Below are 288,358 nucleotides of genomic sequence, written 5' to 3' on the forward strand. Positions count from 1 at the left end.
TCTCTCATGTAGTTCACTCTCCTTCTCTCGTTGTTCCTCCCAGGTCTAGCCAGGCCCAACCTCAGTGCCTCCTTGCCTTTCTTCTCCGTTAGAGACAAGCAGTCGAAGGTTACCCTCCCACTCCCTGTTTATCTATATTTAGAGGTTGGTCGGAGGCCCCGGTGTATCAGTCATGACCTCCCCGCCTTGTTGTTTTCTTCTATTTTTTTTTTCTGTTTTCGATGAACTATGGCTCAACCTAGCCGTGGATTGTCCATTTCAGTTCTCTTCCCACTAACTGTCATACATAGGATCTTTCCAAGGTAAAAAAATTATGAGAAACCCGTACAAGTTGTTTTGTATTATTTCATGCAAAGAGTTCGAGTTACGTAGGTCCTTTAAGCTTAAAGATGATCCGCATGCTCAATACATATATACATGTTGGTATTACAGATTTGTGTTTATTTTGCATGTTAGATGAATGTCTAAAGGTTTTATACGCATGCCAATAAGATTTATGTGCATTATGTCTACCAAAATCCTCGTTTTCTTACTGTTTATGAGTTTTGAAGACATAGGAGTCGACCCCCTGCAGTCTTTACCTTCATGTAAGTAGAAGGAAGGCACAAGAGTCAACCCCTGCTATATAGGAGTCGACCCTTGTTATTGTACATACTTGGAGAGGCTCGAGGGTTGACCCCTGTTACTTACTAGCTTTGGTATTGACTCCCCCCTGAAGAGTCGACCTATGCAGACAGAGGAGTTGACCCTTACAGAGTGTGGGTCAACCCCTTATGTTTAGAGAGCTGACTCCTGATATTGAAGGGTCGACCCTTTTGAACAAAATGGACCCCCAGACTCAAATGAGTTGACCCTATTGTGTACATTTTGACTTTTGTTCCACCAGAGTCTACTGCTTTGAGAAAGGTTGACTCCTAGTTCCCAAAAAATGTTGTTTACCCTAGAATTCAAGTATATCAACTCGAGAAAAAGGTCAGGAGACCTGTGTGTGCTACGATTTTGACTATGATGCCTTGATAAGTGCTTGGTGGTCCAAGCTGGGACCCATTTCATGTCTAATATACGAGTATACAAACGTACATATATAATATGATGTATTATCAACTATTAAATATAGCATGCGGGCATGATATTGAAATTATGCAAATAAATGAGATGCTACTGCATGATATGCAATGCACGTTGGAATACCATGAATGTGTGGAATGTATCATGCTATCTAATTATAATGTGACTTATGATATACGATCACGATATAGAAAAATGCCCATAATAAGCCTGATGTTGTATGGTGCTATCATACATGGGAGTCATGCATGCACCTACCTGATTTCTCATAAATGGAGCATATGTCTTAATGGAGTTAGTGTGATACCTTAGATAATTATAAGGGTATAGGTGGCATGTGATTTACTGCTTTGTACTATAAGACATATGGGCATGCTTGTATGTTTGGTTGCTCGCAATGAGTTGAGGGTTTATGACAACCCATGAGGTGCGACAATGCACCAAGTTATGGAAAACCACATGCATACTTAAATTTGGAGATCACTTTTACAGGTAAGATGCTCCATCAATTTTAAAAAATTAGAGCATATTGAATGGGTTAAATTGATACACTGAACTTTGGGAACCGACATGATGCCTACATATGGCATATGCTGTAATTGTGTAATCCCTTAATAAATAGAAGCCATTAACCCATTCATACTTGTTACTTACCTGGAGAATTGGTAAGTCAATACAGACTCCAATGAACATTGTTGTTAAACTATCATGCTCATCTAGTGGCAATGACTCGACCTCTCTCGTCATCGAAGTTAGGGGTTAGGGCTACCAAAATTTGTCTCAAGTGGTAGATCTCACTACTTCGGCAGAAGGTTTATGATGCATTCTTATTTTTACCTTCTTTTAGGGATTTCTCTTCCGATCATTATACCGTCTACTTTAAAGCAGATTCAACTAGTCATTCAGAGAATTAAAATATTTGACATAATAAACCCTTGGATGATCTCAGTCTATCTCTACGTTTTTGTCCTGCGAGTACTCGCAAGATGGTTAATATCAAAATAAAGACTTAATGTTCACACAATTACTTGCAATAGAAAGCATGCTGGTTTATACAAATAATTAAATTATATAGTTGCAAGTTTTATAAAGTACTGACACCTCTGGTTAACCACTTGTGACATCTTGGTTCAGAGAGGTAGGCATTCTGGCAGGTGTTTATATCACCCTATGGACGTATGAATGCCTGATTGATTTCGTAATTATATGCATGTTATATTACTTATCTAACATGTGTGATATAATTCTTTACAATTGTTTGAGGTCTTCGTACCTACGAGATGGTGAGTCTCATAGATTATATTCTAATATGTTTAGGTGATGAGTAGTTCAAGCTGCAATGAATGAAGAACCAATTTCTCTTTTTGCTTTCTTGGAATTTTTGTTGTCTGTATAAACTGTCAAATTATAACTTTTTGGTTATGGATTAAGAATCTTGTGAAGGTTTTCAACTATTTACTTTGTTAAAAAAGGAATGAATGGTTTGCAATGATATGGTATTTTTTATAAAGGTGGTACTCGGATCTTTTTGCTTGTAATGTGCCCAAGATCGTTTAACTCATGGTTGAAAGAAATGGTTTCCGTTGATTACTATTCTATTACTAAAATTTTAATTTTTTTCTAAAATATCAAGTTAAGGATTTTGGGGCTTTATAGGCTTAGCCTGCCATACCTACTGTCATCGTGTGAGCAACGTAAAACTCTGAGATTAGGACCCCTGCTCCCGGGGCCTATGCTGCATATTGGCTTGTGCAAAGGAGCGGCACCCATGAGAATCGAACCTTGACTGCCCATCTGACAGCCAAGGCCCCACCCCACTATGCCAACCCCCCTTGGGGCACCTTTTGCTCACTTTCTCTGCTTGTTTGGTAGGAGCTGTGAGTGCACTGTCACCATGTGTTGGGACATTGCAAGTTCAAAACTCAATGGTATGATGTATAACTGGTGGGGGTTCTCCCTAAAAAAAAAACCCTTACTCTTACTCTTGACCATGGTTCACAATTACATAGGTTCATTGCGATGGTTGGATACTGAATGTAGGGGTGTCTAGTTGGTAGGGTTTACCCGAACCAAACCCTATAGAGTTTGGGTATGGTGATAAATAAGAAGACCTGATTAAGACCCGGGTCCAGACCCGAAGGTCCAATGAATACATGGATATGGGTATAGTTTGTGGAATTTTATACCAGGCACAGGCCCGACCTGAGTTCCGATTAAGACCCACAAATTTTCAATGTAAAAATGATAAAAAATATTATTTTACCGGTATGGTCTGGATCTGGTTCATGTAGTTCTTATCGGGTCTGGGTATGGTTTCTCTTATAGTGGACCGATTAAACCCAGGTTCGGACCCAATACCATACCCAAAAAATCGGGTCCAGGTCTGGTTCCACCTGGGTCTGAACCAAACCCGGCCCTCATATTGGCATTACTTATCCTAGATTTTCCTAATATTGTACTAGAAAATGAGATAAAACGTGCACCATTCTTATGTGACTTCACTGCTTACATTCAAATCTTCAGAAATACTAGACCTATATACCTATTCAACCAGAAAAAGATGCTCACTTTTGGCTTTGTTTTAGCCGAGACTAAAAAGGTGACAAACATGGACAATTCATTACCAAAAATATCAAGACCTCCAATATTTATTGCACACATAACTTTAAAGTGCAGTGACTCGTGACTCGATCTGGCAGGGGTTGCCTCATGGCTCAGCCAAGTCATGACAACTTTATATATTTATTTTAAATATCTAAAATATGAATATAAATATACAAAATATTACTAATATATTATATATGATATGCATTTTATATTTGATCCTTTGGAAAAGATCATGTTGAATACATCAATATATGGTTAGATTAGGTCCATATAAGTTGCACTTATGATTTCTAGCTCAAGAGTTATGTACCCTACCAAAATAAAAACCCTATATATTTATTATATATATAGAGAAGGGACCCATCCGACCAAAGGAAGGTCCAAAATTCCTGCTCCCCTTCTCCCATGCTTGAGCATCTCATCAATAGGACCTCATATTTATTTAGTAAGAAATATGTTTTACACTAAGACTTGACATATAGGCATGTTTTTTGAAACATGAAAAGTCAATGACTCACAATGCATTTAAAACTTTATAATACAAAGTATTGTGGGCCATTGATTTTTAGCGATTTTAAAACACATCTAAACATAAAAAATTCATAACCCAAAACATGTCGCTCACTAAATGAATGACAAAAAAAATCCAATATGTAAAATCTGATCAATGAAAAACTTATAAAAAATTAAGCACCTTGGACAGACCACTTGTCTAAGTTGTCGCATAGAAAAATCAGGCACTATAAAAGTTATCTGAAAAATCAAACTCGCCTGAAAAAAAAATCAGGCACCATAATTTTCACGAAACAAAAAACAAAACTGTCATGAAAATTGTAAATTGGTCATGTTTGTTATATTTTCTAGTTCTCGGTCAGTTATGACACTATGCTAAAACCTAGTGTGATCCAAGTCATTGGCCGTATAGTATATTTATAAAGATAAGCTAGTGTCCTGTCATGAAATTGTAGCTAAATGGTTGCCTATTTGACAATCCTATGGTCACGACTCACGATCACAATAGTCATGGGAATCATTCACTCTTCTTGTGCAATTAATGTGGGGATTTAGTTGCCTTGCTATATTTTAAAAAAAACTTTTGCAATCGTACTAGATGCATGTTGATTGCATAATTGATGGTACGCAAGTAATATATAAAAAATGAATTGCCTTGGAAAAAAAATTCTTACCGTAGATCATCTAGAAAGATTACAAAATTTTTTAATTTTGATTTGTCTATGCTTTGTCCTAAGTGAATCTAAAGGGTCCAAACAACGATAACATCGAAAAAAATAAATAAATTAAAAAGGGAAAATATGTAAGAAGGAATAAAATATATAAAAGGCTATTTTTTTGCGAGATATGGCTGACGAGAGATGTAATTTTCACTTTGGAATTGCAATATACAGTAGAAAAACAAAAATATCAAGATATTTTAAACGTTTTAAGCGGCTGATGAAATATATTGGTGTTTATTGATATTTAAAAAAATATGGTGTTGTTTGTCATATTGGTGGTGTGTTCGAGCTTGAACGGATCCAAATTGAGGCACTAGATCCATTTGATCAGGTTTTAGGCTATGTCATGGAAACACTTCTGTTTAGGCTCGTGTCGTGTCCTCTTATATACTATTCGTGAACATTTCACAAAGACGATGTGTCCTGTGTCCCTTTGATCGTGTCCATGTGACACATGGATTTAGGTAAATCCTCATTTGGATAAAGTGCGATTTGGGTTGAGCTGGTTTGCCTGCATAAATATCCGGGCCAATTCAAACGGCACTGCCATGATTGTATGACCCCGTGCAATTTTCTCTTAAAATAATTTGTTATTGGTGATACGTACAGTGGTCTAAGGCGCCAGACTCAAGTTCCCACTTCTGACAACATTATTTTTTTCCAATCTCTAATAAAAGATTTGAATTTCGTGCGCTACGCACAATGAGGATCGCGGGAAGCAGAGAAACAGCGGCAGATCTCTCTCTCTCATCGATCAATCATGAAGATAAACCATTCAGGATTTGGGGTTTTTGTGAGCCGCCTTGATGCTTGCCTATTGACCTACCACTGCGCAAGATATAAGCTACACAGGATAAATATCATGTTTTAAAATCCTTTTCTGGCCATTTGTTGCCAATCTATTCAGCAATGACGAAGAAGATAATCACCCAAGTGCTTCTTTTTGTTTTTTCCTTGTTCCTGGTCGTAATCACCAAAGAAACGACGGGCAATCGCGAATCTTCCGAATTATTTTCCAAATTTTAAATCTTGCCTCTCCACGAATCTTCCAGAGTAGTTGCTTACTTCGCTGTAAATTCTCTGTTCTTTTGGCCTTGTTTTCGCTCATTTCCGTATTTCCGTGACCGATCCTTTCCTTTTTCCCGGAAGAAAAAACGGGTTTTTTTACGTTGAATTCGACGTTTGGCTTGACCGGTTTCGGCGGTCGTGGGCATTGAAGGATCAACATCATCAGATCGGCCACCGCCGTGATCGCAATCGTTGCTTGCTATCGCAATCTGGGAGGATTGAAAACGACGTTTAAGAAACTAGGGTTAGGGTTAGGAAAAGGGGGGGAAATTAGGGTTTTGCTTGGCTTCGTTCGTCTCTTTCTCTTCCCCCCTTGAAACAAGGGCCCAAAGTTAACCCTAACCCCCACCGATTTTCTTGCTGAAGTCACAAGTCTCGTTTTCAGAAAAATCTCCGCGACGAACACATCGGTAAAATATCGGCTTACATCAAAGTTTATAGTGTGATGAGGATTTTTTTTTCTATGACAACCTTCGTCAAAGCGAGGAAAACCTCGGGTGGGATCCCACGACCACCCTGCCTTAGAAATGCACAACCAACCGAGCCGGCTTAGGCTCAGCTTGGTTAAGCTTGGCTTGTAGCTCATCCGTGCCGTAAATGAGCCGAGCTTATAATAGCTTTGAGGGTCGGCCGAGCAAATGAGCCGTGAGCCAAGCTTGATGGGCTTACTGAGCTTAATAAGGCTCGAACAAGCAAACGAGCCGAACTTGATTGGCCTACTTAGCTTGATAAAGATCGTCTCTTTTTTACAAGCATTTCAAGACCTGCCCCACCCTTTTATCCCTTCTCGAACAGTCGAACTAGGTTTTTTCAGTTTGGTCGATCAAATTCCCCTTGAATGGACCTCCTCCTCACCTCGCCCCAATGATCTTCAACGTTGTTGCCCACCAGCCCACCACCACACTCTTAGGGCATGATGCCATCGCCTTATTATGTCTCCCGCCCCTCCCACACGGGACTGCTTGCTCAATCTTTCCTCAGACAAACCTCTCCCTCGCCGGCTGTGATCTTCAGACGCCAGGCCACCACCACACTCCCTGGCCCTGACACCATTGCTTTATGTCTCACCCCCCACTGTCCACAAGGGACTCAAGCTCGATTTTCCCTCAGATGGACCTCCCCCTTGCCTCGTCCCGACGGCCGATGGCCCCTCACTGGCTCCGATCTTTCCGATGTCACCCACGGTTGTGCTTGCTAGTAATGTAGAAAGTAAGAATAGATCCCATCAAAATATTTTGTGCCACAAAATATTGATAGGGAGAGTAAGTTATTATATCTGTTTATCAATGCTTTATTTGTGACTAGTTTGTCATCATTAAAAAGAAGAAAATTGTTAAGACAAGAAAGTTGTACACGATAACTCAAGTACGATATTTTGATGATGAACAATTGGATTTCAGTTATAGCAATAAAGAAAAAAGAAAAGAATTGAAGAAGTTTATAAGTTCTACATTGAAGAATTGATTGCAGATTTTGTGCAAGTGTAAATCTCTTTAAATTCTTAGATTCTTGTAAGAGCCTTACTTTGACTACATATCTCACTTGCATTATAGCTAAAAATAGTTAGGAAAACTTTCCTGAAAAGAACCCTTTGCAAAAATTATTTTAGAAAGCCCTTTACATATATTTTTAGTTTTATCAGTCGATCGATTTTCTAACGCCCATTTTTCATAACCAAATGTTCATTTTCTGATCAGTCGCCTAATCTACTCTTAATCGACCGACCTGAATGTCCAATTTCTGAAAAATTTAACAGAAGTCGATTGAAAGCTTTTTTTCAGTCTAGTGATGATTTTTCATCAGTCAAGTAATTTTTCTCTAGTCGACTAATTTTCAAAACCCCAAATTCAAATCTTTTTGGCTAGACACAGTAGTCGACTAATTTAACAATCAGTCTGCTAATATTTGATTTCAGATGATTGATAACTTTTTTAGTCAACTAATATAACCATTTCTCTAAACTTTTCAAAAGTTGCGTTCTTTCATTTTCAAACATTTTAACTATTCAAAACTGTCAGTTTGACACCCCTTCATACCACCAACATCTGAAATTCTTTAGCTATAAATAAGAGTGAGATCTACACTCAAAATCAATGAATTAAAACATCAAATTTTATGTTTTTCACTCATATTCTTTCAAGCATTCGTTTTCTCACTTACTAAGTCATTTCACTCAAGTTCTTTACTCCAATTTGTTTTGTGAGTCAGTGAAATCGTGAGTTGAGTATTTCTGAAGCCTTAGAAGCCTCTGCAAACCTATTTCACTTCCTTTGCATTTATAAGAAAGACTCATAGGCTGATTATAAGTTGTTTATTTCAATTTTTCTGTAAAAGGACAAAGTCTCCTTAGTTTAAAGGAGAAGTTTGCTTTCAGTAGAGTAGTTGCTGAAAGTGAGACCAATTTTAGTATATTTGATCTTGTGGTGACACAAGTTTGATAGTGAAAATCTCAAGCGGGTTTTGCTTAGAAACTGGATGTAATAAAATCTTTGTGTTCTTTGTGTGTGATTGCTTTGCAGAATTCAAAATCTTTTAAATTCCAAAGACGAAGTTTAAAAACACTATTCACCCCCCTCTAGTGCTGATTGCATCAGTCTTACAGTACTTTCATTCTTGCTAATGATGTTACCACATGATCTTCCTCGGTTGTCTGAGCTACAGATCGAACTTGGCCCAACTCGGTCTCTTGTACTCAGAATAAGCTTAGCAAACCGAGTTGAGCTCGAGCCAAGCTCATGCATATAGTTAGCTGGGTGAGCGTCATATGCATGCCTATACTGTCTTAGGTGGCCCACTTCTAAAAGGTACAAACACACCCATGCACCTACGGGTGGCAATCGGGTCGGGTTGGCGGGTCATGTCAGTGGGTTGGCGGGTCGTGTCAGCGGGTTGGCGGGTTAGCATACCTCAACACAAACCCAATTTGTTTATTAAACGGGTCGACTGTGGCAAACATGAACCCGACCTATTTATTAAACAGGTAACCTGACACAACCCGGTTAACCCGTTTAATAAATGGGTTGGGTCAGGTAAACGGGTTGGCAGGTTAGCAGGTCGGGTTGGCGGGCGGGTCAGGTAAACGGGTTGGCGGGTCGGGTTCAGGTAAATAGGTTGACATGCCCGCCTAACCCGTTTATTAAATGGGTTAGCCGGGTTGGCGGGTTGGCATACCCCTAACACTAACCCTACCCGTTTAATGAATGAGTTAGGCGGGTCGACCCATTTATGACACGAACCCGTTTAAGCCAAACCCGAACCCGCCTAAGAAGCGGGTTGGCGGGTCGTGTCAGGTTTTGCCACCCCTACATGCACCACCCACAAGTTTTGATCCAGTGCCTTCATCTCAGTACCTTAACAACCACATTGTTGACCACACAAGCGGCCCTGCAGTGGTGGAGAAATTCTATTTTAAGGAACTTTGTTCGTTTGAAGGATTAGGTATCCTATTTTTCTTATGCACACTGTACAAAATCCTCCAAGGATTAAATCTCATCATCTGTCCTGTATCTCCTTCTATTTTTTTTGCCGAATAAATTTTTACTTATCTTCAAAAAAAAAAAAATCCACCAAATAATTTAATTTTGAACTTTGAAAACTTAAAATGCATATTAGTAATTATTTTGGTTTCAAAAAAATTGATGCAAACATTTAATAAAGATTAATATATTTTTTGCTATTTTCATGTGATCAATGTTTTTTTTTTTATATTTACATGAAGAAATCTCCCTTAGGATCATAGATCTAGCCGCACTGACTTTGCTTGTTGTACTTATGGTCGCTCTCCTAGCAGCCTAAAAAAAAAAACTCAGTGGACTTACCCTTCCTCTCAAGTTGTTGTCATGCATTGTCTTACATAAGAGGTGACGCTCATGAGATTTGAAGCTAAATACTTGCCCAGCGGCCTACGTCCCATCCCACTATGATAAACCCCTTTGAGGCTCTATTCAATGTTAAACAAAATGCATTTCTTTAGTCAAGATTTTGGAAGTTTCTCATTTCTCAGGTAGCTGAGATCGGTGCCCGCCTTCGTCGTGATCGGGAGCCGTATGTGACCTTACTTCCGTAAGTTCTCTCCCCTTTCAATAAAAAGACAATGACGCGGTTCTTGATCGTGTTGGCGAGTCGGAAGTCCATTCTGTCATTTTTCTTCACAGATATAGAAAGTCAAGACAGGTGTACTACTGTACTGTACTGCTTCCACTACACTGAGATTATTGTGCTACTATTTGAAGGTTTTTTTTTACTTTCAAACTCTCATTATTTTTTCATCATATTTAACATGATAGATAAGACTATAGTTCTTAGCTTCATGGTCATTCTATTGATGTACATGAGAACTTTATGATTCTCCTTCTGTTAATTCTCTGTTGCAGATACGACATCTCCCAAATATTTACATTTTCAGTGATGGAGTAACGTGTATCTTCCAGACCATTTATCTTTTAAACTGTCATAGATTCTTTTGAAAAACATACTAGAAGTGTTTTTGTCAGAAAAAAACTTATTTCTCGTTTTGGAGCTTTAACTCTTACATAAAGTTCTTGTTTTGACAATTCAAAACTGAGGTAAAGCGTTTTATTAATGAATCAATATTAGTTCAATTCTGAATCTTTTGTTCCAGGTAGGAATTCTAAAATTTCGTAAGCTCTCCCTCGGGATTTCTTCTAGAGCTTGTTGAATAATTTTTATGGGTTTCGTTATCTTTGGTGGGGCGCGGAGGGTTTTGATCCTTTTGTTTTGGTGGAATAACTTCTTGGGAAAAAGTCTCTCATAGGAGACTCGGACGGCCCAGGACCCTCATCAACCTTCACCTTATGTTACTTGTGCGAAGTAATATGAAATCCCGTGCCATTTCCCTAATCTAAACCCATAGACTGATCTCTATGCTTTATTTAATAGGATCCATGCATTAGTTTAAGCATTTTTTTTTAGTTTAGATGTGTTTTATGATAAACAAGAAAATCAATCAGTATATATTGAACCAAAAACTTGATTAACTAAAAGTCAAGAATTCTTGTTAAATTGATTTTATTCAAAGCATGATTTTTCATAAATTAAGCAAGGATACATTTCTACAAATTTAGATTAAGTAAAATAACTTACACAAATATATTTTTTTAAAAAGGTCTGGGATTGTTCTCCTGTGCCCTACTTTGTAAAGTTGTGTCGAGAGTCTATTTTGCTTTGGTTGAGTCTTAATGTAAGTGTCGAGTCACTTGTAACTTTCTCTGAGCCACCCTTACACTTTGGTTTAGGTTGATCAATACCCTTGAAGGGTTACCTTGTAGATCTGAACTTTAATGAGCCTACGAGCAAAATAGTGAATGAATGCAAATGCATTGAGCTTTCTTTGTTCATCCTTGTTATAATTACTTTCAAGTGATTGCAATTTCTCTTCCACTCTTCTCTTTCGCTCTCTATAATCAAAGTTTTTGCAGTGGCAAGCAAGCGATCGAAAAAACTTGTGGCAGTAAAGAAGGACTGTTGCACTGCACTGGCCTATTGAAGAAGTAGGCCTGTGGCAAGTGGTACCAGAGTCTGTTCTCGAGCTGGAGAAGAGACTCCAGAGTCGGTGTCGAGAGACATATCGACAAGCCACAATTTGTGAGCAAGACATCGTGGCGCCCCAATATAACTTGCGTAGCACCAAAGGTAAGGCAGTTGCTGAAGCCGAGGAGATGGGTTCACCTCGGAGCCATGAGCAGATGATCGAGACTGTCAATAGACTGATGGTTGATGTGACTTCGCATAAGGAAACAATTTCATGCTCATTTGAGTTGTTCGAAGGACTGGACAACGAGGTGAATAGCCTGCGAGAACAGGTGAACTTACTGATGAGACATATTACTTTGGTGAATACGATTGTGATCACCCTGAAGACTGAAGTAGGGGAGATTCAGTTGAAGAACCACACTTTACAACGGACAGTGACCCTAAATGGCGAAAATAGCGATAAGCCATCAAAGATAGATATGTCGAGGCCAACGAAGTTCAATGGTTCAAGGGATAGCAAGGCCATAGAGAACTTTATGTTGTAGATAGAAGACTACCTTGATATTTAGAATGTATTGGCCGAGGACTTCAGGGTGAAAGCTGCAACAACTCTGCTCAACGAAGATGCTATAGCTTGGGGAATACGAAAACGTAACGTCATGAAAAGAGGGCATTGCGTAATTAATACTTTTGAAGTCTTCAAAACTGAGCTACGAAACTACTTCATGCCGAGAAATGTACAACGCCAAGCTTATCAGACGGTGTCGGAATGAAAGCACACTGGAGCCTTGATGGACTATATCAGGACGTTCCAGAAGTTCATGCATGACGTATCCAATATGCCAGATAACGACAGACTCAACTGATTTATTATGAGACTACAGCCGTGGGCACAGTCCGAAGTGGAAATGAGCAATCCCGAGACTTTAGAAGGTGCATATGTAATGGTCGAGCGCCTAGTGAATACTCAACGCAAAACCTTCACTCCATCGACAAAGACCGTGAAGAAGTCGGACTATAGAGACAAAAAGGAGGATCAACGTGACAATAAGGGTGAGGCTTTGACCCAACACCACTTTGACAAGAAGCATAATTACAAGAAGTACAACAACGACAACAAAGGGCGATTGTCACTTGTTGGTTATGTGGCGATAGGCATATCTCAAGGCAATGTCCAAAGTACCTCGTGAAGGATGACAAACAGGCTAATGCAGTATAGGCAGGTCATGCAAACAAGGATGGGAGCTATGTAGTCGATCAACGCAGTCGAAAGCATATCGATTAGCAAGGAACTCATGTATCTAGAAGTCATTGTAAATGAAAAGTCTACTACGACAATGATAGACTCTAGGGCTACACATAACTTTATCTCGCGGGAAGAGGCAAAACTGTTGAGCTTGAAGCTTGAGCCAAAACAGAGGACTATCAAGACGATGAACTCTGAGGCCAATCCCATCCTTGGTGAAGCAAGGGATGTGGCTATCCAAATTGGGAGTTGGGTCGGCAAAGCCAATTTCTCAGTGGTGACCTTGGACGATTTTTGAATGATTTTGGACATGAAGTTTCTTCGCAACCAGAATGTGATGATGTTGCCAAAGTTTAACTTGTTAACAATCATGGGGTTGAACTCTTCACACACGGTGCAATGCCTTACTCTTAAAGGCAAGACTTCAATGCTATATGTTATGCAACTGAAGAAGGGTGTCAAGCGGAGAGAGCAGACATTCCTTGTTGTTGTGTGCATTGAAGAAGGAAAGGTGGAAGCAGCAGTGTTGCTGACCCTTGCCCCACTATTGATAGAATTTCGAAGAGTGATGCACTCAAAACTGCCCAAGCATTTACCGTCGAGACGCGAAGTCGACCACAAGATAGATTTGACCCCTGGAGCAAAGCCCTCTGCCATGATTCCTTATCACATGAGACCAGCTGAATTGAAGAAGTTGTGCAGGCAGCTGAACAAGATGTTAGAAGCATGCATCATTCTTCCTTCAAAAGCACCCTTTGACGCCCCTGTGCTCTTTCAGGTGAAACATGATGGTTCCAAGAGGCTATGTGTGGATTACCGTGCATTAAACAAGGTCACGGTGAAAAACAAGTATCCGTTGCCACTGATAGCGGACTTGTTTGACCAACTAGGCAGTGCCTGTGTCTTTTCGAAGCTAGATTTGTGATCAGGTTACTGACAAGTGAAAATTGTTGACAGTGATAAACCAAAGACAACTTGTGTCACTCGCTATGGTGTCTATGAACGTCTGGTGATGCCATTCGGGTCGACTAATGCTTCAGCCACATTCACGACATTGATGAACAACATGATCTACAACACCTTACTTAGACAAGTTTGTGATAGTTTATCTTTATGACATCATGATCTACAACAGCAACATGAAGGAACATGTCGGGCACTTGCGAATAATTTTTCAGGTGTTGAAGGAGAATGACCACTTTGTCAAGCGAGATAAGTGTCTCTTCGGCCAGGAGGAGATTAGTTTCCTTGGCCATGTCGTGGGGCGTAGTTTGTTGCGCATGAACGGGTATAAAATAAGAGCCATCCAGGAATAGAGTCTGTCAACCAAAGTGTTAGAGTTGTGGTCATTCCTTAGCTTGGCAAATTACTATCGACAGTTCATCAAAGGTTACTCCCTCATTGATGCGCCCCTTATGGATTTACTAAAGAAGAATCAAGTATAGCTCTGGATAGGATCCTGCCAAGATGCCTTCGATGGCATGAAGAAGGCCTTGGTGAGAGAACCAGTACTATGGTTGTCAGACCATACAAGCCATTTGAAGTTCACACAGATGCTTCAGACTTCGCCATTGGTGGAGTTATCATGCAAGAGGGTCATCTGATTGCTTACGAGAGTCAAAAGTTAAAGGATGCGGAGAGGCGTTACACTATGCACGAACATGAGATGATGGCCATCGTGCACTGCCTCAAGACTTGGTGGCACTATCTTTTGGGTACCCAGTTCATCATCAAGACAGACAACCTTGTCACAAGATTTTTTCAGACGTAGAAGAAGCTGACGCCCAAGCAAGCTCGATGGCAAATGTTTTTGGCTGAGTTCGACTTCGCTTTGGAGTATAAGGTGGAGAAGACCAACGTTGTTGCTGATGCTTTGAATCGCAAGGCGAAACTAGCAGCTATGCAAGCGGAGCCTTCTGAAGTTCACTTGGAGGGTGCATTGCTAGACCGCATCCACGAAGGAATGCAACAAGATACAATGACGTAACACCTTGTCTCTCTGGCGCAAGCAGAAAAGACTTGATGATTTTGGCTACGGGACGACCTCCTTGTAACAAAAGGACACATTTTCGTGTTGCGATAGAGAAGTTTTTGCTGCGAATTGCTTAAGGAGTGCCATGATATTTTATGAGCCGGTCATCCAGGTTAGGAAGGAACCTTAGCACTCCTTGAGCACTACTACTATTCGTCGCAGATGAGAGACGATGTGGAGGGGTATGTGCAAACATGCCTCGTCTGCAAGCAAGACAAGAGGACCAACCAGAAGACTGTCGACCTCCTTGAGCCTCTACCTATTCCAGAATGTTCTTGGAAGAACATTTTCATGAACTTCATTGTTAGTCTGCCAAATGTAGCTGACTTGAGCTCCATCCTGGTGGTGGTGGATTGTTTATCTAAATATGCCACCTTCATCTCAGCTTTCAAGGAGTGCCCTGCAAAGATCACTGCAAAGCTGTTCGTCAAGCATGTTGTGAAGCACTGGGGTGTACTAAAAAGCATTGTGAGCGATCGCGATGCTCACTTCAAAGGCAAATTCTGGCATGAAGTGTTTCAACTCTGATATGCTATTTTTAACAAGTTTTCACCCATGATGGGCAGACAAAGGGTATCATTGAACTGTTAGAGTAGTACCTCAGACAATTTGTTAGTGCCAATTAGGAAGACTGGGTGAAACACCTGGACATGGCCCAATTCTGCTACAATCTTTAAAAGAGTGAGTCTTCAGGCCACAACCCATTCAAGATAGCTACGGGGCAGCAACTACCGACCCCACATACTCTAGCCGCATAGGAGAAGGGAAGGTCATCCTTCACCTACCAGTTTGTTCGAGACTGACACGAGCAAACTGAGCTGGCGAAGGCGTTTCTACATAAGGCGACTAAGATGATAAAGAAGTGGGCGAACAAGCATCGTTGGCCTGTTGAGTTTCATGTGGGGGACTAGGTATTGGTAAAGCTTTACCCGGATCACACATGCAATTTCCGTGGGTGGCATCGCAGAGTGATAAGTACAGGGGACCATTCACCATCACCAAGAAAGTAGGAAACTTAGTGTACAAGCTGGACCTGCCCTCGGACTTCAAGGTGCACCCAGTGTTTCACATGTACTACCTAAAATCATTCTATACGGATGAGCGAGATCCAGAATGTTGCATACCATAACGTGCTCCTATTCTGCAGAGGGCCTTGATAGCACAATGGGCCGAGAAGCGTCTCAGCAAGATCTTTCACCACAAGTTCAACTACTTTAGCGAAGCGAAGAAGTATTTTGTGCAGTCGGAGGAGACAATGAAACGGATGTGAGAGCCAACATTCTGGATAAAGAGTCACTATCCAGATGAAGTCAGGGCTTACCATGAAACATATGGCGCTGAGGGCGACATATGATTTGAAACGGGGAGCCTGTTCCCCTGTGACTTACTTTGTACAGTTGTGTCCAGAGTCTGTTTTGCTTTGATTGAGTCATGATGTAAGTGTCGAGTCACTTGTAACTTTTTTTGGGTCACCCTTGCACTTTGGTTCAGGTTGATTAATACCTTAAAGAGTTAGCTCGTAGGTCTGAACTGTAATGAGTCAATGGGCAAAATAGTGAATGAATGTAAATGCGTTGAGCTTTCTTTGTTCACCCTTGTTGTGATTACTTTCAAGTGATTGCAATTTCTGTAACGCCCCAGATTTCCAAAACAAAGCAAAGTTAAAATTTTCATGAATTTTCTTTTTTTTTTTCTTTGCAGCAGAACTTAGAAAAACTTTTAGCAACGGAATCAGACGGTAATAAGTCACCAGTTTTAGAAAACTCTGGGCAAGTCACAGGTATGTGGCCAAACACTTCTTGATCGCCAATGTGTTTCATTTATCAAAATAACTTATTTATTGCAAATATCATTGTCTGAAAAAGTAGTACTTAGTTTTAATAAAGGAAGTAGTATAACCTTGTTTAGAGAAACCCTGAAACTTGATGTCACCTTACTCCACATATCGCAATGTAGATTTAACACCTGAAATCTCTATTAAACGGGGTCAGAACCACTGATGGTCTGGTAAGCAAGCAATCATCCACACATTCCATCAAGCATTATCTCATGCAAAAAATCACTCAGGGTCACAGTTTGCAATAACGACGCTCAAGCCTCTACTACTTAGCGTATATCACGAGAGCCTTCTTCGGGCTATGAGTTGAACACTTCGCTCAAATCTTCATGACTTAACGTGAGCCTTTTCAGGACTGTGATTTGAACAACTCACTCAAGTATCCACGACTTAGCGTAGACCTCCTCAGGACCTCATTTAGGATGTTAAAGCTCAAGTCTTCATACTTGGCACATCCGTATCCTATGAATCCAATTATGAGCTTCTCGAGCTTAACTTATCATACGAATACAACATGGGTCTTCGCCCAATCGGTCTAGTAGTATACCGATCATGACACCTTTTACAAGGTTATGCAGGACTTGACAAAACAACATCCATTCACTCATACATTCATACATCGCTGAACCTAGAGCTAATACATTATTTCAATATTAGCGGTTTACCCCCTGGTACACGGAAAAAGTTTTGTCTAGGCATCAATACGATATTTTGGGGGTTGATTATTCCATGTATTTTACATACCCCAGAGGCCTGTTGACCCCATCCATGTTAGGGTAGTAGTTTTCATACCAGAATAACCTTAAGAGGCCGGTTCAGATGCATCCTCTACTATAGTAGTTGGGTTCAATCCTTAGATATTTAAGGATAACCACGACCTCGAAACCTCTGAGTGACTGGAGGTCTCATTGAACTCTATCAGGTTCATAATCAAATACATGTCACTCGCGACTGTACCATCACTGTATGCCACAGTGAGCAATAGTCCTGAAGGGGTCTGTCGGTCTTACGATTACGTATCAGATATGTACAAGCCACTCGAGCAAGCCAGTGCCTCTCGCACTGAGGACATATGTACCCTACCCCATTCAGTAATCTCCAGCGTGGCCAAAACCGTGAGGTTTGCAACCTTAAGTCTTATTCATATGCATGCTTGATTCTGCTCTCGGCATCTATAACCATCATGAGCATCTCACCTCTTTCAGGTGAACAACGTACTCCGACACGATGACCCTTACGAGTCTAGTTGTGTAACAGTATCTCAATGAGTATGCATATGACACGATCTCAAAGGATCGACTGCTCGACGTGAATCATCGCAATGAGCAGTTGGAATAGTTAAGGTGCGATAACTACTCTGGCTCTGCGACCCTTATGAGTAAAGTGTCTTTACAGGCGAACATGAAAATGAACCATTATGACAGTGTTCCTACAACAGGGCATCCTCGTGCCATTTAACTGGTTCATGCAACTCTTTTTCCAACCATTTCGACAACACTTCCATTGCTTCGACGACAAGAGTGAGTCAATCCTTTCTACTTTATAGAAAGTCCCATTCAGAACTCCGGCAACACCTCCTCTGTATGATGGACTAACATTCTTTGTTCTTTCTGAGTTTGTTGAGCTTTTTCAAAAATTTCTGCAGCACTCTCTCTCTTTAACCGAGGAAGTATGTGTTTCTTTTAAGCTCGGTAAGCATCTTTTCAAAAATTTGGTAGCATTTATCCTCTTTTGACAAAGAAATTGTTACGCTTAACTCGGAAATGAATGCACACCGTTATGTGAACTTCACATCTATCGAGGTTCGATAGAACCTTGAGCCATATCCAGACCATGCACAAGTGACTTATGTCTTTACAAAAAAGTGATTTTACGCAAAGGCGAAGCCTTTCCAATAGGGCCTTTATTCATTAAGCAAAATCTTAATCGAGGAACGGCAATGAAATCACATCGGCGATTTAGAGTTTGATCTCCATTTGAACGCTCATTTATGTGCACTATATGTAATATAAGCAAAAGCCTTTGCTTTATAAGGCGACATCGTAAATGAGTGCATATACTTATTGTTCGGTGGGTGAAACCGAACAAAATATCTTACATATGTAATTATAGAAAGCAAATGCATTGGTATCGTTTGACGCGATGACAATACTAAATGCATAATTTAAATTGCAGAAAACAGGAGCCTTGACATTATATAACGCGACAACAATCTCAATATAATATACACGAGAATCATCATCCAACGATAGTCGCAAGGCGTGCGCGTGAACACCGAAGTGTTCTAGAGGACATCAACCAAGGACTAGGGCGAGGTACCATTTTTAAGAATGCATATACTGCACATTCAAATATATATATCTGACGGTAGTCATAAGGCGAACGCGTGAATACTGAAGTGTCTTAGAGGGCTCAACCAAGAACTATTATTAGATACTACTTTAGAAGGTATACGCTATATCCCACAACACAAATACTTGAGAGAGATGGATCGACGAAGCGAACTTACTTCTGATCGGTGAAGAACGGATCCATATTGCTTCTTCTGCTTCGAACTGGGTTCAAACTTTCCTTCGAGAGGTCAGACTAGGTCATATGAGGTCGACCTAGTTGAGAAAAAGAAAGAGAAAGAGCAGATCAAGTTGCTAAACCTAAGTGGTTTGAACCAAACTGAGTTCGGTCCAAGTCAATTGGGTCAGGCATGTTCAGACTTAGCCCAAGTAGGCTGGGTCTGGGTTCAGTGAATTAAACCTGCGTTTGGGACCAAAAGAGACTTTTACTTTTGACTAGACCCAACAGGGTTCAAGTGAAGTCAACTGGGTTTGGACCAGGTCAGGTAGGTTCAGACCAGGTCAGGTGGGCTTAGACCAAGTGGGCTAGGTAGAGGAGGTTTAGGAGAGAGAAGAAAATTAAGAGAGAGAGGGGAGGCAATTTTTATGAAAGGAGAGAGAGAGGAGGAGGGCTATTTATAGCCAAAGTTAACTTAGCTTCTAAGTTAACTTTTTCTCTTTTTGCCCCTAGCTTTTCAGATAAAGATAGGAGGTTCCTTTTGTGTGAGGCCCACATGATATATATATTTTTATGAGATATTTTATGGGTCCCACAAGATATTTTCTGAGGAATATTTTTATGGGTCTCACCAATAGTTATGTGGGTCTCACAAAATTTTTGGGTTTTCGGTGATTTTTTTTTGAAAAATTCTGAGTACGTCATTTTCTTCGTATTGACGTAATTAAGAAAGTTGGCTCGTACAAATCTCTTGATTTTATTCAGGGAGAAAGTTATGACTCCTTGACGGTTTGAGCATATATTCGCGAAGATACGAATATCCTAAGTATAATTGATTCGTAGAAATCGATTCATTTCGTATTTCGTATTTATATGCTATTTTCACCTGAAAATGCCTCGTGAGTTTATTCAGAACATTGTTGAAAAAATTACGAGTTTTACAATTTCTCTCCCTTTCTTCTCTCTCTATAATCAAAGCTTCTGTAGCGACAAACGAGCGACTGAAAAAGCTTGCGATGGTAAGAAAGCATTATCGCATTGCACTGACTCATTGAAGAAGTAGGCCCATGACAGATGGTCTTGTAGATAAATAACCTAAAAGCTACACATTTTTTCTTCAGTCATGTATGTTTTCATATTATTCTTAACGGAGGACTCCATGAAAAGCTAAAGAAAAGGAAAAGAAACTCCCAAAAAACCGCCTTGCATCATTCATATATCTTTGTACACCTACGTCACTCTATGTGACATAGCTTGTACAGAAGGATAAGTTTGTTACTCAACAAACCAAATAAGGCCAAGAACAAAGAAGCCTGGCAAAATATGCCACCATTAAAGAATTCTAGAGATATAGTGGCAACCAGGCGTTCATTAGACATTTTGTTGGAACTACATTGGTCCTGAAAACAAGGATGTATATATATATATATAAAATTCTGAATGCAACTTGCGTCCACGCACCATTTCTGAGTTTGTGACTATACGAGTGCATCTGACTCATGCTCAACTTTTTCAATTTCGCTTTCAGCACGTATCTCTCCAGTTGTTGTGGTCCTTCTGCTGTGCAAGCTACCGAAGCAACCAACCCTAAAAACTATCTCTAGCCGACTGCATTTGTTTTGGTGGATTTCTTGTGGTTGAGGGTGAGCCTATCGGCAGCTGTTATGATCAGCTGGTGCGTGTTCATAAAGGGCCCAAGGAAGAAATCTTCAAATTTTCAATCACTAAAACCATGTTTTAGGGATGTGTCAGATCTGTAATGCTGACTGATGACAGTTTGAAAACTGCAACTCATGTGTCAGATCTGTAATATTAGTTTGACGAACCCCTCGTTATCACACGTAATACCATTTGCAAGGAAAAGATGTGACAGGCCCTTTTGTTTTACTCACGTAACCCGTTTACCACCAACTCTTGGTGGTTCCCTTTGATTCCTTTAAATATGTCCATGCTCCATACCGTTTCAAGCATACTGGTGAAATGTGTGTTGCTGCAGTGGGATGCCCAATTTCTGAATATTTGTAATCTTCTTCAGTTCTCTGTGTCCCAAGTAATAGATTTCTTTAGTGTGTCAGCTGGAGGAGCTTCGTTCTGCTAATTGTAGATTGGAATTTCTGGATGTTCTGTTTATTTATCTTCCTCTTTCATTGATCTCAATAGGTAAAATTTACTCAGATCCTATGTCATTTCTGTTTGGTTATTTGCTTGTAACTAAGAATTGGGAACATGTTTTGTGCCAAACTAGCCGAGGTTGGCGACCTATGAAAGAATCTGGTGACCATGTTGCTGTATAATCGCATGTTCTGTTGCTTTTCTTACTCGTCATTTCACCTGGCCGATATTGCAATTCCTGTGTATGTGGTGGCTCCGTCGCCCCCTCTCACTTCTATGGGAATAAACACCTGTTCATGTTTCTGTGTAGATTTCTGCTGAAGATTAAATGATTCTTCATCATTCCTTTTGGCTTAAAAGAAGCAATCTTCTGTAATTTGCTTTCTTGATGCCCTGTAGGTGTTCTGGTCTCTCATGGCGAACTGTGGTAGTGCAAATATGGAGAAGCAGGATGACCTGGAAAAACTTCCACCTCTGATTCAGATTATAGCGTCTGAAGCTGTTGCTGGATTTGATGAAGAATTTTATCCAACGGTTGATCCGCCAAGTACCCGTTCTTCACCGGATCATGTTTTGGCAAAAGTAAGCCAATTTCTGTCCTTTCACAGACTCATTGGAAGAAACCCATGCTAACCTATGTAACCGGGACACGGCAAAGTAGTCGGCGTACTTGTGTCGACATGGGAGCAGGTACCGGCACAGTGCGGGTACGCCACGAGTACACCGACCCAATCTTTTTTTTTTTATGTCTGTGAAAGAAAGACAAGGAGGAAGAAAAAGAAGAAGACTAAAGATGAAGAAGAGGAGAAGGATGAAGAAGACAAAGAGAACGAGGAAGAGGAAGTAAAAGAGAGAGACTGGAAGGCGGTGGGGGCTGGGTCCCCACTTGGCCCCTCCTTTTCGTCTTGATTTTCTCGTTTTTCTTAGTAGAGAAAGAGGTTACAAATACCCTTTACGTTTTATATTGGATGTCAATATAAAAGGGTTGGGTCCTCACTTGCTTTAATCCATAGATCCACATATAATCTAAGCGAGGACCTTCAAAACATCAAGACCCAAACTCTATTATATATATAGTGATGAGTAGGTGCCTGATGTTTTTTTGTGCCTACCTCGTGCCTATTGAGTTTTAAAAAGATTGTTTCTATTTTTTTAAAAATCTGACAATACAGATGTGATCTTAATTTTGTGAGAATCAGACTTTTGGGTCGTCCAATTCCAACACCAGTTAGGTTTTTATAAGATTCAAAAATCAATGGTCTACAATTTTAAAAAATATTCAATACTTAAAAAATTATTTTTCTCAAAAAAACCCTCATCAAAGTGTGATTTTCTAGCAAATGGATCATGCAGAACACATATCTAGGGACAGATTTTTGAAAAACAACCTGAAAACCCCTATCCAAGCTTGGTAGACAATATATATATAACCGTGTTTTCATACCTTCGTTTTTTGAAATTGCTGTATTGTACCTTGCAACATAGATGCTAACTGAGGACATACTTTTAAGTTTCTTCAATGAATGTATTCTATTTTAGCTCTATGCTGTAACCAGGATCTTTTTTTATTTTTTAGCAAAATAAGATATTGAGAAATCTTTACTTAATCTCCAGACATCATTTGTATCAAATTGGTACCTATTTGGCCTGTTATTCATTTTCATCCTTTTTGCCATGGCACTGGACCATGAGAACACGTGCGGATATTTCATCTGCTCAAAATGTCCATGGGCACACCTCATTTTACATGCTAGTATATATATATATATATATATATATATATATATATATATATATATGCATGTTTTGGACTAGCAACTTACCCCACGGTCTCAGTTATAAGCATATTTGGTTTTATTCTGTTGCAGGAAATGGGAGCAGACTCAGCACCATCTGCTCACTTCCCCAATTCATCTTCATTACTAGTTCCAAACCATTTTTATTCAATTTCTATCAGCATGCCTTCCTCTCCATTGGCAGTAAACTTGGAGAAAGCTAAGAGATTTTCTGTTGATGATGTTGAGTATGTGGATGCTGCTAGCAATGCCACTGCTGGACCACCTGCCTATTCAAGTGATGCTTCTGTGAAGCAGCCCCAGCAGGCGAAGTTCTATTCCATTCCCATACCAAAAGGCACAACATATGCAGATGCAGTCTCAAAGGGGTTGCTTCCAGATCGACTAAACCGTTGCCAAACTGGTTCCCCGAGTGAGAGGCGCAAAATGAAATCCTTTAACTCCTTCAAAACCTGGTCTGGAAGGCTTGAGAGGCAGTTATCCATACTGCGAGGCAAACCACAGGAAGAGGAACCATGTAGTGATTTCTCGCTGGGCCATGAAATCGAGGTTTTGCCAGTGGATCGGTATTTTGATGCATTAGAAGGACCTGAACTTGAAACTCTCAAGGTATTAACTATAAAATATTATTTTCTGCCTGAGATTTTCTTGTTACTTGCTGATTATGAAAATAAGATCAGAACCTAGCTGGAACAAGTTTTTTATATAGTACAATCATGCCTTTTGTTTTAATTGTCCAAGATGGTTTCAGCAAATCTACTCCCAGCAGCAGGGTTGCAAAACCACTCTTGTATAGAGTATTGTATTTGACATTTTAAAGACTGTTGAGCGATAAGTCTAGATATTTTCACCTGATAAAGAACTGATATATTGATTCTTATTAAATTAATCTTTAGTTGAAACATAAAGTTCTGACTAATGCTTTCAATCTAATCTGCCTACTGAAGAGAAGATCTTTTAAAATGAAAAAGCTGCTTCATTAGGCTATGCACATTGATTTCAGAAAGCATGGGTACTTTTGAGGACAACCTCCCATCTGTCCTCTTTGGTGGTCCGAAATCATTGTCATCAGTTTCAAACCAAGCTCTGAAGTCTTTTTTGATTTCTTTTTTCTTTAACTGTGATTCATTTTTGTGTTCTATAAGTATGTTCTTCAAATCCGGAATCAATTTGGTTATCTTCAGAGGGATTCTTTTGCTCCTCACTGCATCCGTACCTTTTTGTGTCACCTAACTTCCCTTCTGATTAGCTGGAGGTCTATGAAAGTGGGCAACTATTGGAAAATCAGGAATTCTAATACATGCACATGAGAAGTCCAAATGCAGTCCACATAGCACTCTTCACTACTTGTGAGTGGCAGTTGCATGTACAGGTTTCATAATGATTTTCAGTGTTCATGCAGGATTTCCAGGTGAGTCTTGATGAATTGTGTCTCAAAGTTTAAACCAAGAAAGTGCTAGAAAAATAGGAATTCTGCTATATGCACATGACAAGTTCAAATGTGAGGAAATCACTACTTGTTAGCATGATTGCATCCACTATTTCAGAAAAAAATTGGGAGTTCTGGGGAAAATGAGGGACTAGGTTGAGATTCTTGATAAAGGTGCAGTCTTTTTTCATGGACAAGGATATGCAAGTAAATCTCCAAGTCTAGGTCAATTTAAAGATTATGATTTCCTGATGGTAAAATTCATTTTCGAAGCTGAATGTATTAATCTGTATATGAAAGATCAAAATGCACTAGCATGCTTTAGTTGTCACCTCTTCAGACAAGAAACCGACTTTGCTTATTCTGTAGGCGCACATTATTGTCCTGTTAACATGATTGATGTCCACCTATCCTTATCAGTGATATTTTATGAGCAGATATTTCCTCAAATCAGCAACCTGTGTATGTATCTGGCCTTATTCTAACTAATGGTAACCAAAATGTTCTAACCAAGTTGATTCATCACTTGAAGATGTTTATGTCGAGATGCAGCAGAGTCTGGTTCTCTTTTCATAACATCAATCCCGTCTATCACATTTGATTATCTCAATCTAGTTAATACATGTAGCATCATAAGTCGAAGAAAATGTAGCCAACTGGTCATGCAGTACAGAAGAAAGCATATTATTGGATTATGAACCACAAAGCATATGTAGCAGTATTACTAACAAGTGGAGCAATTTATCATACATGCATGAGTTTGATATCTTTTTCATTTCTGTGCTCTAATTACAGAGAATAGGAAAAGGAGAAGGAAAAGGTGAAAGTTTGACTTAGATTAAAATTTTCAATGTGATTTAAATTTTTTAACTTGTTTGAAATTTTGAATCTGTTATAATGAAGGCCAAAATCCGTTGGCACTTGTACTAATGAAATTACTTTCTTTCTTCCTCAGGATGCAGAGGAATTAATCCTTCCTGAAGATCAAAAGTGGCCCTTCCTTCTGAGGTTTCCAATTTCTTCCTTTGGCATCTGTCTTGGCCTTAGCAGCCAAGCTATCCTATGGAAGACACTATCAACATCTCCTTCCACAGAGTTCCTGCATGTAACCCCCACAATAAACCAGGTTCTTTGGTTTGCCTCTGCTGCAGTCGTTGCAATTATCTCCACCATCTACAGTCTGAAACTCATCTTCTACTTTGAAGCTGTTCGACGCGAATACTACCACCCAGTTCGTGTCAATTTCTTCTTTGCACCATGGATAGCATTATTGTTCTTAGTCCTGGGATTGCCTCCCTTGTTTGCGAAAAACTTGCATCCTGTGCTCTGGTACATCTTGATGACTCCAATTTTCTGTCTTGAACTCAAGATATATGGACAATGGATGTCTGGAGGCCAACGCAGACTGTCCAAAGTTGCCAATCCATCAAACCATCTATCCATTGTTGGAAATTTTGTTGGTGCTTTGCTGGGTGCATCCATGGGACTGAAAGAAGGGCCTATGTTTTTCTTTGCCATTGGTTTGGCTCATTATGCAGTGCTATTTGTTACACTGTACCAGAGATTGCCAACCAATGAGACGCTCCCCAAAGACCTCCACCCAGTATTCTTCCTGTTTGTTGCAGCGCCAAGTGTTGCTTCTATGGCATGGGCTCGGATCCAGGGGGACTTTGACTATGCTTCAAGGATCTTATATTTTATCGCATTGTTTCTCTATATTTCACTGGTAAAATCTCTACACAGTTGGCTGTGCATTTTTAATGACCATGCCCCAGGCTTTGGCTGCTTGACCTCCATCCGAGTCGAGACTTGTCTGCTCCAGGAGTGGACATCATGAAGTCCATAGAAGAGCATTGGCTCTGCCATGGACTCTTCTGATCCCAGGTGATTTCCTGAGGTCGCAAACACATCTAGTTGATGGGATTCATGAGCTTCCAATCCTAAATTCATATGCTCTGTGTTCCTAAAATTTTGCACCGTTATGGTGTTTTTCTAGTAAGATATTCTTTTAACAAGTTATTTTGCATGTGCAGGCTATTCGGATTAATTTCTTTCGTGGATTCAGGTACTTTCTCTTTCATTTGTTGTTTTCAGAATTATGTTTCTCTGTACATGTTTGTGCACAGTTTAGTGTAATTCATCTTAAAAGTGGCATTATACTTTACTGACATTTGAATTAAGGATTTGTATTCAAGATGTTGATGAGACTCATGAAAGTTAGGTCAAGTTGCTCCATGGATTTGGTTGTTGGGACCATTTTCTCAGATACATCTTGAATCATGTCTGAGTTTGGAGCAGAGTCAATCTAGTTGTTTCAAAGGCAGTAACTGGTCTACCAAATTATCATGTGTCTTGCATGGTATTGTTTCTAAGCTAGATGTCCACCTAGAGTTGGGTTTTAAAATCTCTAACACGTAGATATTTATGCTGTAGGTTCTCGTTGGCGTGGTGGGCTTATACATTTCCAATGACCAGTGCTTCCATTGCAACAATTACGTACTCTAGTGAAGTTACACATGCTATCCCTCGGGCTCTCTCTGTTGTGCTATCCTCCATTTCTTCTCTTACAGTAATGGCTTTACTCATCTCAACTGTCATCCATGCCTTTGTCCTTCGCAATCTCTTCTCAAATGACATAGCCATTGCCATTACTGAGAAGCGGATGAAAACAGGCAAGAAGAACTGGCATCTAAAACCAGCACTCTCAGACATCCTGGTCACTGAAGCCAAGGCGTCCAATTGCTGAACATTGTCAAGAAGCACAAAAAGGACCGGAAGTTACAAATCTAGGTTGAAAACTATGAATATGACGTTTTGCTACTGCTTTGTGCAAATCAAACATCACTGGTGCTTCAATTGACCAATGTGCAGTTCAAAACCAATGACTTCATGGACTTCAAAGCTCGGTTCACTCCATCCACACCGAGTAGACAAAGGGAAGTAAAAGAAAACTTGATTGGCAGTTGCTTGAGTTAACTCCCCAACCAGCCAACCTCCAAACTTGAGTTGGTCAGGATGTTTGAAGTTATGTAAATGCTAGCGATTATCGTATATCTGTAATTCCTTTCTACGTTCATATATGTATCATGCAATTGCATGTGATGTACTTTCCATGGGGTGTAGTACCAGAACAAATTTTGTTATCATGTCCATGGGAGATAATATTTTATTAAATTCATTTATATATATATATATATTAATTATGGGAAGTGATGAAAGAACTATAAACTCGATAAACAAATCTCGATAATCATTCTCTTGTCCACTGAGAGGATCGAGCACTCTATTATATAAAATAATTTGTTACAATAGTTATGAAAACTTTCCAGTTCAATACACGTTTTTTATAACACGATAACTATAAGAAGATAATGATAACAATTTTCAAAACTAATACAAAAACAATAATTCTGATCTCACATTAACTCTTTTGGTTTATCCAAAACGTGAGATCAGCCATTATGGAAGGAGTCTAACTTCCTTTCACATTTGACACTGGAGTTTCCTATTGAGGGGGATTTTTTTCTCAGTGACCTTATCTGTTTTAACTGCTTGATTTTTATCCTTATCAAGTAACTGGGGCCCTAAATACATCAGGTGACTTTTATCTGCCCTTTGCCTTGCCTCTATTTGGATCTGAATGGGTGTTTCATTGCACGGACAGCAATGTTTGCGGGTCGTTGCTTTTCATGCCCCATGTGCTCGACGTAAACAAGCAAGACAATTTTTAGGTGTCCTGTAGGGTTCCACCCCTCCCATTGAGCAGTGGTGTCCGGAACACCTGGGATAAAGCCAAAAAAATTGAAAAGAAAAAAAGGAGCAGAACACTTGGGACAAAAACTCATCCTGTTCAGGACACCTCTACGCTCAGCCAGCAGTGTCCACACAAGATTGTTCTATATAGTTCTGTCCACACAAACGTTTGCCTGTGGCCAGATGTGGACCTAGCCATGTATGATCTGGTCTGAGCCTTGGTGCATAAGATTTTCAGGCATAAATATTTCCCGGTTACTAATCCAACCTGAGTTTATTTGTAATATGATCTGGGATCAGATCCATCCCAATCTATAGAATGGCTTGCACATCTTGGTTGGATTTGGGTTGGTGCCGTTACGTAGAGGAAACGTTTCAAGCACTTACCAACGGGGGCTCCGCCTATGGGTATAGTGTAACTGGTAGGGGGTCTGCCTAACCCCAGCTTGCCTTTCAAAAAAAAAAAAGGTTTCAAGCACTTAAAGTCTCCCAATGTCTCAAGAGTTCTGTGTAGAATCTCTATTTCTTGTAGTCCAATTTATAATTAAACAGATAAGGACTTATATCACAAATATTGTTGGTATTTTGAATTATTCTGATTTATGCGGAAATAATGAAAAAATCATCATGAATTTTTATATATTTTATTTTATTGTGATTTTAATGAGATTTTAACTCAATTTTGTTAGTTCTAATTTTGTTATATTCTAAAAATTTTGTATATGGCTTCATTTTTTGTCCAAATTTTACTGGTACTTTTTCCAAAAAATCTATATGCTTTTTCAAATTTGGAGAGATTTTCCTCGGCCAAAAGACACTGAACACGATTTGACTACAAGTTCACTCACCCATATTGAGTTGCCTTGCGCGTGGGGCTTCAGGAATTCTACTTACACGATTTGGTTACTGGGCTCGAACTTCTCCATCTTAGGTGGAAACAAGTTTTTTTTTTTTTTTAATATTTACATGGAGAAACCATCCCCAGGATCAGAGGCATAGCGGCACTGGCTTTGCCTGACGTACGGTTCCTGTCCTGGCAGCATAAAACTCTGTGTGCTTACCCCTTACCCCCAGGGAGTCGCCACCCCTTGCGCAAGGTGGAAACAAGCTTGGTTATGATTCCTCAGAGTCTATAATTGATCATTGACTGATAAGGATGCCCAACTCAGGTCAGATCTAGGCATTATGGAGTGCAAGCTAATCGGACCTACCATAATCCTGCCTGGATTCGGAGTTGGATAGGCATCAACTAAAACTGCATCTGGATTCGACTACCTTAAAATCTGACATTTATATGCATTGGAATTTGAATCTTAGTTGAATTCATAATCAGATTTAGGTTCACAACTTAGTACTGAATATGAATCCAATTATTATCTCGATCCAACTTTGGCTATCGAATCAGGCTAAATGGGTTCAGATATCTTACCTAAGTCCTAACCGTTTACATCCTTATAATGACTGATGTAACCAAGCCAAGGTCTAAAATGTGCTTATGCAAGTCTAGTATAATTTTAATCAATAATTCTGAATCTAAGGCTAAAACTTGTAAATGGTTACATTTGATTTAAGAATGTTGGTTATCCACCGGTCGCTGCACTGCAGCGTGTGATGGGATCCCCTTAGGATCTGTGGGCAAATTCATGCCTTCGAGGGCTAGGGCATCCCGGGAGCTGGATATAGTCTTGTCAACCAAAACAAGACCAAAGCACGTTAGGACTCCTTGACCTCTGCGCTTGCTTCTTGGCCCAGAGGTACGTTAGCAAGGAAGTCTAACCATGATCAGTGGAGAACGAATCACAAAAGAACAGAAGATTACAGTACAGGGCTGAATGGCTGAGGGTTCCGTCTAGCTCTAAAGCTAGGTTACAAGCTCAACAAATTTGGGCATGCAACCCTACTTAGGGCCAAAATTGGACACACAGGTCCTTATACAATCTCAAAATTTGAGGACAAACATGTGCCAAAAGAGTGTCACACAGAGGTTCGGCTGACTATTGTGATGAACTTTATTCATTACCGGCCAAAAGTGGTGTACATGTGTACATTGCGGTGGGGCCTATAATGACACGCGTGTTGCTAAGTGGAAAGCTCATGAAGATGACTATGACATGCGACGGTGACACGAGGCAATACAACATGCTCGTTAGCAACTTAATACGCAAGCATTACGTTGCATCTCAAGTGCATATGCTCAAATTCATGTTCCATGCTACTGGGGTTTCTTCTACCACCCGTGGCCATGTGCCATCCCTTCACTCGGATGATACTAAGATCCAAACACATAACCGTCCTCTCGTGTGCACAGAGCAAACACTCCGCGTTACACTCATCAAAGGCCTTTCGTCCGTTCATTGGTGTATGTGAGCGAATCGTTAAGACACTTGTTTGGTGCTTCTTGAGAACTTAATGATCACTCTAATGTCTGTGATGTTTATTCGGATACGTAGCTGGCTCTACAACCTTCGGTTGCTTATGCGCTCATCACAGGAAGACGAAACCCATCCCTCATTGGCTTGGACGCTTATACACTAAAGGCTTTGGCATCGCCCCACTATCGACCTGTTCGACTCTATTGCTTTCAGACATTCCTCTGTGTTAAGATGAAATATGCACAGCCTGGCTCTTTGCTTCTAAGGCAAGCTGCATGCACAGTTCAAAGAGCTGCTAGGCGCCCTCTCCGCGCTAGAAAAGAAATGGTGAAAAAATGTGACACTGTGGCATAGGTGCATGCCTGTGCACTGCTGCATACTCTTTAGTATGTGCACGATTATGCACGCTCTGCTGCTACTCCTGTGCTACGTTGGTTGTGTGCGACAAACCTGTGTCTGCTACGCCTCTGATCAATGTGCAGCTGCGGGAACACTCCTTACAAGGGAATCACCCGTCAATGTACTGAGGCGATTAAACCTTGGGGGAGGTTCACAAGGGCCAAGGGAATCACTCGGTCCTTAGCTTTCCCAGGGCTTTTCCACATTGGTTTGCTGCCTAGGCTGGCTGACTACCACAGCTTTGGTCTGCCGCATGAAATGCACATGGAATGTGTGCTACTGCTGTGTAGGGATAGGCACCTCTGAAGGTGCTGCCGCGGGTGGTCGCTGACAGACTGTGCACAAGGCTTGTGCACGGCTGAAACGAAGGCGCTCACAGTGCAGGGCGCATAAGTGAAATTCCCCCGTGCGGTATGGGGCCCACTAGGTGAGCGACCAATAGGTTGCTGGCTGAAATAAGAAGTGTACCGACAAAAGTGGCAGAGATCGGCCGAAAACACCAGAGTTGGCGTGGCATCTATCGTGCAGTGATAGGCGCACAGAGGCTGTGCGCGCAAGCGTTGGGATGTCCTCGGCACTCAAGGTGATAGAGGCAACTCTCCTAGACAGAGATCGGTCCTCTAGGAGCATTTTGCTGAAGGATCTTTCAAAAACACAGGCGAATTCACCAAAGAGACGCCAGAAAACGGCACACAAGGACGCTAGGCTGTTGTGCGCAAACCCGTGCCTATGCATGTGGTTCGTCGAGGGCCCGAAACTCAACTTCTCTGATTTACACCATCAAGGAGTCGATCTTGATGCTCTCGAAACGAGGATCATCGATCTATTCTCGGATTTAATCGTAGATTCCTGGATTGACCAGAATTTGGCCTGAAAATCTCAAACTATCGCCGATCAAATGGAATTCACATTTGATCAAGGAGATCTAACCGTGTATTCTTCAATCTCAGGCCTTAAATACATCTCAAAACAGTAATCATGCATAATTCCAATGATCTAAGCCTCTAAACATCCATTCTAGCTCAATCAAATAGGGAATTCACAAGATCTAAGAGCTAGAAGCCAACCGGAATTCGATGGAACGCCGGTGGAGGTGCTGCTGCTGTGAATTTGCCAATTGCTGTTGCTTCACCGTAGGAATCCGTTCTTTCTCAGCCTCCTCAAGCCCTCACATTGGTGGAGAAGGATCGAAGCTTGCCGGAATGTGCCCCAAATCTAAAGCAAGGCCAGTAGGCAAGGCAATGGCCGAACTAGAGGTCAGTGAAGATTCTCTAGCCTCTAGTGAGATCAAATTGATCTCAACTAGCCAAGAGTGAGCACAAGGCCCTCTGATCGTGAGATCAGCCTAAAGAATGATTTCCCAAAGTTTCAATTTTCAAAAGATTCCAGAATTACGAAGGATGGCGCCAATTGAGCTATTTAAGCTCTTACAAAAACCAAAACCAACCTAACTAAAACCATGGTATGTTGCTTCACGCATATATATCGTTATAAAAGTTAATTAGTTGAATTGGGCTATGAATGGATTAGGTATAGTTGGGTTGAAGTATACTACTATTTTAGGTTTGAGTCGACTCTAGTAATAATGTATGACGTTGAATGAAACTGGTATGAGCTTTTTCACCATCTGAATCTAAATCTAATTTTGAATCCGTTTAGCCATACCTGATTAGTCAAATATGGTATTGGCCACATCCTAACTGAATTCTAACCGTTTACATCCTCGATATTATGCTTAGGTTTGCATCTATAAACGGAAGCTCATCAAACCAGAAACAACCAAGGACGCATAAAAAATGAGTTGTGTTAGATCGAAACAGGCTGGGTCCGCATTTGAGGTAATAGCCCAACTTCGACCTTAGAGCGCGACAGAGAGAGAGAGAGAGGGGGGGGGGGGGGGGGGAGGAGTGTTTGGCGGAAGTCCGGCACCCACCTCTGGCCAGATCCGACGTCTGAAAGGCGGAGAGAGAGAGAGAATTTACGTGCATGGTAAGTACCTTTTTCACAAAAGAAGATGGTCATATATATATATATATATATATATATATATATATATATATATATATATATATATATATATATATTTCTACGAGGAACAGAGAAACCACTGGGGAGGAAGAGACCTGATCGCCATGCCCGCCAACCTACAGGAGTAAACCCGTGGCACACCCCTCACTCCAAAGAATGGCCTTGTTTTGACTTAATAACGCAAGGGGTGACGCCCGTGAGAATGGAACCTCGATCATCGATCTAGTGGCTTATGCTCATCTTACCAAGCCAAACGCCTTTGGAGATTATTTTATATATTTGGTTGTTAAGAGAGAGATTTTAGTTATTGGAAACTGAATCCAATATAAATGTGTAGGCTCCATAAATCTAATTGTGCTGGGTCACACGTTTCATTGTTGGTATGCATTACAAGCTCATCTTGAAAATGGGTGTGCAGTAAAAAAGAAAAGAAAAAGAAAAAAAAGACCATTACCCCGATCTATTAGGCTCTTCGACGATGCGATATCGAATCATCGATTTAGTAGCACAGTTGTTAGTTAATTACCTGTTTGGAATCTATGAATTGGGACAGGAGTTAATACATTTGTCAAAAAATTGGTCAGGGATGAGAGAGTTAATGCATTTTGGATGAGAAGTGGCATTGTATTTAAACTAAGGATTTGACAGCTACCACCTCTAGGAGCCTCCCACTTCCCATTCCTGCTACTAGTTTCAGAACAGAGCCTTAATTTATTTTCTAATGCCACAGTACCATCCCAAAAGCTGAGATTTTTTTTGTCCCAGTGCCAGTGCTTTCTCTACCAATAGGTGTTTTGCTGTCCTCTTAAATGACGCACTTTCACTATCACACCTAATATTATTTGCTATGTGTTTGTTGAAGTGGGGATGCCCAGTTTCTAAGTGAGTATTGTGATCTTCTTTTTGCCCAAGTAGATTTCTTTAGTGTGTGAGCTGGAGAAGCTTCCTTCTGCTAATGGTAGATTGCAATTTGTGGGTGTTCTATTTATTTATCTTTCTCTTCCATTGATCTCAATAGGTAAAATCACTTCCTCAGGTTCCATATGTTCTTTTTGGTTTGGTTATCTGCATGTAACTAAGAACTGGGAGCACGTTTGATCACAAACTAGGTGAAGTTGGTGGCCTGTATGAAATAATCTGGTGACCATATTGCTGTATAATCTTTTTTTTTGTTGCTCTTCTTACTGTATTGATTTGTTTTCACCTGTCTGATAGTGCATTCTTCTTTGATATGGTGACTCCCCCGCCCTCTCCTGTAGGAATAGACATCTGTTCATGTTTCTGTTTAGATGCTTGCTATTGATCAAATGATTCTTCACTCCTTTTGGCTTAAAAAGATTCAATCTTATGAAGGCTCTGTTGGGGTGCCTTACATTGAGATGAAACCACCATTTCCATGTGTTGCCAAAATATGGTTTTGACAAAATGTGGTGTTGAGGATGGGTTTGCCAAAAGCATCATCTTTCAAATGGTGTTGAAATGTGGTGTTCGCACCGCCAACTCCATCACCAATGCAGTATTTCAGCAACATCATTGCTCCCAAACAGCAAAGAGTGTGAGAGCACTGGGGGAAACCACAATACACCTCTGATTCAAGGCTCTCAAACAGAGTCTAATTTGCTTTCTTGATGCCCTGCACGTACTTCTGTTCTCTCATGGCGAACTGTGCTGGTGTTAGTGTGGTGAAACAGGATTCCTTGGAATAACTTCCACCTCTATTTTATACTATAGCGTCTGAAGCTGTTGCTGGCTTTGATGAAGAATATTATCCAACGTACATTGAGCCGCAAAGCACATATCTTTCACCAGTTCATGTTGTAACACCCCGATCTGGAACCTCAGAAGTTCGAGTTCAGTTGGTATTACTTCCCAGAGGGAAATAGTACAAAGTTTACACAGAGAGAAACGTAGCTAAAAAAAAACTTTTCATTTTATTTCATAATCAACTTTTACTTACAATGTTCATCATTCATAACAGAAGAAAAACAATTACATTATTTTCAATGATAAGGAAAGTAAAATATACCAATGCTCTGCTGAAGACGGAAAAAACTGCTCACAAGTGATTGATCTAATGCTTGGAACCTACAGTTGTAATTAAATAAAAATGAGAGTGAGTCTACAACCCAGTAAGGAATAATTATAAGTAAATAAACAATTAACTTACAACTGCAGTGAGCTCTAAGCTCCTAGTTTTAGTTTAGTTCTCGATACATCACAAAAGTTTGTATATTTTAATTACCCTCATTATTATTCTCAAATACTCTCTTTCACACAACTATCACTAGGTTGGCTATACCGGTAATAGTCATCTATGGGCATAGCAACCCTGTAGAACACTCAAATTCTACATATTGGCCAGACAATGAACCATACACTCCCAGTGGTCTTCGGACCACCAGGCACTGTAGTGAACCACCACGGGGACCTCACCGGTAGCTAGCCGGGAGGTCAAGCTCTCAATCTCGGCATGTTTCATGCTACATCCTAAACATGATGGTTATCAATCATCTAGGGTCCTCCAGATCAAGTGGATGAAGATTAAAAATACGTGATCCTGACTAATATAAAACTAGTAGATGTCTACTTTTATTCTTGTTTTTGGAAATTCAAGAGAAAACGATGGAAGTGCAATTCTGGTGAAATGACACATTAATAAAAAGATGTGAGGCTACGTGAATTTCTGCATTAAAAAAAAACACGAAGAAAACCTTTGTTGCCTTTTTTTTTAGTCAAGCTTCGAACTTGAGACCCCTTGGTTATGATAGGGCTAGCTATATCTCATTCAACCCTGTGTCTATACAAACCTTGTCATAAAAGGAAATAGAAGATTTCATGTATGCTCTAATCGCATAAGAAATTTAAACAGAAAGAAAAGATGAACACATAATTGCATCTACAAATTTCTCCCTCCCTTCCCCACTCCGCCTGTGCGCACCCACCTTGGATCATCCAATCAAATGATCAGATGGTAAAAGAAAACCTTATAATTGATGTGATTTACAAGGTTTGTTTGATAAAGGCATAAGTTTTGGATAATGTGATTACAATGTCAAAAAAGATTTTTAAGAACTATAAAGATAAAGTCCAAAATGTACCAAAATTTTATGGCTGAAAACATTATGATTTTACTTCAAAAAACAAGATGAAAGTTATGATCCCTAACAAACAAACTATGCAAAACCTGTCTATGGGTTTTGATTGAGTGAGAGAGGTGGTTGACCTGAGTGCACATTAGGGCACGCTTGAAAGCGCGTCCCGCGGGACGTGCGGAATGTTGTCCCTATCAAACAACAGATGAGCGGGTCAGTTTTTTTTCGTTCAAGGCAAGGGGAATGGTATTCAAAAAACAAAAAATTAAACAACAATCCTGCTGGATAGTGTCCTGGAAAAAACAACTATTTTGTTTGTCCTGGAGACATGTTTCATCCAAGCTTGGACAAACACTACAACACATCCTTAGAGTATGTTTGATGCACCGTTCCTAGCGGGATTCAGACGAAAATCTCGCTGGGAACAGCGATTTCCAACAAATGTTGGATGCGGCGGACGGTGTTTCGCGTGTCTGCTGCATCCATAATAGTATGTAATTTTTTATCCCTCTCTCCCCTCACCGCTTGTTTTTTACTCCTGCAACTGGTTTGTGTTTGATCGTAATTCAATGTAAATTTATGAAAATTGTTAACTGGGAGACTACACTATCTTCGAGTACGAAGAAGGCTCGTTTTAAAAGTATTTACCGTAGAATTGAGGTTCATTTTTTTATAAAAATCTTAATTTTTATTGAATGAATAAGTTTTTATGGTACCTATACTACCTTAAGTTAAAAAAATAGATGTTTTGAAGAAGTTCACAACAACAACAACAACTACTACGCCTTCATCCCAAAACAATTGGGGTCAGCGATATGAACCAACAAAGAAAATCATTCTGGGTCTTCCACATGAATCCTTCTCCTCCAATCATTTCTATCCAATGCCATGTCCTCAGTGAGGTTCAAAGCATTCATATCCTTTCTTATCATCTCCATCCAAGTCTTCCTAGGCCTACCCCGACCTTTTTTAACTAATATATTTTCTCATTTCTCCATCCTTCTAACTGGAGCATCATTAGGCCTTCGCCGAATATGTCCAAACCACCGTAAACGATTCCCTCTCATCTTATTTTCAATGGGTGCAACCCCTACCTTCTTATGTATCTTCTCGTTCTGAAACTTATCTTTTATTGTATTTCCGCACATCCATCTAAGCATACGCATCTCAGCTACACTCATTTTTTGAATATGGTGTCTCTTGGCAGCCCAACATTCTGTACCATATAGTAAAGGGGGCCTAATAGTCGTCCTATATAACTTTTCCTTCAACCGCAATGGCATTCTACGTTCGCACAACACTCCAGTTGCACTTTTCCATTTCATCCACCCAACCTTTATCCTATGATTTACATCTCCATCAATTTCTCCATACTTTTGAATAATAGATCCCAAATATTTGAAACAATCATCCACCTGTATTTCTTGCTCACCAAGCTTCACTACACTCCCATCACTACTTCGTTGTTTTAAAAAGTTCCAAAAGAGAAAATCTGAATGGTGGAGGAAATGGTGAGTGATCAGCTCTCTTTTTGTACGTAATTAATTGTAATTAGTTTGACGATGTAACTGAAGCAAATTGGTGTATAATTTGTTTATTTGATTCAGTTAAAATGCTTGTTATAATATAAGGAAAGGTAATTTTGCACCACCAATGTCTTTAAATTTGAACTAGGAGCACTGCTAAGTTTAAATGAAAATTACGAGCACTCACAACAAATGTTTTTGAAAAACGTCCTTTTCTTTTAAAATGACAAATACGTGTGCCATCGTTTGGTCATTTTGATTTATATGAACTGAGAGCATGATGAAGTATATGATTTCTAGTTGCGGCGAAAATTGTGATTTTGAGATCAGAAGAACAAAAGAATTGTGCTGGCTTTGCAGAGCTGGATAAAGAGTGAATTAACGTGGGCCCTGAACACCCTCACATTGCTTTCCTTCAAAGAGAAGGAGGATATCAGGAGGGATGCTACTCCTCTGGCAAAAAACTTGTTAAAACATACAGAATGGTGGACGGATCGGGTCATACAATCCAAATAAAGTAATTTGATCCATTATCTATGATTGTCCAAGTTGTCCGCACATCGTCATCAAACAACGGACATTTGGAACATAGCATTTGAGAACGGTCCAAACAAACATTGGACTTGGAACAGTTGTTACCGAACGAACAAAACCAATGTTCTGTTCCGTTCTCTTTGTTCATTTCGTCCAACCCTAGACAATCCATTGGTCAGTGCACAACACTTACCAATCTATCCACACACAGGTGTGTGTGCACGCGCGCATGCATGTGTGAACAATAGTACAACACAAATGCCTAATACAAAACAAAGAGTATTTATGCTCCAATCACCTCTATGAATTGTTTTGAGGATCATTGATCGACAACTTCTGATTTGCTGTTTTATTTTCTTTAAGCAGGAATTCTCGAGTATAAGCAGTACCCGGAAGATGAATTGGAATGGTATTAAAAAATATTAGGTCTATATGTAACTGGAATTCAAGAATCTGGATTCAAATCCAGTTGTGGACCCAGACAAAAGGAGCCAAACGTGTAATAAATTGGTTGAGATCCAGTCCCAGTGGTCGTCCTTCTAGTTTGTTAGATCGATGGCGATAGATTGCAACGGGGTTCGACTCAAGTCGATCTGGTCAAGACAAACAGTAACTTGACTCAAATAATCTTCACCTTGGTCTGAGTCAGTTTGAATTAGAATTGTGTCATTATCCTAATTGGATATCAGGTTCGATGTGGGTCAACTTTATAAACCTCTTATAAACCAGATTCGGCAACGTTTATTACTCAGACCATGTGAGTCTGACACGAATTAGCTAAGTTCACTACTTCAGTGGGTTTGAAGCCTACATTATTGGTCCGGTAGACAAGACCCAACCCTTCGACAGCACTACTGAAAATGCACCTTGCACTGAGTTCATGGATTCCAGTCAAGCTCTCTGTACCGATGCCAACTTGACCAGAACACAATGAGCCAAATACAAAAATGTGTTACAACTCGGGCTGGTTGAAACAAAAAGGGTAATGTATTGTAGCAAGTTATTAGTCCTCGATAACATATTTAAGGGTAGGGATGGCAGTGGACAGGGGGGAAACGGGGCCCCGCCCTGCCTCACCCCGTTTGGACCGAGGATGGAGGACATGAAATGGGGATGACCGAGGATGGAGGACATGAAACTGGGATGGAGGCAGGGATGAAGGTTAAAATCAAAACCCGTGCAGGGATGGACTTACGCTTTTCTCTGCCCCGTCCCTGATCCTTCTGTACTGATGGCAGTGGACCGAGGGAAAACGGGGCCCCACCCCGCCTCGCCCTGTTTGGACCAGGGATGGAGGTTAAAATCAAGACCCGCACAAGGATGGAGGCGAGGATGGAGGGCAGGATTTTGAGATGGGGCAGGGGTGGAGACCTTGTCCCCCATCCCCACCCGGGTCCACTGTCATCCCTATTTAGGGGTACAAATTCATGTTGGGTATCTGACTGAATCCAAATTCATTTAGTTGGATTCAGTAACATAAGCACTATCCAATTAATAATCGGACTTATTATAGATTATTACATCTAAATCTGAATACATGTAACTCATATCGATAGCTATTTAAGCTAGTTTGATCCGCATTTGGTTTTAGCTTTGCTCAACCAAATTCTAGTCCGGTTCCGAATCCGATTCAATAATTCTAGTCCGGCCCCTCAGTGCATGTTGCGCAAGTGTTTGTGAGATCCTTGGCAATATAACGCGCCTTCAGTTGCTCTTGAAGATGGCAGAATAGGCCAGTGATTTGGTACGGCACCATGAAGGCGGCATCGCTAACTGCAACTGATAAGTAGAATGTGAGACAGGAAGACCAAGAAGGGGTTGATCTTGAAGATGGCAGTCATCCCTGTGGGGAAGATTCTTTCTAGCTGCCATGGTTAAGTTTGAGTGATTCCATTGGTATTTTTCTCAGGGCAAACTTCAGCCATGAAGCAAGATAGCACTATACTCTTTAACACATCAAATTGTATCCCATGTCATTAGGATACTCTTTCCAATCCTAGATTGAAATTCACTCAACAACAGAAATTGAGGCGTTTGGGAGTGATTTTTTGTTTCATTTTCTGTATTTCTTTAGAAATTTGTGTGCAAGGGAGCTCTTGGGTAAATGGACATGCTTCCAAACATGACAAACTAAATCATGTATTTTTTTTTTCTGAACGAAAAATATGGAGACAAACTAAATCAAAAAACAGAAAGTAATTCATAGGATTCTAAACAATATGATGCTTTTTCACGTGATTTACGTTCACTGTGAAAATAAGGGTACGTTCGGGTGACTCAACTCGCATGGGATTTGTAATCAGAATATCATTCTGATTCCATTCCCCAGGGCAGGTTGCCGTGATTTCGAAACAGAATGGTTCGAAATCACAGACTGCCTGAAATCTCATGTTCGGAAGAACATGAGATTTCAGGCTTTTAGTTCTGTGGTAATGAACGTACTCCAAGTCCGAACATGAGATTTCAGGCTTTTAGTTCTGTGGTAATGAACGTACCCCAAGTCTACTTCCCAGACAAGTTCAGAAAGAAAAATTTTCGCATTATCCTACCTGCGGATTTTCCAGACATGAAAAGTTATTAAGGAGAAGGATCTCTGTGTTAAGCAATTCAAATGTCGAACCTCAAATCCCTTTTCAAATTCAAATGCCAAATATCAATTCCATTTTCAGGATTTTGAAATCCAATTTTTAGTGCCAAAAGACCACACAAAAGCTGGATCAAATTAACTGTATATAGTAATTTCAATCGATGATGGAGGGTGGGTGATGCTTGATTCTCAAGGTAGATTCCTATATGCAGGTTGGGCGCTAGGCTTAAGTTTAGATGTAAATATTGTCTTTGTATAGATCTGATAAACTGACAAGGATCTACCTAACCCCAGCTTGCCTACCTGGAAAAAAAAATTTGCCCTCCCTTACTCCTTGCAAGGGAGGCCTAAAATGCAACGACCACACACCATTTTAATGTAATAAGCACAGGCTGACCCTCCGGCCACCTAACAACTGAATGCCAAATCAGGTGGAGCCATAACCAACACTTGAAGCTTAAAAACTGATTACAGGCCCAACCATGTTGTTGCATCTTAAAACAATGATGCACTTTACAGAAAATAGTCATCCAACAGTTTGGATCTTTTGGAATTGAACTTTACCTCTGTTGCACATAACCCGTGAAGCACAGATATCCAAAGAAATAGTATAAGTATCTCAATACACTGATATCTTTTGTTCATACATGTATATACTTGGGGATCCAAGCTCCTTTGTGGCTCTTCGAGATTTACAAGCATAGACAACATATACAACGCATTTCTAGGATTAAAAACACTCTTTAGGAGCTTTACAGCATAACTCTAAGCAAAATTCAGGCTGACTGGATGCCTGTTCATTCATTGCATTGGCATCAGGCAAAAACTCAAAATATGTGGGCCGAGGTGTTGAGGGGCAACCGAGTGACTGTATGAGTTCTTCTATAGCCAAGACTCTGAACTTTGGAGGAGAGTTAAGAGAAACATTATCGACTCGATGCTCATAAATCTTACCATTCTTGTCAAGCTTATACTCAGAGGTCCCATCAAAGCGACCACGACTATCCCAAGGAACTCGAGGGACACCATGTACAGTCCACCGGATCATTACCACATTCTCAACGGGCTGCCATATGCTCAATATATCTACCCACAATGACCTGAAGAATATCCTCCCCTGCACACGGAGAGCCCAGAAGATCCTTTTATAGTTGTTTATGCCCCAAAATGTGTTGAGAGGATCTTTGAATACAATGTCCTTCCTACAAATGCAAAAGTGAAAAAGTTCAGAAACACTTTATTCTAGTTAAAAGTTGTGACTTCGCAGAAAAAGGCAACAGGAAGTCATCAATAACAGAAACCGTTAAAACAACTGGAAAAAAAAAACTGAATTACAAAACCTGAGAAAAGGAATTGAAAAATGAAGTTCCAGACCTGCACACCACTTTGTAAATAAAAGTCCCAGCTCTTGACAATTCTAATCTGATAAGTGATATCTATTTTAGTTGAAACTATAAAACAGAATAGCCTCAGCAGTTCAAAGATAGTAAAGCATGGGTCTGAACTTTGAAGCTTAGCACCAATTTCTTCCATGAAGTTTTTTTTTATTATGCTGAAAATCGATTTTCAGTGCACATCTTCTATTGATGAGATCACAGGCTGAAAAAGATCGTACAAGTAGAGATTTTTTTAAAGCTAGAAAAATGTGCTTAGATGAATGGTACCACCTATTCAAGTAAATAAGATCAATGATATCTGAACCACCCTTCAGTCAATCAAGCCGAAGAATGAGCTTGCCATCCAATCATGGAAGAATACAGGTCCTTGATGACAGGGAACTCCATCGATAAATATTTTCATTGACATGCACAATGCCAAGTAGATGCCTAAATATGGTTCTAACACCCACTATTGGACAAACGTCTTCACCAGCTATGTAAGTCCTTTTATATGTGAACTCAAAGCATGAAGATTAAAGCCAATATGAACTTCCAGAGAAAACGGAGAGTGAAAAAAAATGTAATCAGTACAAGAAATAAATATCAAATAGGACTTCCAAACATCTATTCTTTCTGGAAAACCTTCTTATGTTTTATTTTGAATAAGCTAGTTGAATCATGTTGTGTGCCACTTGTGACTAAAGAATCTAGTGCCCCAGCCAAATTGAGGCACACATTGGACAATTTGAAGACAGAGTCCATTTTCTACGTGGCAGCGCTGCATGCTTACTGCTGACCATCCATCTTAACATTTCTTGAGATGGACAACGGACCCATATCGAGAAATGCCAAGATGGATGGTTGTCAGGCAGGTCGCTGCATGTCCACAATGCAGAGTCTAATTTGATGTCATATATCATCAACCAGCATGGTTTTGTCGCAATGATGCTAATGGCTTTCACATTTCTCTAACAAAGTTCAGCTATCCAGCAAAGCTATTGTTGCAACTTTTGAGACAGTAAGAAAATTGTTGTCAACAGTTAACCCCAAATAGAAATACAAGAAGCTAAAACCTGTCTGCCAAGTCTCCTAAACGAGTAGCTGGAGTACATTTTTAAGGCCTTTAGCATGTTAGCATGCTCGTACTACTTTTTTTTTTCCATAATCGGACTACCCATGTTTTGCCATGATTAGCATACAGATCTCATCAAAAGACTAATGACATGATGTGTCCAAAAAACATAATCCTTTACATCATCATTATCAAGAAGTCGTTCCCAACTAGATGGGGTCCGCAAAACATAATATTTTATGCACCCCTGAAATGCATATGTTCAACTTTTCTAATTCAAACAACAAATATGGCAGTCAGTGACTATGCAATCAATCAATAATTTTTTGGCAATATTCTAATTCTAAAGCGCCAGTTCCTCGGAACAAGCACTACCTAAACCGGGATTACACCGAACCTCGATCACATATTCCACGCACAAAATTTTACGGACACCAATATCCTAGCTTAATTATGAGCTACATATCCCATGCACAAAATTCTACAGAGACTGCCAACCCCGTTTCACGCGGCTCTTCCAATATAAGCAAAAGCAAATAGAAAGAAACCAACATAGCAAACGCCTCAAAAGCTCCAAAATAATCTCAGAAACGAACAGAGTAAAGATTTTCCACAGAAAAAAAACATGGGTTTCAATCATCTGAAGCTTCAAAACACAAAACAGCAACCATTGAAATCCAATTGGCAGAATGAATCCCCGAACAGAAAACATATATACATATTTCCCATGAAAATTTCAAATATCAAAAGCACACACAGCTCAAAAACGAAGAAGAGGAAGAACATACACGCGATTGCGATCAATCAAGAATCAACAAAACGACCAAACTTCAAAAAAGGAAAAAAGGATAAAAAAAATCAAATAAGACTCGCACCTGTAGATATCGAAACTGGGCTCCTTGTAGAAAACGTCGAGAAGCTCCTCCCTCAGCGTCCGAATTGCGTAGCCCATGTTCACGTAGTAATCCCGCTTGTCGTCCTCCCCATCCTTCGTCTTCGACGCCACCGTGCCCGGAGGAACCGCGCCCATCGAGAAATGGGCATAGATCCACCCGCCCGACAAAATCTCCGGCCCCTTTCCCACTCCTTTCTCCGCGACGTTCCTCTCTGCGATCTCCGGCAGAGAAGAGATCGAATTCATCGATCCCATACATACCCTAACTTTCCGGCGGAAAGACTCGAAATTTCTCCCGTCGGAGCGATAGCCCTTGCAGAAGTGAGACGCCCAAATGCTGCCAAGTTTGGGGAAGGACGATCTGGAGACTCCCCCATTGAAGGAGGAGTGGAAGTTGGGGACGATATCCAAGGGAGGAGAACGAAACGCCATCTGCAGAAGGAGCGAAAACCCTAGTTTGGGGTTTCTGAACGGGGGAGGAAAACCCTAATTCGTACGGACATGGACTCCCCACCAACTCGATAAACACTGGAGCGAGGGAAAAGAAGCACGGGGAGAGAGGAAAGATATTCAAGAGCGTAAATTCCTCAGGAAAAAAGAAATTTAAGTAAAAGAAAAAAGAAAATCGTTTCCAGTATAATGGATCGGACCCAACTATATCCAGATTCGAACTTGGGAGAAGAGTGGTCTTGGATTAGGGTTGAAAATCGTTTGGGTTTGGTCTAACCTGTGATTCCAATCCAACACATTATTCTCCAAAATAATAAATCTCAAATAGAACGCGTGCTTTCGTGTAAGATTTAAACTTTATCTAATGGACTTAAGATTAAATCTAATGCAGGCTACAAAAAAGATAGTTCTTCAAACTCACCTCAAACATAAAAATATTTAAAAATAACTAAAGTAAAATTTATTATACACAAAAATAAAAAAATTAGCAATCAAGCAAAGATATATTAATAATTGATCACTCAAAACCCAAATTCTTTCTTTTTCCTATTTTCTATATATAGATAGAGTAATTCGTCCCTCCGAACACTTTATTGAGTGTACAAGCAATTAACAGTTTTAGTTTTTAATTAATATGAATCCACGTTTAGGTTTGTTGTTGTTTGTTTGCTAAAAAAATTGCTTTGGATCAAACTATTTCAACAAGAAAACCTGATTTTTTTTATTGCAAAATTTGGATATGAACAGTTGATTTTTAGTTTTTTTTACAAAATATGTATAAACATATAAATTATATAATTTAATACAGGATTTTTATTAAATAAGGTGCAGAAATCACATTTGTAGGGTGTGATTTCCAAAAAAAATGAAAAATGAAAAAAGTTTATCAACTTTTGAGCCAAACATTAGGCCTATCCACTAATCGGGTCTAGCAGGTCCAACTCAATTAGGTATGGAACCCATTTCATTAAGCTCGAAATGAGGTCGTATGGTGCCTGATCCAGAAAAGTATCAGCTCATCTCCGAACTGTTGGTATTATGAGTAGGGGTGTCAACGGGTCGGGTTTGGTTCGGACCCAGGTGGAACCAGACTTGGACAAGATTTTCAGGTATGGTATCGGATCCGGGTCTAATCGAGTCTACCATAAGAGAAACCATACCCGGACCCAATAAGAACTACATGGGCCAGACCCGGACCAAACCTGGTAAAATAATATTTTTATTATTTTTACATTGAAAATTTGTGGGTCTTAATCGGAATCCGGTCGGGCCCGGGTCTGATATAAAATTTCACAAACTATACCCAGATCCGTGTATTAATCGGACCTTCATGTCCGGACCTGGTTCTTAATCAGATCTTCTTATTTGTCACCATACCCGGACCCTATAGGGTTTGGTTCGGGTCTGGGTAAACCTGACCAGTTGACACCCCTAATTATGAGTGATGTAAAAGTTAAGCTTGTCTTCAACAAAGAAGGGTGTAAGCAATCGTCTTTGGATCGGATATCAGGCCAGGATTCCAGTCTGCTTAATCGGATTCGATAGATAAATGAATATCTGTTCAATCAACAGCCTTGAATTGAGTTTTTGATACTTTTAATCTGAATCTGAGTCCGACTCAAAGTCGGACAAAATCTTATGAACGTAAATGTATATCCAATCAGGGTATATACCTTGGTTAGATCCATATTCTGAAATAGGTTCCCTGCAACTAAGATAAAGTCTGATTTTGAATCCGATTTACATACAGCTATTACTGATCCAATTTTAGACCCAGCATGGACAAAGTGAGACTGATGCAGCAGCTAAGCCACATTTGGGATAGGGTGGGTACGTGCCCAATTAGGGATGGCAGTGGACCGGGGAGCGGGGGACAAGGTCTCCACCCTGGCCCCTTTCCAAAATCCAAACCCGGTCCACTGCCATCCCTATGCCCAATACTGATGTAGGGACCCCCCAAAAAAGGGTACCTAACTTAAAGCTTGGAATAAGGGCATTCAGTAAATTGGCCCCCCCCACCCCCCACCAAAGGTTGGAATTGGGTTACAAACCTGGGCGGATGAGCTCGGAATGAATTAATACCAGATTCTTGACTTTTGTATTACTAAATATTAAGGTAAACCTCCGATATAGGACTAAAGTTTTAATGACTTGCACCTTCCTTCCTCAGAAAAATTTCATTTAGGGGTCAGCCTTATGCCCTTAATCTTAAAATAAGGTCATACCGACCCTAAAAATATTTTCTCCCTCATTCGTTCTTGTTAAATGATGTGATAAGAAGGTGAATTTGAAAAACAAGCCTCAATTAGAAGACATCGAAATTTTATCTAAATTTTTCTCACTAAATTCTCCTTCACCATTTTTTGTTTTTAAAATTCGGATTATACATTTTTTTCTTGTGCTATGAGGTACAAACGCCTTGTAAAAGGATGCGGATCAGGTCATTCGTGGAGTGAGTTTCTTACTCATTCGACGATCCTGACTTCCCACCCAAGCAAAAGGTGACCTTGTCACGCCGTTGCGTTTAATTAAAAAAAAACAATAAAAAGGGAAACAAATGAAATATAAAAGAAAAATCTCTCTCTCTCTCTCTCTCTCTCTCTCTCTCTCTCTCTATATATATATATATATATATATATATATATATTATTGATAGGGTTCTCCCAAAGCACCTACTCCCACCTAATAAGAAGCTTCAATTCTTTTAAAAATTTTGAACATTTGTTGTTGATCAAACCTTATAGATACGATATACGTGGAAAATAAGTTTTGAATTATGTCGTTACATCATACATGCAGGTTTTTTAAGATATTCAAAATTGATGACTCACAATTAATGTACCGAAATTTTATGACTTAAAAAATCTTATTTTTACATAAAAAAACATGATTCTTATCAAATAAACTATGTTGAATAATCTTGCCAATTGGTCTTCCTTGCACTGAAATGTGTGTGGCAATGCCTTGAAGACCAACAAAAACTTCTTGCAAAATTTGGGTAAGTTGGCACCATGTCACCATTGACATGATGTGAATGTCAAGTCCATTGTGCTGATTCAGTTAGGGTTAGATATCGTCTACTTTGGGTCGTGCCCAAAACCGAACTGAGCCATGAGAAAAAAAAAAACAGGGGAAAGAAACTCGACTGGATAATGAGATGAGCAACTCATCATGAACTCAAGCTTGGTTTTAGCCTCAAAGAACTGTGCTCGAAGAGGTTGATATTAGGTTCGTTTAGCAGCTAAAGTACTATGAGTAAGGCTGGTCTCAGGTTGGTGAATCCCATCCTTTATGAATGGAGAGAGAGAGAGAGAGAGAGAGAGAGAGAGAGAGAGAGAGAGAGAGAGAGAGAGAGAGAGATGATGACGATGATGATGATGATGACAATGGTCATTGTTAAAAATGTGGTAAAAATGCCAAATTCCATTAAGGGTGACATTTTTCTCTTAAATTTGAAAAATGGTCATCACTTTCCCAATTTCTTGATTCGGGCTGCAGGTTTTTTTCTGAAAACAGCCAAATGGAGACCTAAAATTAACGTCGAGGATCTTGGGAAACATGATTCTTTTGTTTTTTTCTATATTAACTTTGGAGTTGAAAAATACTTGTTTACCATCATAGAAAAAAAAGGAAGGAAAGTATTTTTCTAACTTGAAGATATTATTGTCATTTTTTAATTTAGTTGAGATTTAACCAGAGTTGGTTAATGGCATGAGTAGGCCTTTGTTTGGCAGTTTTGAAAAAATAGAGTCTCGTATCAGGAAATACAGAAATGTGAAGCTCGTTTTTGGGATTAGGAGAAAAAGGTTGTCTCTTAAATGATTTTATTTTTTTGAAAAATAAAAGTTTAGTCCCATATCTAAGAGTTTGCAAAATATCTAATGCTACAAAAGTCAAGAATCTTCTGTCAATCATCGCCGAGCTCAGCAACGTGAGCTTGTAACCCAAGTGGGGGCACATAAGATGGTAGGACCGCATGTTGGTCAGGTTTGGTGAGGTGGGGGTACACTTTATGGTCTGCCCTGTTCCAAGCTTTGAGTTGGTATGGCCTACCTGGTCGAAAGGTTGGAGTGGGCTCTTCCTTAGAGTGGAGGGGAATGCGTGAGGCTGGTTTCACAGAGCAACGAGCACCTCCCGCTCTTGGCAGTGGAAGGATAACAGATCATTGCTCTCCTTCCTCGCTTGCCGAGCCAGGCCCTTCTATGTGTGAACTACCATCTTTTTATTTTTGGATCTCTCTATAAGAAAACTAAGCCACTCACCTAAATGCAAAGCTCCAAACCATTTTGACATGGATCAGTTATAGCTGCATGTTTGTAAATATTTTAAGCCAAATTTGAGGCTGATCATTAGTTGGATATTACTTCATCCTGACAAAATAGCCCGAATTTGGCATGATATCCAACCCAAACCCAGAATCTCTTACGCCATTATTTGTTCAAGACTGTACGTGTAAACTTTTCCAACACTCTCAATAATCACAAAATGTAAACGGTTCAGGGATGAGCTAATACCTACCTGCATCAGGCAACAACTAACTTAATTAATTTGACAAAATCCACCTTCTTAAAAATAATTTTGGACTTGTGGGTGAACTGATCAGGTCATATTGTATACAGTGTTCACATTATATGTAGAGCCGCTGACAGCCACCCATCTAGGCATTTGGCATCCATCTCGAGATGGACATCTCACTTGAGAATTGTGGCAATGCCTTGGAAGACCAACAAAAACTTGGCTTGCAAAATTTGGGTAAGTTGGCACCATGTCATCATGATGTGAATGCCAAGTCCATTGGGCTGATTCAGTTAGGGTTGGATATCGTCTATTTTGGCTCGTGCAGTGTAGCCCCAAATTGAACTGAGCCATGAGATCCGTTCTTTCGAGGAAAAAAATAGGGCTGGTCATCATGAGCTCAAGCTTAGTTTTAGTCTCATGGAGCCGAGCTTGAAGAGGTCGATATTAGGTTCGTTTACCAGCCCTAATTCTATGAGTAAGAGAGAGACGATGATGATGACAGTCACTGTTAAAAAATGTGGCAAAAATGCCAAATTTCATTTAGGGGTAATGTTTTTTTCTTAATTTGAAAAATGGGCCTCACTTTCTGAGTTTCTTGATACGGGCTGCAGTTTTTTTCCTTTTTTTTTAAAACAACCAAATGGAGACCTAAAATTAACGTCCAGGATCTTGGGAATCTTGTTCCTTTTGGTTATTTCTATATTACCTTTGGAGTTGAAAAACACTTACTTATCCTCATAGAAAAAAGGGAAGGGTAAGTATTTTTCTAATTTAAGGGTATTATTGTCATTTTTTCATTTTTAGTTGAGATGTAACCAGAGTGGATGGTCAATGGCAAGAGTAGGCTTTGTTTGGCAGTTTTTGGAAAAAAAATAGAGGCTGATATAAGGAAATACAGAAATGTGAAGCTCATTTTTGGGATTACCGGGAAAAGGTTGTCTTTTAAATGAAATTTTTCTTGAAAAAAAATGTATGATTCAGTAAAAGTTTAGTCATGAATCTTCAGGCAATCATCGCCGAGCTCAGCAACGTGGGCTTGTAATCCAAGTGGGGGCACATAAGATGGTTGAATTGCATGTTGGTCAGGTTTGGTGAAGTGGGGGTGCACTTTACGGTCTGCCCTATTCCAAGCTTTCAGTTGGCATGGCTTGCCCGGTCGAAGGGCTGGGTGTTCTCCACCTTAGAGAGGAGGGAACTGCTTGAGGCTGGTTTCACAGATCAGGTCTCTATATGAATGGAGAGAGAGAGAGAGAGAGGATGACAGTCACTGTTTGTTATCATTTTATGTGCGGTTAGGGCTGAACGAACGCGTTCAAGAAAAGGCCAGACCCACCGCGCTAAGCTTCGAACCTGATCAAATTCTGGACACGACATTTGGGCCGATCACATCTGGAACTGGACCCACCTGAGTCTGACCATTCTGCTCCTATTCCATTCTCTATCCTCCTGCCCACATGAAATACAAGGTATACAGTAGTTCGTTTTTTTTTTATGACGACAACCAACGCTTGTCTAGCAGGTGGCAAGTCACCTTGTGTCGGGACGTTGCAAGTTCGAATCCTATGTCTACCACACCTAAACAACCAACCACTAGTGACGATTCCTCATCTTATGGTTATGCCCACTTTTTTAGCAAAAAATTCTCAACCATCTGCTACTACTACAAACATCTCAATCGCAGATCCGCGAGAACCGCTTCCCCCTTCATGACTGGAAATGACTTACACTACCCTACCTCATGGTTGGGGCATACATGGGGGGGAAGCCTAGCGGCTGGGTGGTCTCCACCCTAGAGAGGCTGGGTGGTCTCCACCCTAGAGAGGAGGGAACTGCGTTACACTGGTTTCACAGAGCACACAAAACTGGTCTCTATATGAATGGTGACAGAGAGAGAGAGAGAGGATGGCAGTCACTGTTTGTCATAGTGGACTGTCAAGAAGCATCACAGTGGACTTAAATAAGCAACAATGCCACTATGCATAGAGCAAAAGGAATGGAGGCATCACTAGAATAAACATTTACGGTATTACTTTTTGACCCTGTATTCATCAGAAACAAAATTTTCAAAAGATGGTCTAAAGGAAGTAAAATGTTTGATATGTCCATACTCTAGCTAAAACTTAGCTCAGTGAAGATATATAAAAAAGAAGAAGCATGACCGTCTTAAGTATCCACATGTATCTCTCCATCGCTGGCCGTCTAACCTTAGTCAGACATGTTCTTTCAACTATTCCAGAATTTTTCATGTCTATGTTTGTGATGTCTGTGAGAGTAGAGAAGTAGCTGACACACTTGCTGGCAGGTTTTCTATGATCTAGGTGTCAACTCAAGGGTAAGCGTCATTTGATTGGTTGACGTTCAGTGGTCTTACCTCGGCGTATGGCTGGTTTAGGCATTCCTGCGCCCAGACTGCGAAGCATTGTTCTTGTCGCCAAGCAATGTTGGTTGGCCCACCAACCGGATAACCCTTGTGCTAGTTTGCTTCTTGCTAAATATGGGGCTCTTACCCCGGTTCGTCTGGGAACCCGAGGTTTGGCTGTATCGCACTTGCGTAAATCATGGTTGAGGGCTTTAGCCTGCTTTAGAGACCATTTTGAGGACTCCAAAAATTTTGGTCAGTGGTTGCAGTGGGCTTTGACGCCAAACAGAGAGTTTCTCACAAAAAAAGTCTATAGATCGTTGCTCCCGTCGGGGGCTGATTGGTTGCCCGAGGATGTGCTTTGGGCGAAGGGTCCTTCTCCCCGTTCTCGAGTCTTGGCTTGGTTAATTTTGCACGATAGGATCCAAACCCACAGTAATTTAAAGAAGTGGGGCATTCAGCTCCCGAGTTGGTGTGTGCTTTGTCAGGCAGCTGAAGAATCTACGTTTCACTTGCTCTGGTCTTGCCCAATATTTGTGGAAATCTTTAGCAGGACCTGGAGGCATCCGGAAGTATTGGTTAAGGAGGAGTCTTTTGCGCTAGATCTGATCTTGGGGTCAGTTTGTATTAGGCGTAGTAAGAGGTGGAGGCTCATCTGGCGGACGTGGTTGCTTACTTCTTGGTGGTTTGTTTGGATGGCACGAAACAACGCTCATTTTCGTCATATTCCAGTTAGCACTCATAACCTGGTGCATAAAATCTTGGTAGATGTTTATGCGATCTTGCGTTTGCATCTTAGTGATCTTCTGCTCCCTCTTGCTGACGCTACATTTCCTTTGCTGCAATCTGGGCAAGCGGCTTCAGCGTGAGTCCGTTTTATCTGTCTGATGTTCTTTTCTCTTGTGCTTTCTTTATTTGTTTTTAGCTTTTGCTCTTGTTCAGTTCATGGGTTCAACAGTTTGTTGATCTTCATGAGTGGTAATGTTGAATTACTTTCGGCTCTCTTTAAATATTGAACCTGAAGAAACAATAATCAGCAATAAAGAGATGATTGAAACCAAATTTCAGTACGTATCTGGTATACTGCACACAATCATTAGTTATTTCTGTAGCAGATATAGCTACAGTTTCTAATACACTACCCATTTCATAAGGTATTTGATCTGGTTTACAATATTTAGGAAATCTTTTCCCTCGTCCTTGTGCTTTTATGGGTCTTTTCATGGGAAAGATATGCCCATTTTTTCAACCAAGACTAGGGATATTATGTCATTTCCTGTCATCCTGTTTTTATTTATATCAAAAATGTTATCTAGGTAGATTCAAGTGACTACAATGAATATCTATTAACAAGATTATACGTTTATGTTGTTTGTTAAACCAGCCCTTAAAGGTTTATAATTAATAATAATGTTATGTCACCACTACAGGACCGAAGAGTTTCTTCTCATCCAGCTTGTTATGAATTGTAACACCCTCTAATTGTGGTTCGGGGGTATTACTTTTCAGAAAAAAAAATACCAAAGTAACGTAAAGAAACATGACACCAAATTTTTTTTTATAAATAAACTTTCATCAATTAAATTCAAAAAAAGAAATCTTATAAAAGCTATAAAGGCTACAACATCCAATAAGTTCAATGAATAAAAGAATAAAGAAAAAAACTGCTTTGCTGAAAAATGAGACCACCTACGTCCTGAAAAAGGCTGACAACGTCCTTCACCAAGTAATGTCCCACAAATTCACCTAAAACCTACAATTGTAATAATTAAAAGGGAGGTGAAACTAAAACTCAGTAAAGAATAAACTACAAGTAAAATAAACTTAAATTAAAACTATAGTAAGCTCTAAGCTCCTACTTTTATTTTAGTTTTTTATCACATATCACACATGTTTGTGTCTTCTATGTCCCCCCAAGTTTCTTACTTGATTCTTACAAGTTTGCGTTCTCTCGATGCAAAATAATATCTACTTCAGCTATATCGGTAATAGTCCAATGTGAGTGTAGTAACCCATGGAGAATACCCCAATTCTGTTGTGTTGGTCAGACTATGAATCACTCCATTTGTCTTTGTCAACTACAGTATAGGAACCCCGGTAGTGGACTGGTATAAGTTAGTAACTAGAGTTATATCTGCTCCAAAGTTTTATGGTTCATGCTACATCTTATTCAAACTCTAGAGTCTCAAATCTCTCTATAAAACCCTAAAATCTTTTGGGACATATATGCATCTCATGCATTCACAAGAATTCTCACTCGAGTTCATACTCACTGTCTAACGACAAGTGTTCTCAAGGGACAATCCTGGGGTTATGAGGTTCACCAATTTTTTTTTAAGCATGCAGAGATGTAGTCTCTCTAGATCTATAAATCTTGAGGGCCCCGATAGTGGCGGTTCTCACGTTGACGACCATCAATTAGCCATTTTCACCCGTCATCCTTCAAAATTTTATGGGGTTTTAGCATGCTAAAGTATTTTAAGTCACAGTAGCACATATGTAACTAGTATGAGACTCAAATCGCATCTCAATGACTCTATTCTCATGCATGTATTTCTAAGTTCTTCACAAACTCAAGTATGCATTTCATTTAAAATACAATAATTCAATACATGGACCTCATGCTAAAGAATTACATATACATAAAATCATTTATAGCATCAGGGCTAAATCACATGCATTCATTCTATAATCACAAGAAATTATATTTATAATACGCAATTGCAAACTCACTAGAATACAATTATGATATCAAGTAAACATGATTTCATGGAGTCAAATTCGCAAAGATGTCAGCGTACAATATGTTATTAACTAAAAATGCTTATAATTTTCCTTACCTCGAATGCAAATGTTGCACTCTAATCTACAGTCGAGTTTCGCATAGCTCTAATAATAGAATCTGATCATCACGAAAGTATGCTTATATTAATAAACAAATATTTTTTATACTTTATCAAATTTACCAAAATACCTTTCTCATGATGGTCTGCCAGACATCGATTTATGTGCCCTTGTTTTGGTCAGAACTGTACAACAAGCATATTTTTCTATGCAATACGAATCTAACATACCAAACTTAACTCAATTTTGAGTTTGGGGTGCAAAGTTATGCTAGTTTTACTAACTTGATATCAGGTCATACATACAAGGGTAATTTGTCATTTTAACTCATTATGATTTGACCTGCATAGGTCAGTCTAGGTTCAGTCTGAGTTTAGAATACTAGGTTTACTGAACCTAATTTGGACCTAAGTGGGTTTGGGTTCAGACCCATCTGAACTTCTCTAAATTCTATATCGGATCTACTCACTAAGTGATGCGAACCATATCCAGTTTGGTGTAACTAGACTGAACCCAAACTATTTCAACTTAGAACAAACTGGATTGATTCAGTTATGTTCGAATCAAGAACAGATTGGACTGAATCTTATTCAGTCCTAGTCAAAAATAGACTGAACTGGATTCAGTTCAGTTTCAGTTAAGATCCAGAATTGATCTGCCAAATCACATACTAAATTCAGACCCGATTTTGATCTAGATCCACAATGGATTGTCTCGTTACAGACGGGATCCAGACTCAGTTTTGATATGAATTGAGAACTGATCAGTCTAGCTATAGACTAGATCCAAATCTAGTTCAGTCTGGATCTGGTTCAACCTGGACCAGTCCAGACCAACTGGATTTAACTAAACCCAGACTGAGTATGGTCTAGTTTAGTCCAAATCAAAAACAAGGAAACCAATACAGACTCAACTTGTCTCGATTTTTTTTCTTACCAGACTCAGTCTAGGTTGCACCCGAACCGAGTCGGTCCCAGTCAGACCCGACTCGGTCTGGGTTCGCACCCAAACCAGTTTGATCAGATCGAGATAACCCCCCCTTTTCTTTTCTTTTTTTTCCTAAGCTGGTTCGGTTTGGGTCTTATCCAGACCGGTCCAACTCTGCAGAACAGACTTGACTCGATCTAGTTTACCTCCAGACTGAATCAAGCTTCTGACATAACCTGTTGTACAGGCGGCTTTATCCCCTCTTCTTTTCACACATGTCGGCAGCCATGGCTGACGGCCTTATAAAAAATAAACAAAAAAAAAAAATAGCTGCACTGGCTCAACCTGTCGTACTTACTATCTCGGTTCATGTCTGCGTAAAACTCCGAGGGCTTACCCCTCGACCCCAGCGGGGGTGTACCCATGTGATTTGAACCTAGACTGTTCGTCACACGGTCTAGGCCCCATCCCACTTAGCCAAAACCCTTGGGTCTACTAAACAAACAAATTTAATCATAGATGAGACAACTGAACACAAAACAAGTGGCTGAAACCAGTGTTGTCAGTATCTGTATCGGACCTGTATCGATTTGGCCAACGATTCAGGTGAATCGGCCCGTTACAATTCTCAATTGAATCATTCTGAATGGGACAAAAATAATTAAAAAATATTATGTAACAATCAAAACGTGACATGTGTCAAACCCATTAAAATAATATTAAAACAATATTTAAAAATTAGTTTTAAGCTATTTTTTACATTTATTAAAAATAACCGATTCAGGTCAGTATCTTGTCAATTTTCTGGGGATATGAGGCCGATTCAGGCCAATAGGCACCGATACTGACAGCACTGGCTGAAACAGTAATTCAGTTTGCAACCTAAAAATCAAGATCCAACACACACTTGAACAGAGAACAACAACCCATTAAGCCCAAAAAGGAAGGAAATCACCAAAAATATTGCACCAAAAATGTGGGGCTCATAGCTCGATCAACATAGATGGTTAACCTGCCGCAAACTAGAGATTCTCCCTTCCAATTAATCTTCTTTGGAAACTCACCAAAAACAAATTTTCAAATGAAATTTTAATGGGCAAGCTAATATAAAGCACATGTTTTATCATCCTTTTTTAGATTCAGACACTGAGAACCAGATTCAAAAACGTTCACTCTTGACAATTTCCATTATAAATTGGATCTTAATATGACTAGGGGTGTCAACAGGTCGGGTTTGGTTCGGACCCAGGTGGAACCAGACTTGGATCAGATTTTTGGGTATGGTATCGGGTCTGGACTTGAGTCTAATCAGATAAGAAAAACCATACCCGGACCAATAACAACTACATGAACCAAACCTGGACCATACCCGGTAAAACCATATTTTTTTTATCATTTTTACATTGAAAAATTGCAGGTCTTAATTGAAACTCGGGTCGGGTCTGGGTCTGGTATAAAATTTCACAAACTATACCCGAGTCCATGTATTAATCCGACCTTCAGGTCTTCATATTTATCATCATACCGGACCCTATATTGTTTTGATCGGGTTGGGCCCTGGTAAACCATGCCCCTTGACACCACTAAATATGATCCCAGGTTGGATCTCAATTCTGGTTTGTAAACCTTTAAACCAAACACAATTCTATGTAAATGGGTTGAATATGGATCAAAACCTAATGAAACCATGCCAAAATTGGACTGGACCTTCTTAGATAGCACCAAAACTTTTGTCTAGATTCAAATATTAAGACCAGGAGTGGTGTGATTTTTCAGTTATTTTTTCGCGATTCAGACCCATAGATGTATTATGTGTTTTCTATGAAAAAATGATATTTGGAGCTTTGAAAAATTACAAAAATTTTTGGACAGTTGTATCATGTGCCGGAGTCGAACGCTCCAAGAGCTGATCCCTATAAAATCAAGTACATAGTTTCACATCTATTTGGCCAGAATTTAAAAATAAAATAAATGCCTGAAAATCTATTTAGCATATTTTCATCACTCTATATCCAGACCCAGAAAACATGCGCTTGTAACATTTTCCATTACAACATGCTGGATCTTAATTGTAACTTGAGTTGGAAGCGGAGTCCAGTTTATAAACCAACAAAACAGATGCAGGTCCATCTACTAATTGGGTGCAGCAGGTCTGGATCCCATTTCATTAAGACCTATATGAGACTCTATAGTGCCTGATGCAGGTAGGTATTAGCTCATCCCTGAACTGATTATTGGGAGTATTTTAAAAGTTTACACGCAGAGTCTTGAACAAAGAAGGGTGTAAGCTATTCTGGGTTTGGGTCAAGATAAAGTAATATCCAATTACCGATCAGCCTCAAATTTGGTTTTTATATTTTTCACATCCGAAACCAAATCCATACTCGAGTCTGATTTGGAATACAGCTATAACTGATCCATAAAAAAAAGATGGTAGTTCACACATAGAAGGGCAGACTCGGCAAGCGAGGAAGGAGAGCAATGATCTGTAATCCTTCCACTGCCAAGAGCGGGAGGTGCTCGCTGCTCTGTGAAACCAGCCTCGCGCATTCCCCTCCTCTCTAGAGTAGAGCCCACCCAGCCTTTCGACCAGGTAGGCCATACCAACTCAAAGCTTGGAACAGGGCAGACCATAAAGTGCACCCCCACCTCACCAAACCTGACAAACATGCGGTCCTACCATCTTATGTGCCCCCACTTGGGTTACAAGCTCACGTTGCTGAGCTCGGCAATAATTGTTGTGAGATTCTTGACTTTTGTAGCATTAGATATTGAGCAAACTCTTCGATATGGGACTAAACTTTTATTTTTCAAGAAAAAATTCATTTAAGAAAACCTTTTCTCCCTAATCCCAAAAACGAGTTTCATATTTTTGTATTTCCTGATATGAACCTCTGCTTTTTCAAAAACTGCCAAACAAAGGCCTACTTTTGCCATCAACTCAGGTTAAATCTCAACTAAATTTAAAAATGACAATTAATAATACCTTCAAATTAGAAAGATACTTCCCTTACTTTTTTTCTATGATGGTAAATAATTATTTTTCAACTCCAAAGTTAATATAAAAAAACCAAAAGGAAAAACCAAGTAAATACCACAAGAAAGTCCTTCAATTTCCTCAATTAGGCAAAAACTACAAAAAAGAACCTCTCATGACGTCCACTGTGTAGAAATTGCACAAGAAACTAAAATAGTATAGCAGAGTCATCTTCCACTATCTAAATGCCTCAACCTGGGTTTTGCACCTCAAAACCCATTGCACAAAGCCACATCCAAATTGTCAGTTGATAAATAAAAGGTCTGAACTTCAAAACCCATGCAATAATAATATGCAACAGACAAGAAAGGTTTGCATTTATCAATTTAGTCTGATGAGGTTGATTAATTGGTGGCTATGAACTACACCAAAAATTAAGTTTTAGATCATGCATCAATAAGAATATATCTTGATACAATTGATCAATTCTGCAAGGATCCATAACAGAAGCAACTCCTCTAGTTGTCAACTTAACCAAGCGACACACATTATAGCAGCTTTAGCAAAGGACTAGTTCTCTGGATATAAGAAGGAACATGCATGTAACTTTTGAAAAGAAGTCCAAACAACCCTTTTATATATGATACATAGAAACGGTTCTATGTGCTGGATTACATATGAATTTGTTGACATGTGCACGGCTTAATTTTTTATGGACTATTCCATGTCAAATAAAAGAAAGGATTTGTGAGAATAAATGGCTTCTTGAAGACATTAATTTTAAATACTCTTTTCATCTTTGCAAGAAACCGAATTATCATTATAAAGGTTTATGTTCCATAAATGTCTAAGTGTATTGAGAGGTTCATCAACAAGAGAACATAAAAAGTAAAGTCTGTCAAGAAGCATCACAGTGGACTTAAATAAGCAAGAATGCCACCACTATGCACAAAGCAAAAGGAATGGAGGCATCACTAGAATAAACACTTAACGGTATTACTTTTTGAGCCTATAGTCATCAAAACCAAAATTTTCATAGTCAGAAGATTCCTTCAAGGAAGGCAAAAGATGGTCTAAAGTAAGTAAAATGTTTGATATGTCCATACTCTAGCTAAAACTCACTGCAGTGAAGATATATATTAAAAAGAAGAAGCAAGACCATCTTCAGTATCCACATGTAAGTCTCCAACAATGACTAAATCTCTCTTTGAATATTGAACCTGAAGAAACAATAATCAACAATAAAGAGATGATTGAAACCAAAATTCAGTACGTATATAGTATACTGCACACAAGCATTGGTTATTTCTATAGCAGATATAGCTACAGTTTCTAATACACTACCCATTTCATATGGTATTTGATCTGGGTTACAATATTTAGGAAATATTTTCCCTCGTCCTTGTGTTTCTGTGGGTCTTTCCATGGGAAACATATGCCCATTTTTTCCACCAAGACTAGGGAAATCATGTCATTGCATGTCACCCTGCTTTTATTTATCTCAAAAAAATGTTAATCTAGGTAGATTCAAGTGACTACAATGCATATCTACTGAAACGATTATTCATTTATATGTTGTTTGTTAAACCAGACCTAAAGGTTTATAATTAATGATAATGCCGTGTCACCAATACATGTCCAGGCTTTCTTCTCGTCCAGCTCCTCATGAATGGAATAGTTACAACAGAAGCAATACTGCAAACATTATACAACGAAACAAACAATTTTTTTATACCGGACTTGGGCCTTGGACCTGTATCGTTTGGCCAACGATTCAGGTGAATTCGGCCAATACCGATTATCAAGTGAATGGTTCTGAATTGGCCAAAAAAACAATTAAATAATATTACGTAACAATCAGAACATGACATGTGTTAAACCATTAAAAGATATTAAAAAATTAATTTTAAGCTGTTTTTTACATTTATTAAAAAATAGCTGATTCAGGTCAGTATTTTTCGGGCGATACGATACGTATCGGTCGTTTCAGGCCGATAGGCACCAACACTGGCTGAAACAGTAATTCAGTTTGCAACCTAAAAATCAAGATTCAGACACTGAGAAACCATATTCAAAAACAAATTTTCAAATGAAATTTTAATGGGCAAGCTAATATAAAGCACACGTTTTTCATCCTTTTTTAGATTCAGACACCGAGAACCAGATTCAAAAACGTTCACTCTTGACATTTTCCATTCCAAAACATTGGATCTTAATATGACCCCCGGTTGGATCTCAATTCTGGTTTGTAAACCTTTAAAACAAACACAATTCTATCTAAAAAATTTACAAAGATTTTGAACCGTTGATTTATTAGAACCTTATAAAAACGCACTCATATGCGAAATTCATGTGCCGGAGTAGAACGATCCAAAAGCTGATCCCTATAAAATCAAGTACATAGTTCACATGCATCTGTTTGCCCAGAAATTTAAAAAATGCCTGAAAAATCAATTTAGCATATTTTCATCACCCTATATCCAGACCCAGAAAAGATGCACTTGTAACATTTTTCCATTACAACATGCTGGATCTTAATTGAATCTTGAGTTGGAAGCCGAGTCTAGTTTGTAAACCTATAAAATAGATGCAGGTTCATCTACTTACTGGGTGTAGCAGGTCCAGATCTGATTTCATTAAGCCCGAAATGAGGTTCCGTAGTGCCTGATGCAGGTGGGTCTTAGTTCATCCCTGAACCGTTGGCATTTTGTGATTATTAGGAATGTTGGAAAAGTTTACACGCAGGGTCTTGAACAAAGAAGGGTGTAAGCGATTCTGGGTTTGGGTCGGATATCAGGCCAAATTAGTCAGGATAAAGTAGTATCCAATTACTGATCAGCCTCAAATTTGGTTTTTACATTTTGACATCCGAAACCAAGTCCGACTCAATGTCTCATAAAATCTAATCCCTTGAGATTCCATGAGGTCCATAGTCGAGTCTGATTTCGAATACAATTTACAAACATGCAGCTATAACTGATCCATGTCAAAATGGTTTGCATCTGCTTTGAATTTATGTGAATCGCTTAGTTTTCTTATAGAGATCCAAAAAAAAAAAGATGGCAGTTCGCACATAGAAGGGCAGGCTCGGCAAGCGAGGAAGGAGGGCAACGATCTGTTATCCTTCCACTGCCAAGAGCGGGAGGTGCTCGCTGCTCTGTGAAACCAGCCTCACGCAATTCCCTCCACTCTAGGGTAGAGCCCACCCAGCCTTTCGACCAGGTAGGCCATACCAACTCAAAGCTTGGAACAGGGCAGACCATAAAGTGCACCCCCACCTCACCAAACCTGACCAACATGCGGTCCTGCCATCTTATGTGCCCCCACTTGGGTTACAAGCTCACGTTGCTGAGCTCAGCGATGAATATTTGATGTTTCTCGACTTTTGTGGCATTAAAATTTGAGTAAAATCATCGGTATGGGACTAAACTTTTATTGAATCCTACGTTTTTTTTCAAGAAAAATTTCATTTAAGATACGACCTTTTTTCCCTAATCCCAAAAACGAGCTTCACATTTCTGTATTTCCTGATGTGACCCTCAATTTTTTCAAAAACTGCCAAACAAAGGCCTAGGGATATCATGTTTCAAACACGATATTTATGTTTTTGATGAAAAATCACAAGAAATTGAAAATATCATGAGAAATTGCCTTTTTTCCACCATGACTAGGGATATCATGTCATTTCATGTCACCCTGCTTTTATTTATCTAAAAAAATTGTTATCTAGGTAGATTCAAGTGAGACTACAATGCATATCTACTGAAAAGATTATTCATTTATGTTCCTTAAGGTTTATAATGAATGATAATGCCGTGTTACCACTACAGGACCAGATGTGCATGGAGAGTCTTCTCATCCAGCTCCTCATGAATGAAATAGTTCCTTAGACACAACAGAAGCTATACTGCACACAGTTCCCAAGTGAGATGTGCAGTGGAGATTGAATACAACCATTCATCAGTTATATTGCTGCCACTGACAGCCACCCATCTGAACATTTCTCGAGATGGATGCCAAGATGGGTGGCTGTCAGCGGCACTACATCGCCGCATATAATTAATTTGAACACTATATACAATATGACTTGATCAGTTCACCCTCAAGTTCAAAATCATTTTTTAGAAAGAGAGATTTCTCAAATTCAGTTATCAAATCCTAAAACGATTCCATTGTTTAATAAATCCGATCCATTGACATCCTTATTAAGTTATTAACAGATGCAGTATTGGGTTATTTAAGTATTTATTTTATGTTTGTTCTATTTTAAGCATCACGATGTTCTTTAAGTTTAAGCCTTATGCTTGCATGTTAAGATTCATTAAACCTGAACATTAAATATTTTGAGTTTTTATAGTTGTTTATTGGTTATGAAATCAATTATCAATCAATAGTTATATGGAATCAATTCTCAAATAATCCAGATTCTTCAAACGTAGTGAGGTTTTCTCAATGAGGTAAATTTGGCAATAAAGTTTTTATATTTTTTGAAAAAAAAAATCTCAAGAAAATATTGACATATATAGCTTAGTAAATATGTAAAAATATAAAAGTATTAATATCACGATAAAGCCACCAGCTTTAAAAATAAGTGATACCTTGAAAAATACCACAAACTTTAGATTTTAACAAATTTTAGAATATCTAAAAATTATATTTTTAAAAATATCATCAACAATTTTAAAGTAGGTGGTAGCCTTAAGATATCACTGATACTTTTAAGTATGATCTAACATGAGGTCTCCGAGAAAAAGCCAAACTTTATCACACGTAGTCGAACCAATATTAATTATATCTTATCCTGCTTACATTAGCTATGTTTTCGTTGCATTCAAATGTGATGGAATCTCATGTAAACTAGAGAATGGATCTCATTTGCACAGCTATCCAAACATGTAATTTAAAATCTCATAGAAATGAGAGTGAATCTCATTTGCACAGCTAATCAAACGTGTTATTTGGAATCTCATGCAAATGAGAAACGGTATGATTTGAAATCATATGATTTCAAATCACATTCGTTTCCATGACATGCAACCAAACATATTAGTCTCACTTGGGTCCAACCTAAGTGTCTATTTGCAACCTAGAGACTTGTAAAATTGCCATTATGGATAAACTTGTCCCAATCACCGATGGTCCAACTTGTGCTTCAAGTGGTCCATGGCTTAGCCAAACTGTGGGACCCATCTTTGGATATTTTAATGGTAACATCAATAAGCTTTAAATGCAAGCATACAAATGACATCTCTCCAAATCTTTATCCCAAAGCTACTCCTGCCAAAGTGCAATGATGGTAGGAATGTTGTTGGTTGAAGGCCAAGTAAAAATTTTCTGGCTGGGTTAGGCAGACTCTCACCAGTTTACACAACATACCATTGGGTTTTGAACTTACAACGTCCCGCCAACACATGGTGACGTACCAAACAAGCGGAGCCCCCGTGTTGTTCACCAAGAGTAGATTTTTTTTTTTTTTGAAAGGCAAGTTGGGGTTAGGCAGACCCCTACCAATTATGGGTTTTGAACTTGCAACATCCCAAACAAGGTGACGTGCACTAGCTGCTCCTACCAGACAAGAGGAGCCACCCCCACCTACTTTAGTGGGTTTGAAGCCTACATTATTGGTCAGGTAGACAAGGGCCCAACCCATCGACAGCGCTACTGAAGATGCACCTTACACTGAGTTCATGGATTCCAGTAAAGTTCTCCGTACCGATGCCAAATTTTACCCAATTGTATGCAAGCCAAACACTTTTAACTATTTGTTCAACACCACATAGTGTGGTATATTAACACAGGGGAATGGAAACCTACCCAATAAAAAACATTTATAGTATTTTTTGTGTTTTTTCGAAATTCTGACCTTACAGATAGGGATGACAGTGGACCGGGGGAAAGTGGGGCCCCGCCGCACCCCGTTTGGACCGGGGATGAAGGGTATGAAACGGGGATGGAGGCGGGGACGAAGGTTAAAATCCATCCCCATTTGGGGATGGAGGCGGGGATGGACGTACCCTTTTCCCCGCCCCATTCTGTCCCCACCACGATCCCTTCTACTTTTCCCTGCCTCATCCCCGCCCCGCCTCATCCCCGTTTGAACCGGGGATGGAGGACATGAAACGGGGATGAAGGCGGGGGTGGAGGTTAAAATCCATCCCTCACCGGAATGGAGGCGGGGATGGAGGTTCTAATCTTGAGGCGGGGCGGTGGTGGAGACCTTGTCCCCCACCCCGCCCCACTGTCATCCCTACTTACAGATGTGATCTATGGGCTTGTTTTTATAGGAATCTGTTCTTGAAGTGTTTTTATAAGGTTTTAACACCACATTATGTGATATATTAACACAAAGGGAATGAAAACCTACCCAATTTATAGCATTTTTTGTGTTTTTTTCTAAATTTATAAGGTCCGAATTTTAAAAAAAAACACTGAAAATCATGGTAACATAAAATTTTAAGGCGGCTGAGAAAGAGCCAGGATCAGGGCGCAGAATAATCATTTAAAGCAAAAGCATTTATGTAGAAAAGTAATTGACAAGGTGGAGACAGCATGTAAATCCCACCTTTGGCGTGTAGCGATTCTATTAAATAGACGTGGTTCCCCTCCCTTCTCTTCCATACGAGAGATACCTTATGTTACAAGTATGCACGATATTACCCTTTAACGCGTCATTGTTTTTTTTTTTTTGTATGTTTTAGTGTTTGTATTAATATAATATCTTATAATCCATGTATATAAACTTGATCAAATTGAACTCGCAATTCCCAAAGAAAAACTATGTTAGGCTACTCTTATGCAAGCAAAAAAAAATTACGAGAAAATTGCATAGAACTCAAGAAAACAACAGGTTTAATTATCCAACTCTGATCATCCACCTTACATAACAAGTATTTATAGAAAAAGAAAATTATAATCTTACTTTTAGATATTGGATAGATCCAATATCCGAATACAAAGATTCAAAAACTCTAAAATTTAAAATGGATCATTATGGACCCTCGAGTCTTCTGCTCTGTTTTTGCATCATTCTCCCCGAGTTGGAGAAGACTTGCCCTCAAATTCAGGTCTCACTTGCACTTTTTCAATCTTGTTTCACCTTGTGGGTTATATGCCCACAATACATAACTGGATCCTTATACCGCACTACAAACTGAGTAGACCAAGCAAGATATCCTCCAATATGTATTTGAAAACCTGAAACATTCTTCTCAAACCATCCATAGTCCTCAACTAACACTTTTTGAAGATCTAGATCAAATAGATCAAATGAATCTAAAGTTGGTTTGATTCAATCTGAAGTAGTTTACAAACAGGATCTCTAGCTTCATTATCCCATGTTCCACATGCTGATGATGTTGCACCCTAAACAGACTCAAGTTCTAAGGCAGACTTGGTTTAGGTGAAGTGGGTACAAGTGAAGTTTGGGTCTGGATAGGTGGTGGTGAATAGAAAAATAAAACCCTAATCTTATTTTTGGATATTTGATAGATCTAATATCCAAATGCAAAGATCCAAAAACTCTAAAATTTAAAATAGATCCAAATGGATCCTTATGGACCAGGTCTTCTGTTCTTTTCCTATATCAAAACTACACTTAAATATATAGTTTTTTAATAGGTCTTCATATTATTTTTTGTTATATATTTTTAAAATAATTTTTTAAAAACCTGTAGGTTTTCTAGATTTTTCAAAAAACAAAAATTTTCAAAATCCTTCAAGAAATTCTAAAAAATGACATTTGTGACTATGATCTAAAATACATTTAGTTATTTAGCCTATCCTAAATCTTATAAAAGCATAAGGAAGGGTAATAGGTGACAAAAAATTGATGTTTCGTTGTTTTTTTTTAATAAGATCCTTGCCACTTCTTGTAATAGTATAATTAAAACTCTGTTTGGTCATTTTTTATGTAGTTATAATATGCCCATATATATATATATATATATATATATATATATATATATATATATATATATAACTAATTTTCATAAAACTCCCTTTTTCAAAAACATAACACAGAGGAAGACAAATCCTTTTTATAAAACCCTTTTCTGAACCACGAGTTTCAAAAGCCAGGACCAAAATTCTCAAAACACTTTACCCCTTTGGCAAAACTACATTTGCACCTCTTTGCAAAAATTATCAATTCTCTCTTTACCAATACGACATTGTTTGTACCCACATTATTTTTATTTCAGACACAAGGTTTTGACACAAGAATATTTTTCATTCATTTCACAATACATCAATTTACAAACTACAACATCTGTAAAAGACGGAGTACAAAAACTAAACAACTCCCAAAAGTAGTCTGAGGTTTAGCTCTTCATAAGTCCTCGAGTCTTCCGTGTTGTACCATCTGCCTACTCGCTAAGCACCTGAAAAATAATTCAAGTAGTGGGGTGAGACAAATCATAGTCTCAGTATGTCACAAGACTAGTATAAAAACCATCTACGATCGAAAAATCCCTCATGGCTAAAGCTCAAATTCTAAAACTGGAGGAGTTGACCCTTGACTCATAGGAGTTGACCTTCAACAAGGTGAACAAATCTCTAACCAAGTATGGAGAAGTTAACCCTACACTCTCAGGGGTCTACCCTCAACACAGAAGAGTCAACTCCTATCCTACAGAAGTCGACTGTCACATTAAACCGTCAATTAGAATCCAAGAGGAGTCGACCCATCCAACTCAGAAGTCGACCCTCGATCCGACTCTCAAATCTGAAACAAAGAGGGGTCAACCCTCACAACACAGAAGTCGACCCTCAACAATGAACCATCCTACTGAACAAAAGAAAGGTCACCCAACTCAAGGCTCGGCCCTTCTACCGGACAAAAGATACTAAGAGTCAACCCTTCACAAAGGTGTTGACCTCAAATCTTAGCAACAACCACATAACAGTGTAAACTCTGAGGTGTCGACTCTCAACTCAGGCCAAGTCGACCCTTTGGTGCCCAAATGGACCAAGCCCACAGACCATGCTATGTTTGTCTAAGTATGAACAATGTAAGTTATCCTTCCCTCTTGAATTTCTTGCATAACGTGACACATCAATCCATAATGCATCATGCCACAACACTGAGTATCCTCACGATACCAACATCAAAACACTATATAATATACTACCATCGACATCAGTATAAAGACCCAAACACAATATACCATTATGACACTAACATAAAGATAATTTGCATCATACTATTATGACACCGGCATAAAGCCTATTCACATCATACTATTACGGCACTGACATAAAGCCAAACATACCCTTATGACACCAACATAAAGTTAATTCATATTGTACCATTACGGCACTGGCATAAAGACAAACATACCTTTATGGTAGTGGCACAAAGTCAATTTATATTGTACCATTACGACACCGGCATAAAGTCAATCCACATCATACCATTACGACACCGACATAAAGTCAATTGACATTATACCATTATAGTACTGACATAAAGTCAATTCACATCACACCATTACGACACTGGCATAAAGCCAAATGTACCCTTACGGCACCTGCATAAAGTCAAATGTACCCTTATGGAATCAGCATAAAGTCAGTTCACATTGTACCATTACGGCACTGGCATAAAGCCAAACATACCCTTACGACACTGGCATAAAGTCAATCATACCATTACGACACTAGGTCAATACCCAAAACATTTTTATAATACACCATCATGTAATCATGCTCATATGCAAATCTCTATGTATTGCCAACCTTGCAATACCAAGCTCAGGAAATCTGTGCTCACATAAGCACCACAATTATGTATTGCCACATTTGCAAATATGAATAACAAAGCAAACCATGCATACTCAAGCTACATAATGTCACATTAACCATACATAACTGAAATACATTAACAAAAGCACAATCATATGTATCACCGCATTAAAAGCCATTAAGAGCATCATAACACACATGCCATGAATTATGTGCTCTATAGAACAAGCTGTTCCATCAGACCAAGCACAACACAAGCTTCAGTTGGAATTCCAGATAAAATAACCAAAAACCTCAGTTCCAATACAAGGAAACCAATTTTGCCCCTCCAAGAGTAAACTCTTGTCATTGCAACACAAGCTCCAACTGAAATTCCAAATAAAATAGCCAAACACCTCAGTTCAAATTCAAGGAAACCAATTTTGCCCCTCCAAGAGTCAACTCTTATCATTACAGGAGTTTGCCCTCAAATAGGGAAGTCAACTCATTCTCAACAGAAGTCAACTTACTACATAGAGGAGTCAACCCCTAATCTTCACGAGTCGACTCTCAACCCAGACATCAAATATGAGAGTGAAACTCATGCATAACTCCTCAAATATCAACCAGGTAGGGTCCCACAAACCATACCTTAATTGTAACGACCCCAACTCATACCCCTTGAAAATGCAGATTTTTTTTTTAAATCAATTGCAGAAATATTCTCAAAAACTCGAGGCCTTTACAGTTACACTCTCAATTGGATAACTAAACACACCACAAAAACTCTTACATTCATCATCCATACCAAACCAAACCTTTATTAAATAATAAGTGATAAGTCTCGAGATAATTGCATAAATAAAATTCAGAATGCATAACACTTGTATGAAAAAAGAAAGTAAAGAAGACTGAGCCATGTTGTTCCTCTGTGAACTGTCTAGCAAAAATGTGATACTCGTAGCTCTCTCAGAAGCTAGTTGCATAACTGATCTCCTACTGCTATAAAAAAACACAGAAAGAGGGTGTCAAAAATCCAAGGAATTCTGCGTATGAATCTCTCTAATGAAATAAATGAGTATAAAAAACACAGATAAGATTTCATGCAATAATTTAAGAGAATGCAATTATGACAATTACATAATTCAATTAAACATTCATGCAATAAGGAACATTTATTAAGCATGAGAGAACCTGTAAGCAATAGCAGATATTACTATTTAAGCAATAGGACCATATGACATGTAATAGGGAACAATATTATGCATTCACCAACATTTAACAATTAAGAAAACATGTAAAATATGCATAATCTAATACATAACAGGAATATGCATGATTTATGTGTAATGCATGAACACTTTATTATCTTTTCTTAAAGTTTTATTTTCCATATGCATGCCTTATTAAATGCATACAATTTAAGTTTCTCTTTTTAATTATCGTTGCCCGTGGATACACCAAACATGTACAATTTCTCAAGGTTAAGTAGGGTTCCCAGGGTAACTTAGCACACAAGTTGTATTTTATTACTAGGTTCTAAACATAGCCCTCAATCGAATCACCTTCGAAACATTAGACCTCCACATCTAATGTTGGGACACTAAGGACCACCACATCCAATAGTGTCACTTTCTTGTTATACCAAAACAACAGCGGTGTCAAACACACCACCCCTAGATCAAGTGGCAGACTCTCCGTAAAACCGTGGCCAGGAGAAAGAACCTCAATATCAGGTTCAGGGGTAATAAGTAAAGCACACAAAGTTTTTTGTATCCTCGTGATCCTCCAAAATTGAATCTCTAAGATGCTCATTCTTTCGATGGAAGATCTCAAAACATATATTGCACTATTCTTATTCATTATCTTTTTTTTTATTTAAAGTCAATTATTAAGTTTTGCGATTCAGCATGCAAAAGCAAAAGCAAAAACTCGCATCTACCCCTGTAAACACAATGCAATAAAAATCAATATGATTTTTACGATGCATTTAAAAGTAAGTAAAGAAGGAGCACCCAATGCTCGAGGCTCTTCAGGCCTGCGATGATTAACTTGGATCATCGATGCACCATATGCAAGAATTATACCATAACACATTACTTCTCAATGCACACTCATTAATGCCATTTAAAAATGTGCTTAAACGATAATATTCATGAGCATGAATTTATAACTTTATATTCATCGCATGATTTCCTTTGATGCATACATTCAAAACAATTTCATACTTCTAATCATCACACATAATCATATCCAAATGCATATTTGCCTTATTTACATGTTAATGTCAATGCATGTTTTTCATTTAAATAAACATTACATGCACATTTTTATTAAGTGCATATGTAACTCTCAATGACTGTTTCACTATAGAACAAACATGTGCACATAAACATGTGGCTAATTATGCAACTATACATATGCAACATAATCTAAATTTTAGGTTTGCACATGCTCACAAATTACACATGTAACTAATATTGCATTTGAATATTGATCACGCAAAATTAGTCAATCATAAGCATGTGAAAATTACTTTCTAGCCTGCACATAGTTGAGGCTTTCACAAGAACAAAAATCTGAAAATTTACCAAGGCAGCATATAATAAATAAATTTTTTTGTAAAAACAAGAATCCAACAACCTTAATATGTTTTCTTTAAGGGTTCACACCCAGCCGACCCAATCGGCTGGGGTTCCCAGCAAGCCCAGCTGACTTGAGTCAGCTGGGTTGGGTTTGACCAACCCTGTCAGGCCTGTCCAAGTCCTGCCCAAGGGCCGGACTGGGCCAGGCAGGTCGTTAACCAGTCGGGTTGGCCGAGTCAGCCCAACTGACCCTGTCGACTGGGCCAGACATCCCATGCACAGGCCCCAGTCCGAGCCTGTGTGTTGTCAGGGCTGAACAACCACCAACCAAGAAGAGAAAACAATATTTTTTTTGTAACCGTGACCCAACCGACCCAGTCGACTGGGTCTGGTCTGCAGCCAAACCACCCAGTCGACTGGGTCAGCCACTCAGCCCAGTCGACCTAGTCGGCTGGGGCTGACTGCTACAGGGACTCAGCCAACTACAGGTCGGCTGGCCCAGCAGTAACCCCAAAATAGTATTAAAAATATTTTTTTCCTTCTTTGTAAAGCTGCACTAAACATATTCGTAAGTATGGACAACATTCATTTATACATGCGTTTACAAATTTAAAACAACATCATGCATGCTTACACAGATTTTTCCCATTCATAACACTTGTACATGCATCCATTATCATATGCATATTATGAAATCACGTAGGAATAAAATTCACTATAAAACAAGTGTTAAAAGACTCACTTAACATGAAATAAAATTTTGTTTTTGTTTAGAAAACCATACACAGAATTTTTTTATATATAAAAAGAACCAAAAATACCCATATAAAAGGGGATCTATGAATCCTCATTCATGTATGCTTGAGTGAACACATAAATTCACTCCTTAACCATGGATTTAGATCATGGTATAGCATGGGAATCGAATCAGCACTTGATTTCTCACTTATGTCAAAAGAAGAGACTCATACCTCTATGTAAAAAACAAAAAAAAAAACACGATGGGAAGAGCGGATGGGCTGGAGAAGAAGATCTTCTTCATCCTTCCTCTCTTTCCTCTCCTTCCCTTTCTCTCTCTCTTTCTCTCTCTCCTCTTTCCCTTCTTCCTCTCTTCTCTCTCTCTCTCTTTCTAAGTAATGAATGGGAGAGGGGGTGATGCCCCCTCCCCCCCCTCTTTTTCTTCAACCCTCTTTAAGAGAGAGTTCTCAAAAGGTGGAACTTTCTCTCTCTTAATTTTCTATTTTTTTTTGAAATACTACCAAATATTGACTTTTCAAAACAAAAACTTCTAATCATTTTAAAACTCTTTTCTAACCTCTCTTGAGCTGGAATAAGGACTCTTTTAAAGAGTCCTACTCAGCCCTAAAAATAAAATTTGGAATTGATATTATTTAATTATTTAACTAATTAATTATTAATTAATTAAAAATATCTAAAAACTTCCAAAAATAAACAAATTAACCCTAAAGGCTTCTTAACTATAATAAAACTCAAATTAAGGCTTTATACTGAATTTAAAGCTGGAAAAATATTGGGCTTGGATTTGGATTCAGATCTGAATCCAAGATCCATACTCATACCCAAAACAAAAATGGATCAAGACCTGGATCCATTCTAGATTTAAGTAGGACCTAAATAAAACCCAAATCCATAAAAATTTGCATCCTAGGCCTTGGATCCAATCTGATCCAACTCTGGATTCATTTCAACAAATTGCTCAATTTTAAGAAAAACATGATTTTTGGGCCAACCGAGACTCGAATTCAGAAAAGTAAAATATCATCGCGCTCAGAATCTTGAGACTTATCCAACGATATATTACATGAATACCAAATTCCAAATTTTGCCCAAAAATAACCTGAATTTTGTTCAAATTTTGCTTGAATTTAAAGGTCAAAATTAAAACTATTTCTCATGCTTCGTTTGGCTCACCTCGACCTTGTCGATGAGACCTGAATCAAGCCTAAACTCGAAGACTTCAGTCTAAAAATCAATTCTGAAATGATTTTTCTCCCAGACAGCCAAATTTTTGACAAAAATCGAATTTAACTAAGTATAAAAATACGCGATATTACATCCCTACCCCCTTAAAGGAATTTCATTCTCAAAATTAAAATGTACCAAATAAGTGTGGGTAGTGTTGACGCATATCCACCTCAGGTTACTAAATGTATTCATCCAACCCGTGATGCTGCCAGCACACTTTCACGAACGAAATTGTCCTACTCCATAGCGTCTTCTTCTGACGATTGACAATCTCAATAGGTCGCTCCTCTATCGTAATGTTCGGTTGTACCTCGATCGCCTCACAGTGAATCACATGTGAGGGGTCAGGCACATACTTTCTCAACATCGAGACATAGAATATATCATGGATCTACGAAAACTGAGGAGAGAGTGCTACTTAGTATGCGATCTCCCCAACACGTCCAAGAACCTCGAAGGGTCCAACATATCGAGGACTCAATTTCCCCTTCTTTCCAAGCTGGAAGACACTCTTCGTAGGCGAGATCTGAACAAACATGTGGCTACCTACCTCAAAACTGAGCTCTCAGCATCGTTGATCAGCATAGCTCTTCTGCCTACTTTGCGCTGCAGTCAATCTTTGCTGGATCAAATGCACATGGTCCGCATAATGTTGGATGATTTCTGGAGACTCCACTACTTTCACTCCAACCCCATCCCAACACACAGGGGGTCTACATGGTCGGCCATACAAAGCTTCATGCGGGGCCATGCCAATACTGGCATAAAAGTTGTTGTACAAAAACTCTGCAAGCTTCACATGCTTAACTCAATCACCCGCCCAATCCAAAGTACATGCTCTCAACATATCCTCGAGCATCTGGATCATATGCTCTGATTTCTCATGCATCTGTGGATGAAAAGCGGTATTGAACTTCAACGTAGTGCCTAAAGCCTTTTAAAGTTGGCACCAGAATCGAGATGTAAAACACAGATCCTGATCTAACATTATCGAACGTAGCACCCCTTGAAGTCTATCTCATCCACATAGAGATCAACCAAGCTCTCCAAACTTTGACTGATCCTGATTGAAAGAAAGTGGGCACTTTTCGTCAAGTGATCCACTATCACCCAAATGACATCGCCCTATCGTCAAGTCTTAGGCAACCCTACGATGAAATCCATTGAGATATTGTGCAACTTCCACTCTGGGATCTCAAGTGGCTGCAGAAGTCTATCAGGTCTCTGGTGTTTAATCTTCACCTGCTGATAGGTGAGACACTGAGATATAAACTCCGTAATGTCCCGCTTCATCCCATTCCACCAGTAAATCCTCTGAAGATCTTTAAACATCTTGGTGGAACCAAGGTGAACGAAATATTTAGACCTGTGAGCTTCACTCATCAGCTCCTCCTGCAACTCCTTCAGAACCCACCATCTGTCTCTGAACATGATGGTTCCATCCTCCTCTCGGCGAAACTGTGCCTCTGGCTTTTGGGCACTCTCGCATAACTTCTCAAAATCTGGATCGGCTGACTGAAGCTCCTCGATCCGATCTATGATTTCTGATCGTGCTTGCATCCCTGCATAAAAGATGTATCCAGAGTCATCGGCAAAAGACTGTCATCTGATGAACTCCTCAATCATATCTCAATCGCGTCCAATCAGGCTAGCTGTTGTGACTGATGCCTTTTGACTAAGCGCATCTGCCACTACATTCGTCTTACCAGGATGGTAAGTGATGGAGAAATCGTAGTCCTTCAGAAACTCTAACCACCTACGCTACCTCAAATTTAAATCACGCTGCGTGAATATATACTTGAGGTTCTTGTGATCGGACATAACCTCAAACTGCTCCCCATAAAGGTAGTGGCGCCAGATCTTCAACGCGAAAGCCACTGCCGCCAACTCTAGGTCATGCATGAGGTAATTCTTCTCATGCACCTTCAGCTGCCAAAAAGCATACGCTACGACCTTTCCGTGCTGCATGAGGACACAACCTAGTCTGGTCTCTGAAGCATCATTGTACACAACAAAACCACATGTCCCAGAAGGCAACATCAAAATGGGTGTCATGGTCAACCTTTTCTTCAGCTCCTAGAAACTGTCCTCACATCGAGGTGATCGCTCAAACTTCACTCCTTTCTGCAACAGTCGAGTTATCGGGGCAGCCATACATGAGAAATCTTGAATGAAGAGAAATCTTGAATGAATAGATGGTAGTAGCCCATCAATCCCAAGAAACTTCTGATGTCAGACACCATCTTCGGCTGCTCCCATGACAAAACGGTCTCCACCTTGGCTGGATCAACCTCCATGCCCTTTTTGGATATCATGTGACCGAGAAACATCATTCTATCAATCCAAAACTCACACTTTGAGAACTTAGCATAGAGCTGATGTTCTTTCCCTCTTCTTTGGTTCTATTTTTTCTCCTTTGCTTGTTCCCTTTTTTCTCTCCTTTCTCTCTCCTTTCTTCTTCTTCCTCTTTTCTTTTCATCAAGCAATGGAGGAGTGATGGAGTTCATTCCGGATTGGAGCTGCACATTTACATGGTTGAAGATTACTCAAGCTCATTGAATCTACAAATTTGGTGAGTTTTCCAATCCCTTTCTTCTCTTTGATCATTAGTAATTTCTTTTCTCCTTTTCTCATTGTTCTTCTTTGTTAATTTGTGTTAAGTCCAATTTTCATTCTAGAATTACAATTCATTTGCTGCAATTTCTCTTTTGCTGTAATTTTTGTTTTGCTTTTAAGAAAATCCAAAAACACGATGGGATTCTATGCTTAATTGATCTCAATTCAATTAAAGCATTAGATAGATCCATCTTATATTGTAGTTTAGATCTTAATTTTTGTATTTTTCTTTCTAGTTTATAATTAGATTAGTTAAATGATTAGATCTCATTTTCACCAATTTCTAAATGTTCATCCTTTGATCTAATGCAATAGATCAAAGTGTAAAATTTTGGAATTTCGTTTTTCCTGATTTTCTATAGCTTTTTGTTTTTAGATTATTTGGAGATTTCGGAATCCAAATTACGATTCGTAAATTGGATCTGATTCGTGCTTAAGTCTAGTTGCTCTCTACAAAAATTCAGCACAATCAGAGTCCGATTGACGACCGTTTTGAGTTTTTTTCGGCCGCATATTCCGGCATCTCTATTTTTTACAACTTTCATTTCCTGCATTTTTTCTAGTTTTTGTTTTTGTTATATCTGGAGTTTCCAGAATCCAAATCAAAATCTGTAAAATGGATTGGATTCATGAATGAATCTAATTTTTGCTGTGAAATTTTCATTCATTTTCAATTTGTTTTGCTAGACTAAATCTGTTAAATTCCAGAAACTGTCAGAACTTTTGACAACAATTTCCAGAATTTAGAAGTTGTTGTTCATTTGTTAATAAATCAAGTTCTACTTTGAATTTGTCAATTCTGTAAATTGAATTATCTCCATTAATGTTTTGAGAACATATCTGAAAAATTTGAGAACGATTGGAATCCAATTGCTATCTGATTCTGTCGAATTACAGAAACCTGTTCTGACAGAAATTTATGTAATAGCTATTGGCAGAATTGTAATTTCAAGTAGAAGTTCAAATTAGTGTATATTTTGCATTTCGTGTGTTTTTGCAGGAAGTGACTTCATTTGCTGATTCTACATGATTGAAATGAAGTGAATTTGAAGTTAAATCGAAGAAGCAAAGGCAAAGAAGTTGCATTTTTAGTTTGTTTTTTGCATTTTCAATTCCTAGTTAATTAGGGCCCTTTTGGCAACATTTGAATTTTGTAATTAATTTCAATTTCAGCACTACTTAGGGTTTGTAATAATTCTTTAACTCTCATTTTGTAAATACTCTTAATTAGTTTAATTTTTTCTTTTAAGGCAATAAATAATTAGCATTGGTAGAATACGAAGTTGTATCAACGTGTTCCTCATGTTCGATCCTGCTTCTCATTACTTGTGAGAGTTGAAATTTTAAATTTGGTAACCAACTTTCATAAACTCTTTTCATAAAAACAACCTTTAAAAATATACTTCAAAAAGGTATACCAAATTTTGGCGTTGCTGGGGAACGACGATTAAAAAAACAAGTATTCATTTATTGCCTAATTGTTTGTTTACGCTTAATTAGGATTGTTAGATTTAATTTTTGTAAAATAATTATGATTGTTAGTTTAAATTCTTGCACTTGAATTAGGATTGATAGTTTTCTTTTTGCAAATTAGGATTAGATCCACATTGCTTGCAAAGCCATAGTGCTGAGTTTACTTTCTTGCACGGCTCACCCAAATAAGAAAATCCTATCATAGGTGACGATTTGTGCTTGATTGGTACCTTGCACTTAGTTTAATTTTTGAAAAAAATCAATTGCATAATTGCAAGTGCGTGTTGTTTGTTTACTTGTTTTATTTACTTTTCAAAATAACTGTTGCTTCGTGGTTTGCCTGATTTGATCGCGAGTGCACCTTAGTTAGGTAGAAAACCCAAATCTAGGACGTTTGGTTACACCGGTCTCGCGTAGGTGTATGTATGGGCGTAGGTCAAAAGATCCCGATCTTGTATTGACATTCGAGGATCCCGAGTCCTTAGTCAAGAAATCCCATCGATCTATCCTCATGGAGGAAGATCAAAGGCTTACCCGTCCACTTTGGAAATATTTTATTCCCAATGTCTATACCCCTGCTTCCTGCATCACGAGACCGGATGTGGGAGCAAACCAATTTGAGATTAAGGCCAGTGTGATACAGATGCTACCTTCATTCTATGGCCTTAGTAATGAGGACCCATATCGTCACCTCGACGAATTTTTAGAGATCTGCTCTATTGTGCGGAACCACAACTTCGGGGATGACGCTTTGAGGTTAACTATGTTTTCTTTCTCCCTAAAAGACAAAGCAAAACACTGGCTTAAGTCTTTAGACACAGTTCACATTGCTACATGGGAACAATTACAAAAAGAATTTCTGAAAAAATACTTTTTCATTGGCAAAACGAATCAGTATCGAAAAGCCTTAACCAACTTTTTGCAAATAGAGGGAGAGCAGTTCCATGAGACCTGGGATAGGTTGAAAGACCTACTCAGGAAGTGTCCCTACCACCAAGTGCCCAATTGACAGTTGATGCAGTATTTTTATGATGATCTGTCTGACAAAGATAGGCAAACGATTGATTTGTCATGTGGGGGCATGTTTATGTTAAAAAGCGAGGATGAAGCGTGGGCTTTATTTGAAACATTAAGTGAAAACTCAATACATCCTGCCACAACCTCACGGATTGAGAGGACACCTGCAGGACCCAAGAAAGGGAGGATATATAAGGTAGGGGCCTCCCTAGAGCTGCATCAGAAAGTTGATATACTGACTCATAAATTGAATCAGTTACTTTCATGCTCTAACCAAACACAACAGGTGTGTGCTTTGTGTGCTAGCCCGGCACACCATGTCATGGATTGTCCAGTCGTGCCCCAGTATCCTGAATTTGTTTAAGAACAAGTTTAATTGGCGTTTCATTATAAAAGCAAACAAAATCATTGAATGTATAAAAATAAGTATACTTCTAAAATAAAATGTTTTTTTGTTAAAGAGAAGTATATGAAAATATTAAAAACAAACAACTAACCGTTTATACCATTTGTAATTAAGGAAGAAAGATATTAAAAGATTAACCAAGCACTATCACTTTAAACTTCATACATTTGTTAGCTGAAGTAAAAGATTCTTCAATAGCCAATACAACCCATGGACATCAATAGTTGTGTGTTTGTGCGTGTGTGTGAGAGAGAAAAATGTTTTAGGTATATAAAATAATGCATGTTTAAAAAGGTAACTATTATTTTTTTATCATTAATGTCATTTTAATATAACAATTAAGAGGGGTGGGAAGGGGAGATAGAGAGTTGAGGACGTGTGAGAGGATCTATAATTGCTAAACAAAGAGTTTTTTAGAAAATTACCATATGTCAAGTAACACTTTCTTTTTGCTATTACTATTGTAATACCCCAAATTTTTGGACTCTTTATTTTGATATTTAATTGATTTATATAAGCCCTTGCATTGGGTTGGGTGCCTGTTGAAATTTGGGTCTTTATAAGATCGTACTCGGGTTCAGATCAGACCCGCTTGTATTTAGGAGCATAGTCATTATTTTGAAAAAAGGAAGAGGATGATTTGGTCATGGAATTTAAAGGGGATTTAGTAAAAAGGCTAGGAGCTTTACTGAGATTGGTATATTCATAATTGTTTGTGCAACCAAAGGCATTTTTGGCGTTAAAGGGGTCAGTTGGGCATAAAGTTTGCTTTTAGGGGTATATTGGGAAGACCCCATGTGACCCCACCTTTCTTTCCCTTAAGGTATGTGTTTAGCAATAATCATTAGGGATGGCAGTAGACCGGGGGAAAGCGGGGCTCCACCCCGCCTCGCCCCGTTTGGACTGGGGATGAAGGGTATGAAACAAGGATGGAGGCGGGGACGAAGGTTAAAATCCATCCCTGTTCGGGGATGAAGGAGGGGATGGACTTACACTTTTCCCCGCCCTGATCCCCGCTTAGCCCCGCCCCGCCTCATCCCCGTTTGAACCGAGGATGGAGGACATGAAACGGGGATGAAGGCGGGGGTGGAGGTTAAAATCCATCCCCGTGCGGGGATGGAGGTTCTAATCTTGAGATGGGGCGGGGGTGGAGACCCTGTCCCCGCCCCGGTCCATTGCCATCCCTAATAATCATGAGTTTTAGAGGGGTTTTGTTTTAACCCAAATCCCTCACTTAATCCCTTTATCACTCTCGCTATAGGCTTCAATCTCTCTTACCTTATCCCAATCTTGCGCACACCCTCTTTCTCACCTCTTCCCTCCCATACGATCTGCCACTCTCCACTAGAGAAGGGCAGCCGTGAGGAGTCCAACCTAGTGGAGGTTGAGAGTCTTCCATTGCTGGAGGAGTTTTTTTGGCATGGTAAAGTATTTCTTGACGTGTTGGAGCTCTTCGGAAAGAGAGGCAAACCCTGATGGATTTTCGAGCTTGAGGCACCTCGTGGACATTTAGCGTGAAGTTTTCATTGTCTTGAACGATATAGAGGCATGATCCCTCACTCCATGACTCCCTAGGTTGTATGCAACATGTAGGCATGTTTTCATGCATAGATTAGAAGCCCATATTTAGAGTGAGTCAATTTATGAAAGAATAGCATGATTGATCATGTTTTTTCATGCTTTGTTTTTGGGATTTTTGCATGCATGTGAGTTATGATTTTTCTTACTTGGGAGGAATGTAATATGCTGTGAAATTATGCTCTGAGATTTTATTTTGAAAGAACATAAGGATCAGGAGGTGTATATGCTTGATATCTATATAGCATGCATTTGAAGATCATTTATTTTAGAAACATTTAGTTTTAGTATGTCTTTGTGTAGTATGATCACGTGTTGTTTCAGAGCAGTATGAATTATGATTATTGTAGAAGATCCATGTTAGAACATTTTTTTTAATATAATTTCTCTCGGGTGTGTTCGGAAAGAAATTTTGGATGTTTTGGGTTCGTAGTTTCTCGTGTTTCAGTGTTTCAAAGGTAGGAATCCAAACTGGAGTGTCTCAGAGGTTGACTCTTGTGTGTTTTTCTTGTTTTTGCTTGACTCGAGGGTTGACTCCTACATATCAGGAGTCAACTTCTCATTTTTATCATTTTGGCCTATGTTTTTGGGGACCAAAAAGTCGACTTCTGCCTTCAGTGAGTTGACTCTTAATTAAGAAGAGTCAACACTTTTTTTCTAAGTGTCGACTTCTTTTTAGAGAGTTGCTCTAGGCTCTAAAGAATCAACCCCTGCACAGGAAGAGTCAACTATGCTAAGTAAGAGTTGCCTCTTTTTTAGAAGAGTTGACTCCTGTTAGGGGAAGAGTCAACTCCTGTGACTAGGAGAGTCGACACTTGTATCAGATTATGATTTCTTAATATTTTGGGCTTGGGTAAGTGTCGTTAAGCCTGAGATTCAAGTGAATTACTCCAAGAACAGGCTAAGAGACTTGTGTTTGTGATATTTTTTGGTTTGTTCTATTATTTTGTATCTGATAGTCCAAGGAGAGACCCAGTTCCTGTTGAGATGCATGAGTATGCAAGCATGCAAGTGTGATGTTATGCATATGGATATGCTTACATTAGTTCTTTTCATTTAATGTATTGATGATGTGGAAATATGTAGATGTGAATGCTTGTGATGTAGTTGTTTATGTGTAATGCAAGTGTGGCAATACATAAATGCTTATGTGATTTCTGAGTTTTGTATTGCAAAGTTGCCAACACATGAATGATTTCATGAGACTTGAGTATGAAAATAAATTTTGGGATGGATTTCCAGTAGAGTTGAGTGCTCAATCCATGAGATTTTTGGGCTTCGAGAGAGGAAACCCGAGTTGGTGGTTGTCAGGGGTCGACTCCTGTAGCTCAAGAGTCAATACCTATGTTTCAGTGTTGTTTTGGTTGGCTTTAAGGGTCAACCCCTGGGTTCAGAAGTTGAGCCTTGCTAAAGCATAGTTGACCCCTGTGTTTGTCAGGGTCAACCCTTGCAGGGAGGAGCCGACTCCTTTGCCAGAGTCAACTCCTGTAGTGAGTGAGTTGACTCCTGTTAGGGCAAGGTCAATTTCTGCAATTGAGAGTCGACTCCTGCTGAGTAAGGGTCAACCGCTACATTGCTTGACTCGACTGTTGAGTGATCTGAGTCGACTCTAGTGTTGGTAAGTGAGTTTCTTTTGGTATTTGGAGTGCGGGTTGAGGCCGTTGAGCACAGGATCTGAGGGATCCAACCTTATATGATTAATGTAATATCGCGTATTTTTAAACTTAATTAAATTCGATTTTTGTCAAAATTTTGGACAAGTCTGGGAGAAAAATTGTTTGAGTCTTGATTTTTAGACTGAAGTCTTTAAGTCTGGGCATGACTCTGGTCTCATCGACAAGGTCGAGGCGAGCCAAACAAAGCGTGAGAAAGAGTTTTAATTTTGACCATTAAATTCAAACAAAATTTGAGCAAAATTCAGGTTATTTTCAAACAAAATTCGGAATTTGGTATTCATGTAATATATCATTGGATGCATCTCAGAATTCTGAGTGCGATGATATTTTACTTTTTTGAACTCAAGTCCCAATTGGCTCGAAAATCATATTTTTCTAAAAATTGAGTAGTTTGTCGAAATGGATCCAGAGTTGGATAAGATTGGATCCAAGGCCTAGGATCCGAATTTTTATGGATTTGGGTTCTATTTAAATCCAACCTAAATCTTGATTGGATCCAGGCACCAGTATGTCGCAAGTGCGGCAAGAGCCATCCACTGGGTTTTTGCCCGACGTTCAAGGGGGTACTTTGAAGAGTTAACATCATCCTCGACTTTCTGGATGGAGAATATTTTTGTCCTTTTTTTAAACCGTTGTTTTTCTTTTTTTTGAATTGAGGACATTTTTGTCATTTTTTTGAACTGTCGTTTCATGACAAGAATAGCAAGAAAGGGTACTTAAGTCTTTGCAACCACACCGAACTCTGATGCTAAGTGATGCCGACACACACAGAAGTACGCACCCCATGTGCTTACATATGTGGCGCTCATTGAGACCCCCGAACACGCACTGTAGCAAAGAGTCTGTCTTTGAGGGAGAGCACACACCACCCTTCCGAAACCGCCCCGAGGATGAGAGACTGTTGTACTTACAATCACTATCCTATCGGTGTAAAACTCTGTGGGCTTACCCTTGCCCCAAGAGAGTCATCATGCTTCAGCCCATAAGATTTGAACCTAGACTGCCTGCCTAGCTACCTAGGCTTAGGGATGGTAGTGGGGCGGGGCGGGGCGGGGCGGGGGACAAGGTTTCCACCCCCGCCCCGCCTCAAAATTTTATCCTCCACCCCCGCCCCGCCTCCACGGCGGGGATGGATTTTATCCTCCACTCCCGCCTTCATCCCCGTTTCATGTCCTCCACCCCCGCCCCGTCCCCGTCCCCGCCCCGTCCCCGTTTCCGCCTTCATCCTCGTTTCATGTCCTCCACCACGATCGATGCAGTCTACGCCCGGTATGCCTCCTCGAAGGCAGAGTTGAACCGCCTGAAAGCCCTTCTCGCGCTTTCGGCATCGATCACCACCGGCATCTTCGCCATGGCCGCCACGACCTCGCTCCACGCCATGTGCTCGTAGTTAGCGACGTACTGCCGAAGCTTCTTGGTGTGCATTCGCACCCAAGCGTCGCCGAGGACGAGTCGGAGATCGGCGACGGCCAACGGTGGAGGCCTCCCCCTGCGACGGTGGAGGCCTCCCCCTGCGACGGCCAACGGTGGTCGGCGACGGCTCGGCTACAATGATAATGCGGATGGGGAAGAGGCGACGGCCCGACTCGGCGGCTCCAGGGTTAGGAAATTAGGGAAGGGAGTTAGGGTTAGTAAACAGTAAAAATATAAAGGGTTGGGGGCAGGGATGGGGCGGGGCCGGGACGGGGATGGGCCGGGACCAGGGCGGGGATGGGCCGGGACCGGGGCGGAGATGGGCCGGGGCGGGGATGGGGGAACGTGCCAGTCCATCCCCGCCTCCACCCCCGGATGGGGATGGATTTTAACCTTCGTCCCTGCCTCCATCCCCATTTCATACCCTTCATCCCCGGTCCAAACGGGGTGAGGCGGGGCCCCGCTTTTCCCCGGTCCAAACGGGGCGAGGCGGGGCGGGGCCCCGCTTTCCCCCGATCCACTGCCATCCCTACCTAGGCTTCAACCCACTACGCCAAACCCCTTTGGGGCAGCGAACTGAGACTTAGCTGAGAAAAATCTAGGGTTATTTTTTGATATAGACCTACTTTTTACCAGATATTCCAGGTCAGGTATCACCTTTTTTTAAATTTCTGATACAGACCTAAGTTTTCCTGAAAACTGTCAAATAAGGTCCTTGGTTAGCCCCATTCCAAAAAACGTTTTCAAAATGCACTAAAATTCATATTTTACCCTTATCACTGATAAGTTCTTCCTTGCCTTTTTAAAACACAGAAATCCCTAGCAATCCTACACAAAATACTAATCCTCCACCCACCCCTACATCTTAAAGAACTTAAGGAATGACCAAAATGGATTAGAGTTTGGACTCGAATAGATCTGACCCAGATTTTAGGGTTTGGATAATGTAGATCTGTTTTTGGTTCAGATCTAGGATAAACATATTAAGGTTTATTAGGATGTAGGATGGAACCAAATAAGCATTATTGCGGTTGATTTGGGATTAAAATTCAGGATAACCTAACAGTTTTTAACTCGTTATAGTGGTCTAAAACTTTATTATGAGACCTGAGTTGCACCCAGCAATCTTTAAAAATCTAACCAAGAACTGGATCTGTTCCATATTTTCATACTGGATAGCATATATATATGAATTTTGGGTTTGATCATCGGTGCCTAAGGACACGCTCGTTGTATAGAGTAGTTGGATCATAGTTTCTTATCATAAAAATAACTGCATGTGCAGCAGCACTAACTATGAGAAATCCACCTATCCACATGTGATGTGTGAACAGTAAAAGTTACTTATCAGCTGGGTATGGATAAGGAGACAGAGAGAAACTATGGTGGGCTACAACAATGGTTAAACAACCTAACATAGCTAGGTTTACTTGAAAGTTGAAAGTACATGGGCACCACCATTAATCCAATGCCTAATGATGCCCTAATTGTAAAGCCCATTAGAAAATACTAATATTTTAAACTAAAACATCAGTTTGCAACAATACAAAAAATCACAAAAAAACCATAGTGCACAAATTAACGGTGAGATGTGGCCTAGGTACAAATTCCATGAGCATCACCCCCTTGCCCAAGCCAAAGCGTGGCGACTTCCTGGCCGCGGAGTTTTATGCTGTTAGGACAGTGATCTTAAGTATGACAGACATACCCAACGCCCAGTGATCCCGGAGGTGGATTCTTTGTGTAAATATAAAAAAAAAAAATGTACAAAATAAATCAAAACTAAAACACAAAAAAAAAAAAATACAGTGGAGACGAAGGTCGAGCCCTGAATGGTGGACACAGTCTAGATGCAAATAGAGCCTTGTAACAAAGATGGGGACTCTTTCAACTACTATGGTGCAATGAGGGTGAAAAGCTAGAGCAATCAGAAGCATGGGTAAAAGGGAGGAAAATGGTGCAGTAAGAAAAATGAAGATGATAATGGAGAAAGAGGTGGGTTGGATGGAGAGTGGAGACCGACCAAGAAAGAGGAGAATGGGGATGGGGAAAGAAAAGGGTGATGGGTATTTTTGGCAATTTAAAATATTTAACTCTGGTTAATTAGGGTAGGTGACAACAGGTTTTTATTTGACAGTTGTTAGGAAAACTTAGGACTGTATAAAGAATTTCAGAAAAAGGTGGTACCTGAAGTGGAATATCAGGTAAAAGTGGGGTGAAACGGGTCCCGCCCTGCCTCGCCCCATTTGGATCGGGGATGAAGGACATGAAACGGTAATGAAAGTTACAATCAAAACCCGTTCAGGGATGAAGGCGGGGATGGACTTATGCTTTCTCATGCTCTGCATTGCCCCTGTCACCGATCTCTATTAGTAAAATGCTAAAATATTCTTTAGGGATAGCGGTGGACCAAGAAGAAATGGGGCCCAGCCCTGCCTCGCCCCATTTGGATCGAGGATGGAGAACATGAAATGGGGATGAAGGTTAAAATCAAAACCTGTGCGAGGATGGAGGTCAGAATTTTGAGTCCTTGTAACTACTGTGTGAACCACAATTTTCATGAATTTTTTGTTCTTTTCTCTTGAATCTATAGATATGGATGTGATCTACATCTTTGATTTTATAAGAATCCAATTTTGATGCATAGATGAGATTTTTTTAGGCTTTAAAATCAATGATTCATAATATTCAAGTATTTGAAAATCACATTTTTTCATAGAAAATACACAATCCTATGGTTGATTCCTACCAAATTCACCATGCCAAACACATCAACATGGTTGGATTTGCAAAAAAAGTGCTGAAAAATGCCCATATTTTTAGTTCTCATATTCTAGTGACTATATATATATATATATATATATATATATATATATATATATATATATATATATATATATTCTATAACCCATTTTTAAAGGCTGAAATATCACAATATTTTCAAAATATCATCCTACTGAAATAATGTGATTTTTATCATGATATTTGTGTTTTTTAACAAAATCTCAGAATAAAAACAACATTTTTTAATTTTTTCTTTATTTTTACGCACATTCTTCTAATTGTACATATATTTATTTTTGTGGCGATTTGCTAATAAAAACACAGGAAAGATGAAATATTCCAAACGTTGAATTGTTGTTTTATTTATTCCAACCTTAGTCCCAAATTCTAGATATTTTTTAGAAAATCTTCTATTTTGTCACAAGATTTTCAAAAGCCAATATAAACCCAAGTAAAACATGATATTTTTTTTATTATTATTATTTAATCAATCAAAGCTCTGCTTGTCAGTTAGCGCGTCACCTTGTGTCGGGACGTTGCAAGTTTGAATCTCAATAGTATAGTTGTATAATTGGTAGGGGTCTGCATAACCCCGGCTTTCTCTGTTGAAAAAAAAAACATGATATTTTTTAAATATCATTTATTTTTTAAATATTGTATTTTCATCGGAGCATTATCATAATATTAATGCATTCTTTATATTTTTGCATTTTTTACTCTAATTTTTTCCTTATATATATTAAATTTAAATATATGGTTTTCCATCCCCAAGAATGATGTCAGTGGCCGACAATTCCCGGGCCCAGGTTCCGAACCGTTTACAAGCGAAGGGCCGGATCTGGGCCGCAATAGACCCGACCCATTTTCAACCTATGGAAACCTTGCACCGCAGCAGCACGCACCCCACCCCACCGCCCACTTCTTTGACTTTTTGGTGTTAGTTATTACCAACGACCGTGAAAGACCAAAGTAAATGCCATTAAAGACAAGAAAAACAGATGTTACAAGAATGGAGAAAAAAAAAAGAGAGGGGGACAACTGAAAGCACCAGTGAAACGGTGAGCGGGGAATTGAGAATTCATCATTTTGATCGTTAAATAGAAAGGGATCGATGATGCCGTAGAATCGAAGCCCCACTTCCTTCTTCTTCTTCTTCTTCTTCTTCTTCTTCTTCTTCTTCGTTACTCAAAGATCGATCGATCTGCCGATAGGTTTTATGTGCTTCTTTAATTGCTTATCCTGAAAACCCTAATTCCTCTTAGAAGAGTTTGGGAGAGGCAGAAGAAGCAAATGCAGCAGCTACAAGCGGCGAGCCCGTCGATGACGTTCGACGAGGCGTCGATGGAGAGGAGCAGGAGCTTCATCAAGGCAATGCAGGCAATTCTTCTTCTTCTTCTCCTGTCTCTGAGTAGTTGAATCCAGTCTTTTTTGTATGTTTGGGTGTTCGATTCTGTTGGGGTCTCGGTAATTAGGGTTTCGCGTGCGTTTTCGCTGCTTTGAATTGGTGGCATTGTGAGAATTTAGAGTTTTTATTTTTTAATCGATCTTGTTTCTTCTAGTTTCTTGGATTTGATTTCGTGGTTTTGTTGAAAATTAGGGTTTCTTTTTCGGTTCCCTATGGGTTTGGTTCTGTTGGCTAAGGTTTTCGCCTTTTTAGTGGGTTTTGATTGATTCTTTATGATTTTTTTTGTTTTTGTTTTTCTTTGTTTATGGTTCTAGTGAAACTGTCTTTAAGCTCTTGGTATTTCTTTTAGGGCTTCATCGTTTTTTTTGTGTGTGTTTGATTTCGCTGCATTGATGAAAGTTGGGGTTGATCTCCCTCTTACATGTCGGAGATGCGCTTTTGTTTTTGTTAATGTAATTAATTTTATTAAAGGGTCTGTAGACTGTACTTGAAATTGGTGCCATTTAGTTAATGCTCCGAACATGTCGGAAAAAGGCGTTGTGGTGTTCTACTTCCATCTCTCTCCCTAACCACCAAGATTGAACCATCAACACCTAACCACCGCTCTGCCTACCTTCATGGCCACCTATATTGGCGTGTTTATATGGTGGGTCGTTTTGTTCTCTTAGCTGTTTTGCATTTAGGTCTTGAACCAAATTGGCTTTGTCCTCTTTATGAATTAGTTCTGATTCTGTATCAGGATGTGTTCAGAATTGGTTGTAACGAGATAAAGAGGATGATGTTTGGTCTGTGGGAGAAGATGGTGACATTGGAGAAGGAGATGATGGAGATCCCCAAGATTTGTAGACATCAGTTTCAAGCACCTTTGTTTTTTTGCCAGGGTGTGAAGCTTTTAGAATGTGTTCAGATCTTCAATAAGGCCCTGTTTGGAATCTAGCAGTCCATGGTAGCTGGGGAAGGAAGTATGGAATCCACAAATTTTGTGGATTTGGTACGTCCCACCTGCTTGTTTGGGGGGCACCATCATAAATCTGGACAGTACTTTGCAAATCCATTTTTAAAACTGTTTGGATGACATGTGGATTTCATAGTTCCTTTAGCTACATGTTTCCAAGCACATAGTTGCTACATAATACACACACACAACATTGCAAGAAATAAAAAAACAAGCATTTTATCAAACATATGGGAGGCAAGATGCAAGAAAAATGAAAATCCAACCAATTCAAAGGCAAAAAAAGACAGGCATATCCCAAACAGCGTGAACATGTAGTTGGTAAATGAAAATCAGCAACTATGTAGATTTCACCATCATAAATCCGGCCAGTACTTTGTAGTTGGAACTATGGAGCTAGAAAACACCAAAAGAAACTATGGAGCTACAAAACACCAAAAGAAAAGGAAGAAAGAGAATATGACATACGAATCGATCTTACTGCCAGAAAAAACAACACACATAACTAGGTTCAGAGCTCCCAAGAGAAACAGGAAAAGCTCAGAACATCAAATCAATAAAATAAAACCATGCCATTTCTTTTGATTAACAGAGGACGCAGACCACACTATAAAAAAGAAAATATCAAAATATTATGGATACCAAAACTAAAACAAACACAAAAAATCAAATTTAACCCACTCCTGAATGGAAAAAAGGAATGAAAAACCAGAAAGAAAAGCTCATTATTGACAGTATTTCAGGAAGCAAAGAACAAAAACAAAGAAAACATCAATTGGCAGACTGCCCACAAAAGCAAAGGGAAAAAAGATGATACAATGCATCCCCTTATAACAATGCATAGCAGAAACAGAAAACAAGGATAAAATCATCTCAAGGAAGTCATACCGAAGTGAGAGTATGAATCGTAGAAACCAGAAATCAGAAACCGGAAAAAATTGGGATTTTTCCGAGAAGAAATCAGAAACCGGAAAAAATTGGGATTTTTCTGAGAAGAAATCAGAAAAAAAAAATCTTACCTTGCCCGATGATGTAATTTTCTTCTTCCTCAAAATTTGGCCTTCTCTCCCCCCCCCCCCACCAGCAGTGCCTTTGGTAGGTGTGTGGAAATAGGGGAGCATTTAGGGAGTTAATACGGTAGGTGGGAAGGGCGTCAGAGGCAGCCAAGCGCACCGTCGAGAGTGAAATCGTCATGGGATTTGTCGACTACCACCTCCCGATGGTGGTAGTCGAATTGTGGAACTGGCGTCGGCAAATGCCGCGCCAGTTCCACAATTTCCATCTTTTTCCTTGGTCCCAAACGGAGGGAAAACCTGTGGATTCCACGAATCCACTCTGACACCCTCGAATCCACTCCGACGCCGAGATTCCAAACAGGGCCTAATAAGAGATGGTGCAAAATGTCGAGTGATAGTGACTAGTATATCAGCAATCTAGTATGTGATTTGTTATTGATAAACCTACAAGGCCTGTTCCGTGTAAATGCTGCTTAGGTTGTTCTTACATTTTGTACACCCTGATACTGTTTTTTCAAGTCTGCACTTGTTAGACTGGAAGTTTTCTGCCCTGTCCTTAAATTTTCTGCTACTCATTTCTTGGTGAATACGTTAATTTCCTGATCTCTCACATTGACTCGGAAGTTCCCAACTACTAGTTTGCAAGTTATATGGTTTGAAAGGCTTCTTGTACACCACTACTAAATCTTCTAGACATGAGAGACTAACACCGAGTTGAATTTGGCAAATTATCAGTCGCAAAAAGCATCTCATGCGCCAACAGCCATGTGAAGATTTTCACTTGGGAACAGCCTGAGCAGCTTTCCTATTGAGAAATTCCTTGCCAAAGGTTCCAAGAGTGCTTGAGCGTGAGCAACCTGTGTTGCAGATATGGATAGTCACCCTCCATCTTTCAGTGCATTTCTTCAGATCTTCTTGGGTTTCTTGGAGTTACCCTCTGTGGTTCTTGTTGTGGATCAATTGCACTGTTGTGACACTGTTTTCATTATTTGTTGTAATTGCATTTTCTTCCGGTTTGAGTTATACTGTTTACCGTATTTCTTATGTTGGCATTTTTTTCAGGAACTGAAAAATTTGAGGCCACAACTCTATTCTGCGGCTGAATACTGTGAAAAGTCTTATGTCCATAATGAGCAGAAACAGATGTATGTACAATTTCCATTATCTTTATGTTTTTTGTTTGACTTATTTTTTTTATTAAAGCTTCAGATCTGCGGTTTCTGATGAAATTTATACTGAAAGGCTCAAGAATTTCTTGCAGAGAGGAGTAGAACACCTATGGAATTATTTTTGTTGGGTCTTTTATTTTTTATGCATTTGATCTTTATCCATTAAGGGTGTTTTTTGTATATGTGATCGCTATATGGTTCAGCATTACGGGGCAGAAGATTTTGGGTTCATGGTGTGGCACTCAAAAACATTAATTTGCCAATTGTAAAAAAGGATTAAACTGGAGTTTTTTCCACTGATCAGGGTACTAGATAACTTAAAAGATTATGCTGTGAAAGCTCTGGTCAATGCGGTTGATCATCTTGGAACTGTTGCCTACAAATTAACGGAATTATTTGAACAACAAACATTGGATGTTTCTACTTTGGACTTGAAAGTTACATGTCTTGATCAGGTACTCCCTTTGTCTCTGAAATTTCTCAGTTAAGTGTTAATTTGAATGGTAACTGACATTTCTTTGCTTATGTTAGAGACTTCAAACTTGCCAAAATTACACAGATAAAGAGGGTCTCAGACAGCAGCAGTTTTCAGTAGTCATTCCAAGACATCACAAGCATTATGTGTTGCCAGGTATGCAAACTTGAAGCCTTTAATGTGTCCTTGTTATGTGTCCATCTGATTGTGGTTGCTTGAAGTTTTATCTGACATTCTAAGTTCTCTTAGGTCCTGTAAACAAAAGACTGCAGACCAGTGCAAAAACACGTGAATCTGGTCCAAAGTATGTGCTTGGAAAGCCACGTCCTTATGGTTCAGGTACTTGCTTTCTGTAATTCCTTATTGAAGCGAGGGGAGAAATTCATTTCATAGTTCCTTTGGTCTCAGGTTCCGTGAAAGGGTTGGGAGAACTTTAATGTTTGTTTACACGAAAAAACAGCTGGGATTTTTTGTGTGTGTGCACATGTGTGCACTCATGCTTGTGTGTGTGTGTCTGTCGTGTGTGTGCATGTGTGTTCACATGCACGTGTGTGCATCTGTGTGTATGTGTTGTGTCTTGCGCGTGTGTGTTTGGTTTGTGGTGGTGTCCATGAGAGACGAGTGTGTGTGTATTGGCTTGTGGTGGTGTCCATGAGAGATGAGTGCTAATAACTCTTGACTCAGATTTTTCAGCTTTCTCTAACTGGCTTACGCATTTTGGTTGGTGGCCTAAGTGGGTGTCACTTTGACACTGAATTTCCAGACTCAGAACCACATTTGAGTTCAGGGTCTCATCTTGGTCTGCATCTCTTGTCTAGTTGTTGTGTGAAGCAGTACTTATTTGTTTAGTCTATTATCTGTGCCACATATTTTGGATTCTTTGTTGAATATTTTTATACATTTTTGCTGGTTATCTGATATGGACACCTAGGTACTCCAGCATCAAAGACTCTTTGCTGGCACTTAGCTTCTGAAACAAAGTCTGGTTTAAATGATGCATCACATGCATCTTCGAGGTATGCTATCTCTACTCCTATTCATGGTTAACAAGGTGGCCTATTCCTTTTCTAAATATGACATTGTCATGTCAACAAATGAAAATTCTAGATGTGTTCTGTGAGAAATAAAAAGACATCAAAAGTGTTTTCTTGTGCAGCACTGAAGATACCATAGCTTCTGCAATAGCTCCAGGAGTTTTCTGCCTTTCGGGTATGATAGAGCCCAAGCTCTTTATTCTTCTGTATCTTCTCGTTGTTCTTTATCACTAATAAATGGTTCACAAATTGTCTACACACACAAATAGAGCTTTTGTGAGTTTATCTATGCTTCTTTTTTCTTTCCCTGCTAAAAATCTATATCTACAGATGCAGAAGCTGCTTTTTCATCAGTACCTCCCTTGCCAGGTCAAGCTCTATCAGCCAATGGTAGACACAATTCCACTACCACAGCAGTTGCACTTGGTGCTGCAAGACGGGTAAGTTTTGTTTTCCCTCTCCTAACACCCCCGCCCTCTTTTAAGCAAAAGACTAGTATCATCCAACTGAGAAAGATGTAAATTGAAAATTTGTCACCAGTTTCTATTCTTGTATCATTTTTCTCTCTTAACAAATTATTGATTTGCTTTGCCACAAAAAAAGGTCGGTCAGAAGCCTGCCATTAACCCAATGTATCAGTAAGTTGCATATGTGAGATAGAAAGAAATTTCAAAGAAAATCCCAGATTCATCCATATCATCTAACAACTTGCATGCATTACTTGGTCTATTCTTAAGGATTTCTGGCAAAACTCTTAAGAAATTTAAATTTGTTTAGGTTTGAATCTACTTTAGTTTATAGCTGTATGGGAGAAAAAAATATACTAGTTGACTTGTATGAGTTATGTTGGGATTAAGGCAGAAACCTTTTATTTGGAAAGATCAAGTGCTATGACTCTGAGGCTCCACAGAAGGTGTAGATACTTTTGAGTGATAGATAGGGATCCATAGGATCAATGTGTCTCTTGTGATTTGGTAATTTATATACTGAATAACATGAATTTCCCTTGGTCTGGGACCAAAACTAAATCAGGAGCTGAGTGCTAGCCTGGGAATTATCATCAATAACCATGCAGCCTATCGTGCCCTAAAAAAAATACATTCTATTGTAGCTAGAAAAAAGAGAAATGAAGGAAAAGTAAGTGGAAACTGAAAATGTTTTCATGTTGAAGAATTGTGATCCACCTGCCAATGTTCGTTTACTTGCAAGCATAATATTTGTATGCCTCTTGTACAGGATCCACATGAACCCTCCAAAGCATTAACTGTATACAAGTCCTTTGACAATGGTGGCCGGCGTGGGATATCTCGCCCTCCTATCCGAAGCAAAAGCATGTTAGCTGCATTGTTTGGAAAAAACAAATCTGCCAAGCATAAAACAGGCTACTCTTCCTAACCGGTGGAGATACCTTGCCCTCCTCTCCAAACCAAAGGCATGTTGTCTACACTATTTGGCATAAACAAATATGCAAAGCATAAAGCTGGCTACCATTCTTAATTGCTTCTACTAGAAGCAATGTCTAGTTGCTTTTGAATCTGTTCTGATTAATGTGGTCTGGTCTTGTAATTAACACTGTATTTTATTGGAGTGTATTCAATGTAGGAGAGATGGCTGAGTGGTTGATAGCTCCGGTCTTGAAAACCGGTATAGTTACGAACAAAGAACTATTGAGGGTTCTAATCCCTCTCTCTCCTTTTGCTCATTGAATGCATTCATTTAGTTATTGTATGTTTTGGTTTGCCCTAGTAGTTTTGGTACATGCTTTCTCAGTTCCTGCTCTATTTTTCTTCTCTATTTTCAGTTTTTGCTATTCTCAGCTGTGTTTTTATCTCTTTGAGAATACGTTCATATTATAATGTAAAGTGTATGAATGTAGACATTAGACTTATGTGAGCATGTGCTCATGTTTCAGCAATCTCCTTTCTTTTTTCCCATGAAAATTGTGGGATTAGGGGGTAGGGCTGTAAATGAGTCCAGGCCAATATCAGTTCATGAGGTAGATAGGTTTTCAAAAAGATTCAGAAAATCAGCTGAAACGAACTGATTTGAATCGGGCCATTTAAAAAAATGATTTGTATTAAAATCAGAAAATTTGCAAAAAGATGACAACTATAAGATATAAAAAATATAGAAACTCACTTTCGGGATGGAGGTACTAACTGCATCCCACTGTAATGTGCACACACGCTATGAAAATACAACCTTGTAAGGTTTTCTAGACCAAAAAAAGTAGCTTGAGGATTCAAGCCACATTAAAGCCCGAGTCCTAGTTCAGGCTGATTAGTTCTAGCTCTAAGAAACCTGCTGAACTTGTTTTTAGTCAACACAAACCAGCTCACCTGTGCTTTTAGAGCCTTTAACCATCAGCATAGGCTTTGTGTAGGTCCTGAGCTAACACTAAGCCTTAATGATCAGCATATGTTTGTGTAGTTCCTGACCTAACACTAAGCCTATTCATGTCCATCTGATTCCACATGTGACTTAATTATGGGTTTTAGATTTAATGTCTTTGTTCTGCAGAAAATGAGAGAGAGTTCTTGCCTTGGTTGGACTTTTTCCTTTCTGATAGAAAGATTTTCTTATTGCAGAAATACATGAATATTGCATACAAAACCCAGAGAGAGAGAGAGAGTTCTTGGGTGGCCACGTTATTTCCAATTCAATAGAAAGACTACATCAATCAGTTAGCATGTTACATATATACACCATTCCTTTATGTAATCTTAGATGACGGAATTCCTTACACCAGGACTCCTCACAGCCTTTGCATGAGTTTTCTCTCATCCTCCACCACAACTTGAGTGTCTTCATGAAATCTGCTGCTTTTGAATCTAGCAAACTTCACTGTTTTTGAGTCAATGGCAGAAGTTGTACTTCATGGTATGTCTGATAATAGCTGGATCACTAGAGTTTCATTCTCTCTATATTTAACCGATGGATCATGAATCCATAAGTTATCAAAGAAAAGGAAGAAGAGGAGCAAAAGAAAAAGCAAGAGAAAGAGGAGACAAAGATAAGTATTTTTGAATCATGGGTCATGAATTATACGCTCCACAGTTTGTTGCTCAACCACAAGCGGTGGATGAAACCATGGAAATGCTTTACCAATGCTGGTTGAGTGGATTTCAATCCCGGGTATGTACTGCCGCAATGAAATCTGAAAACTCGAGTGTTTAGCTTCTGCCCATGCACGAGAACAAGACTCACCACTTGATTATTGCTTCAATCAGCCTCACCACCATTCCACCATAGAGCAACTGCAAAGGGCAATTGGTTCACTGTGTGAGCAGAGGAAGATCGAAGTCTTTCTTTCCATCAAAAGAATCTGCTTGGAGGGATCCATTGGCCCGGAGTGCGTCTACCCGTGACTCTGTTCACATACAAGGCTTCAATTCAATCAATTTCCTCTCATGTATATCAAGCATTTGGGCGCATGAAGACTATGCTCGTTCTTGGCAGTCTTTGTTTTATGATAGATGATGATCAGCTAGTGTTTATATATATATATATATATATATATATATATATATATATATATATATATATATATATATATATATATATATATATAAAACTTGTATCTTCAAACGGATTAAGTGTTCAAACATTTTTGGACACTTGTGTGCCGCTGATCGATCAGCATTGCAGTTTTTTCTGCTTTTTTTTTTAACTTTTAGTGGCAGTCTTGACTGTCGCTAAATCCCTGGGCGGAAAACAAAGCTTTAGCAGCAGTCCAGAACCAATGCCAAATGTCCAAAATTCAATTTTTTTTATGCGCCGTGTCCAAACCGAGTTTGATGAAAACCCGTTCAAAGATACCAGTTTTCGTCTCTCTCTCTCTCTCTCTGAGAGAGAGAGGGGTCATCACCTTCCACTGTGTGCACAACATTCACAAGGCCAGCTATTGTAGATAGGGGTGGGCATCGGGCCGACCTGCTAATGGACCGGGTCATTGGCTGGGCCGGCATGGTCAACAGTTCGGCCCGTTTACTAATGGGCTGGGTTTTGGCCCGGTCTTTAACGGGCTCGGGTTTGAAGAGAAGCCTGTGGCCCGGCCCATTAGCCCAACTGGCCAATGTGAAGCGGGTTCGGTCTGGCCTGGTCAAAACCCATTTGTAGGTTTTTTTTAATAAAATTAATACATTAATTCTTAGAATACCAAAAAAATGAATTAAATAAAAAAACATAAAATTAATAACTAGTAATAGTTACCCATTCTTAAAATTAATAAATTAAATATAATAGTTAATTTATAAAAAATAATAATAAATAACTCAGGCCCATCAGGCCGGGCCCGGCCTGGGCCACTTACATAATGGGCTGGGTTTCGGCCCGGTACCTAATAGGCCCAGGACTAAAATCATGGCCCAAACCCAGCCCATGACGAGCCGGGTCGGCTTGGCCCATGGGGCCGTCGGGCCGGTTGCCCACCCCTAATTGTTGCTCAACAAACAGAATTCTGTGAGTTCAGTGGTCCATGCACAGAACTTAAAGCAGGGATTCCTAGGAGCACATGCATGCATGGTAATCCATGGATCCATGACTTCCTAATCCTCTTGAAATCACAAGAAAATGACTTGATTAGGAAATCCTTGAGCCTAATCTCAGAATTTACACAAAGAAGAAATCTCAAAAAGCTAGAAACTCTTCAAGATTTGAGGGCTTGGATCCCTCAAGTTGAATAACTTTGTTATACTTGACCTAGATGGACCACATGTTGGAGGAGTGTGGAGCCTGTTTTTTACCAGGATATAAATTTTAATTTTTTGAGGATTCCAATGTAAGTTGGTTGGGGGCAGTGGCGGAGCCAGGGGTGGGCATGGGTGGGCGGACGCCCACCCCAGAACTAGAAACCGAGTCAACTCGGGAATCGTTCGAGTCAACTAGACTCGGTGCCTCACCCCGAGTTTATTGCGACTTGGCCGAGTCAAGAGTCGTGACATTTTAAAAAATTAGGGATTGAGGGATCGATGGTCAGTAAAATTAAAGATCCTTTTTTTGCATTGTCTTTCAGATATCTGCAGGAACCCCGTCGATGGCTTCTCCGCTGGCTTGGTCGACGACTCCAACATCTTCGAGTGGAGCGTCACCATCATCGACCCTCCCGACACGCTCTAGTGAGTCCCCCTCCTCTCAAAACGCCGTCTTTCGACGATTATCGGCTTCTCCGATCGTAGCCCCTTTCGTTTTTTGGGGTATTCCTAGGGTTTTTGATGGGTGATCTGTGACTATTGATCCCTCTCGAAATTGGTTTTTGAATCTCTGTTTGTGATTGATTCTGTCTATGTTTGTTTCTTTGTTCAACAATCTCTTGGGTGATTTTGTTCGCTTTCCTGTTATGTGGCTTGGTTCGAACTTCGAATAGTGTCATTGGTGTGTGGAATTTTGATTGTTGGAGTGTTTGTTTAGTTGAATTGTTTGCTTCCCTCAATGAGTTTGAAAGTTCTTCATCCACTATTTCGATTGTTTGTGATAATATTGCTTGCTTTGCTATCGGAGTCGCGATGTACAGGGAAGAATTGTTTCTTGTTTGATTTTTCTTGGGTGTTTGTTTATTTGTTCATGCTCATCAATCGGTCATGATGGGGGGTTTTGGTTCCATCGATGGAGGCTATTTCAATGCAATCATGAGCTTCCCACTCAATTATCCGAACAGTCCTCCATCAGTCAGGTTTACATCTGAAATGTGGCATCCAAATGGTTGTTACTCTGCTCTGATTCACTAGTGTGTTTCTTTCTTTGCTCTTGTGAATTTGTTTGTACCATCTACAATTGTTATTTGCTTTTAAATGATCAGTTTATCCTAATGGGCGGGTTTGCATATCAATTGCATGTCTTTACACACGGTATAAATACTAAAATGTTGTTTTGTTGCTTTGATTAAAAGTGGTTGCACGTCTTTGGTCGTTGTGGTTGTTGTCTGGTTCTAAGAATAGGTACTATGAGATTATAACACCAAATGGTATGCAACAAGATATTTTCACTAATATTCTGATTAACATAAGCTTGCAACCTGGCTTCTGAAGTAACTTGATCATTTTCATTGATTTTTATTGTATGCTACATTTAGTGGTGAATTATGAAAATTGGTTCTATTATTTTGTTATTTAACTTGAAGAGTTATGATTTGGTGTTGGTATGTCTTGAGGGGTCTACTTGGATTTCCCAATTTGGTGTCTGCTGCTTGAGTTGATTAGATTTTTTAAAGTTAACTTTCCCCAGTTTGTAGTTTTAGTCTTTGATGGTAGAAAAGGAAATGAAATCAATTTGAACTATAAGGTTTTTTTCATTGGCATGAGGGTTTCTAGTCTAATCTAAAATTAAAAAAAGGAATAAAGACATAAATAGACAATATAATGTCTGTGTGTGAGAGAGAGAGAGAGAGATTATTGTCTTTAAAAATTGGAACAAAATTAGAAGGATGAATCCTCTCTAACTTTTGTTGGGTTTTAGGATTTTTAATCTATAATAAAAGGAAACAAACACATAAATAGACAAAATAACATATGAGAAGGAGACATTTGATACCATCAGTGATGATGCAATTATGAATTGTTTTCAAAATATGAAAATTAGAAGATGCCAATTGTAAATTTTTTATGAATTTAGTTATTTGTATTTTTTAGGTGGACAATCTTTATTTTAGTTTAAAAGTACAATTTAAGGTTTTATCTTATTATGTCCATAAATTTAGTTGTTTGTGTTTGTAACAATTGTTATTTTAATTCAAAGGCCAATTTAAGGTTTATCTCTCCACGAACGACAAGCAAAAAATTTTTGGCTCCGCCGCTAGTCCGAATAAATGGATCGTCCTTCAAGACCATAGCATTGTCCTCAAGACCCGAAGTCTGCCCACCCAACGAAAAACTTCTGGCTCCGCCACTGGTTGGGGGTGGTTATAGGAGATGGGCCCCTTGCTCGTAAGTTAAAGGTGGGGGTTGCAAGGGACGTTAGTCCTTAAAGTGAGTTTTTTAAGGGTAGTTATGTAATTTTATCTTAAACTTTTTGTTATAGTTAGCAAGGTTAGTAGACTCCATGTAAAATTAGTAGACTCTTCCTATGTAAGGAGGCATCCTCCTTTGTTTTGTTTTGTGTATTTCAATCAATAAAAAAAGAAAGTTCCAGTGTTCTTATTGTTCGTGGACGTAAGCAGTTTTTGCGGAACGTAAAATCCTTGTTTTCATGTGCTTTTTGTCTTTTCCTCCATCAGTAGGTTGAAGGGTCATTCCCCATCAGCAAGCCCCAACCAACCCATCAGTGTAGTCGTGGCGGTTTGATCTCAACTCCTAATTATTTGCTACAACCGTTTGACAATTTTCATTTTTAAATAAAAGTTAACCAAATTAGTTCAAAGTGAAACATACAAAACAAGGTGCAATACCTTCTCTTTTTTCATTTTCCGGCACTGCTCATACTTAGGAAGGTTCCTGTGTAAGAACCACAAAAACATGATGATACTTAACGACGAATCCTTACCTGAATATGTACAACTACTTTAATTGTGCATGACAATGGGAATGTATGACCATAACGTTATATAAAAAATAAAAATATATGATTCTAGACTTCACGAGAGCTGACCGTTCACAATGTACACAAGGACCATGAAATGAAAGAACTAACTTTAGCACCCGGGGGCTTATCGGCAGAAAAGGATTACTACTTTATGGTTAAGGTGGTGACTAGATCAACGTGCCATTGCCTCAATAAATAGAGAAATTTCCATTGAAATTTAATATAAATATCTGAGTACTTATCATGAAATTTATGATCACTGAATCTAGATGGAAGAAAATAAATCTTAGTATCATTGACCTAAAACCATTGTCGAATCATACTCATCAGAATATGAAGGTACATATGTCAGAACAGGAGATCCTTATGGGGGTGAAGCAATGGGCGGTGAAGATGTCAAATCACTTAAAGTGATTTGATAGATTACCTGATCTGCTCTCCATCAACACAGCTTCTGCTGGTGGCTAAAAAAACCAGAAAGGACAAACTTGTTTGAGTTCTAAAGTTGAGTTTAAAAAGATGGTATCTACACAACAAAATACATTCTCTTGCAAAAGCTGTGACAAGGTACAGATCTTTTAAGCAATGTATTTTGAAGCAGCTAGTAAAAAATTCCTTTTGCTAACTACATTACAGTAGGGATGCAAACAGACCAGATCCAGTATTCCATTTTCGTGATGTTTGGCTGTTCCCATCCCATTCAGATCCTACTTTCCTATGTATTTTAGGATCCTGGCCAGCTAAATACATAGGAAAGTCTAATCTGAATTAGGTCAAAACAGCCAAAAATCATAAAAATGGCATACTGGATCCGATCCATTTGCATCCCTAATTATAGACAGTGCAATGGGAAAGGAAAAAATTCTTAGCAATACAAAATCGATCTAATACCCTATTCTCTATTCAGAAGAAGCGAATGTTGTAACTTTATTTTGAAAATAGTTTTCATTGGTTTTTTTAAGCTGCAAAGTAAAGAGCTAAGGGGAGCAGACACCCACCTAACACGTGAAACATTCCTGCGATCAGTTCATCTTTCGACACCTCTTCAATTCTCCAGAATGAAGTTATGGAAATGAGTGGGCAACATGGTTTTGAAAATCCTTCAACTGCTAGGACAACATTGTTGGTTGTTCCTGATCAAAGTGCACGTCATTCACATATTCAAGATATGGTTGCCTTCTTATCCTATCTACTACAATGGCTAACCTATATGAGCACTAACAAACTCCACTATATTGAATCCCTAATGAGCAATAATACCACACTACTTAAAGAGTAATGGCAAACTGATGCAATCCCGCATTAAGATAAAAAAAAGTGTGTTACCTCTACTCCTATACTACCAAACTTAGAAGAAACTAGGAAATTAATGAAAAATAAAAATATACTCCAATAAAAATTAAGAATAGTTGAATCCTTACCATAGATACTGAGTGCAATTGATGAACACTTGCCAATCTTCGTAAACAGGTTCTTCAGAATTATGAAAGAAACAATTTCTTGTTCCCAAAGCCTGGCTTTTCCACACTATTTCAAATGCAAAATAATGATGTTGAACATGATGCATAAGATAATAGAATTATGATAAAGACCACGTAAACAAGGAGTGCAGACGTGATATTTTGGAAGAGTCTACACTCAGAGAGTCTGACCAAAACACGGTAGACTCAAAGGTTACAGACGTGATAAAGAATTTTGTGGTTATCAAAAGAACTCTGTGATTATCAAAAACGATAATCTGGACAAACCTCTCTAGAACTCTCACCTCTCTAGAATTTTTTGTATTACCGATGTTGATAATCATTATCATAAATGGTAACCCATGTACTCTGTAACTATTACCATTGTAGGTTTTTCATGTATTGTTACATTAATCTATAAATACCATCGCTCGGTCTCTCAGAAACTGTGTGAGAGAAATTTGAGCTTTTCAATTTTCTGCATCCCTTTCATGGTATTAGAGCTATCCATCTTCAATGAGTTTTCAATGGCCGCTTCATCGTCTTTCTCATAATCCATGACTCAATGAAATGCCATTGTCAACCTAGTCTCGATAAAATTAAACTGAGACAACTACCAGCTGTGCAGATCACAACTTGAATATGTTATGATAAGTCAGGATCTCCTCAAGTTTGCTAATGGATCATGTCCCCAACCAGATCCCTTCACTGCCGAAAGAGGTAAGATCAAAATTTTAAATTATCCTATTTGGATTCGTTCTTACCAGTTGGCCCTCAGTTGAATTAAAGCAATCATTTCTGAAGTTGTTCTCGAGCAAATAATAAGAACAAAAACAACCCGTGAAGCCTGGCTTCTCTGAAAAAGTTATACAGGTCTCAATCTCCTTTGAGACTCATGCTTATGAAGAAACACCATTTTTATCAAAAAGAAAAGTGTGGACATGTTATCCTATCTGGACCGTATTAAGTTTTTAGTCAATTCTTTTGTTGATGCATGTCATCCTGTAGAGGACAAAGAACTAGTGCAAATAACCCTAAACGACCTTCCGTTTGAATATGAAAGTTTTGTAACTTCAATCACCACCAATTCAACTACGTATATGTTCAAGATCTGTATGATCTACTCCTCAATCAAGAACGTTGTGTGCTCCTCACTCATGCCAAGCCTCATGAAACTCAAGAACAACGACAAACTATTTTTACTACATTCAGGGGCAGAGGACAAGGATGAGGTTTCTATCGAGGCCACGATAGAGGACAAGGGAGAAGTTCATCTCCAAATTTGTCCAACGTCAATATCGTGCCCCAATCGCAAGGTGGTGATGGAGTAGTTACTTGTCATTATTATGGCAAACATGGACATGTGGCCAAAATATGCTGAAATATCCCTAAAGTCTTTTCGACTATGTCTCTCTAGCAAAATATTGATGACTTTTTGTATCATGACACCGATGCTACGAATCATCTAACTATGGATGATCATCAGTTCTCTCAGAAATCTCAATATCAAGGGGGTGAGCAAATCATGATTGGTAATGGTAAGATGCTTTCTATCTCACATACCAGTATTCTTACTCTTAAAGTCTACAACTCTTCATTTGACTAAAGAATGTTCTTCATGTTTCTGCTATCATGAAAAAACTGTTATCTGTGGGTCAGTTTATTGAGGATAATACATGTATTTTTAAATTCTCTCCTCTTGAATTTTGTTTTAAGGACCGACAGACATGCAAGATTTGCCTAAGGAGACTAAAATCCAGCACGAGACTTTATCCATTCAAGGTTAATAGTCAGTTGTAGGTGGCGGCATATGCAGGCAAAGCAGCATCTTTTGATATATGGCACCAACACCTTGGTCATGCAAATAAAAAGATTATTTCTTTTTTAAACTCCAATCATTCTATTTTTGTTAATAAGCACAGCAAAATAAAAGAGTACGAGAGTTGTCTCATTGGCAAAGCTCACACACTTTCTTTTGGTAAATCTAGCTCTTCTATAATGTCTCCTCTGAAACTTTTACACACTGATGTCTGGGGGCCAGCTCCAGTATCTTCACGAGATGATTTTTGTTTTTATCTTTTTATAGTAGACAACTTTTCTCGATTTACATAGCTTTTTTTACTACAAACCAAGTCTCAGGTTTTTGAATGTTTTAAGTCTTTTAAGCATATTACTGAAAAGCAATTTCAACTCTTCATTCGTACTTTTCAAACTGACAATAGAGGAGAGTTCACTGGCCGTGAGTTTGAACAATTTTTGTGGGACAATGGTAATATTCATCGATTTTTGTGCCCTTACACTCTGGAGCAAAACGGTCTTGTTGAGCAGAAACATCGGCATGTTGTTGAAATTGGTCCTAGCCTATTACACATTTCTTCTCTGTCTGAGTCTTTTTTGGTCAATGCTTTTGGCATTGTAGTCTATATTATTAACCGCCTACCAACTCTTGTTTTTTATCACAAAGCCTGTATGAGCTTTTTTTTGCAAACCGCCCGAGTTTAGCCATCTTCCTGTCTTTGGGGCTCGATGTTATCCCTTGTTAACACCCTACCACACCTCTAAACTTTAACCCAACCCAAGACTCTCCCCTGTATTTTTCTTAGATATTCCTCTTGTCATAAAGGTTGCATTTGCTTTGACCCTTCACAACATCGTGTTTACACCTCTCAACATGTTTACTTTGATGAGTCTGTCTTTGGACCTCCCTCTTCTTCTTTCTGTTCCTCCACCCCTCCAGCATGGGTTCTTCCCTCTCCTATTGATCTACAACCTCCAGACCCTCTTCCACCGCCCTCCTCACCCTCAGTTGTTCCCCTTGCCTCTTCCCTTCCTCCTTCCTCACATGCCCCTTTTCCTCTGAGTCCCATTCCAGCCCCATTTGACCCTTCTTCTCTCATATTGTCTTCTCCTCCTCCTTCTGAACTCGTTGTCACTCGCCCACCTAATTGCACTCACCTAATGGTCATCCATTCTATGACTAACTCTCTTAAACCTCATGCCTTGACTGCTACCCGCTTTCCCTTATCCCTTATCTCTTACTTGCTTTAACTTTGTTCTTCTTAATCCTGAATTGACTATATTCAAACAGGTCAACCTTGATCCCAAGTGGTGCACGGCTATGCAGGAGGAACTTCATGATCTTTGCCTTAACCACACTTGTCACCTTGTTCTTCCTCGTCCCCATTATAATGGTGTTGGTTCCAAGTGGGTTTTTCGAATCAAATGACATGCTGATGGTTTTGTGACTCATTATAAGGCTCGTCTTGTTGCCAAGAGCTTTCATCAAGAGGAAGGTATTGATTTTTTTGAGACATTTAGTCCCATCGTAAAGCCTACTACCATTCATGTTGTTCTTGCACTTATAGTTTCGTCAGGGTGGCCTATACATCAATTGGATTTCAATGATGCTTTTTTAAATAGTGTTCTTTCTGAAGAAATCTATATGGCACAACCTCCTGGTTTTGAAGACCCTGCTTTTCCATGATATGTATACAGGCTGAACCGAGCCCTGTATGGCCTCAAGCAAGCTCCTCGTGCGTAGTACCAATGACTCAACTCTTATGTTCAATCCTGCGAATTTTACATCTTTCTCTGATGCCTCGTTGTTTGTCCTACAAGATCATAGATTGGTTTTATATATATTGGTCTATGTTGATGATATTATCATCACTGGCAGCTCCATTGTCGTTGTCCAGGAACTCATTCAACAACTCACTCTAGCATTTTCTATTAAAGATCTGAGTCATCTCAGATAATTTCTTGGCATTGAAGTCCTTTATGGTTTCTCGAGGCTTCTTCTCTCTCAACGTGCCTATGCACTCAATTTACTTTGTCGCTTTGCTATGGTTGATGCAAAACTCATCTCCACTCCTTTGAGTGCTACTGCTCCACTGTCTAAAGATGATGCACCCATCTTCCATGACTTCACCTTATATCACAGTGTTGTGGATGGGCTTTAGTACATCACCATCACGTGACCTGATATTACTTTTGCGGTCAATACAGTTTGCCAGTTCATGCACCAACCCACAGTTGCTCACTAGTCTACTGTCAAGCGTATTCTGCGCTATATCAAAGTGACTATTCATCATGACATGCACCTCGCATAGTTCTCCTCACGTTAGCTTAGTGCCTTTTCAGACACTGATTGGGCTAGTAGTCTCGATGATCGCAAGTCCACGAGCGGTTTCATCGTGTTCTTAGAGTCCAACTTAATCTTGTGGTCTTCCTGCAAACAACAGATGATTGCTCACTCCAGCACTGAAGCTGAGTATAAGTCTCTTTCTTGTGTTGCATGTGATCTTCTGTGGCTCAAATCTCTCCTCCACGAGCTTGGCTGTGGGCCTACTTTTCCTCCCATTCTGTGGTGTGACAACCTTGGTGCTTTATATCTCATCGCAAATCTAGTTTTTCAAGCCCGCACAAAATATGTTGAAATTGATTTTCACTTTGTCCGAGATTATATACAAAAAGAACATCTTCAAGTTTAGTTCATACACTCCTCTGATCAACTTGCGGACGGCCCGACTAAACCTCTTTCGTCTTCACGGTTCACCTTTTTTAGAAACAAGCTCAACGTTGTGGGCCCCATGTTGAGCTTGCAAGGGCATGATAAAGATCACATAAACAAAGAGTAAATGTGATATTTTGGAAGAGTCTTACACTCAAAGAGTCTGACTAAAACACGGTAGACTCAAAGGTTGCAGACATGATAAAGAATTTTGTGGTTATCAAAAGAACTCTGTGATTATTAAAAGCGATAATCTAGACAGACCTCTCTAGAACTCTTACCACTCTAAAATTCTTTTTGTATTACCAATTTATGATAATCATTATCATAAACGGTATCCCATGTACCGTGTAACTGTTAGCATTGCTGTTTTTTCATGTACTGTCTATAAATACCATTGCTCAGTCTCTCAAAAACTATGTGAAAGAAATTCGAGCTTTTTAATTTTCTGCATCCCTTTCAAATTAGTGTATTGAGAGAGAGAGAGAGAGAGAGAGAGAGAGAGAGAGAGAGAGAGAGAGAGAGAGAGAGAGAGAGAGAGAGAGAGAGAGAGCATATGTTTGAACCAAATTGACATAAAATGAGCTTTACAAAAATTTATCCAACGCAAGATTTTACCTCAAAACTAATAAATTGAAGGAAAAGAAAAGCCAGTTGTTGACACAATACATACCATAGGACTGAGCTAACAATGGAGCACCATACTCGCTTCTTCAAGAAAAAAAGGTTTTATTCAGACAGAGCATCAAGGAGGATAGGGGTTTATATAGAGAGCAAAATAAGGGTCTCACATTCACAAAAATGGTGAGTAGTTGAACAAAAGGTAGGAACTATATTTTGGTGGATTTAGTTTCCTTTTCTACTCCTTTCACTCATGATTCATTGAGAAAGGACGCAAAAAGGAGCTCATTAGGATAAGAAGAAGTAACTATTTCTTTTCATTTAGATGTGAAGGGTCCGCTTGTCTGGTAGGAGCAGTTAGCGCACATCACCTTGTGTTGGGACTTTGAAAGTTCAAAACCCCATGTTAAGTCTCTATAACTGACGGGGTCTGCCAAACCCTAGCTTGCCTATAAAAAAAAGACAGAAATCAATGTATTACCATTTTTTTCTTTTTTTTTTTGGCTAGGTCAGGAGAAAACCCTCCAATCACTGACCACACCCTGCCCACCAAAGAGTACACTCAACTTCAACCTTGCTCTGGATCCCATCTAGCTACCTTTATGGTATACATTCTTGAGTCATTCGGGTGCAATTTAGCCAAGCCTTAAGTTTTTAAGCCTTGGCTTGTAAAAAAAATGCCAAGGTCATGCTTGAGCTTGTCTCAAGCCTAGCTGTTCATGCTTGGGCTTGTTTGTTTTAGCCTCGAACTCAAATAAATAAGAGAAAATATATACGGTGCTATACTAAAGCATAGTGGACCAAATTTAACACTGTTACCAATAAAAATGTCCATTGAGAATTGTCTAATAAAATGACATGAAGTTGCTGCTTACATTAGGTACATTATTTATTTGTTTCAATCGTCCCTCACTTTTTTTTAGAGAGAACCATACCGCACACTGCTGAGATTCTGTACTAATTAATACATATTATTTGAATATTCTTGATAGAATCATAGCTACATTTCAAATTTAATAGCTTGAGAATTTAACTTGAATGATTAATGAATTCATAGTTCACCATAAACTTAAAAGGAAAATGGTGGAGAAGAAGAAATTGTCCAAAAGCAATCTAGTGTGACATTTGTCATATAATGGCTGCCCGTTATAACCTAGGACCATAATTTGGGATACTCTTCTGGATAGAGTTCTTCTAGCTGTGAAAGGGGGAAGACCTAGGGATGGCAGTGGACCGGGGCGGCGGGGGGACAAGTTCTCCACCCCCGCTCCATCTCAAAATCCTGCCATCCATTCCCGCACAGGTTTTGATTTTAACTTCTATCCCCGCCTCCATTCCTGTTTCATGTCCTCCATCACCGGTCCAAACAGGGCGAGGTAGGGCGGGGCGCCATTTTCCCTCGGTCCATTACCATCCTTAGAGAAGGATCAGGGACGGGGCGAGGCGGGGATTGAAGACGAGGATGGGGTAGGACAGGAAAAAGCATAAGTCCATCCCCACACGGGTTTTGATTTTAACCTCCATCCCTGCCCCATCCCCGTTTCATGTCCTCCATCCCCGGTTCAAACGGGGTGAGGGGAGGCGGGGCCCGGTTTTCCACAAGTCCACTGCCATCCCTAGGAAGACCCTGCCAAGTGTCAGTGCATGCTACAAAAGCTTGAAATAAGATTTTAAGCTTTTTATCTTTCCTTTTCATAGTAGATTAATTTTTTTTTTAAGTTTGCTAATTTTAACACATCTTTTGCTATCCCCTTGAGAAACTTTGTTAGAAGTTTTCAAAGGTGAGGTGAGTCCCACCTTGAAAGCTCACTTTTCAAAAGTTCTGATGAAACTTTGTCAGAAGAAGCATCAGCTATTTGAAGTGCCACAATTTTATTAAGATTGATCCTTAAGTCAGTGAACTAGGAAAGGTTTTTGGCTTGTACTTGTAGGATGCCATTTACCCTTTAAAAACTGGAAACACGTTTGTAAAATCTTTTTAAAACAAAATACTTGTGATTCACCAAACGTCTTCTTTGAATCAGGTCTAACAAAGGATAGCATGGCTGATCTAGTAAGTCAAGTCATTGGTCCAATTTTTAATTCAACTTTCAGGTTAGGGAGGGTCCCCAAATGGTAGCTCCAAAAATAGGCATAAAAATAGGTAATAGAATAGTACACAACTCATGCTCAACACTGGTCTCCCATGATTTTGGCTGAGATATGAGCAGTTATAGTTCTGCTCTCACTGTACTGTTGTAGTCAGGTGTTGCACAAAAGTTTTTACTTGGCCCTTATCCTGCAAGAAATTTTTTTGAACTTCCCTCTGGATTGATAGATTCTAAATAACTGCATGCAGTTCAGTGTTGCTCCATTCTATCAATAATGGAAAAGACAACTAGTAGCTCAAAATTAGGATCTTCCCCCCAAAACCAAAATTATCAAGAGCACCTTTGCAAAGTGGAAAAGTAAGGTCCATAGTAACCAAACTTGTCCTCGACAATTCATCGGGAAGTACCCTAATCAGCAATTCGTCATTAATCGGTCAACCTCAGCATTTGAACTCCTCAACAAATCATGATTAATAATAAAAAAAAGGTAAACTTTACTAGGCTAATTCTTGGACTAATTGTTAATGATCAAGTATATAACATAAGAGTGAGTGGTAGCTAAGCAACCCTTAGGTGCGCAGCTACCTGCACAACCACACTGGCCTGATGGACGGCCACAAAAAATTTGTGAAAAGGGGCAAAAACATATTTTTTCTTGTAGTTTTGCGCCTTTAGCAGTAAAAAAACGCCACTAAAGCAAAAAAAAAAAAGCGAAAAAACTTGTTAAAAGCAAGTTTTTCCCCACTGGTAACTGCACACCTAAGGGTTGTACCGCTACCACTTTTTCTATAACATAAATGCTATAGTTATATCAGATTTTGTAAAAAAAAAATTACTGAGAAGAAAATGTCTATCTTTAATAAATCCATTATACAAAATCCACAATGAACAAAAAGATAAAAATTGAAAACTTATCATGCCAATTTTGGCTTATTTAATAAAATTTTATTGATTTTAATGTGTTATTAGATATCATTTGTAATGAAATTTTAAATGATTTATATGTTATACTTTCTTCACTTGTAAACTTTATATTCTTATTGTAACGGTTAGCCAGAGCATTAAGTATGGTTAACCGGACCACAAAAGATGAAGTGGAATATATGGAAGGATATTTTCACACAACGCCTTCCTACTTAATGCCTCCACCAAATATCCTTACCTTTCAGACTTTTTGCTTGAATGAAATGAATATCCCAGAAAGCAACTTCTATCAAACTATTTTATATAAAAATAAAACCATTCGTTTTTTGCAAAAATAATTAATATCCATTTAAGTTCTCTTGTTTTATTAACCCCATCTTGACTTCTTAATTAGAGACATTTAAACCAACATGAAATCTCAATATGTAGCTAATATAATAGCTTTTGCCACATAAACACAACATTATGCTAACAATGGATATAGAGAAGTAAGGCAATTACTTGATCACTATGTCATAAAGACGTGGACACGAGGATGCGTGATGCGGATTCGATGCACAAGTTCGAAAATTATTTAAAAAACAGGACACGAGGACACATAATTTTTCAATTTTTAATCAATAAAAACTATTTCTGATATTTTAATATTAAAACAGTTTTTTAATGAAATATTACTTAAAATCATTAAAATAATATTAAAATGTTGACTTTGCTCGTGTCATGGGGGACAAGCCACCACATTGGCGTGTCCCCGTGACAGCTTGGTCGTAGGACAACGCTACAACTTTGCGGGACACTTGAAACGTATGAAAACTATGGTGTGTTAAATTTTCAATTAAATTTGAAATTATCCTATACATCTAATAACGTCAAAAAAACAATGGGAATTCTATTGATCAAACGCAAAGAACCACCTATGTTATTAGTAAAAATAGCAGCCGGGGTGGCCTTTTGAACTCCTCTGAACCTCATGGTAGCAGTCAATTGATAATTCAGGATTTCAGAGATTGGTTTTAGGGTCCACACTACAACACAGTCACTTGTCAGGAATTGTCTGAAGCCACCCATTTTGTTTTTCTTTTTGCTCGCCGTCGCCGACCTCTCTCTCTCTCTCTGTCTCTCGCATGAACCATACTTTCTCCCACCAGTGATCATCTCTCTCTGTATTTATTTGATTCTCAATGCTTTTGGTTATCTAAATTAGCATACCCACCTCCCCCTTCACTCATTTCCTTGCTCTTTCGGAGTCTTCTTTGGCTCTCAAGAGCAGAAAACGCCATCTTTCTGAGGAATCATGTTGGCCTTCTATGGAATCGGAAAGGGTTCAGTCGAGAATCCCATTTTTGTGGGGAACCCCAGCTCCCTATTCCCCAAGGGCTCGTATTTTTCCGCGCGTTCTTGCAGAGCGAGGCTTAACGTGGCGAGGTCTTGCAACGCTTCCATCGAGGGAAGCGTGGTTTCATCAAGGGATCCCTCGTCTGCAAGCGTTGCTGCACCTGATGTTAAAGGTATTCTTTCTTTCGTGTTGCTTTCTTGTGTTTGTTTAGGCAAAAGGAGAGGAGAACCCCTTGGCGGTGTTTGATTTTGTTCGAGAAACCAATTCTTTTTCGGTTGTTATTTGAAAGTTAGCAAAGAGGAAAAGAGAAAACAAGAGGGTGGTGTTGATTATTTTCACCTAAAGTGCCGTTTTTCATGTTCATTTTTGTAGAAGTCTATGGGGTCCTCTTTTTCATCTTGTTTCCATTTGAAAACGATTTCTATCATTCTAGTTTTATTGTATGCACGGGCATATCTTTTCCTTTTTCAGGATAAGAACTTGTGATTGTTTCTGATTTGAAATTGAAGAATGATGTGCTTGGTGCCACAATCAAATTTCAACTTGCTTACTCTTTTTCATATTTTCGTATTTAATCAATTATCAATTTGCTCTCCATGTTATTGTCGCTTTTTCAGAATATTCCATAAGAATATTCATTGTTGCCTTTGTTGCTCCGTTTTCTATTTTGTTGTTACTCTCTTTTTAGTTAGTATGGTCACTGCCGTATTTAATGTTCTATTTCCATTTTGTATTTCATTGTTTGCGTTAGCTTGGCTTATTTTGTCTTTGTGCTTAATTTGGCGAAACTATATATTGAGCATAGATCGGTTGTCGGGTTAAGAGAAGAGCATTTCACAAACTTAAGAATGCATTAGTGTGAAATTTTGATGCAAACAAGCATTTGATGCATTTCCAATAAACTCACTTTGATGTTAACTATTATAGATAACTACACTATTATCTGATGATCCATAATTTTGTGCTCAAGTTACTGTTTTTGTCTCATAATGGTCGAAGTTCCAACAGTGACCAGACTTTCATGTATCCTCTATAACATGAATATAACCAAGGTCCCTTTGTTACTTCTATTACTGTGGCTGATCCATATTTTGATCGTCATACTCATTTTACTCTTAGGCAATATGAGTGGTTTAGTGGACCATGGCTTGAGCATAGCAGATCCTGAAGTGCATGCAGTAATTGAGAAAGAGAAGCATCGGCAGTTCACATGCTTGGAACTCATTGCTTCAGAGAACTTTACATCCCGGGCAGTGATGGAAGCTGTTGGTTCATGTCTCACAAATAAATACTCTGAAGGATTGCCTGGTAAAAGGTAAGGCATGTGGCAATCTGCGATCATGCATTGGGTCCTAAGAGTTTTTTTTTGTTTTTTGGAAAAATGTAGCAGATCATTCATATTACATGTGAATCAGATACTATGGTGGCAATGAGTTCATTGATATGATGGAAACTCTCTGTCAAGAAAGAGCATTGGCAGCATTTCACCTTGATGGGAAATTCTGGGGGGTCAATGTTCAGCCACTATCTGGTTCTCCTGCTAATTTTGAAGTGTACACTGCTCTTCTTAGTCCACATGATCGAATCATGGTAGGTCTTTTATATGATTAATTTATTTTGAAAGCTTTGTGTTCCTTTGGTAATACCTTCATTCTTTTCATAAACTCTAATAGGGTCTGGATCTAGCTCATGGTGGACATTTGTCGCATGGATTCATGACCCCCAAGAGGCGAGTTTCAGCAACATCGATTTATTTTGAGTCAATGCCTTACCGGCTTGATGAATCCACAGGTCCCCCCCCCCCCCCCCCCCCTCACTTTTTCTTTTATATTTACCTATTTCTGAGTGAACATTAGAGCCACTTATTCTCTTTAAATGAAACGGACTTACATCACTTTCATGTATACTGCACTTGCATGCAGGACTTGTTGATTATGATATGCTTCAGAAAACAGCAACACTTTTCCGACCAAAAATTATTATTGCTGGTGCGAGTGCATATCCTCGAGATTTTGACTACCCACGCATGAGGAAGGTATTTGTTTTGTGTTACCATTGTATGAAGATATTTATAGAGATTAATATTTTTTCATGATACTACTAAGAGCTATAAGTGTGTTAATAAACCCTTAGCCATTGCTCAGTCTTTTGACATTTTATCTTCACTACTTTGTAAGATCGCAGATTCTGTGGGTGCATTTCTGATGATGGATATGGCTCATATTAGCGGGCTGGTTGCTGCTTCTGTTGTTGCTAATCCTTTTGAGTATTGTGATATTGTCACGACAACTACACATAAGGTAAAGTGATCTTTTCTGAGGGTGATAAGAGTTGGGGGTAAAGCGTCAAATTTAGTGGTCTTAATAAATTGAAACCCTATATTGGATTTAAATTCCACCTATTTCGGTCTATTGAACCTTGTAAACATAATTATATCTGGTTGTATTGGATTTGCAACTTAAAAAGCTTTCATATGTCTTAAATACATTGAAATTGTCAATGTTTCCAACTTGTGAATAATGCTTTCATATTTCGTAAAGTTTTACCCATAGTTTTCTAAGACATTCCGATGGTTCCTTTCCTTGTATTGACGGGCATGGCAATGAACTAATTTTATGCGAGCAAAATCTGCTCTTAGTATGGGATCAATAACGAATTAACGCTTTATAAGAAAATTCACTTCTTAATTTATCTTCAAAAAGGAAATATAGCACAATAACTGGAGAATTGGCCCTCTTACCATGGAACAAATTGCTTAAATTTCCAGCATGCCTGCACTGTTGCTTATTACAAGTGACTGCACAGTAAACTATAATACATTTAAGGACCAAATGATTGGTGAAGTTGTTGATGCAAGGAAATGAGAGCCTTTGAATACAAACAAGAATGTCCACCAATGGATACAAAATGGACAAGCACAAAAGTGGGCCACAAAGGGCATACTCACAAAACCCACAAAATGGCACACACAAAGAGAGCTCTCACAATATATAAAAATAATATTTTATTAACATTAAGTATGCAAGAGGCATACTTCAAAATGAGGGGTATCTCCCCTATTTATATACAAGAGATGGGAACCAAATAGCTGTTGTAGAAATCTAGGCGTTGGACTAGCTCCAACGGCTAGTCAACCTTTGTATTGAAAATAACAAAAATTACAATAAATTAATAAAGGATAAATAAAATTTATAATACACATAATATGTATATATGTATATCAATATGTCTACGACTCTACATGCATAAGTATGTATTAACATATATATATATATATATATATATATATATATATATATATATATATATATATATATATATATATATATATATATACATTTTAACAGTTGAATCATGGAAAATGGTTAAGAATTTTATTTTTAATTGAAATAAAATACTTTCTTTAGATATCAATGCATCTGATTAATTTTGTAACTTCTTGTTAACATGTGAACAGTTTTGGGGCTGTTGAGCAGAATCCCCTTAATATGAGCCTTGTTTACAATGTTCTTACAACTGGAGCTCTTACATTAAACTGAATGAGAGAAACCCAAATTCCATGGCAAGATAACTTGAGACCGAACAAAATAAATGCTTGCAAGTGCTGAATGTGAATCTTTTGTATCTCATATATAAACTAAATATGTGCTCTTACACACTTTGTTTGGTTGTAGCTGTTTGGTACTGGTGCAGTTTATGTGTGTAAATTTCCAAGAAGCTGGAATGCTATATGTTTAGTAGTGTTTTGATGAATTTAATGTTTGGCTGTTTCTGTTTGTGCGTGTTTTGAACAGAACAAGTTTGTCTGGATAACTTGCTTACTATTTCTCTTTGAGACATACAAACAGAAAATGAAATAATTTCCTTCATACAGTTCAAATCATTCTCAGATGCCCTGAGGCATTCTTTCCTTGTTTGCTGGGTAAGTTCACGTGCGTGCAAATGAGCACTTGCTGCAACAACACTTGGCTTTTCTCACATCCTCCTCCAATTTAGATAGAACCCAACAAAGGCCCACAGCTTTAATTGGACCCACATGAATCCTGTTGGTCCTGGTTCATGCTAGATTTGTCTTGTTGGTTTTGGACTCGCTTGACCCTGTTGGATCCAGTCTAGATTCAGCCAATATAGCATATAAGTTCGCACACATTTATATGTAAAAAACAATTTGATTTTATTTATTGTAATAATGGTCTTAAAAACTGTTTCTATTTATTATTTATAAATAATATAAACATAAGTACATCAAAAAGGGCCTTAGACATGAGACTTGTTATCTCCATAAGCCATAATTACATTTTCTACTGTTCAATTCCGCATGATGTGTTACTTTCTCTTCCAAATCTCTTTTTTTTTCTTGATACTAGAGCATTTCTTTTTAATGAATACAAGGGAACTTTCTTTTTGTTAATGAATGCAAGGAGCTTTTCCTGCAAATGTTCTTTTAAATATTTTGAATAATTATTTTGTATTATTCTATTTATGCCTTGCACTTATCTTTCCAAATTTATTTCCATGTTTGGAATCATTTATCTCCAGTCATTACGAGGTCCGCGGGGAGGTATGATCTTCTTCAAGAAAGAACCCGTTCTAGGTGTTGACCTGGAGACTGCCATTAACAATGCTGTTTTCCCAGGGTTGCAGGTAAATGAGTAGAATTTTCTCTTTCTATATCACCTCCTAATAATCACTAGATATATATTTACAACTGGGAACTGTATAAGTCAACTCTTTCTAGGGCCAAGTGCACAGCCACATGGACTTGAGCTGGATAGTGTTGCTGCCGGAGCAACAAAATCATGTTGACTGGCATCTAGTTGGTGAAGTACTTAGCCCAGTGAATGGTGTCCATGGGTTCAAGTTTTTTCTTGTTGACACTTAAATGAACAAAAGAAAAAAAAAATTGCTCCAGGGAAGTTCCTGATGGAACTGGCTTCATTTTATTTTATCTTCCTCTTTTTTCTGATAGTCAAGCTTTGAGATAGAATCATAGACCCATGAATCAATGATGTTTATCTTTACCAGACTCATATTTATATTTGTATGAGCAAAGTTCTTTATATGGAAACATGCATTTGCAGGGGGGGCCACATAACCACACAATTGGAGGACTTGCTGTCTGCCTAAAGCATGCTCAGTCTCCTGAATTTAAGGCTTACCAGGAGCAGGTATTTTCACCACATTTGGCATGATAATTATTTTCAAGTTGTTGCAGCTTTAACTTTTAATAAAATGTCTGAAAGCATAATTTGTACAGAGTTGTTCAAGACATGCTGAAGTTAGGATGAGCTACCCTTACTGGAGTTGTCCAAGTCTGTATGACTCTGAGCAAGTATTAGGATCTATGATTGCTGATTTAGATGAGTCCTAGTTGTGGCAGTCTGGATGAAATAAACATTTCAGCTTGAAAGAGTCAAACTCCATGTCTTGGACGGAGGCTTTTCCCAATCAATGACTCACTCCTAAGCGAGGGATAGGAACTGACATGGTGAAACCACAGTTTGCTTGTAATCTGTACTAAATGCTTAGTTGAACTCAATTTTATGAAAATATGATGTTCACCAAGTAGTTGGAACTTTTTGGCTGTTCATATGAATTTTTCCAGTTGACTAGCCCTCAAAAATCTATTTATATTGCCATTTAACTCCAATTTCTTGGGAATGATGTGTCCAGGTCACATCCTTGAACTTATTATTTGTCCTATCTTATTATAGATGTTTTTATAGACTCAATAAGGGCAACATTTATGTCGCCATTATTGATTAATCTATAACAGCAACATTTACGTCGCCGTTATAGAGTTGTTGCTATTGACCCTAATCCTTATATATATATATATATATATATATATATATATATATATATATATATATATATATATATATATATATATATATATATATATATTATAACGGCCGCATATGTCACCGTTAATGACACATCTATAACGGCGACATACACGGTCGCCGTTATAGAGTAAAACCTTATAACGGTGATGTCGTAATGTCATCCTTATTGATCAATAACGGCGACATGTAATGGCCGTTAAATTTTGCCGTCAAAAGTGTTTTAACGGCAAGAATTAACGGCCACATATGTCGCCGTTAAAGACAATCTATAACGGCGACATTTATTAATCGCCGTTAGAGACATATCTCTAACGGCGATATATAAAGTTGCCTTATAGATATATCTATAATGACGATATATAAAGTCACCGTTGTTGCGGCAATTCAATTCCAACAATAGAGGCGACATTTTGTGTCGCCGTTAATGAGTCGCTGTTATTAACCGTATTCCTTGTAGTGTCAGCTTGCCTGTTGAGTTAGTTGTTGATCATCACCCCTTTCTAAAAGAATTGAACCAGATCAACTCAATCTATAAGTTACGCCACCAGTCTCATGTTTCCATGACTATCTGATATTTAATCAGTACTTCTAACAATATTGAATCAACAACAACAACAACAACAACTACGCCTTCATCCCAAAACAATTGGGGTCGGCAATATGAACCTCTAACAATATTGAATATTGGTGTAAAATTCTTTGCAGGTTGTGTCTAACTGTAAAGCTCTTGCCAACCGTTTGATAGACTTGGGATACAAACTGGTCTCTGGCGGAACGGAAAATCACCTTATTTTAGTGGACCTGAGGCCTCTGGTAAGGCAATTATTCAACACATATTTGTCACACATGGATGGTGGCTGATTGTCTTCATCAGTTACTTGAATAGGCATTATTCTTTTACCAGTGAAGTTTATGCTTTGAATTATGGAAACCTACCTCAATTGGTGGTAAGCAAATTCATATTTGAAAATGATAGAATTTGCTTTCTTTTGCAAAGATGACGACCAGAAAATGGCACCAATTTTTTATTTTGTTTCTGTTTTTGGTCTAAAGAAATGTGGTCAGCATTCTAGCAATTCAGTCCCACCCACTATGACCAAAATTGAGATGTAAAGTTTTTAGACTACAGAAGTGCATTAGGGCTCTATCAACGTAGCTTAATCCCAATTTATATTTGTTAAAGTGTTAATTGTTGATGCCCATGATTGCAAAATATTGTAATGACAAGGCAGCATCCTGGCAAACTAGTAGAGTTAGAATAACTCTTTTTTACATAGGAAAAACTGTAAATAAAGGCAAACAAATAATATTGGAACACATTTATAGGAAATTGTAAAATCAGGAACTGCATGTAGAGGTGCTTTTAGTATATTTTGAGAAAACCTTTTGAGCAGGTTATTAGTGGTAACAAGTTAATGATATCAGCATTTGAAGGTCATCAAATTTTCAAAGTAAAGGATTTTTTACTTCTATACATAAATCACTGATTTTCTGGTGACTGGATCAAGTCTGTCAATTGTTTGATTTAAATTACTTGAGAATCAAGTGATTATATGGCTGTGAGAGAGGAATTGACTTGTTGCTTTCGGGCAATTGCTTTCAATCTCGCTTCTTTGGGGTGTTAGTTACTCCTATGTTTGCTGCTTCTACTGGTGATGATATTCATCGTTTGTATCTTTCCAATTCTTGATTACTCGATATAAAGGGGATCGATGGTGCAAGAGTTGAGAAAGTCCTGGACCTTAGCTCAATCACTCTAAACAAGAACTCAGTTCCTGGTACACTGCTATTTTGTTGGGCTTTTATTTTTTTCCAGTTCTCTTATGATCTGCTTCTGACACTCTGTGACCTTCCAGGTGACAAGAGTGCCGTTGTTCCGGGAGGCATCCGCATTGGGGCTCCTGCTATGACTACCAGAGGATTCAAGGAGTCTGATTTCATCTCAGTTGCAGACTTGGTCCATGAGGGTGTACAGATAGCACTCAAGGCAAAAGAAGCTGTCAAGGGAACAAAGCTAAAGGACTTCCTCGAGTTTGTGGAGTCTCAGGAGTTTCCTCTTATAGATCAGATATTTGATCTGAAAAAGAGAGTTGAAGGCCTAACGAGCCAGTTTCCATTGCCTGGTGTTTAGAAATCATGCTTCCATATTGCCTTCGTCTATCACCTGGTGAAACTTTTGTCATCATATGTATTGCAGAGAGAGAGAGAGAGAGCTTATCTCTGATTGGTGTTACATTATCAACAATGAGTGTATGTGCACATGTTAATGCACCGGCGGCAGGTAAAAAAAATTTTTAGATTTTGTTTTGTTTTCTTTTTATTTTATTTCCTTTTCTCGTTTTATTTTCTCATTTCCTTCTTGTGTGTGTGCACTCTCACATGCATGCATGTGTGTTGGAACCTATGTCACAGGGACATGCCGTTTTGGCTGCATGTCCCTGGTGACACAAGCGGACATGACACTGACATGTAATAATATTTTATTATAGTTTAATGTAATTTCAATAAAAAGCCATTTTCAATGTTAAAATATTCAAAAAAAAAAATTTATTGATTAAAAATTAAAAAATCCGCTTCCTTGCATCCCATTTTTGAAAAAAAAAATGAACTTTCGAGTCAAATCCTAATCCTACAAACATCGAGTCCATGAATCATTGTGGCATAGGTTAGCACCCTCTTGTGATTTTGAATAAAAGCCTGGTGATCATGCTTGTAAAGCAATGTATATGGACCTACAAGGTAGGGGCAACTCTTAACAAAGGGAAGATTGAATTTGTAATATGGACCTACATTTAAGTGTGAAAGGAAGAGAACAACAGGAAAGCAAGTTGTTTGGATTCATGTTGTTAACCTCATGATGGAGTCACTGTCCTGAACTTGGCCAAATATCCATTTGCAGACTGTATAATTTGCTTAAATCCCTTTTACTATTTTTAAACAGTTGTAAGGTGATAAAGGTTTTGGTGCCAAAAGGAAAAGAAGGTAAATTGGTCAAACTCCAAAAATGTTAAACCTTCAAGCCTTCATCAGATTTCAAAAAGAATTTTTCAAAAAAAGTATAAGTGAAAGAAACCCCAAAACCGTGACAAGGTGTGGGGTTTCCTTTTCTGAAGATTGAGAAAAAGCAATATCATGAGTTCCAAACATACAGAAAGCGTTTCTTGCTGCAAGGTCAAAGCTTGGTGTTCCGGCGTACGTCAAAGGTTTTACCAACCAGAGCCTGCTAATGTGCGGCCAGCGTGCGGCATTTTCTCTCGGCTTAGCTCAAAAAAAAAAAAAAAAAGAATAAAAAGCAATTTTCTTTTTGAAAGTTGCTATTTATCATTGTTTGAGCTCCCTAGTTTTGATTCACAGTGAAAAGTTATTGCTCTTCGCAGAGAATCTTGCTGAAACCAACCAACTTATAAGTTGATTAGAGAGCAAGAAAATGTCACAAAATTTTCTTAAATAAAAAGAGAAGAAAATGTAACAATAACACTAAAGATTAGTAAGATAAGGAACAAGATTTTTTCTTGATTTTTTTTTTTAAATAAAAACTAGTGGCTTCCAACAAAGTTATGAAACACGTATTTGTAAAGATAACATCATGATATTTTCACTATGATGTTATATCAAAATATTTTACAATGCTTTTTAGTATCGTGATGTTAGTCATAGAGGGGTGACTGTTACGGTTCCATGACGCATAACGTATGCGGGATCGGATTAGGCATCTGATTCGACCAAAATGATCAGAACAAAATCTATTCAAGGACAATCTAAGCCTATTTCAGATTTGTTCTTGCTGATCACTCTTTTAAAGGTGGGAGATAAACCATTCGAACCTAAGTGCGACTCTATTGATTGGCATCATGTTTACCTGTTAGACCAAAGTAGCAGAAATAATAATAACAATAACAATAATAATCCTAAATATTATAAAAGCAGAAACAAGGGCAATGGGTGACAAAAATTTGACTCTATTACCCTTTTTCTAAATGACATTTATGCCATGTGTTTACATAATGTAATTTTAAAATTGTTTGGGTATTTATATCTTCGTAAATCCTAAATCCTAAATATCAGCAGAAACGGGCAACAAGTGCAAAAATTTATCTGCTTTATAACTTTTTCTTTATTGACATTCTCGTCATGTGAGTTAAGAATGTAATTAAAAACTTCTATGGGCATTTGCGTAGAGTTTTCATAAAAAAAAAAAGTGTTGTTTACATGTTACATTGTAATGTTTTGAAACATGAATGAATTACTGTTTGTAACACCCTCTCTCTCTCTCTCTCCACGTCTCTAATGACCATGATACGAAGAAACTCTCTCTCCCCCTTTTTAATGATCTCTCTCTCTTAGGGGTGGGCAATGGACCGGGCAGCCCGGTGGGCCAGGCTTGGGTTAAGGTTTGGGGCCTTGACCCGTTAGCTACTTGGCCAAAACTCAGCCCGTTATATACATGGGCCAGGCTCTGTCTGGCTCACCGGGCTGCCCGGTCGGATGGGCTTAAGCTACATTATTAATTTTTTAGTAGTTGGTTACATAGTAACTTGGTAATTATTACTATTTACCTAATTAGTTATAATGATTATAGGAGAAATATAAAGATAATTAGATGGATGCATTAATTTTTATTTAATTCATTGTTTTTTATATTATAAGAATTAATTTATGAACTTCATTCAAAAATATCCTACAAATGAGTTTGGGTAGGGTTGGACCCAGAGCCGTACCTGTGTTTTATGGGGCCTGAGTCGGAGGGAAAAAATGGCCCCCCTATTAATAGTAGGAGTTCGGGGGCGGCGCCACAAAATTTTTTTTTAAAGGATCAAAATAACAATAAAGTTTGCATTCACATTAAACAAATATAATATTCCAAATATTTATATTATATTAAATAAAAATGTATAAAATATTTATATAAACTACCTAAACAATACTCATTGGCCTTAAAAATGGGCCCCTAAAATTTTTTTGGGCCCAGGGGCCCTGAGGCCCAAGCCTCATTAGCCTCTTTACAGGTCCGGCTCTGGTTGAACCGACCCGTTAAACATTGGTCATGGGCTGCTCTTCCAACCCGAGCACGTTAAGAACATGACAAAAACCCGCCCCATTAATAAATGGGCCAGGCCAGGCCACACTTAAATCCCGATCGATGTGCCGAGATCTAAATGGGACTGGGCCAAGCCAGCCTGATGCCCACGCCTAGCTACTCTCTCTCTCACTCTCTCCTTTTTAATAACCATAAAATACAATTATTTTATTATTTTGAAAAAGTATTAGTATGTTTATGTTTTCTTATTATTTTTACTTTCAATTTTGATAAATGTATATGATGTAAAACTTTCTTACCAGTTGAATTATCTCCTAGAGTCCGGCCATATGGGTGGGCCCGATTATCTTGTTTCTTTTTAAAAAATAGAAGTGCGACTTACATGGCACTAATAAAAAATATTAAATAGGATAGTGGTAAAAAAAAGAAACTCACCCTTTTTTTTTTTATAAACCAAGGGAAACACCCACACATGATTTTTTTTTGTGTAGAGTGACCAACATCGTGGTCGTATATGTTTATTGACCAAACCACGTAAAACTAGGGGTGGCAATCGGGTCGGGTTGGCGGGTTGGCGTGTCAGCATACCTCAACCCGAACCCGACCCGTTTATTAAACGGGTCGGCTGTGGCAAACACGAACCCGACCCGCCAACCCATTTAATAAATGGGTTGGGTCGGGTAAACGGGTTCTCAGGTTCGCGGTCAGGTTGACGGGTCATGTCAGGTTTTGCCACCCCTACGTAAAACTATGTTTTGTTCTTCTTTTAAAGAGGATTGCCACCTATTGGGCGGTGGACCACATCGAGGGTGGCCTGGTCCTGGCCGCCGGCGCCAGATCGGTGAACTCCTCCGAATGGGCAAGCTGCATGCACAGCATAGTCGAGGTGTCCACATCCAAGCAGACGAAGAAACAGGCCATGCCCCCCTCCCCCCCCCCCACCCCCCCCCCACCCCCCACACACACACACACACACCACACCCCCACGCACACCGACCTCACTCTCCACCCCGTCCATCCATGCATGGCATTGACGAAGTCGACTCCACCACAATCTCAACAAAGGCCAGGGCGAGTCGCTCAATTAGAAAAGATCAAAACACCCTCAGGGCGGGGTAGCCAATCCGACAACATATCTTTTCATAGCAAATTATTGTAAGATCAAAACAAAAAAAAAAAATAACCTGTAGCCATCAAGGGCCTCTTACAAAAACATCGTTACACATAAAAAGATTTGTCAGAGTAAACGCTGGATTTTAAGGGCAATATCTTTGAACAGCACTGCACTCCTCACGGTTTTGCACCACCGCTGGTTATTTGAAATTACACATACAAGTATACCTTACTGAAAGGATGATAAGAGGTGCATACACTCACTTTCAACAAAATTTGAGTTTGAAACTCTCTTCGTACCCCCTAAGCAAAGAAATTTGTCTCTGTTGAGAAGATATCAGCTTCTATAGGAGCATGATGCAAATTTGTTTATATGTGTAATCTGTTTAGGTAGCCAATAGTTGTCTACTATTAATCCGGTTGTTGCAAACAAAAAAATCAATTTCATCTGACTACTTTATCACAATGTTTGGTGCAAAACGCCCAAACCAGATCTGCAGATCTACTTGAAAGCACTTTGATTTCACCATTTGCTATTGCTTTTTTATTTCTCAAATTTTCTGGTGTAGGATCAGGTATTTCCTGCAACATGTCTTTCTCGGGTATGGATGGGGTTTGTAAAAAAATTGGGATCTAGTTGGGGTTGGGGTAGGAAAGGGTGGCTTCTCGCTATTGGTTCGTTCGCTTTGGGTCCTATTAAGCAATGCATCCTTGAATAAGTTATTTTTAATAAATATAAAAAAATACTAGTATATTTTTAATATTATTTTAATGGTTTTAACATGTGTCATGTTATGATTGACATATAATAATAAATTTTTTTTTTAAACCAATACAAAAAGATTCAGTTCAGTTTAAGTATGGGCCGATACAAGATACTGACAACATAGCTATTAAGAGACCTAAAATTAACGTCCATGATCTTGGGAAACTTGATCCATTTGTTTTTTACTATATTACCTTCGGAGTTGAAAATTACTTATTTACCTTCATAAAAAAAGAGGAAGGCTAAGTATTTTTATAATTTTAAGGTATTATTGTTATTTTTTCAATTTAATTGAGATTTAACCTGAGTTGATGGTTAATGGCAAGAGTAAGCCTTAGTTTGACGGTTTTTGAAAAGATAGAGGCATTATCAGGAAATACAGAAAGGTAAAGCTCCTTTTTGGGATTAGGGAGAAAAGTTCTTCTAAATGAAAGTTTACAGGAAAGAAATGTGATTCATCAAAAGTTTAGTCCCATATCTAAGAGTTTGTTCAATATTTAATGCTACAAAAGTCAAGAATCTAACAACAATCATCGCCGAGCTCAGCAACGTGAGCTTGTAACCCAAGTGGGGGCACATTATGATCTGCCCTGTTCCAAGCTTTGAGTTGGTATGGCCTACCTGGTCGAAAGGCTGTGGGTGGGCTCTACCCTAGAGAGGAGGGGAATGCGTGAGGCTGGTTTCACAGAGCAGCGAACACCACCCGCTCTTGGCAGCGGAAGGATTACAGATCATTGCTCTCCTTCCTCGCTTGCCGAGCCTGCCCTTCTATGTGTGAACTACCATCTTTTTTTACGCACAGGCTAGGTCTGGACATGGATCAGTTATAACTTCGTTTTACTAAATTGTATTCGAAATCAGACTGGCCTCATGGAATCTGACGGGATTAGATTTTATGAGACATTGAGTCGGACTTGGTTTCGGATGTGAAAACTATAAAAACCAAATTCGAGGCTGATCACTAATTGGATACTACTTTATCCTGACTAAATGGCCCGATTTTGGCCTGATATCCGACCCAAACCCAGAATCGCTTACACCCTTCTTTGTTCAAGATACTCTCTCTCTTTTTTTTTATGACGAGGAACCCTAGCCGAGAACCAGGTCTCTATAAGAATGCTAAGCAACTCACCTAAATTCAAAGCTCCAAACCATTTTTGCACATGCTATATCTGGACATGGATCTGTTATAGCTGTATGTCAGTAAATTGGATTCGAAATCAGACTCGCATATGGACCTCATGAAATCTGAGGGGGTTAGATTTTACGAGACATTGAGTCGGACTTGGTTTCGGATGTGAAAATATAAAAACCAAGTTAGAGGCTGAGCACTAACTTGATATTACTTTATCCTGACTAAATGACTTGAATTTGGCTTGATATCCGACCCAAACCCAGAATCGCTTACACCCTTCTTTGTTCAAGACTGCATGTAAACTTTTCCAACACTCCTAATAATCACAAAATGCCAACGGTTCAGGGATGTGCTCCTGCATAGGCACTATAGAACCTAATTTCGGGCTTAATGAAATGGGATGATCCATACCTAATTGGGCTGGACCTGCTACACCCAATGAGTAGAATGGACCTGCATCTATTTTATAGGTTTACAAACTAGACTCTGCTTCCAACTCAAGATTTAATTAAGATCCAGCATGTTGTAATGGAAAATGTTATAAGTGCATGTTTTATTTTATTTTATTTTCTTTTTAAAGGCAAGCTGGGGTTATAGGCAGACCCCTACTACCAGTTATACAATTACACCATTGAGTTTTGAACCTGCAACATCCCAACACAAGGTGACTTGCACTAGCTGCTCCTACCGGACAAGCGGAGCCCCCCATTGGTCTACAAGTGCATGTTTTCTGGGTCCGGCTATAGAGTGAATGAAAATATCCTAAGTAGATTTTTTGGACATTTTTTCATTTTATTTTTAAATTCTGGCCAAACATGTGTGAATTATGTACTTGATTGTATAGGGATCAGTACTTGGAGCGTTTTGACTCCAGCACATGAGTGGGTTTCTTTAAGGTTAGAACAGATCAACGGTTCAAAATCTTTGTAAATTTTCGATGCTCCAGATATCATTTTTTCATAGGCAACACATGAACCGAGTGCTGCTGATTCCTAGTAAATCAATCATGCTTAATACACCTATAGGTCCGAATCACAAAAAAAGAGCTAAAAATCCTATTTATCATGCTTTCACCACTCCTGGACTTTGTATTTGAATCTAGACACAGTTTGGTACTACCTAAGAAGGTCCAGTCAAATTTTGGCATGGATTTCATTAGGTTTTGTCCGTTATCGGTGAATCAAAGCATTATAGATGCTCAAAATCTAACCAGGTGAAGCTTTGTAATGAGCTCTTAGAGAATGATCTATATGTAAATACACTCTCGTAGGAAAAAATAAAAAAGAAAAGGAATACAGTGTCAGACCAACTTGGCTTGATCCATGACTAACCCATTTAGATAGAATGGAGTTTGGTTTAAAGGTGTACAAACTCGAATTGAGATCCAATCCGGGTCATATTAAGATCCAATGTTTTATAATGGAAAATGTCAAGAGTGCACGTTTTTTAATCTGGTTTTCAGTGTTTGAAACTGCCTATGAAGATCTGCAAAATGATAATATTGTTTTGAGGATGATGATGAGGGAAATACAAATTAAATTCCCTGAAATGAGGTTAAATTAAAAAAAAAATCAACAAGCAGATTCTCACAGAAGGTACGAAGTGTCCCTACCGGGCCAGTCCATCCCACTATGTTACAGAAGTCGTGGTGCCAACCTGAATACGAAGAAAGGGTTCAAAATTTGGAAGAAGAGTTGAGGAATATGAGCCAACAAATGCTGTGTCAAGGGTGAAAGAGGACCATATGAGATCCAAGACTTCATCCTGGTTTGTAGTAGTAAGACTTTGAAAATTCGTTCCATGAAAAATTGTCAAGTTTAATGGGACCAACCTGAGCTAACACTTGGTACCGGTGGGAGATCTGAAGATCCAAATAATAGGATACTATAAGGGTTTTGAAAATCCAAGTAGAAAACAAAGGAACTCATGAATCCAGATTCTTACATATAAGTAAAACCCTAAACTGAATCAAAACCTGATTATTAATAGGATTCAACTTCCCTTTCGAGTCTGACTAATCAGAGTTCGATTTTGTTGGATACTAGCTAGTTATAACACAATAGTGCACAAGCACAAACATACAAAGCCCCTTTAGTCCAATCTTGGTCAATTTGAGATTTCCTATCGAAACAACCTAATTTGTAAGTTTTTATTTTACTAATTCACCATTAATGTCGTATAGCAGCCGCACAAATGTGGGCTAAGTTTTCATTAATGAGCCAACAAGTTTTTTAGATCTGCAAAACAGCAGTCATATGCATTCCAACAGTTTCATTGGAAGTTGAATTTCACCATGTACTTCAGCCCAACTTCAACTTATCCAACCGAAGCCTACAGTTCCGCTGCAATTAGATAGACTGTACTTTTCCAGGAAGTAGTTTCATGCAGTACTGCAGCAGTCTTAGGAGATTCCTTGTCACTGATAAGAGATTTTTTTTTTTTTAATTTTTAAGTTTTTTCTGTAAGCAAGTTATTTGTCTACAGTTAGAGTCCATATGAACCAAAAGTGCAGGAATTATAGCTGCACTATCATCTCAACTGACATGTAAAAAAGTTTAAATGTATTACCTCTGATTACTAGTTGAGCTTGTTGCCTTATGACATGCTAGTGCATCTTGTGCAATTTGCAATGTACAGGCGTTGTGCACCTGTTCATACTTTGAATCCCAATTGCCTTCTCAAAAAAGAAACACATGCCATATGCGAGGAAGCTCATATCTAGTAATTCTTGCACAACCAGGCCTATCAACTCTCCAGTTCAACTATCACCAGTTGACATTAATCACAATATGCCCACTGCAATGCATCTCAAACTGTGTGCGTAGCCATTGCTAGCATCATATTCTGTTCTATGCTGTAAGTGTAAACCTGAAACTGTTACAATCTTAGAAAAGCATGTCAAGTACCGAAGGTGCCATCTTCTGATTGAGAGTTGCAGTCAATTAGAAAAAATTGTCCTTTAGCTTTTCTGCTCTTTCTCTCCACACCAGATATAGATTTTCAGATGCTTAGCTCATGTTACCTTCCTCTTCTTCAATTAAATTTCTCAGGAAACTTTACAAAACTTGCGGAGACTTGTAAGTTGTAAGCATGGCCACAGTGTCCTGTGACGTGTCATCCGTGCAGCAGCACAGTAAAAGTGTGCAATCACATTGTGATGTCAACAAACGTATCACAGCAGGTCATGAATCGCGTCCTGTGACGTGTCATATCACTAGATAAAAACCGCGTGCATCTTTTTCAATTTGCAAAAAGCAGGAAATATTTTCAAAAGGTCAATCATATCCCCATCCTTCACTTCATGGAAGTAGAATCCCCTGAAACAAAGGCTACGACCACATTCTCCCTATTTGCTCAAGGCCTAAAGAAAACAGGGAGAATGTGGTAAGCGGGGTCCTGTGTCAAGCTGAAGCCCCAGGATCGAATCCCTCTGCCACATGGGGCTGCTGTTGTCCTGGTAGGGGTCTCCCTAACCCCAGCTTGCCTTTCAAAAAAAAAAAAAATAAGCATAAACTATAAAGAGTTTTGCCAATATGGCCAGGAGGAGGACGATTTTGTGGTCAATTTGGACTCCAAGTTGCATTCTCACTAAAACTCATTCTATAGGCCATGTTTTATTCTTTTTTAACTTCTAATCCTTTTTATGTTGGTCCCTTATTTTGTGGTCAATTTGGACTCCAAGTTGCATTCTCACTAAAACTCATTCTATAGGCCATGTTTTATTCTTTTTTAACTTCTAATCCTTTTTATGTTGGTCCCTTATTTTGTGGCAATTGAACTTTTACACTTAGCTGGGCACAAACAACAAGCTATGTCACAAGGACGCGCCATTTTGGTAGTGTGTTGTGTCCCCAGTGACTTGAGCGGACATGTTTGTACATGTGGACACAGACAGCCATTATTTTAATATTTTTGAATTTTTTAAATATAAAAAATTAATGATTAAAATTTTTAAAATTCTATGTCCTCCTGTCCTATTTTTCAAAAGAATTTTGAACTTGCAAGTCAAACTCCTCGTGCAAGCAATGGGAAATGAAAGCCTCCCCAATGGAAAATCCTCTCAAAACTCCCCCCAATGGAAGTTTTATTGGATTTTTGTTATTTTTTCAAAATTTTTAACCATACGTCTATATGCTTGTTTTTATAGGAATAAGTTCTTGGAGCATTTGATTCCCATGTATGGATAGATTTTTATAAGTTTCAAAATCAACGGCATACAATTTTCATAAATTTTTGAAGCTCCAAATACCATTTTTTCTATCCAAAAATCATGATTCAAGTGTCGATTTATAGTAAATCAATCATGCTGAATACACCTGTTTAGTCAAAATTTTGAAAAAAACACCAACAAATTTTCATTTAGGAGGTTCGGTAGGGTTTCCATTGGGGAGGTTTTCATTCCCCTGCAAGCAATAGACTTAGAATTTAAATCTTATTGTTTCCCACTCCTAAAACCTTTTTTTTTAAACAAGCTAATCTGATCTTGACACTGGAGTTCAAATCCTATTGCTTCAAGCTCTGAAACAATGTATTTTTGTTGTTGAGCCAACTCAAACTCAGCTTGTTTAGCTCAGGCTCATTGTAAGCTCATGCTCGGGGCAACAAGCGCGAGCCAGTTTAACAGTCCTACCTGTAGGCATTGTCCAAATAATGGTTTTCTTATTTTATAGGTAGGGATGTAAACAGTTCGGATTCTGATAGGATGTGTTCAATATCATATCCAAATAATCCGAGGCTAAATGAATGGTTAAAAGCTTATAACAAATCCACTTTGTTACACTTAAATGGATTCGGATCTGTCAAATTCAGATATTTGTTGGATTTGGTAGCAAAAAATCAAAACCATATCTGCATCTGATTATAATCTGGGTTTTGGCTTACTAAATGCAACTCAACATAACCGAATTTGGCCTGATATCAGATAAATCCGATTAATTGACATCCCTATTTGCATTTGCAGGGGTTGGATGAAAGGAAAATGATATCTAGCTGGTGATGCTTTGATAAATGCTGAAGTTAAAATGCAGTGAATTGAATATTAGTTGAAGTCCGACAATAATATGCCTTTAAGGATCTAGATTTTAAAGAATGAGGGGAAAGCAAAATTTACATGAAAAGGAAAAATATGAGGAAATTAAAAGGATGGCATAAGAGGGTTGGAGAGCAATATAACAACACCCCACCCCACACCCCCAAAGGCCACAAGGCCCACAACTATAGTCGCCTCAAATTTAGATTAGGTGCAATGTGATTGCACACTTTAAGTATACTGCTGAACCCTAACCCTATCACCCCATCATTTGTTATTTGGCTGCACATCTGACAGGCTGTATCTCAAAGACGATATGTGGGTGATAGGTGCAATAGCAGCACACTAAAAATGTACAATCACATTGCATCTGATCCTCACAATCAAATCGCATCTGATCCTCCCTTTTCATCACGTGAAGGCATAACTTGCGCTCATATGGGTGGAACAAAAAAAAAAAGGCCAAGTTGGGTTCAGACACTAGCTTCGAATAGGTGCACCTAGTTGTGTTGTGTTGCCTTGTGGCTCATGATGACCATCAATCAATATGACATCACCTGGCACTAATATGGTCTGTTGTGGTCATATTGGATCAAGAGTGAGGTGGGAAATATGAGAAATATAATTTAGACAGAGATTTCACATCTTTTTGGGGGGCACCAGATACCCTTTTCTTATCTCTTGGATTAAGGTGCGAATTTTTTTGTTGCATTTGGTTTTTTAACAATGATTTGGATAAGAGGAATCAGCTTTGTGCGCCAGATTCGAGTGACCATTATTCCGTTGTATTACGTTGGTTAAAAGGGATCCAGCAACAATGGACAGCAGAGAGCATTCTTATGATATACTTCTCAGTCATGGTCATGTGGATTAATTATGCCAAGGTCGATACGTGGAAGCATCATTGCCATTACTATATATATATATATATATATATACACTAAAAGTGGTAGGCCATTGAAGCACCGCTAAAGGGAAGCAGATCAGGTCATGCTGAAAATGAGCGTTTTTGCTCATGCGGACATCGCGGCCCTCTGTTTGCATTTTGGATGAATGCCACGTGGTTTTGTTGACTTTTGAGCTTTTTAAAATGCAAATCGGATGGCCACGATGTCAGCATGAGCAAAAACGCTCATTTTCAGCATGACCTGATCTGCTTCCCCGCTAAAGGCCTTTTTCCTGCTGAGACCTTGTGCTCAAAACCACAGCTAAAGGTAGGGATGCACCCAGTATTTTTTTAGATTATATATATATATATATATATATATATATATATATATATATATATATATATATATATATATATATATATATATATATATATATATATATATGTGTGTGTGTGTGTGGGTGGGTGGGTTGAAAGGAGGGTAAATATTGGCTACTAATGAAGGTAACAAACTAACGAGTAGAAATCACTTTCTTTCAAAAATTTCAGTTTTTTGTAGATCAAATGTTACCTACTTGTTTTGAATCATGTGATTATGACAAGAAATTAACTTTTTAAAGGGGTCCAAAAAATAACGGTTCACAATGTGCCAAAAAATTATAATTCAAAAGATCATATTTTTACATCAAAAAAACACGATCCAAGGCTTCATCATTACCAAACAAACCATGTTGAACACATCTATTTAGTTAGATTGAGTCGATACAACTTGCGCCTATAATTTCTAGTTCATTAGTTCCTTAACTTCATTACTAGCAAATATTTTTCATATATATATATATATATATATATATATATAGAGAGAGAGAGAGAGAGAAATGCTATGTTGCTCTGAGAGCACCTACTCCCACATACAAGAAATCATAGATGTAGGTTGCATCTTCTCAATCAGACCTTATAGATGTACTCAACATAGTTTATTTAATATAAATCATGTATTGGGTTATGTTTTTTGGACATAAAAATAGGTTTCTTTAAGTGGAATTTTAGTACATTGTGACCCATTGATTTTTAAAGTTCTCAAAAAACTACATGTACGCTACAATCACATGATCCAAAACTTAATTGCTATTGAATAAATAGGTTCAAAATTTTAAAAATTTAAAGCTTTTATTAGGTGGGAATAGGTGCTCCAATAGCACCATAGTATATATATATATATATATATATATATATATATATATATATATATATATATATATATATATATATAGCTGCTCACACGTTAGGTGCTAAATGATATATGCTAAATGGGTTTTCCTGCCCTTTCGGTGTTTTTTTCGCAGTTCCAACCCCAACTAAAAAAATGATATTTGAAGCCTCAAAATTTTACAAAGATTTTGGACTGTTGATATTTCGAACCTTATAAAAACACTAATCCCTATAAAATCAAGTACATAAATCACATCTGCGGTCAGAATTTATAAATAAAATAAAAAAGCACTAAAAAAACCATTTAGCACCTAACGCAGCTACCAATCACTATATAATATGAAAGAGATAGAAGATCATAGGACCCTTCAAAAATTATAGATGTAGGTGTTTTTTCCTTGATCTGAATGATGTGTTATCATTATTCATACATGCTTTGAATTGAATTGGTTTAATAAAGAAATTTGAATATTTTATCATCAAGATTTTGTATTAACATCAAAACACGTGCATTCTTAAAATACCATAAAAGGTGTTCTTATCATGTGAGTAAATCACGTTATTTTCAAAATATTTGTAAGATTTGCGACATGGGTTTTGCAATCAGCTTGCTGAACTGGCATGTACGTGTATTCTTTGACATGCATTTGTAAGTGCGTGTGTGCGCGTGAGAGAGAGAGAGAGAGAGAGAGAGAGAGAGCATCTCCATGAGGCCATGATCTTCACTTTTGATTGTATACACGTGCTTTCACTTCCACATATTAGCACAAATTGGTTGATCAAGCAAGCAACGTACCTTGGAACCGCCATGCGTATAAATTACTCTCTCTCTCTCTCTCTCTATCTCTCTCTCTCTTCCAGGCTATAATGGTGCAGCAGCATCTGGGGAAGAACGATTTCACTTCAAATTTTCTTGATTTGTTTTAAAGGTACTTATTCGCTTCATCTCATAATTCTATCTACTCAAATTCTATTCAAATTCTCACTTCAACATCACCCCCTACTTGCACCGCTCTCATTTTCCTCTCTTTAAATAAATCATGATCTAATTCCCCCACCATCTAACACCAATCCCAATTAGTCCTCAACCAAAAGAATTCACCATTCTCCGACTTGAAAGCCTGTTGAAAGTGTGCCTCATTCCAGTGATATATATCAGACAGGAGGTTTGTCACTATTGGAGCCAGCAAATAGGACCTTTCTTATGTTACTGTTCTCTACCTCTCTAAACTCACTTTCTAAGATCTACAGAGAGTTTGATTATCTCTGTGTGTCGAGTTGGAACCCTCAGTGGCCTGACTGGTGGCCGGGGCGGCGAACCGGCCTAGCTGTTTAGCCTAAATTTCATACTCATTTTGGCAATCTTTGTATTAATTTTGATTTTTGGTTGGAGAATGAATGGGAAGAAGGGGTGCGTTGCCATTGATGTTCATGTTGCCCCTAGTAAGATTGCCGTGCCGGATACCAGCAAGAATTCCAGTGTTGCTGGATCTTTCTACCTAAGTTTGGCTTGTAGAGTGTGGGATTTTTGCAAAGAAGACATCAACAGAGTGATCTTCTCACTGAAAGTTGGTCTGGCCGTTCTTCTTGTTTCTCTCTTGATACTAATCCGAGCACCCTATGAGGTTTTTGGCATCAACATCATATGGGCAATCCTTACTGTGGCCATCATGTTCGAATATACTGTGGGTATGCAACAAAATCTTTATTTCTTCTACTACTATTTTAATTTATGCATTTTATCAAGTCTATTATGTTCAAGTTTTTTTTCTAGAGTTTTATTATGTTCAAGTTAAGAAAACCAGTTTTTATGACCAAAATCCATGTTTCCTTTACCCAAATAATCCAAAGACTAGCTTGTGTTTTTGGATATATCTTAAGCCTTGAGGTATCTCAAATTCTTAGCCCTTTATTTCTTCCTGGGTTTGGGGGGGGGGGGGGGGGGGGGGGGTGTGCCACCTCATACTAAAAGACCATACCTATAACTAAGCTCTTTGTTTGCGTCCAGATGCATAATCATGCTGTTTGTGTTGTGTTATGAGATACCACCAAAAAGAGATGGACACGGGAAAGGCTTTGGATTCTGGTGGAAAAAGAATTTCTATTCTTAACTATTGAATGCCCATATGCTATATAGCGCCATATGAGTCTTCTCCAACTTACGTACTATTGGATACATATAACCAAAGAGCCTTGAACAGAAAAAACTGTTAAAGGCACCCGAAAGTCATTCAACATGGAGATAAATGGCACCTAAAGCCCATCCAAAAGGTCGGTTTTTACCAAGAAAGGATCAGATGTAATGTGATTGTACACTTAATGTGCTGCTGTAACTGATCAACCGCCATCTGCGGTTAGGCCCCACAGTTGACTGATAGGCTGTATCCGTGGGTGATCAGGTGCAGCATCACACTAAAAGTGTGCAATCACATTGCACCCAATCTACCCCGTTTTTACCTGGCACAAAAAAATCTTGATGTCGTGCACTTTCTAGATGAATGACTCCAATGATAGTTAAATGGACGGCTGAGAATCGTCTAAAACTAGGTGATTTTGGTAGGGGTTAGATGAATCTCATTTTCATGATGGAACGGCATCCAGGTGCCTCGGACAGTTTTTTTCCTTTCATGGCTCCTTGGACCTGATCCTCTCTGCGACCACATTAGGAATGGCAGTGGACAGGGGCGGGGACGGGGACGGGGACGGGGGACAAGGTCTCCACCCCTGCCCCCATCTCAAAATCCTGCCCTCCGTCTCGGCATGGGTTTTGATTTTAACCTCCATCCCTGTTTGATGTCCTCCATCCCCGGTCCAAACGGGTTGAGGCGGGGGCGGGGCCATATTTTTTCTCGGTCCACTGCCATCCCTAAATAAGGACTGGGGATGGGGCAGGGTGGGACAAGACGGAGATCGGGATGGGGTGGGGCGAGGGAAAGCGTAAGTCCATCCTCACCTTCATCCCATCCCCACGGGTTTTGATTTTAACCTTCATCCCCGTTTCATTTCCTCCATCCCCGGTCCAAACGAAGAGAGGCAGGGCAGGGCCCCGTTTTCCCCCGGTCTACTGCCATCCCTAGACCCCATCTATCTAGTGTTGTAGTTGCGTTCCACAAAAAAAAAAAACTTGGGCTATTGTAGTTAATCATTCCACTTCCAAATTAATACAGGTGCAACATTCAACAAAGGGTTTAATCGAGCCCTGGGAAGTCTGCTCGCCGGAATATTCGCTATTACGATAGCGCAGATAGCCATCCATACCGGCCGGGTTGGAGAGCCGGTGATCATCGGCTTCAGCATCTTCATCATAGGTTCACTAACTATAACTCTGCAATTCAATTGCACACATATACAGTGGGTAGTTCTTTCTCTGACGGATACACAATTACTACTTGCAGGGGCAGTGACGTCGTTCATAAAGCTATGGCCGTCGATGGTGCCATACGAGTACGGGTTCCGGGTGACACTGTTCACATTCTGCCTAATCATAGTCTCCGGGTACCGCATCGGTCAGGGCAACCCCATAAGGACGGCCATGGACCGCCTCTACTCCATCGCCATCGGTGGCGTCGTCACCCTCCTCGTCAACGTCCTCGTCTTCCCCATTTGGGCCGGCGAACTGCTCCATGCAGAGCTCGCCAAGAGCTTCAACGCCGTTGCTGACTCCCTTGAAGGTGAGTCCACTACTCTCTTTCAACGGGTGGATATATATATATAGGTGGTAGCTGAATAGTTACCGGAAGCTTCTTGCTACGCCGGGAATTTAGCGTAGGAAGTAAGAAAGTTCTTGCTTTCTCGAGAGGAGGGGAAGATTTAGGAAACCTCTTCCAATGAGAAACTTGATTCACTTTCTCCTTGTTTTCTTTTTCACTTAACATTTCCCTATTGCTTCTCGTCACTTCTCACTTATTTTTCCCTAACATTTTACATTTTTCATATTAAAAAATAAAAAAAAAATTTATCACAAGTTTACATGTTAGTTTCATATGATTTTATACTTGTGTTTAGGTCATTTTTTATGTTTTTTTCCCACGTTTTTATATGAACACATCTGCAGGGTCAGATTTACTAAAAACAACACAAGAACACCTACTTGCTCGCTGTAGGCTGGTGGCAGGCAGCTATCACTTTTCCCCCAGACCCATATTTGCTTAGTATGATCAGATCCAAAGCCTACTGTTGGACTTCGATTTGTTTAGGGGTACTGCCCACCCACCTCTGGCCTAGGTCCGACCCATTTTTTGTGTACTTACAGTCAGGGCTGGCGATTGGGTCAGGGCTTCGTGGATCAGCAAATCTGGATTGGATGTGCTTTCGAGTACATACTGGATCCAGGTCCGAATAGTACTGATTTAGGCAAGATCTATCTAACAAATATAGGCTATATTTCCAAAATATCACGATTGATATCATGCAGAAATAACATGATCTTTTCAAAATATTGTCAGAAAGCATGATGTTTTTGTAAAGTATCGCCTGTGTTGAAAATATCATATTTTTATTGTGATATTAAATATGAAGGGCCACCTACAATTAGTATTCTTTAAATAGTTATGTTGTGACCTCTCTCTCAAAAAAACAAAAAAAAAATTATGTTGTGACCCAATGTCCTGTTTGGCTTTTCTTCTGCTTCAGAGTGTGTGAAGAAGTATCTGTCTGAAGATGGGTTGGACCAGCCGGAATTCGAAAAGACGCTGAAGGACGAGTTCTCCGACGAACCTGCATTTCAACGCTGCCGATCCACTCTCAACTCCTCATCGAAGCTTGATTCTCTGGTATGTGTTTGGACTAGCTAGGAAAAGAGGAACACTGATAGTACAAAATCTGAAAGTATTAGCCAGAACTTATGGGACATAGCTGACTAATCCTAGTTTATATTAACCAATTATGGCATATGATATAACCAATCATGTTAGGAGATTGGCCAAGTGACCTAGCTCGAGCACATAAAAGCCAATGAGAGCGGAACATGTGTCCTTGGGCCCCAAAATAAATGACATAAGTTCCTCGTGTGATTGAGATCTGATTCTCTGACATCCCTCTGTAAGTACACATGCTTCCATATGATTGGCTAGATCACCTGCCAGATCATTTAACCCATCTCCTAATCCTGACTCACGGGATTATACTATATGCAAGTTTGGTGAGGACTTTGACTCATCCATCGGCGTTTTGCCATCGTCACCATCCATTATGGTGATCGATGGCCACGAGCGTAGCCACACTCACGGTGACATCATTAGTGCCTTTATGCCGAGTCTGCCACTTACACATAGAACACAGATAGTTGGTGATTCGGCATATCACCAGATTCGTTCTCCTTGCACCACTCGGACAAGTTGATGGAGTCTTCCAAGCTAAAGCGTCAAATGGGTTTACAAGTTGATCCATGGCCTCTGCAAAAGTTGAAAAGCAGGCACTCTCTCCATGCATGGCTTCTCCTCTGACCCGAAAAACTCCATTGCTCTTGCAGGCAAACTCCGCCAAGTGGGAGCCACCTCACGGGAGGTTCCAGCATTTTTTCTACCCATGGGCCGAATATGTCAAGGTTGGGGCTGTTCTCCGGCATTGCGCATATGAGGTCATGGCTCTCCATGGTTGCCTTCACTCTGAAATACAGGCAAGTCTTTCTTTCTTTTCTTCTCTAATGGCTCTAACCTGGTCCAACCTGGTTGGATCCAGAAGTGGATCCTACCAACCCCAACTGGATCTAGGTTTGGATCAATGCTGAATATGTTTGATCCAAATGATTAGGTCCAAATCCAAGATCATCACTCATCTGAACCTAGTTTGCAGTTCTATCCTCTAAGCACACAAGTCCCTAAAACTCTTGATTTTGCCATTTGCTCAGGCACCATACAATCTTCGGATCGCGTTCCAGTCCGAGATCCAAGATGCGAGTTCCCATGCAGCTGAGCTTGTGAGAAGCCTTGGCAAGGACATCAGCACGATGAAGCGCAGTCTGCAGGCCAGCCTCCTAAAGAAGGTGCACTCCTCAACAGAGAGGCTCCAACGCAGCATCAACACCCACTCCTACCTCCTCACTGCTGAATATGGATCCGAAAAGCCTACCCAGCTCACCCCTGCGGCTGACCATAGATCCGGGAAGCCTCCCCAGCTCACCACTGTGGCCTCTGACCTCTCCAAGCACCTCATTGAGATCCCTAAGAGCTCCGACATGAGCACGCCAAACAATTCAGAGTCATACCATGAGACCATGAAGAAGCAGCAGAGGAAGCTCTACTCGTGGCCGTCTAGAGAAGTTGATGAGTTCGAGGAAGAGGGCACTGGCGGAGGTACCCTGCCAAGGATGAGGATGCTAGAGAGCACAACGGCACTGTCACTTGCGACGTTCACATCTCTGCTCATTGAATTCGTGGCACGACTCGATCATTTGGTCAATGTGGTTGATGAGCTTGGGAAGCTAGCCAAGTTCAAACTTGAGGGTGCAAACCTGGCAAATGTCTGAGTTGTGTGCTGGATGTCCAGGAACGCTTGTTCCATAAAGATGCCTTGTCACATAAACTGATAGTGATAAAGGTTCTGTAGACAAGCTGTTGTTACGTAAACTAATGTTAATAAAGGTTAACAGATCTTGGGAAAGCATTCTTATGAACAGGAATTAAATTAACTTGGCTCACCTTGGCTTGGTAATGAGCTCACTTGAGCTCATGAAATAGGCTCATACTAAGCTCGACAAGCCCATTGTCACATGGATACACCAATTATCTCTAGTCACTTTAAGGTGTGTTTGACGCACCAGATAAAAGCCGCTCGTTGGCTTTTGTTCATAGCACAAAAGCCAGATCAGGTGTGTTTGATAGATTGTCCAAGATTAGACAGAACAGCTGAACATAACAGACCGAACATACGTTTTGTCTATTCTGTAACAACCATACCATGCCCCATGTTTGTTTAAAAGATAGACAAGGGGCCTAGCCGCTGCCACTGAACAAGGGGAGAGAGAGAGAAACCCCCACCCGTTTTTTTTAGCATCCCCACTGTCCTGTTCTAGTCTTGACAAGGAGGTGGAACGGTGAGGCAGCGGACACGCCTTCCACACATCGAGCATTTGATCTCCACATCAGCCTGTGCATCCACAGGGTCCTGAATGACAGTATGTGCAATCAAACACCCTTAAGGGATCCAAGGTACAACTTGGGAATCCAAAAATTATAGACAAAATGGCCCAGCAGGAACAGTTTTGTGCCCAGGGGCCATATCAAAAGCAAGACAACCCAATGCAGGGACAACTTTGTCCAGAGGCAGATTTTTTGCAGCGTTTCACACACGGCCTCACTAATATTTAATAATAGAACATTTAAATCCGTACACAAATCTCTCCGAAACAGTTTAAAATTTTAAGCAACCCAAGACTAGGGCTGGGAAACAAGCTGAGCCGCTGGTGGCACGGCTCATATTCCGATCATAAAGAGCTCATGGGCTCAACAAGCTGTATGAGCTTGTTAAGTAGTAAAAAATAGGTTTAGTAGAAAAATCTTATTACTTCTAACTAACAATGCAGATTTCTGTAATCCTATTTCTTCAGTTTGACGTCAAGGGGACCACATCCGCCATTGGGGAAGCCCCACACAGGAGCTTCTACATTTGCCAAAATATGCACATTGTGATTCATTTACCCTAAACTTGTTAAATACACAAATCATGGATTCCACAATGCCTCTCTCTCTCTCTCTCTCTCTCTCTCTCTCTCTCTCTCTCTCTCTCTCTCTCTCTCTCTCTCTCTCTCTCTCTCTGAGAGTCAGGCAAACCAAGGGTACGAAAATGACCTTACTCATCATCTAAATCAAATACCACTCTGTGCCTCTTCCGAGATCCAACATTCCTGGATATATCATCCACATCATCTTCCAAGTTTGCCATTTCATCTGCAAGACTGTTATCCATTTCCCCATCTGACAACTCCAACTCCGCTGATTTGTACAACAATCCCCTTGTCTTTGCTTTATCAGCTTGGCCAGGACTACCATTATCAGCCTCTTCCTTCTCCGAATAATCATCGCCACCATTGTCATTGTCCAGCCTTTTGTGCTTGTCAGATGCACCGTTAGTTGTGAGATCAGGCATTGGCAGACCGTGTAAAGAGTCCATTTCCTCACCTTGAACAATTGCAACCCTACCCAACCAAAAAAGAAACGAAAAAAAAAATCAGCTCAAGTCTTGGTGAAGTTGCAGCTCCACAAGGGGAACAAATACTCCTGTGTGCAGCCCAGATCTTTTTTTGCTCTAAACAATTCATAGAACACATCATAGCACGCCAAGGAGTTTTAGTAAATCCACCAATCACACAAATCGACTTTGTCAAAAGGTTTCTTTGTTTGAAAAAATACAATCCGGGAAAATGGCGATCTTTTTAGTAAAATGGATGTAACACCCTCACCGTTTAACTAATAAAGGCCACATCTAGTACGTAAAACTCGAGACCAAATCGAATGAGCTTCTCAACATCCCTAAAAGCTACACAAGACACACATAACACATGCATGAATGCAAGAAGAACGTAAGAGTCTGTATGCATGCGCATGAGAGAGCATCGAGTGCTGTAGCAAAACCCAGCAAGGCAAAGTAATCAACCGAGCAAAACAAACAAATTTACCCATAGAACAACGACGAAATTGTGAGAAATCTTCCCACATTAATGGCCTCAGTTCGAATTGTAATAAGTCACAATTATAGAAGGTCCAGTTCAGAGAATATCAAATGTGACGGCTATTCAGCTGTCACCTGGGTACAGGTGCGAGTAGGGGTAAGTGTACGGAGGATACAACACGGTAATTCCAAAAAATGTGGGTATGGGGATGCGGCTAAATATATACTGAAAATATATATTATACATCTAAAATATATACTGAAAATATATATTATGTCTAAAATATATATAATATATAATATAATAGAGGATACGGCAAATGCCATGTCCAGGTACCAGTACCAGTGTTGACACGTGTTGACATGGGTACGGCACCCTAAGTGCCATGTCGCGGTAACATAGCTATTCAGGGAAAGAATTGACAGCAAGATGAAATAAAAAAACAAGGCATTTTGCTTTTTGACCCACAAAATAGGCGCAAAGCACATGATCTCTACCCATACCCCCCAAAACATCCTTTCACCCAAGACCCCTGATCTGTTTACTTTCATTAATTAAAACTAAGAAATAACTTTAGAATAAGAAATCCAATAAGAAAACAAAGAATTAATTTACTAGATTGAATTTTCATTGACCATTCTAAACCACCACAAAAGCCCTTTCTCACCATGATCACTGTATGTTCACACAAATGTACTATGAACTAGAAATGCCTTTTTTCTTTTCGTCTCTTTTTCTGATTGTTTTTCCTTCTTGATATGTTAATGAATGAATGGACAGAATTATCATACTTGCAAAGGGGTATTTTTCTATTTAAAAAGATCTCTGAGGTTATTCAATTGCTGTCGCACATTTCATCGTTCCTAATTTCCCTTCGAGTCTGCTTTTACTTTATATTTTACTAAAGTTTATCATTTCACCATCTCTTATATGATCCTCTTTTGATCAAGTAAAAAATGTTTGGATTTTTAGGTAAGATCTCCTCAGTCCTTTCCTGTTCTTGTACCCTCTGTTTTCCTTCCATTCCTTTATTTTCTCTTGTTCATTTTTTTAACCAAATCCATATTGAAGATCCAAGCCTGTTTCACCATATCGAAGAAAGAAAAGCATCGGTTCAGTCAGAATATATATTTCAAAAATCTGTGATTTTGGAAACTTTAAGCAGTACTTTGGTACTTTTTCATATGCAAGGTAATAGAATTTTGAAAAACAAGAGGATTTTTTAGGAACTTTTCACAAGTCACAATTGTTATCATGACCAAAGATAATATCTCCCTTTTGGACTTGGACCCATAGGCTGAACCTAAAGAGAAACTGATCTAAGGCTAGTGCTAATGAGTTGGTGAACCTAGACTGACCAGAATGAACAACCGAATCAAGTTAAAGATGGACAAGTCAAGTCACAACTAAACCAAATGAGCTCAGACAGAAACAACTTAAGACAAAACTCCATAAACATTTTGCTGAGAAGGTCCCTGTTAGAACATGTAAATCCATAGGTTTCAATCCACCTAGAGGGCCAAGACTAGAAAAAGAAAATTTAGGAAAAATCAAACATAAAAGTGCAATATTTATTTAAAACAGGACCAAGACCTCTGTTTAAAAATAAAAATAAAAATGAAATCCATAAAGCATGCAAGTTATATCTATTATATTCTTTGAGGAAACTAGTCAGACCCAATCTCAATCAAATCACGCTCCGACAACATTGGGGTTGACGAGAGCAAGCACAATCATGTTTGCCCTTCTGCCTTCCATCAGTTATCAGTAATGAGATGCAAAAGTAGCAAGAGATAATGCATTCCAAGATTCTGTAGTTTCTTTCAAATGATATTTTCAAACTTCAATTTCTGCAGAAATAGATGTTCATCCTTAACCAATTTTTCAAAATGCAAACCCTTGACTAACTCAACATGCTTTATATGACACATTTCAAAGAAAGAAATGAACTGCTAAAATATATTCACAGGTAGGGGGACAATGGATTCGAAACTTGGTTGCACAAACTCTTTAATGAAGTGTGTTTTACCAACATAAAAGACAAAACAATTGGCTGTTTAGACATACTTTCACTAGTTGTCAAGATAAAATGCATATCTTTCCCTATGAAAAGGGCCAAGAAATAATGGTCCAGATAGAAAAGCTTACCATTCTGTTGCATGCAAGGTACGCCGAGCTGACAAATCATTTCCAGTTGCCGCCTCCTCCATTGAGTTAATTGTGCATCCTTCATTCATCGCCATCTGATGAACTTTCTTACCTTTTTTCCTGCAACAAAAAATGAAAATGACATCTTTTTCAACTCATTCATAGTCTCGGTTGAATATACTAAAGATGCAGATAATGCTAATGGACTACGAACAAGGGCCTGCATCTGGACTTGGTGCCATAGCAAGAGCCAAGCCACCAATGAACTGAGATATGTCAAATCTATTAGGCATTAGAAAAGCACAATCAAAACATACTGCAAACAATGTCAGTAGAAAAGGCAGGGTGTTGAGTATCATTTGTGACTTGTCCCAGTTCAAAAAAGGCAGGGTGAATGATATTTGTCCCAGTCCAGATAAAACAAGCAACAAAGTCAACCTATTCAGGTTAACTTGTTCAAACACTACCAAGTGGAATTGGTATTCAACAGATGAGCAAAACATAAACCTTGGCAAGCTCACAGCAGCAGTCAATCCATGAGAAGCACACACACACACACACACTATTGTAAAAGTATCTTCAACAAGATACTTTAGTTGATAATGCAATAACTTTGAGAATAAATGTGCGAACATACACACAACAAGAACACTTGGAACACTTGTGCACAACAAGCACAACACCGGAATCACAAATGTGCAATTGCACTCATAAGATTCATAAACCACTAAAAGGTTGGGCTATAATCCCAAAACCCTTAAGGAAATACAAGAGGAGCTGCCCATATTTATAGGGCTTTTTGAAGGCATTGAGAGGGGCTCCACATAGTCGTTGGAGCCCCTCCAACGGTCACAAATGTGACCGTTGGAGGGGTCCAACGACTAGTGGGTTGGGCCCCTCCCAATGCAAGTACAATGCATTAAATGAAAAAAGAAAAAGAAAAAAATAAAAAAGGTAAAAATACAAAACCATATTCACGAAAATGAATATGTGTAAAATACCTAAACTACCCTTACCTAAACTACCCTTATCAATATATATATTTTATATATATAGGTAGATACATATACATATGTAATATATGTATATGTATCACCTTATACATATAAAATATATATACGAAGATACAACATATTTTAACACCCCCCCTCAAACTTAGGGCAAGATGACCGATAGTTTGCCAAGAAGGAAGTTGAATCGCGAAGCGCACAAGGCTTTAGTAAAGAAGTCTGCCAACTGATATTCGGACGTGACATAAGGAAGATCAATGACTCCTTTGAGATATGCTTCACGAACATAGTGACAGTCCATTTCGATGTGTTTAGTCCGCTCATGAAAGGTGTGATTTTTCGCAATATAAATTGCACTCTTGTTGTCACAACAAAGCTTAATGGGCCCTTCTATTGTAATCCCCATGTCTTCTAGCAATTGATGAATCCAAACAATCTCCATGGTAGTAGTTGTCATGGCACGATATTCAGCTTCTGTGGAGGAGAGTGACATCTTTTGTTGCTTCTTGCATCTCCACGATATTAGTGAGTCACCTAAAAATACACAAAAATCAGTGGTGGAGTGACGGTTATTTGGGTCACCTCCCCAATGTGAGTCAGTATAAGCAATCAATTTTAAGTCAAAAGAAGAGGACAGAAAAACTCTCTTATTCAGAGTACCCTTTATGTATCTTACGACTCGTAAGATGACACTCATGTGAACGGATGTAGGCGCATGCTGAAACTGACTTGCAGTATGGACTGCATGGGATATATCTGGTCTGGTAATACTCAGATACATCATGATCCTACAAGCTGTCTGTAGGGTGTAGGATCCAAAAGGAGAACCCCATCATCAATTTTCATCTTTGCTCCTACTACCGCAGGAGTTTCACAAAGCTTCTCATCTGTAATACCTGACCTGTCAATGATCTCAGAAGTAAGCTTAGTTTGAGATAAAAAATATCCTCTAAGAGAGTATGCTACTTCAATTCCCAAAAAATAAGTTAGAAAACCTAAGTCAGACATTTCAAATTTATCTTTTAAGATAAATTTTATACTTTTAACCCCGTTAGAGTCACTCCCAGTGATGAGCATGTCATCAACATACAGAAGTAAAATAACAATCCCTGCATTGGATTTTCTAACAAATAGAGCAGTGTTAGTAAAACAAGAGGAAAAACCATTTTCAATCATTACAGAATTAAACTGATCATACCAAGCCTTGGGGGCTTGTTTTAGGCCATAAAGTGCTTTTTGAAGCCGAAGCACCTTTTCCTTAGGAGTCTCCATTCCAGGAGGAGCATCCATATAAACTTCTTAACTTAAATCACCATTTAAAAAGGCATTTTTAACATCCATTTGATAGATGTTCCATTTGTTGATAGAGGCAACAGTTATAAGGCATCGGACAGTGACCATACGAGTTACAGGAGCAAAAGTTTCTCCATAGTCAATATCATATTCTTGACTATATCCTTTTGCAACCAAGCGAGCTTTATACCTTTCAAGGGATCCATCACTTTTAGTTTTTACTTTAAAAACCCATCTCCACCCTATTGTTTTCTTGCCTTTAGGAAGATTTTGAAATTCCCAAGTTTTGACTCTTCTCAGAGCCTCAAGTTCATTGTTCATTGCATTAATCCATTCAGGGCACTTTCGTGCTTCTTCAAAATTTCTAGGTTCTATATAAGAGTGGATGGCACTAAGGCAAGCTCTATATCTTGGTGAAAAAGAGTCATAGGAAATGAACCTAGAAGGAGGCCTTCTACTTCTTTCGGTTCTACGAGGGATCACTTCATTCTGAGAGGCACTGGAACTGACATCATTATATCTGTCAAGAGCACTCCTAAAGTTGTTTTGATCTCTATGAGTATAGGTGATAGGGTCTCTAGGTAATTCTTCATCAATAGGTTGAGGAGACAAGGATATGTTTTCCTCGGTTTCAAAGTCATTTGGGTTACTTTGATCTGACTCATTATCACTAGAATCGTCTTTATTCAGTAAATCAAATAAAAAGGAATAGTCCATATTTTCATTTTGAGGGTCACAACGATCAAATCCACTAATATTTTCCAAAAAACTCACATTTCTGGAAACATGCAATTTATCACTTTTGATATCATAACAACGAAACCCCTTTTGGGTTTCAGAATAGCCAAGAAAGGCACAAGGAATGGCTTTAGGAGAAAGTTTGTCATTCTTATCAGTAAGAACAAAACATTTACACCCAAAGACCCTTAACATGCTATAATCAGGTTCCTTATCGTACAGTTTTTCAAAAGGAGAAATTTTGTTTAGATTTTTTGATGGGAGTCGGTTTATGAGATAGACAGAAGTAAGGGTTGCCTCAGGCCAGAGATTTTTTGGAATGTTTTGAGAAATGAGTAAAGTTCTAGTTGTTTCAATGATATGCCGGTGCTTTCGTTCGGCTAACCCATTTTGTTGAGGGGTTTTCGGACAAGATTTTTGGTGAAGAATACCAAAATTTTCAAGATAATTTTTAAATTCATTTGAGAGGTATTCTCCTCCAGAGTCGGATCTAAAGATTTTTAAGCATCCATTGAATTGATTTGAAATCATCATGTGAAAACTTTTAAAAGTTGAGAAAACTTCATGTTTATGTTTAAGAAAATAAATCCAACAAAACCTAGTGTAGTCATCCACAAAGATCACATAATATGAAAATCCTCATTTTGACATTACCGGAGCCGATCCCCGTACATCGGAATGGACAATTTCAAATGGTTTTGTCGTAAACATGGATCTTTGAGGAAAAGGCAAACATTTCATTTTCCCAAGAATGCATTCATTACACAAAAAGTCACTTTTACAAAGATGTTTAACAAAAGGCAAATAGGAGATTTTAACAATATTGGGATGACCCAATCTCTTATGCCATACATGAATATCTTTGTTTTGGACGACGTTGCAAAATTGATTCTTGGGAACTTGAAGAAAATCTACGTAGTAGAGGTCTCCTCTTCTAGAGCCTTCCTCAATCAATCTCCCGGACTGGCGATCCTGTATCCAACATTTATTAGAAGAGAATTTTATATCGCAATCATGGTCCGAGAGTTGTGAGACGGAAAGAAGGTTTAAGTTAAGGTTTGGAATAAAACAAATCTTTGGAACAAAGAAGTCTTGTTTTTCAAAATTACCTATTCCTTTAATCTCAAGAGATGTTCCGTCCACGGTTGAGACAAAGGATGAAAAAGAATTTTTAGAAAATTTTGAAAGAGAGCAAGAGCTAGGGGTCATGTGAAAGGATGCCCTGAAATCTAAAAGTCAAGATGTCTTACCGGGAGAAGAGGATGACATAGCGGCTCCGGAAGTACCTCCTTTGAGAAGAGGTTGTAATGCTTCTACAATTTGTTGAAGAGAAAGAGACTCACTTGATGAAAAAGGTCGTTCTTAAACTTGGGATGCCATAGTCGTTGCAATCAATTTCTTCCATTTAGGACACAAAGGTTTGATATGTCTGGGTTCTTTACAAAAGTAGCAATTCACCTTGTTATAGTCTCTTTTGCCATACCGATCATTTCCTCCTTGACCTTGATTCTTGAAATGAGGAGGTCTATAGGACTTCATGTTATTTCCCGGTCTTGACACGGCATTAGCCATTTCACCACCTTCTTGAGTAGAGGAAGTAACAAGAATGCTAGAATTATTTTTGCCAATCCTCATACGGGTTTCTTCACCACTTAGCTTGGTGATAACATCTTCAAGTGAGGGGGATGTGAAAGCGAAGAGAAGAGAGGAACGAACTTGTTCAAATTCGAGTCTAAGGCCATTTAAAAAGTTGAAGAACCGGTCTTCCTCAAACTGTTTGTGCCTTAATTCGATTGCCTCTCCACTCCATTTAGGTTCAAGAATTGCGAGTTCGTCCCAAATAGAGGATAATTCGGCAAAGTACTCCTGAATGGTCATGTCATTTTGTTGGAGGGTCAAAGCCCTTTTTTGGAGAAAGTACTTGTGAGATAGATCTCTTGAGGTGTACATTTTCTCAAGATATACCCAAGCTTCGGAAGCCTTTTTAAATTTGATGATATTGGCGTTTATCTTGGTCTCAACGGATAAGAAAATCCAAGATAAGATCTTGAAGTTCTTCATTTCCCAATCATCATGTTTTTTAGAATACTCTTAAAGGGCCTTTTGTCTTTCATTCCCTTCAAGGATCTTAATATCCCCTCCTTCAATAATGGTAATTTTGGGTTCCGCTTCCGGTATAGATCCATGAATGTAACCCCAAAGCCCCTTTCCTTTAATATGGGCTTCCATATTACCGGCCCAAACATGATAGTTTGAGCCATTAAGCTTAAACCCAAAAGAGAAATGGGAGTCTTTTTCACCCATTAGAGAGGAAAGAAGCCAAGGAATAAAACGAACATCAATTACTTTTCGCGTCTTCCTTGACAAGAGAGGCTCCTAAAATATTGCTCGAAGAAGATGATCCTCTTTGATTTCAAAAAACTTGAAGGCACGCTTTTCGAGGAATGCAAGAGAGGGCGAATCACAATTCTTCTTTTTCAACGAGGCTCTGATACCATGTAAAAGTATCTTCAACAAAATACTTTAGTTGATAACGCAATAACTTTGAGAATAAATTTGCGAACATACACACAACAAGAACACTTGGAACACTTGTGCACAACAAGCACAACACCGGAATCACAAATGTGCAATTGCACTCATAAGATTCATAAACCACTAAAAGGTTGGGCTATAATCCCAAAACCCTTAAGAAAATACAAGAGGAGCTGCCCATATTTATAGGGCTTTTTGGAGGCATTGAGAGGGGCTCCACATAGTCGTTGGAGGGGTCCAACGACTAGTGGGTTGGGCCCCTCCCAATGCAAGTACAATGCATTAAATGAAAAAAGAAAAAGAAAAAAATAAAAAAGGTAAAAATACAAAACCATATTCACGAAAATGAATATGTGTAAAATACCTAAACTACCCTTATCAATATATATTTTATATATATATAGGTAGATACATATACATATGTAATATATGTATATGTATCACCTTATATATATAAAATATATATACGAAGATACAACATATTTTAACTATATATATATATATATATGAAAATCCATATAAAATCATTCAAGTCATGCAAAACTAGCCAAATCAAGGTCACCAGGGAAAAAAACAGAATAGGAGGATGCAGAGAAAGTGGAAGCAAGATGCGAGTATTTACCCATGTGAAGCAAGTTAGAAGCAAAACGAAGGTGCATCAGGAAGCATTTAGGGAACAAAATTGAACTTTTTGAAAAAATTTCAAGAGTGATAATAAGTACATTAAGAATGTTTTTTCTTAACTTTTCCACTATAATGTATGGTATATAAAGATAAGGTATTTACAAATGTAGCACTAATACAAGTTTTATATACTACATTAATTGTTCCAACAAATTGCTCTTGTAAATTCTTACAAAAATATTGTCAATTAAGAAAAAGCTAATCAGGGTTGTGTTTCAATTCCAAAGAAGTCTGCATTCTTCACATTCATGCTTCCCAAATAAGGAAAGAGTGTTCTCCGATACGTGCTTCCTTTGTCAGCCTAAGCATGCTTCACATGCACTTCCAAAGCATCCTCCCAATAAGCGCTCTCTGTGCTGCAGAAGCATGATGTTTCATGCCCCAGAAACATGCCCCCTTGAAGGTGCACTTGCCAAGTGCATATAGTGCTTTCAGTAACTGAGTCCAACAAAATATTATATGGTCCGTTATCTTCCCCAGATATTAAATAACAATAATAATAAATGAATCATGTTACATTACATACACGAGCAGCCAAAATCAGCCTATTCTACCTAGGTCAGCCAATATAAGTTTGGAAGTCAGTGTTCATTTTATTACATGTGTAATGTAATACAGAAAAAGTTATAGCACTACTAAAAACTAAGAGCGGACCCTTCAGCCAAAACCTATTTGTAACTGAATTTATAATATCATTTTAATCATTTATAATGTGTTTGGAAAGGCTATGGACAAAAACGATGTAAAATGGAATATATAAGGCCTAACTGTGAACACTTACTTAAAGATCAGTCCTAGTGGCTCGTCATCCGAAGCATCATACTCTGTTCTTTGACCACCAGTTACTGCCACAGAGACCATGGAAGGGTCTTTAAGTGCCCCATTGTTCTTAATACTTTTTTTCATCCTGAGATCCATAAAGAGGATCATGTTAGCTCCAGATTCAAAAAATTACTTATTTGTCCATAAGTATGTGTAGCTCCAGAACAGCCATTACCATAGAAGATGGAAGTACGAAGATGCAAGAAATTTATAAAACATATTACAAAACTACGATAAAAAAGGCAACAAATTTATTATACAAGGTGCACTTCTAAGTTCTACCACCACCCCTCCCCCCAGGCCCCTCTTTTATAAATACACAAAACAAGTTGAAGCATATAGTTTTAGAAGGTCTTGCCTAATTGAAGGGAACCTACAAATAAGCAAGCATCACCCAATGGCTTCAAATGATGCACTATGTACCACATGTCAACAGCTATGTTTGAAGCTTTCAGATCCATCCTAGACATAACCAATGTTGTTAAAATCGGTTTACTATGTGAATTGGTTTCTTGAAAAAAAAATGAAAAAATCAAATTGGTGCCCTTTTACCATCAGATGACTTGTGTCACTAAAAATAAAAATGTTAAAAAATATTAAAAAATGAATTTGGATCAACCTTGAATCGGCCCCTGTTGAATCATCTTTGGGCCGATTCAGAAATTTTTACAACATTGGGTATAACTTAGCTCTATGTTTCTTTGAACAAGAGTGAGTTCATCCCATTGTTAATTTCATTTCAACAAAGAGGACATTTGTCTGTTATGAATGCTGAAAGCATGACCAACATAAGCTGTGCTGGTGTAGGAGAAGATATGCTGCAGACATGTAAGAAAAAATGGAGAAGATATGACGGAATTCACTGAAAAGAAAGGTAAGCTGGCAACCATGTAGAAGAAATAAAATGTAAGCTGGCAACAATCACCTCAAGGAATTCACTAAAAAAGGCAAGAAAATATGATTCCAGGTGGGGGCTATGTCGAGAGGCTCACTTTCAAGGTAGGCCTTGGTTGAAAAGCAAATGAAAAGGGAGATGACGCTAAGAGGCTACTGGAGTAGGTGGAGCCTACAAATGCAATGCAATAAGTGCACAAAGTAAAAGTCTTCAAGCATATGAACAGTGTATGGACATTTGGATGCCATTTATCAGTATCTTATGGAAATTATTCTGCTGTTTCTGAAATAAAATTCAATGATTTCTTTCTAATTATGACATAAGGGGAAGAATTTTCCAATTTTTAAGTAGAGAGAAAAGGGAAATAGTTCATTATTCTCAACTAGGTACAAGCAAAATTGATAAGTCAACTTCGTACAAGCGAAATTAATAATTTTCCAATAAAACAAAAAGAATTCTGGTTTCTTTCTCAACTTCATACAAGCAAAATTGATACAGAACAAAATCGTTCTTGCACAGAATGAAGATCCAACATTAAGCATGGTAAGTCAAAGAGATGGTACTAAGCATGTTAACCTTGAAAAAAACATCGGTTATAGTAGTCATGTTGATGGTCCTAAGCATGTTTTCGTTAAGGATGGCCGAAGGACCAACATAGCCCATATTCTGGATCGATAGATTGGTATGTCAACACGTTGTGGCTAAGTCAAGCCCAGCACATTACAAGGAGAGACACAACATAATCTCAGTCTTGGCTGAGCCAAGGCCCAAAAACTCGGCCCAAACCAATTCTTGTGACCAACAGACTAGCTCCAATGAAACCGTATACATTTGGTGGGCCTGAGTGGCCAATCGTTTCTGCAGGCCAAACTAGATTCCAAAATACTGGTATAGACAGGCTGGACCATGGGCCAACAGAAAGCAGCCAGACCAATGCCCAGCCCTAGTTTTTTTATTTAAAAATATGTCCACAAAGCAGCATTTTGGTTGTTTTCAACATTTAAAGGCCATCTGAGCAAAATATGGGGTAATACACTACTATTGCTAATCTATATAAATACTTAGTCTAACAATTCCTTTGCAACCTTGTTAACCTTGTCATGTTCTGTCAATAATTTGACCAAAGGGATATTGGGTAAATCCCACACATGATGGTAATCAAGGAATTTACAAAACTAAGTTATCCTGATTATGGCAGTTCTGCTTAACTAAATTGAACATTTGCAGCTAATGGTACTTTAGGATCAGAATAATATTCACATAGAGAAGACAACAATGACAGGAATGGAATTCCAGTACAACCACGTTTGTCAATGCAAACTGTGCAATCAACAAACGAAATGGTAGAAGACTTATGACATGGCACTGACCATCATTTTTTAGTTGACTCCAAAGCATTCCCAATGAAAGAACAGGCAAGCAAAAGATAATGTGAGACTTAAATCAGTGATCCAATGATGCCCCTTAGACTCACAGGAAAAATTAAAAAGGTGCCTGCTGAATCACTGAATACCTGGAATTTATATGCATACCTTTTCTTATGTGCTGACAGGGTTTCATCATCAGATTGTTCCTTTTCTGTTGTAACCAAGTCAGCAACAATCTTCCGAGATGCCATGTCATCAGCCATGCCATCTAGCTGTGGCCTACGGAGACCAAGTTGCTTAAGTTTGCGAGAGACTTGGGCAGCTGAAAACCTTTTATTGGAATCCAACGCATTGGCAATTAGATGGATGCACCTTTTCTGTGTCTTGAAGCTGCAAAGTGATGCAAAGATATCTGCTAAATGCCACTAGAACAAATTGTACATGCATGACACAAAATTAATAGTAAAAAACCTACTGCTCAAACAGCTCCTTGATCATTATCTCTTGCTCCTTGCTAAAGGCTCTTATTCTCTTTCTGGAATGCCTAATCAAAGAAAATGCAATGTATCATAAAAATTATGTTTCAAGGAGAAAACAAATTATTTAAAGAGAAGATTTAACTGTTGGATACACAGAATCTAGATGAAGAATTACCATAGCAGATTAACTTCTCCAAGAAGTGGAGATAGAAATTAAGTAAGTGAAATGCATATGTAAGAGAGAAGAGAAAAATTTAAGAAACGAAACATACGCTGCAATATTAGTATGGGAAACATCCTCCAATTGAGTTGTGTTCTCACTAGTGATACTATCGTCAAAATGCAAAACCTTGCCATGTAGTGGATCATCTTTCCCACTATCCATACAATCAACTTCCTTTTCCTTTGAGCTAACCATTAGACCAAGCTGCTTAAGCATGCGAGAAACCTCAGCTGGAGAGATTTTGACATCAGGACTAAGAGATTTCGAAATAAAAAATGCACAGCGTCTCCTTCCCTTGTAGCTGAAAAGATCATTGAGATGTCAGGAAAAAAAGGGCCCCATGACCACTTATGCATTGATCAAGCACCAAGAAGGTGACGCCAAGTTTACAGGTGTAACAGTTTTTTTTTTCTTTTTTTTTACATATGGCAGATCTCATTGGTGGCATGACTTTATAGATTCTACAAGGACAAAATATCAATATCTTTTAAGCACAAGTGACCTATCGCAAAGAAATCATACATCTCATAAAGTCTTTTAATGTTATCCTCTTGCTCTGGATAAAAAACAAGGCGTTTTCTTATTTCACGAGCCTTTTGAAGACCTTGTGGTGAAGAATGACTTTGACTGCATCACAAAGAAAACATTTGTGTTGGTCTCATACATGTTTGCAAAAGAGTCAGTAGCACGTGAAACCTTCACAAATAAACAATGTCATTGTCAACATTAAGAACAGACTACTGGCATATATTTTAGTGAAATAGTCATCAGTATAAAAGTAGCCCTTACACAATATCATTGTTCATGCCACTGCCTCCAGCTGAAACAGAAGTTCTGGTGTTTGATAAACCAACTTCATCTCTCACATCATTTGAATCATTCTGAGGACTTTCTGCATGTTCATCACTATTTGCAAACAAACTAAACATTAGTGTACTGAAAGCACACACCCTTGAAATTTTCTTAACATAATAAGTTTAGGTATGATAAATTGTTAGCCTTACATCGTATCACCAAGTTCATCTGAAGGCACAAGATCAGCTTCATCTTCACCTAATGCATCAGCTATGTTTATGTGAGACCCTGTCGGATCATCTCCACCTCCAAAACCAACAGAATTGTCCATCCATTTTCGAGTTTTGCTCCTTAAGGTTCCAATCTCATGTAATAAAAATCCTGAATTAATGTAGTGGCAATCTCTAGTTGTTTTCCAGAAAAGTATGTCAACGAAAAGAAGAGGATGGCTCTTCAATTTGTTCACCAGTTTTCCCACCAACTTTGTAATAAATGAAACTATATTTTTATATTCCTTGTGACTGGATTTTTTCTGATCAAGCAAAATTTCATAGAATATGCAAAGGATAGATAGCTGAAAGAACAGAAATCATGCATCCAATTAATAGCATACACACATTTATTATAATAAATTCTAACCAAGCACGAGATCTAAACCTGAAACAGCATCGGTGAGAGCTCCAAGTCATCGGATATCCTTTGAAGCATGCATATAATGTAATGATTTGTATTGGCACGGTTACTTTTGTAGAACCTCAGAAGCCAGCATAAATTTTGGACAACCATGCTGTTTGCAAACATGGAAGTTATATGAGATATATTCAGGTCAACTTCAACTATAGCTGCCTGCTGATCATCCTCGGATGATTCATTTCCGCACGCTTCATTGTGGTTAAAATTACGATCTTTGGTATCTACTTCTGTTGAGCGATCTTCCTGATGTACTGTATTATTCAAAGACATTTCAAGTTCTCTGAAACCAACATCTTCATTGCATTTAGAGTCCATATTTAAGCCAGATTCTCTTTGTGGATTTTCTCCATCAGGCAATGGAGTTGAGATAGAGTGGACAGCATTACAGTTCGATTCAGCAGCAGTACCAATCTGTACATGCTCATTCACTAATTCTTCAACCTGGTTTACATGATGACCTCCGGACCTTTTCTTACTCCTTTTTCTTGATTTTTTTGAAACCTGCTCAGTGTCATAAAAAGTCTTCATCCATGCAATGAATGTGTGTGTTTATGTTGGCATATGTGTGTGTTTATGATGGCATATGTGTGTGAGAATGTGCCAGATGCAAGCAAGGCTTCAACCATAGAAAAGGTGACAACAGACCTGCTAAAATATGATTAGTATGTCGATGCTAGTGGACCAAATAATTCTCTTTAAAAGTGCATAACGGGCATTGACAAGTTTACATTGAAAGCATAAATTTATTACTTATTAGAATTCTGCATGTCATTCAAAGAATATGATGTGAAAACTCCACTGCTTGGTTTGAATTCCAACATCAAAGTCAGGCATTGGATTAGGTAGATGCCACTGCAATTAAAAGCGACAAAATTTTCAGAGTTTCAGTTATTTTTTTTAATGTTACCATTATGATATGATACAAGTGAGTTTATATCATAGTCACAAATGAGGGCATCATAATAGTATCAGTAAGTCTTTTCTTGGAAGGACTCAGAAAAAGGAGGGAGAATATTTAAAAAACTAAATCTGAAAAAAAAATGTCCTTTAAAGACTAACTTCCCAAAAGTCAAAGTTTCTTAGTGAGAATGTCATGAAATTCTTGCATAAGTTAAATGTACTAAAAATCAAGTTTTTTGTGAGATTTTTCGGCTTATCCTATTTTAAATTACACCAATAGAAACTCAAAAGAAATCATAAGATATCGTGAACATGGTTTATAATAACATCTACTCGTAAACAATAATACAAAGTGCATCAAGAAAGAGAAATCAAGGAAATGTGCAAAAATCAACTTAGAAAAAAAAGACCTAATAAGCATGAGGTGAAGATGTCTCACATTCTCACAGACAAAGCAGGCAGCTATTGATCACAAGCATAGTCACAAATATCGGCAACATTTTGAAATTCTCGCGAAAAAGGTGCAAAAAATAGATCTTTTGCATTTTTCATGTATTATATATACGGAAGACTTTGAAAATATTGGCAATTTTTATTTTTCATGTCTATATCGCCTGTTTTCTAATCAAACGCGATTAAAATGCACCAATATTTACACCAAAGCTCGCAACTTTTAGCATGAAGTTGTAGAAGCTGTTGAGGCATGGTGAGGTTTTTTATAGGCAAGTAGATCAGAAGCTTTCCTCCACACCTTCAATGTGGGACTAAAAATCCTGCTTTATAAAAAACTATACCACACAACCTAAAGTAACTAAATGTAACATAAATTCAAAGACCAACCAAATTTTAAACATTGGAGGGAGATGCCTTGAAACTTGAAATATAAAGAGGAGAGCATCATTGGGAAGAGATGCCTTTTTTTAAGTTTCATTTGCACCCTTTCTTTTTATTCTAAATTCCAAAAGTACCACCCCCGTAGAAATTTAAATGCCTAAAACTCAAAGAGACCCAAGTTTAACTCGCTAGTTCTTAGTGCTACATGAATAGTTTTTAGTGTTTATAAGTGTAAATCACATGTTTTTTTAATTTTTATCTTTTTTATAATTTTGTTGTTTTTTACAATTTTTTCAGAGATTTTTCCGGGAAAAAAAAACTCGTTCAAAATCTGCCGAGATTTTCTTTTGCAGAGAAATTCCTGAGAACGAGATTGGTGACTGTGATCATAAGCATGTAAGGATATAGAATTCATTAGTAGACACAAAGTGCATTCTAAGTCATACAAAAAGGGTCTAAGATTAGGGATATAAACAGTTCGGATTTGGATCAGATGTAGCAGATACCACATTCGACTAATCAGATGTCGGCTAAATGGATTTGAATTTAGATGGTGAACAGCTCATTCCAGACCATTTTTTACATGTAAACGGATTCAGATATCCATCAAATTCGAACATTTTTTGGATTCAGTAGCAAAAAATCAAAACCATACCCGCATCCAATTATAATTGGTTATAGTTTTGGCTTACCAAATGCAACTAAACCTATTGCATCCTATCCTTTAATTTTCAAAGCAAAAAATAGTATGTTTTAATCTTATCCATTAAAAATCCAAACAATAGAACTACAATATCAAGTATGCCTGATTATGGAATAAACAGAGCATGAATGAATATGTATCAATTTGCAAATAATAAAAGATAGCCACATTATATAAAATTGTAAATACAGCACCAACTACTATATTTAACTTCGAGGGTATAATAAGTTTTAATAAGTATTATGTGCAATGCATCAGAATAAAAAGAAAGTGAAGCTTCTCAGATACTTAGTAATCACTAATCACTTCTTTTGAGCACAGTAAACACAAAAACAAAATAATGGTTCTTTTTTCCAAAATAATTTACATTTAGATTTTTCCCTACATTGTTAAAAGAAAAGGAAAAAAGTTGTTTTCCCTTCACTTAAGAATATGGTGAATTGGACCTTAATAAAGCCTTATTTATTCAAAAAAGTTTTGTTAAATGTGGAAAATAATTGAAATAATTTGTCTGAAATTTTTCAAACCAAAAAGTAGCTGAATATTATGAAAAAATATGTATCATAGGATACAGTTGACATAGTTATAACATGGTCTGATACCGTGCAATACCTGCCTTTCTCTGATTTTGATGTGTGTATTTTGTTGTACGAACCTAAAACATTTATAGTATCATATCATATGTTGCTGGCTTGCTGTATGATTTTTACAATATTGGATAAATCTATTGCAGGTCTTCTGACTACTACCCAAAACTAATATGTTTGAAAATAGTAATAAACAAAAAGAATCAATTACTGCAATAACATGCATTATATATAACTAAAATTCAGTAACCCTCCACTATGTTTACCATACAAGTCTCATTAAAGGACACACCGACATAGATAAACTACCCTTAGGAAGCAGCCACTATGCAAGAAAGTGGGATGGAGGGTGGTGATTCAATACCCGTAATGTGCCATGTGATTGAAGAGTCTCCATAAGTCTTAAAATTATATGCACCATTTCCAGCAGATCAGCAAGATCACTAATATCAACAAGAAAATAATCCATAAGAAAAGGAATATGAAAGAGATGCATGTTATACGAGAACATATCTAAATGCATGCAACATTGGTTTCAAGTGATTGGAGAATTTAATCAATACTGCTTGGTGGAAATCCAAGCTAATTATCTTTAAGCAGGTTCTGCAACACTTGTTCCCTCTATGTTATTCCAATATATCGGCCAATGTTTTAAAACCCAGCGAGCTGTCCATTTACAGGGTTAACCCAGAGAATGGACTCGGCAACCAGCAAAAGCAGGTAAGACAAGGCCTAGTCATCATGTGACTCAACTGAGTCAAGCCAAGTCTAACTGTGACTTGGCTGAGCCACTGTTTGACTCAGCAGAATCAAGCTGGATTTATATGTATAGCTGCCTACCACTTTTATGGCCTACCACAAGTGAACAAATAATTTCAGGTTTTTTGTTCGCAAATCTGAACCTGCAGATGTATTTGGCACGGTGGATTTGCTCGGAAACGACACTTGGATCATGTTTTTTCAATAAGAAAATATGAAGTTTTTAATCCTTGAATATTTATTAAAATTTTAGACTGTCGATTTTTAATCCGACCAATTGAGAGTTGATTCGTATAAAATCAAGCACGCAGAACACATCTGTACCGTCAGATTTAAGGAAAACATGAAAAAAAACCTTCAAAAGCCCGGTATGGTAAGACACAAAAGTGATAGGCAGCTCTCTCTCTCTCTCTCTCTCTCTCTCTCTCTCTCTCTCTCTCTCTCTCTCTCTCTCTCTCTCTCTCTATATATATATATATATATATATATACACATAAATGTCACCAAAATTGCTGATATTTTGGAAGTCATGATATCATCAACAATTTCAGGTAATATCAGCAAAATATCACCATAAATAAAAGCATCACAATATTATCACGATATTTTTGAAAAAAAACTTATTTTATATATTTTATGCCCAATTTTATTTTTTGACTCTTTTTGTATTTTAAAAACCTTTCAAACTTATTTCCTTATATTTTTTGAAGAAAAATGATACTAAACCTATTATTTTCTTATCTTTCTTATTATGTTTTGATATTTTTTTATTTTTAAAACTTCCAAGAAATTACCTTGAACGATACATGTGACTATGATATGTGTGTGTTCTAGCTATGATAATTTATTTTACAAGTGATTTTTCTTATATTATGATGTTAGTAATTGATAATCTTAACGTGTAAATTTTAATTCTTTTTTTGTTGAATTTTTGTTTTGATCATTGATCTTGATAGTCAGCCATGTATGTCAAACAATACACACTAGCTTAGTCACTCAATTTCTTAATATAAATGAGTATACATGACTTAGTTGCAGGTTAACATGATGTCAAACTTACTCCTTGGTTTCAGAAGTAGCCATGTTATTTTGTAAATTTTTTGTTATTCATATGATAATTAATACACTATTTTTATATAAACTCAAAAGTTAACAAAACCTAGCCCAGTCACCAAGTTGACGCACCTGAGTCACCAAGCTGACCCACTCGAGCCACAGGTCAAGCATCACTGAGTCAAATCCCAAGTCGCTAGGTTCTCGAACGCAGGTATTGGCTGCTTTCTTTTAAATTCTCAAAACTATCTTTAAATTATCAGGAAAGGATATTCAGAAATTTCTTTCAAAGTGGTAAGGAAGGTGTTAAAAAGTACATCTTGTGAAATGGGCTATGGTTTGTCTAGAGTCTAGACAAGTTTGGACTTTGGAGGACGAATGGGTTAGAAGATTGAAAGGGAATGAAGAGGACTCAAACAAATTGGCTTTGTGAAGTGTTTCTAAACTCTACAAACCAATGGACTCTTGGGGCTATAATATATTTTTTGCAAAGAGCTTCATTTAATAAAGTGCAGTTTGTATCATCAGTCTGGAGGGGTATCATCCACAGATGAACAAATTAAAGGACCCAGTTAGATGGAGTGTGAGTAATGGAAAATAGTCGAGATTTTAATAGCAAATCATGGGTTATCTTAGACAACAAAAATGGGTTACCATCAATGTTTCATTGGAGAACTGACGAAGGTGTATGCCTAAATGAGCTGAGCTGAAACGAATACCCATTGTTTGTGTTTGGCTTGGTATTGGCCACATTAGACCAGAACCCAAACCATTTATACCCTACATGGATTGCATGCATAGGACAATCCATACATTTTGCAACTTGAAAACAAAAATTATCATAAAAGAAAAATGATTGGATGGAGATCTAACAATTGAACTTTTAGCTATCAGTTGCACAAGAGGGAAACCACAAAGAAGAAGATGATGAAGAAGTCTCTCAAAGAGAACTTCATTATCAAGCAAAAAGAAAAGATACATCTTAAAGGCGGACGCCCCTCATAGCTATGCTACAGGACAAAAATTGGTTGACCCTATACCTACTAGCTGAAATACAAGAATGCCCCTCATAAATAATAGTATGTACAAGAATGAGTGCAGCATACAGAATACAAATATAAATATGATACAACCATGTTACACTTCTCAACATTAGGCACAAAGATAAAGTTTGGTAAGACAAAACATTGTGAATATAGATGTCACACTTGCAAAAATTAACAAAAACAAGTTCGCCGTTTGCATAAAAAAGTGTCCACACCTTCTAGGTTGCTTATGAGAGTCAAAAGACTTCAGCAAATTCACAAGGAAACGAGTGATTCCTTCTTCTGTTTGATCATAAAAGATCTTATGAAGTAAGACACGAGCAGTATAAGCCTCCCCTGCAGACTCTTTGCTGAACAATTTCAGCACCAGATCTAGCATGCGGATCTGCAGAGCAATTTAAACAGCTGGATCAGTGACACTACATTACCGGAAAAAGCATATCTGCTTGTTTCCCTGAAGGACAGGTATTAAAAACTTATAGACCTTGAGAACAGATGCATAAACTTCAAATCAATGGCTAGAACTATGAGTTAGAGTGTTTTAGTAGCAGAAAATGAATTGCAACTGTTTGATTAACATCAGTTGCAAGTGCATGCCATAAGGTACATATAAAGAACAGAAAAGCAAAGTAAATAACAGCCAACTTTTCCTGTAAGCCCAAAGAAACCACCATAGTGACAAAAGTTAAGTGTAAAAGCTTATACCAAACATCCCTTTCACGGTCCTAATATCGATAGGGTGGTGAGAAAATGATATTATTTGATGTGTCTCAGCCATTTACTCTTCACAGCAGTGAGCCAAAAGAAAATACCACTTGATGCTAGAGGAATTTCACAGCCAAGTCATGTATAGGACTGCAATGCAGATGAAATGAAAATAGGGAGAAGGGTGAAGAAAAGGGATGCACAAAAAGTGTGACATGGTAAGAATTACTAATATTTTTTAACTTCTCAAGCAGATTGATAAGGTAGCAACATGAAAGAGAACTAATGTTGGTTGCAAGGGAAAAGGTTAACATATATAAGGGGAAATTTAAATTGATGCCTGAGGAATATTCTGATGTTGCAAGTGACTATAGTGAGTGAAGTGTATTCCCATTTACAACTAGACAGGTGGCATAAAGAAAATATTGCTGACACTGATGCGGCAACAAAATGCACAGGCCTGTGATTTAGGAGCATATGATGCATGCAAATTTTGCAACATGCTGAAAACCATGGTGACTATCCATTAAAGAAACTACAACAAGAAATATGAATCCCATAAGCAGCTACTGTTCTCAGGATGTCAAAGCTCAGTTGCAGAATTTGCATTATCTTCCAGTAACCAGAGAACGTGAGGGAAGATGAAAGTTTGACTATCTCTTCTCACCAGTCACCACAACAAAAAGTGAATCTCCTAATTAATACAGTATAAAAATAATAGTTTCCTTTGAAATAAATAAATGATGATGCAGAAAAGTCTATATATGTATGAACCATGAGAGTCATATGCCAACTTTCCACAATTTTTAAAAGAACACATTAGTACATCAGAACATAAGATCTGCATTCACCATTTCTTTCATGAGAGATCCTGAGGATGACAGCAACTTGTAGTCATTTGTCTGTTTCAGGCTATCAAAAGCGTAATGCCACTTAGACAGGACCAAAGTGAACATTGCCTCATTCATCGTTTCTGCTATTGGCCCACAAAAGGCTCCATGGAAGATCTCTCCATCCGTATGATGGTCCATAGAACTGGCTTCATATGCACCAGTGTCCAACTTCATGGGCTATACCATGACATAAGAAAACACAACGTAACAATCCTCTCAATATAAGCAATCATAACAAGAAAAAGCTAAACAACAAAAATGACAAAAGAAAATTTGTAGTTTTGACAGAAAGGCCTACAAGCATTACTGACCCAGCCACATGACACTTTCTGCTTTCTGGGTAAGCCAGGTGATACTAACCTTGGAATGTGAGAACTTATACCGTTGATAAGCCGTGAGGAAGCGAGCTACTTGGAAGAAATGTATAACTTCACTATTCTGAATTGCATGATGATCTTTTTCAATATCCTCACGGATAGACTGCATCAGAACTGTGTGTATGGTCAAACCATGCATGCATGCAATCATAATACCCTCAAAGAAGTTTTAGAAAAGAAAACATGAAATAGTGGTTGGTGGACACAAACCACTACTATGTAAAGATAATCACTCACTATTATATCCTCCAGATAAGAACTGCGCTGCAAAGTCATGAAGTAGTTCTGAAATATTCCCATTGGGCATATTCAAACTTTCATCATCCCACATGATTCGCTTCAGAGGACCACGTTGAACCTTATGGGTTTTGAGCAGACTTTCTGTAGGGTCCATAGAAGGTTTACCCTTGAGTAACATTTTAGAACCATCCTGCACCAAGCAATAAAATATAAAAGTAAACAAGGTCAAAATGATAGTAATACACGAATGTTGCTCTTTCAGAACTGAAAAGTAGCTGTACATCCAGATACTCAATATTTCTTACCACATTATAACGCACAAAAGTCCCACCAAAATGCACGCTTTGATCCCTTTGTTGTAGCCTCATGATCCTTCTCTTCACATCTTCCTCATCCATAATTGACTTGAGAGAATTTAGGGAGGTTACAACATTCCCATCTCCCTATATAAGGATATTAGATTTGTGCAATGAATACTAAACATTAGATGCAGTAAAAATATAGTTGAATATAATTAAAAAAAAAACGCAGCTCACCACACTCAAGTCAATCCAACTTGACATAACAAGATTTCCGCTTGTAAACTGTAATTGCAACATACCTTGGAATCCCTTTGAGAAGGATTAGCAATCAACTCTGGCTTCTGACCAAGGAAAATGTAGTGAAAGATATCAAGTAAAAGCAGGTTATCTTGGCAGAGATAACCATCAGAACCAGAGATGTGTTGGGTCACTACTAAGATCAGCTCCATAACATTCTCACTGAAGAGAAGCTCAAGGAATCTCTCTGCCAAGCACATGAAACGCGTAGAAATTCCAGATGCCTTCTGCTGCAATGACAGCTCTTGAACAGCAAGAAGATTCCGAAATAAAGTCAACACCAGCTGAACCAAGTTAAAATCATCCTCGGTGAAAGCATCACTGTTCATTCACTCCATTCATAATTGTTTCAGGAGAATGAAATCAGCCATCCATAAGCACATGAGGAAAAATACAGAAAAAGTATGCTTAGTGCAGAAGATAAGAAGCCAGCGACACTAATGATCAATCCTCTAAATAATAACACAACAGAGATAATAGATCGCTAAGACACACTGCATATTCTGGGATCATGGTTTTTCTCACTCTTTTTCTTTACTGGTTTAGGAGATGTTTATCTTTGCATTTTACAGGTTTAGGAGAATGTTTTGCATATTTTTTTATTACAAATGACCACAACTAGTGTGTTTTTACCCTTTTAGATGGTTGTCAGTGTTAACAGATCCACGATATGCTGTCTTACATGCCAAGGCACATTCTCATCTATAAGGCGCCACACCCTATACCAGTGTGGATAGGCATACTTTATCTCAGTCAGACTCGAATGATCATTAATTCATGCCTAACATGAATTCCACAAGCACAAGTTCTCAGTATTTCACGAATACTAGGTGAGGTATCAAGAAAAAAAAAGTAATACTAGATAGACAAATCATGAAAAGCCTCCATCTTTATTTTTATTTTTAATGAGCGAACCTCTTCTTCCTTTTGAACTCAATGTAAACTCTTATCATATTTCTACAAACAATAGGTTCATCGTATAATTTTTCCTTATTGCACGGGACCTTCTCATTGATGATGGCTGGAGTGGCAACTAGTTTACAATTATGCATATTAGACCTTTCAAGCATATCATAAACATTTTTTTGTTATGACAATTTAATGCACTCACTATTTCTATCTACCTCAATCCCTAAGAACTATTGTAATTTCCCCAAGTCTATCCCTAAGAACTAGGTGTGGTCAACGCACCCAGGGTCATTTTGGTCCATTTTTTGGATTAAAATTTTCTGCTTTGGAAAATAAAAAAAAAGAGACCCTTGCTTTAAATTCATTTAAAATGCATTGAACAACATTATTTTCAAGTGAATAAATTCTCATTAAACTCTCTCTCTCTCTCTCTCTCTCTCTCTCTCTCTCTCTCTCTCTCTCTCTCTCTCTCTCTCTCTCTCTCTCTCTCTCTCTCTCATTTAATAGTAATAAAACTTCCTCTCATCCACCAAAAACATAAAACGAGTTTCTCAACAAGGCAGCTTTGGAAAGTGTTGATAATAGAAAACGGTTTCCTAAAATCTATCTTGGAAATTAAAAGCTTTCATTGAGAATAGGAAAGGTCTCCTAAAGTCCAACGTGTAAATTAAACCCATATTTTGAAGTTTTAAATGATTTTATTTAGATTCTTGGAAATTAAAAGCTTTCATTGAGAATAGGAAAGGTCTCCTAAAGTCCAACATGTAAATTAAACCCATATTTTGAAGTTTTAAATTATTTTATTTAGAAGTTTCAATTTTGGACCTCTCTCTCTCTCTCTCTCTCTCTCTCTCTCTCTCTCTCTCTCTCTCTCTCTCTCTCTCTCTCTCTCTCTCTCTCTCTCTCTCTCTCTCTCTCTCTATATATATATATATATATATATATATATATACACACACACACATACATATACATATACATACATATGTACATACATACATACATACATACATACATATTCCGCACCCACGCACCCAAGGTTTTTGAAAGTGCCGCACCCGCACCCATGTGACAGTTTGTCCCTATGACAGAGGAAACTTTTCAAGCTTTCTATCAACTTATTAGAATTTCCAGCAAAAATCATATCAACACAACAAAATTATAGTAATACCATCAACATGTACCTCAAAGAACCCTCATGCCCTAACAACATAATAGGACCTTTTGTACCACATTCTCAAGGCTGCTTTAATCCACAGTTATTTAATAATTTTCATACAAATTTTTTGGGGATTAGCTTGATGGAAACTTGTAGGCTGCTCCATATGCACCTCCCCTTTCAGTTCCTATGTAAGAATGCATTATTTACATATGACTGATACAAGGACTAATTGAATGACCAAGCCAATGAAAGAATAACTCAAACGCAAAATATCTTAACCACTTGGTTAAAGATCAAATCATAATCAAATTAATGTTGTTGATTGCAGTTTTTTGCCACCAATCTAGCCTTAAACCTCTCAATGTTGTCATCTAATTTACATTTCCATTGTAAACCCACTTACTTCCAACAATAGACATTTGGCTTTGGGAAAATTTCTCAAATGCTATTCAACACATAGCTTCATATCTTATGTCATAGCACGCACCCATCTTTGTCTTGAAAACGTCACTCATAAATGCTTGAAAATCAGTAGAAAAGGCATGACAAGATACAAACCTGTTGATAGGATGCCGAATTTGATTAATCTTTTTGGCTATTTGAGATGGCATCCTCAGGACTTTGTTGTGAAAGTTCAACATGTTCAGCTCTTTGTGCAACACATTCAGCTCTTTGTGCTTCTTTCAACATCCTTAAGTAAACTAATATATGTTTATTAATATCTAAGACCTAATTGATAGACTTAGATGAATTCTGCCCATCATCAAATGAAATTTCGGTTTGCTGATTTAGGAACTGTTGCCTTTATAAGAGACACCAGAAGTGAACATACTTGGACTTCCAATCACATGATTGGTCGCCCCACTATCAATATACAAGTTTCTCACCTCAAAAGGAGATCCCATTGGCATGTCTTTGAAAAAAAAGTTCAAAGCATTTATATCTGGTGCATGTCAGCTAGGTTCAAGCTGAGATCTTTAATGTGAGGAGATGAGGGCAGCATGTAGGTTGCTAAGATTGCTACATATATAACCACAAATGACATATTTGCTCCTAGGGCTGGTAAAAGCTCACGATCAAGACATAGGTTATTGAAACCAAATATGTTGGTCAAAATCAGCGACTAGGCACCTAGTTGCCCTAGGCGTTGAGTCAGCGCCTAGTCCAAGGCACTCAAGTGTCCTAAACTTAAAAGGTCTCAACTAGTTTGACTAGTTCCCGCCTAGGCCACCTACTAGTCCCCCACCTAGGTCCAAGCTTGTCTTTTTCTAGAATACGCATATATATAATATTTTTCCATATGTGTATATATATATTTTTTTTTATTTATTTATATTTTTATGTACAAACTGTATTTTTTTAGATATATATCTACTCTTTTTCTTCAGATATATAAATATATATTCTTTATTTTTTCAGATGTACATATAGGCTTTATATATATATATAGAGAGAGAGAGAGAGAGAGATTCTATTAAATATTTTACAAATATATATTATTCAAAATTCTGCATTTTCTTAATCTTTTTTTTGGGTTTCCGACTAGTCCTGCCTAGGCCTTCTAGACGTTTACCAACTAGTGCTTTTGACTACATAGGAAACCAAGTGATCGTTCCTTCCATAGCCACGTTCATAATTTTAAAAGCTGTGACCAGCATTATATTATTGATAAGCATATCATCACGTACAATTATTATTCTTAGAATATGTATTGCTTGCATTGCCTGCACGTCCTCTACAACGTCCAAAATTATTATTGATACCTCTCCTGCCTTTCACATCCACTATGGCCATAATTATTGGAACTATTATTGCCAGTAGTAAACATGTCATGGTCATTGCTCAAGGAAGCAGATTCGGACTCCTTTATTTTGAGAAAAAAGAGATTTATATTGAACTAGCATAGGCTTCAACTAGACGAAAGTGTGGTTGATGGCTTCGTAGAAATATTAAACAGAAACTCCAATAATGTCACCCAAGTCTCTAAGTGAATAATATACTTTATATGAACCCAACGCCATTTGTTTTTTGACCAAATAGAGATTTAACCTCGGCTAAGTACTGACAGATTTTTTTTCTTGTGTTTTCTCCACTAGTCTCTCAACTGCATAAGATTTTCCTAAGAAACTTGGGCATAAAAAACATGCAATTAGTGCCATAATTCAGCAGCAATATGAATGTTTATCACCTAAGTTAATAACTCCTCTAAAGTGTCAATATTATCATTCCACACTTTCAATGGGTTAATTTGATCCAACACTCTGGGAAAAGGAACATTAGGGATGCACCAATAGTATTGAATGAAAAGTGCTCCATTGCTAAAGAAATAATGCAGCCAACTCAATAAATCATGAAACAAGGTTGAATACAGGTAACGGTTAAAAAGAAAGAGGGCACACATAACTGTTGCAGACTCAGCACTGCTAACTTCAATAAAAAGTTGGGTGGTCTTCTGTAAACAGCTGATAAGTTGGGTAGCTTTTTTATAGTTTATTCTAATTAAAAAATTTATCATTGAAACTCGAAGCTTTCACATGTGCCAGTATCAAGACTAAAGCACAAAAAGGAATATGGTTAATGTCAATCAGCAACTAGCAGAAAAGTAGATTATAATCATAGAAATAAGGCAAGTCCTATTTATGCTCAGATTTCTGCAATAAGCAATAAGCACAAATGAAGATTCAGGATTCTACAAAGTAACAGTTGTTAAGCTTATGGTGAAGCATGATAAATAAGCTAGTCTAAAATTTATTAATGGTCAAGTAAACGTGTAGATTAATACAGCTCTTTGTGATGAGACAAGAACAAACACAAAATGCCTGCAGGAGACTAAGTGGAAGAAGGAAAGAATATTAATTTTATAAATTGGCAACATAATAAGTTTGGTGATCAATATAGCACTAAAGCATGTAGGTCAAAGATGGATTGGTTGTACTTATTAATCTTGTATGAGAAAGATCTTAATAGTTAAGGCATATGTGTGCCTTGGGTAGCACTACTACAATACTAAAACATGTATGAACCAAGTGAACTTTTGATGGGGTGATAAGCTTTGCGCATGCTTCTTAAAAACCAAACATAAGAAGAGAATAACCAGTATCAAATACTGGGTACCTGTCCAAGTGTTCCAACGGTTCCTCGAGAAGCGAGGCTATGGCAGCAACCGTATCATTACGTGTCAAGGAAGCCTTCAGGTTCCACAAGCACTCAATTTGTTGTGCAATAGCATCAGATGTAGGATCAATGGGCATAGTCATGAATACCAAAACCTTCACTGCATGCACAAAGGAAGTACATCATAAGCACCTCTATTAAAAGCACCACCCCAACAGTTCCAATGTAGCCCATGAGAAAACCCACCCTACAATTTTTTGTGCCATAATCCTTACAATGGGACGTAATCAAACAGTTTTCATGTGTCATAACAGGCACATGCAAACATTTAGCAGCAAGAACAGTCAATTGCACATCTATGTGGCCTCCACGTAAAAAATGTCAACTCATGCAACACAATCATAAAATTCTACCATGAAAAGCAACTTCTGATTTTCAAACAATGGCGATTGATTTCCCTCTTAGAATGCACGTACAAGAAGATGCTATCACCATTGATCTTCAACTCTACAGGTTGATTTGAACTGCTTCTCTTCTATCCGATTTATTTATGGCCAGTTTAGATAGGAGCACCTAAAAAGAAGAAGCTACTATCTAACTGCCAAATTGTATCTCATATCAATCTTTTTTTCTCATTTGCGCTTGTAGTACAACTGGTACCTAGAAAAAAGGTACGTCTAATTGAAATCCAGCCTTGATTTACAGGAAATACTGCTTATGAAGAATAGATCAGCAGAGTACCAAACACGATACAAGTCTTTGGAGTATACATTGCATGCAGTTTTACTGCAGAACAACCTTACAAAACTATAGAACACGCGATGCATTGCTCTGGAAAGGGGAATACAGATAATAATACCTACGGTAACCAGCAGCTCACGATCGCTATGATGCTGCTCAATGATCGGAACCAAATCAACCGCAGCCGTATTGAACTTGCAGACCTGCTTAAAAACATCCCGCGTCTGCGGATTGTCCCGCCTCAGGAACCTCTGCAGATCCTTCATATTCTCTGCATTTTTCTTGAAAGGATCAACGTCAACGCACAAACCAATGAAACCTTTCATCGCCCGAAAACAATAAACCAAACCGATCCGACAGCCCGAAATCAAACAAAACGAATCAAATAACATCCGAAAAAGTTATGCAGGGAGATCGTCGTACCCAAGCAAAATTCGTGCAGGTGGTAAACGCCATCTCTGTCGAAGCCAAGACCATTGCAGACGAAAGACAGCCCTTCCAAATCCATTCTGTCCCTCCGAGGACCAGGAAATACGGCGACCTTGATGGAAATCACGCAGATAGAAATCGAAAACCGGAAATTAGACGCGGAAAAGAAGATCAAAGGGGAGAGAGGTTGCGGATAGGAGATATCCCTTCCAAAGCCATTCTCTCCGTCGAATGATCGCGAAATCCGGCGCCCTAGATGCAATCTCGCCGCTAGAAATCGATTTCCCGAATTCGACCCAAGGAAAAAGAGTCACGCGAGAGAGAAAGGAGTCGATCGATGGATAGAAACCGCAGGAATTAGGGTTTTCTCGAGACGAGGAGAGAAGGGAACGAAGTGTGGAAGGGAGGGAAATAGAAAGTAGAACCCCCCAAAAAAAAAAGACGTTATTTAATTGTTTTTTATGCGTTGCGCGCCATCGTCTTCCCGCGCATTTGCACCCACGTGTGCCTCTCACGTGTGGATGAGGTCGGTGCAAATGGATCGGATTCTAACGGAGTTTAATCGGATTCTCGCTTATTATTGTAGGATTTGGATGTTAAAATAGGATCTAAATTTAAGTTCTGATTGGATTCGGATTCATGTCACCGGAAGTTTTGGATTTTGGTTGCATTTCTGTTGGATTTAGATTTGGAAACGGGTCAAGTCTGACATCTCTACAATGTCTGCATATAACAACCTCTTTTTTTTTATGGACATAGTATGATCAAGTTTGGATCCAACAAGGGCTATGCTCGTCTGGTAGGGGTGACTTGTGAATGTCATCAAGTTGACCGAAAGTCACTAGTTTGAAACCCATGGGTGGCATCCGTTGTTGCAAGTCAAAGTTAGCTGTACTCCCCGGTGAGCATGGGACCTCAAGGGTTTTACCAACCCGAGGCCAGCAGCTAATGTTCGGTCAGCAATGGAGGTGCCGTGTTATGTGCTATTTGGATTTGGATCTGATGAAATATATCTAACTTTGTTTGCACTCATTGCCATCTTCCTCATTTTGTGACCATGCCTTCTATGACAATATACGAGTTTGTAAAACATGCCAAAGCAACTATCGATTACCACGTTCTAGCGTAGAGAAGATTTTTCACGAATATCCTTTGTTTTTCAAGAGATGTAGCCTAGGGATGCAAATGGGTCAGATCCACGATAGAGGTTTGGATCTGATTTCATTCTAAATCCCCATGTATTTAGATGTTTCAATGTCAATTAAGGGTGTCAACGGGTAGGGTTTGGTTCGGACCCAGGTGAAATCATATCCAAACTTGTTTTGAGATGGTGGTACTGGGTCCAGACCCACCATAAGAGAAACCATACCTAAATCCTATAAAGATTACATGAACGGTAAAATGATATTTTTTATCATTTTTACATTGAAAATTTACGGATCTTGATTGGAACTTGGGACATAAACCGTACTCAACTCCATATACTAATCAGGCCTCCTTATTTATCACCAAACCCTGACCCTATAGGGTTTGGTATGGGTTGGGTTAGGGTCAAACCTGACCCACTGAATATGCGGGGGTGCAACTGGTGCGTCTGGGACAAACGCCACACATCCTGGATATGCGACGTTTGTTCCGCGATTCAAACACCTCCTTATTCTAATTCCCATTTCGACACCTTTTCTTGCAGGATTGCATGGAGGGAATTTCACAAACGAATGAAGACACATTTTTCATGTCAAGCCACTTACTTATGATCTTGAGCCTCCCCTAGAGCACGTTTATTTCACCAGGCAGGTTTTCCATATGAAAGGGAAGCAGGTTAAAACAAACAGACTCCCTCATGGGTGCCATTTTCCCTCACAGAAAACGTTTCCGTAGTTAGTGGGGTCCATGAAAGGGCTTTCTCAAGGAAAAAAAATGAGCCCTGGAACAACCCATGTGGGACCCTCCATTTTCCCCTGAAGACGTTTGTTTCACACTCTGTGGAACAACGACCCACTGAAAATGGAAAATGGGGTGTTTTCCCGCGAAACAAATTTTTTAAAACAGGGATCTGATTCAGATTTGGTTTTGGATCCTCAAAACAAGAACCAAACATGCATCGGATTGAATTTGGAATCGCCTACTCGTATAATTGTCAGTTTTGAATGGGTTTTTTAGGCAGGATCTAATTCAGACCTAGATCAAAATCCGACCAGATTGCATTTTTTTTAAATATAACGAAAGAGTTTGTTTTTAATATTTTATGTCAGATCCAGTGTTATCAAATGGATGTCGGATCCAGATTCAACACCACCTGAGTCGATGTGTTTCAGATCTGCATTCAGATTTGGATATATACTGTTTGAATTTCAGATTCGAATTTGGATCTGATATGATCCTGCCTGTATCCGATCCGTTTGCACCCGTAGCCTTATACTGTCAAGGGCACATTGGCACATGCAACTCCACAAAACTCCTGGCGTTAATCGGACAAAATAGCTCGCAGATTCACTAGTCCATCTGGAAGTACTAAATTCACCTAATTAGGATGATTTGGATCTAGTTAGTTCTCGTAAGACCCAAATCCAGCAGCAATGGAAAATGTTCTATGTTTGGTTCTGGATTTGGTACCGATGAGTCTAATTAACTACGACAGTATTGGACATGGATGTCATTATTTGGATATGGAACAGTTATGGTACAAATACGAAATTGGTCCAGCGGGGCTCCCAGCTATTAAAATCCAATTAACCATTTATACAAATTGGTTCGTAGTTTATAATAATGGAATTGGATCTTAATCATCAGATCAAGGCTTTCCCATAACTGGTTATAAAAAATCCTCAAAAAGATTAAACTGTCTGGATAATCACATACTGAAGGATATCTACAGGACTCGGATCCCATAAATCCCAAATCAGATCTGACCGGCCTAGATCACCAACGTCTTGAAGAACCTCTACACGATCGGATATAATCCATATTTAGTACAGATTGGACAGAAAAATTGATCCAAATCTGAATCCAAAATTGAAAAATCCTACATTATTACTCCAAATCCAACTGAATGTGCATTCAGATTTTATGTAAAGATCCATATCCGAAAATAACGCATCGGGTTCGAATCGGATAACCGATCAAACCAGATCCATTTGGGCACCTAATTCGGGCTTTTTTCGTCAATACCAACGGCGATCATACCTCCCTCACGCCCATCGGAAACTCTCGGAAGATCGGCCCAGCGCTCCACCGTCGATCCATCAAATCCAACGCTGCAGATGCAAGCACCAAATGGACCGTATGATCATAAAAATAATCCCTGGGGCCCACCTGCCAGCACCGAAAAAACGTGGCTTGCTACCATCGGAGCGCGGGCCCCACGTGCTCCTTACTGTTTAAAGCTTTAAAGTTAAAACCCTAAAAAGATCACATGGTCAACTCACAAATATCTCCGTTAATTACATTTCTTGCCAAATTTATCGTCATGTTTTCACACGACCAAAATACAGATAAAATAGAGGTCACATATTATAAACATATCCAGCAAAAATTGTTCATAAAATCATTCCTTCGCAATCGCTGACAGGAGAAATTGGGCAGTGAGATATAAAGACGTTTTCAGAAAAAAAAGAAAAAGAAAAAAAAAGAGTTCTATGTTAACACGACATTTGGCATTGCCGATAAAAACCCGCAAAACGAGATGTTTGACTAACATGTATTTTACTTTTTTTTATTTTGTTTTAATTAAAGCAAAGCACGCAGTCAAACTTGAAATAGAACGGCCGATACAACCAAAGGATTCTTCTCTTCTCTTCTTTTCTCTTCTCTTTAAAATGGCGGTTTCTTCGTAGAAAGAGAGAGGCGTCTGTCTTCTCTGCTTCTTCTTCTGCTGCTGCTGCTGGTTTTGTGTTTTGTTTTTTCGGGGGTGCTTGGTCGTACGGTCAGGGACAGGAGGGGAAGGGAATAGATGGCTCAGATCATACCGTCGGGGTCGATCCACGGACCTCCCGTCTCGCCCAGCAACCCTCCCTCCTCCAGATCCGCGCTCGCCGGAAACCTGACGGAGAGATTCGTTTTTCCTGCGAATGAGGGTGCGGGAAGGCATCGGAGGAGCGTCGTGATGGCGACGAGCCTCCGGACGAAGAAATCGGAGCTCGAGATCCTCCCCGTCCTCCCGGCGGTGGCGGTGGAGCTTCCCCAGACGGTAGCTCTCTCCCTCTCTCTGCTGCTAATATTTCCTTTTTTGTAATACCTTTTCCCGGATTTGCTTCTCTCTCTCTGCTGCTACTGCTACTGCTAAGATTTCCTTTTCTTGTAGTACTTTTTCCCGGATTTAGCTCTCTCTCTCTTTGTTATTTTACACGGACAAACCGCCCCAGGATCAGAGACCTGGCCGCGCTGGCTCTGCCTGCTGTACTTACGGTCGCCGTCCTGGTGGTGTAAAACTCCGTGCGCCTACCCCTTGCTCCCAGGGAGTCGCCAATCCATGCTTCGGCTTGCGTCACCCCTTGCCCTCAGGGAGTAGCCATGCTTCGCCTTGCGTAAGAGGTGACGCCCATGAGATTTGAACTCTCTCTCTCCCCGAGATTTCCTTTTTTTCATAATTTTCCCGGATTTAGTTAAAATTTCTTTAAAAAAAAATTTTCTTGTGGTTGCTTTCTTTGGAGGAAAAAGGATTCGGCTGTATCGGCTGATACCGATACTCAAGTGGATCGTTCGGTATCGGCCAAAAAATAATAAAAAACATTACGTCTCAATTAGAACGTGATACGTGTTACAACCATTTTAAATTATAAAAAATAATTTTTAGTATTTTTCAATTATTAAAAAATAGCCGATTCAGGATGATGCGTATCGGCCGATACAGGCCTATACACACCGATACTGACAACATCACGAAGTGTAAGATGGCTTCTCGAGTTTCATGGGAAAAATTTGAGGTGGGCTGTTTGGTCCAGATAATGGTATTTAAATGGGGAATTTGCATTACAGAGCGCAATGCGAGCTTTCAACTTATCCAGCCTTTTCTGGATAAGCGGGTGCATCCAAATTCCTGGCACTCTTTTAGCGGGAAGAATTTCAAGGGTTTGCGGCAAACAATTCGTTTTGGAAAATAAAGTTATGCTTGATGAATGAGGATTTAGATGCTTGGGTGTCCTGGAGAAAAAGAGGAGGGAAAACAAAAAGGAAAGAGAAGAAAAATGAATGAAAGAAAGAAACTGTTGTGTGGGAGATCTTATGTTTGAATTCCAATCATGGCTGCTCCCATGCTTACAAAATTAAGAATGAACTAAAAAATTTGTGTTATGTTTACCATATATTTGGTCGAGGTTCCCCTGTTCGATCCCGTCTCGTTTCACACAAATTTGTTACTACTTGGGATGTGAATTTGAGCTCGTGCTTGCATGTGCTCATGTCTGATATTGATATTGCGATAAAAATAACATCTATCTTGTTGTTTTCTTTTGTTTGCCAAACTAATGGAGAGAAATCTTGGCAGCGAAAAGGGATAGAGTTTCAAAGTAAATAAAGATTTGAAGTTGAGAGAAAAAAGATTCTCACTGAAATATCATGTTGAATTTAATTGCTCACTGACATCATCGATAACCACAAATGACAGTTATGAGCTGGTTAATTTATGAGAATTTGAAATTTAAAATTAAATCTGGATCATCCGATTAAGTTTGATTCAAAGGCCCAGATGATGTTGTATATTGTCCAGGTAGAGTTGGATGTGGATTTCAATTTGTGATTATCTTTCAGTTGATATTGCAAGTTTGATTGTTTGTTTTCCTGGACAGGGCATTGCTATCTTTGATCATCTTAGGGATGCCCGGAAGCTGGTGGAAGCATCGGCTGGCACCTGCTCCAGGCCAACTGTTAGGGGAAAGACAAAAATTGTATGCACTATTGGTCCCTCCACAAACACACGTGAGATGATTTGGAAGCTGGCTGAGGCGGGAATGAATGTTGCTCGATTAAATATGTCCCATGGGGATCATGCATCTCACCAAAAGGTTATTGATTTAGTTAAAGAGTACAATGCACAATCGAAGGACAATGTGATTGCAATTATGCTTGACACCAAGGTGAGCTCCTTGTCTCTTAAATCTCTCTTCTTCCTCTTCCAGCATTGAAAAATGATTTTTTGAACCATTATTACACACCATATTGTCTTTCTACAATTCATGCTTGCAAAAAAATCGTTATTGCCATGTATTTTTGGTGAGTCTTTGCCCTAATTCTTTTATAGTTGTGCTTCAAATATATACGGTAGCAGTTTCCTGTCTTCAATAATTTCCCTCATAATGTTAGAACCAAAGTTCACAGTCCCAACTGATTTGAAATCAAACCACGGCACCCTTATGCCAGATCACATGTCATCATCTGCTTATCTTGTCATCTTCCATTTCCACACAAGTATGACATGATTTATTTTAAGTAAATTTATTATCCAATAAATTAGCCTGATCGCATTTTGATTTTTCATACATTTGCATAAGCATTGGCATATGTTTCTGAGGTTAACTGAGTCCATCAGTTGGCACTTCTTTATTATACTTTAGTACAAATTACCGTTCTCTTTTGGATTTTGCTTATTTTATTTTAGTTTACTTAATATGTTGTTGGATTCATGTACTTCTGTTATGCTTCAGGGTCCAGAGGTTAGAAGCGGTGACTTGCCTCAACCAATCACGCTAACAGCTGGCCAGGAATTTACTTTTACTATCAGAAGAGGGTTTGGCTCAGTGAACTGTGTTAGTGTCAATTATGATGATTTTGTTAATGATGTGGAAGTTGGAGATATGATTCTTGTTGATGGTACGTTTTATATGTCGACAGTCTTATGCCAATTCAAATGAATATTATGTGGATATACTATCTACTTTTTTGTTATGCCAAGCCTCAAATATTTCAAACGGCTTGGTATCGGTTCTAATGGTGAAAACATAATATGTCTCATTTAGGCTCATTTTCTTAGCTAGAAGTACAGTCTGTTATCATGGATCTCTGCCCTTGTTGGGCATATAATATTAATTCATTTATGCCATTACTATTTCTATTACCTATTGTACACAGCTATTCCAAGGTCTCAAACTGTTTTTTTTTTTTTCAGCTGGCAAATTGAAGATTTTATTGGTCATTGTGTGTGAAATTGTACTATGATCTGTTACATTCTTTTAGGAAGTGGCAGATGCTGCTGATAGTGTATATTGATTGGTCTGGCATAATTGCATGCATGTCTAACCAGTCTGGGCATGCCAATCTTATTTTTGTTACTTATTCTTGTTTTGATTTTCAGATGACACCATGCTCTTTAGAAATCATTTTGTGTTAAATTATTGGCCACCAATAACACCAGTTTTGGGCTGAAATTTTTATTTTAATGATCAGAACTATGCAGTGGGTCAATTACTTAGATTTGTCAGTGGGGGATCCTGACATCTGCCGGGAATACATAAATCATTACTTGCCAAACTGTTAATTATTGTAATTATTATATTAGTAATGATTTAAATGATGCTATAATAATAATAGCATCAGTAACAGTGGCAACAACAACAATAATGATGTTAATATTAATAATGATAATTAGTAGCAGCATAGTAGTTTAATTCAAGGGTTTAAATTGCTTTATGCAGTTGATATTTTTTGGTAGTTTTTTTATGGAGGGCCATGCAAAATTACATGTATCTTTGAAACTTTTGGAGTGATTAACTTGGCATTTATGTCTCTAGGGGGTATGATGTCTTTAATGGTGAAGTCAAAGGCAGCTGATTCGGTGAAGTGTGAAGTTATTGATGGAGGAGAGCTCAAGTCTAGGCGCCACCTTAATGTTCGAGGGAAGAGTGCAACACTTCCATCAATTACTGGTGAGATCATCAAGATGTATAATAAATAATGTTGCGTGCTAGAAGAAGGGCCCATGTCATTTTGCATCTCCGTTCTTATGTATATCTTTTTCAGTGGTAAATTTTGCATTGGAATAAGTTTTTGGCTTTAACATACATTAACTAGTGCTTTGATTACCACAGAAAAGGATTGGGAAGATATTAAGTTTGGGGTGGAAAATCAAGTCGACTTCTATGCTGTCTCATTTGTTAAAGATGCGGAGGTGGTTCATGATTTGAAGGATTATCTCAGACGTACTTACCTACTGATGCTTTATATTGAAGTATTCAGATACATATAATCTGGCAGTATTTCACTTGAGAGCATTTCTATCTAATTTTATGTTGTCTTTCAGGACATTCTGCTGATATACATGTGATTGTAAAGATTGAAAGTGCAGACTCTGTACCCAATTTGCATTCTATTATTTCTGCATCTGATGGGGTATGTATTTGAATCCCTGTTCTTGTATGCATTGTTTTTATGACTTGTTCATAAGTCAATTATCCATTAGGAGCATGCATAGATGGTGCTTGTTTATTGCCATGTAACCTTGATAAGAAAACAACAAAGCACAAGTATTAATGATATGTCAGATTCAAGTTCATTGAGAGTTCACTATTTATCATACACTTCAGGATGCATCTTAGTTGCATGTATAACATTGCATTGCATTATTGTAATGCACCCCAGCTGAAGTTTCCCCGGACATTAAAGTTGATACTTTCTTACTATGATATTGCTGCATGCTTGCATGATGCCTGTGGCATCTGTTTTCTGCTGCTTTAAAAATATTCATTTTCCACACTTATTCAACTCTATTTGGAAAGTGTTTGAATTAGCTTGCCATGTTTCCCTGCTGTATTTATAAGCGTGTACTTTTCCTGACTGATAATGCTTCGTGTGTCAAACCAAGCGGCTGTCTTACATTTATATTATTTTATATGTTCTGCATCTGAATAGGCAATGGTGGCTAGAGGAGACCTTGGAGCTGAGCTCCCCATTGAGGAGGTTCCTCTACTGCAGGTAAGCTTTACGTTTCAATTTTGGTTTTGCTGTTGCATCTGAGGGTAAACATGGAACTTCTTGACGTTTTCTCCTTCAATTCCTGGTAAATTGCTGATTAACTGGTGTTGCTGGTACATACATTTTTCTGTTTTTGAATGGGACAAATTTCAGCTAATGCATTGAGGTACTAGGTCAGAAACAAAAAATGATAAATCTGGACCATTTAATTTTTCCATTCAATACTTAACAAGGGATTTCTTTTACATATACAGCCAGCAACTGTTGGTTAAGTGCGCAAACCGTAATGAGAAATGCTTTTCATCATGTTTAATGCTTTAATGTGATGGAACCTTAGCTTCTTTTCCCACATTGCACCTTTCTCTTTCTTCCATTATTTTTCTTTTCTTGACTACTAGTACTTTTTGAGAAAATGATTTCAGTCTCAGTTTCAATGCTTCAAGGATATCATTTGATCATATATCTAGGATCCCGTTGTCACATATAACTAGGAAATTTGCACACACTCATCCTGTAGTTTCTGTTATATGTTTGCTTGTTATATTTGCCTGAATTTTTGTACAATTAAGTTCCATGCAGCACTCACCTTCGTGTTTGTGCTGGTGGATCTGAAGAATGGATCTGCGATCTGCGATCTGCCATCTACAGTCAACTTTGTGGTTTTCTATAATCCTTCTTTCTCACATACTAATTTCAATGTGACTGACATGTTTGGAAATCAGATCAAGTATTCAATTACAACAAATTAAACAAATGAACACACCATTGTATTGAAATGTAGTAAAACATCATTTACTTTTGGTTACCAGAGGTACTAAGCAGGATTTGTTTGAGGAATTAGACTGTGCTGTAGTTATTGCCTCTTTCCTTAAAAATAGTATTGTGGACGAATAAGTCATGGTACTTTTAAAAAAAAAATCAAGTCATTGTCTTCTCTAATCTCCATCCTCTTCAGCACATTGTTTTTTAACACAAAATTAACTTTTTGGCTCTTTCTACTTTCAGGAAGAGATCATTACGATCTGCCGTAGCATGGGAAAAGCCGTCATAGTAGCAACTAATATGTTGGAAAGCATGATTGTTCACCCCACTCCAACCAGAGCAGAGGTTTCAGACATTGCCATTGCAGTTCGTGAGGGTTCTGATGCTGTCATGCTGTCAGGGGAAACGGCTCACGGGAAGTATGTCTTGTAAATTTGCTACAATTTGAGCAAAAATTTTTAACCTCTAGATGTCTTAGGTTATATTTTGATGTCTTTTATCTTTGTAAACTAAAATCCTGTTGGGGGGGACTGGCTTGTCATATTTTTGGGTTAACATAAGAGAAAGTATCCATGCTCTCATGACTCAGTCCAACACGACTTGTCTCCATTCCCATGACTTTGTCCAACTGTCTTAATTGGAGTAACTCATCCTATTCTGCTAGTTGTTTGAGTTCATAGTAACTTGCACTTGGGCAAGGGTGTTAGGGATGTACACTGGTCTGATTTGGTTTCAGTGGTCATTACTGAATCTGACCTAATCATTATCCGGAGTCAACTGCTTAAATAGCTAACTGGATAAAAATCTACATATATTCATATTCAGATATTCATTAAATATGAGTGTAGCTGAGATGCGGATGCTTAGATGGATGTGTGAAAATACAATAAAAGATAAGATTCGGAACGAGGAGATACGTAAGAAGGTAGGTGTTGCACCCATTGAAAATAAGATGCGAGAGAATCGTTTACGATGGTTTGGACATATTCGGCGAAGGCCTAATGATGCTCCAGTTAGAAGGTTGGAGAAATGGGAAAATATATTAGTTAAAAGAGGTCGGGGTAGGCCTAGGAAGACTTGGATGAAGATGATAGGAAAGGATATGAATGCTTTGAACCTCACCGAGGACATGGCATTGGATAGAAATGATTGGAGGAAAAGGATTCATGTGGAAGACCCAAAATGAATTTCTTTTTTTTGGTTCATATCGCTGACCCCAATTGTTTTGGGATGAAGGCGTAGTTGTTGTTGTTGTTGTTGTATTAAATATAGACAGTAAACCCCAAACTGAATCTGAATCCAATTATCAATTGTGTTTGACTTGCTTCACCAAATCCAATTAAACGAAGTCCGATTCAGTCAGAAATCAGATCCAAATCCTATCCATTCACATCCTTAATGGTGTTGCTTTATGATCTCAAAAAGCTACTCAAGTGGAGGAACTTCCGAGTCTAATGGCTTTATTTGCCATTTCTACTTCTGTTTGAAGCTGTAAGATATGTTAATCGTACCTTTGACTGATTTGGTTTGCATACAGGTATCCGTTGAAGGCAGTAAAGGTAATGCATACGGTTGCTTTGAGAACTGAAGCAACCATTTTGGCTGGAGAGACACCTGCTAATGTTGGTCAGACTCTGAAGGTTCGCAGCATGGCATATCCCTGAAGAATTTCCTTTATAAAATTGCATGATTCTCTGGTTCTTTTGTATTTTCCTGATATATTCAAGCTGATGTACTTTGCAGAACCATATGAGCGACATGTTTGCTTATCATGCAACTATGATGTCAAATACTCTTGGCACACGCATTGTGGTCTTCACAAGGACTGGATACATGGGGATCCTACTGAGCCACTATCGTCCCTCTGGAACCATTTTCGCTTTCACTGATGAGTATGTTCCTTGATTTCAGTAGAAATAAAAAAGCCCATTATTGCACATGTACCTTTTGAGAACCATAATGCCTGGGATATATTTCCCCTAGATCATGCTAAGCATTTCACACATGAAATCTGATTGCTTAGGGTAGGGAACACTTTGGCTTTTGCAACTCAGACGCAGACTCTTTTGAGGTGGTTGATTGTGTCATGGTGCTTTGCTTGATCCATGTGCAGAGTTTAAGCTCCATGTCATAAGGCTAAATAATTTGATCTAGGGCTGAGAAGAACAAGTCACGTCTCGGTTTGGTTCAGCTCGTCATGAGCTTGAGCTCGGCTCGGCTCAGCTCAGCTCAGCTAAAAACGAACATGAGCTGAATTATGAGCTGAGTCCCCTGGCAAGAGTGAAGCCCAAGCATGCCTTGTTCAGTTCGTTCAGCTCGTTTACCGGCTCTAATTTGATCTATTTCACATTATTCAATTGAAAGGTTGTGTGACTTGTGTCATATTTATTGCTGCTGTCCATGCAGTGAGAGAGTGAGGCAGAGATTAGCTTTATATCAAGGCGTGTGCCCAATATGCATGGAATTCTTGGATGACGCTGAAGAGACTTTTAAAGCGGCCTTGTCTTTCTTACAGGTATACAAGGCACCTTTTTCTTATTTTTGTTTTCTTCCACGTTTCCTTGTTCAATTCTTGCGATATTTTCATATAAAATTGCCAAAAACCTTCCCAAATCAGCTTTCCAACATTCTCTAGTTCTTCATAGCAATTAATACTCTGATTTTGTGTGCCTTGAAATAAATGAAAGAATTACCAAGCCGTCGTGACCAAAATCGATCCCATATGAATCAAATCTAATATAAAGACATCGTAAGTGGTATAATTTAAGTTTCCAGCTCTATGTGCATCACTGCTATGTTGTGATACTCCCTGAAAGATCAATGGTTTTTCTTGGTGGGAAAGGAGTGGTTTATCTTTCCTGGATGATGAGGCAAGCTCGAACTGAGGTTTTGATATGGGCTTTGTTGGTGATCTGGTTTCATTACTCTTCAAATGTCCTAAAAAACTTGGTGAATCAATGAGACGAAAAAGGAAAAAGAGAGGAGACTCCAATCTGGGATTATTCTTGGTTTTGTTGCTGGTGACCAACTTTCTTGTGCTGAAAATTTTCCACCAACATTTCTCTGTTTTCCTATAATAATAGAAGTAGTATTATTAATGACAATGGCAGTACTAAAATTATATTGGTGGTGTCGTCAGTGTCCTTACGTTGCCAAATGCTTTACAAGCGACAACAACAACAATGATGCCTATCAAAACAATAATAACAACATACCTTTCCATCGGGGTTATTCTTCTAGCTTGTCTAATCCCTTTTTCTGGTTCTGGCCAAATGGTTCAGGATTTTGATATTGTACCCTCATCATTGTAATGGTTTAGAACCACTAAAACTAGTTCAGATCAGAGGGAAAATAAAAATGCTTTTGATTTTCTTTACTATAGTTTTTTGTGCTTCGACACATCACAAAATATTGTATGGACGATTCTAGCAATATTTCATTTATCTTCAAAAGACTGCGACTAGTGGGAAGATCCATGTGCATTTTCATATAGTGTCGTGTTGCTGAACCATTGTCATGACCTCAAAGGCATATTTTGAAATTTTATTTAACTTGGCAATTGGTTTTACACTTCAGGACCATGAAATGGTGATGGAAGGAGAATACATTGCTTTAGTTCAGAGTGGCCGGCGACCAATCTGGCCGTCACAAACAACTCACAGTATTCAGGTTAGGAAAGTTGAAGCATGAGGGGGCCAACTGATAGCAGGATGGTGAAATTAACCATGATTGAGATTTTGGATCCTGTGTGGGCGTCCACTTCAGGAGCATACTGAAAAACAAGGGCCCATTGGCCGATGATCTGGAGGGCTTAATCAGTTGCAATTTTTTTTATATGAAATATGTGATGGCTAGGCTTATTTTTGGACTTAACAACGATAAGGTGTTCTTTTATCACTGGACAGTTTCATCAACAGAAACTGCAAATTCTTTGTACTTTGGTTTCCTTTCTTGGCCATATTGGTCCAGATAATTTTTATTCTGAAGGTATTTCTTTCTTCAGCTGAACTTTCTATCAAGCACTCATGGCATTTTTCTGACTTTCTCTTTCCTTGAGAGAGACCTTAAAAAATGGTGGTGGGTGAGAGGAAGATGAAGATGGAGCTTGTGTCTGCTCATGGAATGAGATGGTTGCTCTAATGCAAAATTCATTTTTGATATGAAAAATTCCTGACTCCCTTGAGATGGAGGAATTTTTTTCTATTAAAAATCAGACTTTTTGAAAAACTTTTATTTCAACAATTTTCTCTCATTTGAAACCGTTGGAAAAGTTATCATTTTTCTCCCTTCCACTTTTTCTACTATTTTCTCATTTCCAAATGGGACTAGTGGAATGTAAATTTGTGTGGATTTCTCTTTTTTCTCTTTCCGAGAGAGAGAGAGAGAGAGAGAGAGAGAGAGAGAGAGAGACACGAAAGTAATTCAACATTACCACTCATGAAGATCAACAAAATGTTGAACCCATGAACTGAACAAGAGCAAAAGCCAATACAAATAAAGAAAGCAGAAGAGAAAAGAACATCAGATAGATAAAGTGGGCTCACGCTGGAGTTGCTTGCCCAGATTGCGGCAAAAGAGAGGTAGCGTCAGCAGAAGGGAGCGGAAGATCACTAAGATGCATACGCAAGATCGCATAAACATCTACCAAGATTTTATGCACTAGGTTTTGAATGTTAATCGGAATTTTATGAAAATGAGCATCGTTTTGCGCCATCTAAACAAACCACCAAGAAGTAAGCAACCATGTCAGCCAGATGAACCTCCACCTCTTGTTGCGCCTAATACAAACCGGCTCCAATATCAGATCTAGCGCAAAGGACTCGTCCTTAACAAACACTTCCGGATGCCTCCAGGTCCTGCTAAAGAGATCCACAAATATTGGGCAAGACCAGAACAAGTGAAACGTAGATTCTTCTGCAGCTTGACAAAGCACGCACCAACTTGGGAGCTAAATGCCCCACTTCTTTAAATTACTGTGGGTCTGGATCCTATCGTGCAAAATTAACCAAGTCAGGACTCGAGAATGGGGAGAAGGACCCTCGCCCAAAGCACATCCTCGGGCAACCAATCAGCCCCCGGAGAGAGCAACGATTGTAAGGAACTCTCCGCTTGGCGTCAGCGCCCACTGCAACCACTGACCAAGATTTTCGGAGTCCTTGAAATGGTCTCTAAAGCAGACTAAAGCCCTCAACCACGATTTACGCAAGTGCGAGAGCGCCAAACCCCGAGTTCCCAAACGAACCGGGATAAGAGCAGGAGCCTCATATTTAGCAAGAAGCAAACTAACACAAGGGTTATCCGGTTGGTGGGCTAACCAACATTGTTTGGCGACAAGAACAATGCTTCTCAGTCTGGGCGTAGGAATGCCTAAACCAGCCATACGTCGAGGTAAGACCACCGAACGCCAACCAATCAAGTGACGCTTACCCATGAGTTGACATCAAACCATAGAAAACCTGTCAGCAAGCGCGTCAGCTGCTTCTCTACTCCCACAGGCATCACAAACATAGACATAAAAATTTCTGAAATAGTTGCAAAAACATGTCTGACTAAGGTTAGACAGCCAGCGATGGAGAGATAAGACGACTGCCACGAAGCAATTTGCGCTTCACTTTTTGAAGCGTCGGAGTCCAACCAGCAGAAAATAGGTGCTTCACTTGTAACGGCAAACCCAAGTATATAATAGGCAAATAAAAAATAGTGCAATTAAAAATTCTCTTTCCAATTGCAAGTATATTGGCATTAACATTGAACATGGTAATAGAGCATTTGGTCTCATTTAGAGAAAGCCCAGATAGGGAGAGAAAGAACTGAATGATAAGCTTGAACATAAGCATATGTCGAACATTTGCATGACAAAAAATGATCATATCATCAACATAAGTAAGAATATGACCCAGAAAGTCGAAAACCTGCAAAGGATCAATGAAACACGATACAGCAGCCCGCTTAAGTAAGACCACATGACCCTCAACAACTGCATTGAACAATAAAGGCGATAGGGGGCACCCTTGCTGCAAACCCCGCCCCAGCTTGAACCGGTCTCCTCTAACACCATTGGCTTGGGTATTTTAGAACAACTCCCTCACCCAACCAGAAAAACGATGACCAATACCGAAATTTGCTAACATTTGAAATAAGAATGGTCAATGCACATAGTCAAAATCTTTATGAAAGTCTAATTTAAGGACAAAGTAAGGTTGACCGCTATGCTGAAAGGAATGAACAACCTTGGATGCCATGATGAACGAGTGTTGGACCCTCTTATTATGGATAAAGGCGAACTGAGAGTATGAAAAAATCTGGTCAGTCACCGATTTCAGCCTATTCGCCAAAACCTTGGCAAACATCTAATAGAGAGCACTCATAACTGAGATTGAGCGGAATCGTAAAATATCAATGGCCTCATCATCTTTCGGAATGAGCGAAATAATAGCAACATGAAAATGATAAGACAGTCCGAAGTTACGATGGAACTCATCAAACATGCTCACCACGTCTGATTTAACACAATCTCAAAAGATTCTAAAAAAGTTGACATGAAACCCGTTAATGCCAGGCGCTTTCCAACCCGACAGATCCTTAATGGCCCTAAAAATCTCATCGTCAGAGAACCTCCTTTGTATAGATCTGGCTTGCTCAAGCTAAATTGACCCAACTAGGATATTACCAAAGACACCCTCTGCAGTTAACGAAGCAGAATATAAGTCTTTAAAATATAGCGAGACTGTCGGATTAACGTGTTGATTGAGATGTGAAACACCCTCAATGGAGATAGAAGGAACGACCTTTCTCCTATGACGATGGAAAGCATATGAGTAAAAAAATTTAGTGTTGTCATCACTAGTCGCAAGTCATTTCACCCTAGACCTTTGCTTCTAATGAATTTTCTCTCTGACCCTCCAGCTTTTCAAGAGCATAGTTAATTCTAAGGACCTGGCCTGGAGACTGAGAAGTTGCAAATCAGAAAGAGAGCCTAGAGAAGACATAGACTGATATAACGTAGAAATCTTCTGATCCCATGCAGCCATTTGCTGAAATTTCTCCACCTTACGACTATGAAGTCAAACTTTGATATCCTTAGCTAGACGAGAAATCTTATTTTGAACTCGGAGCACGGCCCAATGTTCATCAACAGGTTTGTTCCAAGAATTAGTAATAACCGAGAGAAAATCTGGCTCCTGAAGCCACCATTCTTCTAATGCAAAGCTCCTGGTGGGTTGAAAGTCATTCCTCCAATGAGTGATGATCTGCCCATGATCCAAGATAGAGGGAGCAGATAACACACACTTAACGTCAGAAATGAGGTCCAATAAATTAGGGGTGACAAAGACCCTATCAAGGACCCTACAACACGGACGAGACCGCTTATTTATACTTGAGTATATTAAAGTCACGACATACGGTTGTAACCTCGGTTCATACTTTTAATTATAATTCATCAAGCTTTTGTTTTCATTGTATATTTTTTAAAACACTGCTTGCACCATGTAACTGTTGGATTCAAGTATTGGTTTATGGTCATTGGGTCTCACAAAAGAAATTAAATGACCCTTGAAGTGCAGTTAAAGAAATGGTTATTGGATAGTGGGCTATGATTCTGCATAATAAGTAGTGGATTATATCAATCCCCTGAAATTACATATTGAAGTGATGAAGGAAAAAGAAAAACAGAACGAGAGAACTCTATGCAAGGGGATCATTAAAAAAAAAATCCTACCACATGCATGGTTTTTTTATGGATCATACCCTAGACGAAGCTTTTATGACATAAAAATATGTTTTTTATTGTTACGAGGCTTTTAATATTGTGATTGTTAATTTGGAAGCCTTTAAAAGAAATACACATTGCGTTAATTTGGAAGCCTTTAAAAAAATTACACATTGCAAACATACTATCCAAAACCCATTTTCTTTTCCGCAATATTTACATTATTAATCTAGTTAATTATATTTATTCACAGTCTATATGGCGATAACTTCCCGGCATTTTCCCGATACAAAGTACATTCTTGGCAATATAATAAGATTTTCTAGAGAATGAGATTTGTGGCATTGCTTCACCAAACTCTCTAATACTTGGAAACTGGACCATGAACAATAAGGTGCAACCAAGATTGTGATGCAAAGGATGTCAGTGCTGAAAGTCCCCAACACCAACCTTCCACACACTCTATAAGAGAACTTGATGATGAGATTGGATTGAATGACACACAAGCCAAGGTGATCCACTTCCCCAATAGGCATCTGCATAACATGCTCATAAAGCTTCAAAAAGTTGAAGTGGATCCAGTCCTTTGGTCAGAGAAGGATCCAAACAGGATCTGGGTATGCCAGCCCCAGGCTCACTTATAATGCAGGGAAATACGTGGACATAATTCAATCAGGTAAAGGTCCACTGAATCAAACTTTTAACTGGGCATGTGCTCAGGATCGTCCATTGTGATTGGTCATGTGCTCAAGCTCGGTCCCAGCTCAATCCAATTGCTCAGCTCAGAAAAGTAATAGTAAATTAATGCACTTGGTGGGATGGAAGGACGAGCCCACTTTTGTTGTGTGGCAGGAAAAACTTAGGCACTAGAGTGGGTGATAAAATAAAGAACTAAAATGATTTTCCCCTAACTCGTCTCTTTATTGTCCTATGATCCTATCTTTAATAAAGGTACAGGCCAATCGCAACTCCTGCTAGGATCCTTTACATGATAGCAAGAAGAAAGGAAAAAGGACATCAATGTATAAAAGTGCTGCCGAGGGCACCGTACTTTCTAGTAGAAACTAGAGACTAAAGAGTAATTGGTCACTGTATTATTTAGGAGTGTGTATCAGGTCAGAGTAATCCCTCAGAGCTTACCCCAACGCCGTTCATCCATGAGATGAAAGGCATCCAAAGTGCCACCAATGAGCCAGGCTTGAACATCAAAATGTATTGACCTAATGCATATTCTTCACTAAAAAGACCAGAGAGATCACTGCTCAAATCAGCAAAACATTCTATGCAAGCAACAAAAATTAATGGGACTACTTGAGAGTAGTGTAGCCCCGAGTCCAATGTTAGGCTCATATATAAATACTGAACCAAACTGCGAGCTGGACCTGTTTGGACTCAAGCCTGAGCTCAGCTTGCTAAGCTCATATAGAGTTTCGAACAAACTAATCAGCTATTCGGCTGTTCTAACCGTAGTAACAAATGTTGGCGATGTTTTGAAAATATTGCAATTTTATCACGATATTTTCAAAATCAGACTTGATCCCCAAAAAGACCATGATAATTTATTATGATTTTATTGCATTATTAATGCTCCATTAACATTTACATATATATTATTTTTAATGTTTTAATTCTATTTTTAAACATTTTCTGGCATGTCTTTAAAATTTAAACATACTGATATTTTTCCACAAAAAGACAATTTTTAAAAATATTGCCAGATTATACCTTGGCAAGAAAATCCTAAAACCGAGATTTTGTGACTATGGCTGATAATACCACCAGATGGAAAGGAAAAGAAATCCGCGAGTCAGCGAAAGGACACGTCCCTCCAAATCTAGTATGTCATTGTAACGGTCCCTTGCCATCCAACGTGCTCTAGGTCAGACCATTGTCAGTTAAAGCAGCGATTCCCCATTGCCGTCGCCATCACAACAGCGCTAATGGGCAGGCACCATTTGGCAAATCTTCCTCGACTCTACGGTTAGACTGCTTTTCACGTGATTCTCAAATAGGAATCATATCGGGGGTCCAGTGGATCCAATCATCCAAGTAGGTCCAGCAACCAAAAAAACTTGACGCAGAAATCAGAGAGGAAAGAAATAAGGCATGGATATACACTTTTTTTACAGACTACACAAACCAACAATGTATTCACAGACCTGAATATATATATATATATATATATATATATATATATATATATATATATATATATATATATATATATATATATATATATATATATATATATTTACATGAGTCTAATTCACACACGGAACATCATCATCTTCTAGACTCTAACCTAAAACCCCTTTTATTATCTTCTCAGGGGTTCCCAACAAATGCTTACCAAACAATCAAATGAATGAGAACTAAATAGAGTGACTGACCTCTAATTCAAACACAAGGGTTTTTTTGTTTTTTTGTTTTCTTTTGTTTGTTTTTTTATCATTTTTGGAAAGAAAGGAAAGCACGACCCCGACGCACCACTGGACACGACCTCTCCTAAGTTCCTAACCATCAGGTATCAGACACAAGAATACAAACAGAACTAAAGGACAGAAGACAGATGATGAGTGGTTGTCCTGATTCAATGTGCCCTGGGCTGGGATGATGAGTGGTTGCCCTGATTCAATGTGCCCATCGCAAGCATTGCCATCAGACTGCCCCCGTGAACCCTTCCTTCCGGCAGTGAAACGGCAACACTGGGAACAGGGAATTGCAGAGACGCCACAGGATACACGGCAGCGTGGCCAGCATGGTTCCCCCCACTACACCCACTTGCAAGATCGACGTGCACTCCGGGGTTCACGTTCTGTTGAGCAGAAGCCAGAGCTGTATGAGTGAGCGTGGCACCACCACCGTGCACATGCTTGTCCTGCAACAACGCAGTATGCGCTTGGCACAGACCAGTTCTCCCCCTTGCAAACCTATCACAGAGGGGCTGACCAGGCTGCTGTCCCCATGCACACCTTTTGCCCCCACCATGTGCCTTGCAGAAGTCGGTGCTGCCCTGTGCGCTCTTTCCGCATCCATCAAACTTGCACCTCTTGCCACCCCCATGCTTGACGCAGAAGTTGGTCCTCCCCCTGGCGCTCTTGGTGCACTCAGGCACAGCACACCTCTTGCCACCACCATGGGCAACACAGAACTTCGTCCCGCCATGCACACTCTTAGTGCACACGCCGCCGCCCTGGAACAAGCACAGCTTGCCACCCCCATGGGCCTTGCACAGAGGCGTGCTCCCTTCTGCACCCTTGGTGCACCCAGTGAAGCTGCACCTCTTGCCACCTCCGTGAGCCTTGCAGAACTTGGTGCTACCTTGAGCACCCTTGGTGCAGTGAGGGAACTGGCATCGCCGGCCGCCTCCATGAGAGATGCAAAGCCCAGAGAGGCCTTCCGCACTCTTGGTGCAGTTCTCCCTCTGGCACCTCTTCCCCCCGCCATGCTTGATACACAGCCCTGACTTCCCTCTGGCTGCCTTCGCGCAACCTCCTGGGAAGCCGCATCTCCTCCCACCTCCATGAGCAATGCAGAACTCAGTGCGGCCCTCAGCGCTCTTCATGCAGCCGAGGAATTGGCATCTCCGGCCACCACCATGGGCTTTGCAGTATGCAGTACGCCCCTCGGCGCCCTTGTTGCAGCCAGCTCTCTTGCACCTTCTGCCACCACCATGGGCAATGCACAATCCGGAAGCACCTCTCGCCCCCTTCTGACATCCTGTAAATTGACAAAGTTTTGTACTACCACTACGTGGTTGAGTAGGCCCGGAAGTACAGGCAGCTGAGACTTTTGGCGCTGGAGTTGCAGTTGGTAGTGCAGGAACAGCTTCGCTAATATCAGCATTAACCAAACTTTGGTTGAGATCAAAGCTTGGGTCCATGGCAGATCCTACCACTGCAGGAAGCAGAAGACCACCCGACTTCCAGCGAGAGGAAGTCGAGCCATCATCAACTAAAACGGCTTCAGTGCTGCTCTGGTTATGGACTGAGGTTGGAGAGACGCTGGTGACACCAGATTCAGCAGGTCCGGTTGAAAGACTCAACTGGAGGTGGAACCTTGGATCCATATTGATCATCTTGTGAATCTTAGGCAAAGGTCCCTTTGGGCTCACAGTACTGTCCTTGCCAAGGTGAAGATGAAAATTCAAGCCTGGATCCATGAAAGACTCATTGTCTGTGGCTTCCTTAGCAGAAGTGAGGGCGCCAGTGTCTGAACTTTCCTTGGTATCAGAAGAACTGGACGATGTGCCTAATTCAAGGACCACACAAGACTCGTCGATAGTGTCATTCCGTTTCCTCTTAACAGCCCTTGCAGAAGATAGAACTTGAGGCACAGGAGCACCAGCACAATCCAGCCCTTTTAGGACAGTGTTTGCAAAATGTTCTGATGAGAATTTGGTCCTCTGGCTCAAACATCCAAAAGCATCCACCGGCATGAAGTGCATGGTAAACGCAAGATGTTTAGACTTGGGATCCAACAATGAAGCTGCACGTTTGATCTAACCCTTACAACTCCAACAGTGAAACAGTCTGCCTGACTTCCGGGATTTTAAGAAGGAACAAACTTAGAACTATGTTACAAGTTAAAAGGAAAAGAGGCTAGAGAAAAATAGATTCGATATAGTGCAAACAACCCCCACTGACAAATCCAGATGTGTCCTTGCGATCCATCTTAAAATCTAAGACAGAAAACCTTAAGTGATCTACTCGTGCAGTTGCCTTCAATTCAGAAGTTGATATCAGGAGTATTCATATATCACCAATGCATGCCGGATCGATCCTGTTTAAGAGGAAAAAATAAAAGAAACTCATTGAGAATGCCAAGTACAGAATAATTTAATATATGTAATCACAAGCAGGTGGAAAACCTGAGTCCTAGAGCGACCAAAAAATATATGGCACAAGGAAAGGCAGTGCCAAGCAATGCTTCTTTCTTTGAAGGTAACACGATTTCATTAAGAGAAAAAGGACCTTAGCAGGAAAAGGACAGACCTTAAAATGATAAAGACCAAGCCTAACAGTCATAGAAGTGCAGGGAAGTTTTTTAAACATTTCGTCAGTCATGTTGCTATCTTGTCCACAATACCATAAACATACAGATTGTGAACTTAAAAAAGTTTCAGCTTGAAGATGGTTAAAAGAAAAGGTTCACTTGAAGAAGAGCTAAACAAACCAAAATGACATAGTCAGGAAAATAGCTACATATGGGCAAGAAAACATCAGCAAGTTAGAATTTCAGGTAAACCAATACAGCCTTCAATTACTCATCACTCAGAAAATTCATTCAAGTGTAAGAATGGCAATTTCAGGTACTACAACAGAGGTCTCAGCAAGAAAGGGAAAACATACAAAACAAAAGAAATATACTAATATGGCGCCATCAATTAAATGAGATACTGGTACTAATAAAAAGTTTGCACGCAGCAGGTGGACCTTCATTGATGCATAGGAAACAACTTAAACGGCAGAACATACAAGTAGCAAGTTCATTTAACAGCTTGCGGTTCCAGACAAATCTAAAGTATGGACAAAATCATTAAATGTGAAACCGTAATAGAGGGAATAAACACAAGAGCACTAATTTATAAGTTCAAATTATGACTCCAGCATGAGGCTAGCATAGGATATATCTTTGGTACTGAGTTTATGCAATTTCTAGGCAAAGTGCAGAAGAAACGGACACGAAGATGCCTAACTTTATAAAAATCTCAAGCCTGACATGCGATAAACAAAGTGCAGTTGGCCAAGGACCAAGTTGGCTCACTGAATCTCTATAATGGAAGAAAATTATGGGGCACTTGAATAACTCAGATCTCAGATCCAAGGATCTGATCTGGTGTGTATTCCGGTGCTGGATCCCCAGTTTTTGCAAATACGGCATTTTCAGATCCTTGAATACGAGGCCAAAAAAAAGCCTTTGATTTTGAGACAATCAAATCGCACTTAGAAATTTAACAAACTGTATCTTGCCATGTAAAAATAACAAGCTGAAAGCAACTGACTGCACGAATTGTACTTCACAAAATTACTTCTCATACACTAAGTGAGTTCTACAAACATAATTATTATACCCTTCAACTAACAAGGAAAAATCTGGCATACTGAATACAGGATGAATTTAACAGGACACTAGCAAAAGCCAAGACAGATTCAATCAGTAGACAAAGATAATACCGTAAATCACAAACAGAAATTTAGACAATTACACAGAGAATTCTTGTGAAATTGATAGTCTCAACTCTCAACATTCTTTATGACAGTGTAGTCTCACAAGCACAGCTAGCTAACAAATGATTTTTCTTTCAAAATTTAAAGAACTCTCAGATAGTAATAACATTTGAAAGATTCAACAGCTAAGCAGGGGGAATATTGGTAATAAGGGTTCTAAGGCTCTCTCTAGATCGGGTGGAACCCTGATTCCATTAAAAAATAGGTCATGAAACTCAAATCGACTGGTTTCCCTATCAAGGAAAGGAAATGGGCATCTAGATTTTCTGCCAAAGACAGTTGTAAATGAGTCCACTAGTCTAGGTGCATTATTTGTTTATGACCAATCCAAACAAGCCATAACAGGAACAGAAAGATGAATGTTTTCCAAGAGACAAAATACAGCAGGAAAGAAAAACAAAACATGAACTTGAGAGAAAAAAAAAGGATAAAGGATTTTTTTTTTACTGTTAAATGACAAGAATTTGATCAAGAAAAGATTTTAGTATAGATGCAACTGAGTTTAATAAACTAGCATGTACTTAAAAGCAACTAAGAAAAGAAAAAAATCAATTATGAAGAGAATTAACCATCTAATACAAAGAGAAGCAGGAACCCATTTAAATTAAGCATATTGGGTATAAAAAGATCCCCAAACATGAAAACTTTTGGGAGAAAAAGAGACTACAAAAGCAGAACCAACAGCAGCCAAAAGAGGCAAGATGCACCAAACCACAAAGGAAAAGTGTAAAAAGCAAATCAAATTTGGTAAAAGAGGATAATACTTGAGCACCATTTGGAAAATGCAAGATATGAACTGTTGATAAAGTTCCACGAATAGAAAGACTGAAAAGGCAATAACTTTTGGATCGTTTCAATTTTAAAAGATAGATCAGACTTCAGGAAGGCGCAAAATGAGCAATATCGAAATTTAGCTAATCTGAATAAACATATATTTCTCAAGAACACAAGAACTTTAATACAGCTTTGAAAAGCAAAAAAATCTAGACAATGTTTTAAGTTTTCATTTTGAAACACCAAAAACATTTCGAAGTTAGTTTGATGAAATAAATATCAAGAACTTAGCAAATGGAAAAGAAACTGCTCAGTTTGAGGAACAAGCAAGAGACCGAAACATCAAGACTCTGAATCTTCAGTAAGCAAAAGGAAAAGACTGCATAACACGAAAGGTCAAAATTGACAATTAGATTCCTGTTTGAGTTTTCCAACAGAGATGTTCAACAACAGCGAAATTGCAGCTAGAATGAAGTAAAACCAAAGGAGTGGAAAAATGATCCGAAAGGAAGAAGTTCAGATCTTTAAATACAAACTTTTACTGGAAACAAACAAAACCAAAGGGATTCAAAGCTGAAACGAGCACAATAGATTTCCAGAGAAATAGAAGAATATTAACAGAAAGATTAATAATCTAGACCGATTTAAAGCAACATAAATTCCAGATCGCTCCAGAAGAGAATGAATATGAAAAAAGTAAAGGAGACTTTTAATGAAGCGAACAGTTTAAGAGAAAGCAAGGTAAACTAAACAGAGACGATATGAAAAAGAATTATATTTATCGTGAAAAGGCCTAAAATCCTAATAAACGCGAAAGAGATCAAACTCAAACGAGAAAATCCTAATAACTGAGACAAACGGAATACAGAGATATGAGTCATATGACATGCAAGGAATACGTTCAATCGAATGGCTTCCGAGTGAAAGCGGCTTCGAAAATCAACAATTTCTCCACGCAAAGAATGAAATCTAGCGATCGAATAAAAAACAAAAACAAAGCGTATCCAAACAGAGAAAGTACACAAAAAGACCTGGATTTTCCATCAACTTGAAAGTATAAGTACCTAAAACATAGGAGTTTTGGAGAAAGAAGGCGCATTTCAGGAAAGCAAAGGAGAGATTTTAGAAGAACAGAAAAAAATGAAAATAAGAACTCGCGAGAAAATTTAACCAAGATATAACTAAAAAAAAAAGGATTTAATTGATTGTAATTGTAATGAGCAATATATCAAGAATTTTCCGGAGAAACGAAAGGGTTGACAAACTCGAAGAGACTTAAGAAAAGAAAATAGGAAAAAAAAGCAGAAAATCGTCCCAGTTCAAACGAGGCGCTGTTGAAAAAATCTATGAACTTCAACAGATTTAACGCCAAAACATGCCTAAAACTCACGAATTTCCGGAGAAAAGGAGAAAACGCGAACTAGACGAACGGTAAGAAGAGAACTCACAAAGGAAAAGTGGAAGCAAGCCTTTTAGCCCTGTGAACAAACACATGCGCAAAAGAATTCAAAAAAAAAAAAAGAACAGTTTTTCGAGCCAAAATCAACAGAAAAAGCTTCCACCTTTCTACCTGTTCCTGTTGAGCAAGATCGACTTTTTCAATACACAGAAAGCGACGAAAGGCGTAGATATTTCACAACGAGAAAGGAGAGAGACAAAAACAGAGAAAGAGATAGAGAGCGAGCCAGCATACCTGCGATAATGAAATCCCGAAAATCCAATCGCTCGGCCGAGAGAGAGAGAGAGAGAGACTGGAAAATGCTAGGGTTTGGTCGCGTCAAAATCTATCGATCGGAGAGAGCTAGAGCGAGAGAGATGTTAAAAGGAAAAGCGGAGAAAAGAAGGAGAGAGCTCCACCAAAGACAGACAGAATTACCAATCTGTACTTTTAAATAGTGATGGGAGCTCGCAGGACGAAAGGATACACTCCTTCCGAATAAGCCCTTATCTTTTCTCAAAATGACACACATACCATATATAAAGGATCAAGAATATAAAAAATCATATTGTGAAAATTGTTTTTCGTTGTATGGGCACCTTCAGTGATCAGCCGATCACTTTTCCTTCCGGGCATGATAGTTCTGGGAAGGATATTGTAGATCCGATTCAAGGGTCCCATGGACCAGGCATGATCCGGATCCAGACCCATCATGGTTTTAAGAGATCAGCTACTAAGAAAAAACTTATCGTTGAAGGATTAAATTAGGACCAGGTCACCCTAGTGGGCACCATTGGTGCCGATCTGTCTGGGTTTGGACCAAGGGTGGATCCAACCTGATCCAGTTACTGGGATACACTGGTGCTGACCCTTCTGGTTTGGACGAAGGGCTGACCCGGTCTGATCTAGATCTGATCCAGATCCAAGGATCAGCAATAGTGGGCATCACTGGCACTGACCCCTTTTGGTTCTAGACCAGAATCAGAACCGACCCGTTTCAATTGGGCGGGATCAGTACCCGTGCTCCCCACTGGCACTGACCTCCCTGAATTAAATCGAGGTAGTTCTCTGGTTTGCTGTGAGACCCGTACCCATATCCATGAGATCCGCGTCAGTATCCAAACGAGCGCAAAAAATACAGGGGCATTTCCGTCATTTAATAAGTCAAACGCCAATAAGGGACGTTAGTTCTCTGGTGCGGGGACACGACTGTCGTTTTCGAAAAAAAAACAGAGACGACGCCGTGCTCATGCGAAGGCTGGCGTCAGCGCAGCTGGCGCGCCGAGCCGTTCAGCCTTCGCCCGTGGGCCCCTCTCACGGCTAGCCTCCCCAGGCACTGCTCGGCGTTTTTTTTTTCTCTCTCCCTATATTACCTGTCTACCCTTGATCTAATTCGTAAAATGACAAAACTGGGAAACATTTTGAGACGAAAATGCCCTGCTCTGCAGTACAGGTACAGGTCCTTTGCACCTGAGTCCTACGCCAAATGGAAAACTGTCCCTGGTGGGCAGGATGAGTACTCGTGGAGTTTTACACAGCCAACATAGTCTCTGGTACACGATCAACCGAACCAATGCTCAGTATCGAAATCAGACCTGTATCGTTTGGCCAATGATTCAGGTGAATCCGCCTATACCGATTCTCAAGTGAATCGTTATGAATCGGCAAAAAAAAAAACTAATAAATAATACATATCAATAAGAATGTGACTTGTGTTAAAGCCAATAAATTAATATTAATAATTAATTTTAAGCTATTTTTTACATTTATTAAAACATAGCCGATTCAGGTCTGGGTCGTATCGGTTTTCGGGCTATACAGCCGATTCAGGCTAACAATGATGACACATTTTTTTACAAGTATTAAACATAATTGATTAAATAAAACACAGCTTATTAATACTATATATAAAAAAATATACTGAATTTTTAATTTTATATTAAAATATATGATCCAAGGTCAGATTTGGTTAATATGATCTGCCATTATGGGTCTATTAGCTAATATATATATATATATATATATATATATATATATATATATATATATATATATATATATATATATATAAACAAGGGCATTACTTGACCCTCATTAAGTCTTTTAAAATATATATAATTGCAGGCGATTTTTTGTTTAATTTGAACTTGTAGGTAGAATTGTCACATATTACTAAGTAGAAAACATGCATTTGATTATATTTTTATGTTTAATAATTTTTTATATAAATAAAAAGTCAATAACTCATTTCACACTGAAATTGTTGATAATACATGAGATGCATAGTATTTTATCATAAATTTATGCATTTATATTTGATTTTATGGTTTCAATACCCATGTTTATGATGTTTGAAGAGCAAAAAGGCTTCGGTTCGAATTTCATGCGAAATCAAGTCAAAAGAAGGAAGATAGAGCGAGTTCAAGGTAATTGGATTGGTTTTCAATGAGATCTATATCCAGATTCAACCCAAAGATTCTACCATGGACCTTGCATCAGATCTAAGTCCAAATATGCCTAAGAACCCAAGATCCAAAGTAAAAAAAAAAGTCCAAAAAATCTTCAAAAGTGGCGCCTAAAATAATTTTATAATTTAGATGGTATTTTGAAAATAATTTTAACATGAGAGTGTTTTAAAAATTGTTTTAAAATATTTTATTTAAAAGAAGGATTGTAGCAACCCTAGCAGCGATCCTTGAGAAACCCACCCCTCTCTTTCACCTTCTATTTCACTTCTCCTTAGCTTTTTCTTCTTCCTCTCCTTCTCTTCCTTTCATGGTTTTCTACTTTGTTGTTTCTTTCACCTTTATCGGTTTTTTTTTCGTATTTGGTGTGTGTGGCAGTGCTTTATTTTTGTTGTTCTCTGCAGGAACATCGTCTTGGAGCAAGAACTCAGATGTGGTGCAGTTCACCGTTGACGGTAGAGACTCCTCTTCTAGCAACCACCAACATCTCTTTTCTTCTCTAGAGTTCTTCCTCTTCGACAACTCCAATTTGGGACGTATTTCAGCAAGAGGGCTTCAAAGTTGCAGCAAAGAGAATGTGAGTACGTAGTTCCCAGGAAGATGGACCACTCTCTTCTTCTTAAAAATCATCGAACAACCCTTGAGGCGAGTCTTCTCATCCACTGCTTGTAGTTATGCATACATTTAGATAGTTTCATTGAGTCTTAGGATTTTAGTTTGTTCGTTTGCATTGTAGTTTAGGTTTTAGCTTTAATTTTGATTAGTTTTCTCTATTTAGTATTTTAGAATATGTTTATTTGTTACAATTTTCTTTTTTAGTATTTGATTTTTTTTCATAATCAGCACCTTATAAGGTGAAGACTATAAGTCTGGCTGTGGGCACCTATTTAGCCGTGAGGGTTGGTTAGGTGGTTCTCGACTAAACCGTGGTCTTCGAACCTAGTTTAGGTTAGTTTAGAATTAGGTTATTGTTGATTCTAGGTTGGAGTAATTAGATTTGTTATTTCTTGTAGTTAGTTCTTTTTTTTATGGTGACTATTAGTTTTTTTCTATGTTGATAATTAATATAATCTTATTATTTTTGTTTTTATTTTTAAGTAGTGTTAAATTAGATAGATTTATTGTTAATATATGTATAATTGTGTTATTTTGTTTCGTAGGTATTTTTTTTTAGAAGTTGCCTTTTTGGAAAGAAGGATATCTATCATTACCTCTTTACTTGAGCCCAAAGAGAAACAATCACGAGCTTAGTTTAAGATTTGCTTTCATTTTACTTGTATTTACTTTTATTACATTGCAATTACAGAGAAAATGTAATTCTTTCATGTTCTTTTAAAATATTAATAAATTAAGGTTTTTAAGTAAAATATTATTCTTTATTTTATGTTTCCTAAAGAGATGATCCGACTTGCCACCTTACATTAGTGCAAGGATTGATTTTAAATTTATTATTTGGTATGCAATTCTTGTTTTGAAATTAACCGTTTGCAAAATCGCACCACTTATCGATAAAAAATATAAGTTTTTTTTATTAAATCAATTTGGTCAGGCCACTGGATGTTTTCTGATAAGCACATTTGCGAGTTCATATTAAGCAGAAAACATTGCAACTATGCTATATCGCAGTAACATGCCATTTGGTGTGTGGCCCTTGTGACATGAGCGAGCACTTTGACATAGACACGGATGCGGACACGCATAGCCAATATTTTTCTTGTTTTTAATTATATTTTCAACCTTAGCTTGTGAGTTGAATCTATGTCAGACATCAGACATCTTTGTGTCTACTTATCTTTGTGACATATACTATTTTTTGAGGAACCTAAAAAGACCCATCCATCTCAACATTTCTCGAGATGCGTTGGGTGTTTATTTTGAGATTTCTGGCCAGGAGAAGTGTAAAAAAGGACCTCACATTATTGCAATGCCATAGTGCAAATCTGCTACTTATAAGTGGTATAAGAAAAGAACAATACAGCCACCGAGGTGGTATCCAAGTAGGGTCCTGTATCAAGCTGAAGGTCCAGGATCGAATTTCGCTGCCACATGGGGCAGCTGATGTTCAGATAGGTGTCCGGCAAACCTTAACTTGCTTTTAAAAAAAAAAAAAATACAAAGCCAAGTAATCTAAGGCCAGTGTTTGATGCACCGCGGTAGGCAGAACGCATTGGTACTCTCCAGTAGCACCCCTTGGGGTGTGACTCGAGCGTCCTGCACTGATGCGATATAATGCGTCACACACACTGATGTGCTGCCATGAGTGGTGCGCGTATCAAACACAGGACAGCAGCCGGGACCGGTCTGTCCTCAACCTATGGGGACAATTTTCTCATTTTAGACTGAATGAGGGAGGGTAAATTCAGTCAAACGACGAGGTTGAGTATTAACCTTAGGGGCATTTAACGATGATGACGCAGCAACCTCAAAGAACACAATTTTGTTGATGTACTAAAGTACCCCTGCACACATCATACTGTTGGCGACAAGAAAATGGTATTTCAAGGTCGACAAATAATCTCTTTAAACTTGTTCATAATGGACGAAAATGTCCCCAAAGAAGATGTATTGACAATATAAGCCCTTTTTTTAAGCAATATTCCCATCACTTCTGTCGCTTTCCCCTAAGGGTAAACACGTCACATTTGCAAATTTGCTCTCCAAAATATCCTACCAATTTTTTAATAATGAAAAATGGGAATGCAGGAATTATTATGATCGGAAGAGGCTCTCGTGGCAAGAAATTACAAAATGATTCAAACTTTTGACTTAATGACAATTAACGGCCCTACCGAACCACTTATAGACACATGGGTTGACGATCTTCAATGAAAAGGACGGGTACGTTTTCCGGGTAATTTCTTTTGATAGTTTGATGAATTACTAAAGAGCGCCTGTCCCCAAGATGGATGGAGAGTGATCAGGTGCTTAATGCACAAATATTTGTGCAATGCACCTGATCTTTTCACCGAAATCTGTGGTGGGGCCATTAAAATTTCCGAGGACTTCCCTCACCCAATTATTAGTACTCTCTAGAGTCTGGACATAAATGATGCCTTTCTTAATCATTGAATCTCGATCACATAAGCACAGTACTCATTTGCATATTGATTAGGTCATTATTCGTTCAGAGCCAAAAGAGTAATCAGTTTCAAGGTACTTTAATGGGGAAAGGTACTTCAATGGTATGCAAGACAAACTAGGTAAGGGACAAGCCTAGTACATAATGACCCGGTAGAAGAGACAGATCGGGTTAGAGGCATGAGGCATATAGGGGTGTCAACGGGTCGGGTTTATTCGGACACGACCCGGACCAAACCTTATAGACTTTCTTGTCGCCAAATAAGAAGACCCGACTCCGGATCCGAAAGTCTGATTAATACATGGATCTGGGTATAGTTTGTGAAATTTTATACTAGACTTGGACCCGACCCACGTTCCGATTAAGACCTGCAAATTTTCAATGCAATAATAATAATAAATATTATTTTATCGAGTATGGTCCAAGGTCTGGTTCATATAGTTCTTATCGAGTATGGGTATGGTTTCTCTTATAGTAGACCCGGGTCCCGACCCAATACCATACCTGAAAATCTGGTTCAAGTCTGGTTCGACCTAGGTCTGAACCAAACCCGACTCGTTGACACAACAAATGACAAGTTAAAAACGGAAAAATATCAGGAGCCAAAAATTCGCTATAATTTGATTTTTTTTTCAAAATCTCGACAACAAAAAGAACAAAACAATATTTTTATAAGAAATTATAAAAAAAATATATAAAATAAAAACCACATGATTTTTTTCATGTTAAATAGCCGATTAAAATATAAATATTGTTTTAAAACATGATACTTATGTTTTTAACGAAAAAATCATGAGATTACCATTTTTAACTTTCAGGTAATTTCTTGTGATATTTTCGCGAGATTTGTCACTATGGGCATAGGCACCTCCGTGGTCATAGACACCTCCCGTTCATCAATGAACTGCAACCCAAACACCATGGTTAGATAGTTTACCTCTCAAATGAGTCCCACAAAAAATTTTCAAAGCCAAGATGAATGTCACCTAAAGCACAAAAAAAAGAACAGTTGAAAAACAAGAAAAATGGTGGTGTTTGGGCTGCCGTACATCTCAGGGATGAACAGCATCCAAGATGGATATTATCATCAGAAGTGCCTCTGACCTGATAAGGTCTCCCTCTCCCGGTAGAGGAATGACACAACCAAGTCAGATTTTGATGCAGGTAAAAAGAGAGATGCCTGACCCAACTAAAAGATGCGGGTCTACCACTGAGGCGGTATCTCATGTGGTAAGTGGGGTCTTGATTTTGTGGGAATCGACTTTTGGATCGTCCCATTCCAACACCAAGTTAGGTTTTTATAATATTCAAAAATCAACTGTCTACAATTTTAAAAATGATTCAATACTTAAAAAATCATTTTTTTTTCTCAAAAAAACATGATCCAAGTGTGATTTTTTAGCAAATAGATAATGCAGAACACATCTGTAGGGTCAGATATTTGAAAAACAACCTGAAAATCCCCACCAAAGCTCGGTAGGCACAAAAAGCATCAGGCTCCTACCCATTTATGATCCAATACATACTACAACTTAATATTAGCTATATGAGAAGTTATAATAGTGTTATTGGTTGGTTATTTGTTTTTAAAATCTTAGATTTTTTTTATAGGCCAGATGGGGGATAAACCCGGCTCATGAGGCCCGAGAGTAGATCAAGTCAGGGGTCCCTTGGATGCCGTTCATCCAACCAACCTCAATGGCTGGATTTCTTATGCCTCAGATGGGTCTAAAAAATTTTCAGAGTTTGTTGATGCTCTAGGTAAACGTCCTCCAGAGAATCTCTAATGGACGGATGAGAACAAAGGCCCTGGTGAATGAACGGCATCAGGGGGACCTGTGATGTAGTGCCCTTGGACTATATATCACAGTGGTACCTAACCATACAGCTATCTCATTCAACTCCACTTTTTTTTTTTTGTGCTCTAGTGTTTATATTAATACTTTCTTATGTATTTGATTTTAATTTTCAATAAATTTATAGTTTTTTCAAGTTTAATTTGTTTTGGGGTTGGGATTCACAGGCTTTAAACGATACTTATATTGTTTGCATTAACATTAATCCAATTCTAAGGGCAGATTTTCTGAGGCAAAAAATCATTGCTTCCCTTTAAAAAGTAGCCACTGTGCAATTTTCTCAGGTATTGCAAACACAATTTCTACTTTTTGTGACTCTAGAGAGAAAGTTGAACCAGGAATTTACTTTCAAACCTTTGTGAAAGTTGTACCAAGGCTCAACTCTCTTTCATTACAAATGTGCCCTAAGTTGGATACCGATCATGCATGACTCAAACCAACCCTTTTGAAGTAGTCCATTAGGCAAGACTGGTGTGACTACTGAATGGAACTCATGTCACAAATATTGGCGATATTTTAAAAATATCACAATTTTATCATGACATTTGTAAAGTTAAATAACTTAAAAAAGTATCTTGATAAGAACTTTTTTAATATCACGATAAAGTCTTATAAATTCTTTACACCACCCATAAGGGCTCCACTCATCTTGTAGGGGCGACTTGTGAATGCCACCAGGTTGATGGGATGTCACAAGTTTGAAAGCTAGGGGTGACGTCCCTTGCCGCAAGGTCGAAGCTGGGTGTACTCATTGGCGGGCAGGGGAGGCCTTAAGGGTTTTACCAGTTAAATGCCAGCTAATTAATGTGTGGTGTTTGATGGAAAACTTTTTCTCTTGGATTATCTAAAAAAACAATCTTTACACATCTCTATAAATTTATATCAACAATTTCTAAAGTTATACTAATTAAAAAAATTAAAGATATTTAATTTATTGCGAGATTCACCACCTCGAGATCCGCAACACTGGACGGGGCTCAGGTCACGGCTTCACAAGAAAACCACAACACCCATCCAACAATGTAAACCATGATGAATTCATGTCAAATTGATCTCCCTTGAACAAAAAGGAAATTCACACCCACTTGATATTAATGTATTGAAAACTAGGGACTAGATAGATAATTAAATGATAATGGCAACCAAAACCTCCATGGTTTTCCAAGGTGGGTTGACAACAAATTTAAATAAGAAAAAACACTATCCATCAGACAATGAGTCTATTTTATCTGACCTTGTTTCCAACACCAACTATTTTATTCTACTCTCTTTCTTATCACCCAATTGAGTCAATGGCCATAAAATACCATCCAACAAGGAGCATAGTGATTGATAACACTGTTTATTGTATTATAGTGGCCAGAGTTACACACAAACTTTGTCATCAAGGAACAAACCCTAACATTAAGCCACTTGTTAGTTTTTGGATGGTTGGTTGCGTGGACCGACACCCGAAATTCAGTAGCCTATCGGGCTCGCTCGCCATCGTAGCGGCGGGCCCAGTCCGAGCCCTACTGACAGGGACACTATTTTTTTTTGGTTTTTCTGATAACGAAGGAAACCACCTGTGCAGGACGGTTGGGGATGGAGATTGGATCATGGCAACAACAATTTGGCCATTTTCATAACCAAACACTTTGGTCATTTTGCTTGCTTTTGGGACCATGACTTCAATGACTCTTTTTTGAAATGTATAATGGGGATATGTTAAGATATTAGGTGGATTCTATCCTTATTTAGAATTAATATGAACCAATAGCTCTGATGTAATAATGTGGGATCCACATTTCACGTAGGAACACGGCCCCCAAAAAGGTCATATCTTCTAGTTTGGAAATTTTATATGGGATTGAACCTTATTTGGGCCATACCATACTTATTACTTTTGTCCACTTAACGTCAAAAGTGCCAAAATAAAAACAAACAGCGTTAACAAGGCGGGCGATACATTGGTACATTGGCATATTCTCTCCCCTAAACCACCCACTGCTCCTTTGATATTCATAATTTAACTTGTCCCTAATTCTTCAGAAGTTACTACTTTTGTTCACTCAAACTTAAAAGTGTCAATACCAACGTACTCCGCGTGGTTGGTAGGAGCTGTCAGTGCAAGTCTCTTTGTAGTGGGAAGTTGCAGGTTCAAAACCCCAATGGTAGGTTGAATAATAATTGGTCGGGTCTGCCTAACTAGGGATGGTAGTGGATCGGGGAAAAATGGGGCCCCGCACTGTTTGAACTGGGGATGGAGGACATGAAACGGGGATGGAGGTTAAAATCAAAATCCGTGCGAGGATGGAGGTGGGGATGGACTTACACTTTCCCCCTTCCTGCCCTGTCCTCGTCCAGATCCCCGCCTTGCTCTACTCCTTCTCGTCCCCAATCTTTTTTTAGGGATGGCAATGGATCGAGGGGAAATGGGGCCTCACCCCGCCTCGTTTGGACCGAGGATGAAGGACATAAAACGGGGAGGGAGGCAGAGATGGAGGTTAAAATCAAAACCCGTGCGAGGATAGGGGAGGAGATGGAGGGCAGGATTTTGAGATGGGAATGGGGTGGAGACCTTGTCTCCCACCCCGCCCCGGTCCACTGCCATTCCTATGCCTAACCCCAACTTGCATTTAAAAAAAAAAAACTTAAAAGTGTCAAAATAAAATACAAAGCTTTCACAAGAAATATGGGTGATAAGTTGGCATATTCTCTTCCCGAATCCCCCACTTTTTTATTTGATAATTGGAGAAAACGACCTCACTCAATTGCGAGCTTATTGGTGTAAAAACCCTAATCTCCCTTGTTTATGAGGATTTGTGCCTAACTTTGGCCTCCTCGAAACGAATATGCACTCGCATCATATGGTTTCGAACCTGCGATGTCCCTTTAGCTAAATGATCATACGTTTTTCTTTTTATTTAGTATGATTTTATCTTTGTTTTTTCTTCAGTGTATGCTACAAATTTCTCTTTAAATTATAAGGAAAACAAGGTTTCCTGTTTTAGATGTCTAAAGACTTTAAGGACGCATTTGTGTGTCACGGAAAGTGGGTTGTTTTTTGCGAAAACTCATCGACGGGCATTCATTTTTGTAGGGTCCACAATGATGCATTTTCACAGAAAACCCTGGACGGCGTATCATTTTACACGCTAGAGGTGGGTTTTTATGTGGAAACGGTTCTTGGGGGTCCGATTCTATTTCTGCGGCAGTGGAATCCATAGAAGGGGGGGGGGGGGGTGCCGCGATACCCCATTCCGTGACATGAAAGCTCCCCTTAAATGATTGAGCAATGACTGATTTTATATGAAACATGTATGTTTCATATGAAAATGGACATTTTCTGAAGGGGGTGAAACATGCACGCTCAAGCTTGGGATTTGGTGGGGCCCACAGTAAATGAGAGGCCAAAATATTGTTGACTCCGTTCCATATGTCCCCATGGTCAAGAACAAATTTTCCATCATCTTTTCTGACACTAGGTTGCTTTCATAGATGTAAAACCCCTTAAATTTTTTTTTGCTGTCTGTCGCCCAACGACGACATTCGCTGGCTGCCGTCGACTGACTACAGAATCGCCCCACGACGATCTGCTATGCCGGACGACCAGAGCACACCCCGCAGCGGATGCGAGGTGTGGGCCCATAACCCCATTGTTGGGGAGTGTGAGTTTCACCGCCGGTCCCGAGTCGTCGGTGCCTCAACCACCAGTCGTACAGAGCCCCTGCAAAAACAAACACACAGAATGCGTACCTGAGGCAGCCATTGCCGGAGGGCGGAGGATGTTGCCGGAGAGGGGTTTCCTTCAATTCAGCCGGTCTGCAGCCACCACAAGCGCAGGCCTCCGAATGCCACCAGTGAGTTGACCCTTTTCCCTCTTGATGGAAATCAACCTTATGGAGAGGAAAAAAAATCTAAAACCCTCTCTCACGATTTTCCGTTTCTGTATCACACTTTTTCCCCGTATGAGGTTGCTCATGAAACCTCCTTCTTATAATCACCGAATGAAAATGGTTGAACAACCGTTCTCCCTTTTATTCGGTGATGGGTTTAACTGAAGGAGCACTTTATGTGGGAAAATGTTACCCACATCGTGGGTAACCACCACCAACGTGGTGGTTTAAACCAACATTCTCCCACTTGTTCTGACGATAAACCCTTTAACCAGAAAACCTTATGAGAGTAACTTGATGAATAAAATGACTTTTTTATTCTATTCTATAGGTCCTTAATTGAATCTCTAATCCTTATGAGATTAACAACAACCATAATGAGAATAAAAAACTGAAAGTGATCACTTTATTTACGTGCATATGTCAAAAAGAGTTTAACAATTCCATCCCCATTACATGTTCGAAATATAATCCCGATGCTAGCCCTTTAGTAAGAGGATCAACGATCATCTCTTTTGTACCAATATTAACAATATACACTAAATGATTCTTCGTCCTTTCTTTAACAACAAAATACTTCAATTCCATATGCTTACATGATATAATACTTTTGTTGTTGTTCGAAAAGGACACCACAACTTCATTATCACAGTAGACCTTCAGTGGTTTCCCAATGGAATCGATCACCTTTAACTGTGATATGAAGTTCTTTAACCATATAGCCTGCGAAGTAGTCTCGTACAATGCTATGAATTTTGCTTCCATGGTGTGGGCAACAGTGGTCGTCTGCTTCGTACTCCTCCAAGAGATTGCACCCCCAGCAAGTAAGAAGACGTACCCAATATTAGACTTTCTACTATCAAAGCATCTTCCTAAATCCGTATCTGAGTAGCCAATGACCTCGAGGTGATCAACTTTATGATACGTTAACATATAGTCTTTTGTCCCTTGTAAGTACTGCAAGACTTTCTTGGCAGCCGTCCAATGGGGTAAACCTAGGTTAGACTGAAATCTGTCAAGCACCCCTACTGCAAAAGAAATATATGGTCGAGAACATGTCTACGCGTACTTCAAGCTGCCAACAACTGATGCATATGGATAAGCACTCATCTGTACTTTGTCAATATCGTTCTATGGACAATCCTTTAGGCTCAGCTTGTCACCTTTTGATATGGGTGTAGAATTAGGAGAACAATTCTCCATCCCATATCTCTTTAACACCTTATCTATATAGGATCTCTGGGAGAGACTTAGAAAACCTTTTGCTCTGTCTCGACGGATCTCAATGCCAAGAATATAAGCAGCCTCACCCATGTCTTTCATAACAAAATGTGATGTAAGAAATTGTTTTGTCTCTAAAAGCAACTTTATATCGTTGGTTGCAAGTAAAATGTCATCCACATACAACATCAATATAATGAACTTACTCCCACTTTCCTTAAGGTATATACACTGATCAATAATATTTTCTGTAAATCCGAAAGTCACAATAACTTGGAAAAATTTAATATACCACTGTCGGGAGGCTTGTTTAAGTCCATATATTGATTTGTTAAGCTTGTAAACCAAACAATCATCTTTAGAGAAACTAAGAGCTTGTTCCATGTATACCTCTTTATTCAGATTTTCGTTGAGAAATGCTGTTTTCACATCCATCTGATATAGCTCTAAGTCATAATGAGCTACGGGGTCCAAAATTATTCTCATTGACTCTTTAGTTGAGACAGGAGAAAATGTCTCATTATAGTCAATGCCCTCCATCTGGGTGAAATCTTTAGCAACCAATCTTGCTTTATGTCTCTCTATGTTACCTTTGAAGTCCTTCTTGGTCTTAAAGACCCATTTACAGCCTACAGGCTTTACTCCTTTAGGTAACGTGACAAGATCCCATACTTGATTTTTAGCCATAGAGTCTAAATCTTCTTTCATAGCTTCTATCCAGTGAGAAGATTGTTTGCTTTCAACAACTTCCATAAAAGTCAACGGGTCATCATCCATATCTATGAAATCACCAGGCTTCTAAAGGTACACCACATAATCAAAATGTATGACAGATCTCCTAATCCTTGTGGATCTTCAAACAAGTCGTTCTTCAGGCTCAGATTGAACCTGATCATCATGTTCGTGCTCTTTCGCATTGTCCACAATAGGTTCACTTTGGATTTGTGCATTAACAATTGAATGATCAACCACACCATCATTAGGAATAACAATGTGGTATCTTTCGATGTTTTCCTTAACAGGTGACAAAACTGGATCCTATACTTCTTCAAAACCAAGGTTTTGAAGTGCACTTAATCCTACTGAACCATCTTCTAGGAATTTTGCCTTATCCATTTCAACAATCTGTGGTGAGTGAGATGGGCAATAAAACTTGTACCCTTTTGATCTTTCTGGATAACCAATGGAATATTCACTGGTTGTTCTTGGATCAAAGGCTTTAATGTGAGGGTTATACAGTTTAGCCTCTGCAAGACATCTCCATATATGCATATAAGACAGTGATGGTTTCTTACCTGTCCACAACTCGTAAGGAGTTTTAGGCACAGATTTCGTAGGAACCTTATTCAAAATATGCACAACAGTCCTTAAGGCTTCACCCCATAACTTTATGGGAAGTGTTGAATAATTCAACATAGCTCTCACCATTTCTTTAAGCGTACAATTTCTTCTTTCAGCTACACCATTCTGATAGGCACTACCAGGCATGATATATTGAAGTATAATGCCTTTCTCTTTGAGAAATTGCGCTAATAGTTCTTTCCTTTGCCCTATCTCAGTAAATCTACCATAATATTTGCCACCTCTATCAGACCTGACTATCTTAATAACCTTATTAGTTTGTTTCTCTATTTCTTTCTTAAATTTCTTAAACATCTGAAAAACACCAGATTTTTCAAAGATCAAGTAGAGATACATATACCGAGAATAATCATAAATAAAGGTGACAAAATATTTTTCGCCTATGTAACAGAGGGAAAACGGTCCACATACATCCGTATGGACTATCTCCAATATCTCACTGCTGTGTTTGATACCCTCTTTATATGTGTTTGTATGCTTAGCCTTTATGCAATCAACACATGGGTCATTGTCGGTAAAATCTAGAGATTTCAAGATCCCTTCATTTATGAGTTTCTTTATTCTCTTTTCAGAAATATGACTCAACCTTCGATGCCAAAGTATGTAAGATTTAATTCATCAACTATTTTCAGAAATATGTAATAAATTACATTCATGAGAAACAAATGACAAATTACCTCTCTTTTCCAACCACTTCTTGTGCTTTATGCAATCTGCCTTCCTGTGTCCCTTCTTCTTACAAAAAAAGCACCTTATGGGAGTAGAGTCAGATTGCTTGTCTTGGGATGACTTATCTCCAGTTGGCTTCTTTCTAACATTTTTCTTTAATGCATTCTTTCTTGGTCCTACCTTGGATATATGAGAAGTCATATGTGCACTCTGCACCTTCTCCCCTTTCAACCTTTTTTTCTTCAACACACTTGGACATAAATTCATTGAACATCCATTCATCATTATGTGTGTTATAAGAGATTTTGAAAGGTCCGTATTCCAAAGGTAAGGACGTTAGAACCAAATGCACTAGGAAATAATCAGAGATTGTGAGCTTCATGTCATTTAGCTGAGACGCTATGTTCCTCATCTCCAAAATGTGCTGGCGAATGTTTCTCCCTCCAGTATATTTCATAGATATGAGTTTTGACATCAGGGTACTGTCTCTGGCCTTGTTTGAACTCACAAACTGTGCCTCAATGACATTCAAAAATTCCCTCACTGTTCTGCATTGTGGGATAGCACTACGAATGTTCTTAGCTACTTTAGATTGCAAAAGCAACAAGCTAAGCCTATTTGAATGCTCCCACTTCTCAAAAGCAATCTTTTGATCAGCAGTGCTCTGATCAGTGAGGGCAGCAGGTTCATCTATCCTTAGGGCCAGATCTAAATCCATATACCCTAATGTAAAAAGAGCAATTTCTTTCCAATCACTAAAGTTAGATCCATCTAGAAAATGTATACAGCTAGAGTCATCTAAAATCACGGAACTAGAAACTGCATGACAAAAGACACGTATCAAGAAGCATTCGTACGAGACTAAAACTTTAATGAAAAAAACAAAAGAATAAAGGCCCTTGATATGCTTATTTTCAGGCGAGTGAAGAGGGTCATCGAAGTCCTACTTTGGTAAGAGCTTCGACACGCGAAACCACTTCGCCTACCGACCATATTCGGTAAAACTAAGGTTCTTGTGAAGTTAGACCATCAACACAAGGTACCTTTGGATACACATGTGTGATGTATCTCGACACATTTACCTTATTCTACCCTACTTAAATTCCAAACAAGATAAAACTACCTTTGGGTCATTTATCGTTTCATGAATATAAGTACAACAGTAATATTGGCTAAAACCATATGATAGTACAATATTTTGACAACATACGTATATTTAGTTACTTTGGTGATATGAATTCACTAAGTCATCTAGCTATCCTTAATGCCAATATTATACACACATTTATACATGCATAATTACAAATAAATGCATGAGTAATAACTCAAGCCAAACTTAAATGGGTAAAACCTTGGGTCCTCAAACAGGAACCGATTTGAAAGCACTCTGAACCGGTCTGAAACAGCCCCGAACCGGTCATCCAAGGGTCCGAACCAATTCTGAACCTTATGAACCGGGTCAAGTATGAACAAAAGTTCATAAAAACTCTATAACCGTATGCCAAAATCCCTGTATTCTCTTATATTTAAGAAAACAGGGTCTTAACATATCGGAACCGGTGAGAAACTGGAAGAAACCAGTCAAAAATGACTCTGAACCGGTCCCGAAAGGGGGTCGAATCAGTCCCTGATCCGGTTCAGGCCAAATAGTACCTGGACCCTACTGGATCCGGGTCGGACCCGACTGTAACCGGATTCGAGTCAGATCCGGTATAAACTGAATCCGGGTCAGACCCGGTAGCAACCGAATCCGAGTCGGACCCGATATTATCTGGATCCAGGTCAGACCCGGTATGTAACCGGATCTGGGTCGAACCCGATATTACTGGATCCGGGTCAGACCTGGTAACAACTGCATCCGGGTCAGACCCGGTACATACCGGATCCGGGTCAGACCCGGTTATAACCAGATCCGGGTCTGCCCAGGGTTTACTAGATCCGGGCCAGACCCGGGTATAATGGATCCGACATTAACCGAATCCGGTTCGAACCAAATACCGAACCCGATCCGGTTCCACCTATTAAAAAACTGAAAAAGGGGCAGAAAACCCTGATTTTTCTCAAAAGAGGGGTTTTCCTTATCTTGCATCTGGCGACCAATGTCGCCCGCCGACGACCAACGTTGCCTGTCGACGACCCAATGTCGACCGTCGATGACCAACATCGTCTGCCGGTGAGCCGCCACACTTTTGGATGACCCTCACGGAGCCCAGACCCGGTGTAACTGCTTTACCAGAAACCCAAAGCGTCGTCGGCTGGATGCTTGCATCGTCGGACAATGGCTGGCCAGAATAACAGCGACTCTGTGCGGCAGTCTTAGGCGACGGCGAAAGAACCAGCAACCTAATGGCCTCAGGTAAAAACCCGAAACCCCTTTAATTTATTTTTTTTGCTGTCTGTCGCCCAACGGCGACATTCGCTGGCTGCCGTCGACTGGTTGCAGAATCGCTCCACGACGATATGCTATGCTGGATGACCAGAGCACACCCCACAGCAGATGCAGGGTGTGGGCCCATAACCCCATTGTTGGGGAGTGTGAGTTTCACCGTCGGTCCTGAGTCGCCGGTGCCTCAGCCACCAGCCATACAAAGCCCCTGCAAAAACAAACACACAGAATGCGTACCTGAGGCGGCCATTGCCGGAGGGCGGAGGATGTTGCCGGAGAGGGGTTTCCTTCAACTCAGCCGATCTGCAACCACTACAAGCGCAGGCCTCCGAATGCCACCGGTGAGTCGACTCTTTTCCCTCTTGATGGAAATCGACCTTATGAAGAGGAAAAAAATCTAAAACCCTCTCTCACGATTTTCCGTTTCTGTATCACACTTTTTCCCCGTATGAGGTTGCTCATGAAACCTCCTTCTTATAATCACCGAATGAGAACGGTTGAACAACCGTCCCCCCTTTTATTCGGTGATGGGTTTAACTTTAGGAGCACTTTATGTGGGAAAATGTTACCCACATCGTGGGTAACCACCACCAATGTGGTGGTTTAACCCAACATCTAATGGCTTAAATATCAAATGAACAATCACCAATAATGTGAGACCCAATTAAGTAAAAAAAAAATACTTAACTTGCCTACAGAATAAAAAAGGGAAATTATTAGATATTCTCATGGGTTTCAATTTCCCTAGTGGAAACGCACAGGGCTCATTTGTTACACACCATGTAGGGCGCAAAGGCATGTGAATTGGAAGAGGCAAAATGACGCCAAAGTCGTTCTCTAAGAGAGTTTTTTCCCATGAGGGACGGAGAAACCACCATTGGGATCAGAGACCTAGTCCTGTTGGCTAAGCCTGCCATACTCACATCTAGGGATGGCAGTGGACCGGGGGAAAGCAGGGCCCCACCCCGCCTCGCCCCGTTTGGATCGGGGATGAAGGATACGGGGGTGGAGGCGGGAAGGAAGGTTAAAATCCATCCCGGTTCGAGGATGGAGGCAGGGATGAACATACACTTTTCCCTGCCCCGCCCCATCCCCGCCACGATCCCCGCCTCATCCCTGCCCCTTCCCGTCCCCATCACTTTTTCCCGCAATATCCCCGCCCCGCCCTGCCTCATCCCCGTTTGAACCGGGGATGGAGGACATGAAACGAGGATGAAGGCGGGGGTGGAGGTTAAAATCCATCCCGGCTGGGGATAGAGGTTCTAATCTTGAGGCGGGGCGGGGGTGGAGACAACCCACTGCCATCCCTACTCACATCACTATCTCAACTCAAAGGTGTAAACCTGTAGCGCACCCCTTGCCTTGAGGGAGTCTCCAAGCTCCGGATGAGCAAGAGCTTATCCCTTGCCCTCATTAATGCAAAGGGCAGATGCTCATGGGAATGGATCCTTGATTACCCATCTAATGGCCAGGCCTTTCCACTACAGTAAACCCCTTGGGGCTCTCCCAGGAAGGTGGTTGCGATGCGACTTTGACAGCATGTGTAGCCTCTGACCGTATAAATGGGTGGGCCCTATGCTACTTTCTGCGTGGGGTGTTTGTTTCACCCAAAGCGGGAAACCTCTTTCCCTGCAGTCTGGGCGAAACAAACTAGCGTAGGAATCAACCCTTAACTCACATTTCTTGACTTAAAAATATGATTTTTTTAGAGTAGAAAATTTGGTATATTGTAAGCTGTTGATCTTTTAACCTCCAAAAAATCTGACATACATATTAGAAGAACCTGATCCAAGTGCTAGTGTATTAAATCAAATATATAAAGCACATATGCAAGGTCAGATGTGCAAAAAAATAAAGAATAAAAATTTAGAGTTTTTCAATACAAGGTTTTGACCTACGAGGGTAGCAAACATTATCCCATTTAAAATGCACGTAATGTTACAATTTTTTCAAAAAAGACAAGAAAATTTTCCTTGTATGTAGATCAACTTTAAAATTTATAACTCTAGTTACTAGCAAACTATTTTGGATTAAATCAAATATATATAAACTAGTATGAACAGAGATTTTCATAATTTTTTTTTTCAAATCTAACCTTACCAATGCATTTGGTATAGACTCTTGGATCATTGTAATTAGATCAAGAAATGTAATTTAGTATGCTTGAATATTTATGAAAAATTCCGAGTCAATGATTTTCAAGCCTTAAAAGATCCTTCTTATACATTGTAATAGGATGATCTAAGAGCCTCTTTCTATAAAACCAAACATCTATATTGTATATGTATTGTAAAATTTAAAAAAATAATAAAAAAAACCTATGAAAATCTCTATGCATACCAGTTTACATATTTTGCGAGTTTATGTATTCCAGTCACCCTTATTTTAGATACGATTTTCTTACGCTCCAACAATTAGAATACCCTCTTGGTCTTACATCAACAAGGGTGTTCATGGCTGAATGAATGATAAATTTGGTGGATATAGATTCGACATAGTGCTCTTTAATTTCAGATTTCATTATTTTTGGCTTATCCTTAAAATTATAGTTTGCATTAAATCATCATCGTCTCCATGCCACAATAGATTGGTTCAACTCTATGTCTCCGATACTTTGGAAGTGTTCCGATTTTAACTTAATATTCTCTTCGGCCTGATATTTTTGCCAAAAAAATGTGATATTTAAAAATGAATATATTGAACATGTTCTGTTCTTTTTTTTCATAGGCAAGCTGGAGTTAGGCAGACCCCTACCAGTATATTGATGTATCCGTAAAATAGACAATATTACATATATTTTATTTATTTTTAAGACCGAAAACTTGGTTTTTCGTCATCCAAAGACTTGATAAATCATGTTGTTGGCAAACCAGGTTTCTCATGAACCTGGTTTTGCCCCCACGTGATCTAAACATGGCCTAAATGGTTGAAAATCGTACAATTAGACAACATCACAGATGATGGATCGATGGCAATATCATTAGTTAAAAATTGCCATATTTCAAACTAACTTGTGTAATTGAGTAAAAAAATTTCTAGTCTTTCAGTTTTGTTCATCTTCGGTGCATAAGTGATGGCATTTCAAGCGGCTGGGTCACTCATCCACAGGTGCTTGTCATATTTTGTGTATAGTGAGGTTACAAATATCCTGACAGCCTTTTATTGAAATCATGATGTTCTATCCAAATCAGTTTCACTCATCCCCAAAGTCATTCCGATCTTTATACCCCTTTTTGGGATTTCATTGGAATAAGTTGTTTTGATCAGGTCAGACTCTATAGATGCCATCTACACCATTCATTTAGTGAAGATTGACATTTAAATCGCTTAAATCCAACTTGTCAGCAGGATTTTTTTGGTGATTCAAAAATCAATGGTTGACAAAACTAAAAAAAAAAAAGTGATTTAAAAAATCATGAAAAAGATATGATCCATGGGTCGATTCAATTAGATCAACCATGCCGAATCCATCTATAGGGACAGGTTTGATCAAGAAAACATGCATCTTAAGATTTAAGAGGGGGTATAAAGATGGGGCCGGGGTGACATAGGGGATGAGTGGAACCGAATTGAATTGGCGTTCCATCACATGGGACTTTTACAATCCTCTCCAACCATATGAGCAGAGCCATCGTCGGTGTTATAAGCACTTTTTTGTTGGTCATTTTCAGTAATTCATCATGTTTTTTTATTATTTATGGACATTCTTAGAAACCGCAAATCACTACTCCATCAATTTTGTATACCTGCAGGTACCATGCAATTTCCTCAATTAACTTCTAATCATGCAAACACATGATATTTAAGGCACACTAAATTAGGTTGGGCCCCCGTTTGTCTTGAGATAAAGATACATCTAAAGTTCTAAATCTAGGTTAGGGATGTAAATGGGTCATTTTCATGTTTGATCTGGGCATTGCTAAGTCTAACTTAATTGGATAACTAAAATTGGATGATAAGAAGGCATTCATAATTCAATCTACAACAACATGAAATGTAAAGGTGCAAATGACAAGATTCGGTGTTTAACTAGAGAAACTAACTATTTGATGCATTTGAGTTTTGACAATACTTCAATTTTGATGAGCCAAAACCAGACATAGGGAGATAAATAGCAAGACTACATAATGATAGGGTAATAAATGAAACTACCTCTAATTTAAAAAACTATATCGTTGTGTACATGGAGCCGTGTTTGACAACAAGACACTCATAATTGCATCCATAACATGATGGAATGTAAATATGTGAGTGAGAAAATACAATATTTAGTTACTTATAATTCTTGAAACACTAACAACATGATGTATTTGAATTTTGACAAAACTTTAATTTTGATGAGCCAAAACCAAGCATAAGAAGATAAATAACAAGACTACATAATGATATGGTAAAAAATAAAACTACCTCTAATTTTGAAAACCATCGTTATGTGAAGTGTTTGCCAACATGGCATTCATAATTCCATTTACAACAAGATTGAATGTAAAGTTGTAACTAACAAGATACTGTATTTAATTACAAATAATCGTTGAGTCACTAAAAATATGATATATTTGAGTTTTGATAATACTTTAATTTTGATGAGCCACAACCAAGCAAAAGAAGATAAATAACAACACTATATAAAGATAGAGTAAAAAAATAAAATTACCTACAATTTAGAAGACTATGCCGTTATGTACATGGTGTTGTGTTTGATCGCAAGTCAATCACATTTACATTTACAAAAAGATAAAATATAAAAGTGTGAGTGACAAGATACGACTTTCAATTACATATACTCGTTGAGACACTAACTATATGTTGTATTTGAGTTTTGACAATTCTTTAATTTTGATGAGCCAAAACCAAGCATAAGAAGATAAATAACAAAATTACATAATGATTGGATAAAAAATAAAATTACCTTTAATTTATAAAACTATATTATCATGTACATGGTATAGTGTTTGACAAGGCATTCATAATTCCATCTATAATAAGATGAAATGTAAAAGTGAGTGACAAGATACGACGTTCAATTATGTATAATCGTTGAGACACTAAGTACATGATTTATTTGAGTTTTGACAATACTTTAATTTTGATGAGCCAAAGCTAAGCATAAAGAGATAAATAGGAAGACCATATAATTATTGGGTAAAAAATAAAACTACCTCTAATTTAGAAAACTGTTGTTGTGTACATAGTGCTGCGTTTGATAACAAGGCATTCATAATTCTATCTACAACAAGATGAAATTTAAATACGAGAGTAACAAGATATAGCATTTAGTTACTTATAATCGTTGAGAAACTAACTATATGATTTGTTTGAGTTTTGACAATACTTTGATTTTGATGAGCCAACACCAAACATAAGGAGATAAATAGCAAGACTACATAATGATTGCGTAAGAAATGAAACCACCTCTAATTTAGAAAATTATGTTATGGTGTATATAATGTCGTGTTTGAGAATAAGGCATTCAAAATTCCATCTACAATACGATGAAATGTACATGTGTGTGTGACAAGATACAACATTCAATTACGTATAATTTTTAAAATACTAACTACATGATATGTATTTGAATTTTAACAATACTTTAATTTTGATGAGCCAAAACCAAGTATAAAGAGATAAATAACAAGACTACATAATGTTAGGGTAAAAAAATGAAAAAACCTGTAATTTAGAAAATTATCGTTGTGTGAATGGTGCCGTGTTTGACAATAAGGCATTCACAATTTCATCTACAACAAGATGAAATGTAAATGTGTAAGTGATAAGATACAGCGTTCAGTTGCGTATAATCGTTGAGACACTAACTATATGATGTATTTGAGTTTTGAGAATACTTTAATTTTGATGAGCTAAAACCAAGCATAAGGAGATAAATAGCAAGACTAGATAATGATAGGGTAAAAAATGAAACTACCTCTAATTTAAAATACTATATCATTTTATACATGGTGTCGTGTTTGATCATAAGACACTCATAATTCCATTTACAACAAGATGAAATGTAAATATGTGAGTGATAAGATACGACGTTCAGTTATATGTACTGATTGAGACACTAACAATATGTTGTATTGAGTTTTCACAATATTTTAATTTTGATAAGCCAAAACCAAGCATACAGAGATAAATAACAAGACTATATACTGATAGGATAAAAAATAAAACTACTTCTAATTTAAAAAACTATGTCGTTGTGTACATGGCGTCGTGTTTGACAAGAAGACATTCACAATTCTATCTACAATAAAATGTAATGTAAAGGTGTAAGTGACAAGATACGATATTCAACTATGTATAATAGTTGAGAAACTAACTATATGATGTATTTGAGTCTTGATAATACTTCAATTTTGATCAGCCAAAACCAAACATAAGGAGATAAATAGTAAGACTACATAATGATAGAGTAAAAAATGAAACTACCTCTAATTTAAAAAACTACGTCGTTGTGTACATGGTACCGTGTTTGATAACAAGACATTCATATGTTCATTTACAGCAAGATGGAATGTAAATATATGAGTAACAAAATACAATGTTCAGTTACATATAATTCTTGAAAAACTAACTACATGATGTATTTGAATTTTGACAATACTTTAATTTTGATGAGCCAAAACCAAGCAAAAGGAGATAAATAACAAGACTATATAATGTTCGGGTAAAAAATGAAACTATCACTAATTTAGAAAATAATGTCGTTGTATACATGACATCATCTTTTTACTACAAAGCATTCATAATTTCGTCTACAACAAGATAAAATATAAAGGTATGAGTGACAAGATACGATATTTCGTTACGTATAATCGTTGCGGCATAAACTATCTTATCTACTTGAGTTTTGACAATACTTTAATTTTGATGAGTCAGGATCAAGCATAAAAAGATAAATAACAAGGCTACATAATGATTGGGTAAGAAATGAAACTGCCTCAAATTTAAAAAACTATGTCATTGTATACATAGTGTAATGTTTGACAACAAGACATTCATAATTCCATGTACAACAAGGTGGAATGTAAATGTGTAAGTGACAAAATACGACATTCAGTTACGTATAATTGTTAAGACACTAACTATATGATGTATTTGAGTTTCAACAATAATTTAATTTTGATGAGCCAAAACCAAGTATAAGGAGATAAATAACAAGATTACATAATGATAAGGTAAAAAATAAAGTTGCCTCTAATTTAGAAACCTATGTCGTTGTGTACTTGGTGTCATATTTGAAAACAAAGCATTCATAATTCTATTTACAAGAAGATTGAATGTAAATGTGTGAGTGACAAGATACGACATTCAATTGTGTAAAATCGTTGAAATACTAACCATTTGATATATTTGAGTTTTGAAAATACTTTAATTTTTATGAGCCAAAATCAAGCATAACGAGATAAATATTAGGACTATATAATGATAGGATACAAAATTAAAGTACATAATGATAAGGTAAAAGATTAAAGTACCACTAATTTAGTAGATTATATCATTATATACATGGTGTTGTGTTTGACCGCAAGGTATTCATAATTACATTTACAACAAGATAGAATGTAAAAGTGGGTGACAAGATACAACGTTCAGTTACATATACTCGTTGAGACACTAACTATATGTTGTATTTCAGTTTTGACTATATTTTAATTTTGATGAGTCAAAACTAAACATATGAAGATAAATAACATGACTGCATAATGATAAAGTAAAAAATAAAACCACCTCTAATTTAAAATACAATCTTGTTGTATACATGGTGTCGTGTTTGACTACAAGGCATTCATAATTTTATTTGCAATAAGATGAAGTATAAAAGTGTGAGTGACAAGATATGACGTTCAATTACATATACTCGTAGAGACACAAACTATATGTTGTATTTGAGTCTTAACAACACTTTAATTTTAATAAGCTAAAACTAATTGTAAGAAGATAAATAGCAAGACTACATATAAATAGGGTAAAAAATGAAACTACCTTTAATTTAAAAAACTATGTCATTGTGTACATAGTTTTATTTTGGACAAGAAGGCATTTATAATTTCGTCTACAAAAAAATGTAATGTAAAAGTGTGAGTGAAAATATACGACATTCAACTATGTATAATCGTTGAGAAACTAACTATATTATGTATTTGAGTTTTGATAATACTTCAATTTTGATAAGCCAAAACCATATATAAGAAGATAAATAACAAGACTACATAATGATAGGGTACTAAATGAAACTATCTATAATTTAGAAAACTATGTTGTTGTATACATGGGGCCATGTTTGACAACAAGGCATTCATATTTCCAATTTTGAGTGACAAAATACGACATTTACTTATGTATAATTCTCGAGATACTAACTATATAATGTATTTGAAGTTTGACAAGACTTTATTTTTGATAAAACAAACCAAGCTTAAGGAGATAAATAACGCGACTATATATTGTTAGGATAAAAAATAAAACTACCTTTAATTTTGAAAATTATGTCGTGTTTGACAACAAGGCATTCATAATTTCATCTATAATAAGTTGAAATGTAAAGTTGTAAGTGAAAAGATACGAGGTTTAATTACTTATGATCATTGAGATTCTAATTATATAATGCATTGATTTTTGACAATACTTTAATTTTGAGGAGCTAAAACCAAGTATAAAGCGATAAATAGAAAGACTACATACTGATAGGATAAAAAATGAAACAACCGCTAATTTTAAAAACTATGTCGTTGTGTACATAGTGTCGTGTTTGACAACAGGGCATTCATAATTCCATCTACAACAAGATGGAATGTAATGGTGTGAGTGACAAATTATTGTGGAACAAACTATATGATGCACTTGAATTTTGACAATACTTTAATTTTGATAAGCCAATACCAAGCATAAAGCGATAAATAGCAAAACTATATAATGATTGGGTAAGAAATGGAGCTACCTCTAATTTAAAAAATTATGTCGTTCTGTACATGGTGCCGTGTTTGACAACAAGGAGTTCATAATTACATCTATAAAAAGATTTTATGTAAAGATGTGAGTGAAAAGATATGGTATTTGATTACGTATAATCGTTGAGACACTAACTACATGATATATTTGAATTTTGAAAATACTTTAATTTTGATGAGCCAAAACCAAAAATAAGAAGAAAAATAACAAGTCTACATAATGACAAGATAAAAAATAAAACTACTTGTAATTTAGAAAACCATGTCGTTGTGTACATGATGTCGTGTTTGACCACAAAGCATTCATAATTCTATTTACAATAATATGCAATATAAGGGTGTGACTGACAAGATACAATGTTCAGTTACGTACAATTGTTGAGATACTAACTATATAATGTATTTGAGTTTTGACAATAATTTAATTTTGATGATCCAAAATAAAGCATTAAGGGATAAATAACAAGACTATATAATTATAGGATAAAAAATAAAACTATCGCTATTTTAGAAAACTATGTCATTATGTACATGGTGTCGTGTTTGACTACAAGGCATTCATAATTCTATTTACAACAAGATGGAATATGAAAGTGTGAGTGATGAGATATGATGTTCAATTATATATACTCATTGTGACACTAACTATATATTGTATTTTTGTTTTTACAATACTTTAATTTTGATGAGTCAAAACCAAGATTAAGGAGATAAATAAGAAGATTATATAATGATAGAGTAAAAAATAAAACTACCTCTAATTTAGAAAACTATGTCGTGTAGATGGTGTTGTTTTTTACAATAAAACATTAATAATTTTATTTATAATAAGATGAAATATAAAAGTGTGAGTAACAAGATACGATGTTCAATTATATATAATTGTTGAGACACTAACTATATGATGTATTTGAGTTTTGATAATACTTCAATTTTGATGAACCAAAGCCAGACATAAGAAGAAAAATAGCATGACTACATAATGATATGGTAAAAAATGAAACTACCACTAATTTAGAAAACTATGTCATTGTGTATATTGTGCCGTATTTAACAACAAGACATTCATAATTCTATTTACAACAAGATGAAATGTAAATGTGTGAGTGACAAGATACAATGTTCAATTTTGTATAATTCTTGAAACATTAACTGCATGCTGTATTTAAATTTTGACAATACTTTAATTTTGATGAGCCAAAACCAAACATAATGAGATAAATAACAAGACTACATAATGATAGGTTAAAAAATAAAACTACCACTAATTTAGAAAACTATGTTGTTGTGTACATGATGTCGTGTTTGACAATAAATCATTTATAATTTCATCTACAACAAGATGAAATGTAAAGGTGTGAGTGACAATATACAATATTCAGTTGTGTATAATCGTTGAGATACTAACTATATGATGTATTTGAGTTTTGACAATACTTTAATTTTGATGAGCCAAAACTAAGCGTAAGGAGATAAATAACATGACTACATAATGATATTGTAAAAAATGAAACTACCTCTAATTTAGAAGCCTATGTCATTATGTGTATGGTGTCATGTTTTACCACAAGGCATTCATAATTTCATTTACAACAAGATAGAATGTATAAGTGTGAGTGATAAGATACAACATTCAGTTACATATACTCGTTGTGACACTAACTATATGATGTACTTGAGTTTTGACAATACTTTAATTTTGATGAGCCAAAACTAAGCGTAAGGAGACAAATAGCTAGATTGCATAATGATTAAAAAATAAAACTACCTATAATTTAGAAAACTATGTCGTTGTGTACATGGTGCCACGTTTAAACACAAGATATTTATAATTTCATTTGCAACAAGATAGAATATAAAAGTGTGAGTGACAAGATACGACATTCAATTACATATACTCGTTGAGACACTAACTATATATTTATTTGAGTTTTGACAATATTTTAATTTTGATGAGGCAAAACTAAGTATAAGAAGGTACATAACAAAACTACATATTGATAAGGTAAAAAATGAATCTACCTCTAATTTTGAAAACTACTTCATTGTGTACATGATGCTGTGTTTGGCAACCAAACATTCATAATTTCATCTTGGTGTATAGGCTTACAATGAGGGAGATATGATTTTTATAAAATACTCTATTTATGCAGTCTTGCAGTGAGGACAAAATTTCTTTGCCTACTTGCAGAAGTTATATATTTCAATCCACAACTCATCGGATTTTGAAATTTGGTTTGTAACTCCTTCTGTATGCATGTAACATCCCCCAAAAATTTCAAGATTTACGATTTGAAAAAAACGAATTTATCTTTCTTGTGGTGGGATCATTTAACTTAGCCAACCAAAAACTAAAATAAGAAATCAGTAAGGTCAAGATGAAACATACAAATAAAAAATCCCTGCAGCAGAACAATTCAATCAAATCACAGAAATTTAGTTGGGATACTCAATGATCTTTGCCAAAGTTTGCAGGAATGCAACCAAATAAGCATCATATATTACTTGACGACCAACAGTGACATTCATCTATAAAAAATCAAATGTCACCTCAGAGTAACCCGTTAATTATTCTTCTCAGGTCTGGTCAATTTGCTGACAGACCAAGCTATTCCCAGTCCCAACTAGAAGCTAGTCCATGTGGGGCTCAAGCGATTGGGTCATGCTGAGCAGCTAACAGACTTGATGAAAAAGGATAGCACATAGTCATATGGTATTGGGTGGAGTTCCCAATTAGTCCTTGGAGCTTAAAGACTTACGTGGAGATATTCTATTGGAAAACAACTCCATGCAGTGGAGATTATCTCACCTACATCTGTTTTTTCACACCAATCCGGCCATCCTTGGTCGCAACAACAATAGGGTCAGATGCTCCCACAACCATGATTGCTCCCTGAAATCTATCAAATTCAGTTCAACAGTAAAAAATTCTAAATATTACAAATGAATCATGTTAATGACTTAATGAACAAATAAGCAAGCAGAATTATGAGCTGCTTACAGTTCCAGGAGGCAATGTTGCATCAAAACGATCTACACCAAACATACCAAGGTTTGAGACCGTGAAAGTCCTTGCAAGAGCAGCAGAACACGGTCATCAGCATAGTATGCACATAGGTAGTTAAAGCTATTTGACAATAATAATAATAATAATAATAATAATAATAAAGACTTAAAACAGAAAGGCCCATAGATTAGCAAGGTTCGCCATGTCTCTTCATTTCTGACTGGTTTGTTCACAAACAACTATACTTCAAAAAATCAAAACTCTTTCCTTGTTTTTCTTCAGTAGCTGCTGAGCCTATTGTCAGTTAAGCAGTGGAAAAATTGAGTCCTTTGTCAAAAGTTGACCAAGTCCAAATAGGATTTAACAGGAAAACATATATCAACCTTGGCTTGTGCTCATTCTGATTCAGGTTAGACTATACTGAATTGAGATCAGGTGCAATGTGATTGCGCACTTTAAGTGTGTTGATGTACCTGATCACCCACCATCTGTTGTTGAGCTCCACAGTTGATAGTTTGTTTCTCAAAGATGATGGATGATCAAGTGTAGTAGTACACTAAAAGCATGCAATCACATTACACCTAATCCTCCCTCGTGATTTCTTAGGGTTTGTATCATCGAGGTTGTGGTCCTTTAAATGTTTGTAAACCAGACTTGAGATTTTCTTTGGATCTGAAGTTTTACAATAGAGAAATAGATGGTTTGCAAAATATGACTAGTATCTGCACCCAAAAATGTGAGTCAATGTTTTTAAGTCGGGTTGGGCCAGATGCAGATTTGAACTCAACCATAGATTGAAGTCTGAACTTGGTCTGACTGTAAGTAGACACATTCACTGATCAACCATACTATGGGGGTCAATGTGACTATGACACTTAGCCGCTCCTTTGATCTCAACTCAACTCTGTCACCTCACAGACGTATGTTTTTTTATTAGAAGATATTTACAAGCTGCACATTTTTGGCTCCTCCCTTTTTCATGCAGTTCAGCTAACCCTCATACGCATAATCTCTCAGAAGAAGCAGCCAGAGATCAATCGTCTTCTTCCTCCCTTCTTTGTCTACTGCTCCTCCCTTCTCCATCTATAGATTCCACTTCTGACGTTCGTCTACTGATCGCTCGTAGAAGAAGCAGCCAGAGATCGTCTCATTCAAGAAGTAGCTAGAGTTCGTTTTGTTCCTCCCTTCGTCATCTACGTCGCTCAATCATATGCTTCCTCCCTTCATCTGTCCAAGGTGATCATCATCATCTTCTTCTTTTCCTTGCTCCTCCTCCACTCTCCTTTTTTTTTTCATTTAATTGTGATGGATTTTCCCTACCTTTTTGTTTTCCCCTTTTTTGTGTAGTAAAACTTAGAGAAATTCTTTAGAAAAGTGTGATCAGACGTGTTTTTCCTCTTCTGTTTCCAGAAATTCACTATCAGTTGTATAGTTGCTTGATCACCAACATTTTCTTCTTTTTTGTTTTATTTTTGAGGGATTTTGTACTGATTTTGATTTTTTAGCTTTTTTTTTTGTGTTACTTCCCTTTTTTGTTTCCAGAAATTCACCATGCGTTGTTGTTGTATAGTTGCATGACAATTTTTTAGCTTTTCTTGTTTTGTTTGATTTTGAGGGATTTTGATGTTTCCTTTCTTCTTCTTCTTTTGTGTTACTTTGGTAGAATCAACCCCTAGCGTTTGATCTTGGGGGTCTGGGAGCCAGATTAAGTTGAGTTTGCATTTTTGTCTCAGACTTTTATATAAGTTCATATCTCCTTATCTTGTGCTCCTCTATATGAACTTTCAATTAGTTTTGTTGTATTATGAAAAAAATCGTTAGTAGTAACTGTGATCAATGTTGTATATAAATTTGTGTTCGTCTTTTTCTTTTGTTCTATTCTGTTTCATGTCTTGTTTTGATGCTTTTTCCTTTCTTTGCTTTTTATTTTATGAATTTTATGAGAACTTAGAAAAACATGTATTTGGTATGTTTAATATTCTCCTTTTTTTCTCATCTTTTTATACTAATAACTTTCCATCTTATTTGACCGCCTCTCGTTATTTGCTTTCTCATTTTTCAAGTTTGGTAATTAGTACACTGTATGAGTTCAGTTTATGGGATTTGGTAACTTGAAGAAAAGAAAATTTTGTTAGCTCATGGTGTAGTTGTCTTGTGCATTATACGCTATTACAACAAATGAAGTTGGGTTTGATGCTGCAATTCATTTCATTTTTTATTTTCCAGATCCCACTAGGATTGAATTTGTTGCTACCTTTTTGTTAATGATGTTTATATATATTTTTCTGATTTGCTTTTATAATTAATTTCTCTTTGGTATATGTTAACCATTTTGAAATATTCTTGCTTCATTGGCTGTGATCGTTTCCTAAAAATTCACTGTTCTACACAACTTTAGCCATTTTCTAATGTCTGATATTTTCCATTGTTTTTCTTATAATATTCTGTTTAGTTTTTCCTTTGTTTCTCCCCCATTTCTTACTGAGTCATTTTTTATAGACTTCTTTATTGAGCATTGAAGGCAAATAATTTGGAGCAATACGGATTTCATGTAATTTTTGTGCATGGGTGGAGGCACCATTGTATTATTTGTCCTTGTCGCGAACGGTCAAGATTTAGTGCATGTTTGATCATGTGATCATTGAATTTGCAACTTGGCACATTTGCATTTTTTTTATAGAAAGAATTATGTCAATAGCTAAATGCAAACGTGTTTGTGTGCATGATCATTCTCTGATGCTGGAAACAGAATCATCCTTAAGTGAAAGAGAAACAAAATACTTAAATTCCCAATTGGTTGTTGCTCACAATGTATGCTTTCAACAATCAATTTCTCTTTTTGATTGGAACGTAGACTTCTTGCATGTGCAACCCTTTTCTTTATGCCAATCAATATTTAAAAAGTTAATCTATCATCCTCAACATCCAATGGTATCAGTAGATTTTTTTTAACTACATGTTATACGTGGATTTATTTTACCAATCACACTTTCGTGCTTTCTGTTAGTAGTTGATTTAAATTAGTGGATGTGATATGTGGGGCTTGTCTTTAAATGTTCAGAACTTTAGAAATATCATCTTGTTGATAAAAGTTGTCGTGATTTAGCTATCATTGTGTATGTTTTGGTGGGAGATAATTTGTGCTTGTAGTTGGCAAGGTTGTGCCTTTACCTAAAGATAATGGCTATTTTTTTGGCTAAATCTCCTAGAAACCTTTGTGGTTTAATATGTTTGCAGTTGTAGATAAATGCTAGAATTACTTTTTTGAATAAAGGATGAATTATCAATTTTTGAACTTACGAGTTCTTTCAATTAGTTTCATCTAAATAATTGAACTTGTCCTTCCTTTAAGTGATACCCATCTAAATTGAGTTTTTTTTTTAATATCCTTCACCACTGCGATATCAAAACTTGTTCTTAATGAAGGTTGAACCGAGCAAGTGTGATGAAATGTCTAGACTTCTTAATTTTCTGTCAGTATAGCAGATTTGCTTTTCTAATTAGTTTGTGGGCCTCATGATATTTAGTTTTGTACATTTGCATTACCTTATGGCTTGTTGTTGGGTTTCTACTATTGTATTTCACTATTTACTCTTCGATGATCATATCTCGGTCTTTATGGGTTTCCTTTTTGTAATAAATGATTCATTCACAAAGAAACATGGCTTGTCTTCCACAATTTCCTGGCCTCACCTCTGAGATAAAATGCTTCATCTGACTGTAATGAGAAAAACAAGTTGAGAATTATTTCTCTTATTAAGTCGAACTTTAGTTACAAGGTTCTGATATACTTACCTATGTAGATTTAAAAGTGGGGTTGCTTCTTATGAGATTTGGGCAATCTTTAGATCACATACTAGATAAGCATTATCACAAAGGTTGTAATGTGCCAAATTTAACAAATGCCTTAATGAACACTAAGAAATAATGTGTGATATGTGGGTTCATCATACAAGGTCCTAAAGTTCAAGACTTAGTAGTTCACTTATGTTGGCGAATTTTAACATATTTACACTAAAAGAAGGTTTAAACCTTAAAGATACCTTTTTTTATGCATGTTATTTCATCATAACATTTATTTTTCATTATTTTGAAACTAAGACAAAATTTTGTAAACTTAGTTTCAAAATAAATTATAAAATCATTTATGAGTTATTTTTAAATGTTGATTTTAGGTTAAATATAATTTCTAAAAAATATTTGAAAAATCTCTTGTATTTTGTTCATTTATGGTATGTGGCCATTTGAGGATCATAGTTGTAAAAGTCTTATAACTGTAGACTTTTGCATCAGTGTAGAGAGTCAAACTTGTCTATCATTGAAACTTCTTCACCATGAGTGTAGAGTGGTAATTATACTCTAAAGAGATAAGTACATTCTATTTGGTACCTCTTCACATGATGTCTCTTGGAATTTAACTTGAAAGTTTGAGAATCAAATGCTATGACGGCTTGTATCAAATTTAAAAGAGAAGAGACATCCAACACTTGGCATGGTTGATGCCAGTGTTGTTAAAAGCATGCTTTGAGGCACCAACCTAAGGCGTGAAGAAGAAGAAAAAGAAGAATTTTCAATTATATAATTAGTTTCTAAGAAGAAAATTTTTATATAATTAGTTTCTTAGTTATATAATCAGTTTCTCAATTATATATGTTGTATATTTAATTAATCATATCAATATGTGTGTACGTATTTGTGTGGAAAACATATACACATACACGTTAGGACATTATATTTTGTTGTTAATCCTGTTATTATATGCATTTTTTTTCAAAACTATATAATTTGTTTATAAGTTATATAATTAGTTTTTGAATTATATAATTAGTTTCTTAGTTATATAATCAATTTCTTAGTTATTTTTTATAGTTTTTTAATCATTTTTTTTAATCGTATTATGCAGCTATATAATTTGTTTCTAAGTTATATAATTAATTTCTCAATTATATAATCAGTTTCTCAGTTATATAATTAATTTCTCAATTACTTTTATATGTTAATTTCATATTTTTTATTTATTTATTTGAGATTTTTATTTCTTATTGGTTGTTGCTTCATCAATAAAGAATTTTATTTATTTATTTATATTTTTATATATTTTTTATAGTTTTTTTAAGTTTTCAAAAAAAATAAATCAAGGCTTACACTTAATGCCTCGAGGCTTACGCCTCGCCTCAATTTTTGGTGGAGTGCCTCGCTATGCCTCAACGGTTTTCACAACATTGGTTGATGCTTTTTCATCATCCATGTGACATGAAGGGGTATGACACTCATTATATAAGAGGCATCCTTTCACATTACTACTCATGCATGTTCATATAAAAATGTCAAATGTACTAAGTGAACACAATGTTTCTTAAAGTTTAGCCTCTAATATGCAATAAAAAGGCTTTACCTTTGTGGTCTAATTTAAGCAAAACAATATCGAAGGGCGCAACATAATATTTCTATAAGGTAGTGCAAATCCAAGGAAGTGTAACATGTAGGGCTGATCCATTGAATTTTTAAAGTAGATGTCAAAACCCCTTGTACATTGTAGAGAATGTTCACTACTATTAAAAAAACAAATGTTTGTTGCGCTCGAGCCATATCTCCTCTTGGAAAGTGTGGTTCCTACTATTTATTTTTGTGATTTTCAACAACAAAAATGGGTCTAAATCAAACTGAACTTTAGGGTACGTTTGATCCGACATTTCGAGTGTCAAGCGGGACACTGCAGCCATGTCGAACAAACAAGGGATGCAGCGGATGCACGGAATGCATCCGCTACATCCTTTTTAACATATTATTTTCGTTTCACCCTCCTGTTATAGTTAGAACAGGGATGGGGGGAACATTTGAAAAAAAAAAGTTGGGGGAGGGTTCTCGACTCTGTCTCTCAGCGATAGGTGAGGCGGCGTCGGATGAGGCCGGCGTTCATGTTGTCAACACATAGTGTAAAACAAACGTTGGACATAAGGAACACCTCTTGTACAATCGAAACAAACATTGGACTTGGTACAGTTGTTGCAGTGTTTTGTCCGTTTTGTTTGTTTATTTCATCCAATCATAAGCCATCAAACAATCCCTTAAAATTTATATATTTGTCCACTATGTTTTAAAAGATCAAACAAACTTGGCTGCCACCAATAAGACTGGTAAATGAAAAGAGCCACTAGCAGCTCAGCTCATGTTTGTCTCGTAAAGAGCTTGCTCGAATTCATGAAGTAGGCTCGGCAAGCCAAACACAAATAGTGAGTCTTCAGCTCGGTCCAATTCGTATAATAAGCTCATGAACTAGTAAAAAACATATTATATAAGACCCCATGCATGTAATTCCAGTACTGAGGCCACACTGGCCGAACATGAAACACTTAATTGGGTGTGGCTCGATCTTGGACATGTGATTATAATCCTATCTGCTCCACTCTGGTTAGTACTGGTTGGATCCGAACTATGGGTGTTGGATTTTGTTGGATATCCAATTTGAAACCAGAACATGATATCTGGATATGGATCTTAAAATAAATCCGGTGTGCATATTGAGATTAGATTCAGATGTATGTGGCCAAATTTTTTCTGAGGTTCAGATTTTGATTTAAATAGTTTTGTTCGGATCTATACTCAGACCTGGGTTAAATCCCATCTGTTTGGACCTTTTACATGTAAAACTATTCTTTCCAGCCTCCTTTTACAGAATCCAGTACTACCAAATAAATTTTTAAAACAAAATTCAACTTTAATTAGTGGATTGGATCAAATTCAGATCTGGACTTGGATTTGTTTTCTAAAGGTTCCAGACATAAGTATAGATCGAACATGATATACTTAACTTAATATGTGCATCACATCTGAAGGGTCGGATGTATAAAAAAAAACTGAAAGAAATGAAAATATTACATTTTTTCATTGAGGGTTCGTTACCCACGAGGGTAGTAAAAATTACTCATGTAAATATTGGCTACTAATGAAGGTAAGAAACTAATGAATTAGAAATCACTATTTTTTTAAAAATTTTTTATTTTTTTGTAGATCAAATGTTACCGATGTGATCTACATGATTTGTTTAATAGGAAACTTGTTTTGAGTCACGTGATTATGAAAAGTAATTAGGTTTTTAAAGAGATAAAAAAATCAACAGCCCAAAATGTGCCAAAATCTCATAACTCAAAAGATCACATTTTTACAAGCACAATCCAAGACTGGATCCTTAGCAAACAAACCATGCTGAATAAGTCTATGTGGTTAGATTGAGTCCATACAACTTGTACATATGATTTCTAGCTCATTAGTTCCTTACCTTCATTAGTAGCAAATATTTTCCCTATATATATAGAAAACCCGTATCTTTGAACGGGTTTTCCTTCGAACTAGTTTGAAAGTGTGCTGTAACACGTGCGTTCTTTTTTTTTTTTTGAAAAACACAATTTAGCGGCAGTTTTGTACTGTCTAAATCTCTGTTTTCCACCCAGAGATTTAGCGGCGGTCAAGACCACACTAATTTTTTTGAGCACACAAAAAAAATGATGCACGGTCGGTGACACTTCATCCAATATATCTTCAAATGGTTTGTGTTTGAAGATACAGGTTACTCTCTCTCTCTCTCTCTCTCTCTCTCTCTCTCTCTATATATATATATATATATATATATATATATATATATAGAGAGAGAGAGAGAGAGAGAGAGAGAGAGAGAGTCCTCGCCGAGGACCGGCTCACTTAATGAGCCATCCCCCCTACGGGGTGGGGAGATGTCCACCCTACCTTAAGTGCCCCAGCCGTGATAAAACTTTGATACACCTGCATGCCCGCAGGCTTGGAACCAGCAACATCACCTTATTGGCTTGTACTTCCCGTGGTGGTTAGCCCTAAATGTTGATTAATTTGTACAACTGCTACATAGTTGACCAAATGGATCGAACTGGAGTTCTATCCAGATCCAAGCTCCTACACCTCCATCCAACCATCTTACAGCCCAAATTGCGTGAAATTGTGGACACCAACAAACCTAAATCAGTTCAATGGTATAGTTGGTTATTTGATAAGCAATTTATTCCACTAAACCTTTCTCATGTTGCCCAAAACACACTGGACCCAGCCCTATGGGCTATGCCTAGCTAGCACGCAGAGCATAAGCATATGCATGTGCACATGCCAACACCACCAACAAACCTAGCTCTTATAGCATTCATACAGATCTATATCAGTTCTTAGTCTAAAATATACTTCCCCCTCAAAGGCATCTGTCTGCAATGTGGCCACACCCCTAGCCATGAAGAAATCCCCAGTTCCCCCTATAACAGAGATCACCCTTGTCTTGTTCATTAGTGGATCAGCGCCAGCAAAGTTTATGGTCCCTTTGTGGTCAGTTGAGTTCAGCACAAATGAGAATGCTAGCCATGCAGTAAAGACCTCCTTCTTGTCATACAAGTAGATCCCTTGGGCTCGCCCTACCGGCGGTGAGTGCAGGTTGGTGTTGCTAGTGATTGGGTCATCGAACACAACAACATCTCCAAAATGAGACTGACCAGCTAGGATGGTGTGGTTTGCCCATGCCGGAGCACCGACTATGGCCGACGTTGCATTTGCAGCATTCTTGCCATTGTAGATAATGTCATGGAAGTATAACACTAGGTTCTTGCAGGGCTTGGGCCTTGACCTTATAGCTGTTGGGCTCTTGCAGTGCTTGTGGCTTGACCTTGTAGCTGCTACTGAGGGGACCTCACAGGACAAGATAAGGAAAGAGAAGAAGAAGATGGAGGAAACAGAGGGCAAGAGATTTCCATGTTTCCTCTCCATTGTTCACTGCTGTCAATGAATGACAAGGAGAAACAATGAACAAACTCTGTCCTGCTACTTGATCATACAACCCCATATATAGGGTTTGGTATGTCACCTTTTGGCTTGACTTGGAAGAAAACTCATTTCACCATCCCATGTGAAGTGGTGCTTTGAATTGCTTTAAAACAAAGAAATACAAGAAATGTCAATTTATTTCTCTAAGTTGTTTTGGAAAGCATTAATCTTTAAGGTAAATGACAAATTGAATTATAATGAATGTAAAGCAACCATACTTTTTAAATGGCATGTTTTTTGTCCTAAGAGATTATATTAAATTGCTGACAACTCAATATAGACATACCAGTGTATCATATGGTTAGCTTTTTGTTAGTTTCTACTTCATATTGCCTATGTCAACTTTCAAATCTTTACAGGGCATGATAGATTTTAAATAATAAACTTCATGATTACTTTTTGTTTTGTTTTTTTGTTGCACCCTATTATACACCCTTTGTATATGCATCTCAGCCTCATCATTCTTTTTGTTCTGTATTCAAATCGTCCATAACTTTGTTGCAAATGTTCACTCAATATGAGGAACACCCATTGATGTTGCTACAAATTACTAGCTTAATTCTTTAACAAGCCTGGATTTATACTGGTTAGGTCCTTAAGGCTTTGTATTCCTTTATTTGTTTTTTCATTTTTTTATTAAATCTTTTGAGAAGGAAGATGGAATTTGAGGAGGGTGTTTGATTTAGTCTTACAAATGCAATTTAGCTAAAATACATTGGAATTTTTCATGTTTTGCAAGTTTTACTTGTAAGGAAAGTGTTTGCTGCTAAAATTGTATGTTTGATTCAGTCTTACAAGTGCAATTTAGCTAAAATAGATTGAAAATTTTCATGTGGTGCAAGTTTTACTTGTATGGCAAGTGTTTGCCACTTAATTTATACGAGTTAGCATGTATTTTTGTGGTTAAATCTCGTGTGATAAAAGTTTGGTTAAGGTCGGGTCCGGGTAAACCAGGCCTGTTGACACCCCTAGCTGTCAGTGCACGTCTCCCTGTGGTGGGATGTCGCAGGTTCAGTATGGTGATAAATAAGAAGACCTGAGTCCGGACCTGAAGGTCTGATTAATACATGAACCCAGTTATAGTTTGTGAAATTTTATACTCAACCCACAAATTTTCAACCTAAAAATGATAAAAAATATGGGGTTTGGTTCATGTAATTTTTATCAGGTTCGGGTATGGTTTTTCTTATAGTGGACTCGATTAGACCCAGGTCCGGACCTTAATTATACCATACCTGAAAATCTGATCTAAGTCTGTTTCTATCTGGATCCCAACCAAACCTGACCCATTGACACCCATACTGATAGCTCCTACCAACCAGAGGCGGAGCTGGGGGGGGGGGGGGGGCAAGACTGGGCTGTAGCCCAGTCCTGCCTCCCGAAACAGTTATTTTTTTTTTAAAAGCCCAGTCCTATTCCAGCCCTGATTCCATATGAAATAGATTTTTATCCATTTTTTTAGCCCAGTACTAGCCCAGCCCTGACTGCAGCAAATAGTTTGATTTGTCCATATGAAATAGATTTTTATTAATAATTGTAGCCATTTTTTATTTTATCTCAAAAAAAAAATAAAAAATCGGGGGCGCTGCCCCCGAACCCCGACTATTGCACCAAATATTTTTTTTCCTACACCCCTGTTTGCCCCCCCCCCCCTCGCATGAATCCTAGCTACGCCACTGCTACCAACCATGTGGAGCCCCTGAAATGTCTGGGTCCTGAAATGTCTTTTTTAGAAAACATGAGTTCTTTTTAAACATTAGGCAAAACCTGAGTCTCTAAATGAAAATTTCCCTACTTAGTGTTGTTTGCCTTTTTATGGTTCAATTAGTGGCAAAGAACTTTCGGCACACTGCAGATTGTCCCTGATACTAATACCTAAACAACAAGCAAGTTACTAATTCTCAATCTTTAGCTTTCACAGCTAGGGCTGTATACGAGTCGGGTTCGAGGCGAGCTTAGGCTGGCTCAAGCACGGCTAGTAAAAAATCTAACTGTTCCAGCTCTCGAGCTGAGCTTGAACAGCATGTGATCGTGATCGGCTCGAGTCGAGCTCGAGCTAAGCCTGGGTCAGCACGAAATTCATCTTAACTTCAAAAAAACCTTTGGACTTCAAAGCCAGCTCTCCTGCATGGAAGCCCAGTGCCTTAAACGTTAGGGTGAAACCTCTTTTGTGACATTTGTACTCAACAAAATATATAAATATATTAAACTAAATGCATTATTAATTATATGAACCGAGCTTAATCGGATCAATCAAGCATAATTGAGCTCCATTGCCTGTTTAAGCTCAGCTCATGTATGTCTATCGAGCTTGAGCCCTCGCACAAGCTAGGCTCATTTATATATTTCAAATGAGTTTGAGCCGAGCTTAAGTGGGTCGATCCCGAGCTAGCTCCGCTCGTTGTGCAGCCCTATTCACAGCTCAATGCAGTAGGAATTATCCCAACATCCAATTAAGTGAAATCTAAGCTCCCAATAATGATCACGTGCTCCCCGAATTTTCCTATTAGTGTGCATTGGCGTGCGGCATAACCTGAAGGTTTCCATGACAACAGGCGAAATGTGCTTGTGTGTGACCCACTGTGGCAGCGCCAAACGCGGTGTATTCTTTCCTTCAGAAAATCAATGGCTTGCTTGGGATCCAAGCTTATTGTTTGAAGGGAAATGATGAAGAATAGTTTGGTTAAGAGGAAATGACAATTGATACTTCCCTTTTCAAGTCCGTTTGTTTGAGAAAAAATTACCAAAAGGTTAGGGATGGCAGTGGGGCAGGGCGGGGCGGGGGACAAGGTTTCCACCCCCGCCCCGCCTCAAAAATTTATCCTCCACCCCCGCCCCGCCTCCGCGGCGGGGATGGATTTTATCCTCCACCCCCGCCTCCATCCCCGTTTCATACCCTTCATCCCCGGTCCAAACGGGGATGAGGCGGGGATATTGCGGGGAAAAGTGGTTGGGGCAGGGTTGGGGCGGGGATTAGGCGGGGATCGTGGCGGGGACGGGGCGGGGCGGGGAAAAGTGCACGTCCACCCCCGCCCCGCCTCCGCGGCGGGGATGGATTTTATCCTCCACCCCCGCCTCCATCCCCGTTTCATACCCTTCATCCCCGGTCCAAACGGGGCGAGGCGGGGCGGGGCCCCGCTTTCCCCCGGTCCACTGCCATCCCTACAAAAGGTGGACCATTTTGGTACGAAACTGATCCCGTTTGACGGCAGTCTAGGTTCAAATCCCATGGGTGTTACCTCCTGCATAAACCAAAGCTTGGCGACTCCCTGGGGTTAGGGGTAAGCCTGAGTAAAAAAAAAAAAGGTTGCAAATTTTATCAGGATGCACTTGTTTTTTTTGGCTAGGCCAAAGGAAAATCCTCTCATCACCAACCGCACGTTGGTAGGCTTCTAATACTTTTTATTTATTTATTTATGATACGAAGAAACCATCCCCTGGATGGAGATGGAGACTTAGTCACGCTGCGATCGCCGTGCTGGACTTAGCCTGCCGTAAGTATGATCGCCGTCTCGGTAACGTAAAACTCCATGGGCACACCCAGCTACTTTTCAGATCAATATAGATCCAAACTTGGATTTATTTTTTCTGCATAAATTTTAGATCGTAATTCACGTCTACCATGATCCAGTACGTTTGCTAACCACCCCGAAGCTATATAGTTTACAGCCCTAAATGTTGATATGGGCATAATAACATTCATGGATAACATAAAGGTTACTGTTACACGTTGGCTGAAACGGGTCAGGCTGGAGTCTGATCTAGACCCAAGCACACTTCAATCCAACCATTTGACAACCCAAATTATGTGAAGTTGTGGACACCACCAAACCTGAAGCAGTACAAAGCACACTACATGGACCCAGCCCTAAGGCCTATATATGCCTAGCTAGCATACAAAGCATAAGCATATATATGCCACTAACACCAACAAGCCTAACTCTTATAGCATTCATACAGATCTAAATCAGTCCTTAAGGATCTCCTTCTTGTTATACAAGTAGAACCCTTGGGCATGTTACCTTGTGTTGGGAAGTTGCAGGTTCAAAACCCAATGATAGTTGTATAACTGGTAGGGGTCTCCCTAACCCCGAGTCCGGATCAGGTGCCATATGATGGCACAAAAAAATGTGCCTTACGCACTTGATCGCCCTCCATCTTGGGGATAGGGCCTGTCAGTTGTGGGGCCCAAGACCTGATGGTGGGCGATCAGGTGCTTAAGGAACAGAATTTTGTGCCATCATATGGCACCTGATCTGGACTCCCTAACCCCAGCTTGCCTTTCAAAAAAGAAGAAGGCATCCTTAGTTTATTCAACGTGATTTAGCTTTAATTTTCAAAGACAAAAATCCAGTTTGACAATCCTAAATAAGATAACTAATAAACTGTTAGAGCTGCTCTAATGTAACTAGCTAGACTGGTTGGAGCTGCACTATTTAACTAAGGGTCGCTCGGCTGGGGGAGATCTTTTAGCTCAAGTGCTTGTCTATCAAACCAAAAGGTAAGAGAGAGAGAGAGAGAGAGAGAGAGAGAGAGAGAGAGAGAGAGAGAGAGAATGTTGGATGTATAAACCCATTTAAGCTATTACTACATCAGAATCCAACATTCAAGGATGCTTTTTTTTTAAAGACAAGCTGGGGTTAGGCTGACCCCTACCAGTTATACAATGATACCATTGGGATTTGAACTTGCAACCTCCCAACACAAGGTGAGGTGCACTAACTTCTCCTACCAGACAATCCCAGCGGATGCCTTTGATAACTTAGTTCTCAGGACTGAGGTGATCTCAGATCCTAGGTTCTGAGAGGTCTTTCGACTCTTTGAAATGGACCAAAAGTCCAGCACTTGAGTATAACAATAAATGAGAGAGAGAGAGAGAGAGAGAGAGTTGGATGTATAAACCCATTTAAGCTATTACTACATCAGAATCCAACATTCAAGGATGCTTTTTTTTTAAAGGCAAGCTGGGGTTAGGCTGACCCCTACCAGTTATACAATGATACCATTGGGATTTGAACTTGCAACCTCCCAACACAAGGTGAGGTGCACTAACTTCTCCTACCAGACAATCCCAGCGGATGCCTTTGATAACTTAGTTCTCAGGACTGAGGTTATCTCAGATCCTAGGTTCTGAGAGGTCTTTCGACTCTTTGAAATGGACCAAAAGTCCAGCATTTGAGTATAACAATAAATGAGAGAGAGAGAGAGAGAGAGAGAGAGAGAGAGAGAGAGGGCTGTCACTCCCTCCTCTGGCTAGATACTACTGAATCTCTTGCTACATTTAAATATCAAATCCTCCGTTTGCAAAAAAACATGAATCTAGAATGGGTCGTCTCATGTCAAATTCAATACAATGATCTGAGATCCATGGCATTTCAGATATGCAGCTTAACAGCCAGAACACAAGCTCAGCATACATTCAGTCCCACGCCCATAATGTTTGACATGTCCTGTGAAGGATTAAACCAGATGACTCAATGGAGGTTGGAGCTGCAGGGAAAGAATCAAAGAGACATGGGAAGGAAAAATTGATATGAATTAATCGGTGGATCGTTATGCCGCAAGAGGGGTCTGAGATTTTGCTGCATCATTTTGCCACTAAAAGTGGATACAATTAAAGGCCACTGCATACCCCAAAGGAGTTAGCATAGCTGGAGCGGGCCTCTGCCGTTAGACAAACAGTGTCGGGGTTGGATTCCCACAGGTGTTACCCCTTGCATGAGCTGAAGCCCATAATAGGCCCTGAGGGCAAGGGTCCTAGTCACGGAGTTTTACCCTCTGGAGGGTCAATCTAAGATCTGCCTGCTGCCAGGGCCCGGGTTTCTTCATGTAATAAGAAAAAGAAAAAGAAAAAGAACACTGCATTATTTCCTTAACAAAGCATTCCACACCCAGTGATATTGAGGCCTCATTTGTCTCAAATTAGTTGCCTGTTTGAATGAGGTAAAAGGTACTAAACTCACTCTTAATATTTGAGTCTCATTTTTGTAAGTACGGATCCTATATAGATTCCATCCTAAATTTGGTCTCAGCTTATGTGGATTGATCCTAGCCGGCAAGGAATAACATAGGATGAAACCCATCATATGTCAAAGGATTGGATCTTTTTTTTTGCATTTTTTTAGATATTCAGAAAAAAACTGTCAATTTTCTGTTTGCAAAAAGATAAATTGGTTTACTAGTGCCTTCCAATGTGAAACAGTAGGTTTTTCTTTGCTCATTAGAGAGTGGTGACCCTGTTGGGCATTAGCATTTTAGTCTCATGCTAATTAACATGTGTCCATTTGCACGTATTCATCTCGTAGGAGCTGTAATGACCATCTATTTGGACTGGACAGCCACATCCAATGATCTATCATGAGCTCGTGCTTGTCTGCTTTGTAGAGAAGAAAAACACAGTTATACTTTTGGTCTTGTGCCTTCCTTTTGGCCTCCATCAAAACTTATTTTAAAGAGTAGATGTCTCTTTCAACTTAGGCTCTATTTAGAAACAACCAGTCAATGGCAACTAAGGGTGCAAATATGATATCACCCAAAAGTTAGCAAATCCATATTGTTGTTTGGTATAAGTTGAATGGTTCAGCTAAGGATTTACCACTTTCACTTGCCCAACTAAAGCTGAAATTAAAACTGAAAGAGATTGGGAAGGTTGTTGGAGCATTCACCCATGTGAGAATTGGTGTATTACTTGGTAATTGCCATATGATTATGGTGAGAAGTGAAACTGGAGCCATCAAATATAACTCCGGTTCTATTATTTTATGTTGAAAATTATTTCACAGTGTGTCAGGCAACTGAGCTTGAACCATGTGCATTCAAAGACGCATGTTATATGAGTTATCTTTAAAGCCATAGTTGTCCCACTTAGAATCAAGTTTTTGGTGCAATGGGTATTCATGCAACTTCTCTTTAATGATACAACTGAGCTTTCGCCTTCTTACACCGGGTGAGACCGATAACTAGGTTAGGTTGACCCGAGTTTGATTGGGTTAGACCCTAGGCTCAAATTGGTTATGAATTATGAGCTTAAATTGAGTATGGATCCTAAGTTCAAATAGGATATGAATCCTAAGTTTGTATTAGGGTATAGAAGGGTGCCTAAAAAAGGATCATAAGTATTCAAATGGCCAACCATAATTTGTCCAAATGGCTAGACAAGGGCACTTGAAAATGATCAAAAGGGTAAGGTCTAGGTCCAAATTAACCCTCTCATGGTCAAAAACCATCCAAAGAAAAAAAGTAAAGTTGGTCCAAGGTTGGTTTTATTATTGAGGATTAAATCCAAAGTTTAAGATTTATTTGACAAGCTCAAGATCCAAGCCTCTTAAGGGCCTTACCTTCCTAGACTAAACTTTTGGAAAATACAATATACCCATTAAGACAAGGTGTAGGAAACTTAGGGACTTTTGAGACAATACTAACATTTTTTATAACTACACTCATCTAAAATGACTTTGGTATTGGGTATTTTCTACTTCTCGCTCGGGTTACCTCAACGGCTATTTTCCAAATAGAGCCTTAGTGACATTAATTCACAAATTGTGCTACATGTATGGTATCGGTAGAAAATCGATACAATACTAACATGAATTAGCTGTTTTTAATAAATATAAAAAATAATTAAAATTACTTTTAATATTATTTTAATGGTTTTAACATGCGTCACGTTCTGATTAACACGGAATATTTTTAAATGATTGTTTTGCCAATTTAGAATGGTTCAGGGCCGATACTGATACTGACCAAGTGAATCATTTTGAATTGGGCAAAAAATAATTAAAAAGTATTATGTGTCAATCAGAACAGTGACACACATTAAAGCTATTAAAATAATATTAAAATTAATTTTAAATATTTTATATTTATTAAAAAATAGCAGATTCAAGGGTGAACAATATCTATTTTTTGCAGATACGATAGGCCAATGCACACCGATACTGACAACATTGGTGCTAGCAAATGAATGGAGCCCTCGCTGCATTAATGCGTGCCAAGTGTAATATTGGGATGAGTGCTCATTAATTTTAAATGCTCATGCAGCCCAATATTTCGAGATTAATGTAGCAAAACTATTAATTAGGTCTTTTTCTGTGGCATTCCCTTGTTGACAAATTCCTTTTAGCTTGTCGTTTGGTAACTCTAAATGTGTTAACTCATGTCATTTGTTCTTCTTGCTAACTTTTCAGGTGTTGGCCGACAATATTGACTGTGTAAACTTTCGAGGCATGTTTGGAAGAGAGAAAAACTTTCTTAAAAAAAGAAAGTTTTACCTATGAAAGTTTTTATATGAGAATTTTTTCAAAAAAAAGAAGTTTTTTTGCTTGTTTGTGTAGCATGAGAAAAACAAAGTAGAAAATGAGAGAAAAGAGGAGGGTGGTGGTGGTGATGAGATGGGTGGCGGAGAGAGTAAAAATGAATTTTTTCTTAGTTGAAAACATTTCTCCACTTCTCTTGTGAAGGAATGTTTCTTATCAAAAAGTATACTTTTTAAAAAAACTCTCTCAACCAAAGAGATTCGCTCGTTTGAAAGAGTCAGAAAATCAGTACTGATTTTTCATTTTGCATCACTTTTCCTACGCCTTTCTCGCTTCCAAACTTGCCCTAGATCTCCAATGATATTCAAAGTCATGGGAATGTCTCATGCTTGTAAGGGATCAATGATTGGGATTCAGCCAACTATCCATCTGCCTTTGGCACCAATGGCGTGAAATCCATCATTATCCTGGTCCGTACAATTAAAAAAACTTTTGGAAAATGATTTGATGGCCACAAGTTTCCCGTTTAAAATTGTAATCCAACAATCCACTACAGTGTGGCCACTGTTTTCCTACCAAAGTTTATATATATATATATATATATATATATATATATATATATATATATATATATATATATATATATATATAGAGAGAGAGAGAGAGAGAGAGAGAGAGAGAGTTTGGTAGATTATGAGCAGTCTCAAGTATCCGTGGTGTATCTAAAATATCTTAAAAATATGTGGCATTTTTGTAGGGATGTTAATGGATTGGATTTTTTGCATATTTGACTGCATCAGAACGACCTTTGTTTAATGATCAGATTTGGAAAGCTGAAACCACATCTGCTTATAATCAGATTTCTTTTTTTTATATTTACACGAAGAAACCAACCCCAAGATCAGAAACCTAGTGATCAGATGCAGATATGATTTTGATTATTTTTCTACCAAATCAGACAGATATTTAGATTTGATATATGTATTCAAATCTGATTACATGTAAAAAAAGTAAATTTAGTATGAGCTTTCCACCCGAATCCAAACCCCTTATATTATTATATTTCAGTCACTGTTTTAAACTGACAAAATGTTAGGATCAGGTGATATACAAATATAGCAAAAAACTCGTGATAATGCATGTGGGTCCCGCAAGGAAGAAGACAAACATACTCTTGGTAGAGGGAGGTCCAGAAATGTTGCATGATGGCCTTTCCAAGTGCGTCCCACAGGAGGTGTGGCCTAGGGGTGGCAATTTCTGACACGACCCGCCAACCCACCTCTTAGGCGGGTTCGGGTTGGGCTTAAGCCAACCCGTTTAATAAACGGGTCGACCCGTGTAACCTGTTTATTAAACAAGTCGGGTTCGGGTTGGGGGTATGCCAACCCACCAACCCGGCTGACCCGTTTAATAAACGGGTTAGGCGGCTGGGTCAACCCACCAACCCGCCAACCCGTCTGCCCGACCCAGCAACCTGCCAACCCGACCCGTCAACCCGACCCGCCAACCTGCCTACCTGACAACCCGATCCGTCAACCCGCCAACCTGAAAACCCGTTTACCCGACCCAACCCATTTATTAAATGGGTTGGCGGGTCGTGTCGGGTTACCCGTTTATTAAACAGGTCGGGTTCGTGTTTGCCACAGCCGACCCGTTTAATAAACGGGTCGGGTTCGGGTTGAGGTATGCTGACACGCCAACCCGACCCGATTGCCACCCCTAGTGTGGCCCACTTGGTGATACAGCACATCACCTGATCCAGGCTGTTACCTGCACTTGTTAGCTTAGCATCAAGGCCATCGCTTGAGTGCCTCAATTTTGGTGATGTACAACCAGGTTTACTCCATTATGTGGGGGCCAAAGGTGAGGCAGCGAAATGGTGGCTCTTGTCTACCTTGGCATGCCTCTTGTTGCTATTGTTTAGCTACTTTATGCACAATATCCCACAAAATTACAAAATGGTGCATGCAATTGAGTGGGAGAGTTTTTTTGACATGAAAGAATATCCATGTAGCACAAAAGTATGTGCAGTTGCAAAAGATAGTTTGGATTATATTACACATATTTTATCATCATAATCCATAGAACATGAATCCAGTTAAAAAACTACACTCCTTCAATTTGTGCTCAAAACCTATATCCTGATAAATCTTTCACAAATTGCTAAGAATATTTCATATCTTTTGGTGATAACTTATTTCATAAATGTCTCTCTCTCTATATATATACACAATCAATTATACACTCAATTTACTTGGGATATCACAATTCAAGTCATTTTTTTCAATATAACCATGTAGATATGTTCAGCATTGTCTATTTAGTGGGAGTTGACACTTAGATTGTGTGGTTTTTCAATGATAAACATGATTTGCTAAGACAAATTAATTTAATGCTTTTAAAGTCATTGATTTTTTGCATTGCCTAAAAAAATTAAACATATATCGGATTCCAGTGACTCAAAAGTCGATTCTTATTATACAGAGCATATAGATCACATCTATGAGGTTAGATTTACTAAAAAATAAAAAAAAAATAAAAAAAATAAGGCTTTGCTAAGTCAATTGCAATCGATTGTATTAAATATTAACCCTATATATGTCTGTGTGTATGTGTATACGCGTGCACCCCCGCACGAAGGAGTTAGCATCTGAGCTTAAAGTGCAAGAAATTCACCCAGTTTTATTGCACCTATCTATTTCCAGAATACCATGAAGAGAGAAATGGATTGTTTAATTTTTTTAAAAGCAAGCTGAGGTTAGGCAGACCCCTACCAGTTATACAACTATACCATTGGGTTTTGAACCTGCAACGTCCCAACACAAGGTGACGTGCACTAGCTGCTCCTACCAAACAAGGGGAGCCCCCGTTGGTAGAGATGGATTGGTATCAGTAATATTCTTGAAATTGCAAAAGGTAGAACCTAGTAAAAAACTTACAAAAGGTGCCAACCACTTTTCTGAATTGTACCTCATAATCTCAGTCCTTTGTGAAAAACTAACTGAAACAGTGCTAGCGTATTTTAAGACTTAGAAATAAACAAAATTAGAAATAAAAAATGTGAATGTTTACTAAAAGCAACACATATATGAATATGATGTACATGGTTTGTTTACTTAAAAACATGTGACTGCATGTGCAATTATTTTTTTAAGGCACATTTGGAAGCAAGAAAGATTCTCATAAGAAAAGTTTGTCTATGAAAAGTTTTGATACAATAACTTTTTCAAATGAAAAGTTTTTGCCTGTTTGTGTAGCATAAAATCATAGTAGAATGAAAAAAGTGAGAAAATTGTGTGTGTGTGTGTGCGAGAGAGAGAGAGAGAGAGAGAGGTTATCACACACATCCATGGACTCGGGCTCGTCGAGGGGCGTTAGGGACAATGTCACCTTCCTTTCGGCGCAGAGCTTCCAATTTGCTGCCTCCGCAACAGAAGCAAGGCCCCCTTGGCCGGCGGGGCATGCCTTCCGCTGTACCCACCATCATCTCCTACCTCATTCTCTGCCTTCTCCTTATCTGCTTTTGCATAGTTCTTCTTGTTGAGGGTGCTCAGCGTGGTGGAGGTGAGTGCAACAACTTGGCAGTTGTAGCCCTTCCACTTGAAATGGTGGTGGATGGGCAAGGTGCAACACAAAGGGAGAGGGATGCTCGATGAGTTGGGGTTGCATTGTCGATGAATGTGATTCGAGCTCACACTGCCCATACAAACAAAGTGAGAGCTTTTGATAGGAAGGTGGAGAAAATTTTTGTACAAAGATCTTACTTCTTAGAAAAACCTTTTTTTTTGTTTGAAACGGTTTGAAAAGCTATACTTGTTTTTGTACTTTTACTTTTCATACTATTTTTTCACTTCGAATCGCTTCCCCCCCCGAAGACGGTCGTTAGCTACCGTGCATGTTCAGAGGTTCGAATGAGCGCCACGTATATAAGCACGTGGGGCTCGTAACCCTGTGTGTGTTGGCATCACCTAGCATCGAAGTTGCAAAGAGTTAAGTACCCTTTACCGCCATTCTCGTTATGAAACGATGGTTAGAGAAAAGAACAAAAATTCCCTCCATCTAGAAAAGTGAAACATCGGTTTGAGAAAAGGACAAAAATGCCCTCTATCTAGAAAAGTGAAACACCGGTTCGAGAAAAGGACAAAATTGTCCTCAATTCAGAAAAGGGAGGATGATCTTAACTCTTAAAATAGTCCAAATGTTCCATTTTTGCCCTAAACAGTAAACTTTTGCAACTTCTGCTGTAACATGAGCTCCCTTTGACGACGCACCATCTGTTGTCTTCTACTGCCACCAGACCCTCCTTTGCCATCGTCTGCTTTCACCGGAGCACCCTTTGCCATCATCTGCTGCCGTCGGAGCAACCTTTATCTTTGTCTATTGCCGCTGAAACACCCTTTGACGTCGTCTACTGTCGCCAAAGCATCTTTTGTCGTTGTCTGAGCAATGGCAGCATCGTTGCCACCATCGGCTGTGTCTCCCTTCTGAGTGTTTCTCCTCCACTGTCGGATTACCAAAACTTCTATCATTTCGGTGAGTTTTGTGTAAGGTTTCGTTATTCAAACAAATCAATTTGTAAATATGAATGTTAAATCTTACAACTGGGTGGCCGTCTTCATGCTAAATAACATGTATTTTCATAATAAAACAAATCGATTTGTACCTATCTACCTTCTGGGCGTCAAAAAATAGTTAGCACGATTTGTTCTTATGAAGATCAAACATTTCAACGATATGTACTTATGAAGGTTAATTTTCTATAATGATTTGTACGTTTGAAGCATGAACTATTTATATGTTTGAAGCAGTAATGATTTAATAAAACTATCATGATTTGTACTTAATTTTGATAAATCGTACAACAATGCATATGTATGAAGCCAAACATTACAATGATATGTACGAAGATTGTGATTTATACAACGATTTATAAGTTCGAAGCAACAACTATTTATACATTTAAAGCACTAGCGATGGGTATTTATGAAGTTACCTTGATTTGTACTTAAGTTCGCTAAATCATACAATGATGTTTACTTATGAAGCCAAATATTACGATGATTTGTAATGTTGGTGATTGTTTAATGAATGAGATAATTTGTATTATTATATACTTGGGGAGGCGATTATAATGTATAATGATGCAATTAAATTTATGTATTGTGCAGGTTAGCAATGTCTACAACTCATCATACAAGAAATAACGCTTCGTTCTATGGGATGAATATTAAAGAAGTTATCCACCAGTTCTATCTATATGAGCGTTATGAAAGGTACCAAAATATAATGAAGATTGAGAATGATAAAGACAAGGAGAAATCATTGAAATTGTATTATGCGGAGGATTATCCATCAGATATTGAGGCTGAAGACCAAAGAAAGAATGAGGAAAAACTAAAGATGAAGAAGAAAAGGAATGACGAAGAGAAGGAAAAACAAAAGAATAAAGAGGAGGAGGAGAACGAAAAGCAAAGGCAAATGAAGAAGGCGAAGGAGAGGGAAAGGCAAATGAAGAAGAAGGAGAAGGAGAATGAAAGACAAAAAAAGAATAAGGAGGAAGAGGAGGAGAGGGAAAAGCAAAAAAAAAAAAAGAGGAGGAGAGAGAAAGGCAATTGAAGAAGAAGAAGGAGGAGGAAAAGAAGGAAAGACAACTGATGAAGAAGAAATATTTTGAAAAACAAAGGTGGATAAGGCAAATGAAGAAGGGGGCAGAGGAGAGGAAAAATAAAAAAAAGAACAAGGAGGAGGAGAAGGAGAGGAAAAGACAACTGAAGAAGAAGGAGGAAGAAGAGAAGGAAAGACAAATGATAAAGATAGAAGATGCAAGCCAAAGAAAGAAGCATGAGGATGAGGAAGAGAAGGAAAGACAAAGGAAGGATAAGGAGGATGAGGAAGAGAAGGAAAGGCAAATGAAGGAGGAGGAGGACGAGAAAAATAAGGAAAGAGAAAGGAAGAAGCAGAAGGAAGAAGAGAAGGTAAGGGAAAGAAAAAAGCAGGAGGAGAAAGAGAAGGAAAGGAAAATGAAGGAAGAAATTGAAAAGCAGATGAGAGCGACGATGGAGCGAAGGATGAAAGAAGTAGAAAAGTAGTGGGATGTGGCAGAGCAATAAGAAAGGCAGAGGATGGAAAGAGGGGATGAAGAAGAGAAAATTGTAGCCAAGGTACATAAATCGACCTTGTCTGTCACGATTTACTGTGATAGGTATTACTATGATAGCGATTACTATGTATAACGATTATTGTGATAATGATTCATGTATAGCGATTACTGTGATATGTATTACTATGTATAACAATTACTATAATATCGATTACTATATATAGTGATTACTCTGATAGTGTATGTGCAACGATTATTATTTATAGCAATTACTGTCTATAACTAGGTGTATAAGTACAAATGAGACTAATTTACAATTGATACAAATAATATGTTATTCTGTGTTATAGGGAGGTCAGAAGAGAAGTAGAGCACCAAGTGAAAAGCTAGGAGGGCGGTGTCAGTGGCCTGTAGTTCTGTCATGGTATGGTCAGCTGAGTGCATATCAGAAGGATCGATTACAAAATATGCACTTCGGTGGCCTTCTAGACCAGCATTATTTTGAAATATGCTAGAACACCATAACCCACCTGGTAAATAAGTGGAATCATCAGACAAACACATTCCAGTTTGATTCTTTTGAGATCACCATGACCCTAGAAGATGTGGCGCGGATTACTAGCCTTAAGTGCCATGGCAGTGTTGTCCTATTACGGGATTCAAACTATAATGCAAGACAAAAGTGCACGACCCTTCTAGGAATGTTGATGGACGACTTGAGTCAATGTATTTCTGGTGGAAGCAATTCCACATCGATGAAAGTTTTTTCTTTCTGTAATAAATGGGAAAATTGGTCTGCTATATGTGCATCTAAAAGAGCTGACCAAGAGTTGCACGACTTCCTTATTTATTTTTTTGGTCTTACTTTATTTTCTGATTGTTTTGGTTTGAGAATAAGTTACTTGTGGCTGCAGTACCTAGAAGACTTAGACGAAGTCGACAACTATGCATGGGGTGCTGCTATGCTCACACACTTATACAATCAACTGTACTGTGCGAGTAAGGATATAAAAACCGTTGGGGGATTTTGGCTATTTGTTCAGGTATTTGTTTATTGCATATTTAGTATTTGTAGACTAAGCTCGTTGAAGGTTGTTGTGTTACTAATATATTATGTTTATAGGCCTGGGCGTGTGAGCATATTGTTGCGTTGTGTCCTCAGTGTGGCCCTGTGATTTATGGTTTTCCAAAGATCGGTCGGTGGGTAAGAATAAATGTCAAGGAGGATAATGCTAAGTTCATTTTAGATGGGCTGTAACTAAATGAGGTAAATGATTTAAAATCGTTTACAATCGGTTCAACTTTTAGCATTCAGTAGTATAAATCGTTGAAATGTTTAACATTCTTAAGCAATCATCGCTGCAGGATTTTGTCTTCGTTAGTATAAATCGTTATCGCATTAGCATTTATCTTTTAGTACTGTAAATCATAGTAATCGTTTAAATTCTTAGTAACAGTCATTGTAATATATTTAATACTCGTTATTATAAATAATTTTAATATTTAGCATTCATTAGCATGAATAATTGTCTATACCTAAATCATAATCTCCAATATACAAGTTGTGTGGAGACCGTATGGAGATGAGAAGGATAAGGACCAAGAGCTTATTGTTGAGGGTGCGAGACTGTCTGACTGCAATATTTGGCTGTTTAGCAATTATGAAGCCGAGTTGTAGCATGGTAGTCGAGTTCTCCTACAATCTGGCTTGGGACAGTCTATCTCAAAGAAGCCTGTGGAAGTGAGAAAGAAGATGAATAATGGTAGGTCCAGGAACGTGAATTGGCACGAATGCTACAAAGAACAATTGGATAGTTGGAACAAAGGAGGTGTCCGTGTCATAGCATATAATTATAAAGAACGACAATATGATTCTGACTATTTCAAAAAATATTAGGAACCCATGCATCGAAATCTGGAGATTGAGAATATTGGGAACCCATGCTTCCCTCTTGTCCCCCATCATGTCGCATCCCAGCATAGAAAACTTGTCCATCATCTCCTTCTGGCTACAACAATTAGGGATGGCAGCGGACCGGGGGAAAGCGGGGCCCCGCCTCGCCCCATTTGGACCGGGGATGGAGGGCATGAAACGGGGATGGAGGCGGGGATGAAGGTTAAAATTCATCCCCGTGCGGGGATGGAGGCGGGGATGGACTGGCACATTCCCCCGCCCCGGCCCCGCCCCGCCCCATCCCCGCCCCGCCCCGGCCCATCCCCATCCTGGCCCCGCCCCGCCCCATCCCCGTCCTGGCCCCGCCCCATCCCCGCCCCCAACCCTTTATATTTTTCTTACTATTTACTAACCCTAACTCCCTAAGTTCCTAACCCTGGAGCCGCCGAGTCGGGTCGTCGCCTCTTCCCCTTCCCCATCCGCATTATCGTTGGAGTCGGGCCATCGTCGACCATCGTTGGCCGACACCGACCACTGTTGGCCGACACCGACCACCGTTTGCCGACATCGGCCACCGTTGGCCGACACGATCTCTCCCTCCTTCCATCTCTGTCGCTGCCTTGTGCCACTGTCGTGAGCCTCCTCTGTGGTGCCATCTCCTCCCTCTTTTCTTTTTCATTTCCCCGTCTGTGGCCTTGTATCGTCGGAGCAACGTCATCGCCGACCCCTCTCCTCACCGTCTTCCTGTTTCTTTGTTTCGCTTCTCTTAGGCTTGTGATATCGTTTCATTCTTTCTAAGCCGATCTGTGCCAGAACTCTTATAGCGGAATTAGAGTTTTTGAAATATCGTTTATCGGTTTTGTATCGTCTTGTTACGGGTCTGTGGTTGAGTTTTGTATCTGGTGTGTACAGTAGATTTGTGTTGACTACGTGATTCGGTTGCAACTCGATTCTCCATGCATTTTTTTGATTTCTAAAGAGTCGTTTGATGTGGATTTTCTGTTGGTATCGGTGTGATTCATGTTGATGTTACGATATTCTGGTCACTGGATCCAGAATTTCAGGTTCATGCGTAGATCTGATTGCTACGCTCATTTGTAGGGTGTTAGTATTTGGTTGATGTTAATTTCAAGGGAAGGGAACTAAGGATACACGGAAAGGATTAATATCACGTCAATTTTATCATTTTTTGTCTGATGGATGGATGAATCAATCTTGGAATTCTATGTTAAGATTGAAAATTCGGCTGATTTCCATTGTTTTATGATTGTTGGTGATCTTTTGAAAGATAAGAATGGCGTTGTTTATAATTGTCGTTGTGTATTTGGTTGTCTTCGTGCATACTATTTATGGCATATGTCATGATGGTGTGACTCAAAGCGATTTGAATGGGTTGCTTTGAGCAGGAGATTTATTACCCTTGCAGACAAAGAATTTTGCAATAGTACTTTTGTGTGTGTGATTTCATCTGTTAGTTGTTGGGTAGCTATGGAAATCTTTGCACTTGCAATCTTGTAGGTGAAACCAGCGTGCATGTCGTGCTTGCTATTTGGACAGTTAAAAAAAAAGAGCTTACTGGAATAGAATGGTTCTTGTTCTTTTTTTTTAAATGAGAATTTCATCAATGATATTGCTTTGTTCAGAATCTTAGTTCAGGCTATTCTTTCAATTGGATGGGGGGTGGGGTGTGTGTTGCAGGTTGGTATAACCGGATTAATTTTGCAAGCAGACATGCATATAATTCAATGCCATATTGATGTCTAACAGTGCCACATGGTGCTTAGAATGCTAGAAAAATTTAATAAGTATTGGAGTGTGATCCATGGTATTATGGGAGTGGCCACTGTTTTAGATCCAAGATACAAGTTGAGCATGTTGGAATATTATTACAAGAAGATTTATGGAGACAATGAGGCTTTAAATGAAATTATGAGGATTAAGAATCTTTGTGTGGAGTTGATTAGTGAATATGAAAAACAAGAAAACAACTCCAATGAACCTGAACTTTTTCCTCCTCCTCCTCAATCAAGTATTGGATCTAAATGTCCACTAATTGATGATCTTTCTGACTTTGATAAGTTTATACAATCTAAAGATATTGAAAAAGCATGTGGGAGATCAGAATTGGAACATTACTTAGAAGATGGGATGATGCCAAGAACTCCAGATTTTGATACACTATCATTTTGGAAGTCAAGTGGTCCCAAGTATCCTCTTCTACAAATGATTGCAAAGGATATATTTGCCATACCTGTCTCCTAAGTTGCTTCAGAGTCTATTTTTAGTACAGGCGGAAGGGTGATCAATCCACATCGTAGTAAACTTCTTCCAACTACAGTAGAAGCTTTGATGTGCTCTCAAAATTGGTTGTGGGCTGAAGCACGAGGTAATGAAAGTTCATTTTTTTATAATTAGTGAATGCTTATGTTATAATGTATAACTAATGCATTATTTTTTTATTTATAGGTTCATCATCATCGAAGGATCCACAATGTTACACATTCTTAGAAGATATGGATGTGGTAAATTGTATTCTTTTACTCACTTCTTTTATCTGCTACTATTACTTGTTAACAAAATCTATTTTGTTTGGTTCATAGGAAAGTGAAGTAGAAGATACAAATGCTATCAATGCTGATGATATTTAGAGTTTAATGAGCTAATGGTAATTCTTTGATGTTCAACAAAATCGCTTAATGTTGTATTGCAGCTAATGATATAGTGCATTTGACTATTCCACAGGTCTTGGTTGTAAGAAATGACTTGAAGATGGGGAAAGGGAAGATTGCTGCTCAATGTAGGTAATGTAATACTTGATCACACTCGTTCATGTAATTCTGTTGCAACATTCTAATAAATTGAAAATATATTTATTACAAGATAATGATATCTTAAAGTATGGTTATTATGAAAAACTGATGGTGCAGACCTATAATAACAAACATTGAGAATATTTTGAAGATGTCATGTTATTTTAAAGCCAGTACTGACCACAACATGCTTAGGTGATGAGAATGACAATTTTGGTCCATTGTTCTTGGGTAATGTGGTTATGTATCATCAGTGGAGACAACATGTTCAACATCATTAATGATTGCAGCAACATCATGCAAATGGATGTGAATATTCAAGCTCATATTCCTTGTTTAGTTTGACTGTTGTATGACTACAACATCGAATTGCAAAGTTTTGTACCATGCAGCATATTTGCATTATGCTGGGCATTGACCTCCAAGATATTTATTAGATTGTCAGTTGGGTCTCAAGATTTACCTAGACACCCTCTGGTAAACAATATTACAACTTTTAACAACTCCAGAAGTATTGCACGAATATTATGATATCATATATATACCTCTTCAGCTATATGTCAGCTCTAACAGCTAATATTCTAGCTATCATGAGAGTATTCCACATGTCAGCCTCCTGCTGTTTGTTTTTCAATGAAAGTTTTTCTTTCCTTTTGGTCTATTTTTTGAAAGAAGCAATGTATCATTGTGGCACACTGAATACTTGCAGTCTTGCACTTGCCTTCTCTCTAACCTACCAAAACAAAAACTTGATTGCATGTACCTACAAGTGGTGCACTTTTGCTAGAGCTGAATCGAGTATTGCGTCCGGGTGGTTATTTTGTATGGTCTGCTCTCGGTTTACCAAAACCAGAAGAATGAAGAGGATGCTGGGATATGGAAAGGTAGAACTTTTATTTTACTCTGTAAATTTGAACACGTACTCAGAATGTTGTCTCAGTTTTCAAGGATTGGCTCTTGCACAAGTCATTGGAGCTATAGCACTTATTGCCAGGGTTTTGAACCTGCAACATCTCAATACAAAGTGGCGTGCACTAGGGGATCCTTCGCCATCATGTCTTGCTATTCTTCCTTCATAGTCATTATCTTCTGTTGTGTCAATCATCTTTCTTTTTTCTTTTTTCTTTTTTCTTTTTCTTTTTGATCTTTTATCATTTATTAATCTTATGTGACGAACATTCATAGACTTACTTGAATATGAACTAAATCCATTAAACATATTGTTTATGCCTTTATTGAATGTGTACTCAGAGGGACCACGTTTGAGCCAGGTTAACTGAACCAAACATAGCAAAGATCGAGTCGAGTCATTTCTGAAACAGGAGTTAGGTTCTCATTTATGAAAAGAATTTATCATCTTCTCCTGTCTATTGACTTTGGATTTTACATACCACAATGTTTGGTACTTTATCAATTGCATAAAAACATAAAGAAGCAAAATTTTTATCTAGTAATGCTGTATACATCAGTAATCATATCAATGAGAATTCAATGGATCACGGTTTAGGTGGAAGTCCAATCCAACACATGATACCCCTGTTGGATATCATATATTTTGAATGCACATGAAGGTCTTTTAGTTTAATTGGAATCCTATGAGATGCTTATGGTTAAGAAGGTTGCCTTTCGTGATCCATTCAAAACCTTGGTAATGTCGCACTGCCACTCATGAAAATAAGCATTATTATGACAGAGTGTAATATTGCTTAGGACAGACTTTGTAGAATATCAAAGAGTGATGCAATTTGACAAACAGGGACGAGACGAGACGGGGATGGGGCGGGGACGGGGACGGGGCAGAGACGGGGACGGGGCGGGGATGGGGACGGGGCGGGGATTAGAATGTTGAGACGGGGCGGGGGTGAAGCTCCAAAGTCTCCCCCGTCATGGGGGTGGACCGGGGATGAAGGTTACATTTTAGAGACGGGGCGGGGGTGGAGACCTTGTCCCCCGCCCCGCCCCGGTCCACTGCCATCCCTAACAACAATGATTACCTCAGTAACAATACATGATAAGAAGCGAACAAAGCTCACAAAAGAGAATGTAGTCTCTAGCACAATATTCTAGATGTTGGAGAGGGGGAATAAGGACTTACGAAAGGAGGTGAGCAATTTGGAGAGACAAATGCAGTCACTGGTAGAGATGATGACCAGTGTTTATTATAAGATCGAGGGAACCAAGAGGCCATCGAGGATAGAGAGTCCACCAAGAAAAAGAAAGAGATGATTTGTATGTTATAGTCCATATGAGTCTTCAAGTGTGTAAACACCCCAAATTTTCACCCTCATCCAGTGTTTGTCCATTTCATAAGTCATTACAGATCATTACATGTCATTGCATGTATTCTGCATAGCATTGCATGTCATTGCATCTCATTTTCGAGATCCAGCACTCCTATTTCAAAACATTCAATCCAGATTTGAATTTTAAAGCTTTATTTCAAAATCAATTTCAAAACCTGGGTTTTTATTCAATACTCTGTCATTTTCCAACCCCAGGACTTTATATTTCGAAATATTTTCTCAAGGAAATAATCTGGATTCATTTCAAATTCAAATTTTAATCGATTTCAATTCACAGATGAGACCCATTGAGGTGGTGTCGCTTCTGAACTCCTCTATTCATCAAATTTCTCAAATTTTTGAAAGTTTCAGTCTGATCAGGACTCTGTCTCAGAGTCCTAATCCAGTCAGGAGTCTGTTTTACTTCCATTTTCAGTCTTTTTCGATTATTTTCAAATTTTAGGTCATTTTACATAGTCCAGTTAGTCCAGGATTCTATTTTAGAGTTCGGTTGAGTTAGGAGTCTAACCCTGACTGTGTTTTCTGACTTATTTCATCATTTCTTGATAAAATCTTTTGAAAATTCTTTCATTTGGCTTTTAAAATCTAAAATCTCAGAGTCCTAAGAGTTCAGGACTCTAACCCGGAGTTCCAGTTTGCTTGAGACCCTATTTTCAAAGATCTTGAATTTCAAATATCGATTTTAACCCCTTTTCAAAGCCATTTTCAGTGTTTATTTCAAAATTTCTAAAACTCGATGTGGGCCCACTCAGTTGGCACCATATCCAGAGGAATTCTAATTCAGTTAGAACCCTATGCCATTTCAAAAATTCTAATTTTAAGATTACTTTTGAAAATCCTTTTGAAAACTCCTTCAATTTCAAGTTTTAAAATCATCTTTTTGTAAAAACTCAAGTAGGGCCCACTCGGGGTGGTGCCATATTCGAGTCAGTCAGGGCTAGACTAGGGTTAGTTGATGTCTTGGTTAGTGTTAGAGGTTTAGAAGAATCAAAACCATTTTGAAAAACTCATTTTTGAAAGTTAGTTTTTAAAACTAGTGTTTTTAAAGGTGTTTTAAAAACCCAATGTGGAAAAACGCCAAGTGGCACCACATTTGGGGGATTCTTAGGTTTAGCTAGGGGTTAATTAGGGATTAATTAGGATAATTTAGGTCAAGGGCATATAGGTAACTCCACCCAAAAATCGCCCCCCTTTAGAGTCCAAAATTTTCAAAATTGTCAATTTTTAAACCTAAAATTTTTTTATAAATAGATGCCATAAGGGGGGTCGATTTTCCCATCTCTCTCCTATTGGATTCTTGGAGCTTATCTCTCCTCTTCAGCCCTTCCTCCATTGCTGCAACTCCAAGGTATGAATTCCTTTGCTTTTTCATATTTTATTTAATGATTTTAATGTTCTAAACCTAGATCTAGGCTTAGATACCCCTCCTCATGGAAGATCAATCATGATTTAACCTCAAGAACCATCAAGAATCAGCAAGAACGATCCAAGAAGGTGATATAACCCTGTTTTATGTGATTTACAAGGATTTTAATTCATTAGAATTGATTTTAATATGTTTCTTTACATTATTAACCAATAAAATATATGATTTACCCTTTTTATGGGTTAAATCTATGTTTTAAAGGTGATATCAAATTCCAGCCATTGATTCCCTATTTTTATTTTATTTTCATGGTTTATTCATGTTTGTTTTACGTTCTACAGCATAGAAATAATTTTTATTTGCTGTTTTATGGTTTATTTTATTGATTTACATTAGTTAATGCATGGTTTTTCAAGTTTCTTAAATTTCTGTGTGTTTTAGGTTTAGAGCAGTAAAGATAATGTTATTTCAGATTGAAGTACTCATTGTTTATTTCTGATTTTTTTATATGTGATGCATGCATGAGTTATTGAGTTACTGTAGAAAAATCAGAGGTTTTGGATCTCGGGAACCCTGTCAAAAACATCAGACATCAAATCGGGTTTTTAAAGTTTTAAAATCGTGGTTAAAATCAAGAAGGTAACTTGCTGTTATGATATTTCTCTCATATTATATCCGATTTTAGATCTGTAAAGTGCTATGGATTTACATTGAGTAGATCTGTCTGCTGTGAAATTTTCGGATTTTTTTGTTACTGTTTAGTATTTTTCCCTTTTTAGGGAATCTGTTTTTAAATTTAAAACTCATTAGGGTTTACCAAAACCCTAATCAGACTTGTGTTAGTCATAAATCCCAAACCACAGATCCGATTCATGATCTGTAAAAAGTGAGTATTGTTATTTTTTTGTCTAATATTCACCACTAAAATTTCAGAAATTTTTGTTTAGGATTGCTATTTATGCCTGTATTTTGAATCTGAAGTAGCCGTTTTAATCCCTGTTAAAAGTGAAATATGTTAGCTCAGATTGTCGAAAGGGTTTCTCCCTAACCGGAGATGCTTTTTCCGATCTGTAAATTGGGAAATCTCTGTTTTTATTCCTAGTTAGTCTCTGTAAAATTTCATAAATTTCCATGGAGACTTGATCCCTGGTTCAGGTCCTGGACTGAGACTGGTTGGTGAATTAGGTCAAAAATAGCATATTTTTAGGGTTTAATGCAATTTTCGGATTGATTTAATGTCAAAAAAATATTTTTATAATTCCAATTTGACATTAGGGTTATAACAAGTGCAGGTACCAATTTTTATGGATTTTGGAATCCATTTGATGGCTGAATTAAGCAAATGGCAAAACCGGGTTCCTGAAAGATCCAAAAACACTGCTAAAATCACAGTTTTTGTGATATTATTGGATTTTTGTGCATAAGCATATGGTTTTAGGGTTTTATTATGTTCATAAGCATCTTAGGATACTTTAGGTTTAATTTTGTAGTTATTTGATTTCATTTAGGTCATAAAACCCAAATTTTTACCAAAATCTCTTTCTAAAAACCCTGATTTCAAGGCCATAGTCTTGCTATCGGGGGCAATTTGGTCATTTGACCTAAATTTCGAAATCCCTAACCCTAATTTCATATTTTTAATCATGTCATAGCATATTTGGTTTGAGTTTATTCCATTCAAATTTCAAAACTTGCATTTTATCAAAATATCTTTTTAAAAACTCTAATTTCAAGGCCATAGTCTTGTTATTAGGGGTATTTTAGTCATTTGGACCCCAATTTCGAAATTTCATATCTTCTCTTCCTTATTTATTCAATTTTATTTCATACTTTATCATTTTGATTTAAAGGAATCATGGCAAAAAGGCTTATATCTAGCAAAATCCAACAATTTCCTGATATTGTTGGATAAATCTAGAAAAGCCAACATATTTTCATTAACCAAGTTTTCTAGTTTTACAGGTACATTGAAGACTTTATTTTTCATGTATTTAAATTTCAATAGTCATGTAACTTGTAATTAAACTTTGGAATAAGAATTTACATTTCCTGCTTAGCTTAGGTTGCATTGCATATAGTTTATTTTTATAATTTTAATGTGTGATGGATGATGATTCATGCATATTTTTACAAATTCACCATGGTCTACACGAATGACACATGCACTAGCTTATATGAAGTTTATAAACTTGGTAAAATTTGTATTTATGACCATAGTCAGAATACGAATGATACTTAGATTTATGATCTTCACATTAGCCACATTCAGCCTACACTCTTAGGCTAACTTCAAAATGCACTGCATTTCTCAAAAATACAAAAAAAAAGTATTTCTCAATTCCTCAAAATCATATTCATTCATTTCATGCATTTTCCAATTCCAATTCAAATTTCAATTCAAAGAAGTTCATTTTCTCAAAATCTCCTAAGTCTTATAGCAAAATCGATTTTCCCAAGGACATTGAATTTCAAAGGATATTCCAAGTATTTCCCAAGTTCCAAATTCAAATTTTCTAAGTTAGAATTTCAATTTCCAAGTTTGAATTCAGAGAAACCAAGTTTCTCAGAATCGATTTTCACCAAATGTCAAAGATTCCTCAAAATCGATTGTATTTCTCTCAGAAGTATATTTCGAATCCCAATTCATGATTTTCCAAGATTTACATTTTCTAAATATTTCAATCGTTCGAAGCAAACATCATGTTTTCAAAATGTGCATTTTTTGAAAATTCATAGCACATGCCTGATTCTATGTGCATTTAGAAATTAGAATATGATTTAGACAAGTTGAATAAAGTAGAGCATAAGATTGATCCTTGGTTCAATTACCCCTGTTAAAGGTGGCAGGAACGGTTGAACCTCGTACCGACAGGCGAGTCCCATTCTACGGAATTTTCCCGCATTTTAAAAACGGAGGCGAGTTATTTTCAAAATCTTTTTCAAAGGTCAGTTTGATTTGCAAAAGTAAAATTTTGCGATGATAACAAAGTGCCACTGAATAAACGATAGCGATTCTTTTTATCCCAATAATTATTTGTTGTAATTCTATAATTCTTTGTTGTAATTCTATAATTATTTTTTATAATGTGACATTCTTTAATTGTTTAATTCTTTTTTTAATAATTATAACACACAAGTGCCACTGAACAGATCGTTGTAATGTTTGGCCTTCATAAATAAAAGTGATCACATTTGTTTTTTATAAGATACCACGATTGGCTTGCAATCAGTTGTATATAAGAGATCACGATTTATTTTTTATAGAAGGTGTTCTATCACGATCTGTACAACCATCCCACCTAAACCCATCAAATAATCAAGCCAAATCTGTTTGAATATCCTATTGCGATTTTCCTTCACGAGCTTTGTCCTTGGAAACGATACGTTTCATCGCGATTTACATAATGACATTCAAAAATGGCGAAAAAGAAAAAATAAACAAATCGACACGATGTTTAGACTTAGTAAAGAACAAATCAAGTTAACTTGAACGATACAGATGTCATTGTGTATATCGCTCTGGGACATTATCTGGTATAATGATTCAGATACAATACATGTACAACGATTTGTCTTATCGCGAATTACACGATAACTGATAAAAAGCAAAAAGTAGAAAGAAAAAAAATGTTGAAGGTTATAGTCTTACTAATATATTAATTTTGTAGACCTGGGCATGCGAGCATATTATGGTATTGCGGCATAAGTGTGGCCTTGCGATTTGTGATTTTCTAAAGATCGGTTGGTGGTCTAGAATTAATGTAAAGCAAGATAATGCTAAGGTCATTTTAGATGGTCTACAATTAAATGAGGTAAATGATTTAAAATCATTTACAATTGTTTCAGCATTTATCATACAGTAGTATAAATCATTGAAATGTCTAGCATTCTTAAGTAATCATCGATGCAAGATTTTATCTTCGTTCGTACAAATCGTTATCGCTTTAGCATTTATTTTTCAGTATTGTAAATCGTTGTAATCGTTTTCATTCTTAAATAATGATCGTTGCTTTTGCTTAGAGGTTGGTTGTTTCTTGGATCTTTTCTTGCGAACCAATTCTAGTTCACTCTTTATCTTTCGACGACTATGATCAAAGGCAAGTTTTCTTTTGATACCCTTCATTAGGTGATTTTTTCTATCATAATCTATAACGTTCACTCCTGACTTGTTGAAGATGATGTTTACGCTTCGACGCAACTTCTCAGGAGTGTCAAGGAAAGCATGATTTTCACCTATGTTGCTCGCTGCCATTTTCTTCGACTGGTCTTTATGAGCTGCAACGGACTGGTGGTGAATTAACTGCACATTTTTAAGTAACTCTTTTGACTTTTTTCTCATGCATACATAGGCTTCTTCACTTTTCAATGCCAAATCTGCAACATGCATAAATAACCTACACAGTTGTTGGTAACGAGAGGATGTATGGCACTTCTCATCAACACCAGATCGACTGACATTATTTGTATCCAGCAGTTCAATCTTTGCTTGTCTCCTACATCTTCGCATTAAATGACTCAGGTATTTCTCATATATTTTCTTCATTAAGTGCCTTTAATGCATGACGACATAAAATACCTTTGAATTCATACTTTTTGCACGTACATTCAATTGTTCCGCTGTCAACATTATATGTGACATGTGCTTTTTGCCTTTTCTGATACTCTTTGCCCTCCCATACAATATGATATTTGTGCATATTCTCGGTTTGCATGCGTCTTTTTATGTTGCAATTCATGACTTGTATAACCTCCTTCTTAATTCATTCAAATACAGTTAGTGTATACAGACCTGCAGTTCACATCAATATTTTATGCCCAAAGTTACAGGGCACATATTTGACATCTTGTTCAAGCTCATTTTGTCTAAGACCATCTACAAATAATTCATATTGTTCCATGAAGCGAAACATTGTTAAACATGAATACATGGTTTTCTTTAGTGTGGCATGCATAGATTCTAATCTTTGTGTGCTTATCATACCTGCACAAAAGTATTGTCTTTCATATGCCAATGCCCATTTCTTTTTTTCTGCATATAAATTTTGTAACCACTGACAGTCTTCAAGGTTGTATATCTGAATCATTTTCTCTCATTCAAACATAAATGTGACATCGTCTACGCTCTCAAGTACACACCTAATAAACTTTTTGTCAAACCCTGTCTTCTGATTAAATATGTGTCAAATGTTCTTTGTTGCATTTTGAAAAATATGCTACAAATATAGGCAATGATGTGCATCTGGCCACACATGAGACACTGCAGTCGCAATTGCGCGACCACCATCTGTAAGTACAACTTCAGGTTGCTTCTTATTCATTGTCTGTGTAAATACTCTGAACAACCACTCAAAGCTTTTCTTGGTCTGGTTGTACAAAAAAACATCACCTAATATACAACTCTGTGAGTGATGGTTCACTCCAATAAACTGCTTAAATGGCCACTGTTCAATATTAATCTTCATTGTCGTATAAAAAACAAGCACATCATTGAAGCATTCATAATCTACTCTTGACTTTGAATCTGCTCAAAACATATTCACAACATATCCATCTTCATCGAGTTGTATTGCACTAAAGGAACCAGGGTCAATGCTTGATTTCTTCTGTAAGTAATCAACCAAAGAACATATTTCTTCATTCTTCATGTTATCTGTCATCTTCCTTCTCAAGTAGTTTCTTAGATCTATAAGTGTGAATGACATATTCTCGCGACCACCATCTATATGCATGCACAAATTGTATGTCTTTCTTGGTGCAATGTCGGTGCTATCAGCTATTTCAGCAATTGTAGCATGCACTTCAGTTACTTTACGATATGACCTTAACATAGGAGTCATAAATGAAGCTGCTAAATCATGGTTATGATCACTGATTAAAGTACGAACTACGTATTTTCTATTCGAAAGTTTTCTCAACACAATTCTCGTTGGGCATCCACATCTTGAATCTGACTTGCTCTTTGTTGGATTTTCACTTGACTTCTTCCAACCTTTCTTAGAACAAACATATGTCTTTCTCATCACGACACCCTGTGCATTTTTTGACAAAGAATACCTTCTAACACTGAAGCCAAATTTTAAGGCATAATCATTGTAAAATTTATATGCAACATCCTCATTATTAAACTGCATTCCTTCTATGGGAACAAAGTTAGGTGTACTATCATATACATTCCTAGTGCTTGCACCTTTATCAAGTGTACTGTCACGATCGTCTAACTCATTATCGAATTGCATTTCTTCTGCTGGAATATTCAAGTCAAGAGTGAATCCAATGCTTGTACCCTTGTTATTACGTGCATCATTAGTGCATACGTTCACTTCTTCAGGTGCGTCATTAGTATAGATGTTCACTTCTCTATATCTTTCAAATGATTGAGATAGACCATCTTCATTACAACCAGATGATAAGCTCACCACTGTTATAAGCAAGATATCAATTTGCGTTAGCAAACGCATACGTTTACTACGATTTATTCAAGATGCATATAACAACGAATATCGATAAGGTTAAGTAAGTCAAAGAAATGATTGAATGAATCACAGTATAAAAGCAAAGGCAATTTGTTATTTGATTATACTATGCATTGAGTTGTTACTTACCATGCCAATAAAAGAAACGATTTGTCGTATATGTGTGTTGACGATAGTGATTTAATTATATCTACGATGCTGTGAAGCGATTTCAATAAAAAATGCTAAATGAGCACCGATTTAAATATAAAAATTGCCACCGCAAGCGCGTAACAATGTATTTATGCACGCACACGTTTTAAAAGCCTTTCTACAAATATCTTACAAATCGATACTAAAAAATATATAATATCTTACAAATCGATATACATATCGCATAATATATTACAAATCGATACATCAATTCAACATAATAGCTTACAAATCGACACTACAAAACACACAATATCTTACAAATCGATATACATATCGCAAAATATATTACAAATCGATACAGAAATTTAGCATAATAGCTTACAAATCGATATTAACAAACAAAACAATATCTCACTAATCGGTAGTATGTTACTACAACCGCGATTTGCGATACATTATATATACTGAGTGAATGGATGATACCGGATGGGGTAGAGACCCTTCCTCGCATCTGTAAACAAGCAATCTTGTCAACAGGTCCCAACGTCTTACAAATATCGTTAAGTTTTCAACCATCAAAAGGACAAGATCCACCTGCAACAACAAAACAATACTTTAATGGCACTCACGATGACATATGTTCTTCAATGATAGCATGCTGACATGAAAAGGTACTCACGACACCTTAATGGCACTTGTTGGAATGTTTGTGCGTCATTGCTTTCTTTCATAATGCTTAACAACAACAAAAAAGAAGAGAAGACTGTAAAAAGAGATGGCCGACAAATGCCCTATGGCGCCCACCAATAATCGAACCAGTCGATCGCGAACCCGAGAATGTTTTGTAACACAAGGCAAGAACGAGAAGGCTGTAATGTGTTGTAACACAAGCTAAAAACCAAAGCGAGAACCTCCAGTGGCAAAGTTTGTATCATCAAAGGAAGCTCCTGTTACAACAGATGGTGCAAAAGTTTACTGCTTAGGGCGAAAACAGAACGTTTGGACTTTGAAGAGTTAACATCATCCTCGACTTTCTGGATGGAGGACATTTTTGTCATTTTCTCGAACCATCGTTTTCTTTTTTCTGAATGAAAGACATTTTTGTCATTTTCTTGAACCATCGTTTCATGGCGAGAATAGCAGGAAAGGGTACTTAAGTCTTTGCAACTGCACCGGACTCCGGTGCTAAGTGATGTCGACACACACGAGGATACGGGCTCCACGTGCTTATATATGTGGTGCTCATTTGGACCCCTGAACACGCACTGTAGCAAAACAATGTGTATTAGGGGGAGAACACACAACACCCTCCCTTGAGAGTTTCAATGTTCCATATTGCACCAAGCTTTTATTATTGAAAAACTCTCTCTCTCTCTCTCTCTTTCTATATATATATATAGAGAGAGAGAGAGAGGTGGTAACAGCTAATCAGGGTTTTGAAGGGTTTTTTTCATGTTTTTCTGAAATCTGATCATACAAATTTATTAGGCAAAGTCCATTTACTAGGGAAAGACACTTGGATAATGTTTTTTGATAAAAAACATGATTTTTGAATATTTATGAAAATCTTAGACCGTTTATTTTTAAATCCTTATAAAAACCTACCTGCAGAATAGAATGATTCAAGAATCAATTCCTATAATATCAAGCATGTAAAACACATTTCTATGGTCAAATTTAAGAAAAACATGAAAAATCCTTTGAGTAGCTAGAAAAGTAGTTAGCAGCTATCATCTGCTCTCTAACTCTCGTATATATATATATATATATATATATATATATATATAGAGAGAGAGAGAGAGAGAGAGAGAGAGAGAGAGAGAGAGTATGTGTGTCGTGGATTTTGGATCCCATGTTTAATTCTATTCATATGAAAAGATGAGTCACGGTGGCATGTCTTGTATAAACTAATAGAAATCAAACGCAAGTGGAACTAGGCTGGAAAGTGGTTAATAGTGCTGCCCCCACTTAGCTTAAATAGCCCTCTTGGGGTCATTCCCATTCTAATATTGGTAAACTAAGCTGGGGACTAGATTTCTTTGTCCTGATTAATCAATATACAAGATTTGCTTAAGACGTGTGTCGGCCTAATTGTGAACATAAAGATTTTGCAAAATCTCCTCTTTGTCTAAGCAACAAAGGATTTACTTAAGGATACCATGATCCCTTCTATTGATATGTGGACATCCTAAGGGTCCCTTTGCAGATCAAAGAAAAGGAGGTTTTCTGCAAAAATGCATTGGCGCCGGTGCCAATTTCGCAGGCCCCACAATGCAACACAAACATGGGAGCTGCTTTTCTCGCAGAAAGCAGCCCTCATTTTACATGTTGCACCCCCTTTCTACGGACTCAGTTCCTGTGGAACACCTTCTTCAGTGACAAGCAAACACTCCCTAAAAGTTCAATGCTTCAAGTCCCAGTCACATAAGTTGCTTGGAAGCACATGTAAGAGCACTTTCTTTCAAACGATAGTTGACACTCAAGATTCGATTCTTTGGTAATAGGTTTCACTACAACCTTGATTTCAGGATCTAACTAAGCTACATGTTTGCTCTCTTTATGTTAGTCCCCTTTTTGCACTTTAGAGAATCCCATATCATAAACTAAGGGTGCAAACGGTTCGGATCTAATGCAGACAAATACATGAGGGAGTCGGATCTGGAACATGCAAAGATAGCAAAACTTTCACCCTAGATCCGATCCATTTGCATTCCTAACCATAACCCCGCACACCCTGAATAGTTGTTCAGGTGAAAACTTGCACAAAAGAAGAAGACGTTTGAAAACAAGGGAGAAGAGAAAAAGGTTGTAGAAGGTTGATTTGCTCAATGATCAGTTTAGACCAAGGTACATATAGACAGTAGAAAACACGGGGAAGAAGAAAGGTTGTAGAAGGCTTATTTGCTCGATTATATATATATATATATATATATATATATATATATATATATAGAGAGAGAGAGAGAGAGAGAGAGAGAGAGAGAGAGAGACCACCCTAGCCAAACGGTAAAAAATAGTTAGTCTCTGACAGAGCCGGACCTGTAAAGAGGACAATGAGGCTTGGGCCTCAAGGCCCCTGGGCCCAAAAAAAATTTAGGGGCCCATTTTTAAGGCCCAAGCTCCCCCCATTTGTTTAGAAAAGTAACAATCAATTCTTTTTAGGAATCATTTTTTTTCCAATTTACTAGTCCCTATAATGGATTCGAGCTAAAATGTCCAGATATTAAAAGAACCTACTTTTTTTGGCGATAGTGTACGACACACTGTGTTGTATGATATGTATAGATGCAATGAAATGATCTATATGTTACGGTATCATAAGATATGATCATAAATCTTGTCATTTTTATGACAATTTTTACCACATTGCTTCAAAGTAATTTGTTCTTCATTTTCTTTTTCACCTACAATCTCTAGCATCACGTCTCCTTGATATTTTATTGGACCAAATTTTCATCTTTCTTCTCTTGATGGTTTCTGGCTCCTGTATGTTGGGCATATTGTTTCTCAAATTAGACCTTCCTTACACTACAAGAAAATTGTTAATTAGTGACGGAAATTTGCGACGGATTTTTTCCGTCGCTAATTAGCGACAGATTAGCTAGAGATACAATCTATCGCTAATTCGCGACGAATTAGCGAGGAAACAACTTTTATCGCTAATCTGTCGCTACTTAGCGACGGATTAGCGACTGCAATTTTTTGTCGCTAATTCTTATTACAAGAACACCATTTTAGCGATGGATTTAGAGAGGGAACTCTGTCGTCGCTAATCCGTCGCTAATTAGCGACGGCGTAGCGACAAAATATATTCTGTCGTTTTTTTGGTATTTTGATTTACGACGGCTTAGCGACGGAATTATTCCGTCGCTAATTGTCGCGTAAATCCCTAATCCCATCCCTCTTTCTCTTTTTCCTGTTTCGCTGTCTTGCTCCCGCCCGCCGCCCTCTCCCTCCCGCCGCCTGTCGGCTCTCGCCACCGCCCGGCCGCCGCCGCTCGCCAGCCGCCGCTCCCCGTCCACCGCTCGCCAGCCGTCCACCGCTCGCCAGCCGTCCACCGCTCGCCAGCTGCCGCTCCCTGTCAGCCTCCCGCCACCGCCCGGTGACGCGCAGGTAATCATTTGCATCTGCATTTTCTTCTTCTTCTTCTTCTTCTTCTTCTTCTTCTTCTTCCTCCGATTCCTCATCTGCATTTTTGCTTCCTCCGAAACTATCTTTTTATGATTATGTCTTCTTTTTCATTTTTTCCATGATGTTCAATGCTTCTTCTGACACCTCTTGTACGAGAACAAGTTTCAAAGCTTGTTCTTTGAGCAGAGATAAGCAAACTATTCTGAGTGATTTCCTCCATTTCTGTTATTTTTTGCATTTTGTTTTATGGTTTTCATGTGACATCTTTCTTACATTATCTCCCGCTATTTTTTTATATTTTTTTATTTATTTATGTTATGTCCGTGATGATTATTTCTTCTTCTGACACCTCTTGTATGAAAACTATCTCTTGAAGTTGTTCCTTGAGCACATGCAAGCGACTATCTGACCTATTTTCTATAATCTTTTTGAGGTTTTAACCGAATTACCAGTTTGTTTTCCAAGTGTTATTATTTGGAATATTTGTTTGGGCTAATGTTTGTTGGATGGGAAGATGTAACATCTTGTGCCATGTTTGTGTTAAGAAAAGGGTTTTTGTCATTGTTTTCCTTCTATTTAGTTTAATTTTCCTTTCCCTTTATTTCTTTTAATGATTGGGGAAACAAAGGGCATGATAGAAAAATATGAGTTTTAAAAGATTTTGATTGAGAAAATGGGAACAGAGAAATCCTAAAGAGAGTATATCATTATCCCATTTTTAATTGGTTGTGGTTTAGTTTATTGTATATTTTGCAAATGGTTTTTTAGTGTGTCTCTCTTTTTTATAATCTGTTAGGCAAGTGGTTGTTTAGTATTTCTCTGTACTGGTTTATGGAATTTTTGTTTTGTCACCTCTTGTATAAGAATGATCTTCTATAGATCGTCCGTTGAGCAGAGATAAACAATTTATGATCCATTTCCTATTTTTTCTTTGTTCTATTTTTCTTTGTTTAGTCTTTTTGCTTCCTTTGCATAAGTGTTTGTGTTTCCCTAATTAGCTTCAATATTCATTGCAGTACATTACTTGCACACTTTATTTCATTGCATTTCATCATTAGATATATCATCAACAGTTTAGTTGTTTTTTGCATTGCATAAGTGTTTGTGTTTCCCTAATTAGCTTCAATATTCATTTTAACACAGTGTTTTTTGCAGATTTCTCAACGGAACTCGCTTGTGCCCCGCCACCCGTGGTAAGTAAGTGACAAAAACAATGCAAATCGGGTAAATACCCGTGGTGAGTAAGTGATACAAGCGCATCACATGTTATTTAATTTATTGAATGTAATACTTTATTGTTCACACACTCACTTAGTTGTTGATATCTAGGACTGCTTTGTTGGAGTTCGGAGATCATGCTGAGCATGATTTTAATGTATGAATATGGAAGTGTTCTTATTTTTGGAGTACGGAGTCCATGCTATGCATGGTAGTAGTTAGTGGGATATTAAAGTGTGTTTGCTGCAGGTACATGTTTCACATTTGTTTGATATGAATTATTTCGATGTATTGCAATGTTTGATGTGATTGTATCCATGCTTACATGTAGTTACTTTCAATTTGATTATGTCTTCCATGTGAAATTGTATACTGAAAGCATGCTTCAAATGAATGTATCGTGTCATGAATAGTTTGCACATGAAAATATTAAGTTATCAATGCATGCATCATAATTCTTGTGATTGTATGACATCATATATTGCATGATAAATTTGATATTTTCTTCATCATAGCATTCTGAATTATTTGAATGCATTGCAATGCTTGATGTGAATGACTTGAATGCATTGTAATACTTGATGTGAATTATTTGAATGTATTGTATGACATATGTTATTTGTTAGAATATGGTTCGTGGAGGTTATAGTGGTCGCTCATCCAGTAGTAGCCAGGCTCAGCCTTCATCTTCACGGGCTCCTGTGATAGGTATATCATATAACTAATTAGATGCTTGATTAGTTCAAATGCACATTCTGAGAATTTCTAATGTATTTTTTTACAGATGATGTTGCGCCTGTACACGACCCACCTACACCAGTTGATCACACAAGTCAACAGCCAACACAGGAAACAGGGTCTTCTCAGGCTGGCACAAGAAGACTCATTCGAATAGTGCATATCGATAATCGACCGTAAGTATTTTGTTTTCAATTATTGCATATCTTTTAAATATTTTATATTGATATTTACTGTGTAACAATTCATGTGCAGCACGAGGTTTGAGCCACAAGAAGTAGTACGGGAGATTAGGAATTCACTTCTTCAACATCTACCAGGACCAGTTGCTCAATGGAAAGAGTACCCAAAGGAGGTGTTAGACAGATTGTGGTCCTCATTCATGGTATACAGTTGTTCCTCATAGTTAATGTGTTTCATATTTAATTTATTTAAGCAATGTCTACTAACTTTCTGAAAATATTTGTAGGCTTCGAATCGCTTCGCAACTACGGTGGAAGAAAATGATGCAAGGAAGGTGTGACAGAAGGTGGCTGCCAATCGATTTGCAGACATGCTGCACACTATGAAGACTGCAGCAAAAAAAGCATCTGGCGTAGTAGATGATCCATTACTGTGGAAGGGCCATGGTCCTATTACTATCAGGAGAGATTACTGGGATGAAATGTGCGATAAGTGGGCGGGAGATGCATTTAGAAATCGCTCTACGAAGGTTGCACAAAATCGATCGAAGATGCCCAAAGCCCATCTACACACAGGTGGATCTAAGACATTTGGGAGCCACTTAAAGAAAATGGTAACTCATCAATATATAATATTAATTTTATAAGTATTGTTGCAAACTTGTGTACTAAATCTTTTGTCATTTAACTTCGCAGGAAGCAGAAAAAGGAGGCAGTGTACCATATAAGGATGTGTTTGTAGAAACACATAAACGGAAGACCACGGGAGTCTTCGTATCAGAGAAGGCGAGAACGACAACGGTATGTATTAATTCTATTAATAATCATTGCAATATATATGCAAGTTATCATAATGTTATCATTAATTATTAATGAATACTTTAAACATTATTTTGTAGGAGACATATGAGCAACAGATGGTAGAGCGATATGGCGATGACGCTACTCAGCATCCATCATTTGATCCTACAGCATGGGTGACTGCAGCAGGTGAACCCAAAAAAAGGTCGTGTGTTCGGGTTTGGGAGTAATATGAACACTTCACCAGTTATTGGTTCTTCTAGTTACGACTCACCGACTTCTTGCGCCGACATAAGCTCCAAGCAGCCGACTATTCTTTCCGGTGATGATGTACGTCAGATCATTAATGAATCACTGAATAACTACTTTCAATACATCGTCGCCCCCTTTCTCCGAAATGAGATCAAGGCCGCTGTTCAGGATAGGGGATCTTCGATTCCAGGTCCCTCTCAGGTATAATCACATATTCAGTTTTTTGACTGCCTTAGAGCACATATGAGCATGCTATAATAACATATAGAGTTTTTTTATTGCATTAGAGCACATATGAGCATGCTATAATCACATATAAAGTTTTTTTGTCTGCCTTAGAGCACATATGAGCATGATAGAATCACATATAAAGTTTTTTTGACTGCATTAGAGCACATATGAGCATGATGGAATCACATATAAAGTTTTTTTTACTGCATTAGAACACATATGAGCATGCTATAATCACATATTCAGTTTTTTGACTGTCTAAGAACACATATGAGCATATTATAATCACATATTCAGTTTTTTGACTGCCTTAGCACACATATGAGCATGCTATAATAACATATAGAGTTTTTTTACTACCTTAGAACACATATGAACATGCTATATATCATTTATGATAGAATCACATATAAAATTTTTTGCTTTGCCTGCCTTAGAGCACATATGAGCATGCTATATTCACATATTCAATTTTTTGACTGCCTTAGCACACATACGAGCATGATCGAATGACATATATAGTTTTTTGCCTGCCTTAAAGCACATTTGAGCATGGTAGAATCACATATAGAGTTTTTCTAGATGCCTTAGAACACATATGAACATGCTATGATCACATATTCAATTTTTTGCCTGCCTTAGCATACATACGAGCATGATCGAATGACATATATAGTTTTTTGCCTGCCTTAAAGCACATTTGAGCATGATAGAATCACATATATATATATATATATATATATATATATATATATATATATATATATATATATATATATATATATATATATATATATATATATATATAAAACTTTTTGTCTGCCTTAGAGCACATATGAGCATGATAGAATCACATATAAAGTTTTTTTGACTGCATTAGAACACATATGAGCATGCTATAATCACATATTCAGTTTTTTGACTGCCTAAGAACACATATGAGCATATTATAATCACATATTCAGTTTTTTGACTGTCTTAGCACACATATGAGCATGCTATAATAACATGGTACTAAACGGCGACCACGGCTTGGCGACGGATTTACTTCCGTCGCTATGCCGTCGCTAGATTAATATGAATAGCGACGGATGGTTCCGTCGCAAACACGAAAAAAAATTAAAAAAAAATTATTTGAAAATTAAATACCGAGAACTGTACAATTTCTATTTCCTGTACAATTTATATTTCCTGTAAATAAAAAACAAACCACACAAAAAAATCATATAACAAGAATCTACAACAATTAATCGTTCCACCTTAAAATTAAGAAGTTTAATTATTTACAATTCAACAATTACAATTAGGAAAAATAAAAAAAATAGAACTTCTTCAACACAGTCCTCTAATCATCGCCAAGATTTTGTGCGTCTTCTTGTTCATTGTCTTTATCTGTCCCTTCAGCTCCACTACCCTGATTATCGCTAGCAGCCTACACAAGAAAAGAACAGTCAGTATTGATAAACAAAATATAATGAAATAAATTACACACTATATGTGATTCTATCATGTGCTCATGTGTGATCTAAGGCAATAAAAAAACTCTATATGTGATTCTATCATGCTCATATGTGCTCTAAGGCAGACAAAAAGTTTTATATATATATATATATATATATATATATATATATATATATATATATATATATATATATGATTCTATCATGCTCATATGTGTGCTAAGGCAGTCAAAAAATTGAATATGTGATTATAGCATGTTCATATATGTTCTAAGGCATCTAAAAAAACTCTATATGTGATTCTACCATGCTCAGATGTGCTTTAAGGCAGGCAAAAAACTATATATGTGATTCGATCATGCTCGTATGTATGCTAAGGCAGTAAAAAAATTGAATATGTGAATATAGCATGCTCATATGTGCTCTAAGGCAGGCAAAGCAAAAAATTTTATATGTGATTCTATCATAAATGATATATAACATGTTCATATGTGTTCTAAGGCAGTAAAAAAAGACGGAATATAGCGCTCGTTATTCCGTCGCAATTAGCGACGGACCTGGCGACGAAATAATTTCGTCGCCAGTTAGCGTCGAAATATTCGCGACGTAAGCATACTGTCGCCTCGTTGTCGCTAATCCGTCGCTAACCATGTTAGCGACGGATTAACGACGGATTAGCGACGGAATGTGGTCGTCGCTAATCTACTGCTTTGTTGTAGTGTTACATGTTGTGTTTCTTTCCTAATGTTCTCTTGTTTTAGAACTTCCTTTGTCCTTTGAGGAGTTTGCACCACTGACCACTCTCATTTCTCCATTTAATTTTTCCCTACCCTCACCATCTTTCTTGATTTTTCGTGTTCTTTTAGTCAATTTTCCACCATTAGGTTCTATTGGTCGGTGCCCATTTGCGTGCTTACATGGCTTTTTACTTGCTACTGATCTTTTTTTTTATTCTTTTTTTCTTGAAAAATGCAATTCTTCTGGTTAATTTTGCCACCACCATGCACTTTTTTCTTCATGTCTTACAGTTCTTATAAATTTAAGGGAAATTGTCAATAAAAATTTACCATTTTACTCTTTGGAATGTGTTGTGTATGATCATGGTGCTACCATGTTGCCATAAGGGTGGTTCCCATCTGCGGTGGAATTGAAAAGAGTCTCCATTTGATATTCTGAGAAACCAAATGGGTTGGTGCTGAAACCAAATATTAGTTTGTTTTTTCCATATTCAGAGGATTTGTGCATGAAATCTCTCTCTTTGATCATTGTGGGGAGTTTCGCATTCGCTCCCAGAGTTTCCCATTTTCCAGTGTCATGGATGAAGCTAAGAAACTAGCAAGTGACATGAGGTTTGAACCTAAATTTCGAGAAAAATGCATAACCCGAAGAAAGAAACAGTTTGATGAAAGTGGCAGTGACGATGTAATACTATCAAGTGAAGAATCTTTTAGAGTAGAATATTTTTTGTTTATAATTGATCAAGCTCGATCTTTCCTTCAACTCCGGTTTGAACAATTTAAACAATATGAAGAGACTTGGATTTTTGTTAAACTTAGAGAAGTTGAAGACTGAAGCTGATCCCTTAAATAGCTTAAAGAAGTATTGTGAGAAGCTTGATAAATTTTTAAGTCATGATGGACGTTCAAATATTGATGGTTATGATTTATCTACAGAGTTGATGACCCTGAGGTGTTATTTAACCACTGAAAGAACGACAATTGATGTACTACGTTATTTGGCGAAACTGAATGGTTTATTCTCAAATGCTTATATTGCTTATAAGATTTTGCTAACAATACTAGTTACCGTTGCATCATCGGAAAGAAGTTTCTCAAAATTGAAGTTAATCAAGAATTATATTGGATCAATTATGTCTCAGGACAGATTGAATGGATTGGCTATGTTGTCAATTGAGAAAGAAATGGTTGAACAACTTGATTATACTAATTTGATAAATATTTTTGCATCTAAAACAGCTAGACGAGTAGTGTTTAAGTAGTTTATATAAATATTTTAGACATTGTTATTTGATATAATATAAATATTTAGAATATCATATTTGTTTAGTAAAAATATAAATCTTATCATTATTTGAACTCAGGTTGTGTCTTATTCTCTTGACTTTCTTGTTTCACTGTAATTTCTAATTTCTAATTTCTAATTTCTAATTTTTGTTAGTAGTTAATTAATTACTATTAATTATTGTTAGTTAATTTCTGTTAATTGATGTTATTGCTAGTTAAATATAAAAATAATATAAATATTTGTATTAGTTAATCTCTGTTAATTAATGTTGAACAACTTGATTAAACTGATTTGATAACTATTTTTGCCTCTAAAACAATCAGACGAGTATTGTTTAGGTAGTTTATATAAATATTTTATACATTTTTATTTAATATAATATAAATATTTGGAATATTATATTTGTTTAATGTGAATGCAAAATTTATTGTTATTTTGATTCTTTAAAAAAAAATTGGAGGCACTGCCCCCGAACTCCTACTATTAATAGGGGGCCCATTTTTTCCCTTCGCCTCAGGCCCTATAAAACACAGGTACGGCTCTGGTCTCCGACCAAAACAGTTGGGTCAAGTGGTCCATGAGCTATGCTTGGACTCAAACGGCCAACCTAACATCCATACAGATATTTAGGTCTTAACAAGCTAGCTATTTGATTGACTGGTGCAGTCAAAGTTAATGTTTGACCGAGTTGGTCAGCATAACAATTTGTTAGGTTATTAAACCCTTTAATTAAGTTGGTCAAAACTATTAGAAAGGACAAAAAATCAAAATTAGTGCTCAAATAAAAGTTAAAACTAAATCCAAATCCAAATCTAAATCTAACTCAAAGTCTAAATTTAAATCTAAAACCAATGCAAAGTTAGAGGGCGGTGCCCTCTAAAGTGAGCCCCATTAGATTCTCTACTTCATGGTCAATATAGAGCTGTTTTCAAAAACAAGAGTTTTCCTTAAGAGAAAATGTGGATATGACCAATTTTGAGACAAAAAAACCAACAAAACATATCTTGCTCTTTGTCTCTATTAAAATGATGGAAATAATTCTATAATTTCAAGTATCTTTCTTTTTTATCTTTGTTTTGCTCGTCTACTTTTAAAACGCTAAATGCTGCAACTAGCCTGGTGAACACAAGTCATCCATTTATGACCGGTGTTGCACTGTATCATAAGACCTTCTTGCGATAGCTAGTCTTATTCAAGCATAAAAATAACACATAGACATGCACTTATGTGAACACAAGTGAGCAAAGAACCGTGACCCATATGCCAGATACCTATGTATCTGCGTTAGGGCATCATAAAAAAATTGAAGAAACACACACACACACACACATACACATATCTATATCTATATATATATATATATATATATATATATATATATATATCTGTGTGTGGGGGGGGGGGAAGTGTTACGATGCACAACGGTGTAGTTTAATATCAAGGTTGTTGGACAAAAAACCACCTTTAAAGTAGGGATGGTAGTAGACCGGGGAAAACGGGGATCTATATGAACCTGCCTTGTTTGGGGTGGAGATGGAGGGCATGAAACTGGGAATGAACCAGGATAGAGGTAAAATTCAGAACCCATGCAGGGATGAACTTCTTGCCCCTGCAAACACACACACACACCCTCTAATTTTCATTAATGAAATTACTAATATGCCCTTATTATATTACAAAATAACATTTAAAACTTATATATATTTCTAACCCTAAATTCTCACTTTCAGAGTCCCCTTTCTCTCATCTTTCTTCCTCTAACAGCTCTAAAGAATGACCATTTAAATCTTGTATCGAGAAAAAAATGAGACTCGTTTGATCCCACACCATTTGAGGCAGAGATAGAGGATCCCACACCATTTGAGGCAGATATAGAGGACATGAAACAGAGAATGAACCGGGGATGAAGGTGAAAATCAAAATGGAGAGTAAAATTTTGAGATGGGGTGAGCCACCCACCCACCCCCCCGCCCAGCAGACCCTGTCCATTGCCATCCCTACTTTAAAGTAACTTTTTTGTAATTTTTGCTATGGGGTTTTAGTCATTTTGGAAACTATATTTTAGTTGTCAATAACCAATCTGCCCCTGCTCGATATCTACAAATACCTTGTCTTGTCCTTGTATTTGTATTTATGCACGGTTACCCAACTTTACATTTGTTGACTAAAGAAGTTACCAAAAATATGCATTTTGGCATTCATCCAAACCCAAAACCAACCATTCAACATGACTGTTGGCTGAATGATGGTTTTATCAGCAAGTTCATGCCATGTTGTATGAGTCATTGTTTAGCAGTTAGGATTGTTTACAAGAGAAATCAACATGAAGGCTTTTACAGTAGTTAGAGAAGCCAAACAACCAGAAAGAGATGCCCCATGATACTTGATGGCATGATTTTCATTAGATCGATGTACTTTTGATGAGTTTCTCTATGAGTAATCCATAGATTAGGGCAATAAATAGATTATGGGTGTGAAACTAATTTGGGTTTGTACAAATCGAGCAAAGTTTTCATGCCTCAGTAAATTTGCCGATGGATATACAAACGGTTGAGTTATGAGAAGGTAGATGGTTTTTGAAAAAAGTTAGATTGGCATTAATTGTTAAAAACTAAGTAATAAAATGTAGAAAGAAAATGAGCAAAAACTCAAAGCAAAAACTACAAAAAAGTTACTCTAGCGGGTATATTCTAGAGGGTATATGTTATCTTAAAATCTTTTGTGCATGATATTAAAATGCACAAATGGTTGTGCAATGTAACATTCTCATATATATATATATATATATATGGGTTTAGCCATAAACCTAAAACAAATCAAAACCCTGAATTCTCACAACATGATTCATAGATATGTTAATTAATGGAAAAATAATAAAACCCCTAAAATTCTAAAAGAAATCATATTTACTGTTGATTGAAATAAAAAGACAAAAATACTTAATTAAATTTTATGCTTTTTAAAAACCAAATAAAACACTTAAATTCTAAAAAAAAAAGTCAAAGATTTAGGAGTTTAATAAGTAATAACCAAAATCAAGCATTCATTAATAAAATCTTACTTAATAATACATAAAAAATAAAAATAACACAAAACCCAAAAAATTATAATTAACATTTGCATCATTTGGAAAAATGATAACCAATACCCTAATTTCTGAAAATTTCATGAATTTATGTTTATTGGAAAAATAAAAAAACCTAGTATTCTAACTAATATTAGGGATGGGCATCAGGCTTACTCAGCTCAGCCTGAGCCCATTTAGAGCTCGCCCCATCAGGCTTTAAGTGTGGCTCGACCCGAAGATGTCCCAGCTCTTAACGGGTTTGGGTTTGAAGAGCAACCCATGACCCAACCCATTGGCCCAATGGTCCAATGCGAAGCAGGTTCGGCCCGACCCAAACCCAACTAATTAGTGGGACTAATTAGGTAAATAATAAATAATTAACAGGTACTCATGTACCTAACTAGTTATCTTTCTAGTTTTCATAAAACTAGTGCAACTAATTAGTTAAATAACAATATAGTTATCAAGTTACTATGCAATTAATTAAATTTTTAATTTTTATATTATTAATAATTAATAAATAGCTCAGCTCGTGGGCCAACCCGGACTCGGCCCACATATATAACGGGCTGGATTTCGGACCGGTAGCTAACGGGCTCGGGCCTAAAACCTTTACCCAAAAAATACATATAAAATATAATTAAAAACAAAATGAAAACATGCAAAACTCAAACGATTCTTCAAAAACTCACCACTCGAACGAGTTTCACTAGTTTATGCCGAACTTTCATTGATTTTTGGCAACTTTCAGTTTTACTTTCAAATAAAAAATCGCTAAGGTGTTTACTCGAACTGAGTCACTAAGTCAATGGTTTGACTCAGACGAGTTTTTGCCAATTATGCCTTGACTGGGTTGAGCATGAGTGGTGTCCACCCTAACCCGAAGCAATGCCCACCTGCAGTCTGGGTCAGGGTGGGCACTATCCACCTACAAACTGCCCACATTGACCCATTATTGTTTGAGCATTTTTTCTGGGTCATAGTGAGTACGTGCCCACCCTATCCACCATGTGACTCTACTCATATATATATATATATATATATATATATATATATATATATATATATATATATATATATATATATATATATATATATAGATAGAGAGAGAGAGAGAGAGAGAGAGGAATGTCCAAAATTTACCACCAATGATGATCGGATGGCTCCCCTACTCCAATGCTTGAGCATCTCGTCGATAGGACCTCATATACTTGTTATTTATAATTTATTTAGTAATAAATATGTTTTATAGAGTTTATGAGATATAGACATGTTTTTCAAAACATGAAAAATTGACAGTTAAGGATGTATTTAAAACTTTACAATACAAAGTATTGTCTTTTTTTTAGCGCTTTAAAAAATGCATCTAAACATTGAAAATCCATAATCCAAAACATGTCTATGATTAAATGAATGATAAAAATCCAATATGTAAACTCCGATGGATGAAAAACTTGATCGTTACATGAACAATGTCTTAGGTTGTAGATTTTGAACCTTCCTTTGATTGAACGATCTCTCTCTTTCTCTCTCTCACACACATACACACATATATATATATATATATATATATATATATATATATATATATATATATATATATATATATATATATATATATATATATATATATATTGGTAATGATAAGGTGGTTCCTGAGTATCTACTCCCAACTAACAGAAGCTTTAGGTTTTCAATTTTCTTAAACTTTTTTTTGTTGATCGGACCATATAGATATGATCTACAAGAATTATCAAGTAGAAAACAAGTTTCGGATCATGTGATCATATATAGCATACATGTATATTTTTTAAGACATTTAAAAATCAATGGTTCACACTGAATCAAAATTTTGACTTAAAAAATCTTATTTTTATGTTCAAAAACATGATCCAAAACATGATTCCTATCAAATAAACTATGTTAAGTATATCCATAAAGTTTAATTGAGAAAATACAACCTACACTTGTGTTGTGAATGCCACTAAGTTGACGAAACATCACAAGTTCAAAATTGACGGGTGCACGTCCTTTCCGACGGGGCCAAAGCTGAGTGCACTCTTAGGCAGGCAAAAAGATATTGAAATTTTATTCCAAATAAACTCAGTGCACATGACAACCTTTTATCCGAGTATAAAAAAAGAAAGGCGAGGCCAAGAAAAACCCCATCACATGTGCTGACACCAATGCACAAAGTGTCAACGTGGATATCAAAGCTTATATCATCCTTCATGCCTTTCCACGTGTAACTTGCAAGTAACGAAGGCAATCGTGCTTCCCAGCCAAGAAAGGAATGCATATCCTGCCTTATTTTTCCCAAGAATACACAAGATCAGAAAAATCCTCACATGCTTATTGTGCTTAGAAACATCAGCAGCATAGTTTCTCTAGACTTGTCCCTCTTCTTAATTTGTTCTTTTTTTTACTTGTTGTGACAAAAAACCTTGTATGGGTGGGGGACATTAGTTCATGGGAAAATCCACAAACGATTCTTTGTTTTGTTGGCAGAAATAGTAATTACTTTATTATTTTATATACTATTAAAAGAAATAAGAAAAGAGAATTAAGAAAGATGGGAAGAGAGAAAAAGCATTATGAAGCCAAATCTACAGCAAGATTGGCAGCACAAAAAAAACAAAAAAAACAATGTTATTCATTTAAAAAATTACAAAAGAGTGCAAAAGGCAAGAATAAATCAAAACTATTATATTATTATAAAAAATATGAAATCATACTAAAATAATTAAACAAATCAACCACCACACCACCGCGAAGGGTACAAAAAACCCTCATATCGAGAGCGGGAGGGGGAGAGAGAGCGACAGTGAGAAAAAAACCCGCCTTCCGTGCGTTTCTTGCCTGGCCTTCCGTTCGTTTCTTGCGTCTCTCTCTTGCTTTTATTTTTGTGGGTTGGCCTCTACTTGATCCTCAAAACATTCTGTTGCCTCCTGTGAGAAATCTGGGGGGGTTTTCCGACAGATTTAGAGGTACCCATCCGCACGGATTTGGTGAAGACGAGACTTCTTCTATAAGCTCTGAGGTATGTCTCTAACCCATTCTGCGTGCCCATCGGTTTCCCTTCTTTTCTCTTGTTATTTTGTTTTGTTTTTGATGGATCTGATGCGTTAATCTTGCCTGCATTCCTTTCTATTGCGTTCGAATATTCTGAATATGTTGCGTTTGATTGTTCTCTAGCGTGCTACATGGTCGTGTCTTGCTTGCTTTCTATGGGAAAAGCAGAGGTGGGTATTATTGGTATCTTATTAACGTCCAACCTTTACCATTTGGTTTGCACCTTATCAACGTTCTATCTCACCCATTTTTGGCTCTTTGCTCCTCTATTTCACTTTCTCTCTGTTCTTTTTTCTTTTTGTGGTGTGTGGTGTGGTGTGGGTGTGGTGTGTGGTGTGGGGATTAGTAGTGGGTGTTGTTGTTGTGTTTGTTTTCCTTTTTCAATGAAAGAAAATAGATGATGGGTGGTTTGAGTTTCTTCGGTTTGCTGTAATCTGATCAGTATTGAATCTTACCCTTTTGTTTTTTTATTCTTCTTTCCATTTTGTGATCCGGGTTTTTTACTCTTGGACTTTTTACAGGGGTTTATTTCTTGGGGTTGTGGGATGGACGGTGAGACGTCTTGGATGACTGGCCGTTTTGAGGGAATAGGAAGAGAAGTGCAGGGGATTGAAGCATTTTCAGAAATCAATGATGATGGCGCGGATAATGGTTCTATGGTATCTCTTGATTTTCTTTTGCCAGATGACTTACTAGAGAGGATCCTGGCTTGCTTGCCCATAGCTAGCATTTTTAGGGCAAGTTCTGTCTGTAAAAGGTGGCACCAGATTGTCAATTCAGGCAGGTTCCTATGGCATTTCTCAAACATTATGTCACAAAAGCCTTGGTATTTTATGTTCACAAGCAATGACGATCCATCGGGATTCGCCTATGATCCAATTCTTAAGAAATGGTACAGCATAGAGCTTCCTTGCATCGATGCACCCAACTGGTTCATTGCATCTTCATGTGGTTTAGTCTGTTTCATGGACAATAGCAGGGGGAACCGTCTCTATGTCTGTAATCCTATTACCAAGGTTTATAAGCTGATAGATCATGTTCCGCCTGAGCTGAAACTGTCAGACTATAGCGCTCTTTCTATGTCTGTGGACCTTAAATCTAATGCCTATACCGTTGCAGTTGCAAAATCTAAGCAGGTTCCTGATGATTTCCTTCAGTGGGATTTGTCAATCCAAGTTTATGATTCTGAGACAAAATCTTGGGTTACCTCTGTAAAGGATGTGTTGAGGGGATGGAGGGGAGGAGACGAAAGTGTGATTTGCAATGGAATTTTATATTTCTTGATTTATTCGACTGGTGTCATGGGTACTTCTGAGAACCGGCATGGATTAGTCATGTATGATCTTGCAAGCAGATCGTCCAACTTGTCTCTGATACAGAATTCAATTCCTGTACCATGTTCTCTAACTTGTGGTCGGCTGATGAATCTCAAGGATAAATTGGTGATGGTTGGTGGAATCGGTAAACATGACAGACCTGATATAATCAAGGGGATTGGGATCTGGTTACTGAACAAGACTGAGTGGCAGGAGGTGGCTCGCATGCCCCATAAATACTTTCAAGGATTTGGAGAGTTTGATGATGTCTTCTGTAGCAGTGGAACTGATGACCTCATATATATTCAGAGCTACGGGGCACCTGCTCTGCTTGTTTTTGACATGAGCCAGAAGCAGTGGAAGTGGTCACAGAAGTGTCCAGTGAGTAAGCGCTTCCCGTTGCAGCTTTTCACAGGGTTCTGCTTTGAACCCAGGCTTGAAGTTGTCCCTTGATCATGCTCTTTGTTATAATTGGGTTGCAAGTTGGTTTTTGGCTATTCGTATCAATGATTAAAGTGGAAGAAGTTTGAGAGTATTGCACTAGATATTGAGTCTATTCAAAATTTTGAGAATGGTGAGACATCGTTTCTTGATATGCTTTGTCTCAGGGCTGATTGGCATAAATTTTGTAAGATCACATGTCAATCTGCAGTATCCGTTTCTCTTTTTTGGGGGTGGAGTGGTTGGGAGGAATGCAATTGTGCAGTGTTTTCTGGTTTTGGGTATAAAAAAAATTAGTGTTCTTTTCCGAAGTGCAGTATTTTTCTCATTTTACTTTATACGTTGCAGTATCAAAGTTGTTTCTGTCATTGGTTGCTTGTGGTGCCTGCTCAAGAGAAATCTTAAAGCTTCTTGTCTGTGACCATAGTTGCTATGAAAACAGACTTCTGTTGTTTCATAAGGAGATAGAACTCATGCTTTTGTGGCTTTGCTTGCTTGTGCTAGAAGACTGATTTTAGGGAGATATTGCTAAACCTGTCTGCCTTACCACACGCATAACATGATTTGCAGCTTCATGCTTTTGCTGTATTTTCTATGAGCTTTTTTAAACGCAAGAAGTGGTTGGCAGTTGGAGAAATGTATTATAGTTCTCAGCATTGGTAAAGGAACTTCCAGCATCGGTCCAATTATCCATTTAATATTTCAGGATTGAGTGACCTATGAATACTTAGAAAACATGAAATAATTTGTGTCCAGCTTTATTAGCCAATACATTTTAGTCCAACTAGCTCTTAAGGCCGTCATACCCAAGATGAGCTTCTGGTGCATTTGTTTTAATTCAATTAACTGGACATCATTTATAAGATATTGAGGCTGGTTTAAGGCAAGCATCAATAAAGTTTAGGTAGAACATCCACATAAACTTGAAAGCTGTATACCACGACACACACATACAGAGAGAGAGAGAGAGAGAGAGAGAGAGAGAGAGAGAGAGAGAGAGAGAGGGGGTTGGTATCTTTTGTTTTCCTTGTTTTTAGTTGTTTTAAGAGGTTGGGATAAAGGGAAGGTTTTGGCACGTTTTGTTCACCTTTTGTTTTCCCACTTTTAGAATGGGGAGGCACCATTGAGCATATCTGGTACTATGCCTGTTTTTTTATGTGTGGAGAGGGAATGAAGCATCGTTGAATTCACTTTGTTATTGTTTGTAGATGCGCAACTACAGCCGCTCAATCTGTATGTTTTGCCTTATCCATGTGGTTCTTCTATATGGGTATGTTTATGTGGCGCATATAGACCTGGGAAACAGGCCGGCCTGAACACCCACCCCCCACTGCACTGGCACACAAACACACACATACATAGTTTACTGGAAATATGTGTGCTTGTGCACATGCGCAGACACACACATATATAGTTTACTGGAAATATGTTTAGCGGAGTATGTACTGACATTTTTGTGGGTTTTTTTTCCTTAAATCTCACCATACAGATGTGATCTACATGCTCAGTTTTATGGACAGCTCTTAGTTCAGCCGATTACGAGGCATAAGCAGAAATTTGATATTTGAAAATCGATGTCTCAAAATTTTAGTAAATATTTGAGCATCCAAAAATCATATTTTTCATAAAAAATACATAATCCTACTGTTAATTCCTAGCAAACGGCCCATGCTGAACGCTTCTGCAGGGTCGGATTCATGAAAAAAAAACAATGGAAATATAAGTGATACTCTGGTAACATATTTCCTGTAAACATGTTCTAGAACACACATTTCCATGAAAAAATAGGTTCTCGGTTTGTGTTGCCATAAGCCTGCAAGGAATGCATGGAACCCCATGTGTTTGAGCATAGACCTCCTGGTTTGTGTGGCATACAAACATAACCTCTCTCTTTGCTCACAGCCCTATCGTTTAGCCCTCTATCCCACTGTCCTTATCATGTCTGTTTACAATAGAGGTTTACGTCAGATTTTTGTTATGTCGTTCCACTGGGTTTATTATGGGCTTTATTTTGTTTTCTCCTTTTCTTCTCAATAGTGCAATCTTTCATGACAATCCTTCGGTTCTAGAACTCTACATTTGAAAGTTTTGAAGAGTTTACAATGTATCCCAAAGATGGTATGACTTCAATCTGAAATTGAGGACCTCGCCTGCTGATTAAGAGCTACCATAACTATTAAATCATGATAGAAGATGAATTGGTTATCCCATAATGGAATGATCGAACTGTAAGAACTTCTAGGTGCACGAGGTTTAAGTTTTCTTTTTATTTATCATCCAAAGTAATCGCATCTGAGCTCAAAGGCCTGGTCACGTTTGCACAGCCTGCTTACGTATGTTTGCCAGTCTAGAGGCGTAAAACTTCGAGACTAGGACCCTCACCCCCAGGGCCTATACTGGATGTCAGCTTACACAAGGGAGTGACACTAGCAGGAATCAAACCTAGACCGCCCATCTGAGGACCTAGGTCCCACTCCAATATGCCAAACCCTCTCGGCGTGCATGAAGTTCAAGTTGGTGTATTGATGTTTAAAAGAATTTGCAGCCTAATGGAAGGATAGTGACATGAGTGGGGTTAGGGAAGCTGGATTGACCACGAGGGACAAAGGCCATCTCTTTTTTTGCATGGTCCAATCTGTGCTCTCTTTAATGGGCAGCGGGATATCAAGGGGTTTAACAACTGAAGGCCTGTGAACGCTCAATTGGTGGTTGGGGACAGTTTTTCCTTGGTTTAACAAACAAAAAAAAAATTGAAAAAAGATCGTACTGTATGGCAAAATTGATGTGTTTTTTAAAATGTCCTACAAATTTTGAAATTTGCCCATGTTCAAATTTGCAAATGTCTAACTTTAAAACCATTTTATCCTTCGCACGAACGAACCTTCTAAAGTTTGTGCAATATATCGACTCTCACTAAAATGTATATTCATGTTTTTTTTTGCAGATTTCATGATGTTCCCTTAACCCAATTTATGAACTTTTTGTAAGTAAAGTTTGTCGAAACATCGCAAAAGGTTCACTATATATATATATATATATATATATATATATATATAGTACAAAGTTTGCTTGACCAAATTTGTAAACGGTATTTAATTGAAACCTATCGAAACTTCATAAATATTTCACTAAATTCGCATATATAGTATGAATTTTGCATAACCAAATATGCTACATTCGCTCTAAAAAGAGCAGGTGTCAAGTTCGGTTTGACTTGTATGAACTCATTAAGTAATAATAAATATATTTTATATCTAGTTTGCATGTCATAATATACTATATATTAAATGGATGAAGTGTTCAACTTGCAAGCAACAAGCTTGAAATCTTATTATTTTAAACTTTGAAATATTAATTTTTTTTATTCCATAAAAAAATCAGCTCAAGCTTGGCTCGATAAGTCTAAAGACCAAATCTTTTAAATTTCAGTCTTGAAACATCATTTTATTTTGTAAACGAGTCAGCTCGAGCTTGCCTCGTTTAACTGAGACTTGTCATGAGCCCCCTTGAACACGCCACTAGCCTGACTTAAATTTAAACACCTCAACCTCGGTGTTTTCCATAAAGGTCGTGAAAATCACCATCAAGATCAGAGACCTAGTCATGCTAGCTAAGCTTGTTGTACTAACAATTGTTGTTCATAGCACACCCCTTGCCCCTAAGAAGTCACTAAGCTTTGACCTGAACCAGAGCTTATCACTTGCCCACTGATTGTCATGGGGATTGAACCCTAACCACCGGCTTAGTGATCAAGGTCCCCTCCACTGCGCCAAACCCCTTGGGGCACCTCAAGCTCAGTTTGTTTGGGTTGTTTATTAGCCCTACTTGTGGTTGTGAGCATGTTTAGAAGCTAGAATTGTCTAAAGTTGACACATAGCTCTGCCACTTTGGGGGTTTGATATGGTCCAAGTTGAAATTGATCCACATCAAGATGAACTGGATCCCTATCCCACATACTTAACAAATGGGTTTCACTCGTCCCCAAGGTCATCCCTATCTTCATACCCCTCCTTGGGATTTCATTGCGATCAAATTGGACTCCATAGATGTGATCCGCATCATTCGTTTAGTGAAGATCAACATTTAAATTGCTGGAATCCTACTTGTGTGCAGATTTTTTTTGGTAATTAAAAAATCAACAGTTGACAAAACATATATATATATTTTTTTAAATCATATTTTTTTGTCAAAAAATACTATAGGTGATTTTTATTAAATCTACCATGCTGAATCCATCTATAATGTCAGATTTGATAAAAACAACTTGAATCATAAGAGGGGTACGAAGATGAGGGATGATACAGGGGATGAACTACCTACTAAAAAACTTCTAATAAAAATCAGACCGGATGTACGTTAAGTTTGTCTAATATTCACATGGCCCACCTCCATACTCTACATATTCTATCGTAAATCAAAGTTTCCAAATCTGGTTCTTCTCACAATCTCTATGAAGGAAAATCTTGCAATATTTTGAAAATTTTGATTTTTTATGAAAACATTTTGCCATCTGTAAAAACATATGGAATATATAATATACTTATCTTAAAATTATCATTTTTTGAGTATCATATAGGCTTTGATCGTTTGAAAATATTGGAAACAAAATCACAATGTTTTTTCAAAAATATCGACGATATTTGCAACATAACAATAAATTACTTATGTAAGCCTCATCCTTGTAAAAGGACGGTGGTGGGTTGGATACGTGAATCATGTTCTACACATTTTTAACTCTTCTTGTACCTTGTTTTTTAGGCCGGGCAGAGTGTGCTATGACGGTATTCCACCAGGGCACTTCTGGATGCTGTTGATCTGAAGAGAGAGGATCCTGTAAAACGTTTTGTACTTGTAAACGCTCGGTGAGATGATTGCTAATCTAATCTCACCCATCGTTTTACAGGATCTGAAGGTGAATGACATCCAAAACCTGTATGAATGAGGTCCATCACTTGGATGAGCCCTACTATTTTTTCCGATATAGTTAATTGTTTTGGATGGATGGCATTGGAATGGTTTAAAATGAATGGCTCATCGTTGTTTGACCGCAAATTGTTCAGTCTTTGCTTGGTAAAACCCTCAAGGTCTATCCTACCCCAGAAACTATGCCTAACTTTGACCCTTTTTTCTTCGATAGGCCAGATGGGGCTAGGCAGATCCACTGTACCATTGGCTTTTGAACTTGCACCGTCTCAATGCAAGGTGACGTGCACTAACAGCTCTTACCAAACAAGGGGAGCACCTGTTGGTGACTATGCCTAAATTTGACCTTGTAGCAAGGATTGCCGATGTAAGTTTGGGATCGACTAGGCATCCCATGTTAAGTGACAAAATTGCATTCACCTTTAGCCGAGAAGGCGGGACACTTGTGGTCACCTTCCTTATACCAATAGTTGGCTTTAAAAGGAAAAAAAAAACTTGACAATTAAGGGCACAAATGTCAGAAATTTTAAATGCGGAAATATAGAATTTTAAATGCAGAAATTACGTTCAAAATCGCCAGAGAAGGTCCACACTTTTCAACCCACTTACACTAAATTACTTCTCTCACATTCAGAGAATTCAAATTCAGAATGATTATGTATATGTTTTTATACTTCTACCTTGCATTTATAACCATGTAAATGGTTGAAGTTTGGGACACATCCTTGAAAGAAATTCCTTCAGCCCCAAGCGACATATCTCTTTATAGTTCAAGTATATAATTGTTTCTTAATGTGTATTATTATCTTATAAGTTAGTTTGGTTAGTTTTATACTTTAATTGTTATATGCTTGAATAATTGCAACCATTGAGAGAGAGCGACTCTTAGGATGATGCCTCAACAATCATCTTATGAGCATATAACCTTACATCTCTCACTTGGCTATAAGGGATATCTCGTGTTTTTATTTTTTTTCTCAACCAGAACCTTGCATACACACTTTCTGAGTGATATTTATTCACACACCACTTAAACATACCTGAGTCTCATCTGACTCACGTCTAGTAAAAATATTCTCAGTGTCTGTTTTGGTTAGCGAATCAACTACAATGTCACTTAAAGGAATATAGTCTACAGCTATTTTATTTTTCATAAGCATATCATGAATATATTGATATTTAATTTCAATATGCTTACTTTTAAAGCATCAATTCTTATTTGTATTCGTCTTATGACAGTTTTATTGTCACAATAAAGTTTAACTGAATCTTTTGAAATATCCAATTTCAACTCATTTAGAATGCAATTTATCTACACACCAAAAGTGACTACCATGTTACAGGCAATATACTCAGCTTCTTGGGTATGTTGTATCACACACCTTTATTTCTTACATGTTCATGTAATTTCTCCATCTCTACAAAATCAAAGGTGGGTTTTGTTTATCTCTATCACTAGTAAAGTCGACATCTAAATAACCCATAAGCTTTAGATTATCTGATTGGTAGCACAACTTCAATTCCTTAGTTCTTTTTAGATATCGAAAAATCTTCTTCAATGCTTCACAATGAGAGAACTCAAGATTACTTTGATATCTACTCACTAGACTTACAATAAAACTTAAATCTGGTCTAATGCAAAACATTGTATACATCAAGCTTCCAATTGCTTCAGCATAAAGAACACTCAACTTTTCTTGTCCATCTTTTGGACAGTCATTCTTACTTAGTTTTAGATTGTTTACTATAGAAGTATCCTTTGCCTTTATACTTTCCATTCTAATTTTTTTTTTAATGTGATCAACATATTTTTCTTGACTTAGACATAACAATCTTGATTTTTTATTTCTTTGTATTTTAATTCTAAGGATATATAAAGCTTCACCTATATCTTTCATTTCAAATCGATAACTTAACCATGATTTAATCATATTTATCATGTCTATGTAATTTTCTATAATTAATATATCATCAACATAGAGAGATAACACAATAAACTTACTTTTACTATTCTTGATATATATATATATATATATATTGATCCAGACTATTTGCCTCATAACTCAACTCTATTATAGCATTATAAAAAATTAAATATCATTGTCTTGGTGACTTTTTAAGTCCATACAAGGATTTATTCAACTTGTATACTTTATTCTCTTAACCTTCAATTTTAAAACCTTCATGAAAATAATTTCATTTAGTTCACCATTTAAGAAGGCTATTTTTATATCCATTTGATGTAGGTCAAGATCAAAATAAGCTATTAATGCCAGAATAATACGAATAAATGCTAGTTTGGCTACAGGAGAACACGTTTTTTTATAATCAATCCCCTCTCATTGAGAATAACCTTTTGCTACTAATCTTTCCTTGAATTTATTAATAGTTCTATTTGCCTTGAGTTTTTCTTGAGAACCCACTTACTACCAATTGCCCTATATCCATTAGACAATGTTGATAGTTTTTAAACTCTATTCTTTTCTACAGATTCCAACTCATCTTTCATTATTTTTTTCATAATTCAGATTCATTGGAAGCAACTGCATCTTCAAAACTCAGGTTGTCAAGAGTTTTATCCAAGTTTATGGAATAACATAATTTCTTACTCAAGAATGTGTAATAATTATTCAAATAAGATTGAGTTCTTGTTCTTTTCTATCCAATTACCGCTTGTAAAGTTTACTCATTATTTACAACTGGATCATTATGTTATAACTCTTGAGTAGGTATCACAAAATCATTTATTATATTCAGAAGGACACTATCATCTTTAGGATCAAAATTACTTTATTTGGTTTTCAGAAATTCTACCTCCCTACTCTCTATAAATCCCTTTTTAGGATTATATAGACAATATCTCTTTAATCATTTTGGATACCACATGAAGGTGCATTTGATAGTCTTGGTATTTAACTTGTCTCTCATCTAACTAGGAATTAACACATGAGCAGGTAACCCTCATTTTCGCAAATGACTCAAGTCTGACTTCTTGCCAGTCCATAACTCATGAGGTGTTAGCTCCATAGCTTTAAAAGGAACATTATTTAGAATATACATGGGAGTGTATATTGCTTCTCCCCATAATTTTTTGGAAAGATTTGAATGTACTAACATAGATCTAGTCATATCCATTAGGGTTCTATTCATTCTTTTTTCTACACAATTTTGTTGAGGTGTATAAGGCATAGTTGTATGAGAAGTTATGATATTATGATTACAAAATATCTTAAACTCATCAGAGTTATATTCACCTACTCTATCAGATCTAATAACTTGAATTTTTTTTCTTAGTAATCTTTTAACTTCTTGTTTATATACCTTAAACTTTTTTAGAGCTTTATATTTCTTAGAG

At 38.0% G+C, this 288,358-nt stretch overlaps 11 protein-coding genes, 5 non-coding genes and 1 pseudogene across 16 annotated transcripts; 10 read left to right on the forward strand and 7 right to left on the reverse strand.

Annotated features, from left to right (window-relative positions):
- The first annotated feature begins 21,438 nt into the window (after nucleotides 1-21,438).
- LOC149843765 (S-type anion channel SLAH2-like) lies at nucleotides 21,439-27,577 on the forward strand. The gene is made up of 6 exons (XM_090001921.1): nucleotides 21,439-21,448; nucleotides 21,606-21,788; nucleotides 23,075-23,611; nucleotides 25,387-26,157; nucleotides 26,465-26,496; nucleotides 26,865-27,577. Exons 2-6 carry the CDS (start codon nucleotides 21,621-21,623, stop codon nucleotides 27,175-27,177), a joined length of 1,821 nt encoding a protein of 606 aa, XP_089858047.1. The 5' UTR covers nucleotides 21,439-21,448; nucleotides 21,606-21,620; the 3' UTR covers nucleotides 27,178-27,577.
- Nucleotides 27,578-41,289: 13,712 nt separating this feature from the next.
- Nucleotides 41,290-44,629, reverse strand: LOC149843766 (DUF2358 family protein (DUF2358)). Its single transcript, XM_090000056.1, has 2 exons — nucleotides 44,049-44,629; nucleotides 41,290-41,924 (listed from the first exon to the last, which is right to left on the reverse strand). The coding sequence occupies exons 1-2, from the start codon at nucleotides 44,498-44,500 to the stop codon at nucleotides 41,453-41,455; spliced, it is 924 nt and encodes a 307-aa protein (XP_089856182.1). The 5' UTR covers nucleotides 44,501-44,629; the 3' UTR covers nucleotides 41,290-41,452.
- A 3,805-nt stretch (nucleotides 44,630-48,434) lies between these two features.
- LOC149843767 (signal recognition particle RNA) lies at nucleotides 48,435-48,740 on the forward strand. Its single transcript, XR_016431241.1, has one exon.
- An 8,852-nt stretch (nucleotides 48,741-57,592) lies between these two features.
- On the reverse strand, nucleotides 57,593-57,896 carry LOC149843768 (signal recognition particle RNA). The gene has a single exon (XR_016431220.1).
- Nucleotides 57,897-61,198: 3,302 nt separating this feature from the next.
- LOC149843769 (signal recognition particle RNA) lies at nucleotides 61,199-61,502 on the reverse strand. The gene has a single exon (XR_016431218.1).
- A 28,332-nt stretch (nucleotides 61,503-89,834) lies between these two features.
- Nucleotides 89,835-93,178, forward strand: LOC149843770 (protein ABIL1-like). The gene is made up of 8 exons (XM_090001926.1): nucleotides 89,835-89,918; nucleotides 90,247-90,397; nucleotides 90,474-90,573; nucleotides 90,667-90,756; nucleotides 91,349-91,433; nucleotides 91,574-91,626; nucleotides 91,782-91,891; nucleotides 92,688-93,178. Coding segments are annotated over exons 1-8 (750 nt in total). The 5' UTR covers nucleotides 89,835-89,916; the 3' UTR covers nucleotides 92,847-93,178.
- Nucleotides 93,179-109,611: 16,433 nt separating this feature from the next.
- Nucleotides 109,612-118,052, forward strand: LOC149843771 (serine hydroxymethyltransferase 3, chloroplastic-like). Its single transcript, XM_090001922.1, has 11 exons — nucleotides 109,612-110,079; nucleotides 111,027-111,222; nucleotides 111,323-111,497; nucleotides 111,581-111,698; nucleotides 111,830-111,942; nucleotides 112,085-112,207; nucleotides 114,447-114,551; nucleotides 114,989-115,075; nucleotides 116,462-116,569; nucleotides 117,462-117,534; nucleotides 117,613-118,052. The coding sequence occupies exons 1-11, from the start codon at nucleotides 109,866-109,868 to the stop codon at nucleotides 117,885-117,887; spliced, it is 1,587 nt and encodes a 528-aa protein (XP_089858048.1). The 5' UTR covers nucleotides 109,612-109,865; the 3' UTR covers nucleotides 117,888-118,052.
- A 5,156-nt stretch (nucleotides 118,053-123,208) lies between these two features.
- On the forward strand, nucleotides 123,209-123,439 carry LOC149843772 (signal recognition particle RNA; annotated as a pseudogene).
- An 8,757-nt stretch (nucleotides 123,440-132,196) lies between these two features.
- On the forward strand, nucleotides 132,197-137,528 carry LOC149843773 (aluminum-activated malate transporter 9-like). Its single transcript, XM_090001923.1, has 6 exons — nucleotides 132,197-132,627; nucleotides 134,106-134,246; nucleotides 134,334-134,609; nucleotides 135,571-135,710; nucleotides 136,409-136,555; nucleotides 136,787-137,528. The coding sequence occupies exons 1-6, from the start codon at nucleotides 132,333-132,335 to the stop codon at nucleotides 137,402-137,404; spliced, it is 1,617 nt and encodes a 538-aa protein (XP_089858049.1). The 5' UTR covers nucleotides 132,197-132,332; the 3' UTR covers nucleotides 137,405-137,528.
- A 1,140-nt stretch (nucleotides 137,529-138,668) lies between these two features.
- LOC149843774 (uncharacterized) lies at nucleotides 138,669-141,808 on the reverse strand. The gene is made up of 2 exons (XM_090001924.1): nucleotides 141,695-141,808; nucleotides 138,669-139,072 (listed from the first exon to the last, which is right to left on the reverse strand). The coding sequence occupies exons 1-2, from the start codon at nucleotides 141,787-141,789 to the stop codon at nucleotides 138,727-138,729; spliced, it is 441 nt and encodes a 146-aa protein (XP_089858050.1). The 5' UTR covers nucleotides 141,790-141,808; the 3' UTR covers nucleotides 138,669-138,726.
- Nucleotides 141,809-148,731: 6,923 nt separating this feature from the next.
- ATIM (timeless family protein) lies at nucleotides 148,732-168,358 on the reverse strand. The gene is made up of 18 exons (XM_090000965.1): nucleotides 168,274-168,358; nucleotides 167,969-168,121; nucleotides 167,110-167,269; nucleotides 161,927-162,245; nucleotides 161,631-161,768; nucleotides 161,323-161,515; nucleotides 161,065-161,199; nucleotides 160,667-160,854; nucleotides 159,326-159,495; nucleotides 156,617-156,695; nucleotides 153,193-153,729; nucleotides 152,745-153,109; nucleotides 152,530-152,646; nucleotides 152,263-152,367; nucleotides 151,790-152,041; nucleotides 151,514-151,582; nucleotides 151,204-151,428; nucleotides 148,732-148,861 (listed from the first exon to the last, which is right to left on the reverse strand). The coding sequence occupies exons 1-18, from the start codon at nucleotides 168,356-168,358 to the stop codon at nucleotides 148,732-148,734; spliced, it is 3,420 nt and encodes a 1,139-aa protein (XP_089857091.1).
- Nucleotides 168,359-172,149: 3,791 nt separating this feature from the next.
- On the forward strand, nucleotides 172,150-181,947 carry LOC149843776 (pyruvate kinase isozyme G, chloroplastic-like). Its single transcript, XM_090001925.1, has 12 exons — nucleotides 172,150-172,468; nucleotides 174,066-174,353; nucleotides 174,921-175,086; nucleotides 176,004-176,138; nucleotides 176,301-176,411; nucleotides 176,513-176,601; nucleotides 177,121-177,183; nucleotides 178,189-178,364; nucleotides 179,483-179,585; nucleotides 179,689-179,837; nucleotides 180,352-180,460; nucleotides 181,522-181,947. The coding sequence occupies exons 1-12, from the start codon at nucleotides 172,232-172,234 to the stop codon at nucleotides 181,633-181,635; spliced, it is 1,740 nt and encodes a 579-aa protein (XP_089858051.1). The 5' UTR covers nucleotides 172,150-172,231; the 3' UTR covers nucleotides 181,636-181,947.
- Nucleotides 181,948-187,747: 5,800 nt separating this feature from the next.
- LOC149843777 (uncharacterized) lies at nucleotides 187,748-194,524 on the reverse strand. The gene is made up of 2 exons (XM_090000057.1): nucleotides 194,354-194,524; nucleotides 187,748-190,438 (listed from the first exon to the last, which is right to left on the reverse strand). Exon 2 carries the CDS (start codon nucleotides 190,101-190,103, stop codon nucleotides 188,247-188,249), a length of 1,857 nt encoding a protein of 618 aa, XP_089856183.1. The 5' UTR covers nucleotides 190,104-190,438; nucleotides 194,354-194,524; the 3' UTR covers nucleotides 187,748-188,246.
- A 36,602-nt stretch (nucleotides 194,525-231,126) lies between these two features.
- On the reverse strand, nucleotides 231,127-231,753 carry LOC149843778 (disease resistance response protein 206-like). The gene has a single exon (XM_090000966.1). The coding sequence runs from the start codon at nucleotides 231,751-231,753 to the stop codon at nucleotides 231,127-231,129; it is 627 nt and encodes a 208-aa protein (XP_089857092.1).
- A 33,638-nt stretch (nucleotides 231,754-265,391) lies between these two features.
- Nucleotides 265,392-265,486, forward strand: LOC149843779 (small nucleolar RNA snoR1). Its single transcript, XR_016431250.1, has one exon. It is a non-coding gene; the product is annotated as a small nucleolar RNA snoR1 (small nucleolar RNA).
- A 110-nt stretch (nucleotides 265,487-265,596) lies between these two features.
- On the forward strand, nucleotides 265,597-265,687 carry LOC149843780 (small nucleolar RNA snoR1). The gene has a single exon (XR_016431248.1). It is a non-coding gene; the product is annotated as a small nucleolar RNA snoR1 (small nucleolar RNA).
- A 13,181-nt stretch (nucleotides 265,688-278,868) lies between these two features.
- Nucleotides 278,869-280,092, forward strand: LOC149843781 (F-box/kelch-repeat protein At3g61590-like). The gene has a single exon (XM_090001927.1). The coding sequence runs from the start codon at nucleotides 278,869-278,871 to the stop codon at nucleotides 280,090-280,092; it is 1,224 nt and encodes a 407-aa protein (XP_089858053.1).
- The last annotated feature ends 8,266 nt before the right edge of the window (nucleotides 280,093-288,358 follow it).

The sequence above is a fragment of the Nuphar pumila genome, chromosome 3 (genome assembly GCF_984573655.1).
Source record: "Nuphar pumila chromosome 3, dmNupPumi1.hap1.1, whole genome shotgun sequence".
Lineage (NCBI taxonomy): Eukaryota > Viridiplantae > Streptophyta > Magnoliopsida > Nymphaeales > Nymphaeaceae > Nuphar > Nuphar pumila.

Bases quoted from the DNA above. Each gene is read 5' to 3' on its own strand.
- ATIM (XM_090000965.1), bottom strand. From the start codon at position 168,358: ATGGATTTGGAAGGGCTGTCTTTCGTCTGCAATGGTCTTGGCTTCGAC. The intron at 153,730-156,616 runs GTATTGAATCAC...GACACTGAGCAG, and splicing joins AATCACATGGCACATTACGG to GTTTCAAAAAAATCAAGAAA. The intron at 148,862-151,203 runs GTATGCATATAA...TATGGATCTCAG, and splicing joins CTGTCAGCACATAAGAAAAG to GATGAAAAAAAGTATTAAGA.
- LOC149843765 (XM_090001921.1), top strand. From the start codon at position 21,621: ATGGCGAACTGTGGTAGTGCAAATATGGAGAAGCAGGATGACCTGGAA. The intron at 23,612-25,386 runs GTATTAACTATA...TTTCTTCCTCAG, and splicing joins CTGAACTTGAAACTCTCAAG to GATGCAGAGGAATTAATCCT. The intron at 26,158-26,464 runs GTAAAATCTCTA...TTGCATGTGCAG, and splicing joins TGTTTCTCTATATTTCACTG to GCTATTCGGATTAATTTCTT.
- LOC149843770 (XM_090001926.1), top strand. The intron at 90,398-90,473 runs GTACTCCCTTTG...TGCTTATGTTAG, and splicing joins AAGTTACATGTCTTGATCAG to AGACTTCAAACTTGCCAAAA. The intron at 91,434-91,573 runs GTATGCTATCTC...TTTCTTGTGCAG, and splicing joins GCATCACATGCATCTTCGAG to CACTGAAGATACCATAGCTT.
- LOC149843777 (XM_090000057.1), bottom strand. From the start codon at position 190,103: ATGCACTTCATGCCGGTGGATGCTTTTGGATGTTTGAGCCAGAGGACC.
- LOC149843774 (XM_090001924.1), bottom strand. From the start codon at position 141,789: ATGGCGATGAATGAAGGATGCACAATTAACTCAATGGAGGAGGCGGCA. The intron at 139,073-141,694 runs GTAAGCTTTTCT...TTGGTTGGGTAG, and splicing joins ACCTTGCATGCAACAGAATG to GGTTGCAATTGTTCAAGGTG.
- LOC149843776 (XM_090001925.1), top strand. From the start codon at position 172,232: ATGGCTCAGATCATACCGTCGGGGTCGATCCACGGACCTCCCGTCTCG. The intron at 175,087-176,003 runs GTACGTTTTATA...TTATGTCTCTAG, and splicing joins AGATATGATTCTTGTTGATG to GGGGTATGATGTCTTTAATG. The intron at 177,184-178,188 runs GTAAGCTTTACG...TTCTACTTTCAG, and splicing joins AGGAGGTTCCTCTACTGCAG to GAAGAGATCATTACGATCTG.
- LOC149843778 (XM_090000966.1), bottom strand. From the start codon at position 231,753: ATGGAGAGGAAACATGGAAATCTCTTGCCCTCTGTTTCCTCCATCTTC.
- LOC149843771 (XM_090001922.1), top strand. From the start codon at position 109,866: ATGTTGGCCTTCTATGGAATCGGAAAGGGTTCAGTCGAGAATCCCATT. The intron at 111,223-111,322 runs GTAAGGCATGTG...CATGTGAATCAG, and splicing joins GAAGGATTGCCTGGTAAAAG to ATACTATGGTGGCAATGAGT. The intron at 111,943-112,084 runs GTATTTGTTTTG...CTACTTTGTAAG, and splicing joins ACTACCCACGCATGAGGAAG to ATCGCAGATTCTGTGGGTGC.
- LOC149843766 (XM_090000056.1), bottom strand. From the start codon at position 44,500: ATGGCGTTTCGTTCTCCTCCCTTGGATATCGTCCCCAACTTCCACTCC. The intron at 41,925-44,048 runs GTGCGAGTCTTA...TTGCATTTGTAG, and splicing joins CCCAGTTTCGATATCTACAG to GAAGGACATTGTATTCAAAG.
- LOC149843773 (XM_090001923.1), top strand. From the start codon at position 132,333: ATGAATGGGAAGAAGGGGTGCGTTGCCATTGATGTTCATGTTGCCCCT. The intron at 134,247-134,333 runs GTTCACTAACTA...TACTACTTGCAG, and splicing joins CTTCAGCATCTTCATCATAG to GGGCAGTGACGTCGTTCATA. The intron at 136,556-136,786 runs GCAAGTCTTTCT...CCATTTGCTCAG, and splicing joins GCCTTCACTCTGAAATACAG to GCACCATACAATCTTCGGAT.
- LOC149843781 (XM_090001927.1), top strand. From the start codon at position 278,869: ATGGACGGTGAGACGTCTTGGATGACTGGCCGTTTTGAGGGAATAGGA.